Below are 288,358 nucleotides of genomic sequence, written 5' to 3'. Positions count from 1 at the left end.
TTATGAAACAGCCAAAACAAAGTGCAAAAGGAGCCCTAAAATGTAGGAAAATGTGGGTATAAACAGAAAGCATACATCCTGTTTCTTGTTGTAGAGTTTTGTCTCCAACTATCAATCAACTTTTCACCACTTCCTGCAATAGCAGATCTACTATAAATCTCGTAGTAACTGACTAGGTTTCATTTCCTCTGCCAAAACCCACTAACCTGCCAGGCATGACATACTGACACTAGAGCCAGCAACTGATAATGTAAGACAGGGCGCCAGTGAGGCAATTCAACAAACATTTCATACTGGATGATGGAATACACTGACTTGGCCTTTTAATTTCAAAGGACACACACACACACACACACACACACACACACACACCAAGTTCTGTCTGGGACAAACAAGTACAGCATCTTTCTTTATAAAGGGTATTGATGATAATGGCACATGATCATAATTCCTGCCTCTCGAGAAGAAGCAGTTCCAAACTTCAAAATCCCCTGCCCAAAACACATTCACGTAGCCTGATTTAAAAGATAATGTGTGGGGATTCCTGGGTGGCTCAGCAGTTTGGCGCCTGCCTTTGGCCCAGGGTGCGATCCTGGAGTCCCAGGATCGAGTCCCACGTCAGGCTCCTGGCATGGAGCCTGTTTCTCCCTCTGTCTCTCTCTCTCTCTCTCTGTCATAAATGAGTAAGTAAAAAAATAAAAAATAAATAAATAAATAAAGATAATGCGTTATCTCTAAGTAGAAGTTGCTGGTCACAGTCTCTTCTTGAAAGGTGCCATGAAACACAAGGGCTGATTGATGCACAGATGAGAAGAATTGTGTGCTGTTATAGTGTACTAGTGAAAACTGCCTCCAGCTCATTCACAGAAACAATCTATTTCTTTAAACAAGAAGCTACTTCTTTAATATAGAAAATACTGCAAGTTATTCAAGCCATATTGAGTTTGGGCCAGTGAAATCACTTTTCACCCTATTTCTAACTTGACGTAATAACCTCTGTGGGCCTGCAAATTAGCATGTCGTCTACAGAGTAGCAGAATAATTTTCTGACAACTCCCTATACTAGCTTCCTAGGGCATAATAAACTACCCCAAACTGATTGCTTAAAACAATGGAAATTTCTTTCCTGACAGTTCTAGAGGCTAGATGTCCCTTCTGAGGCTCTGAGGGAGAAACCTGTCCCCCATGCCTCTCTCTCTTCCCTCTTGTGTTGCTGGTGACCCTGGGCATTCCTTGGCTTGTAGACCTATCACTCCAAATTCTGCCTCTGTCATCACACAGCACTCTTCCTGTGGGTCTGCTTCTTCACATTTTGTCTTCCCTCTGGAGTGTCTGTCTCTTTGCCTCTCCTTACAAGGATCCCAGTCATAATGGACTAAGGGCCCACCTTACTCCAGCATGACCTTCTCCAATCAATTCCATCTGCAGTAACCCTATTTCCAAATAAGGTCAAAGTTTCAGGTTCTGGGAATTCTGAGGTGATACTCTCCAACATACTACACCTCTCACAGCTAAAGCAAATAGACAGTGGAGATGCTCATTAATGGAAGATAAATTAAGACCAAAAAAGGTCACTTAAAGTAAATCAAACTAAAAGGCCAAATTTTAATAATAAATAGTAACAAAAAAAAGGTTAAGATCTCAACTACCAACTACACAAAAAAGTTCATAAAATATCTAATGACTTAATATGTAGGTTATGACTGTAACTATGTACCATTTCTCTTGAACAAAGAATGAACCAAATATTATGTTTGTAACTGTTCTAACGAAATTACAGTATAGTGCTATATGACATTCATCACTTTAGGTCAGTCTTTTAGAGCAAATCAGAGAACAAATAATCACCATGACATCATCAGTTTTCTCAAGGGTCTTCCAATCACATGACACTCAAATGATTCCTTTGGCATTTAAAGACTTCTCACTAATGTCACTATTATTGTAGAGTTTTCTTCTTCAACTATTAACTAATCCCACACTTCTAAACCTCAACATCAGTGGGTGTGTGTGTGTGGCTCAAGCACAGTTCCTGTATCACTTTCACCACCCACCCTTCTGAAGTCCTTGATCTTTTGCTGACTCTGCAATTTATCTGCACTGTATAGTATCAAAGATCAGTAAGAAGTCAAACAACAAAAACACCGGCTGAATAGGTAGGTAGGATGCTAGGAAGGAAATGATATGCTAGAATGGGGACTAAATTTATTGGGTGGTCTGATCATTAGTGAATATTTCTGTGTTCTACCATCACTTCCCTTTGTAACTGTAAGCACAGAAATTCGAATAATGAATATTCAGAAATAAGGACCCCCCCCCCCAGCATGACATACATATGTAGCTGCACTAGCTATACCTGCACACATGCGCGCACACACACATGCACATTTCTAGAGCAAAGTAAATGACTTTATATTTTAAAAAATTGCTATGATAATCCCACATATGGAAGAGCATGCCTCAGGTAGGTGAGTGGAGGTTTACCCAAATCCAGAGAGGCTACTATTTATTTCACCACTGATACCCATATAAGAAATGGAAGGGTGAAGGTGATAAACAGATTAAGAAAGGTACAATGTTCATAAAGAACTGTTTGACAGAAACAGACTCAATCCCTCCCTGAAATGGTTTTGCATTTATGCCAGACTGAATCAGATTAGCAGAGATGGAAATGTGAACACATCAACTTGTTACCTTTCCCTCTACTCCCCCTGCACCCCAGAAGAACTGCTTTTGCTGAAATGTGCTTCACGATAATCCTCCACACTGGGGTTCAGAGTCGATTTCAAAATCAGCCACATAAAACTCTCGGCACAGTGAAACTTGGAGGCCCCCCTTTCCACACTGGCTGTTAGGAAAGTAAAATCCATGGCCCACCTGGCATGATGGAATGTACCTGAAGCTTTGTTTTGCCTCCCTTTTAATTTTGTTGCTTTTTTCCTTCTTCGACCTCACCTTTAATTAATGTCACATTGTTTTACACACACACACACACACACACACACACAAATGCTTTAAATAATTTCTAGTACAAGGCAAAGAGCAAGTAGTTTGAATGAAACCAAACAGCTGGTTAAGTAAAAAATACATAAAAACAGAAACAAAGGGGATCCCTGGGTGGCGCAGCGGTTTGGCGCCTGCCTTTGGCCCAGGGCGTGATCCTGGAGACCCGGGATTGAATCCCACGTAGGGCTCCCGGTGCATGGAGCCTGCTTCTCCCTCTGCCTATGTATGTCTCTGCCTCTCTCTCTCTCTGTGATGACTATCATAAAAAAAAAAAGAAGAAAGAAAAAAAAAAGAAAAAAAAAAAACAGAAACAAAGCAAACAACAACAAAAAACCCCCACTTCTGTTGAAGATAAAAGGATCTGGAGAAGTAAAGCGTATAGGTCCAAGGGTGAGAGATAGATTCTTCTCTAAAATGATTCCATGAAGCACGACATTTTGGGTATGTCAGACTTGAACAGTTCTGACAATATTTCTACATTTCATCTATGTGAAAAGGGCAGACAATGTTGTTTAGTAAAAGAGGTGCAGTATTTTGACCTCGTAGCTGTTTAGATGAAATGGCTGTTTGGATTCCATTAAACTAAGTGGAGGTCAAACAAGATGGAGAAGGCATTACTATGAAAGTGGTGGAAGTGTGTCCTCCCACAAAGATATGTTCAAGTCCTAACACCAGAACCTGTCAATAGGGCCTTAATTGGAAATAGGATCTTTGCAGATATAATCAAATCAAGATGATGTCACACTGGGTTCGGGCAGGCCCTTTAATCCAATGACTCCAGGGGGACTGGTGTCTTTACAATAGTACCATGTCAAGATATAGAGACAGAGAAGGCTGTGTGATAATGGTGGCAGAGACTAGAGTAATGTATCTACAAGCCAGGGCATGTCAAGGATTGCTCACTACCAGGAAAGAGGCATGGAACAGATATCCTTCTTAGGCCTCCAGAAGGAACCAACCCTGTGGAGGACATCTTGATTTTGGACTTCAGGCCTCCAGAACTTTGAGAGAATAGCTTTCTGTGTTTTAAGCCATCTAGTTTGTGGTCATTTGTTACAGTGGTTCTGGAACAATAATACAGAGGAGTATATAGGGATCAAGGTCTTTAGAGCTGAACAGAAATCAGAAAGCATTGCATACAAGCTCCTGGTTTTACAGATGAAAAAAGGACCCCACCAAAAATATCGACAGCAGCAAAGCACAGAAAAGTTTCCTTCACTAATAAAATGCAGAGAATGGGTCAGTCTGTTTCTAATTCCCCTCTGAATCTAAACACGGTGGTTCTACATTTCTATGTTATGATCATGTTTCCCTGTGTAAAAACCGGCAATGGCTTCCCAAAACAGAATAAAATCTGAACTCCCCAGTGAGGACAAAGTCCCAGAGATCTGGCCCTTGGGTTCTGCTTGCCTCTCAGTGAGGTCACCCACCATTCATGTCCAGGGCACTGTGTTCCACTCACTGTCCTCTCTCTATCCAGAGGACACACTAATGCATTTGTGCCTCAAGGCCCTTGCACTTGTTGTACCCTTCTTCTGGAACACTCCTTCCCTAAGCCTTCCCATGTGGGCTCTTACTGAATACTCGGCTAAAATCCCACCTCAGTCTTATAAAAGCAGTCTATGTAACGCAGTGCTTCCAAAGCTATTTCATGTCATGGAACACAGAGAAAATGCTATTTGCCTGGCATGGCATAGGGTCTGTATCTTACCTGCCATCCTGAACACTAGGGGCCAGTATCTTCATTCCCCTGACATCACATTCGTGATGCCATGGACCAGCAGCTTTGCCCACTCTGCCCTTTGCCCTCCAACTTCTTATACCCAGACCTACTACTAGGAATTGGTGAAACAGGGCAGTTTTGAGGTCTACAGGAGTGGAGGTTCTGGCTGAATTTTTCAAAAATGTCCTTTTCGTCTCCACTTTCCCATCTTGAAAGCAAAATGAAAATGACTGCTTCCAAATTTCTTGGCATGCTCTGAGAGGGAAAGACCGGGTTAAATGATTTAATGTGTTTATTTCTTTGTGTGCTTGTTCTAAAAGCTGAAAACTTCTCCTTGGTTACAAAATATAAAGTTAGTGTGCTCTGTTGCTTTCACAACACTGAGACAGGAAAATACTTAAGTGCTGGTATGTTTACCACATGCACAAGCTGAAGCATGCAGCTCTCCAAATTATGACAGGAGTCAAAAACTCTGAAAATTCAAAATATTTATCTACTCACTGAGATGATACACAGTGGAAAGTCTTCTTAAGCACACATTACAATGCCATGAAGCAGTTAATCCTGAACCACTGTATGGTTTCTTTCTTTTTTTTTTTTTTTTAGGATTTTATTTATTTATTCATGAGAGAGAGAGATTGAGAGGCAGAGACACAAGCAGAGGGAGAAGCAGGCTCCCTGCAGGGGAGCCTGATGTGGGACTTGATCCCCGGACCCAGGATCACGCCCTGAGCCAAAGGCAGGAGCTCAACCGCTGAGCCACTCAGGCATCCCATCTACAGTTTCTTAATGACAACCTTGTTCTATAAATTGATTGACAGTGGTACACTGCCTGCTGCCTGGTTTGGCTTTTCTGGAATTATTAATTGTCTCACATATCACATAAGCGCTGCCTATTCCCACTAACTGTGAAGCATAGTTAATATGCTCTCTGAAGGAAGTTTGGAACCTTTCGCTTTCCTGGGGAGAAAACAGAAATGAGTTGATAGGACACAGCTCTGGGACAGACAGCTTCTTACAAGGGCTGGTAACAGCGCTAAGTGGCCACCTCTGGGGCAGGCCTGCTTGTACCTCCCTCTGCTCTCACACAAAACCTCTGCACGCTGTGCCCATCAGTACAGCTCACTGATATAGTAAAGGCAGCAATTTAACTCATCTCCCCTGCATAGAGAAGTCAGACCTAGAGCTGCGTACAGCTCCTTCCTAAATGCAGACCCACTGGGTCTGTTCCTTGTTGGACCTGGAAAGCTGTGCTCTGTCAGTGAAGGGGTCCTGCTGAGAACTGGTCAGCAAAGGCAAAGAGGAAAGTGCTCAGAAATATGCCACCTGCAACCTACTCAACACCCAACCCTCCCCAATTTCCCTACTTACCACTTCTTATACAACTACAGTTCTACATGACTAGCTGTGCACCTTTTTGGGATTTCATGTCCTCAGACAGATGAATCTGCTAGATTTTTTTCAAGCTGCTCGAATGAGATCTTTAAGATTAATGCTCAGTTAGAATGCTCATAAAAATAATGCTAAAAGAGAGGCACCCAAGTGGCACTGTTGGTTAAACATCTCTTGGTTTCGGCTCAGGTCCTGATCTCAGACTCCTGAGATCAAGTCTCATGGTGGGCTGCAGGCTTGGTGCAGAATCTGCTTAAGACTCTCTCCCTGTCCTTCTAACCCTCCCCACCATTCTCTCTCCCTGTCCCACCCCCCAAATGGATAAATCTTTAAAAAAAAATACAAAAACAAAAACCAGTGCTTCATGAAGGAATGAAGCCACACACAGAAGAGTATAACACTGTATTATTTCACTTCTACAAAGTTCCCAAATAGGCAAAACCAACAGATGCTGGCATAAGTCAGGACAGTGGTTACAGGGCAGGGGTTAGAGAATGACAGTACACTAATGGGCATCTGGGGGCCTCTCAAACACGATTCCTGATTTGGGTGGCTAGTTACACAAGTGTTTTGCCACATCAGAGTTCATTCTTTGTCTACTTATAATCTGTGTGTACTTCGACAAAAATTAGCTTAAAACAACAGCAACAAGAAACATGAATCCTGGAAAAGAAGTCACAGGCTTCTGACATTTGTTCTGGAAAAGCAGACAGAGCCTCTGCAAGAAGTGTGTCCTAAGTGGGGGACAGGATTATGGAGCCAGCCCTCATTACCTCTGGGCAAACCGGCAGGACCTCTCGTACAACACTTCTCATTGCAAATGTCTTTTTAAAAGGCATGGCACGTTCTGCCAAATACAAAGGGAATCTCAAAGTATGCCTAGAGAAAGATCCATTAGTCCTCTCTTTTAATGTGTGAACTACACACTGAGAGTTGTTCCTTGCAGAAGCACATAGCTCACGGCTATGGAGTTTATACTGCCCATACAGGAGAAAGCCTGTTTGTGGGGCATTTCAAATAACATTTCTAAAGGCATTTCCCCCCACTTCACCTCCCCGGATATTTGATCTATAGACCAATCCTAGTACTCTCTGAAATATAAAATAATAATTTCTTTTTAAATTTTTTTATTGGAGTTCAATTTGCCAACATATAGCACAACCCTAGTGCTCATCCTGCCAAGTGCCCCCCTCAGTGCCCATCACCCAGTCACCCCAACCCCCCCCCCCCCGCCCACTTCCCCTTCCACTACCCCTTGTTTATTTCCCAGAGTTAGGTGTCTCTCATGTTTTGTTAAAATAATAATTTCTACTAATTTTCCACTCAGTACCAGCTCCAAGCCCCTAAAACTGCTTCACATCTATCAAAAAGCAGAAGACGAACCACCAAAAGCATTTACATCAGTTGTATGAGTATTTTACTCAAAGTGAACAATTTTATCTAATTTATGTAGTAAGGAACAAGGCTTACTTTCTTAAAAGTTTTTTTAACGAGCTTATAAAACGTTTAGAAGACTCCATTCTGTATCTGCAGTCCCAATTAAAATTTATACAGCAACAAGAGAAAACTTTCCACCTAGAGTGGGAGGTAAATGACGAGAACAAGTTCTCAGATCCTTCATTTATTATTATGATGATTAGGAAACTAACAGGGACAAATTTTTGTGGCTGACCTCAGTTGCTTGCGGGTCTTCTGTCTTGATGCTGACATTTACTGTTCTTGCCAGGAGAGTATGTTTACTGACACATTACTCTGTGGAAGAATAGTAGAACTGGACATCATAGTCAGATTTTTCAAATCAATTCTCCAAGTAAGGGATTTCTTTTTCTAGTAAACTCCACCCATGTGTAGATTACATGCATGTGCAGATTAACATTCAAAGTAAATATTTCTTGTACTGATAATAAAGTCTTAAGAGAAATCAACTCCTCTGCTTTTGCTTTCATTATGTAAGCTTCCTCTTCACAAAAAGAACTACTAAGCACTCTTCACACTAACCCTGGGGCTTTACTTTATATTACACACTGTCCCCTCAGGACTTACGCCATCAGATTATGGCACTTAATTCTCCTCTCATCAGCCAGAGACTAACCATTTATACCTCTCGCTAATTGCTTCTCAATAAATTACCAATTTCCTCAAAACTTCCACAGAAAATTCCTTAATTTTACCACGAGTCAACAATGCCTTATCTGAAATGCTTGGACCCATAAGAGTTTATATAGTATAGTAGATCCTCATTATTCGCTGATGCCCTATTTATGAATTTGTCTACTCGCTACAATTTATTTGTAACCTCAAAGTCAATACTCTTCAGCACTTTTATTCACAGACATGCAGAGAGATAAATATTTCCATTTGTTTGCTTGTTCTGCATTTCAGAAAAGTAATCCTGGATATACTACTACACCATATATGACCTAAACCCCCAGCAACAACCTGCAATCAAATACTCTAATATTTTTCTGCAGTGAAATGTATGGTTAGTCTTTCCAAGTGGACTAACTAAAGACTACAAATAGCCTCATGTCAGGTGAGTTCAGCTTAGTCAGGTTTTGCTCCCAATTGCCTGAAAATACTTGTACTTTCAGAACTTTCTGGGTTTCAGAATTGTGTACAGGGGGTTGAGGACCAGAACCAGAAGCAAGTAAACTAAGCTGAACTTTTTCAGCTCAAGTGTCCAGGTCTAAGGCCAGTCTTTTGACAAATATTTATTGAGCACCTGCTATCTGCCAGATTTGGTGATAAAATGCCATAATCTGATGGCATAAGTCCTGAGGGGACAGTGTGTAATACAAAGTAAAGCCCCAGGGTTAGTGTGAAGAGTGCTTAGTAGTTCTTTTTGTGAAGAGGAAGCTTACATAATGAAAGCAAAAGCAGAGGAGTTGATTTCTCTTAAGACTTTATTATCAGTACAAGAAATATTTACTTTGAATGTTAATCTGCACATGCATGTAATCTACACATGGGTGGAGTTTACTAGAAAAAGAAATCCCTTACTTGGAGAATTGATTTGAAAAATCTGACTATGATGTCCAGTTCTACTATTCTTCCACAGAGTAATGTGTCAGTAAACATACTCTCCTGGCAAGAACAGTAAATGTCAGCATCAAGACAGAAGACCCGCAAGCAACTGAGGTCAGCCACAAAAATTTGTCCCTGTTAGTTTCCTAATCATCATTATAATAATAATGGTGAATACAAAATGCAGTCTCTGATTGGAAGATGAGATCATCTTAATCTGCGGAAGGCAAAGAAACAACCCATGACACCTTGGTAAAGTAAGGTTTATGAGAATGATTAGCACAGGGTACTCTGGGAATGTCCAGCTCAGGGGCTTTCAGAGTCCTGGGCCTGAAGAGACAGTCTCTTCCCACAGAGAATTCTATGCAAAAACCATTCTGTATTTTAAAATGAGGGTAAGAAGTCCACTAAAGTCCTAATTCTGCCCAGATTGACTATATCAATGTTTTTCTTGAAATTTCAAATATTAAATTCTGAGGAAAGAAAGACACTTATTTCTTTTCTGTCCCTACTGTGCTATTCCCTATACCAATGCTTAGTCTATCTATGGTATAGTAGATTCTCATTATTTGCTGATACCCTATTTGTGAATTTGTCTACTCACTAAAATTTATTTGTAACCCTCAAAATCAATACTCTTCAGCACTTTTATTCAGACATGCAGAGAGATGAAATTTTCAGTTGCCAATGAATACATTCCCAGACTACCTGTTTCAGTTCTCAGACAGTGAAAAAGGTATCCTTTTCATGGTCCAGCTAATGCCATATTGTTTGCATTTTGGGGTTTTCTGTTATAATTTCGCTGTTTAAAATGGTCTTGAACTTACCATCAAATTACTTACTGGAATTTTTTAAAGATTTATTTATTTGAGAGAGAGAGAGAAAGAGCACACACACATAAGGAAGCATGGTGGGGACAAGCAGGAAGAGAGGGAGAATCCTAAGCAGACTCCATGCTGAGTGTGGAGTGTGATGCAGGGCTTGATTTCACGACCCCAAGATCAGGACCTGAGCCAAAACTAAGGGTTGCATGCTCAACCGACTGCTCCATCCAAGCACCCCTTTAGTATTCTTAAATGCTCGAAGGCTATAGTGTGTCTTATAAAAGAAAGTATTTGTGTTAGATAAGCTTTGTTTATGCTTGAGTTACAATGCTGTGAATCAATCAACAATACATATTAATAAGGTGCCTTTAAACAGAAACACAGAATAAAGGTGGATACTGTTTGATGAAGATGTTGTGACCAGAGGCCCAAAGGAATCTAACCTTGTATATCCCCTAGGAGCAATGGTTGAGTTTGCCAAGTCAGTGTTTGCAGCAACTTTACAGAACATAACTACTGTAAATAATGAGAATCAACTGTAATTCAGTACTAGCCAAGGACAGCCATTTCAGGGTAGTACAGTAAAGAAAAGGGGCAAGAGCAGAGAACATTTCCTACAAAAAGGGTAATAACCTACACTCAAACATTCTTAAGGCCCGTGAGAGCAGTCCAAGTGAGAGAAGTGGGAAGGTTTTGGTGACACAGGAACCAAAGAATCATAGTACAAGACCAACAGTGTCGTTAAGTCCATGGCTATATCCTTGGACTGCAAGACAGATGGACAAAATTCCACAAGGACTAAATACAAATGACCCTTGAACAACACAGTTTTGAACTCCTCAGACTCACCAACATGCAGATTTTTCTCAGTAAATACAATATAATGCTGTAAGGGTATTTTCTCTTCCTTATCATTTTCTTAGTAACATTTTATTTCCCTCTAGTTTACTTGTTTGTAAGAATACAGTGTATAATATATATATATATAACATACAAAATATGTTTAATTGATTGCTGAAGTTATTAGTAAGGCTTCTGGTCAATAGTAGGCTATTAGTAATTAAGTTTTGGTAGAGTCAAAAGTTATATGTAGATTTTTGACTACATGGAGATAGAGGCAAGGAGTGAGGCAGGGGTGACGGGGGGAGACTTAGCAGCTCTACCCTCCATGCTGTTCAACTGTACTCTATCTTAAAATGTGACAGGAAAGAGAGAGGCACATAAGATCATTTATTTATAAGGGACCTTGACTCTCAAACTCAAATTCTGAAATGTCTGTAGTTTTGCATGGTCCTTTTTTCCCCTCATTAACTCTTCCAGGATGGGAGCACCTGGGTGGCTGGTTAAGCATCCAACTCTTGATTTCAGCTCAGGTTATGTACTCAGGGTCCTGAGACGGAGCCCCACATGGGGCGCTAGGCTCAGCAGGGAGTCTGCTTGAGGATTTTTCTCCCTCCTCCTCTGCCCCTCCCCGACCTCTCTCTCTAAAATAAATAAATAAATCTTAAAATAAAAATCTTCCCGGACAGTAATTCTTTTAAAGGCATAGTGAAGGGCAGCCTGGGTGGCTCAGTTGATTAAGCATCTACCTTCGGCTCAGGTCATGATCCCAGGGTCCTGGGATTGAGCCCTGCATCGGGCTCCTGGCTCCTCAGGAAGCCTGTTTCTCCCTCTGCCTGCCATTCTCCTGGCTTGTATTCTCTCTGTGTCACATAAATAAATAAAATATTTTTAAAAATAAAGGCATAGTGAACCTTCAGAGAATCAAGTGCTGCCAGCTTCTTTGGACTATACAAACAGACTTCTAATTAGAATCCAGACCCCTATGAGACCAACTTGATCCGTAGCTTAGCACATATACACACCCATACTGGGTGCAACCACCTCTCACATGTAAGAAATCAATGCAAAAGTCTGCTAAGACTTGGGGTTTTCAACAACTGCCTTAAGAAGCCTTGGAATTGAAAGCCATTCCTAACAAAAGTGCTGACAAGTGTTCAACTACAGAAAATCAAAATTGGGAAAGGCTGGTTTTCTTGAGGCTTGCTTATGCTATCTCAAAGACTACTTCAACTAAAGCAAAAGCCTCTATTAGAACATCCTGAAATGATGGTTTCTAGCCTATTCAAGGGGCATTTTAAAGTATTTTTAATAAAGGCAACTGATAACAATGACTAATATTAATTTCTCTCCTTAATAAAGCCTTGGTACTTCAAAAGTAATGCCTGGACCAGCAGAGCAGCAGCATTCAGCACTTGTTAGAACTGCAGGATCTGAGGCCCCACCACAGATCTCTGTATCAGAATCTGTATTTTAACAAGCTCCACAGGGGATCTGGATGAAGTTTGATGAGCACTACTCCAGAGAGTTGTGACTATGTCCAAATGATTATTAGCACCGCCTTACGCTTCTATGGCTCCTAATGTTGCTGACTCAATCTAATCAAACATCTAAAAGGGATGGGAGTAGTGTGAGATTCTTTTATTTCTGGGTCAATTCTGGAGGGCTACACATTTGCTATCACTTCACACATTCTGTAAAGGGGAGCCTCACTATGAGCCAGCCCTCCATCACCCAAAGCACAAACATAACCTTCAAACCGCATTCATTCACCAACGTTGACTCCAGGTAAAACGGTGCAAGCAGCCCTACTCTAATGGCCTTTTTGGCTCAGAAGTCATCACCTTGGCCTCTCTTGATCCTGAGGCTCATTCTCAGAAACATTTTCTTTCTCAATCCATTTTTTTCATTCATTCGTTCAGTATTCCTTGAAAGTACTAATGTGCCCAAGCACTGAACAAAACAGACAAGAATCCTTGTGCTCGTGGAACTTATATTTTTCATAGGAAAAGACAGACAATAAACACAAAGTAAGTAAAATACAGAATGTGCCAGATGGTATAAGTACTATGGGAAAGACCAGCTAAAAAGGTGGCCCAGGAGCACTAGGGGCAGGGGATGTTCAATTTTTACGAGCTCTTCAGGAAGGCCTCACTGAAAGGTGACAAAAGGGATCAATATATTTGAATAGCATAAACTGTGGGACTTAGTTTTATTCTTGCTTTTCACCTATTTCATTTCTTCTGGGCTTGAATCTCTAGTCTATTAAGCTCACTACAACAATCACATCTACCCTCTGCTCCTAGATGAAGGCCACCTGGATACCAATTTCCACACAGTTATTCTAATCTTCACATCATGTATGCATGCCTTCACTACTCCTTCTCGTACCTTTTATCCACCTGAGCCTGAGACCCAATCTAACTGTCCCATGTTCAGGAGAATTAATATAGGTCACCTTGTTTCTAAAAAAAAAAAGATCCAGAGATTTAGCAAAAAAGGAGAAAAATTCTGGCTTGGCCAGAATTTGTAATACTTCATTTTACAAATTTAAACTAGATGTAACTATTTGACAGCTCAAAAATCTATTGTTCTACAACTAACTTATCCCAATAAGATGACATAGGAAGGTCTCATCCTCAGCCACCAGGGCAACAAGGAGTACAGATTTCAGCTCCCATTATGGGTAGGCAGAGATGGCGTTAGAGACATAAATTAATTCTTTTAAAGGAACAGGCAAGCCACTTTGCTGAAATCTCCACAATCTCAGATCAGAAAATACCTTAGAGAAAAGAGAGTCTAAGGTTGTCCAGTGTAGCCTTACATAATGACGGGAAAGTTCTATATATGTGCTGTCCAATAGAGTAGCCCCCAGTCACCATGGCTACTGAGCACTTGAAATGTTGCCAATGTGACTGAGGAACTGAATCTTATATTTTATTTAATTTTAAGTAATTAAATTAAAATAGCCTCATGCAGCTATGAACACAAAACTGGACCACACAGATCTAATCTAAAGCCCTAATTTTCTCTGACAAAGATGAGGCCGGACATAGCTAGGGCCACAGAGCTAATGGCAACCTTGAGTACTGACTGATATTCCACACTGGCACTAGATTGGAGGGTTTTCCAATGGCTTCCATATGCATGAACCCATCTGATCCTCTCCCCAGTCACATGAACTAATAAACAACTCTGTGCAACTGTCTGTTATTTTCACTGGTGCTCAGGAGCAAACATGTGTCTAATGACAGAGAGTTAACCCCAGGGAAGGCCAGAGTTTCTGATGTGCGGACCCACTATGTCCTGGCTCACACTGAAGTAGTGATACCATCTGGGTAATCAGAGCTTATTTATGACATGACACAAGAGGCCAGAAGGGGACACCTGCCAGTAGAACCACTAAAGAATCTTTCCTATGGCGTGGGATCCAATCCTTGTCAAAACAGTTAGGCAAATTAAGTCCCCTGGAGTAGTTTTATCAGGACGGGAACTAGAATTTGTTCCACATTTTAAGGTGGTAACCATGATTCTCAAAAATTAGGACTCAACTACTAGTTGGTTGGCCAGCTCTTTAAAATCCTATATTCACTTTATCATCAAGACATATAAGCAAAAAGTCTTCTATAATTAGAACTGAAGAGTTGCCAAAGTGTCCCAATCAGACCCAAATTACTACCTAGCAAAATTACTGATTACTAAAAATAAGAATGAAAAAGTGGCTCAAAGATAGTATTTGACTAAATATAGGGATACACAGTACAACTTAAACCGCCAGTCAGATGGTTGTTAGAACCAAACCTGTTGGCTGAACAGCATTTCATGTTCCTACATGAACTGGTTGCAAAAGCCTAATTATGGTTTGATTCCAATGATGTTATCAAACGCTCCCCGCATGGGGCGAGATAGAAATGCTTCTCTGCTTTCATTCATTCTCAGGGCATCTGTGCTGGTTTTTCTTGGAGCCACCTCACTCCACAGAGACAAATCCAGCCCTACCACGTGCAGTTTACAAAAAAACAGGGTCTGCTGTCGGCAGGAGCCCCGACTCTGGGCTTTGATCCCAGCTGCAGGTCCCACCTGCCGAAAAAGGCAGCTCTCTTCATTCCCTTCCTCAAAAACACCAGAATTCAGCAGAGATAAGCTGACAGGGAAAACATTACACAAATCACTGACCCTGCTGCAGGCAGCGAAGAGCTGCCTCTGCTTGGCTTTGATTTGCCAGAGCTGGAGCCCGAGGGGAGAGACAGTTTGACTTTCTTCTTTCCTAGTGCTCCCGACAGCAAGGTGCTTTCACGCAGAGCCCCGAGGAATACCAAGTGCAGAAGAAAGGCAAGTAAATAAATAAACAAAATAAGAACACAGGCTAAAACCACGGCAAGAGGTACCATCAGCGGCCAGGAAGAAAGATCATATCCCTAGTTAAAAGCAATTCGGTTTTACAGGTTTTTGTGAAACCACACAGACCCTGGAGCTCTGGCTGTGATCTCCGTCATGCCATGATCCTGCTGAGTGAGGCAACTAAGTATGTGGCATGAGCCTTACTTATGCATTCCTATTGTTTCGTGGGTGTCCACGGAAGAAAACAACAGGGTAGCTAGCCATCCCCGTCGGGGAGAGGGGCTGGAAACAGAGCAGTTCATCACCGGCAGTTTTCCCTGACACACCTACAGATTGTTCTTTTATAAGCAGCCTATTTGCTACTTACTGGTCATCCAGTTTGCCTTAAAAACAGGGCTCAAGGGATGGCTGGGTGGCTCAGTATGATAAGGATCTGCCTTCTGCTCACGCTGTGATCTTAAGGTCCTAGGATCGTGCCCCACGTCGGGCTCCCTGCTCAGCAAGGAGTCTGCTTCTTTCTCTCTCTCTCCCTCTGCCTCTCCCCCTGGCTTTTGCTCTCTCTCTTGCTCATCCTCTCCCTCTCTAATAAATAAAATCTTTAAAAAAAAAAAAAGAGTGCTCAAAATGAACCATACAGTCACACACCAGAGTGTGTGACACCACACTACCTCCTTGAACACTGTACATTCTGTTGACAAAGTACAACAGCCAGTGGTATGCTCCTAAGAAAGAATCAGGATCTAGGGATGGGGGACTTTTCTCCTCAGCATTCTAGAGGCCAGCAACAGCTTCCAAAATTGATCCCACTATAACGTGGTCACTGCTGCCATCCAGGTGCCATGGTTATCGAGTGCCTGCTGTTGGCTGGGCATTTTGCTAGCCCTAGCAGTAAAGCAGGGGCACAAGCCATGTAAGCATAGCTCCTGCTTGCATGGAGCTTGCAGTTTGGCAGGAGGCAAGTACAAGAAACTCCTGGTCCAGAATCAGACCCCTTGTCCGTTTAGCTGAGGTCACCAATTCTGCTGCCCTCCCAAGCCACGCAGATGGGAGTCTAGTGGGGAGGAAGGGAGTGGGGGTCTGTGCCACAGCAGAGAGCACTTGTCTCAAATAATGCAGACAGCTGGCCTCGGCTCTAGCCAACTGTTACCATGTGGGGATGGGGGCCCAGCAACTGCCAGAACTTCCGGTATTTCCAGAGCAGCTGTAAATCCAGACTTTTACATAAAATCTTCCAATTTTTAAGTGCTGACAACCAATTCAAAGTTTTTAAAAACTCACTGAGAACCACATGTGACCCAAGGGCCAGTGGAGTGAACTCTTAGCTAACTCAGACTTAGCTGCACCTCCCCTATTCTCTACCATATTCTGGACACCCTGCCCGTACCTGCCGCACCAGTGTGACCAGTTCATCTCTGCTTCCACACCCAGCACACTACTGTAACTTTGGAGATCTGTGTCCAGTTGTGTCCCTGCCTAGCATATCCCCCTCCCTTCTCTGTGCCCAGCCAGACTCCACCTGCCATTAATTCCCAGCACGATACCCTACTTCCCAAGCCTCATAGACTACACCAAGTCCCCCATCCCTAGATCCTGATTCTTTCTTAGGAGCATACCACTGGCTGTTGTACTTTGTCAACAGAATGTACAGTGTTCAAGGAGGTAGTGTGGTGTCACACACTCTGGAAGATGACAGGAACCGATTGACTACAGCAAGGTGGTTAAGAGCTCAGGCTCTGAAGACAAACAGGCCTGGGTTATCTCATCTGTCTGAGCCTCAGTTTCCATATATGTAACCTGGGGCTATCATAAAACGGGAACATAACCCAAATTTACATAGCACCCGTACAATGAAGAGAGATGATGACTGTAAAGCACTCAGCACAATGCCTGACATGCAGTCAGCTACTATTATTACAGAGTGGTTGCCTAATTCAGCCCGTGTTATTGTTAAGCAAGCATTGCATCACTGGTACTTTGTTGTTTACAAACCATTCATTGACTACTTACTCTGTGTTAACATGCTCTAATCACACTGCATGTGTCTCCTCAACTAACTCGCTGTATTCTATGAATAGCTGAAGAAGAGAGAATTTAAAATGAGTTGTCCAAGGCCATACAGGCAGAGCAGAGAGGTGAAGTCAGCCAGCTGGCTCCCATACTCTTAACCATGATACTCTATAGTCTCTCTACATTCCTCATGGCCAGGGACAACTTTCTAACATCAGCCTTCTCCAATTAAAAGCAGGATTTGGCTTTGTGGACCGTGGCTTAAGATGATCAGGGCCTGGCTTGAGTCAGACTGTATCTCAGAAGTTCTAAGGAATTTGCTTCTCTGTCCGTTTGACCAAGGGCTGTCGGTCTGTTTGATAAACTGAGAATGAAGAGAAGAGAAAAATGCCCAGGAAGAACTGTAAAATGACAACTGTTATTATGGAAGGCAAAACCTGGGACATTGATTACAAGAATTGAAAAGACAGTTTGCTGGAGTGCCTGGATGGCTCAGCTGGTTAAGTGTCTGCCTTCGGCTCAGATCATGATCTCAGGTCCTGGAATCAAGCCCTGTGTTGGGCTCCGCACTCAGTGGGGAGTCTGCTTCTTCCTCTCCCTCTTCCCCCTTGCTCATGTGCTATTTCTCTGTCTCTCTCATAAATAAAATCTTTTTTCTTTTTTTTTAAGAAAAGATAGTTTACTAATCACAGAAAAAATAATTAGTGATGGAATCAGAACGCTGTTTCTAGCCTTCAACATCCATGGAGAAGACAGAAAAGAGGCAACTATATCCTGTTTAACTTCCAAAAGGTAAAAAAGGAAAGTGATGAAACCAAAGATAGTGAACCTAAAATCTATGAACAGCAGGCAGTTAAGAGGTGAAAAGGTAGGCTGAGGCGTGGGCATGGGTGCATGAGAACAGATGCCATCCCCCCAAACTGGCCTGAGGCTGAGAGCCCTGTGCAGAGAAGGCGCCTGGGTTTCAGGACGGCATATCACAATCTCCTCTGGCTTCTTTATGGGCAGAACATAGAACACAGGACGGATGATTATAAAGCTGACTGGATTCACATTTGATCTTACAGGGGAGACCAATTTTAAGCTGAAAGAAAATACGTGGTGTTAGAGCACCAAGTTGTGACCAGACTTCCTAGTTGAGTATCTCCTTCACTGTCTTAGGTGAAAGCAGAAAATCTTTGTCCTGATTCCTTAAGGGGAGAAGCCCTATCTAATGCCTCTTCAATTCCCCAGGGCTTTGCCTTGTGCCCAGCACACAGTAAGTGCCCCGAAAAGGATTGCTGAAGGGATCTCAAGAGTCAAGTTTACAGTGTTACAACAGATGGCAGATTCTGGTTCCAAAAAAGACCGAAACAGGTAGATGGAATCAACCAAATCCAAAAAGGTGCACGTGAAAAAGGACAAATGGAAAGTTCTTCAACCACTAACACAGAAGCAGCATTAAACAATGTCTAAGGCTAAAATGTTAAGGGGTTTGGGCTACTGGCAAACTAAGAATAGTGTGCTGAGATTTCGATCAATAAGTAGATGAGCTCCCAGACTACATGAACACAGGAATGTTCACCAGAAACCCCGAAAACAACAGCTCAAAAGTTCCTCTCTACTTTCTGGCCAAACCTGCAGTATTGTGTTCAGCCTGAAGGATACTTAAAAAAGGACACTGGCCAAAGAGTGGGATCGAGGGCAATACCAACAAAGTAGAGTTTGCCTCAAGACAGACCAGGAAGGCCAAAGATTTGAAGAGTTTGGACCTCTAAGAATAACTTCAAGATGAAAAAGGTGCATCTGGAAAGCCTTAAAAGGGAAAGACTAGTGATGCTCTAAATAGCTGAAGACACATATGGAGAGAGAATGGACTTATTCTATATGGGTTTGGAACTAAAACTAACGTGAAGGAAGCAGGTATCTTCAAGGACTTTTAACCAATCTACAGTGCTTCAGAGTAGAATGGGCTCCCTCACTCACTAGAGAATTCCGAGGCACTGGAGCTCTTTGTAACAAGGCTCAGGAATCACCAAGTGGCAACATACGGGGAGAAGTGATTCACCAAATAAGGCCTTGCAAATAAGGAAGACTCTGCCAGGCATTTCAATTCTCTAAGAGATGGAATGAAAGGTGATCATCACCATGAAAAGCCTTTCAATGGATAGATGACTTTGTGGGGGTCAGGAGAAAAAGGTTCAGGCAAAATGCAGTATTTCTGATGACAGAGAAAATGGGATAAATAAAGGCAAGGAAAAGAAGTTTACGGCAAACTTGGGAAATGGTTAGTGTATCTGTTTGGCAGGAGAGAGCCAGGGAGCCCGGTCAGCAGGAGTGAGGGATGAAGTATAAAAGATTAGGAAGAAGATCTAGAGCTTGGGCTCTGAACCCAGCTCAGGCACTCAGGCTTTTATCCTGTTGGCAAGGGGAAATCACCGAGAACTTCTGAGGACAGCCCTGATCAAAACTGCATTTCACAATGATTAGATCGGCATAACTACAGGAGAAAACCAGAAGGGGAATTGATTCTGGTGGCAAAGAGAACAGACGGAACACTCTGGCAACAATGAGAAACTATAGGCCTGAATTAAAGGAAAAGAGTAAGACCAAAAAGAGGAATTTAAATGAAAGACATTGTATAGGAAGCATTAAAAGGACTTCAAGACTGATTCACTGTGGCCTGGGGAGTCCAAGACAGACACTTGTACATCAGGGAACCCAGATATGTCAATGTGCCTAACAATAAGACCAAGAAACCCCAAAACATCTAAAGTCACGACTGGTTCTCAAATTACTGATCCATCACAGCTTTACATCATATGTTCAGAGTACATTTTTCCCATATAAAAGACAAGATTTTGTAATTATCTCTGAATCTGAAACTAGTCACCATAAGTTTATTGAAGTATGTCTAGAAAAATTAATTCCTCTAAGGACAGAAAGAAGATAGGCCAGGCAAATACTAACCAAAAGAAAGCTGGGATCTCCATATTAATATCAGACAAAATAAATGAAGGCAAAAAAATATTATTGATAAAGAAGGCCACTATGTAACAAAGATTTCAATTCACCAGGGAGACGTAACAATTATAAACTAGTAACAATGAATAGTATGCCTCAAAATATAAAGTAAAAATTGACTATCAGTCTACAGGAAGAAAGTGACACGCTCAGTAACATAGTAGGAGATTCTGACAGAACTCTTTCAGTGAAAAAACTGACACATGAAACAGACATATCAACAAGGATATAAAAAGTTTAAGTTGCTCAACTGACAAGTTCCATCCAATGTACACAGAACACAGAAGCTAACAATTAGAAGATACACATTATTTTCAAACTTTACAATTAATGAAAATGACTACATACAAGACATAAAATTAATCTCGACAAATTTCAAAAGAATGGTAAAATTCTCTGACAGAAATACAAGGACGTTAGAAATTGGTAACAAAGATATCACTATTAAAAACCCATAGGTGTGGGAAAAAAAAAAACATACATGTGGAAAGGAGAAACACACTTATCCACATTTCATGAGTAAAATCAGAAAATATCAGGAATGGAGTAATAATGAAAATTCAGTTTATTTCAAAACTTGTGAGACGCACACAAAGCAGACACCTGCAGGAAAACAAATAGGCTTAAATGAAGGCTCAAAGTTAATGAATTTGTAAGCATCCAGATAGGAAGTCGGGGCGGGGAGGGGGGGGAAGCCTAACAAACACCCCAAAATGGAAGGAACAAAATGATACAGATAAAAAGCAAAAAGTAATGGAAAAGAAGACAAACAAAACTAGAAGACCAAAAGAGCAAATATTGGTTCTTTGGTAAACTAAACAAATAAACTCCCATGCAAGATTAATAAAAAAGAGTGAAAACACAAATATTATAATAAGATACAATATACTATTACAGTAAGACAATGTACAGATGCTATAGAGAAAATGGGAGAGAAAATATGAATAACTATGTTAGTTTTCAAAATTTATTTATTTATTTATTTTTTTTTTAAATTTATGATAGTCACACAGAGAGAGAGAGAGAGAGAGAGAGAGGCAGAGACACAGGCAGAGGGAGAAGCAGGCTCCATGCACCGGGAGCCCGACGTGGGATTCGATCTTGGGTCTCCAGGATCGCGCCCTGGGCCAAAGGCAGGCGCCAAACCGCTGCGCCACCCAGGGATCCCAGTTTTCAAAATTTAGATGAAGTGGACAAATTTCTAGAAAATACAACCTATCAAAACCAACTAAAGAGAAACAGAACCAGAAAAGTTCTAAAATTGGAAAATGTGATTGAATAGTTAGAAATCTTCTCAAAAAGAATATAGTCAAGATGGCTTTTTTGGTAAATTTTACTGAAGAATCAAGAAAGATCATTACAAGTTACAGAAATTATCTCAGAGAACAAAGAAGGAAACGAGATTATAAGAATGGAAAAGTATGCGCCAAATCCCTTTCTCCTCCTTCCACTCTCTTCCTTCCTCCTCCATCCCTCCTTCTCTTTCCATCTCTCTTTCTTGGTGTGCACAATACACAAACATAGCAAATCAAATCCAGAATCATATTTAAATAATACATCACAATCAAGATGGGTTTGTCCCAGGAATGCAAGGCCTAACTTAAGTTAGAAATTTCATAAATGCCATTCATTACACTAATACATTAAAGAAGAAAAACCTTAAGAGGCATTTCAAAAGAGGAGGGAAAACATGCAACAAAATTCATGACCTTAGGATCAAAAACTCTTTGCAAACTAAGAATAATGGGAACTTTCCTTAACTTGATAAAGGCTATCTACTAAAGCCTGCAAACAACATCACAAGTATTTTCTTTAAGATAAAGAACAAAACAGGAAGTATATTACCACTATCACCTATTCAGCACTGTGCTGGAGGGTGTGGCCGGGACACGTAAAATGAAGAATGAAGAAAAAGAAAGAATATAAAGACTGAAAAAGAAGAAACCAAAATTTGTGTTGCTACTGCCTGTACAGAAAACAGGAGAGAACCTATGCATAATAGTTAACAGAGTTTAGTAAGATAGCTGGATACAGAAATAGATATAAAAATGTGAAATTAACATTTCTATATGCCTTAGTTTGCAAGTCACTTTAAAAAATTATCATTTAACCAGTGACACAAACTATAAAGCAGTAATTCCAACAAAAGATGCACAAAGGTTTTAAAGAAAATATGATAAAATTTTATTGAAAGCTACCAAAGACAACTTAAATACAGAGTTATACCCTGTTATGGAAGAAGACTAAATGTTTCGGTCTCCCCAAACAGATTAATAGATTCAAAGTAATTCCAATCAAAATGTTTTTCATGGAACTTGACAAGCTGATTCTAAGATAGAAAGCCACAGTAATTAAGAATGTATGGTATCCGTTCATGACAGACAACTAAAGCAGTGGAACTGAACGGACAACCCAGAAACAGATCCGAGTATATATGTAAACTTGATGTATGGCAGAATGAGCGCTGCAGGATGCATGAGGCAAGGATGGACTATTTAATAAATGAAGCTGGGGTAAGGTGATCCATATGAGAAAAAATGAAACTGGATCCTCTGTCTCATAAAATACACCAAATCAGTTCCAGGTGGACCAAAGACTTAGATGCTAAATGCAAAAGAATAAAAATTTTAGAAGACACTCTATGAGAATATCTTTATGACATCCACATCATAAAAAGTTTCTTAAATGAGAAACAAAAAGCATGTCTCTGAAGAACATACTGATAAATTCTACAACATTAAAATTAAAAACTTCTGTTTATGAAGACACTACAAGGAACCTAAAAGATAAACTACAAACTGGGAGAAAATATTTGCAACATATTAAACCAATAAAGGACTAGTATCCAGAATACCAGAAGAATCCTGAAAATCAAAAAGAAAAAGAGAGCACTAATGAGCGATAGGCAATACCACAGACAGACGTCTCACAGAAGAGGGAACACGCATGGCTCATAAACACATGAAGAGATGCTTAGCTTCATTAGTTCTCAAAAAAATTGAAAATGGAAATGACAAAAGGAACTCTTTCAACACCCTTGCAGATTGTCAAACATTAAAATCTGAACAAGTGCTGACGTTGAGGTTGAACTAGGGAAGTTCTCATACTCTGCTCTCATTCACTGGTGTGTGTGTGTGTGTGTGTGTGTGTGTGTGTGTGTGTGTGAGAGAGAGAGAGAAATAAACTGATACCACCATCTTGGAAAATTGTTAGATATCACCTAGTACAGTCTCACCTACATCCATCCCCTAAATCCTAGCAAATCCATTCCCAGGTATAGAGCTTATTTAAAAAATATACACAAGTGTACCATGAAGCATACACTAAGATGTTCAGAGCAATATTTTCCTAAGAACCCACACTGGAAAGAAGCCATTTACCAACAAACTATCTAGAGAACAGTAGATAAACTCACTGCAATATAACCAGACAATGAGAAAGTACACAGTAGGAAAAAAATAATAAACTATACCACTACATATCCTCATGGATAAACCTAAGAAAAAGAAAAAATGTTATGTCAAAGAGGCAAGTAAGAGAAAAACACACACGCAGTAGGATTCCATTTACATAGTTGAGAAACAGCAAAACGCATACTGGGGTAATCATAGATGGTAAAACCATAAAAGAAAGCAAGGTCATGATTAACACAAAATTCAGGGTGTGGTTACCACAAGGAGGGGGAACATGATTGGGATCAATTCCTCAGGAAGCCTCTGGGAAACTGGTCAGGTCATCTATCTCTTTTCTTCTCTTTTTAAAGTTTTTTTCTCTTTTTTTTTTGTAATCTCTACATCCAACATGGGACTTGAACTCCTGGCCTTGAGATCAAGAGTCACATGCTCCTCTGACTGAGGCAGCCAGGCACACCCCTGATAATCTATGTCTTAAGGTTGATGGTGGGTACATGCATGTTCAGTTAATTTTCTTTAAAATGTACATATATATTCTATGCATTCTTGTATTAGCTTATATTTCATATGACAATATTTTAAGAAAATAACTCTATAAACAAAAAGGTACACAAAAGGTAACCTTCCACAGATACGTGAGTCCAAGAATTCCTTTAAGTAATAAAGGAAACAATAACAGAGATAAAGAAAAAAAAAACCCTTACCCTGAATTATGAACTGAAGTATGAATCACCCACAAAGAGGCTAAGTTCTGTACACAGAAGAATCTCTAAGAAAAGCCAACAGCCTGAGAATCACTTTACGCTAATTAGGGCTCTTCATCTGTGCAGCTGTGCAGGCCATAAACCCAGACATCACGCTCCCCTGTGCCCCCTCCTTCTCTCCCCAACCCATTCTAGTTCCTCAGGCTACTTCCCTGGTCAGGGTACACTCCAGCCCCAAGCAATTCACATTACTTCCCCAGGGATCTTCCTCCCCTATCATATGGCCCATATCCTTCACTGGCTTCCCACTGCTCCAAGGATAATAATTAAACTTCCAAACACTACCTAGGAGTGTTATCTATTGCCGTTATCTCTCCTACCCCAAGTCCCACACATGGACTCCTTCTTCTTTATTTCAGCCACCATCTTTTCTTTTCCAGCACTTTCCAAGGTTTTGATTTCACTTTCTGCACAGGTGATTATTGGATGAAAATTCTCATCCCTTAGACTGTAAGCTCCTTGAGGGTGGGGGCCATGTCTAGTTTTTCCTAGGCTCAGAATCTTCATGGAATGCTGCACATAGTAGGACATCATAACTATGTGTTGCACAAATGGATGGATGGAAGAACAGATACTCAAGCCTAAAGCAGTCACAACACAACCCCTCTAGATACCACTGTAAGGTAACAAGATCCCAACAGATATGAAACAAGGTAAGTAAGTGGCATCACTTCTCACTCCCAAGCCTCAAGGGGAGAGCGCATCTTAGACTGGTAGGGGAACCTTGAAAAAATATGATCCGTGGAAAAATGTTATACTGCCCTACACAGATGATGATAAGATCTGTGTAGCTTTTGTTTAAAAACAAAAACAAAATGTTCTTTTACAAACTGGGAGCATGACTGGATCTTTCTGATAAAAAGGTTAATATAAATCCAGTATTTATCTTCTGAACATTTTAGATTTGGAATTTCACCTGAAATCGTGGATTATAGTAAAGCTTCTGAAACATAAGTATGTGTAGTGCTGCTGTGTTCAGAATACAAGCTTTGCAACTTCTTCAGTTTTTAAAGCTTGGTTTTTATAATTAATCCAGCATTTAATAGAGTGGAGAGCCTTTGCCAATAGTTCTATTCAGATAGCTTTAGCTTACACAGCTCATAAGTGAAATCCTTTTAACTGCTGTGTCCATTAAAACAAGAATATAGGACATATGCTGACAACTATAATTTTAAACATTAAGTTGAAAATGAAGGCAATTTCTCCCAATAAGAACTAAAAATAAAACTCTTGTTTTCCTGAAGCATTAGGATACTCTAAGGATAGAAATAAAATCTAAGTTGGCTGGTAAGCTTACTTGGAATGGCACAAGGGTACTTAATACTACACGTGTAAAGGTGTTTTCTTCTTTGCTCCAAAGAATATCTCTGGGTTCCAGGAAGGTAGCAAAAAATGACATCCACAAAAAACAACTCTAGGTATGTATGTGGTCTGGGTTATAGGCAAGAACAAGTCTGAAGAAAACAAGATGTTCAGAACAAACATCACTTTCATACTGCATTCCTGTCATTTAGAGCACATCACAGGGGCACCTGGGTTGCTCAGTTGGTTAAGCATCTGCCTTCAGCTCAGGCTGTGGTTCCAGGGTCCCGGGACTGAGTCCCACATTGGGCTCCCTGTTCTCCTGGGAGCCTGCGTCTCCCTCTCCCTCTGCCCTCTACTCTCTCATGAATAAAGCACACCACAGAACTACAAATCTGTGCTACATATCTGCCGCAAGACTAACAAAAGCTTAAACAAAGGGCAAATATGCTATAACAGAAGTATATTCTATTGCTTGACATATTCTTATGAGACTAAGGACACATGCACAGTAGACTTCTAATGGTGGTCTTTTTCCTGCTGTGTAATTTCATAAATACAATGGCACATGGAAACATTGAGAGAAACTCTTGATTTGAAAATAATGTCAAATTACCACTTGACTTAAATGCAAAGTGGTTCATATCTGAGAGATCTCAAACCAGCACTGATGGATTATCTAATTATTCTGTTTATTTCATTTCACTCATGGCATGAAGGTTTTCTTTTTCATTTATCATTTATTTATTTTATTTAGTTGAGCCTTGTGAGGCCACTGCACTCATTTTAGTTGTTTTTTTTTTTTTTTTTTCAGATTTATTTATTCGAGAGAGAGAATGCACATGCATGCAAGCGGCAGGAGGGATAGAGAGAGGGAGAGAGAGACAGCCTTAAGCAGACTCCCTGCTGAGCAGGGAGCTGGACACAGGGCTTGGGTCCCCAACCTGTGAGATCATAACCTGAGCTGAAACCATGAGTTGGATGCTCAACTCACTGAGCCACCTAGGTGCCTCTACTTAATTTAGATCTATAATATACTATAATATACTGTTATACTTGATGGAAGAAAAAAATAACAAGCATTTGTAACAGTCCCATAATTTCTTAAAATGTGTATCTGGGAGAAAAATAAAATATATGCTAACTAATAAGTATAAAATAGAAAAGACGCCCATGAATCCATCAAAAAGAGATAATTTTTTACTAACATGAATGAGCTTCCTTCTAGGATTTTTGCTCTGTGACCATATGTTTTAATATGATTCCCCCCCACCTAAATAAATAAATAAATAAATAAATAAATAAATAAATAAATAATTATTTCCCCACTTCAGCATATACAGCTTTGTATATGCTGTTTTTTCCATTTAGCTTTCTAGTTATGACTTTCCATGATAGGAGAGCATCATTAACTCTCCTAGACAGTGGGCTCCTTGATGCAGAAATCTTGACCTTGCTTATCTCCAGCACAGAGTACAATGCTGGCCATACCAGGTGCTCAATAAATTTTGGGTTTAATCAGACTCTAAATTCATTTAAAACAAGTGAGTCACAGAAAGCAGAAATATGTATAATTATAAGTCAATATTTTAATAAATAATTGATAAAGTATTGATAATTAATAAAGACATAAATATTTCAGATAGAAGTGGATTGATCTACAAAACTATTTTCACAGGTGTATCTCCCCATGAGAAAAAAGAAATCAAATAGCTATACCTGTTTCCTTCAGTCACATCACAGATCACTCAATATGTCTCCTGGTCATGTGAGTAATTTGAGGATGAGAGTCTGGGCAACATCTTGGAACCGATGCCTGAAATACCTTCTTCCTTCTCAATCAGCTTACACACTCTATGTCTCCAGACTTGGGGACAGCAGATGCATACAGACCCTGGGATGGTCGATTCTAAAGCCTGACTCCTTGGGGAAGGTGCTTGGCATTCCCAGTGCAACACTCTGGGCCCATGTTGCACACCAACAAATAGGTGGCATGCAGGAGAGCTGAACATTCATCCACCTGCACGTTCAAACACCCATACACTATTCTCTGGCCCTTACACACCTCCAACTCACCTAAGTAAACAAGCATGTTAACTTCATCATTTATCCTAATACATAACATCTCTGTAAGTCAGAGCATATATCCTTGTTTTATGCTAGGATATGAAGAATAGGACACACACTACAGGTCCTACAAGAGACAGGCTGAGTACTGTGTAAAAAGAAGGTAATGCTGCTTCTTGTCATTGAAGCTTTTAGCTAAATTAGGAAGGAAATTTTCAGTTCAATAAGCATTTACAGAGTGTTATTACTAAGCGGCATGCCTTTGGCTAAGGTGCTGGGATACCAAGTTGAACATGACCTTTGCCCTTTAGAACACTTACAGCCCAGGTTTCTCTGGGCCTTTTGTCCTTGAGTCAGTAATTAACAACGAAAGCACAAAATCATTCTTCATGGAATCATATATCTTGAGAATAAACCCCTATCACATCCCACTCCTAGACAGATGATCATCTGTTTCAAATTTCATTTTTTTCTTTTTAAAATGATAGGTGGGTTTTTGTTCTTCAGTGTTTTAAATTAACACAAGAGTCCCAAAAGCAAAGACTACATAAGGCTCAGTTGTTTGTGCTTGGAGGAAATATGTGCTGCCATCCTGACAAAGACTCTGCATTCAGAAGTTAGGCTTCCTTTTCTCCCTCAGGCAAACACAACAGACAACTAAAGCAGGGAATGAGCACTTCACATCTGGTATAAGCATCTCAAGCTCCAGCACGTGAGTTTCTGTCTTCAACTTAGTTCAAGCAACTGGCGGAGACCAACTAGAGTCCCTAAACCCTAACTTCCAATGGATTAAACAAGAAAACCCTCCCTAGTCATCATTCAGAAGAAACATAGATGTTTCTCTTTGGAAATAAGGAAGGTTGTTCCTCCCAACTTCTGATCAAGCATCCCATCACTAAAAAAAAAAAAAAAATGTCTGGGACCCACAAAACATGATTTTTGCCAGCAATCTGTAGGTTAAATATTAATGAACTTAATTTCTTTAAGATAAACAGATATGCCTATTATAGTCTTCTTCCATGACAAAAAGATGGTCCTCTGTGCTCCAGGGGGTAAGTGCACCTCACTCTGGAGGTCATTGCTATAAAAATTTTGGAGAATGAATGTATTAATCAAAATCACAATCTTACAACATTCTAAAACCTTACTTCGGGGGATCCCTGGGTGGCTCAGCGGTTTGGCACCTGCCTTTGGCCCAGGGCGCGATCCTGGAGTCCCGGTATCGAGTCCTGCATTGGGCTCCCGGCATAGAGCCTGCTTCTACCTCTGCCTGTGCCTCTGCCTCTCTCTCTCTCTCTATGTCTATCATGAATAAATAAATAAATCTTTAAAAAAAAAAACAACAATAACAAAAACTTACTTCTCCAGAAACAGGTAAGACAAACATAAAATAAAAACAGAAAACATGATGTGCTTTATGAAAAGTACCAATTAATCATTAAGCTTAAGAAAAGCACAGGGCTTCTAGAAGACAATACAAACATTTAACAGCTAACATTTTCTTCAGTTTAAACCTTTCAAAAGGCCACACTAAGTGAAAACATTTAAAAATGAATCAGAAATTTGTTGATACCCACTCATTTAAAATAGTCTGTCAAATTCTTTCAACATTCTGTTAAATTTTTTTTTTTTTGGTTAAAAATTATTTCCTGGAAAGCTGCTTAAATTGAGAATGGTAAGTGAACAATCACTGATTAAATGATCTAAAATAAATATCATATATCACTTAAAATCTGGAACCATACCTTAAGCAGGTCTGCTCCCCACTCCAGTCCTGACAATACACTTGGTAGCTCTATTTATTATTTTCCCAGCTTCTATTTATTCAGAAAAGTAGTTAGAGCAGGAAATGGGACAAGTGAAATGATCACAATCAATCTCATCACCTTCACAACATGCTGTGAGTGTAATTAATCCTCTATTTATTTAGGGGACTTCACACCCCTTACATTAAGGCAGCGATTCCCTGCTGGCTTCGGTGGAGATAATTATGTTATAACAAGGATTGGGTTTCAATCATAATAGGCAGAAGAAAAAGGAAATTGTACTTGAAGTTGACAGTTTTTTAAAAAAGCATTCTTGTGACTCCATTCAAAGGACGCTCTTGACAAAGCTCTCCTTAAACAGAGCACTTTCCAAGTGCGATAAGCACACATATGCCACATTAATCAATGTAAGCCTCTTCTCTGAATGAGACATGAAGACAATCCAAGCACTTTGACAATTCTACGTGAAGCTGAGAATACTAGTTTACAAGACCAGACTAAATCAAGCCTACCCGAACTCACCTGATCCTGCGAGCATCCTCCCAAGACGTCTGATGGGGGAGTATGCCTCAGAACAAGGAGGTGAAGGAAAATACCAATTTGCTCACACAGTAGCTAATTATACACTGTAAAAAGCCCTGGCTCCAGCAAGCCAAAACCAAGGATTTGAGAAGTGTGGCGCCAAGTACCTGGGACCAAAAATGAGTAAGGACAGAGACAAACCTAACACAGCCACTCAGTCACGGCTCCAAAATGTGCTTGATGCCTGCAAGCCTCCTTGTACCAAAAAATGCTGTGTGTTTTCCAGTTCAGAGCCTGCCTATTTCACCTCTGAAACTTCTCATGTTTTTTATAAGAACTCACAAGCATACTTCCTCCTCTAATCTCTACCTTGAGAAAATATATAAAATATATAAAAATATAAAAGCCTTGTTCACTCTATATTTAATATTTACAAACTTCTATTTTTTCATTACAATAGCATAATTACGATGCCTACAGTACATGTAGGAAGTACAAATAAGATATGAATTAAACTTTTTTCCAAATTTCTAAAAATTCTCAAATATGCCAAACCTATCATTTTCAAAGTCTGGGTTCTTGAGGTTCAAATATTTATTGTATTAAGCTCCTGAGGTATCTTAGCATCTCTGCAATATTTCATTACCTTTCAAAAGCATTGAAGCTCTTGGATAATCAAAATGTGCAATAATCACTACTGCTTTGAATTCCAATTCTTTGTAAACAAAATGTGGTATCCCAGAATAGGAAAAGCCATTAGGTAAAAACTAGGAAAACCTAAATAAACTAAGGACTTTAGTTTATAATAATATGTCAATAATGGTTCATCAATGGTGACAAATACACCTACCAAGGTAAGATGTTAATCATAGAAGAACTGCATGTGGGTTATTTGGGAACTCTATATCATGTTCAAAAATTTTTTAGAAATATAAAACTATTCTAAAAAGTTTACCTTTAAAAAAACAGTAGGAGAAAAATTACAAATAAAGAAAATATAATAAGCAAAAAACCCCACAAAAAAACAAAACAAAAAAAAAACCAATAACCTCCCCCCACACACACAACTTTAACATTCAGATAAAGAATTCTTTAGCCAGTTTTCTCAATACATATAGTTACAGGGAGCATTCATATCTTTACAAAGAGTCATTTTAGTCTGAAATCTGTAGGAACATTCATAATCCTAAGATTTATTGGCACATTTCTTGTAAGAGAAGTCTAATGAAGAGCAACAGTCCCCAGTGGGCACTGCTGAACGACTGGTGATAAGGTAAAGAACCATTAAGTAAATCCTTTCTATGTGAAACCCCATGGAAGGGATACAAGTGAATGAATATTGGCATGTACTAATCTTTTCTTATGGAGATAAAACCCACTCCCATCCAGGATGAATTTGTGGATTTAATTAAAAATAAACAGTAAAACCAAAGAACAACTTGACATGCCAGAATAAGCACCTTAACCAAGAATGATTTCAATTCAAGAGAGCTTTAACTTGCTTGAAATTATGCACAATTATTTCTTGAAATTTCTGTATGCTATCATTAGCAGCTAATGTAACGCTTAACATTTTACCATTTATCACAGAAGTAACTTCCAATACAAATGTAAAACCACCTAGAGTGTCTGATTATTATCTGGTGTGCCTGAATTTAGCACAGTCCTGAAATCCAACTTCAATGCTATATCTTTATTATGAATATCGGTGACATAGGTGATGGTAAAGTGTCAGGGTTCTTCCTCAGCGGTGGCACACAATAGCATCACGGAATTATAGCAGTGTCCTCCCGTAAGGCGCCTGCAAGCCCTGCAAGCCCCCTTCTCTGAGAATGCCACTCACTGGTGACAGAGTGGGCCCCAGCACCATGTGTGTACTACCTTAGGGAGCATCCCCACCCTATTCCCACTGTGACCAAAGCAACTGGACCAGGAAAAGACACTGACCCACGGTTGGGCCAATCACATTCTTCCTTCTGGGAATTATAAGCAAGGGACTCGTAGTTTCCCTCTCCTGAAACCAGGTATAGTTGAATTCAGCTGTGGACTAGCCATTCTCCATGTGCATCAAAAGAGAAGAGTGGCAGGGCCTTGTGGGAAGAAGCAACATCAGAGACCATATGTCACTGGAGAGGAAGTTGCCTGATGCACCAGGACTAGAGCTCACGAGGCCTAGCTAAACTCCCCGCATCTGGGTTCCAGAAGATAACCTATAGCCTCCTAATAAAGCTCCCATTTCTTACTATAAAGGTCTGAGTGTGCTCCTCCTGTATAATCAAATAGAGAAAGGGATTTCAAAGGTGGTCCTCTTAGCAAAACATCATGACCCCAAACTAACTGTGAACTCTCTTATTCAATAATAAAGGGATATTACAAGGATAGATAAAACTGATCTAAATGCAAAGAAGCCTCACATCCGTTCTCGCCCTTCCAACACATCATAGCTACAACCAGGAAATCTGTTCATCATGTTGCTTACATGTTTTATTCGTCTGCTCCTCTGCATGATGCTATTTTGCAGCCTGGAATGTATCCATTCCTGATTATTATTATACTCATATGTGGAACAGTACTATGCAACCAGATACCACTGTTTATGTTTTGCTATTAATTTATATCCCTTCTTTGTCCAAATTCTCTTCCACACATTTTTTCCAGCTGTGAACCAAATGTTCCTGACTACTTCTTTATGGATATTCCTTAGAGACCTCAAATCAACATTTCTAAAACTCATCTTCCCTCCTTTCTGTCTTCTCTTCCACCTACACCTTCTCTCCACTCTTGTTTAACTTCAGCAAGTGCACCTCCAATGGCCCCGTTAACTGGCCAAGTCAAAATCTGGATCTTTGATGCTTCCTCTTCTCACTCTTCTCTCACATCCTGTCATTACTAAGTTTTGGCTCATCCGCCTCTCAAATCTGACCAGTCTCCTTCCCTGCTCATTCCTCTGGCTCAGTCTATGCCTTCTGCCCACATCACCCACAATTTGGCGAGGCTTTCAGTGTTGAGTCTGAGCTCTGCCCCACTCAATTCACTGCGTACAACAGGACCTGATGGCTCTTCGCCAAATCTGAATCTCATCACATCATTCACCCAAGTACTGCATGGCTTAACCTCTTCAGTTGCTCCATACTTTCCCAGGATAAAGTCCAAGCATCTTTAAGTGGCCAATGCTCCACATGAACTCCTTGGCCTCATTTCTTTCTTCCATCCCTATACTATGACCCATCCATTGTGAACTTCTGAGCTCTTTGTAAGAATCATATTCTTCTGTCCCTACTGCCTGAAATACTCTTTACCCCTGCTTTCCCATCTGCAACTGACCAACTCTTACTCACCTTTCAACTCTCAGCTTCAACTGTTTCTTCCAGAAGCTGTTTCCTCTACCCCAAGGCTAGACATGTGGCTTTCTAAGTGCTTCCACAGCATCCATGCTTTCCAACTATAGACACCATCAGGCTACAGCACTGTGTCCCCCTCACATCTGTACTCCTCATTACAGGATCAGCTTTAAGATGGTGTGTCTCTCGTCCACCCGAGTAGCCCCATTGCGAATCTCAATACCTAGCATATAGTAAGACTCAGTAACTAGTGGTTGGAGAAATAAATAATTCTCCTTTTACACTCAATGCTGATCCTCTATCTTGGCATTTGAGTTACCCCCAAACTCATGTCTTTTGGCAGATAACCCTAGAAGAAGAGAGAGCCCAAAGAAGAGATCTGTGCTGCTCCCAGAAGCATAACTCTCTCCCCCACCAAAGCACATACACAGAGGAAGCAACAGGAACAGTATAAAGCAATGATGAGGTCCTAAGTTTCCTAGAATTTTAAGATTTCAGTGCTAAAATGACTATGTTCACTCATAACTGAGGTGCAAGATTTATCAAATGAGATAGAATTATTCAGTGATAGAATGGTTTCCCTTCAGACTTTCCACATTAGTGTTCAAAGGGCCACAGAATAAGATTTGGTGGAGCAAAGTATGCTAAAAAGCAGTGAAAATAATAAATGCACCAAATGTATTAATCAAAGTAAACTATCAGTTCAATATTAAATGAGTCAGCACATCAAAGATATTTTGGTTCTTTTCCCCATAACCAACTACCCTAAAAAAACTATACTAGAGAGAAAGGTGTGATTTAACACTTTCATGACTAGCTCAAATTCAGAATAAAGACCGCTAAGATTTTAGATTTTAATTTCATTAAAAAAAATTTTTTTTTTTAAAGAACCAGGGACGCCTGTGGCTCTGAGGTTGAGCATCTGCCTTAGGCTCAGGGCATAATCCCAGGTCTGGGAACGAGTCCTGCCATTGGGCTCCTGTGAGGAGCCTGCTTCTCCCTCTGCCTGTGTCTCTGCCTCTCTCTGTGTCTCTCATGAATAAATAAATATAATCTTTAAAAAAATAATTTTTTTCTATGTAGCAAAAATAAAATATATCCTATTTAATCCCTCATGTTTCAAGATACACCATGCATTAAAACCATAAAGTATTGAATTTTCTTCAGTGGGCATATACTTCTTTTATAATGAGAAACAAATTAGTTATTTTTTAAAAATAGTATGCTATGGATATTATGTTATAAAGGAAAATGATTTATGGGGTACTATACTATAAGGATAAGACAGTTACAAAACGATACGTGCAGGATTACTTTCACTGGTTTAAAAAATGCTCTGGAAAATAACTAAAGGAAATATTAAAATACAAATTTTAATTATTAAATTAAATAAATACTGGCTGCATTAAATAAAGTGATAAAGTGACTTGCTAAAGTCTTACAGCCAATGAGAGGAAGAACTCGAATATATTTTACAGCTCATGCTTTTCTATCCTGACTTATACAAAAAGGTGTAGACTTTCAGAGGCTCAGAACTATCCCTGCTACTGATAAGTGCAGCCCACAAGGAAAAAAATCAGGGAAGGGCAAAATCCACCAAATGTAGCTGAAAATGTCAAAATAAGTAAGAGTGGGGAGAAAAGATACAATGTGTAGTTTTTAAAGTGCTATGTTTTGTTTTGTTTTAAATAATGAAAAGTGCTCTTTTAATTGGCTCTACTAAGGTACCATTCAATTTAACGAAAACTTACTGTGCTCCTAAGGCATTATGATGGGCCGAGAGAAGTGCTTGTTCACAGGGATTTTTTTTTTTTAAGATTTTATTTATTTATTCATGAGAGACACACACAGAGAGAGAGAGAGAGAGAGAGGCAGAGACACAGGCAGAGGGAGAAGCAGGCTCCATGCAGGGAGCCTGATTTGGGACTCGATCCCTTGTCTCTGGGATACAGCCCTGGGCTGAAAGCAGCACTAAACCTCTTGAGCCACCCGGGCTGCCCATTCACAGGGATTTTAAAACTTCAGAGGGAGAAAGAAATAAACACTTAAATTACTACAAAATGAGGCAGGCATACGGTGTGCCCATAAATTCTTAAATCAAGTGCTCTTAGATTATCCAGGAGGAAGACAAGTGAATCATTAATTCCTCTTCCTAATGAAAAACCCTCTAAAGGGAGGGGTTTTCTTCTTTTGGGTGTTTTTGTTTTTTTTTGTTTTTTTGTCCCCCCCCCCGCCCCCCACATGCCATGGGTAAAGAAAACTGGTTGTCTAGGTGGCCTAACTGGGAAAACATAAAATCCAGACCCAGAAACTCTGAGACTATCACACAGTTGTCTCTTATTGGTTACATGACCTCAAGCAAATCACTTCCTCATGCTGCCACCCAGGGAACTTGTGCTGTAGTGACCACTACCCTCGCAATTTCCAATGAAGCTTCTGATGAAGGATGGCAGAGTTTTCCTTTTCAGAAAAATAATTTGTCATCTGTAACTTAGAATAAGCATACAGAACCTTCCATTTTGAAAATCTGTGAATATGTACAAGACACAGACATCACAAGGAAAAATAACTACACAGTATAGAGCAAAACTTAGGTTTTAACTGTTGTCCTAACTTCATTAATTCAATGTAAGAATGACTTTGCCACCCACATTCCAACAACTTTTTGCCAAAGTGAGTGTCTATAAAAATGAAATGCTGTTCTTTGTGCTCATTATAATTTAGCACTTGTCTGATATTTTAGATTATAGTCTTTAGTATTATCACCAAAAACATCAAGTAGAGATTAAGGAAAATACAGAACTATTTTAAAACATAAAAATAAAGAGCCAGATTTCACTGATACACTATAAAAGAAAGAAATCAGAAGGTAAAAGATGAAAATCATGAACATTAACTACAGTATAACTAATTTAAAGCCAAGATAGTTCACAGTAAAGATGATATTGGAAGGCTCAATTTTGTTGTATTTTAAAAATTAAGGATCAAATTAGAAAATTTAATAAAAATCAAGGAAATGAACAAATGTATTATTTCAAGGGAGAGAAAAAATAGCCAGGCTCAACCAGAGTTAAAATATAACACGCGAAGTGAAAAACAATACAGCCTATTTAGGGAAAAAAAAGTTATGGTCAAATTGGTAAAGTAGAAAAAATTTTTCCAAAGTAATCTGAAGAGTTCCTGCTGGTTTTCCTCTTCTGTCTCACTTCCCAATACATCATATCTCCTTGAAAAAATTACTATAACAATTATTAGGGACCTAAGAATTTCATTTCCTGCAACTTAAAACCAAGCGAAAAAGGATTTTTTTTAAGCACAAGGAGGTGTGCTAATCCCCACATGGACATGAGGGCACACACCCTTCTACTTTAATGAAACCTGATCTTCTCTCCAGTTAATAAGGAATGCCACAGAGAAAAGAGGCGCTCATAGAAATGGGATCCTCACACAAACCTCAATGCTCATTATGTGTTTATAAAATTCTCACCCTGAAGGGAACAAGAAAAACCTAAGCCCACACATATAGACTATTTCAATTTAATTTTATTATGAAAACAACAGGAAATGGCAGCAGGGTACTTGATAAGCTCAATTAGCAGGAGGATGAGATGAAGTGATGATGTGCCATGATGACCTCAGGGGTCAAAGATGCAATTTTCCATCTGGCGAAACTGAGATTTCCACCACAAACATCGTCGCCACCTGCTGTATGGTAGTAGGCGTTAAGCTGAGCAGACCCTCAGCTTCTTACAGCACGTACAACCTCAACTTTTTGTCTTATTTCACTCTGCAATATAATTGCTTCCCCAAGAACAAAGGCCAAATATAAATTCTATATAGTACCTCACTCAAAACAGGCACTAAAGGTATAATAAAGCACTCCTTTACTAATCACAGCAATAGGACAACTATCATGATTGTTTTTCTTCTAAGTCAAGAATAATACTGTGCCATCATTTTCTGGAGTACCTACGAAGCACTCCCACAAGACTCTATTTGTGTACTCTTAATTAATCGTCTTCTGCTATTGAAATGGATAATTTGGGTATAGTTGTTGACTCTCTTCACAAAATAAAAGTTCTCTGCCTTTTTATACTTCATATGGTTCCCTGGGGGAGGCAATGGTAAACACTCTCGGTATAATCTCCCGTACCACGTGCAAGGAGCCCATTTGTGAGTGTTTGGTCCCTCAGATGCATGTGTTACCAAGAATCATGTTATTAAGTTTTGAAGGTTGTCTTTCTTATACTTTGAATAATGGATTCTGTAAGCCAGAGATTAGCCAATGGGGGGACAGCTCATTAGGTCTGTGTCCCATGATGTTTGCACAGGTGCCCACATGCACATGGGCACGTGCGTGCGCGCCCACACACACACATACGCACCCCACTCTAAATAATCTGCAGACACAAGTTGGGGTACCCAAGTATGAAACTTGACATTTAATATTGGACAGTCAATAGCACAGCAATGAATATTCACAACTGTCTGTGTGCATGCCTATTTTCTAGGCTAGAACCATGCTTCCCAATAAAATTAACTTTTCACCATCTATAACCTCCTTCCAAAGCAAATTCACCAAGCTCCTCATGTTGATGTTCTTTAATGTGTTTAGTAGCTAGATGGGGTTTCTTTATCATAACAACTTACCTCTCAGGCTTTTTCACTTGCTTCCTCCCAGATCAGGAGGCCTTTCAGAAATGGAAGCATGTAAAAAAATTCATAAGTAACTTGAAACTTACTTGGCTTTTTGAATCCACACACAGTAGTCTGAGATGTAGAGATCGTTCAGAATATAAGCGGGGTCGTTTTCCTGAAAAATTTTGTGAACATCCAGTAGACACTTTAAGACTGCACTTTTACCTAAAGGAAATTTTTTAATAATCAAGTCATTCTTAAGAAAAACATATCTGATTATCTTAAACTGAGAAATTCAGATACTGAGAAGTAATAAATGTACAATAGTTCAGAATCTTAACCATGTCTTTAGAATATTTAACATTCCTTTATCAGTAGTATGAAGCCCAAAGTTCCTTATTTCTTTCATTAAGAATTATGAGTAATCATTATGCTCTATTTCCATAGCTGATTAATTATGGTTACTATAAAAAACACTATGAAACACAACTAAGTACATTAAGCAAAAAAGGGGAATGTTCTCTTCACTAATATTTGAATGCATTGCAGTTTTAATTATAAAATATTCTTCTAATTCAAGCTTTCAAAACACCACGAAAAATTAAATTCTGGTTTTTAAACTTCTTTATTTTTTATGTCAACATTTTTCCTTAAGGAATTATCTGGTACTAACTTAAATTTTTGCACCTTAAAGAACTGGAGAAAACACAGACTGAAAACTAAAATATCATAGCACTCATTCAAAAATAAGCTGACAAAATCACTTGGAAAAAAGCCATCAAGTACTAAAGTCTTGTTCAATCTAACTACTTCCCCCTGATTATTAAATGAACCTAATTTTAATCCCAACGAAAGCCTACAAAAAGAACCTTTGACAACTCAACAACAATTCCTAGGTGTCCTGAACTTCATGACATTCCCTTAAATGTACTGACTATAAGGCAAATTACCAAATCTATAGTAGAACCACTTCCTTTGATCAGTAAAACACAGCATTTTCAGTTTAACAGTTTTCATTCTTATCTTTACAGTCCCAAAACATAAAATACTGTATATTGATTTCCTAAAGATATTGGATGTGCTTTCATCGACATTTCCCATTTGACTAATTTTAGACAAGATAAAAGAATCATGAGCTACATAACGACATCTCAAGGTGCCAAAATTGCTGCCACTAAAATTTTAACACAATTAACACTGAAAAATACATTTCAAAAGAGCAAGGACAAAAAAAAAAAGCACAAGGACTTGTTTGAATGAATGAATGAATCACACAGTGACCGCCTGCCTTACACCCTCTTAATTCCTCTCATCCCATGGCCTCATACACCAGGCCTGATGATTCTTCCTGGAAACACCCCTCACAGCTGTCCTTTTCCCCTACTCCCGGTGCAGCTATCCTCACCTGTACTCTGATTATCTCATGCATGGATAAGATCTTCCTCCTTCCTCACATTCCAGACTCTCTCCTTCTAGCCCTCTGACACACTTCTCTATGCACTACTTTCCTCAAGTCCCCTCCCAGCACATGCTTTCAAGGTCTTCTGCTTAACTGGCTCCCACACCCAGAGTGCCTGTTCTTCTCCACTCCACCTAATGCATCTTAGCCTGCCTTCAGGGCCTAGCCTAAGACTTCACCCTTCAGGAAGCCTGGGTTCACCTCCTAGTCTTCAGAGCTCTTTACTGAACCCTGCCAAGGGAAGAGGACAGAAAACAGCTGATCCTCCCTAGAGCTCCCCTGCTCATTTCACAGAAGCAGAACCTGGAGTTCAAGGTTGTAAAATACTCATAGGATCCCAATTCTGAACCTACTGGCTTGTAGCTAGCCACAGTACCACACTACCCACGTGTTCTCGGTGCATTCTGTCTATAGCACATTTTTATTATTTAGGAGTTAAAGATTAAGTTCAAAGCAGGGGCCATGCTTTTTTTTATAAAATTTAACTATATAGCTTCTTCGCGTGCAGATGGGGAGAATGCCAGTAAAAACCCCCAGTGCTCAACTGGTTAAGGGAAACCAAATCTTAGAAGGCCTAAAACTACATTTCGTTGTTAAGTCAAGGCCAGAACTGTGAATATTAGAGTGGCCCAGGTTAACAAGATCAAATGACTAGTGTGGACCCCCCGCAGCAAGCCTATTTTCATTGCAAAGTATGCAATGCTGAAGGCAGAGTTTGATGATAGGAGGCAAAAAAATAATCAAAACTCACAGAAGTGATAAAACCAAGTTAGCCACGTTATCCCAAGTGAAAAAAATCAAGGGAGAACTGTGTAAGAACTAAGTGTAAGAATTTCTTGAACAGTTTTAATTGGCATAGAGAAGAAAATGTCAGGGCAAGCATATGTGAATCTCTCTCTCTCTCTCTCTGTTTCTCTCTCTTTTTTTTTTCAGGGCAGCGTCCAGGGAGAAGGAGTTTACTTTTATAACTACCAATTTCAACTTTTAAAAGTTAACCATAGATCTTTATTAAAAAAAAGAAAGAAAGAAAAAAAAACCCAACCACCAAAAAATAACCCCCACAAACAAAAAAGAAAACTGTGGACTTGAAAATTTCAAAAGCCTCTCTATAGTGTGACACCCCAGAATACTGCCCTTCAAGATCACACACCTTACTAATATAAGCCAGTTAATAGAAAATGCAGGATTTGGAGCAAGACCTCATAGCAAATAACTGAGTGAAGAGAAAGCGGAGACATGCTGGCTTGAAGGATGGTGCGAAAAGGACCAAAAAGGAGACTTAAAATGGGGTGGGTTGCGGAACCATAGGAAAAGATCATTAGGTTGGAGCAAATGGCTCAAGCAGGGAAGTGGAGGGAGGAACAGATGAGTCAGGAGGAAATCAGAGAGTGACAAGGTTTAGGGAGACAGGTGTAAGAAGGATGAGGTGTGAAGGCCTAAATGCAGTTTCCTAAATAGGAGGGTTTGGAAATAAGGTCGTATGTGTAATGAAAATCCAAGGCAACCATTACCCTAATGAAATTATATAGATTCCTTTAGCAGACATGCCTCAAGTAAGCTTGCCCCTTTGTGAAGCACTGCAAGCAAATCCACATCTTCACTATCATAAAAGAAAATAATATAAGAAATGTCAAAAATAATCAATTTTTTTAAATATAAACAGAAGTTACATTGTATTTGTACCTTTTGACCCCTACTTCCTTAAAAAAAAAAAAAAAAAGACAAATACACATAGGAAAAAAACCCTTAAATATATTTACACCTAAATGGTATTAACGTGTGTGTCTACATTCACTGAGAAAGTATATGAGCACCTGATGTGTGCCCAGCACTGTTTTACATGTGGGATTACAGTTACTTGCCCTTTGAACTTTCCTCTTTTCAAGATATCCCCACAGTAAATATTTATCTGTTTAACACAAAGTTAGACACACTCAGCTACACAGCCAACCCTCGAATATTGGCAAAGAATGCTAAAAAATTTTAATTCATATTTAAATTTTCTTTAAATTGTAGTTCTGAACAACCAAGAGGCAGTATTTAGATCAGGTAATTTTAGAAAAGCACATGCAAGGCAATTTTGAAAGGGAAAGTTGTGCGCTCTTCGAAAGCTGTGTTTTCACTGTATGTCTCATTCAAACTATTTTCACAGTATGCTATGTGACAAAAAAGGTACAAGATAACTTGGCTACTGGCAGCTGACAATCTAGAACAGCAAGTACATTTAAATCATCCTTTCCCCAACAATATGTATTGTTACCCCAAGGTCATACTTGGGTCTCTTTTGTTCCCACTAAATTACCATAGACAATTACAATAGCTACACAGCCAAGAGACTTGTGAGGCGCAGCAAGTTTTTTTAGTCTCTTTTGTACAGACTGCTCTTTCTCCCAGGTTGTCAACCACTTATCTAACAGCTATCAGCAGAGAAAAAAACTGGCCTTGCTCCAAGCTGTCACATGGCCAGTGGCCAGAAGCCTTCAGGGACTCAAAGTACCTGGCTCCTGTGAGGGCTTTATCCAGTCGTGGGCTGTCACATAGCATAGAGGTATAAAAAGCTGCTCAAGCCACATCTGAGAAAACTTTTTCTGCTCAAAGGCACTGGAGGAAAGTGACCATTTTCAACCAGTTTGCTGCCTGATCCAAAGCAGGAAAAAAGAAGGTGCCTTGCACAGTAACCACGGTAACTGTTTACACTATTACAATGTACTAACAGGCCTCCCCAAGAGTTAGGGATTCTCCAGATTGACATGGTCTTTCCTTAAGCCAACCATAACCATGCATGGAAGAAAGGCTTCTGGGACCAAGATCTCTTGTTCACTCATGAAGGCAGTTTAAAATTAGTATCCTGTATTATAAATGACAAGTACCATGAATGTTTTACCTCAGGGAAAATGACTGTACAATAACAACACAGAGAAACATAATGACAATATAAAGAAAAATATGGATGCCAGTAACAAGCAGGTGGGCAATAAACACTATTTAACACTTTCTCTGGCTACTCCTCCAGCTTTCCTTTAAAGAGAAGGCAAACTGGGATGCCTGGGTGGCTCAGTTGGTAAGTGTCTGACTTTTGATCTCAGCTCAGGTCCTGATGTCAGGTTGTGAGTTCAAGCCCCATGTTGGATGCCATGCTAGGCATGGTGCCTACTTAAAAAAAAGAGAGAGGGAGAGATGGTAAACTAGTAGCAGTGTTTTCCTATTCTGGACAGATGTGCCATTTCAGGCTACTAGAGCTCAAAACAGAGACAAGATTGAGCTATTTTATTTTATTTTTAAAGATTTTATTTATTTATCCATGAGAGATACAGAGAGAGAGAGAGGCAGAGACACAGGCATAGGCTCCCTGCAGGGAGCCCCATGCAGGACTCAATCACAGGACCCTGGGATCACAATCTGAGCTGAAGAAAATGCTCAATCACTGAGCTACCCAGGTGCTCTAAGACTGAGCTATTTTAAATCAGAATCCACTGGCTATTTGAATTTTTCCTATTAGCAGATCAGGTTTGGCAATGTCTTACTGACAGACCAGCTCATAGTTGAAGCACACTCAACTTCAAGCACTTAAGAAATGGCTCCTATCACTAAGAGATGATCAGAATAGTGGCTTTTTAAAGTTTATTTATTTATTTACTTGTTTGTTTATTTATTTATTTAGCTGGCCTTTAGCCAGCAATAATAATAATAACAATAATAATAACAACAACAACAACAACAATAATAATATAAACTGCTAAGTCCATATAATAAGAGCTAAGTTTCTATTCAACTACTGATACATAATAGCTGCTATATGGCTGTGGTTTTCTGGGTATCTAGTTCTATCCTTTAAAGTTTTGAGCTATGTAAGACAAGGAGCCAAAAAGAGTAAAGGAAAAAGACGTAGTTATTCAGAATACCTGAAGGAAAGCACTGTTTGGTCTTTATTTATAAAATCAACTCGGAATCCTTGAGTGGCTCAGCGGTTTAGCGCCTGCCTTTGGCCCAGGGCGCAATCCTGGAGTCTCGGGACTGAGTCCCGGGATTGAGTCCCATGTCGGGCTCCCAGCAGGGAGCCTGCTTCTCCCTCCTCCTGTGTCTCTGCCTCTCTCTCTCTCTCTATGTCTCAAATAAATAAATAAATAAATAAATATTTTTTAAAAATCAACTCAACATAAAAGTCAACAATGCTATCATTTTAAGATGAGATATCAGATTTCTGGGATTTTGAGGAGACCACATGATCAGAAAGGATAACTTACTAATTACTTCTAACATTAATTTTCATAGATTAAACCATAGAAAGAGATGATAGGGTAATTGTGTCAAATTAATCAAAATTAAGAGAATCAAAGTGTGGTAATTTGCTTCAATACCAGGCTCTGTCAGGAAGTAGCTTAAAGTCACATCCTTAACAATGAACACAAACATACATTAAATTCAATTTTATGAAAGTTTTTCAAACCATCTCACTGTTTTATCCTCAAATTCCTCATAGGGCTATTTAGGCTCCTACATTTCAGAGCTGTAATAAGAATCACATATGAAGTAATTAAGAGTTACTATTTTGAACACAAATTTATGATCCTATATCGATTTTTAAACATTCTTAGTTATTAGAATTACGTATATTATTATTATAGCCACAAACAAAATTAACACAAAGCAAACATATACTTTGTAGATGTTCCCTTTTCCTAGAATGCAAGTCCAATCCTAAGTCACTATCAAGTCTCAAATTAGGCAGTACTGCTTCTAGGAATGGGGTCCCAATTCTCCCTCCAGCTGATAAGGGCTCTTTCAAAATGCCTGCCATACCCATCTAATATGGGAGTTTGTAGCTACCCACTTGCTCTGCACCAAGTACTTTCCACACATTACATCACTTAAGCCCACCAATTAGTTACTGCCTTCCTCACTTCATAGATGAGAAAAGGGAGGCTCAAGGATATGGAATTGGCCAAGATTACAGCTATGAAGCAACAGTCAGGATCTGAAAATAAGTCCATCTGCCTCCCAGCCACTGTGCAATAAATACTGTGTCAGTATCGATCATCTGGTATGGCAAACTCCTGGAAAGGAAAGAACATAGTGGCTCTTCACCTTTTTTCCCTCATCTAGAACAATGTCTAGCAAATTGTAGGATCCTGTTTGGTAAAGCTGGTTGCTAATAAAGTCTGGAGTATCAAGACTAAGTTCAGAAACACTTGGTCAAACTGCTCAGTTAGTGTCTAGTTATAACACCTGTGTGATCTATGAATTTACATTATTGTGCCATGACAAATGTAGAATATCCAATGTATTTATACCTTCCTTTATCCTATCCATTCCCTGAAAGAATGTAGTATGCCAACCTTTTTAATATTATTACACCATCAAAAGTTCAAATAATGGATTTAACCCAAGGCTGCTATTTGCCTTTTGTGCTCTAACAGTACCTGCAAGGTTTGCTGGTTTAGAAGGACAGCCTCGACATTAACTCCATTTGCCTTAAAGTCAAAGTAGTGATTGCTTCAGTCTAGAAATATGTAGCAGGATGTCATCAAAACTGCATAATGGTAGTATAACTAATTTCAATTTCTTTTGAAGAGCTGGGCATCCAAATTTAAGATAGAACATTTAAAAACAAAAAACCCATCTATATATTAAGTACAAATGTAGAAAGCTTTAAAAGCTGAAGATTTATGGAAAAAGTCTCTGGAAACAGTTGCAATCTAAACCTGGATTTAAAAAAAAAAACAAAAAATAGGGGCACCTGGGTGGCTCAGTCAGTTATGCATCCAATTCTTGATCTCAGTCAGGTCTTGATTTCAGGATTGTAATTCAAACCTCCCACTGGGCTTTATGTTGGGTGTGGAGCCTACTTATAAATAATTAAATAAATGAATGAATGAATTAGTAAATGAATGAATGAATAAATATTTTAAAACAGTGTTTAAGATTAATTCTATAGGTACAATTTTACCTCAACTATTCTACCTTATGAAGACAGGATGTATCTCAATGCCTGGTAGCTCAACTTCAAATAATTCATTTTAATGTTGTTTTAATTAAGACTGTGAGATTGTTTTTCCAATAGGTATTACTTAATATTCACAGTTCTGACTCATTCTTTGGATTTTGAACTGGGAAAACTAAAATTGTGCATGAAGTCAGAAAGAAGAAATATATAGGAAGAAAGACAACTGGATTCCTCAAATGGCTCATAAAAGGAAAAAACCAACCCAGTCCAACCAGCCTTATGAGTTCCTTCTGACGCTTTGATACACTGATGAGTATGTCAAGGGAAAAAGAACCAACCTTTCTAAAATCCTCCCTGTATTACAGTGAGTGTGTCATCACTGCTAAATGATGGGCACACTGATAAAATGGAGTTATGCTTCTTTACATTTTAATCATGTATAGTAAATAAAATTTAGTAAAAATGATTAAGTATCCACATCTACATGGAAGTTCAATGCGCACTAAAAGGTTACATGAGAATTTTGATTATGAAATTAAGTTCTTGGAGTTCTGGTTCCAAATTCTAGAAGGCTAAAGAAAGATCATTAAAAAGTCATATTTACATAATCTTGGTGCAGTTCTAGCTGATTTGACTACAATGTAAAAATGGTAACAATTATAACTGTTCTGTGTGGAACAGTTATGCAGCCTGTGGTCAGTCATGGGGGACATGGGTCGGCTTGCCTGGTGTTTGATATTTAATCCAAATCTGTTTCCATGTGTCAACAGAGAGGGTAGATCTTTAGAACTCCTATGGAAGGTAATGAGACAATGACCAGGTAAACACTACAGATGACAAGGGAAGGAGGATAGCAGGTCAGACGGGATCCCACTTGCTTCCTTGCTACTGGTGAAGCATCTGCCCCCATATTCCTTCCCACTCCACACCACCTCGGGCACTCCAGTTCAGACCATATTACCTGCACCTAAACTACCTGTCTCCAGGTAAGAATAGCAGTTTCCTCTCTTGTCTGTGCCACTCATCTCACTCCTCAATGACTGTCCTGTGTTACTGCTGCATGAATGTGACTTTGTGAGCCCATCACACACATTGCAGCAGTACCTTCGTAAGTAAGGCCCAGTTTCTTCAGCAAGGCCCTGCAGACTCTCCACAATCCTGGCCCAACACACTATTCGTACCTTTTTCCACACAATTCCCCTCTGCATCCCACACTTTCAGACAAACTAGAATACTGGCTATTTTGTGGACCTAACTCTTATTTTCCTCTAGCTGCTTTTCCTTATCTTGTAGCTTTCTCAGGGAATACCTTCCTTCACTTCTTTTCTACATCCTACACATTCTTTAAGTAGTAACTACCACTAAGCCTCCCTCACTAGGCCCATGCTGTGTGCTTCTTCCTTATCAAGCCCTCATCTCTACTCAAAAGCACCCTATTGGGTTCACAGAGAGGTATGACACTGGAATCCTATGACCCATCCCCTACATTCTGACTAGGTTCTGGCTGAAGAGAGTAGCACAAAGTTAAGTGGGGAAAAAAGGTAAGGGATCTGCCTTGTTTTTGTGTTTTTGGTTTTTTTTTAAAGATTTATTTTTTTATTGGTGTTCAATTGGCCAACATACAGAATAACACCCAGTGCTCATCCAGTGAAGTGCCCACCTCAGTGCCCGCCACCCAGTCACCCCCACCCCCCGCCCTCCTCCCCTTCCACCACCCCTAGTTCGTTTCCTAGGGTTCGGAGTCTTCCATGTTCTGTCTCCCTTTCTGATATTTCCCACTTATTTTTTCTCCTTTCCCCTTTATTCCCTTTCACTATTTTTTATATTCCCCAAATGAATGAGACCATATAATGTTTGTCCTCCTCTGATGGACTTATTTCACTCAGCATAATACCCTCCAGTTTGTTTTTAAGGTTTCTAGGCATAGCTACTCAAGTGATGCAAGATATGTCCCACCTCCTTCTGCCATCTACTCCTGGAACCCATAAGGTTGAGGGTCAGTCTCAAGCTGGGACTGAAAGAGCAGAGATCTGGTGCAAACACTCAATGCAGCTGGAAACTGGCAGGTGTAAGAGGGTGTGAGAAAAACAGGCTGGCACTTGGAATGCTTGAGAGTCGAAATGAAAAACTTAGGACCCACACAGGTGGACTCTAACGTGCCATGGCTCTTAGGGTATTATTTACCACCTCTACTTCATTGTTAATACTTTCACTTTTGAAAAATCTTATCTTAAAGATCACTGCTTTCTAATTCTTTTTAAGTTCCCCAAATGTGCAATGCTACAGAACCACATAGCAACAACAGGCTACGAATGGGGCATATGTGTATCCAGTTCACACAGGCCTCATTACTCCTGACTGTCTTAATCCCTGCCATTGTAACTCACTCACCTATTTGGACAAGAAGGCATCTCAATTCACTTCTCCTAATGTTGAGGAACCTACCCTTATGGGAACCAGCTAGATCAGCTACATCTTACCTACAGGGAGTAGAGGAAAAAGCTGAAGTGATCCCCTTCAATACTGGCCAGTATTTGGGACACAAGGCAGCCAAAGACCTCTGCTCACTCATCAAAGTCTCCCAAAAGTAGCCATAAGTGAACTAGCATAGATGTATTCCAATAAAGCTTTACTTGGGCACTAAAATTTGAATTTCATATAAATTACATGTGTCATCAAACATATTTTGATTTTTCGTTCAACATTTAAAGACATAAAAAACATTTTTGGCTCATAGGTCATACAAGATGCCTTTGGATTTGGCCTGTGAGTCCAGTTAACTTCCTAAGGGACTTTCCTCTTTGTATCTCATAAATACTTATATTTTGTATCTTTCCTTCGTTTTACCATTACTGCTACATAACAAACTCCTTAAATGCTAAGGCCAAGTCATATATATTCCTGTAACTCTTTGCTGATACTGTTATGATGCCTTAGAGAGAGAAGGGATTTGATTTATGTATGTTGCATAAGTGTCTCCAGCTTGTTATTTTTCAGTATTAATTCCTATTTAAAGGAACTCTAAATTGCAAGAATATAATTCTTCCATGTTTTCTAGATAACATATGAAGTACTATTCAATGAATTTCATCTAGACCTGACCCTATTACTATGATTAGGGTCAAATAAAATGGTTCCTCTTTGTTCTCCCAGATTTGTCTTAAATATATACAATTTTCTGCCTTTATCCTCCTTAAAAGAAGCAAACTTAAAGTTACTTCCTTGAAAATTCAAATGAATAAAAACAATCTCGAAACTGACTTTAGATTTATTAAACAAGGCACTAACTATAGAAAATAATTTTAAGCCATAATATCAAACCATGTAACTAACCTGGTTTTCCACACTGCTCAGCTCCAAAACTGCAGAAATTACAAAATTTATCTTAAATAGTATTAGAAATATAATACAGATTTCAACTGATTATATCTGAGTAAATATTTATGAGATCAGTTGATTTTTTTGAGCTATACCCACCAGTACATTACTATATAACTCAAATTTCCAAAGAACACTAACATAAATATTTCAAGTGATTTTTTTGGTAGCAGAATAACCATAGGCTCTTAATCATCTGTGACAATTAAAAGGCAATTTATTATCTGTAAACCATACAGGAAATGCTGCCCCCTACAGAGTATTTTAAAACAACGATGGTTTTACATAAATGCAACTCAGACTTACCATGAGAGCAACTTTTTAAAAATTCTAGTGATTAACAGTACTTACTGGTTAACAGGATTATTGGAGGAAAAAGGAATTCTATAAAGATGAGTGGAATTTTATTTACCCTCACCTTTGTGTTTATGCTCATATACAATATCCTTCTATACATAAGAGTGTATGTATAAACCCACAAAGGCTCCAAGGACAAACAATATTGATAAATAGAAAGAATGTGCCAATTTAAGAGACTAGAAAACACAAATTTCGGCTCCGAGGAAGACACTAACCAGGAATTTGCTTCGCCACATGGTAGGACAATCCAGGGAGAGAGAAAGAACAAGGATCAGTTCCGTCGTGACCACACAGCAGAGCCCTATCCTCCTCTTACCCATCTCAGCTGCAGCGCACGTGCTCCGGAGCTCTGAAGCCCTTGGTTTCTGGATCAGCTGGTACTCAAGTGGTTAGCAGAAACAGGCACGAACGGCACTTCAATATTTTATTTGAATTCCATGCTATTTAAATTTCCTGAAAGCACTAGGACTGCTCCATTCTTAGAAACATTTTAACTGGAATGGGGAATTGACTAGGAAATAAAAAGCTCAAGAACAATTCAGGAGAGGAAGAGAACATAAAGTAAGAATTTCCTCCTGTATAGGGGAAGGGAATAAAGTGATAATCATGAAGAAGTAGAGAAACCAATTCTGGTGAACCAGTTAACTCAGACAGGAAAGGGAACTAGATTTAGAGGCTGTAAGGCAAGTCTCAGGATCGGAGAGTCTATCAACTTGAAATAATCGCTGATGAAACCACACTATTCTATGAACTTCTTCACACTGTTCACTCATAATATTTAGAATACTTCCCTCCATTCTACTGTATCTAAATACCACTCATCCTTCAAGTCCCAATTCAAATCTCATGCCTTAAATGAAGCTTTCTCTGATTCCTATTGAAACAGCCCTTCTTTTTTGAACTATTTCATCCACATTTCATGTACCATACTTAACCACCATCTACCATGTATTTTGTTTTTGATGGATATCTTAGCTCCTCTATGAGCACGTATACTCCCCAAATACAGTACCCAAGTCTAATTCATCTTTCTGCAGCTCTCTGTATTTACAAGGTACTCCACACATAATAAATCGCATTTTTGTGGGTATTGACGAAATACCTGTTGAATGAATAAATACATGAACTCATCAACCAATTAATAAGTACTTTAGAATAATAGGAAACAGGAGTAGGAACTGAGAATCAAAAGTCAAATAAGGCAGAGGCTCCATTCCGTAGGAGGTTACATGTTTTAAATGACAACATGAAGGCAAGCCCATTACCCTGACTTTACACTTTCATTCAATGTATTTCTTCTGTGAACTACTTACCACAAAAGCAATTTAAAAAAAATCCTAATATTTGTATAATTCCATACCACCCCTACGAGAATCTTAAGCTCCCTGAGTGCATGAGCCACAGTTCCCCTATTCACGAGTATACCTCCAGACCTAGCTCAGCACCTTGACATAGTAAGTGCTCAACATTGGCAAGTAGCTTGCAAAATAATTTTACATAATGTATTTGAGGAGTAAAAATTAGAAAGTCTAACAGTTCTTTAAAATGTCCATAATAGGAAACTCATAAAAATTAAATACAAAATGGGGTACCTGGGTAGCTCAGTTGATTGAGCATTCAACTCTTGATTTCAGCTCAGGCCAGCATCTCAGGATCATAAGATTGAGCCTGGTACTGAGCTCTGTACTGAGCATGGAGCCTGCCTGAGATTCTCTCTCCCCTTCTCCCTCTGCCTCTTACCAACTCCTCCCCAAACCTTGCTGATGCAGGAGCTTACGGTCTCAATCAATCAATCAATCAATGAATGAATGAATGAATGAATGAATGAATAAATATTAAATACTGTCAGATAAATGTCAACATTGGAAAATCCTAGTGATTTCATCTTTTAGTTTTCAAATTGGGAGTAATTTCTACAACTCAATGAAAAGAAGCACTTGCTAAACTGACTTTGGGCTAAATAGAATTTAAGTGGTAAAAACCAATTCATCTCTAAGGTCGCATCAGAACTCAGAGTTCACACAATACACTTGCCATACCCCAATTTCTTGGACAATCATTTTTCTTAAAGAAAAAGAGCAGCCCCAAGCCCTGTCCTACGATTCTTGTCTTTCACATGGACTGAGATTATAGCTATCTACAGAAGGACCAAATAAGGCAGTCATTTCTGAAAAACTGATTGTTAAGCCCAATAAACACTAATATGTAAGGGCTATTAATTATAGGAAAAACCACTTTTTAGTTGGTAACAAGAACTAATCTCATGAAGGCTGTTCCTAGAGTTATAGCCTACCTTGGAGCTACTAGGCATCAGACCTCAAACATTTATAGAAAGGTAGGTTTCTGTTAGCCTTCAAAACAAAACAGAACTGGAAGGCCTGGCTGGCTTGGTTGGTATAGGATGCAACTCTTGATCTCAGGCGTTTGAGTCCAAACCCCATGCTGGGGAGAGATTACTTAAAAATAAAATCTTTAAAAAAACAAAACAATGGGCAGCCTGGGTGGCTCAGCGGTTTAGCACTGCCTTCAGGCCAGGGCGTGATCCTGGAGACCTGGGATTGAGTCCCACCCACGTCGGGCTCCATGCTTCTCCCTCTGCTGTGTCTCTACCTCTCTCTCTGTCTCTCATGAATAAATAAATTTAGAAATCGTTTAAAAAAATAGGACAAAAAAAAAAAAAACCTGATTTCAAACATATGTTTTCATCAGCCAAAAAATCTATATAACTGTCTGAACAGGAATTATAAGGTTTCCACAAAATGGTGAATATACTTAAATTTAAAACATTGAATTATAGTGGTTAAGAGCCCACACTTAAAAAAACCAAAAAGCTTTTTATGAAGGCAAATCATGTGCAAAAGGAGACCACAGGATGGTGAGCTGCCACATATGCATCACCAGCTTCACACAGGTACCAACTTGTGGCCAACCTGGCCACACCTGGCCCACTTCCCCCCAAGACCTCTGGGATATTCTAAAATAAACCCCAGGCTTCCTATAATTTCATTTACAACTATTTCCACACTTCAAAAGGCACAAACTTTTGAGTCCAACTTTTGATTTGGTGTCAAATCCAGGCTCTACCAACAAATAGCTTTGTGACCCTGGACAAGTGACTGAACTTCTCTGAGCCTGTCTTTTACCTGCCAAATGGGAAAAGTAATCCTCCAGGATTACAGTATGGACGAAATGAGATAAGGCATCTAAAGTATGGAACCTAGCACTGGCCCACAGGAAAGAGTTACTGTGGCAACTGTGGTTATTATTACTGTACTAGCACAGTAAACCAAGATTCTTTCTGACTCATTTCCAATAGCCCCACAAAGGACAAAGCAAATAGCAAGTATATGTATATATTAAAAAAAGATGCTAACCTCTCTATGCTAAATTTAGACTAACAAAACACTGATGATTTACGACCCCCTGGCCCAACACTGATCCCCAGGAGTTTAAGGCAAAGAAGTCGAGAATAATCTCTTTGGCTAAGACTGTAGTACTATGGATTTCAACCAGCCTCCATGGGAGAGGGGAAGAATTACTTTCCTGTCAACCTAAACCAAGAGAAAGGGAGGTTTGTTTTTTTTTTTTTTAAAGATTTATTTATTTATTTATCATAGACAGAGAGAGAGAGAGAGAGAAAGGGGGGGGGGGGCAGAGACACAGGAGGAGGGAGAAGCAGGCTCCAAGCCAGGAGCCCGACCTGGGACCCGATCCCGGGACTCCAGGATCGCGCCCCGGGCCAAAGGCAGGCGCCAAACCGCTGAGCCACCCAGGGATCCCCCTGAGAAAGGGAGTTTTAAGAGGGGCCTTAGACAGTGTAACCTACCACCTCTGGCAGTTGTAGGGTACAAAGATTGGTATCTGCCCCACACCTGATAAAAGCCCCCTATCGAGAAGCAGGAATAGGTAGCCTGTGGTGGCTATGTAGAAAGAAGCCTGCTCTGGAAGCAAATGGTACTTCCTGCAATAGCAAAGAGGAGCCTCCTCTCCCCGGTGCTGGCTTCCCAACCTGAGGCAGCCCTGAGATGGGAAAGGGAAGATTTACTTTTTTAATCAAGTTCAAAGAGGACATTTTAAGTACTTAAAAGAGACCCCTATAATTTAAAGTGATATAAAAATTTACAGAATATCCATTATATAAGATAGGTATGTATGTGATATGATATTTATAGGATATATATTCCATCCAGAAACAATAAAAGAACAGAAAGAATGAGTTCAAAGGGAGAACTGAGAGAAAAAAATTAAGTTGTTTCCCATGATGTTCAGCACCTTCAATGTAATAGTTACATTATATGTTCAAAAGCTGAGCAAGAGCAGAGTGAGGAATGTCATCATAAAGATTAATGAAATGCAGATATTAGTACGAATAATAAACCGTATGAAGTGTATAATCAAATATTAAACTATGCCACTTCTAAACAGAATAAAATTTCAAGGCATATTAGAAAAGCTGTTCTCTTTTCATCTCTTTTTTCACTTATTTTCAGTGAGTAACCACAGCTAAGTGATGCTCTCATCAAGGATTCTACCCACGTCTTCCCAAAAGAATGGAACAGGGGGAGGAAGTGAAAGTTGCTCAAGACACAGGACAGAAACAAAAAACAGGGATGATCATGTGGCCTAAGGTTACTGATCAGGGACAGAAACTCCATGCACAAGTACTGTGTTAAGCACTAAAATAGTCCTTAAAGGGGCAAAGCGGGTTTTCTGCCATTAAAGGAATTTGGAATAGACATGTAGCGACAGTGAGAGATCAATGTACACAGTCCCCACAGAGGTAGAGAAGCGGTGGGAGAAGTAACACAAGATTGAGACTAACTCAAAGCGCGGGAAAGAATTCTTGTGAAGGCTCCTGTGAAGTCAAGGCAAAGCAAATTCATGGTTCTTTTAAAAACTCAAATCTTAAAATAAAATGAAAACTCAGATCTTAGTCAATCTATGATAATGAAATATTCTATAAATTCTGAAGTCTTGATACATTGGTTTTGAAAGCTCCTTCCAATTATGATCAATATTTCTTAAGGGGGAGAGTTGTTACTTTCAAACTATGGAAGCACTGAACTGACCTTTCTCACGAAAAGTGTGATCACATGATTACATTTTGAATTATAAGTAGGCACAAATACATTCTTGGAAAATACTGAATGCTACAGAACTACCCCTGCTTCAATTACAGGGTATCTAAACAAAACGAGATTCTTCAATAGCAAAAATGGCATCCCTGTGCCATCCACCTATACCAACACAGCTTACGACCCACATCCAGAGCTTGTCCTCCCCATAGCTTATGGTATGAATTCTAGACAACCCAACTCTCTGTTTCAGCACTAACTAACCATGACCCAAATTAGCCTCAGAACATGCTTTGTACAGTTTACAGAGACTTCAGATTCTTTTGCAACAGACAGACCTCTGGTGTGTTACCTAAGGTTTGACGTTGCTACCAAGACACAGCTGATAAAAAGTCAAAAGTGATAATGATGAAAAGTCAAGTCTCAATTTCAATTCTCACCTACTAAACTGTTTGAGTAATTGATTACCACGTAATAAGTCAATGCAATCAAATTTATTTCTGGTCATGCAATCACAGAACTGATTACTTTTCAAATGAAAATCCAGAGAACTAGATTAGTTCCCAGAATAAAAAGCAGCAACCATGCGCACGTGTGTGTGCACACTTGCACACGCACGTACACACACACACACACACGGGGGTTTTGCCAGTTTTCCATCTGGAAACCATGATGTAACAGGATAATCGCAAACTCATTCTCACTATATAAATCTGTGAATAATGAGATCATCTAACACGACTTAAACAAAAAATTAATTATGATGACATGTAACTCAAGTTCAACAGTCATTTATAATAGGTTGATTTTCCAAGGCAATGTTTTGCAACTCAAGAAATATCTTAGAAGCCAAGAAGAAATAACAGGAAAAAAACCAAAGCAGTTTCTTTCCCACCAACAAGATCGATTTTTCAAAGGTAGTAGCTCTGCAATCTTATGAACAACAATTCTTCAAAACAAAATACAGCCAGCCTAATCCAAGTGGATTACTAAAAAAAGTATCTTTCATTTAACTATAATTCATTTTTAGAATTATTATCTGCCTTAAAAGAATCTACTTCAAATATGATTTTTCCCCCTAGGACAAGGTGATAGGTTACACAAAAGTCAAAGAAAAACATAGGTATACTTCTAGAAGGGGACAAAACATTAGAGATGGGATTCTTCCTCTTAAGCCAATGATGTTACCTGGGTGGTAAAGGGAAGGGCGTCCTTACTTTCCCTTCTTATCCTGAAGTCTGAAAACTAAGCCCCAGAAGTATCTTAATCTAAGGACAAAGGAGCAATCAGACTCCCCAGGGAAGAATATAAGAAATGACCATAAAGGATGGAAAGTGATTTTTAAATAAATGTGCCAGAACTAATCCATACAAACGGATGCCACTACCTTCAAAGTCATTACCTTGGAAATTATATACTTCATCCAATGATGCTGTTAGTCACTTTGGAATTTGTTTCAGAGCTCAACATTTTCCACATCCTTAAAACTAGCAAATATTTGTCTTTTCCAGGTTAGATTTGGCAATAGTCAAAAGTCCTCAGAGTAAATGTGTTTTCTTTGGAAAGCCTTTCCTGACATCCCAAGTCCGGGTTCTGTGTCCCCTCCCAGTGATCACTATGTCCCTGGACAGAGTGCTTTTCACTCTATGATGGAATTGCTTACTTATTTGTCATCTGTCCCCCTGGGAAAACTGTAAACTGCATAAAAACAGGGAATATATCTTATTATTACTATTATACCCATAATCCTAGTGTAATGCCTAGAAAACTGCAGACATCCAAGAAGTAATGAATGATGCAATCCACTATACTACAAACTGGTTTGGAATACTATGTGAACCTTCTCCACCAACCCTTCCAGCATCTCTCAGGAAAGAGTACCACACCTCACTTGTGATTATATATCTACAGAGAGGAATTATTACTTTATATACCTGAGGGGGGAGAAGTGATTGAATTTGATGATTTTCATTACTCATTTATGCAGAGAAAAGCAAAACTCACAACATCCTCACTGGCTAAAAACATAACTTTTCCACTCTCAAATTTGCAAGCACAAGAATATCTTTATCTTACCCAGTTGCAATATCTTTATAGTGTCTCTGTAGGCTTTCATCACCAGCTTGAAGTGGCGATAAAGTGGGTAGCACAAAACTCTTCTTCCAAAAGACACAAGGATTTCATGAACATTGGTCCAAGTCTGTGAAGCAGAGTTTAAATAAGTAATCATTTCCATATTATATAAACAAAAGGACACCGAGTAATATGAAGCTACTCTCAATTAAAAACTCTAAGTTTGGATCACCATGAAGCCACCCAAGAGGGAAATACAAAACCATGAAATGAGATTCTTTTTGTATACCTTACATTAAAACACTTAATTGCAGTCTTTGTAATTTCTCATACTTTATCAAGATATCACAAATGCTCCCCAAAAATCACATATGCAGCAGGAAAGTTTTAGAAAGTCTTTTAAGAATTACAAATATGAATCTAAAACACATGGCACTAACAAAATGCAGATGCACATAAAAGACACTGTTAAATAATATACGTTTCATATTTTTGTCCTTTAGGACTATTCAAGATAGTGTAGATGAAAGATGTGGAACTCCAGTGAAGTGCATTCGCAGTCTCCTACCTCTCCCTCTTCTACTCTTTTTTTTAGTGCTTCGGGCATAAGTAATACTTGGTAAATACGTGGTATTTACTTCAGTAATTTGTTTTCACTTATTAAAGTGAAAAGTGACTTCTTGAAAAAAAGTATTTTATATTGAATAGTACCAAACTGAAACCATCAGCAATTCAAAACTTACTGATATCACTTTGTGCAAATCGTTTATTGGATTTTGAGTAAAACTGTAACTGGTATATAAAACTTAAAATATAAAAAGTAAAACTAAGAGAGAATAATTTCCATATATGTTAATCCTTAACAAATGAGAGATCTGGTTGAGAATATAGAGTACCTGACAAAGAACAGTTTATAGCTAAAAAGAATTATAAACATTTTTAAAATTCTACCGAAAACTAAATACTTTAATAAGTTTCACATAGCTTTTTATATCTCTGGCAATTCTAAGTTATCTCAAAAACAATAAAAATTTCAAAGTAAAATCATGAATAGGTGAATTTATTCACGTAGATTTTAATAACTGAGCTATGAAATTATTTAGTCACCAACTACTTTGTTTTCAACCTAAGTAACCAAAGCAATCATTAAAAAACCAGTTTTTCCATTATATGCTGATCACAGAAATAAGAAGAACCCAAGTGAAATCTAGAGAGCAGTGCTCCTCCATCTGTAATATGCATATGAATCCCTGGAGACCTTGCTACAGTTTCTGCTTCAGTGGGTCTGGACTGAGATTCTGTCTTTCTAACAAGCTCCCAGCCAAGGATGCTGGTCGATCCACTGGTTCATGGAACATTCTTTGGAGTAGCAAAATTTTCTGACAGAGCTGAATGTCTCAATTCTTGTTCAAGTCTTATCTATTATTTGAATAAACAGCCCTGGATTTTACAATTTAACCATCTCTGTACCTAGGATTTAAAGTGGAAAAAAAAATAGCACTTAATTGATGAAGCAATTATCAGTTATTTAAATTGACACTTCTTTTAAATGCTAGCTTTTCTTCCTTCCTTTCTTTTTTTACATAATCTCTACACCCAACATGGGGCTGGAACTGACGATCCCAAGGTCATGGTCATATGCTCCACGGAATAAGCCAGCCTGGTACTTCCCTAAAATGATACTTTCTCAAAGTTCCTATTTATTTATTTCATTTTATTTCTTTTTTAAGATTGTATTTATTTATTCATGAGAGACACAGAGAGAGAGGCAGAGACACAGGCAGAGGGAGAAGTAGGCTCCATGCAGGAAACCTGATATGGAACTTGATCCCGGGTCTCCAGGATCATATCCTGGGCTGAAGGCAGTGCTAAACCGCTGAGCCACCCAGGCTGCCCTAAAGTTCCTATTTAAATTACTGTTTTGGTGTTCAACAATTTGTTCAGAGCTAGTACATTTTAAAATATCTTTTGATAAGACTTACACAACTATTTTCTAGGAAAGAGATATAAAAACAATGATTACTAGGAGAGTTATCAGCTCTGACCATACTAATTGTAGGACCTAAGATAAGATATTTAAACTATATGATCTAAGTTTCCTCATCTGTAAAATAGCAGTAATACTTATCTTACAGACTTATTAGAAGGAACAGGAGACTTAATATATATAAAATGCTTAGCACAGTCCTGATGGTCAGGAAATGGCAGCTAGTAGAACTATCACCTAGGTTTGATACCCAACTTTGAGCTCTGAGCCAAAATATATGCCAACTTACAAACATGCTCTAACTCCACCCTACTTGTTCCCCCAACAGACTACATGTGATTCTTCCTCCAAAGGGTGTTCTCCTGCTCCCAAATTCCACAACACCTTCCCTAGCTTCATTTGTATACTATGATTAGTGGAATAGTTACAAATGCAATCAGAATTTTATTAAAGGTGGGGGAAATTTTGTATAATAAAGTTTCCACTTTTAGAAGTTAAGAAATTGCTTGAATTACACCCAAAATGAACTAATGGCAAAAGAAAAATAACTTTTTAAATAAATCTAAAAAATTACAACTGAAAATCATACCTCAAACCAGCAGAGTGTGGAACTCAGTTTTCTAATATTCCATGCAGATTCAACCTTTATTTGTTTTGGAGAAAAGAGTATTGTCATTTTAAAGGTAAAGTCATTCTAAAATAAAGCAAATATACCCATTTATCCAACTAGTTTCTCAGGAGCACTGACATACGTTAAGAACTGAGAAGTGTCCATGACTGGAAACAAATAATTGCTTTGCAGTAGCTATCAAAGGCACGTTTCTGCCTACTTTCCTTGGGATTTCACAAAGTAAAGCTTTTCCAATGATAAGAGTACCAGAACATAAGAGCAAATAAGCAGGGGCTTTGAAACTAAAAATTAAAGCAAAGCAAGGCTTGCTCAATTTCTGTCCTTCTCAACTAAGTTACTTGCCTCCCAAACATTCTATAAATAATCTGCCAAAGGACTCAAAGATAATGCTCAAGTGCTGACTGAGGCACTTAAAAAGCTGCTCAAGAATGTGGCCTTTCAGAAAATGCTTATGAGAGAGTAAGTACATTCTAGAGAAGGTCTTGAAGTTGCAAGACTTCATGATGTCAAATATGAGAATAAAAGAATCAAAAATGGCAAATTTTATTGAGCATAACTGAACTCTCACTCATCTCCTTAAGCAATAATGTGAAGTACTTTCTTTGTCAAAGAACATTTTTTTTCAATTATAGTATCCTTAAAAGATGAGTGGAAACAAAAAACATTTCCAGCTATATTATGCCCTTGATACATTTATTAATATTCATTTTGGAGTCAAATGCAAATCTCAAGAGTCACCTTTGAAGTTTTCAGAATAATAACAACAGAAAATTTGGCACATATCAAATTCTAATCCTATACACTAATGCTATGATGTTGAGAAAAGCAGATTAAATAATATACATCATGACCCAATTTAAATACACATACACACAAGTACACAATAAAAAACTGGAAGGGAGGTATCTCCTTGTAACACTAGTTATTTCTGATTGGCTGAGATTACAGGAAATTTTAATTATTTTCTTCATATGTATATTTTTCCTTTTATGCTGATATGAATTATCTGTGTAATTTGTAAAAAAGGAAAGCATATGCTCAGCTGGAAAATAACCCTTGAGCAAGTACAATTATAAACAGCTGCAGGGGCACATTAACTGGAAAGACTTTTTTTGGCTTTCCAACCTTTTTTAATCATACAATCACTGATACAGGTAAGGGGACGTTTAGCTCTTCATTTACAAATCAAATGTGGATTAAGAAGAGAGAGAACAAATTTTATATTATTTTTAAAAAGACCATTTAAGAAATAATGTACTTCATAAAAGGTTTTACTTTTTACAAGATTTCTTTTGATAGCAAAAAAGACGTGATTCAAGTTTTTAAAAATGTGATTTACATAGAATTTTCTCAGAAGCAAATCTACCATATAAATTAAAGGACATCTGTGGATAAATGCTCAGATTCCCTTTTTTTGTAAAATGCTATACCTTGTGTCTGCTAATGGGACAGCTTGGACAGAGGCTATAAACAGGTATGGTAAAGTTTACCTCTTGTCAATGTCAAGTGTCATGTGGAAACAGCTCTTTTCTTTGGACAAGCCATCTCCTAAGAGATAATCTTTCTCTACCCTCAGCTTTCTTGCCTCGCTCTACTTGGTAGACACTGATACCCAGAGAGAAGAAAAAAGATCAAGCAAGCATTATGCGTTCACATTGGTACTCACCACCGACACACACATGCAGCTCTGCCAGGAGCATCCCCTGAATTACTAATCACAATGGCTCCTACTCTCGACAGGAGGAGTGATGTCTCACAGTTTATTTAGTCTGGTCACTTAAGCCAACATGCATAGACATACGTGCACTTACATTCCTCTCTCCTTCAGTGACACAAGTTTCATAGCAATATGCCAGCAAGATATCAATCAAACCGTAGTATACTTGGCGATGAGCTCTCTTGTCCAGTAGGTAAGATTTATTGACAAATTTTCGCAGCTGGTATTTCTCTTCTTCAGAAAAAGATACTAGGGGGAAAAATGCATTTCAAAATTAAATGTTCCATTCAGTTTTGTAAAACCCCCAGTGTGAAGGATTTGTCAAAATTAGAACTTCGATTATAGAAACTGAGGAGTTAACTCTGAATATAGAGAGAACTTTTAAATTAGACTTCACAGTTTTATTAAGGGCTGTGTATCTGCTCAAATATCTATTCCTTATTTCTAGGATCCCGCTTTTGGCTATACTCTCCTGTATTCAAGTCATCTAAATCCTGGAGCTGTTTACTTTAAAATAAAAAGACAGTATAAGAACAGAAAAAATAATAGCTAAATAAAGCACGCCATAAATACCCATTATCCATTTTGAAAGTTCTAAACAAAGAAATAGGAATATTCCCACACTATAGTCAACATTAAGGGCAAAGTACTTATTGATATTCTTTATACACAGGAACAAAGTGTTACATCACACATATTTGAAGAGGGAAGATGGTTCTTTTCGACAGTGTCTTTTCTTCTTTGGCTTGTCACCCTGTTTCCATCTTCACTGTCAGCCTTGCCCACACTAATAACCTAGCATATATCATTTCACATTTTCTCTATTATATAATGCTATACAGACACAAAAACATATCAAGGGAATTTATATCTTCCCCCCCACGCACCCCGCCAAAGAATTTGATTATTTTTCTCCATCTAGCCTACCTCACTCAGTATTTCTGGCAAATCTCTCCAAGTCAATTGGCACTTAGCTAATTTTTGTAAAGGAGTAGAATATTCCATGGTGTAGTATGCTCTATCCAACCACTCCCCCTACTGATGGGCATCCACTATGCTTCCAGTTCTCTGCCCCTGTTAATGACACTGCATAAATGTCCGTAGCACATGTCCCTGGATACTGGAAGCTTTATTTCTGATAGTAAATTCCCAAGAGTAGATTCACTGAGCTAAAAAGTGCATCTGTTTTTTAAAAATACTTCATTTAAAGGCTACAACTCTCCTTCTTTTTAATGGTCATGGACACAAGTTCTCTTTCCTACACACATCCCTCACACTCAGCAATAAATGTAAGAGCTTCTCCTACTCATTTCCAGTTTAACAGATAGGAAGTATCCGTGGTAGGAAAAATTCTAAGATGAGACCCACTGAGTCCCATCGCTTGAATGTGGGCAGAACCTGTGACTTGCTTCTATCAAAAAGAATATGGCAATGGTGATGGGATAGTCACTGTCATGATTATGTCTCATTAAGAGCAGACTGGAGCCAGAGGCTTGCCGATGGTTTTGAAGAATTACGATGCCATGATGTAAGAGGGCTGTGTGGCAGGAAACTGAACGGGGGGGGGGTGCTCTGAGATCGAAGAGTGGCACAGCAATTGAAGTCTGCCAACTATTATGTGAGCCTGGAAAAGGACCCTTACTCCAGAAAAGAACATAGCTACCAAAACATATTTAAAAAAAGAGAGAGAGAGAGAGAGAAGATACCCAAATTTACCTATAGCCTTATAAGATACTGAGCTAAGTAAGCAAGTCCAAGTCCTAAGCCATAGAAACTGAGTAAAATTAGAAGAGTTTCTAATTTGTGGTAATTTGTTACACAGCAAGAAAAACTTCATACAGTGATTTATCACTGTTACTGCAGTTAGTATTTTTCTAACTGCTGAACTTTGAGCATTACTTTATAGATGTGTTGGCAACCTGTGAATGAACCATTTAAATGTGTTTTGCCCATTTTTTTCTATTGGATGGCTTGTCAAATTTTTAAGAACTCATAATCATAGATATGACCCTCATCATACCTCCAAATCTATTGCATTCTCCCAATGACTTTGTGAGATCTTTTGCCAATGAATTATTTATTTTTTGTGTAGCTAAATATGTGCATCTTTAAAAAAAAAAAAAAACAGACTCTGGATTTACAGCCTTCAATAAGGCTTCCTCAACCCCTGAATTGTACATGAAAGCCTCTCAGCTTTTCTTAAAATTTATGATTTCCTTTTAAAAATATAAGTCTTTAATCCATCTGGAAGTTACTTTTTTCATATTTTAAGATTTCGGTTAATTCCAGATGAATAGTTAATTGTGCCAACACAGTCTGGTCAGTAATCCATCTTTTCCCACTGTACTGAACCACCAACTTTGTAAAACAGATATGTTGCTTTTCTTGCTAAAAATTACCTCCAAGCATTTTCAACTTTTGTGATTGTAAATACAACATTTTCCCCCATTTCCAGTAAGCTATTGAGAGGAGAGAGAAAATATTTCTTTTCACATACCCTCTTAACCAATGTTTGGCTACCCAGACCAAAAAAACTAAAGTCCTTAATAAATGCTAATAAGAAAAAAAGAAAAAGTTTAGGTCAACATTAGTAAGGTAAGCAAGTGTGAGACTAAAGTTCCTTCTAAGTTTCCTTTGATGTCTATAATACAGGTAAGCTATCAAGTTATCTATTTTTTCACATTAAAATATAAGCATTATCAGTTATTACCATACCTGCAAAGTAAAATACATCTGGTCTTAAAGCAAGATTTATGGAAAGAGTAACAGCTAACCACACACAAGTACTCAGTTCCTGGCCAGTGTGAGTAAAACATGGCCTACTATTTATCTTAGAGCGATTTCCAAAGAAACTCAACCATCTAGGTATTTTAAGTTACCTCTAAATAAAGTGTTATCTCTCTCTTACTTTGCAAAGTAATCCTTAATTTTCCTTCCATGCCATATCAATCACCTTCAAATTCACTTAAGAAAGTTTTTAAGCCCAATAAAAGAGGAGCATCTGGATTTCAGTTTCAGTGCTTCCTATCAACCTCCCTTCAAAATAACTTTAAAAGGTTCTTTCTCGGGGCAGCCCCGGTGGCGCAGCGGTTTAGCACCGCCTGCAGCCCAGGGCGTGATCCTGGAGACCCTGGATCGAGTCCCATATCAGGCTCTCTGCGTGGTGCCTGCTTCTCTCTCTACCTGTGTCTCTGCCTTTCTCTCTCTCTGTGTCTCTATGAATAAATAAATAAAGTCTTTAAAAAAAAAAAACACTGAATATGTATTAAAAAAAAAAAAAAGGTTCTTTCTCCAGGGTTTAGAATTGCCCATTATATTTAGGTAAGGACAGGTTAAACTGCTAACCAAAAGATCCCAAAATACAGTGGCTTATATAAGAAGTTTTTCTCCCACGCTACTATTCTGAGTGAATGATCCAGGACTGGTGAAGCATCAGCATCTCCATTACATGACTTCCATCTATGCATTGAAGAAAGCTGCTGCAGGTTTTTACCATTTTCTAACCAATGGGAAAGCAGAATGGGACAGCAAGCATCTGCTTTCTAAATGCTCCAGTGCACATAGAACTGCCACTCATTTCCCATCATCCGGGGCTCAGTCACATAACTACACCCAGTGGCAAAGGAGGAGAGAAAAGGTAGTCACCCAGGGCAATCACTCCTATACCCAGCTCCAATTCAGGAACCCTCTTAGGGGAGGAGGACTAATAAAAGACACCTGGCTGTCTGTGAAGCTAACATTTAGATAAAAAATTATTAAATCACCTTTTCTTTTTTAATTTTAAGTAGGCTTCATGCCCAACATAGGGCTTGAACTCATCATCCTGGGATCAACAATCACACACTCTACCAACAGAGCCAGCTAGGCACCCCTACATTGCCTTTTCAGTATTCCCAGATCACCCTCTTGATACCTAGCTACCATCCCTTTCTATCTCTACTCAACAAAAACTGCCCTTCTGCTCCTCACAACTGAGTAAAAAAAGTTAAGAGAGACTATGATTACTGACACATGCTGGCCCCTTCTCACAGAGTTCCCCTAACCCACTTCAGTCTTCTCTTAGGAGACTTCACTTTACCACAGCTTCTTTTTGTTTAAAGGCTTCCTTCCAGCAGTTTTTACCATCTATCCTCTGGGGAAAAGAATCTTAAATACAGTCATTGGAAATTACTAGAAGCAATATTCCTTTACTCATTAAAATTTACTTAGTGCAAAAAAACAGGTCTTGAAATATATTCATTTAATAATTTTTTCAATGATGTTAGAAATTTTATGATTAAAAAGTACGAGCAGAACAAAGAAATATATTTGCACAAGCATTGCTTACATAAATGACAAATAACTATGAAAATGCATTTACTTCATTTGCTGGCCATAAAAAATGTGCGTGTGTGTGTGTGTGTGTGTGTGTGTATTTTTTTTTTTTTTTTTTTTAAAGAGGGAGAGAGAGGGGCCGGGTGGAGGGAGAGGGAGACTCTCAAGCAGGCTCACCTAGTGTGGAGTCAGATGCTGGGCTCAATCTCATGACCTGAGCTGAAATAAAGAACTGGACACTTAACCAACTGAGCCACCCAGGTGCCCCAGAAATGTGTATACTTTTTTTTTTTTTAATGATTTTTTTTTAATTTTTTTTCATTTATGATAGTCACAGAGAGAGAGAGAGAGAGAGAGAGAGAGAGGCAGAGACATAAGCAGGCTCCATGCACTGAGAGCCCGACGTGGGATTCGATCCCGGGTCTCCAAGATCGCGCCCTGGGCCAAAGGCAGGCGCCAAACCGCTGCACCACCCGGGGATCCCGAAATGTGTATACTTTTAAACTTAATGCAGGTAGGTTCAGGTAAAGCATTTTTTAAAGACTAACATTTGGAAACAAAATTAATAAGACAAAATTAAAGGGCTCATATGAAGATCCCTTAAACAAAAGCTCTCAGTTCAATTAAAGCAATCTGATATAAGGAAAATATAAGAAGGAACATACTCACTCCATGAAGAAAGCATACCTAACAAAGTATTTTAGTCCTTTAATATTTCATAAGGTTTAAGGCAGTATTTACCTAGGCATAGTTTTTGAGATGTTTATTACTTTAGCTAATAAGAAAATGCCAGGTGTTCATGATGATATTCTCACTTGAGAAAAGCCTTTAACCTAGTTGATTAATAAGGCCTTCTGCTTCCAGATAATTCTAAATCATAAGGTAAGCATGCCCAGAACCATTTAGTAACACATTAACTCATCTAAATGTTTACTCCTTCATTCTTAAATAGTCATCCCTGCATATATGCTTCATAATTTGTAAAGGCTGACTTGGGAACTATAGGTTCTGATGCTCCATTACACACAAGTAAGGGCTTTGGCATAATACAGGTCATTGTCCTGACTGTAAATATAAGAAAAGCCTACTTAAATGTGCTCTTCTGAATTCTTGGATGCCAGGTACCCCCTAGCCTTTCCTTACAACAAACCACCTTTCTCCAAGTGTTTCCAGTCCCATTTTGCCCTAAATAGTTCATTAATAATATACAGATATATCTAAATTCTGAAATTCGAGCACAGAAACCAGAGATAATAATAATATCAACAAAATAGGAAATCACTAGAGAAACCAAAAGTCTGGGCTCCCCAAGGCCTTTTTTTATTGGAGTTGTAAATCCTATCAGCCAAAGAGGAACTTGGGAAGGTTTGCACACAATCAGGTCTAACCAGCAGCAGCAATGGGAAGAACTACAGAGGCAGTGCCAACAATACTTGGATGATTGCCACCATGAGTAACATTTGTCAAGCATTTGTATGACTTAGCTACACTACAAAGCAGCTCTGCTATATAGTTCACAACATTTCAGTTAATTATACTTCTATAAATAATCTACAGTCAAACAAAGGCAGCTGAAAGCTCAAATCATTTGGGGAAGAAACTGGTGCCCTATCAGGATGCAAAAGGCCCAGGGCCACCTCCCAACATTAAAGACCCCAATCAAAAAAAAAAAAAAAAAAAAAAGACCCCAATCAATATGTCTGACGACTGACTGTAAAGGGGCTTCCTTCAAAAGGGAAAGTGACCTTCTTACTTCACTTATAATATTTTCTAGTTCTGTTACTTTTATATCATCCCTTCTCTCTTAATCCCCCTCCCAAATATCTGTCTTCCATGGGTCAACAGTGAAATAATCCCCGAACTGGCTCCTCTCAGAGGAATGCTAATCTGTTGATTGTATTGTATACTTTCTGGAAACAGATCAAGGGAACCCAAAGAAAATGTGCTGCATTCAAACCTCTAGCCTAAATGGGTAGCCCTGCAGTGCTACAACTTTCAAAGCTGACACTGACAGTTAGCTCTACAAACACTGAAGAACTCACTGGTGCCAAACAGGATGTCCCTGTTAGGAAGTTCATTGACTAAAAATGTTATGTGGTGTCACACCAAGAAACCACGTGCCAAGACTCTCGGGCTGAGATTAACCACTGAAAGACAACATGGGAAATGTGGTGAGTCCATCCTCATGAAACCAGAGCTCAGGGGGAGCACAGCATTTTAACACTTCCATTTAAAAGCCTTTAGGGAGGAAGACTGGGATCATTGCTGAAGATGTTAATAAAAGTCTCCATGTTGTAACTCAGGGCTACAACGAAAGTGACAGGAATCACCATCCAGGCAAAGGCAGGGAACAAAGTTCACCATCCAAGCCTTATCTGGAATTCAAAACAATCTAGCTTACTATTTTATGACCAGGAGGAATCAAAGGTAAGCCCTCACCTGCGCTGTTGTATCTGCCTGGCAACGGCTGATGAGGGAGCATAAAACAGAAAACACCCCACTGCAATGCCAAAAAAAAAGGAAGGAGACTCAGGAGGCAAAGAACAAAGAGGAAATGAAAGGGAAAATACAGCAGTAGCACACTCCCTGAGTAGGCTCAGGACTTCAAGGTTTATTTCTTGGCTGATTCCTTTCTCCCATATTGTAATCTGGTTTCAACACACTTCAACTTATTTTCCCAATTCCAGGTGTCTCAAATACTTGAACAAGGGAAAAGAAAAGAAAAGAAAAGAAAAGAAAAGAAAAGAAAAGAAAAGAAAAGAAAAGAAAAGAAAAGAAAAGAAAAGAAAAGAAAAGAAAAGAAAAGAAAAGAAAAGAAAAGAAAAGAAAAGAAAAGAAAAAAAAGGCAGGCAGGCAGGAAGAACAATCTCATTAACAAAAGCTTTATAAATGTACAAAAATTTTAATTTCACAGAGAAGCCATTCAATTCCTGGCTCTCCTGTCATTGATTTTACTCTACAATAATAATCTCTAACATTTACGACATGCTAGGGATTTTAAGTACGTCATTTCATTCAATCATCAAGACAATTCTAGGAGGTAGGCAGGTATAGAATTTTGGCAGCCACCCAGCAAAGATGCCAGATCACACCACTAGCCTGTGGTGCAGCAAGGCATTGATGCCTGAGCCCCAGCTTTAGTTCTATCCCATCCTTAACCCTATACTTGGCACACATGGAAAATGTACTTTCTGTACAACACAGCGCTCAACTTCTACCTTTAATCACATGTCCTTGGTATTTTTAAAGGTGATATTTAAAATGAATCTCCACACTAGGTTAGTGGATAGATACATGCCCCGGGTTGGATGAAGATGAAGGGACGGGAGGGCAGATGAATTGGCTTACTCTTCTTTTACAATTACACACAGAAAACCAACCTAACACAAAGGCTCACTCTCATAGAAAATAGGACCTAGAACAAGCCACAACTGAGCAAAGTAGAGCAAGTTAGAATTTGAACCAACTGGAATGCCTTTTCTTGATTTTTAGGGCAACTAGCTCACCCTTGTGGACAGAAAACTTAACTGCACACCACCTCATCAAAATACTGCGCTAAAATTGGGAAAACTGATTCAGACCACTAGATAACCTCAATGACTCCAGAGTGAGCAAGCTTTCCAAACAGATCTACATGACATAGATAATTAACTATACTGTTTTAGCAATCTTATACCCGAAAATTTGTCAATATAACGTGGGAAGTCTCTGAAAGATTCTTAAACTGAAATCAAACATAAAACCAAGGATTTGTTGAAAACAATATAATGAGTCATTATTTATAAATGACTTTCTCTTCTGCAGTAGAGTCAATTATCAAAGATTAAAGTAGCAATTTTTCAATCTGGAAGAAATCATATAAGCTCTTAATAAAACTTAACTACGAAAATATCGACAGCAATATTTATTTATTCTCTAAATATTCACTGCATACTTAGTATATAGCAGGCACTACATCAGACAACAAAAACAGGGCAAACGACAGGCTACTGCATTACTACACAGAGAATCAAAAACCATTCTGCAACAGACCTATAGCTACTTCAGGCTGAGTGGCCAAAGAACACCACTACAGAAAACTGTAAATGACCTAAATGTCCACCAGTAGTCATGAGCCCAAATGTTCATTTGTATATACAACAGTACACGAGGTAGACACTAAACCCTAGGTAAAAACCCTAAGTGCGGATATGGAAGATGAACAACAAGGAATACAAACTGGAGAAAGCAAGGGAAGAACAGACTGCACAGGAGACTGTATAAACTTCTCACAGCAAATATCGAGATGTGGGTATATGCAGTAAAAACACCCCAACATTGTTAACAGTGAGTACTTTCAGAAAGGGGAGTTTGGAGTGAGGAGATTTTATATTCCAATTCATGTATATGTTTGTGTATTCCTTTCATTTAAACACTGAAATTTCATTTTTTTTATTTAAAGATTTTATTTATTCATGAGAAGCAGAGACATAGGCAGAGGGAGAGGCAGGCTCCCTGCAGGAAGCCTGATGCGAGACTAAATCCCAGGACCTGAGCCAAAGGCAGATGCTCAACTACTGAGCCACCCAGGTGCTCCTGAAATTCCATTTTTAATACAGAAATAAAAGCCAAATCAGTATGACTGAGCACGAGCCTTCTATTTTTGATCTATCCAAAACTGTTAAAATTCTAATGTACAGAATTAACATTCTGAAAAAACTGGGGAGGACATATCAAATTCATTCAACAGCCTGAAGGGAATGAAAACTAGATCTTTTCCACCATTAGTAATACTCAAATGCCCTTACCAGAGAGGAATGCTCAAATCTTTTTAAGGTTTCTTTATTTGAGAGTGAGAGAGTACGCATGTACACGCGTACGCACACACACACATGCAAGTTGGGGAAGGGGCAAAGGAAGAGAATCCCCAAGCAGACTCCCTGCTGAGCACAGAGCCAGCCATGGGGGCTCCATCCCACAACCCATGGGATCATGACCTGGGCCTAAACCAAGAGTCATATGCTCAACTGACTGAGCCACCCAGGTACCCCTAAATGTTCGGATCTTTCAAGCAGATTACTCAACTGCTACAAATGTCCTGTGTGCTCATGTCCCTAAATTTACTTAAAAAATAAAAATTTTAAAAAGGACCTCAATGATTCAAAACTAAAACATACTTCAAAAGACTGTTCCAAGACAATTCTAATCACTGAGTAGCATTTTCCAGTCCGGGGTAAAGATTCCATTTCCAAAATTAGCAAACCAAAATAGTATCTTCCCTCTGAGGCAATTAGAATTGTGTACTTAAGAACAAGGAAGACGGTAAACAAATGAGCCTAATTTTGAGTTTCTTACCTAATGCAGCATGATTTTCTTGCTCCTGACTCTTTCCCAAAGAGGCCATCATTTCTGTATATGTATCAGTCCACCAAGGATTATACTTCAAAACCTGTTCAACAGCCTCATCTTCAAAAAAGTCAGCTCTAGAAAGAAAACAGTGAATAAACTTGTTACATAGAACCGAGCTGGTGGGATCCCTGGGTGGTGCAGTGGTTTAGCGCCTGTCTTTGGCCCAGGGCACGATCCTGGAGACTCGGGATCGAATCCCACGTCGGCCTCCTGGTGCATGGAGCCTGCTTCTCCCTCTGCCTATGTCTCTGCCTCTCTCTCTCTCTCTGTGACAGTCATAAATAAATAAAAATTAAAAAAAAAAAAGAACTGAGCTGGTTTTCACCTTTTTAAATTTTATCTTAACTCATCACATTTGTACTAGAAATATAGGTTATTAATTCAAAGTACAGATCAATGAAACAAGCACCATATTTACTTTCTCTGTGGTTATTAGTCATCATAAAATGAAAACCATGCATCTGACTAAAGGGATATCTGATACTTCTGCTCTGTTCTGAAGCAAGGTGCCAGTCCTCCCCTGAAAGCCCATCCTCTGTACTGCAGTGGCATGGGATGAAGCAAATCTGAACATACAATGGACTGGAGAACCTATGCTAGATTTGTAAGTACCACTTATTTAGGTAAAGTTACAACGAAGAAAACAAAAAATTTTAACTCCACCAAGCAAAGAAAAATAACCATATCAATAGGAAATACAGGATACTGCTACCCACAAAAAGGCTACACATAAACACACATACACATTTTTTAACACGTGCTTTCATATTTTTCACCAAGATACAATTTCTCTGACATAGCTCTGCTAATCTTAGTAATTTTAGTCTTTGCTTAAAATTATTTTTTTAAGATTTTATTTATTTATTCATGAGAAACACAGAGAGAGAGAGAGAGAGGCAGAGACACAGGCAGAGGGAGAAGCAGGCTCCATCCAGGGAGCCCAATGTGGGACTCGATCCTGGATCTCCAGGATCACGCCCTGGGCTGAAGGTGGCACTAAACTGCTGAGCCACTGGGACTGCCCTGCTTAAAATTATTGAAAAAGAAAAAAGCAAGAAAAAGAACAGAAAATTTTCCTGTACTTTACTTTCTCATTTAAAAAAAAAAAATTAATTGAGAGAGAGAGAGAACAAGAGAGAGAGCACGAGCAGAGGGGAGGGGCAGAGGGAGAAACAGACTCCCAGCTTGAGCGAGGAGCCTAATGCAGGACTCGATCCCAAGACGCTGGGAGGGCAACCGAAGCCGAAGGCAGACACGTAACCAACTGAGCCACCCAGGGGCCTCTACTTTCTCAGTTTTATCTTGAAAAATAACTGTTATATTCAAAATATACTCCTGGAGGTCATTCATTCACAATTATACGACCCTGCATTCAAAGTTGAAAACTGGTATTCAATGGAAGAGAGTGACAAAAAGTATTAACTCTTGGAGAAAAAAATTATTTATAGTTCAGTTAATTAGAAACTCAAGAAATTGGATGATTTCATAAACTGATCTTCTGGCTGAAAGTTTTGTCAACTGAAATATTTTTTCTTTCAACTGAGATAGTGAAACCTTTCTAAAAAGAAGTATCACACGTAACCCACAGAATTCTTCATATGTGCCAAGCACTGCACTGAATGGTTTTCACCCATTATTTCCTTGAATCCTTACACCACCCCCAGGGGCACAAGAACTATTAACACTCCCATTTTATGTGAGTGGAAACTCAGCGTCAGAAAATGTGTATATCATGGCCAAAGTCAAAGAACCAGTAAGAAGTATAGCCAGGATCTGGACCCAATTAAGTCTTATTCCAGAATCCAAGCTATTAACCAGTATAAACATTTCATTTTTATGCTTAAGGAAGTAAAAGTACATAATGGACAAAACTGAATAGCAATGATCTTGAAATGGTAATTCTCAATATCAATTTTGTCATTCGCACGAGAGAGATTTCAAGAATATAATACCAAAAAATGGCTAAAATGCTAAATAAGTCAACAAAAAGTACTGACTCTCTGCCCTGTTCCAACTTCATTTTGGGCAGTGGGATTATGCCACTGACAAGACATAGGCAGTCATCATCCTTACGAAACTTACAGCATCATGGGAGAGTCCAAAAATCACAAGTGCTAGGTAATTGCTATGATTTAATAGTACAAGCAACTACAGCAAAGTGAAACTGGGACAACAGGAAGGTTGTCTCTGGAGAAAAAACTATCTAAGCCAATAGCTGAATTATAATTAACAGTTAACTAGACTAAGAAGGGTGGGAGAAAATACTCTGACCTGAAGGAATAGTTAGCAAAGGCTAGGAAACAAGAAAGCATATTTAAGGGGGAAAAAATTTGAGAACAGCTGAAAATATTATGCTACAGTTAACAACAACATTGTTAACAACCACATCAAAAAATCCTAGAGGATTTTTATCCCCCCAAATAACTGAACTCTTAAAAGCTTTTGCATCGTCTGACATTGCTATGTCTTGGAGTATCACTCTCACTGCAGTCTGGAAAAAGGTCTAAAGGAACAAGCCCCTAGGCACAGAAATCATGCAGGCCTAGAAGAGGGTAGCAGCAATGGACAAGGAGCTAAGTAGATGGAGCCAACCTACAGCCAGAAGTTAGAATCCTTAGGATGCAGGAGTAAAGGGAGACAGAAATCAGGGTTCATGACCAGCATTCTGGCCTGGACAATTCAGTAAACAACAGTGCCCTCTGATGAGACAGGAACATAGAACAGGAACAGAGATGACTGGAGATATAATGACTTTCACTTGGAACAGGCTGAGTTTGAGAGGTCCTTGTAGGACATACAGAGACTAGAGCAATAGGCAGTTAGCCATACAAATCTGATGCCCAAGAGACACACATGCGAATCATGAGCATTTGGACAGTGACAGAGGCCAAGATAGAACACAGAATTGCCCAGCAAGAACTTGCAGAGTGAGTAAAAAAGGACTCCAGACACTGGAGCACTGACAACATTTAAGGCAAGAGTGGAAGAGCCCATCTGAAATGAAAAGAGGCTAGGTTTCTCTTAGAGAAAAGTGATGGGGAAGAAAACAACAAACACGACTTTGTAAAATATCTCTACTGTCTCCATGCCCTCCTTCCAAAAAATTCAAAATGTGTAAATGACTCCTTTGAGTGAAATCTCACAATATAGTCCCAATAGTTTAAAATGTGATGGTTTATTCTTTATACTGTTCCTGGTTTAAGAGTTTCGCGAACAAGATCTGAGGTTCATCGAACGTTCCACTTTACAAAATAAATTTATTTTCAAGCTTTTTAAGTGTCATTCGTTCAACGAGCATTTACTGAGTGCCCTGTACACAAGCAGCATCAGGGAGATGAAGAGAAGTAAGGCACTCCTGGCCCACAACTTAATGGGAATGGATACAAACACAGAACACTATACAATCAAGATGAGCTGTAACTTGGGAGCACCGAGGAGGGCTTCCTCTGCCTGTCTGGGAAAGAGGGTGCCAGGAGATGACAACAGGAGCTCAATCTTAAAAGAGAAGTCAGAGTTATTCAAGCAAGGTAGGGCAAGGGGGAAAACAGCTATCAAGGGAGTATCACGAATAAAAAGTGTGCAAGAAGCACTATAGTACATACAAGTGGAGAAATACTAAAATTCTTTACTGCTGCAGTGTAAAATGTGGACAGAGAGGCAAAAGAGAAGCTCCAGAGGCAGGTACAGTCCAGATCGCAGAGTACTTTCTATGCCATTCCAAGGAGGTAGAAGCTTATACCTCAGACAATGGAGACAAAGTAAGGTTTTAAGCAGATGTTCATTTTCAGTACTTAAGACATTATACTGGTGGTTTTATATGGCTGACAGAGTTGCAGAGGTCCAGGCTGGAGAAAAAAATACCAAATACAAAGTCAATAGATGGCTGCACTAAGGCAGACACATACAAGGACCAGACAGAGACTGAGTGAAGGAAATAAGAAAGAGATAAATGGTACCACTTTAGGATAGATTAGAAGTGTGGGGTAAGAAAGCAGTCAAAGATAAATCCTAGGCTTCTACCTTGGGTGACTGGCATGAAAAATGGTACACTTCGCAAAGAGAAAATTCAGGAAGACTCTCCAGGTAGAAACGATGAATTCAATTTTGGACATGTTACAATAGTAGAATCAGCAAAATCTCAGTCGCTCTCCAAACCCTTAACAGCTCTCCAAACTCTTAACAATGTGGCTTTTCTTCAGAGCACTTGTCACCATCAAAGTATTGTCCCCATGAGGGCAGTGACCTTGTTGTAGTCATGCTAATCCTCAGTGTATGGGACACTACCTGGCATGCAGCTCATCCAAACAAGTATCTGTTGAATAAGTAAGTGCATTCGTGAAAAAATGAACAGATGAAATTTTACTCTAATGCTTTCTCCTAAGCTTGCCATTTTGAATAGAGACATGTCAGAAGCAGGTGACCCTCTTCCTAGCCTCATCATTACTACTTACAGTCTTGAGATTCCTCAATCAATTCAAAAGCCTAATCAGTATACCAAGGTCTTCAGTGAATCTACAGTACTGAAAAGTTACAATTTAAAATGGCACCCCAAATGTACTGATCATTTTTGTACCTTTTCTTATCTCACCGATACTTAGAATGCTGACTAAATTCTATTTTCTCCAAAAGAAGGAAATAGGCAAATTTTATGAACTGGTTAAGGCGAAAGATATGCCAACAATTAAAATACAATATGTCTGGGGAAGGAAAAAAAAAACATTCTAGCAAAAGAAATATGAAAACTTGGCTATAATAGACAGAACAGGAATGTCTATTAAAGAATGTTTCAAGATGCCTTCGACAAACTGTAGTGTAAAAATAATATCCAAAAGGAGTTACAAATGGTGAAAAATAGATATCAAAAACAGTATGTGTTTATGGATCATCTATTATATGTCCAGTATTATGCTGGGCTGCAAAACACACAGCAAGGGGGTAAACATCACACGATGGCACCTAGAATTTACAACCAAAGATTTTTAAAATAATGATCATCCTAAATCATTTATATGTGCCTTTGAAATGTATGAATTTTTCTATATGATGAATTTACCTTACTGTGTTCTGCCTTGGGATGGATTTAAAATTGGTTTTCCCTAAGCTCCCAAAAAACATGACACCATGAGGAGACACCATGACCCAGTAAAGACAAGTGAAACAACTTGAAAAGTATATTACACACTAACATAATATATGTTATGCATTACACATGTACATTGCATTTACATACATAAACGCGTATATGGGATCCCTGGGTGGTGCAGCGGTTTGGCGCCTGCCTTTGGCCCAGGGCGTGATCCCGGAGATCCGGGATCGAATCCCACATTGGGCTCCCGGTGCATGGAGCCTGCTTCTCCCTCTGCCTATGTCTCTGCCCCTCTCTCTCTCTCTCTGTGACTATCATAAATAAATAAAAAAAAAAAATTAAAAAAAATAAAATAAAATAAAATAAAATAGAACTTGCTAAGCGTAATATAAAATACTCAACGTATTGCCTAGAAGGTAGGTAAAAACTGAGGTAAACCTTTTCTTCCACTGTATTAACCAATGAGAACAATTTAAAAAGCACTGGGCTAAAAAAAAAAATTAATTGAAAATTTAAAGGAATTTTACTTGCACTTCATTTATTATTAACCTATTTGGGTGAGGCACACAGCTAATATAAATAATGAGTAAGAAGTAACACAAAAATTACAATTAGCCAAAGTCCTACTCTACCAGAAAAGTCACAAAGAACCTTTACCTCATGGCTCCCACTCTCCGACCTGCCCATGACTAAATTTAAACCACTCGTGTAAAAACTGTTCCTTGAGAAATGGAAAGAACAGTTCATGCATACTGTGAAAGAAAATGAGCTTCTGGATAAAGAAACACAGAAGTGGAGAAAAATAAGGACTGCATATAATATCACACTGTTAAGTATAAATTCCAATTTCCTAATTCTCTCAGGCCATACAGTTCTTCTTCCAGTTTTAGAAGAGAAAAGATAGGCAGTTCTTCTAATTAAGCTCCCTCCCACTTGAAATTTTAGTCTTGTGAAGCTCATTCTGTTTTCATGCCGGCCGGAGAAATTTGCTGACAATGAAATTTCCCACTTTAAATATTCAGCATGATTTTAAATAGGTTTCTTCAAATTACTCTTCAGTGGACCTTTAAAACTACAATTGGAGAGATAAAGGTAATTAGAAATGGCAATGTAAATGGAGCTGAATATCTCAGATGTCCTCCAAAATATAATATACCCTGTTCTTACCCAGCTCCCCCCAGGACATTGAATAGTTTGACCATTTATCACTACACATCACTCAGTGCATTTGCACATCACAAGATATATTTCTGCCATTCCAATTAGTCTCCCACTGTGTCATAGGAGATAGAATGTTAATCACAAGTGCAACAGCAGTTAAACTGAAATAATGTACATAAAAAGGAAATACAAAATGACAAACGGAAAGACGCTTTTCAAGTTCTGACAGAGCCACTCAGTAGTGGTATGACCTTGGGCAAGTCCTTTAACCTTCTTTCCCTAACTGTTGTGAAAAGTGATTTAAATAATCACTTGAGAGTGCTTGATAAGCTAAAAGCACCATACAAATATAAGGGGAAATGATGATTATAGCAGCACATATAACAAGTTTAGAAATTGCTGGCCCAGAGCTTGGGAAGAATAATAATTGAGGCGACATCGACATATGACTCACATCCTAAGAGATACGAGCTAGCATCCACAGAGGCCAGGTGACAATCCCTTACTCGGAAAAAATGCTACTATTGTGGCCAATGAGAGACATCACAATGTCTCGAGTGATATTTACCTATTCATTAACTAGATAAGTTTGTTAGGCAAATACAAGCCTGATAGAGACACATTATGATGAAAGACACAATTAAAGCAGATGGGAAATACAGCAAAACTCAAAATTAGATTTTATTTATACCCTACCACAACGAATAAGTATTTGTAATTAGACTCCGATCCTCAAGTACAAGTGCTCGCAGATCAAGTGTTGGGAAAACTCTGCATCAGCCAAGAAGTGCAGTACATGTAGATTCAAACTCTTAAAGAAATTGAAACATCTTTTCATTTACATATACTGTTAATTACAACAAAAAGTCTACTGAAAAGAACTAAAATTAATCTCATGAATGTGGTGTTCTACTTTTAAGCCTGGCGAGACAAAATTTAAAGAAGTACATTAAGAGTTCTCCTCTGTTGGAGTGACCTATTGAGAAACATCTTACAAAAATCAAAGAGGCCTAAGTTTATAGGTTAATTCAAATGTCATTTAAGGTTCTGAACCATCACTAATTTCTAGAATCCCAAACCACATGCTTAGCATGGTTAAAAAGACACTCAAAAAACTTTCAAATCAATGTCAAGTCAATTATTTAATCCTTAAAAAACTCAATACTCACAGATAATGATCAGGATCAAATTTGGCCAGCTCAGCAGCCAAGCGCTTCTGCCTTCGTTCAGCTGCAGGAGTGAAATCTGGGTCCTTAATATCAATAACATCACTCAATTCATCCTAAGAACACCCAGAAAAGAAAGAATAATTGCTACTTCCCATTTCATCATTGAAAAATCTAACTTCCCACAAAAGCCCAAAACAAAGGAACCATATGACCAGTGGGCCATAATATTACCTGTGACATTTCAATTCAAATCTAGCAAATGTTTGTTAAACACCTATTGCTTGCCAGGCCCTGTTGGAAGCTTTCGCATAAATTATCTCATTTAATTCCTTACAGCAAAGTGATCAATATATATTAGAGCTATAAAAGTTCATCATAAAAAAAGGAAAAACCAACAGAATAAACTCGTGCAAGTGGGGACATTTATCTCTTCCCCATTTACTCATAGAAATTTTTAAGTTATTAACAGTATGTTTAAATAAATTTCTAGACTGTAAGATGGAAGTACTCCTGCCATGTTAGCAAACAGAAACTTAGATAACTTTTGTATCCCTATATATTTCTGCTTGACCAGAAATGCACTACATCCAGTTAGCCAATCTCCAGAGGCCAAGCCAACCATGGGCCCCATAAGTCTTTCCTTGTTCCCTCACCCAAAACAGGGTGGACTGCATAGCCAATCAGGTATTTCCTATCTTTCTCCTCCTTGTTCTTTATTCTTTATCCTATAAAAGCTTTCTACCTTTGGCCCCATTTTGCAAACCTCCAGCGGAGACTGTTTGCTTCCTGAAGTATTAAATAAAAGTCTGTTTGTATTACTGAAAATTGTCTTTTTTTTTTTTTTTAAGATTTTATTTATTCTTTAGACAGAGAGAGAACCAGCAGGCAGGGAGAGGTGGAGGGAGCAGACTCCCCACTGAGCTGGGAGCAGGGCTCGACCCCAGAACCTAGAGATCATGACCTGAGCTGAAGGCAGATGTTTAACCATCTGAGCCACCCACGCACGCTGATAATTTGTCTTCTTTAATCATTTTTTAACAAGCAAAATGGTTTGAATGTCAATGGTTTGAACATCTACACATATGCTTTCCTTTTGTTTCTGTCTGAAACAAAAGGAAAGTCAGCTGGTCTGACTGGTCTCCATAAGGATTACCAACTAAAACTTATACAATGTATATATATGTACAAAACTGTATACATTCTACTGTGTAAGCAGAATTTAAGAATTTTTAATGGCAATTTTAATGTATATGACTTTCCATCTGCAAATTTAAAAATCTAATCCTAAGTAATGTTCAACTTTACTGTAAAAATCTTCACCTGGATGTATACACACTGATACGCAGCATGTTTCCTAGGCCAAATCCTATAGGAAACAGGTAGAGTAGGAAAACTGTCTGGGATACCACAGAGTATTTTCTCTTTTAATTGGAATTATAAAGCCAAGAAACTTCACATGATGCAAAATATTCCTAAAGCTACACCTTTTTCTTCTTTGTTTAACCTCCCCACTCCAATTGCTGACTGCAAGCGAGAAAAATGGGATTTGGAAGAACCTTCAGTATTAGCTGAAAAGAAATCAAGGGAAATAACTTGACAGAGTGGAGGCAAACTGAAAACAAGATTTGTAAATGGAACAACAGATAGGTTAGCACCTAATAATCGGGCTTAGAGTAGAGAACTATAAGATAAACTCAGTACAAAGAAATGACCTAAGCTGGAGAAGCCAAGGAGACACACTAGGATACACACTCCCACACACACAATCAAAACTTGTACATGTAAAAAAAAAAAAAAAAAACTCTCTCATCCCTACCGCAATCCACTTAGCTCAAATAGTATCAACATTTAATCTAAGCACATTCTGATACTACAAAAAGGTCCACAGAACTTTGTAGAAGTCACATCCAGAACATGTTAATACTTCTAACTACAAATATTCTAGGCAAAAACCAGATCACTGGTGGTCCCCAAACAAAATTTTGCATTTCAAAAGTTCCTTTACAATTCACTTTTGGGAAATTAAGAATGTATTTTCCTATAGAAATACTACTATAAATAGTAGTTACAGGCTCATGGTAACCCACAAATTTATTCAATTCACAATAAACTTTAAACAAGGTACTCCTGACACAGAGTTTAACAATCCTATGGCAATGTTTCCATGGGAAAATGCTTTCAGAGTTCCATTTTAATCCACCAGAAACATCTCTTCTCCAAGTTGGACAACCTGGATTCTTCCTCTCTTCCCTACTTGCTTGGCTGCATGAAATCTGTTCCCCCAGGCAAGAGTTGACAAAGGTGCTGAAGTAGGCCTTGGGGGTGGGGGAGGTGGAGAAGTCGAGTTGTACTGTGCACACAGGACTCACCTCAGCTAGATGACTCCTAGGAAAGTCCTTTCCTGCCCACAGACTCTAAGTCCTTCTCCCCAATACCTGAGTCACCCACTTCCTCTCCCCCTTGCTCCAAGGAGTTCTTTGCACATACATACATACATATGTGTACACATGCACACACACACTTCTGAAAGCAGCCTGATGCAACAGAAAAACTGTGACCTTATGGTCAGACAAAAAAAAAAAAAAAGAAAACCCAGCTCCAGCTGAACTCTGTGGCCTCCCTGAGCTTCAGCTTCCTTTCTGTGAATGAGCGTAGTCACACTTCCGTCATCCAGGTGAATATTACTCTTCTCTTGCTGCTCTAATAAACAACTACAAACGTGGTGGCTTAAAACAACACAAACATATCCTCTTCCAGTTCTGGAGCTCCAAGGTCCAGAATCAGTGTCACTGAGCTAAAATGAAGGGAAGGGAGGGCTGGTTCTTTCTCAAGGTCAAGGGGAAGAATCAGCTGCTTTCCCTCTTCCATCTTGGAGGGGTGGCTTCCTCATTTGTTGGCTTGTGGTCCCCCGTGACAATACTCTTCCTCGCTCAGCTTCCAGCATCACATGGCCTTCACTTTTTTCACTCTGACTTTCTTATCTCCTTCTTATAAGGACCCTGTTATTAGACAGGACCCGTTATGCTGGCTAATATCCCCATCGCAAGATCCTTAAGTTAACCATGCATGCAAAGTCCCTTCTGCCACGTAATGTAATGTGTTCCATGCTCCGGGGACTGGCACACAGACATGTCGGAGAATGGGATGGAAAGGAGTATCATTCTGCCTACCACAGGCTGTTATGAGGATTAAATGAAATAATAGGAGTCAGGCATCAAGTACAGGGCTTGAAATATTCAATAAAATTAGCTTCCTTTCTCTACATCTCCCTGTTCCATTGCTCTTCCCTGTTACTCACTGGCCGCCACCCTACTGAGATTACCTATCCTCCCTCTCCTGCCATTTCCTTACTTGCCCACAGCAATAAAAAAAAGGGGGGGAGGGGAATTAAAATGTGCCACTTCATTATTTCACCTGGACCAGAGATAAGGTCACAAGTGGGATATAATCTGGGAGTTTCGGTAGGTAATTCTACATTTAAGGATAAATGGACTAAGGGACCTGCAGGCATTTCAACATACTAATTGCACTGAGAATAAACCCCAACTTTCCCCACTCACAGCTCTGTACCATGCAGCCCCTATCCCTCACTTCACCCTCACCTCCTACCTTCCCCTTCTCGCTCGAATCCCCCAAGCCACACACCAGACTGCCTTCCATTTCTAGAACTCTGAGTCTTTGCACTTCCAGTATACTTCTCAGCATTCAGGACTCTGTGCAAATGTCACCTCCTACAAGAGGCCTTCTCCAAGCATCCTCACCAAAGGAGTACTCCCTGACCCCACCCCCAGCTCTTGCATCACCCCATCCATTCCTTCACTTGTCGCTATCTGAAATTCTCATGTTTGTTTTTTACATGGTTACTGTCTATCTACCCACCAGAAGACTCTGCGAGGAAAAGTCTGGTCAATCTCCTTCCTCACTGTATCCCCAGCAATGTTTCTGGCCTTCAGTACTAAATCATTCATTCAGTAAATACTGTGTGAGGGCCTGGCTGAGGTGCTAGAGATCCCCAAATAGACACAAAGACAAGATCCCTGCTCTCAGGAAACGGGAATTAGAAAGGAGGGATGCAGCTATCCTTCCTCTCTCCCTCTTCTTCCCCCTTGCTTCCAGACTCAGGGCCTCTACATGTAGCTATGCAGCCTATACCCCCAAGAACATTAATATCCACAGTACTACAAGCCCCACCAGGCTTGTCCTCTGCATAGTCATACACAGTGGCCCTGTTCCAACTGGACCCCCAAGAGGAACCAGAACAAACTACAAAGCAAAGTTAGCTCGGGGTAGAGAAACTGGTCTACAGCACCAACTAAAGGCAGAAAGATAAGAGGATGGGAAAGGTTCAGCTACAGCACAGGGGAAGGGATTCTCTCTCTTTTTTAGAACACTGCTATGGCCACTGTGAGTAGAGCCATTTAAAGAGGGGCATTGCCAAGAAAAGGTCGTGTAGGATTTAGATCCGGCTTATGTGAGGTTTTGGCAGAGCTCTGGCAGAGACTCTCCAGAGAGAAAATGAAGAACTGTGTGCACATCTGGCCAGTAGGTCTCCTGGAAACGACAGCCTCGGGTCCTTAGTGCAGCTGAGGGAAGGAAAGGGCCAGCAAGCCAGCGTCCTGTGGCTGCTGGCAGCAGTGGTCCTAGGAGCTGGCTGGGTTGGCGCCCAGAGACTCCAGGATTGTTGCTCCTGGCAGCCACCACCGCCTAAACCTTGTTGTGAAGGCCTGACTTTGAGCAGCCAGGGCAGTTTTCCAAAGGCGCCCTGGTGGCTGGCAGCAATTTCAGAAGGGAAAGGAAAAAGGGGACAGGGAGGGGGGAGATATGTTAAAAAGAATTTGTTTCAGCAAAAAAAAAAAAAAAAAAAATGCCTTTATTTTCTTCTCATTATTAGTATGAAACACAGAAGTTTCCAAGCAAATGTAAATGGTTGGAGGGAAAAAAATAATGAAAGAATATGCCTTCTCATAAAGGGTTAAGTTATTCAATTAAGAGAAGATACCTGGGTCTTGGAATTATGGATGCTTCTCTTTGTTATATTTTCATAACAAATTTATATTGCTTTTATCATTAGAGAAAATAAAGCTATTTTTCACTTAAGGGGGAAAAAAGAGTACAAAAAAAATGAGTAAAATATGAGCCATCAACAAAACTTCATGGATATTTTCTCACCAAAGGCAGAACGAGAGAAACTCTAAACTTGTGAGAAAACAGTATTTGAGAAAATGGTGACATTTCTTAAATACATCATTTGAAAACAGAAGAGATGTTCTCAAATTTCTTAATGCAGCAATCCTTTCAGTTTCTTCTAGCTGCTTCACGAGCAAAAAGAGTTACACCACTAACCTTACATGATCACTGTTTATAACCACATGGTATAACTCACAAATCGAGCAATCATAAATGCAAAACTCTGCGAGGAATACCAAGTATGTAAGTTTTTTGCCACTATCTCATAAAATACATCTACCTTAATACCCCAGAGAGGGTGGCCTCTGGTTCACATATGATTTTTGAAAGTTCTCGTATTTCCTAATGTCATGGGGGAGGGGGGAGAACGTGGGTGGCTCAGTCTGTTAAGCAGCCAACTCTTGATTTCACTTGGTGGTCTCAGGGTCACAGGATCCAGCCCCGACTAGGACTCTGTGCTCAACAGGAAGTCTGCTTGAGATTCTCTCTCTCCCTCTGTCTCTACCCCACCTCCACCCCCTGCCACACATGCGTGCTCTTTCTCCATTCCTCTCTAAAATAAAAATAAATTGTTCCTAAAACCATGAAGGACATCACAGTCTTCTAATTTCATTCATGTAAGAAAATATACTATTCTTTAAAGCCTACATGTGTCTGCTGGTTTGTCCACTGGTAAAAGGTACACACATTACAGCAACAATACAAGGATGGAATAGTAACGTGGAGCCTGGTACAGTGCCTAGCACAGGAACACACCAGCTGTTAGCTGTCAATGCACAGACACTAGAGGTCCACATCTCTTACTCAGATCCTCTGGAGAGGGGTGAACTTCAGGATTCAAACTCTTCAAAGAGTTTCAAAAAGTAACATGGTATACATATATCCCGTATTTTATTTAACCTCCTCTATATCTGGGGCATCACCTCATATTCAAATACATAACATTTTCTATGGAAAAATTTGTGAATATGCACACTAACTGGGATTTAAAAACTAGTAAAAGACATCGGCTCAGATCAGGTTTTGCCACCAGACTAAATACAAAAAAAAAAAAAAAGAAAAAAAAGCTTAAAGAACTTTCTCTGATCTCAATACTACAGACATGGGTTATGAACCTATACTACTAGTAGTATAACTACTTACATCATCCCTCAGAATGTTCGTGCATGTGTATATCTTTTTTTTTCCTATGCTGAGAAAAATATGCATTCCAAGTATTTAGAATAGCAATGTTCAATTAAAATGTGAACAGTTTAGGGACACCTGGGTGGCTCAGCAGCTGAACACCTGCCTTCAGCCCAGGGCATGATCCCACGGTCCTGGGATCAAGTCCCACATCGGGCTCCCTGCATGGAACCTGCTTCTCCTTCTACCACTGTCTCTGCCTCTCTCTGTGTGTCTCTCATTAATAAATAAAATCTTTTTTAAAAAAACTGAACAGTTTAATGATTTTAGATAATTAAACTAGGGACACCTGGGTGGCTCAGCTGGTTAAGGTCTGCCTTTGGTTCAGGTCAGGATTTCAGGGCTGGGATCGAGCCCTGCATCAGGCTCCCTGCTCAGTAGGGAGCTTGCTTCTCCCTCTCCTTCTCACTTGTGCTCTCTTTTGCTATCTCTGTCTCTCTCTCGAATAAATAAATAAAATCTTTAAAAAATAAAAAATTCAGTGGGGGGAACAGAATGATGTAATCAGGGGCTCCAATTATGCTATGTTTTATTTTTTAAGTTGGGTGATAGGCATCTAGGGATTTGGGGCCTTAGTTAAGATATTCAGAAAAACATAAAGAATATCCCACAATAATTTTTTTTTTAAATAAACCTAAGTTACTAATTGAACATTTCAACAGATGCAAGAAGTTGTGACTTAAAGGACTTGGCCTAGGATTGATCACATTACAGTGTCTGGCAGCTTCGCATCAAATTGGCAGAAATACCTTGAAAGGACCTTTCCTCAACGGCAGTGGCAAGAAATCAAGTTCCCTGGCCTCAGAAATTATATTCCATCTGAATGTACAATCTGTACTTAGCCTGTGTGACTTGAATTAGCATTCATTTAGAGCTCCAAACAGGTAAGCCCAGAACTGACTGACCACAGAGTCGCTCTTGGCTAACCAACTTTAGGTCCACTCGCTGTAGTTTCTGCTGTAGACAAAACTGACTCTATTCTTACTACCTCAGAGATGACCAACCAATGCGATTAGGGAGAGAGAACCCAGAGAGACTGTAATTCAGCAAAAAAGCATTTTGAAGGTAATTAATCAGCATTATTTGCTCAAGTAAATTCCAATTTTTCTCCCTTTAAGGAGTCTCAAGAGCATTTAATATTTTTCAAGGGCAGAAGTCTTTCTAGCATCCTATTTTTTTTTCAAAGAGTTTTCACAATGTACCGTCTCCTTAAGTTTTCTAAATGGCCTTTCAAAGTCAGTGAGCAAATTTATCTCTATTTGACAAAGAGGAGACAAAACTTGTTTGTAGTCAAAGAAGTGGCCTATCATCCTAAATTTAAACAACGTAGAAGTGGGATTAAAACATAGGTAAACCACTCCTGAGTAGATTCAAATATGTCTTACTACAATAAACCACACTCTGAACAGATTCAACATCCTCTCCCCAGGCAGGGAAATTTAAAAAAAAAGAAAAGGCTGTTGTTGTGGTTTCTTTCACTTAAAAAAAGAAATGAAAAACCCAAGTTAATGGCTCACAAACACTTTCATTATATAACGTTCTAGGATGCATTTTCTGTAAAACAACATAGTGACAAAATAGTTCAAAATCTCTCCTCTCCATTTCATTCTCCCCACATAGCCTAAAATAAAGTAGCATTTCCTATGTGTTTTGCGGAAGAGAGTGATGTCATTCCTTTTTAGTCTGACAAATGATCGGGTTTTAACAAGAGATTACATTCAATCCCCACTACCAAGAGTAAATAGACAAAAGTGCCTACTGTACACCAAGAACTAAACAATTTGATCAAAAGACACAAACTCACTTCCACCGGGAACATTTGGTCTCATTTATATTTATAAAACAGAAGAGACATCATGTAATAATTTTCATTTTTCAGAAGTATAAAACAAAGATTGCCAAGAAGTATGAGAGAGGAGTTCCGTTTTGTATTTTGGAAACTTCATGTCTAGAATACTGAATGAAGTGGAGAAAAAAGAAAGTAACAGGACATCTGACATCTGTAAGCACAGTATAACTGGGCAGAACAGCCAAAGCAATGGAAAGGAACAAACATCTGGGTCATCGCTACATACAAGAAGCTGGGATTTGTGCTTTAAATACGTCATCTCCTACAATCTTCATAAAAACCTCCCAGTAGGAGCAGAAATAAACTTAAAATATCCAGATGATAAAACCAAGGTGTTTTATAAAGACCACACCTGCAACCGCTGAAACACTCCAGATCTTAAGTTTCCAAAGCCATAGTGGTACTGCGGATTCAGAGCACTTTCCGATGCCTCTTCATAGGGGGACTGTTCAATTTCCCAGTCAAACTCTTCATCCTCCTCTTCTACTCTTTCCTCAGAAACCTCAGATGCACCTGAATGTGTTAAATATTAATTGTTCAAGTATTAGATTTCCTGGGTACAACTTGGGGAAGAAAAAGTATAGGGGAAAAAAAAATGTCTTCCCATGTGCACCAAAAGGGACACAGAAGAATATGTGTAGCCCCACTATTTTTAAGTCAAAAAGTTAAAAATAAAAAAAAAAGGACGACCCAAAAGGCCCATCAGTAGTAGGATGTATAAACGATAAATGCAATGAAAGCAAACAAACCTGAGCTATAGATGGATAAATCCCACAAAAATATTAAGTGAAAGAACCCAGACAAAAAAGCATACATACCGTCTGAATTATATACACAATTCAAACAGGCAAAATAGAGGCTAATGGTAACCTGGAGAGAAGGGAGGGAGAAGTGACCAGGAGGCGGCTCAGGGTAAGATTCCAGGGTATTGGAAATGTTTCATTTCCTGACTAGGTGGTGTTTCTTTTTTGCAATTCATTGGATTATAAACTTTTGATCTAAGCTCATGAGGCCATTATTTTGCAAAAGACAGAGATGCTGTTTTGAATGGTCCAAAAACGTGACTGACATGTGGGTTTGATAAAGTTCTTTTTGTCTTTAAATTATATGTTACCAAATGAACTATTTTTTGCATTTTCATGTGATATCCTTACCTTGTCACCTTAAGGATTTTTCTCTGATTTCCTATTTGCTTTATCCCTCTTCCCCTAGAAACATACAGCATTCCAAATATTGTATTAACCTGTATTTCTTTTTCTTTTTTTTAAACCTGTATTTCTTCTTAACTACAATAAACATACCTATTTCTTCCACAAGTGGTTTTGCAGTCCTGGATTTTCTTGGTGCCAGAAGAGCAGTTAACATGTTCAGCCCCTCAAAATGCTGGCCAGGAGTCTCTTTGGGCAATCGAATGGTAAAAATTCCTTAAAGATAAATTCATTTTAAGCTTAGCTCTATTAAAAAATTCAAAGACTTCACAAATACATCTAAGAAATATGTATCTTAGTAAATTATAACTCTATTTCATGGGGCTCCAAAATTATGCCATTATATACTTAGTGAACAAAAACCAGGACAGAAAAAGGCTCAAGTAAGGTTTTTCAGAATCACTGATTCAGCTATCATCTCTATAAGAAATTAATCTGCTAAAGCTGCAGAATGCTTTAGTCTTATACAGTATCCTCTTAACCTATTGATAATATTAAAAGTCCAAGTCAAAAATCTCTAAAACTCAATGGCCTGAGAAGGTAGCAGCTTAGAGTTAGCCCGTAGCTACTTAATAGATTTATTTCTGGACTAGAAGAGAAAAAAAAATCAGGATATCTAATCCAATGAATAGCAGTAGTTTCAAAAACACACAAAATCTTAAAGCAATTATAGCTTAATAAAGTTCTCTGCTATCTCAAGAGACATAACTCTAAGGAATAAGTCTAAGGAATAAGTCATAAGTCTAAGGAATACTCAAATTGTATGTACTTCTTTTCTTTCTCTGATTGGGCTTATCAACTTCATCTAGGCTCCCCCCATGAACTTACATTATCTGCTACTCTGAATTTTAAAATATTTAACTCTTTTCATTGTACTTAACCATACTCCAATACAGTTGACCCTTGAACAACATGGGGCTTAAGGCCTGACTCCCTGTATAGTCAGAAATTTGTGTATAACTTTGACTCCCCAAAAAGTTAACATCTGATAGCCTACTGTTGACTGGAAGCCTTATCAATAACACAGACAATTGATTAACACATACTTTGAAGAAAAAAAAAAAAAACACATACTTTGTATGTTATATGTATTACATACTGCATTCTTATTACAATAAAGAGAAAAGGTGAGATATTACCTCACACCAATCAGAATGGCAAAATTAACAACTCAGGAAACAACAGATGTAGACAAGGATATGGAGAAAGAGGAACCCTCTTACACTGTTGGTGGGAATGCAAGCTGGTGCAGCCACTCTGGAAAACAGTATGGAGGTTCCTCAAGAAGTTAAAAATAGAACTACCCTATGACCCAGGAACTGCACTACTAGGTATTTATCTAAAGGATACAAAAATAGTGATCCAAAAGGGCACCTGCACCCCTGTGTTTACAGCAGCAATCCCCACAACAGCCTAACTATGGAAAGAGCCCACATGTCTATCAACAGATGAATGGATAAAGATGTGGTATATATACAATGGAGTATTACTCACCTATCAAAAAATTGAAACCTTACCATTTGCAATGAACTGGATGGAAGTAGAGGGTTATTATGCTAAGCAAAATATGTCAATCAGAGAAAGACAATTATCATATGGTCTCACTCATTTGTGGAATTTAAGAAACAAAACAGAGGAGCATAGGGGAAGAGAGGAAATAATAAAATAAGATGAAAACAGAGAGGGAGACAAACCATAAGAGACTCTTAATCATAGGAAACAAACTGGGGGTCACTGGAGGGGAGTCGGGGGGGAATGGGGGTAACTGGGTGATGGACATTAAGGAGGGCATGTGATGTAATGAGCACTGGGTATTATATGCAACTGATGAATCACTGAACTCTACATATGAAACTAATGATATACTATATGTTGATTAATTGAATTTAAATAAAATAATAAAAGAAAAAGAAAGAAAATGCTATTAAGAAAATCATAGGGATGTGAAAATACATTTTCGGTATGGTACGGTATTTATTGAAAAAATATGCATATAAGTGGACCTGCACAGTTCAAACCCATGTTATTTAAGGGTCAAGTGTATATCAGTTAACTTAAATACTTCCACATATACAACCTTCCTAAGCTCCTGGGTACTTTTAAATTTTAATAAATTTGTTTCAATATATAACTTATCTGCAATTAAAACCAGATTTACTACCTAGAAAGGCAGTTTCATTATATTTCATTATCATAGTAATTACATTGTGTTATAGGTTATAACTTTGTCATTTAACTACTTCATGCCATCCTTCCTCCCTTACCCTAGTTTACTAAGGTCAATAAACATTCACTTAATAAATTACACTAGTTTATAAAGGTGTTCTTTTTCCACATCCACAGATAAAGGAAAATCCAGTGGCTTCTACAAAAGGAAAATAAATGGTTTCAAGGCTAGATGAAATGAAGGGCTTATCAATCATGAAAAGAAAATTCAGTCAGCCTTTAATGCCACTTCTGGACAGTTTCTCTCCCACCTACGCATTATTAGGTTTTAAGTTTGAAAGCACATAAGAAAAATTCCATTCAGGGCTTATAAAAATCACCCACATCTTTTGTAATCACTTCACATAATCTGACTTTTAAATGCTTACTAAAAGTAGGGGAAGTAGAAAATAAACTTCTAGAAAAAAGAAACAGTAAACTTTAAAAACTACTGTAAAGCACTTGAAAGGACTGAGAAAATTATACCTATTAAGAAATCCACGAATAGGGATCCCTGGGTGGCGCAGCGGTTTGGCGCCTGCCTTTGGCCCAGGGCACGATCCTGGAGACCCGGGATCGAATCCCACATCGGGCTCCCAGTGCATGGAGCCTGCTTCTCCCTCTGCCTATGTCTCTGCCTCTCTCTCTCTCTGTGACTATCATAAATAAATAAAAATAAATAGAAATTAAAAAAAAAAAAAAGAAATCCAGAATAATAGGCACTGGGCTTGTTAAGAAACAATAATATGTGACCAGGACAGACTGCACTTGCAAAACATCTAAAGGTCCCCATCGAATCTTGAAGGATTACGACGTAGTTATGCTAACATGAAGAATCTAAAGAATAAACAAAATTCAAAAAGCAATACCTTTATCTGCATCATAGGATCCTTGTTCACTTCCATTTTCCACAACTCTTCCAGGAAGGGTCAATCTGCAAATTTAATATAAGGTTTCATAAAGTACTAAAAGCACAAAGTATAATAAATGACCATCAATGATAATATACATTTACCACTGAAATCTATCAACCATTTTATTTATTTTTAAATATTTTATTAATTTATTCATGAGAGACACAGAAAGAGACAGAAAGGCAGAGACAGGCAGAGGGAGAAGCAGGCTCCATACAGAAGCCTGATGCAGGACTCAATCCCAGGACTCCAGGATCACGCCCTGGGCCAAAGGCAGGTGCTAAACCACTGAACGAGGGAACGAGATCCCCTCTATCAACCATTTTAAAAGGCAATTCCCCAGCATTTCTTTAACATTTTACAAACTAAATAACTTACATTTTTTTCCTGAGAAATGAGAAATCACAGGTGACTCATCTTTGTTTGAATACTCCATAGTCACCAATAAAAGCAATACTGAAAAAAAAAGTGATACTTAAAAAAGAAAAGCCACAATAAATATTGGTTACCACTATTGTTACAACACTTTTGTCTTCCTAAGAGACTTATTAATATACCTGGTGCCTGACACAGCAGGGGCTCAAACAAGGTGTATTCATTGACTCCTACCCCACTAAAAAGAATTTTTAAAATGGAAAACAATTAAGAAACAACAAATCAATTATTTATTTTGGGCAAATTACTACTTAAAAAAAAAAAAGCAAAAGTTTTTCTCAAGTCTCATTATTACTATACAGAGATTTTCCCCCTCTTTCATATTAAAGGAAATGAACTGATTTCCCTGTGCCCAGTTTTACTCTGATTCAGTCAGCCTTCCACTAAGGCTCCAAAAGAACTTTTCTAAAACAGAAACCAGACCATCACTTTCCTATTGAAAAAACTTCTACAGCTCCCTAACACCAACTAAATAATTCAAACTCATTGGTACCATGTATCAGACCAGCTCCCATTCTATTCCAAAATAAAATATTAGGCTCCTTTCCTCCTATATCCCCCTTTTCCGTTTGCTTCCTATTCTCTCCTCCTCCTCCTCCTCCTCCTCCTCCTCCTCCTCATCATCATCATCATCAAAACTTGGCAGGTCCCAAAGGTCAAGGGCTTCACAACCTAATTACCTTTGATCTTAATAGTTTCTGGAGCTATAATACATCTTCCAAACCAAAATACCTTCTAAGCCCAACATAAGGAGTCAGTTTGTGCTTGTTATAATGGTAACAAACACTAAATTTACAATCAGAATCTGAGTTGAATCTCAGCTCTGCCATTTACCACCTCTCTTTCTTTGTACAAGCTAATTAGCTTCAAAGCTCATATTCCTCATCTGTTTTTTTTTTTTTTTTTATTTTTATTTATTTATGATAGTCACACACAGAGAGAGAGAGAGAGAGAGGCAGAGACACAGGCAGAGGGAGAAGCAGGCTCCATGCACTGGGAGCCCGACGTGGGATTCGATCCCGGGTCTCCAGGATCGCGCCCTGGGCCAAAGGCAGGCGCCAAACCGCTGCGCCACCCAGGGATCCCTCATATTCCTCATCTGTTAAAAGGAAAACCAACAGAATGTACCCCAGGGTCACTGTGAGAAGGAAAGGAAAATGCAAGGGGCTTAGTGGCTAGTGAAACAGGTAAGCATTAAAAAAATGTAAGCTATTATTACCAACTTCCTTTTCCTGAACTCTTTGTAAGTATAAATTCTTACTGCATAATAGTGAAACTATATTTGTTCACAGACCTACCACCCCTACTAGACTCTCAATTCCTCAGGGAGAGAAGCGAGGTTTTATTCACCTCTGGTATACTGCAATGAACTGTATTTTCAAAGATGGCCTGTCTCATATCACTCCTCCCAACTGTGGCATATATCTCCTCTCTCCTTAAAACTGAGTGAGCTTGCAAGTGTCCATCGATAAACGAATGGATTAAGAAGATGTTGTACACACACACACACACACACACACACACACACAGAGGAATATTACTCAGCCATAGAAAAGAATAATATCTTACCACATGAAACAACATGAACAGATCCAGAGTATAATGCTAAGCGAAATAAGTCAGATAAAGGCAAAATACCGCATTTCACTCACATGTGAAATTTAAGAAACAAAACAAAGGAGGGAAAAGAGACAAACCAAAGAACAGACCTTTTTTAAAGATTTATTTTATTTTAAGATTTATTTGAGAGAGCAAAAGGACAAGCAAGAGAGCAAGCACAAGGTGGGGGAGGGGGAGAGGGAGACAAGCTGAATCCCCACAGAGCAGGGAGCCCAACTTAGGGCTCCATCCCAGGACCCCAGGATCATGACATAAGCCCAAATCAAGAGATGCCCAACCAACTGTCTGAGCCACTCGGGGCCCCTAAAGAACAAACTCTTAACTGTAGAGAACAAACTGATGGTTACCAGAGGGGAGGTGAGTGGGAGGGATGGATGAAATAGGTAATGAGCACTGAGTAATGTATAGAATTGTTGAATTACTATATTGTAAACCTAAAGCTAATATAACACAGTATATTAAATATACTAGAATTAAAATAAAAATTAGTTTTTTTTTTTTAACTTTGGAACTGTTTTAACCAATATAATACAGAATTGACAATGCGATTTCTGAGATTAGGTCACAAATGGTGACATGAACCTGCCTTGCCCCCCCCCCCCAATACTTGGCTATGAAACCTTCAGCTTCCACCTCCCCAAAGGAGGCACAAAGTAGACCATGCAAAGACCTCACACAGTAAGGTCCTGAGACTACACAAAAGGAGATGCCCTCCCCCAGCCACCAGCTCTGGCCCTTGCAGTTCCAGGACCAGCCACAATATGACTACAAGTGAATTAAAGATCTCAAGTCAAAACAGCCCAGTCAAGCCCTTACCTGTTCCTGACACACAACCAGAACAAGCGAGTTAAATAATTGTTGTTTTGCAACATTAAGTTTGATTGGTTATGCGGCAAGAGAAGACTGGAACAGTAGGCCCTCATAATAAATATCTACTGTCTATTGAACAACTGATTGCCTGGTAATAAAAACTATGCATGCATTATCTCAATCTTCAAATCCACTCTTTAGGATCCCTAGTATTAGTCCCATTTTACAGATTAGGAAACTGAGACTGAATAACTTGCCCTAAGTCCCAGAACTGTTACGATACTAGGACCCAGGTGTGCCTAATTCCCAAGCTCCTGCTGCTACCCAAGCATATAAGTTCATGTGAAGAATACTCTTTAAACTGTTTCACACACAACCTCTTTATTTGGTCTTCATCAAAACTCCCAAACATAAGCAAAGTGGTTTTTACTTTGAAATTTCTGTGAATGTATTTTTTATTTTACATTCCTAATCTCATTTAAGATCTCTTCTCAGGGCCTCTGATCCCTCATCTACAACATATGTAAATAACAGAAGCTACCTTGTAGTACGGTCTGTCCTAAAATCAAATGAGATCGCCCACCTTAAGTATTAACCTGAAGTAAAACATTCAGTAAATGTTTGCTACCACCAACACCATCTTCTTCCCATTCTTCATGTCTTACCTTAAATACCACCTCTTCAGAAAGTCTTTCTTTGGCCACTTTGTATTTAAACAGACTCCCTTTTCTTTTCTTTTCTTTTTTTTTTTTTAAAGATTTTATTTATTTATTCATGAGAGACAGAGAGAGAGAGAGAGAGAGAGAGAGAGAGGCAGAGACACAGGCAGAGGGAGAAGCAGGGTCCATGCAGGGAGCCCGACCCGGGACTCCATCCGGGCACCCCAGGATCACCCCCTGGGCCGAAGGCAGACACTAAACCGCGGAGCCACCCAAGTGTCCTCTACTTTTTATTTTCTAAAATAAAATGCTAAAAAAAAAAAAAAAAAATTAAACAAAATAAAAATTAAAATGCTCAGTGCTCTCCACCCCCCTTTGGAGCACTTGACACACTTTGTAGTTATATGTTTACTTGTCTGTTTGTTGTTCTCTCCCTACTACAATGTAAACTACATGAGACACCACCACATCCCCAAAACTGAAAACCCATTTATAAATAAATAAATAAATAAATAAATAACGAGAAAAGTGCAATATATGCAAGTAGGTGGACTAAGTCGGGGCCTAAGGGAAATTTGGGCAAAACTGGATCCTCTTGACTCAAGAGGAAGTTTTGATTAGGAAAGCACATGGGCAGGAAGGAGAGGTCGCAGGGAGAAACTAAGAGGATGGATTTTTACCAAGCAGGAAAAGGGAAGGATAAGGATGGGCCATTTTTTTTTTAGAAGAAAATACTCCAGCGGTGTCCTCTATAAAAAAAGAGGCTGATAGGAACGCCTATTTCCAAGGAGTGCGGTCAAGATTGGAGGAGACGATGCAGACCCATCACTACACTTAGCCCGCGTGGCTTCAGGCGTTTGAGGGAGCAGTTAGCTGTTAACCACCGTTGCTATGGTTCTGCAAAGGAGAAAAATGCAAAAAAATGCAAAAAATGCAAAAAAAAAAAAAAAAAAAAAAAAAGCAGGCGAGGGCTAACAGTACGACCTTCCTGGGGGTGGTGCGAGAACCAGGCTGACCCCACCGAAACTGCAAGGGCTCCAAGGTCCCCAACGCCGCGCCTTAGAGTCCCCGCTGGGGATTTTTTTTTTTTTTTTTTTTTTTTTTTATTCATGAGAGACAGAGAGAGAAGCAGAGACACAGGCAGAGGGAGAAGCAGGCTCCATGCGGGGAGCCCGACGTGGGACTCGATCCCGGGTCCCCAGGATCATGCCCTGGGCTGCAGGCGGCGCTCAACCGTTGCGCCACCCGGGCTGCCCCCCGCCCGGGATTTTTAACAAAGTCTAAGGAGGGAACGAGCCGCTGCGGGCGCGCGTCCCAGATGCTGCGGAAACCTCGGGAAAAGGCAAGGGACGCCATCCCGCCCTGTCCTCCTCGCTCGGTAGGCAGGCACCGGACGAGAAGATGAAAAAAAAAAAAAAAAGAGTGAATCCGTCAACTCCTCGACCCCAGGGCCGGACAGCGAGAACTCGCCTGAGGAAGTACGGCTTGGCGTAGAACCTGAAGTCCACCCCCTCGAAGTACACGTCGAACTCCGAGACCCGGGCGTAGGGCACGCGGATGGCGACCGTGAGGAAGGCCGGGTCCTGGCTGAGGTCGAACGCAGGGGTCAGCATGCCGACTCAGGCGCCCAGGCCGCTCCAGTCAGTCCCCACGCCGCCGGCACCCAGCCTGCCGGCCGGCCAGCCACCGCGCTTCCGGCACCAGAAGGAAGTGCTCCTGCGTGAGGCAGGAAGTCCCGCCCCACGCCGGTCTCCATGGAGACCCGACGCTGCTAGCGGCGAAAGGGCGTGGAGCTTGAGGACGGGACCGCAGGAATGCAGCCAAGGGGCATGCATAACTTTGGAAAAGCGCGGACAAGCGTCCTCCTGCGATTCACCAAGCCTGGTTCGACATCCTAAGAGATTAGCTGGGGCAGGCATTATTGGCTTTGCAGGGAGGCAGACCTGCGTTTGAATCCCTTCTCGGCCCTGTAAGGTCTTGGGAAAGTTGCAAGACCTCTCTATGCTTCAGATAACTCTTGTATTAAATGATGATAATACTGGCCCGGTGAAGAGGTCAGAATAACATGAAGTTATGCAAGTAAAGCCCTAACGACGTACCTGGCAAGCTGTCAACGCTCCCTGTGTGCAAGCAGTCACCGCAGGAGCCACAGCCCTGTCGTTACTGTGGTTTTCCTCAGCTCTCACCTGCCTTGTCACCAATTCCCTTTTCTCCCTCCCCCTTCCGTCTTTGTCGGTTTCTCTCTCCCTCCCTTTTCCTCTCCCTCTCTTTTTCTGCTAATTCTCTCCCCTTCTGAATTCCTTGTTTATTTTTGTTTACAGAGTGTCCACCCCACTAACCTCCCTGACTCTGTACTGTGAACGCCAAAGAACACGACTTAGAGAGGTTAAGCACCATATCTTATAATCATGCATCTTAAAATTACCAGAACATCTGATTCTTCAACCCTGTTAGTGTCTGCATTGACAAGCTGCCGTTCCTCTGTACCCCTTCTTGCTTTTTCTCACTTTTCTCCATACTCTTTAGTCCATGCTCCTCATACTCACCCAATGCTAGTCCCACTGATCTCCCTTTTCCCCCTACCTATTCCCTTGGCCTGCCTTCCTCTCATTATGTTTCCTGTTATCCCACCAGAAACTTAGAGTAATCGGGAAACAGTATTTACCTCCCAGCTTTCAATGTCAATGGAAAAGGGATGAGAGTCATCTCTGTGGTAGTGAGTGGACCAGATAAAGCCAAAAGCCTTTTCGACCTCCAATTTTTACGAATCTTGAAAATTAATTAGGACTCCGAAAAACATCAGCAGGAGCAAGTAAAACAAAAATTTCAAAATAAAACGACTCTGCTTAACTCTGGGAGTCTTAATAAACATAAAAAAAAGAGGCTCTGTGTCAAACAATGGAAAGAATACTCTTTAAATATTCATCTATTTCCTGGGTAGCGGGGCAGCCCGGGTGGCTCAGCGGTTTAGGCCGCCTTCAGCACAGGGTGTGGTCTTGGAGACCCGGGATTGAGTCCCACGTTGGGCTCCCTGTATGAAGCCTGCTTCTCAACCTCTGCCTCTCTCTCTCTCCGTCTCTCATTAATAAATAAAATCTTTAAACATATATATATTTCCTGGGTAGCAGGAGGATCAATTGAATTAGTTGGATACTTACCATGTGCCAGCACTGTGTCAAATCCTTTATAATGATCCCCTTTTTCCCTTCTGACTGCTCTTTGAAGTAGGCACTCTATATCCCCAGCGCTCACACAGGAACACACTGCTGTAAGTGGTGCCATGGGAATTGAAACCCAACTGGGCCCCCGACTCTAAAATACTATAGTTTCCTCCTTCAATATTACCACCTACCCAACTGTTCCACATTCTGAGTCTAAGCCTTCCTTAGACCATAATGAGCTTTACAAATAATAGGTGCCCAATATTGGAAATGAATTGGGGCAAACTTGGAATTAGCAAAGCTCTCAAAAGGTCCCTTCAGATACGCCTTTGGCTAGATAATTTCAAATTAGCTTATCTAGAAAGAATCTTTACTTCTACCAGGGGACCTCATTCCTGTAGGTCACAAGCATTAATATTTTTAAATTATTAATGCCAAAGAAATATCTGAGGCTGAAGCTATTCTCTCCATGGGGACACTGTAAGTGAAAGCACTTTACAAAGTAGACCTGTACACTTCCTAGATATTTTATTCTGTGTTTGACCATACACTTGTACACGCACACACATATACACACATACGCACAGGACTGCAATACAGATAAAGAGACTATATGATTCACTGCTGCTGTTATTTGTAAGAAACATGTTGCATCTTCTATAATCACAAAATACTGACAGTTGCAACTAATTTCTAATTAGTGGTAAATTACACAAGTTAAATACATTTTTAAAAAATAGAATGTTTTAGATAAGTTTCCCTCTACTGCCATCTAACTTTGGTCCCCTTTTCCACTTCCCCAAAGTTAATTCCTCTAAATAAACTTGCAAACTTTGTATATTTCTATATGCATTTCTAGGTACCTGTTACTTTATGTTTGCATATGCATGGGCATGCTATCACACAATAGATGTAAATCTATCGTACATGTTGTAACGATAGATGCAATCTATTGTAAAATGTTGTAAATGTACAACATTTTATTTTTTACTTTGATCATTTTTTAGACCTATGCATTTTAGACTCATGGATCATGTTGAGTCAGTCGAGTTTCATGTCTAGATATAGAAATTGCTTGAAAATCAAGACATTATTTCAACATTTCATGTTAACTCTTGGTGTAAAGGAAAATCAAACAGGAATGAATTTTTTCATCATTTTTTGAGTCATTCAAAGGGTACAGTATTTGTTTTCTTTTTTTTTTTTTTCTTCACACTTACTTTTGGATGCCCTTTCAGTGTTTTAAAAGTAGTTTTTTCATTGGTCACCTTATTGAGGACATGTATATAATTTACCAGCTCTGGTTATATTAAATTAGCCTATCTTCTAACAAACTTGATTGTAATCTGCAAGGTTCAAAATTAAGTGTTAAATTTAAAAATACACTTTCTATAAATAGTTCCAATTTCAGCCATATGACAAAATTCTATTGTTACAGCAGTCTTTTAATGGTGAAATGCTCCTTGTTTCCAGAAGGTGGCATTCATATAGACGATTAAGACAGTGTTATCACAAAGAACAGAGTTTTAACTTAGGTTGGAAATAGCTTCCTTAAAAAGCTATTTATAGCTCTAGTTCATTCTCTGAGCCATTTTTGGGAAGTGGTGGGATCTTACACAGAACTTGCAAACTACACCTTAACCACTGTTATTATTTTGGTGTACCTCCTTTCAGATTCCTATTCATAAAAGTATAGAAAGGTTCTTGAGCAAAAATGGTATCATCTCTATATTTTTACTTTTTCACCTAATGTAGCATTACAATATTTCTGTTTGACTACTTTTTTGGTCAATAATATTGTACCATAATTTTACCCTTCTTATTTATCTGTGTTAGTATCATAACACTTAAAAGATGAACAAACAGATGATTGGTTTTGAGAGAAGAAAAAAACGAAACCAATAGTAGAATCATAAACATAGATCACAACCCAGGAATAAAAATACAAAAGTTAGAAAACAAACTAGATAAGACATTTTGAAGTTTGAAAAAAAGTTATCCTTTTATAGAACAGTAGTATGTACTATAAAACTAGACATCCTAAGTTTTGCCATTCCCAGTTATAAACTGCTTCCAAGAGGGCTTGGATGAATTCTTGGATAACGTACAGATGAATACTGGATTGTAAAAGAGGCTTAAGGGATGGTCCCAACAGGATATAGACAGAGCAGACCATGAGTCTCCAGTGTTTTTTAAACCCTTTTATAGTTAAGCACAACTTTTTTTGATCATCGCATAAATCCTTCAGCCTATTCAAGTTATGTAGTTAAAAGAGCCCAGCACTGGACAATAACCTAGCGCAGTGATGAGTATTTCAGGTAGGAGTTAGTCCAATTCCGATTTTCTACAAGCTCCCTAAAACTCTGAAGAAAATCCAAAGTGGCTGCCATTGACACCAGTAAGCTTTTTGCAACATGTTTGTGTAGTGTGTAGCTAAGGGCTTAGCAACATATATTTCAAGATGCTAGTCCCATCCCATTAGATGAAATGCAGACCACTTAGAAAGGCTAACCAAACAGCATTCCAAGCTTCCTTCATTGTTAAACATCATATATCTAAAGGATATCTACAGGAGATGTTTTGATGTCCTGCCCAGATGACCTTAATGGAAATAGGGAATCCATCTGTCACTAGCAGCAAATGTGGTTAATGGCTTGCCCTTGACCCCTTCTCCAAAAAACTGCCCTAATCCAGTGTTTGTCCACCCCAAGTATTTCAGGAGATAATGCTTTGTTGTGGGCAGCTGTCCTGTGCATTGTAAGATGTATAACAGCATCCTGGCCTCTTAACTTCCCAATGCCAGTACCATCCCTGCTATTGTGATAACCACAAATATCTCCCCAGACTTGGCCAAATGTCTCTCAGGGGACAAATTTGCCTACGGTTGAAAATGACCTAGATTGATTGGAGGATCCAGGAAGTACTTCTCACCATCACCACCACCACCACTACTCTGCCATCCAGGCCCACAAAAATGAAGACTGATCTGGGGTACAGATACTGCCTTAAATGACATATTTGACGACTCAAATATGGCTTATGCTCCAGGGTTCCTTTTGGGATCAGGCCAAGAGTAGTTTTCCCCAAGTCCATATCCTTGTTCAGTTCTTTCCTTTTCCCTGTCCTTCTTCACATCCTTCCTTACAGGTTTCTCCTATAAATGCCACCTGGATAAATCACATGCATCCAAATTCTTGTCTCAGGCTCTGCTTCAGGGAAATAAATCTAGGGCACCTGACCCACGAGTTCATCTTGAGAAACTCCTTCCTTCATGTTCTTTACACTTCAGCAGAACTACTAGAGAAAAGGATCTACAATATCTACCAAAAATACATGACAAGTTTTTATGTAACTTTTTAAAGTTCTCATAATCTAATTATCAATCATTAATTATTATTAATCTAATTATTAACCATAATTAGTTATGATTAATCTAATCTTTTCTTTGATTCAAAGTGAATGTGTTTTTAGTCCTTTGTGCAGATCTAAATGCACCTCCTTTGGCATCAAAGATTGTAGTAGGATTGTATACTGGCACAACTACCTTTAAAAATTATTTGGGGCTAAAAAAAATAAATAAAAATTTAAAAAATTAAAAAAAAATTTTTGGGGCGCCTGGGTGGTTCAGTGGTTGGTTGAGCATCTGTCTTTGGCTCAGGTCGTGATCCCGGGGTCTGGAGATGGAGTCCCGCATCAGGCTCCCTGCCGGGAGCCTGCTTCTCTCTCTGCCTATGTCTCTGCCTCTCTGTGTCTCTCATGAAATAAAATATTTTTTAAAAACTAAAAATAAAATAAAAATTGTTTGGCAGTATATGCTAATAAACATATGTATGTCTGTATACATATATGCCTGCAATTCCTCTCTTTGATATATAACAGAAATGAGAGTTAATCATCCATCAAGAGACATGTACAGGAATGTTCATAAATGCATTATTTATAATAGCCCAAACTGTATATAATTCAAGTACCCATAGAGAGTACAATATACAGGGGTACCTGGGTGCTCAGTTGGTTAAGTGTCTGCCTTCTGCTCAGGTCATGATCCCAGAGTGACAGGATCAAGCCCCACATTAGGCTCCCTGCTCAGCGGAAAGTCTCCCTCTGCCTCTTCCCCAGCTCATGCACCTGTGTGCGTGCTCTCTCTCTCTCTCTCTCAAATAAATAAATAAATAAATAAATAAATAAATAAATAAATAGATGTTTAGAGAGTACAATAGACAGATTGTGGTATATTCCCTCAGTACTGCCACACAGCAATAAGGATGAACTCCTACTATACACAACATGCATGAACCACATAGGCACGTTAAGTCAAAAAGGCAGATCCAAAAGAGTTCATACAATATGTTGACATTTTTACACATGTGCATATTCATGTAATCCCCTCCCAAATTAAAAAGAGATTCTGTGCATGGCTAGAAAACAGAAGATTTGGACCTCTCGTGGATGCTGGGAATCTAGGCTGCTGATGGCTCACAGCTGTGTCCCTCACGGAGGCTTGCCCTTGACTGCAGAGAAGTGCCTTGCACCAAATTACCCCTCTCCAGAAGGCTAATACCTGATACAAAGGCCTGGCCTCCTGCCTCATATGGGAGAACTTTGAAAGCCATCCCCACTCCATAACTTCCTATAGAATTAACAGAGGCCTTGGTTGTAATTCCATCTGTCCAGTCCCACCTTCCCCTTCTTACAGGTATACTCCCAAGAGCATCCCCCCAAAACTGTATGCACTCAACTGTCCTAAAAACTGTTTCCTAGAGCCCTAATCTAAGATGCCATCTGTGCTACAGATCTATCCTTCCAAAAAGATTGGAATCACCACTTTCCTCTAATACTGAAATCCCCAAATTAACTCAATGACCTCTTTCTTGATTTTCCTGAAGGGTCATTTCCTGGCATTTCTTCACTGAGGGGTCGTACTGCCATGATTTTGCCTATATTTTTTAAAAACTGTTACTGGGGCTCTCTGTCTTCCTGAATGCCTTTTGAGTATTGCAACCACTCAGAAGAAAACCAGTCTTGTGAAGAAAATGGTCAATAAAACTATGAGCTCTAAGCAAGAGAAAAATAGTTTCCCCTGCAATTTGAAACAATTTCTTTTGATTATATGTATTGTAAACTCATTATAGACATTTCTCTATAAAGTTACAATGGCATAACTGGATTGTTTTATATTGTTTTCCCAGAAGAGTTCACATTAGTCACTTTTTTCCTGAAAAAAGGATAAATCCTGTCAACAAGATTCCCTAGTGTTTAAAATGTGGGTAGTAATTATGTTATTGTCAATGGTACATAATCAAGACATAGCCTTGGATACTTCTATCAATCTTCTCTTTTTGCTTTGCTCCATTCCGCTCTCTGGTTGTATATATTCAGGATTCCTTCACCTCTCAATTGATTTACACTTCTTTTCCTACATTGACATTTTTTGTTTCATATAAATTTTTTCTCTTTATGGGTTTTGTTTGTTTATACTTATTTTTTTGATCATTTCAATACTTAACAACCATTTTACTGTGATTTTTAAAATCATAATTTGTAGCCAATTAGATCTACTCTCTCTTTAGATTAGACATAAAGAAACAAAAGGAAACAGGAAAACTTCAACTTAGGTCTTTATGGCATCAGAAGTCTGCAGCCAATAGAATCTGAATAGGCATTTTAGAGCCAGTTGCCTCCGTTATCATAGTTAATGTAAATTTTTTCATTCTGAAAAATAATTTTTAAAGATTTTTTTCATTTATTCATGAGAGACACAGAGCGAGAGGCAGAGACATAGGCAGAGGGAGAAGTAGGCTCCCCATGGGGAGCATGGTGCAGGACTCGATCCCAGGACCCCCAGATCACAAGCTGAGCCAAAGGCAGAAGCTCAACCACTGAGCCACCCAGGTGCCTCTCATTCTAAAAAACAATGCTCAAGCACTTCACTTTTCCCTTGGGCAACACTGCTCCCAATTATCATAAGTTTGTGGTCTATATTTAGTCAACGATAATAGCTGGCATTTATTGGTTGCTTATTGTATACTCACTATTTTTTCAAGTGATTTCATCCCCTTATCAATCAATTCTATGAGGAAAAAGCTATTCTGTCACCAATAATATTTTCTAAATGAGGAAACAGACTTGGAGAGGTTAAGTGGTTGCCCAAGTCCCAGGGCTTGTAAGTGACACAGCCAGCATTAGACCCCCTGAGCTTGTCCTGCCTTCAGCCCACTGCCTATAAAACACGTGCTTCTACTCTTAATGTTCTGGGAAGAGGGAAGGAGAAGTGAGTGGAGATAATAAAAGGTGAAAGACGTGATTCCTAACGTCGAATAATGCAGACTTTTGTTAAGAAAATAAAACACAGAACGATTAGCAGTTGTGGTAGCCAGTTTCCAAAGATGCCTCCTCCCCCAATGAGCCACTACTGCCAAGGACCTCTTGTTTGGTCCTTTCCCACAGTGAATTGGGGTTGGCTCTGAGTAGTTTAGAGAATGCAGAAGAGGTGACACTGCATGACTTCTTAAGGTCAGGTCATAAGAGGCCTTGCCACTTCCACCTTGCACTCTTGCAACATGTGCTCTGTGGAAGGCTAGCCACAGTGTAAGAAATCCAACTACCCTGAGACCACCATGCTGTGGGGAATCCCAGCCTAGCTACCTGGAGAGACTGTGTGGCCAGCTCCAGCTGCTCAGCCATCCCAGCCCAGGCACAATTCATGGGAGTAAAGGTGCCATCTTGGACATTGGAGCCCCAACAGACTCCACATGGAGACTAGGGGAAATCTAGTATCTGCCAGAAACAAGGAGCCAGACTTATGGCCCCATCCCAGCCACCTCCAATCCTTCGAGCAACCCCATCTGACGCCCCAGCCATGTGAGAGGAGAGATAAGCCATCCCCACTGTGCCTACCCTAATTCCTAATTCACACAATGGTTAGCATAATAAAATGGTTGTTATTTTAAGTCATTGGGTTTTGGGGAGGTTTGCAATGCAGCTACTGATAAATGACACAGCAGTGAGAGACAACAAAGGGTGTACAGATTAAGTTAGGGAGATCCAGCGATAGAGAAATGCTTGGGGTTGGAACAATTAGAAACATCTCATTTCTGATAACAAAGTCTGGGGCCTGAGCAAAGGCTCCAGGGAGAAAAAAAGGCAGATAAATAGTGGAAAACCAGGTCACCTTATCTGATATGAAGACTGCAAGAATTGAAGCAATAAGCAATAGGGTTGGAAAAGCGTCTAGGGCAAATTGGTGAGGCTAGTGAGTGCCAAGGAAAATAACTTTCCAGCTGAGTGGGGCTATGAAAACCATCTAGTACAACTCGATTTTTTTTTCTTTTCTTTCTTACAAATCAGGAAACTTAAACCTAGAGAAAGAAGCGATTTTGGGAGGGTCACGTAGCGGGTTGGCACAGAAGTTAATACCAAGGCTAGGGTGTGGTCTCTTTCCTCCAGGAGCCTACAGTTAGGGAAATGGGAGCACTGTTTTGCATCTAAATCTAGATAAGCTTTCTCCCCTGGCATCAGAAGTACCACGGTAAATCCATCCTAGCAGATGGAGACAGCCACTGCAGCATTTAAAGCCAGCTGCCTTAATTTGTAGCTCTAAAGTGTCTAACATTCTTACTTCATTTCCTTCCTCCACAGTAGAGGCCAAACCAGACAGACACTCTACACCTTTCTGTCTTTGAGCTTTCACCACATTCTCCATTAGGTTTTTCCTTTTTTAAACAACTGGATCGAGGTATAATTTACATTTCATAAAATCCACTCCGTTTTAGGTATGCTCTTCAGTGATTTTTAGCACTGAGTTGTGCAATCCTCACCATTGTCCAGTGCATGATATTTCTGTGGCCCCAGTAAAATCTCTGCCCATTCACGGGTTTGATCCCTGTTTCCATTAGGAGCTGCAGACAACAAATAATTTACTTTGTCTCACAAGATTTGCCTTTTGTGCCCATTTCAGATAAATGGGACTAGACAATAAGTGGTCTTTCATGTCTGGCTTCTTTTGTGTAGCCTTTTTTTGAGGCTCCTCCATATTACAACACGCAGCAGCATTTCATCTCTGTTACTGACGAATGTATCCACTGTATGGATGTACCGCATTGTTTATCCATTTAGTTAAGCGACCTTTGAGCTGTTTACACTTTTTGGCTATCGTGAATCAAGTGGCTTCTATTAAATTTTACCAGAATTTTACTGCTTGGTATAGAAAAATTACCAAAAGAAGTTTTGAGGATTTTGAGGGGATTGCTTATTAAAATGAGAAAACACAGAAAAACATGAAGATGAAAATAAACTCATCATTCAGATACACTCACACTATTAATATTCTACACTTTTTTGCTAAGTGTATATATATTTTTTTCTTTATAATACCAAATCATAATACTTTTTAAAAAAACTATTTTATTTTTAAAGTAGACTCCATGTTCAATGGAGGGGCTTAAATTCATGACCCTGAGATCAAGAGTCGCATGTTCTACTGACTGAGCCAGCCAGGTACCCAGGTAAATACATTTTGATAGCTTATTTTAAAATAAATGTTGTTGTGAATAATTTTTTTTTATCTCAGTCACATTCTGTTGAACTGATATACCACAATTTAATCCCAATTATGAGATAATAGTTTATCCTAATGATTAGATAATTCAGATCTATCCAATTTGTTTGCCATTATAAACAGTATTAACTGTTGCTATACTCAGAAAAGCTATCCCCGACATAAAACTATTTACTTCTGTTTTCTTTCAGATATTTTATGTTAATGGTTCACATTCAACTTTTTCTTTTATCCTGAAGGTATTTTGGTGCTTACTCCAAAGCCATCCTTCCACATTGACTTAAAAAGCATTCTTTATTGCACAACACAGATAAATATTGGCCTGAATTGGGGCACTTGGGTGGCTCAGTCAGTTGAGCATCTAACTCTTGGTTTAGGCTCAGGTCATGATCTTGGAGTTGTGAGATTAAGCCCTATATCTGGCTCTGCTTGGGATTCTGCTCAGCAGAGAGTCTGCTTGGGATTCTCTCTCTTCTTCTGCCCCTTCCCCAAGTAGCATTCCCTCTCTCTCTCTCTTTCTCTCTCTCTCTCAAATAAATATTTTTTAAAACTGGACTGAATCTTTTCTACATAGGTCTGTATTCTATTTCATGAAGCAACTTTCATGTGCCCAGACCATCCTGTTTCAATTATAACTGACTAGCATCATGATACACAGTGATGTTAGTCTTTTGTGAACATTGTCTTGTTTCATATCACCCTGGGAAGTCCAATTTTTGTTAATACCTATGGCCAGAAGATTTTGAAACAATTTATACATTTTAGTAGCAAAATCATCTTCTGAGTTCACTAAGAGAACTCCTGGGTTGAAGGCACCCTTTGAGTCCCTTTCCAGAGTTATTTGTAATACAGTCACGGTCTGCTCTTTCCCTTCCTTTCTCTCCATCTTCCTCCAATCCCCCACCTGCCTACCTTCTATTTAGACTGGAGCTCTGAACTTCCTTCCCTGTCCCAGTGATGAGATGAGCATGAACTGTGAGTCAGTATGTTCTAAAAAATAGATGGATCTTGAAACCATAGTGTCCCTAAGCAGCACTGTTATGATCTGTATTAGGTATGAATTTTCAGTGCACAAAATTCAGGTGTGCAAAAAAAAAAAAAAAAAAAGTAACTTCGACTCTCCATACCTGAACTTAATTTCTCTCTCCAGCTGTAGTTTGCCAATCAATTATTGGTAAACTCAGTCACTTCAGAGTTTTTCCTCTATCTTTTTAGGGTAAATTCAAGAGGTCAACATTCTTTTCTTTCCCTAATTCTTGCTAAGGTGTCATTTCATTTCTAGAAAGTTTTCAAAGAATCATGGCATTGAGTAGTATGGGGTGAGCTGAGGGGATAGCTGATCCTTGGATTCATTTCTCTTGCATAGAAACATACATCTACAGAGACGTCCAAAGTCCTATCTCATAGCCATACAGTCCATTCCAACTTCTGCTGAGGCATTCCCTCATTGGCACAGGACTATACTGTCTTTATACCTAGCATGTTTTAGATGTCTCGCTCTGAGCCCCCCTTAGGCAGTACCCATCCAGAGCTCTAGCACCTCCCTCTTCAAGCATACCCTCTCAGGAGCCAAGACCCCATAAATCCTGCCAAAATGCTCCTGAGTCCATTTCCAGGGTTGGCTCAGACTTCTTTTCCAAGTGACCCTCCTAAAGAAAGGCCAACTGCCTCTGGTGCACATAACCTAATGCCCAAGGGTGGCCAAATGGTAGTGGTTTTCAGGGCCATGGACAAAACTTGGATGAGTGGGAGGGATGTCCATGTATTTCATGTCACTCCTCAAGGATGAAGAAAGGGATGGGCCAGAGGCCCAGACTTGGGACTCGCTCTCTGCCACCTCCATGTGTAAGTGTAGTGCTTTTAAAGTTCATCCTGGCCTCTAGGTTGTTATAAAAATATATTTGTCAAGGACGAGCATAGAGTGTATGCAGATCTCAGCCATGTACTCCATATCACTGTTCTCACTTTGCAGAGCACAGGGAACACCTATGATTTGGCCACTTTCCAAGGCTTTCACCCTACATCCTCTCAACTCAGTTTCCTCCAAATAGCTGATAGATCTTTCATCCTAGCTTGAGTATTGATCTTACTGTCTTTTTGAAATTACTAGCCATTACCTTGTGCTTTTTAAAACTATAATATTTTTTTAGTTTAGAAACCATATCAAGTGTACAGCTTGATGAGTTATCAGAAAGCAAGCATGTCCATGCCTACTGCCCAGATCAATAACATGAACATAACCACCTACCTCAAAGGTCTCCCTCAGTCCACTTTCTAGTCACTACCTCTCTCCCCTAGCCAGAGGAAACCAATATCATGACTTTTAATACCAAAGATTAGTTTGGCTTGTTTTTGAATTTCATAAATAAAATAAGTTTGTATTTTTTTTGTGTCTGGCTTCTTTCTTTCAATATTAAGTTAATGAGATTCACTCTATAGCTGCATTTTAGTAGTAACTTATTTAATTTCATTGCCATGTAGTATTCTAGTACATAAATATGTACACTACATATCTGTGCTCCTTTTTTGAGCATTTGGCTAATTTCTAGCTTTTAGTAATTATAAATGAAACTGCCATGAACTTTCTTTTACATAGCTTTTGGTGCACATAAATATGATTAATATTAAATATATATTATACCTAGGAGTTGGATTTATGGAGCATAGAGTATGCATATGTTTAGCTTTAGTAGATTTTGCAATTTTTCCAAAATATTTAGTTCAATCTACACTTCTACTACTAGGGTATGAGCTTTGCTTGCTTCACAGTCTCAGCTGTGCTAGATATTGTCAGACTTTTTAATTTTAGTTATACTGGTAGAAATCTCATTGTGGCTTTTTTCCGCTCCCAAAATGTTTCTATGAAAAATTTCAAGCATACAAAAAGTCAAAAGAAATGTTATTCACCACTACCCTGAATTTTTATATGCACATTTTTAATGTTAGCTTTGATTTCATAAAGAACTCTAACTTTAGGTTTTGTTAGGAAAAATATAAGCGATGCTTTCATCCTCTTTCTGAACAGAGCAAGGATCTTAACCTTTTAACTTTCCTATGAACTGTCTCCATTAATCTTTCATGTCTTTATTTATGTATGTTAGTCATACCCTGATTACAAAACTCCTCAAAATATTATTTTTTTAGATTTGTCCTGTGTTTTATCTATTTCTTAACTCACCACTGCTTCTTATATCCCATTCTTTCTTCTTGAGTTCAATTTCCTTCTTCTAAAAGTATATGTTTATTACTCATGCACTGAGAGTCTCCAGGCAGTACACTTTTAGATTTCATGTACTATATTTTACCCTCTGTATGAAATTCCAATTGCTGCTATAACAAATTACAACAAAGGTATTGGCTTAAAACAACAGAAATGTACTCACAGTTTTGGAATCCAGAAATCCATAATTTGTTACAGTGGGCTAAAGCCAAAGTGTCAGAAGCACTGGTTCCTTCTGGAGGTTCTAGAGGTGAATCAATTTCTTTGACTTTTCTAGTGTCTTGAGATTGCCCAAATTCCTTGGCTTATGACCCATATCCTGAATCACTCCAATCCCTTGCTTCATCATTAAACCTCCAACTTCCTTTTTTGATCCTTCTTGTCTTTCTCTTATAAGGACCTTTATGATTTCATTTGAGATCCCCCCAGATAATCCAGAATATCTCCCCATTTGAATATTCTAAACTTGATTATTTCTGCAAGTTCTTCTTACTATGTAATGAAACAGTGACAGACTCCAAGGACTAGGGCATGGGTATCTTTCAAGGCAATTATTCAGTCTATCATAGTCTGCTCTTTGGCCCCCAGGATTCACTATCACCCCACATGCAAAATATATCCACTCCATCTCAACACCTCAAACTGTCAACTCATTACAATATCAGCTCAAGTCCAAAATCTCATCTAAATATTATCAACTCAAAAGTCCCAAATCTTACCATCTAAATAAGGTATGGGTGAGAATCTGGGTATGATTCATTCTCAGGCAAAATTTCCTCAATTTATGAATGCATAAAACTAGAAAACAAATGATCTGTTCCCAAAATGCAATGATGGGACAAGCATGGGACAACAATTATAGACATTCACATTCCAGAAAGGAGAAAAGAGAAAAAAAGAATCACTGGTCCCAAGCAGTTTTGAAATCCAATGCCTGAGAACAATCCTCTGGGGCTCTCAGCTCTGCTTTCTGGGCCAATAGTTGTGCATCTTGTTATCCTTTACTTTTTCTTAAATGAGAGCATATGTTTGTCACTGATTTATTTTATCAACCTGTTTACTGCCTGTAGAATTTTGGGGGTTCAACAGCCTTTTTTCATTTAGTCCTATCTGTTCCTTCCTGCCCAAGCTAACAGTGTTTCTACTGATAATATATTCTAAAAAACCTTGTGGGTCTCTCATGTGTGTCATGAGGATTCATTCCATTAAACAAAAAGCTCTCCCATGAATATTACTGGATAACATCATTTCCATTCCTGGCCTCTGCTGAGATAACTGAGGAGATCCATGAGTCATATGCCCAATCTCTCCAAAGAGTCCTCCATGAGATTGAATACTCTGAATTTATGAATTTATGAATACTCTGAATTCCAGCAACAGCCATACCCATGACTTTTTCTCCGGAACATAGTTTCCTTACAGTGAATCCTCTAAATTTTTGCATGTATTGCAATGTAAGATAGACTAAGAATTTCTCAATCATCAAGTCCTGGTTCCCCTCCACCTTTGGTTTTTAACAGTTCTTCCCCAAATTTATTTCTTGCCTCTCATATTTTACTAAATGCCACAAGAAGCAGCCAGTCTGTACCTTCAATACTCTCTACTAAGTATCTGAGTTCATCATATATACAAATTCTGCTTTGCACATAACTGTAGGACACAATTCACCTAGGCTTCTAATACTGTGTACCAAGGATCTCCTTTCCTCCATTTTTCCATAACATGTTTCTCATCTCCTTGTGAGCTCTTACCAGCAGCTACTATAGCATTTTATTTCTTTCAATATTCTGTTAATGATGATTTTAGTCTTCTTTAAGATGATACACACCTTCTCTACCATGCTCCTCACTTCCTTGTAAACCCTTATCAACAGCAGATTTAACATCCATTATTTTACCAACAATCTCTTTGAGGAAATCTAAGATTTTTCTATCACATGCCTCAAAATTCTTCCAACCTAAATCCATTACGAAATTCCTCAACGAATTGAACATTTTTAGAATTTTATACCCTGTAAGTTGGATGACAATTCTCCAGGGTATAGAAGTCTAATTTCATGCATTGTTCTTCAGGACATCAAAGATGTTCCTCCCCTGTATTCTGTCTATGTTGTGGCTGATGAGAAATCCAGTTTTTTATTCCTTGCATTTACACAGATTTTTCTTTGTGAATTAAAGTTTTCCTCTTTCTCCTTTATGTTCTGTATATTTGTTAGCATATATTGAGATGTGGATTTCTTTTCATTTATCTATTTGCAACTCATTCTTTTTCAATGTAAAGATTTATACTTTTTTATAGTTCTGTGAAATTCCCAGCCATTTTCATCTTTAATATTGCATCCTTGATCCCCATTCTTTCCTTATGGATGTCTAATTAGAAGTATATTAAGCCATGGAGCACCTGAGTGGCTCAGTTGGTTGAGTGTCTGATTTGATTTCTGCTCAAGTCATGATCTCAGGTTGTGAGATTGAGCCCTGCCTCCAAGGTCTTCACTGAGCATGGAGCCTGCTTAAGATTCTCTCTTCCTTGAGGGAGACAAACCATGAGAGACTCCTAACTCTGGGAAACGAACAAAGGGTTGCCGAAGGGGAAGTGGGCGCGGGGTTGGGGTGACAGGTACTGAGGAGGACACCTGATGGGATGATCACTGGGTGTTATACTATATGTTGGCAAATCGAACTTCAATAAAAACAAGTGGATAAATAAATAAGTAAATAAATAAATAAGCAGGAAAAAGAACGATTCTCTCTTCCTCTTCCTCTGCCCCCCAAAGAAGTATATTAAATTCCAGTGGAAACAATCAACAAAACTAAAAGGCAACCAATGGAATGGGAGAAGATATTTGCAAATGACATTTCAAATAAAGAACCAGTATCCAAAATTTGTAATTACCCTATCAAACTCAATACTCCCCCCAAAAAATCCAGTTAAGAAATGGACAGAAGACATGAACAGACATTTCTCAAAAGAAAGCATACAAATATTTAACAGACACATGAAAATATACTCGACAACACTCACTATCAGGGAAATACAAACCAAAACCACAGTACACACTGGTCAGAATGGCTAAAATTACCATCTAAAAAATGGAACTATCCTACCACCCAGCAACTGCAATACTAGGTATTTATCTAAAGGTTACAAAAATAGTTATTTGAAGGGGTACATGCACCCCAATGATTATAGCAGCAATGTCCACAATAGCCAAACTATGTAAAGAGCCCAGATGGCCATCAACAGATGAATGGATAAAGAAGATGTGGTATATATATATAGAGAGAAAGGTGGGGGGGAGATTTCTCAACCATCAAAAAGAATGATATCTTGCCATTTGCAACGATGTGAATGGAACTAGAGCGTATAATGCTAAGTGAAATAAGTTAATCAGAGAAAGACAAATACCATATGATTTCACTCATGTGTAGAGGTTTTATTTTTATTTTATTTTTTAAATATTTTATTTATTTATTTATTTGAGATAAAGAGCATGAATGGGTCTACAGGAGGAGCAGAGAGAGAGAGGAAGAAAGAGGGAGAGGGAGAAGCAGATTCCCCACTGAGCAGGGAGCCCAATGAGGGGCTTAATCTCAGGATCCTGAGATCATGACCGGAGACAAAGGCAGACAGTCACCCAACCAACTGAGACACCCAGGTGCCCCTAGAATTTTTTTTAATTAATTAATTTATTTAGAGAAAGAGCACGTGCAGGTAAGAGGAGGGGCAGAGGGTGAAAGAAACCAAAGCAGACTCCCCACTAAGTGCAGAGTCTGGTGGAGGGCTTGATCCCACAACCCTGAGATCATGACCTGAGCTGAAACCAAGAGTCAGATGCTCCATCAACTGTGCCACCCAGGTGCCCCCAGTGGAATTTAAGAAACAAAACAGATGACCATAGGGGGAGGGAAGGAAAAATAAAATAGGGTAAAAACAGAGAGAGGGAAGCCATAAGAAATTCTTAACTATAGGGAACAAACTGAGGGGAGGGGAGGGAGGTGGAGGAATGGGGCAATTGGAGGATGGACATTAAAGAAGACACTTGTAATGAGCCCTGGGAGCCATATGCAAGTGATGAATCACTAAGTTCTACCCCAGAAACTATTACTACACTATATGTTAAGTAACTTGAATTTAAATAAAATCTAGAAAGAAAAATAAATATAGTAAAATAAAATTGAAATCCTATAATAAAAAATATATTAAATCCTCTCGTTCTATCCTTTATTTCTTTTAACTTAACTTTTTACATTTCTTTATATCTTTGTGCTACATTTTCAGTAACTTCCTTAGCTCTCTCTTCCCTTTTTTTTTTTTTTAATTTTTATTTATTTATGATAGTCACAGAGAGAGAGAGAGAGAGGCAGAGACACAGGCAGAGGGAGAAGAAGGCTCCATGCACCAGGAGCCCGATGTGGGATTCGATCCCGGGTCTCCAGGATCACGCCCTGGGCCAAAGGCAGGCGCCAAACCACTGCGCCATGCAGGGATCCCTCTCTTCCCTTTTTTTAAGTTTTCTCTTCAGCTAGATTTTATATGCTATTTAACTTTCAAGTTGAATTTCTAATTTGAATAATTACGTATTTTGTATTATTATTAGAAGTTAGCTTTTTTAAAGATTTTTAAAATTTATTTATTCATGAGAGACACAGAGAGAGAGAAAGAGGCAGAGACATAGGCAGAGGGAGAAGCAGTCTCCATGCAGGGAGTCCAATGTGGGACTCGATCCTGGAACTCCAGAATCACACCTTGAGCCGAAGGCAGACACCCAACTGATGAGCCAACCAAGTCATCCCAAGTTACGCTTTTTTATTTTCAAATCTACCCTATTCCTTTTGGTAATTCCTTGTACCTACACCTACTTTCATAACCTCTTTTATTTTTAAAAAACTATTGCATGTCCTTATATTCCACAGTGACCGTTTCAATGCCTGTCCTTTTTGCAGATTGTTCTCTGCATTTTGTTCTTTATGTTGATTCTTTTTTTTCCCTACCATGGCTTATTTTTGTGTGTATTTTACAGTTTGGGATGATGAAATCAAGTTCCTTGGAATTTTATTTGTATGAATTTCCTGAAACCTAGTGTCTTCGTTTCTTAGGGCCTCTATAGCCATTTACCACAAACCAGGTGGCTTATACAATAGAAATTTATTCTCTCAGAGTTTAGGATGTCAGGAGTCTGAAATCAAGATGTTAGCAGGGCTATGCTCTCTCTGAAGCTCAGAGGGGAATTCTTCCTAGTCTCTTTCAGTTTCTTGGGCTCATGGCATCTTTTTTTTTTTTTTTTTTTTTTTTTTTTAAGATTTTATTCATTCATTCATGAGAGATACGGGGAGAGAGAAGCAGAGACACAGGCAGAAGGAAAAGCAGGCTCCTTACAGGGAGCCGGATGTGGAACTTGATCCCCAGACTGGGATCACAACCTGAGCTGAAGGCAGACACTCAACCACTGAGCCATCCAGGTGTCCTGATTCACAGCATCTCTTAGCTGTGGCAATATGACATGAATCTCTGCCTCCATATTCACATAGCTTCTTTTTTCATTTATGTGTGTTTCCCTGTGTCATCTCCTCTTCTCCCAGGGATAAGGACGCCAATCATTGGATTGAGGGCCTACTCTGCATTCAGGGTGTTTCATCTCAAGATCTTTAATCACATCTACAAAGATCCTATTCCCAAATAAGTCACATTCTGAGGTCATAAGTAGAAATAAATTTTGAGGAATCACTTTTCAACCCACCACACCTAAGATTTAAGTGTGTTCTGCCAATGAAAATTTGCTTTTGCTTTTGGAACCTGGAAGATCTACCAATTTAGGATAGTTTTAACCTAAAATTTCTCCTTGGATTTTTTCTTTTTTCCTTTTCTTTTTTTCAAAATATTTGTTTGTTTGTTTCCCTACAGAGGCCTATGTGAAAGTGGGTTGTTAGGAGTTCTCAATCAAATCTTTTCCCTCCTCTGAAGAACACTGTCAACACAGGTGATATCTCTTCTATCTTTTGTGAGATGGGTTGTTTTCAAGGTTTCTATTCAGGGTGCCACTCTTTGAGGGAATCTGGTTTATTTTTATGGTATTCCACTTTTTATTTTACTTTTAATTGTAGTATAGTTGACACACAATATTATTTTAGTTTCAGATGTAGAACAGTGATTTGACAATTCTGTACATTACATAATGCTTATTACGATATGCGTAGTTACCATCTGTCACTATGCAAAGTTATTACAATATTACTGATTATATTCCTTTTTCTGTACTTTTCGTCTCCATTACTTATTTATTTTATAACAGGAAATTTGTTCTCTTAATCACCTTCACCTATTTCACCCAACCCTCTCAGTATCTCCCCTCTGGCAACCACTGGTTTATTCTCTGTTTTTATGAGTCTATTTTGGTTTTTTGTTTGTCTGTTTGCTCATTTGTTTTATGTTTTAGATTCCATGTGTAAGTGAAACCATATGGTATTTGTCTTTTTCTTTCTGACTTATTTTGCTTAACAGAATACCCTCTAGATCCATTGAGGGGACTGGGTTTTATTCCAGTAACTCCATGCTAACCTCACACCTTGCTTAGGTTCTAAGCTTTATTTGCTATCCAAAGAAAAGTTTAACTGTGATCCTGAATAACCACTCTAGTCTCTTACTTTCTTATAGTTTCATGGCCTCCGAGATTGTCTTCACTTTCCCACCAGCTCAGCTCTGCATATCAAAAGTTTGTGCATCATTGAAGGATACCAAGTAAGATGTGAGCGAATAAAAGATGTGTAATCATGTTAAACTAGAAAAACATCAGGAAGATGTTAATTCTTCAGAAGTTAACTCATAAATTTATTTCAAGACCAGTAAAGTGGTTTTTCTTTTTTTAATTTCGGAATGAGACAAACCAGTTCTGAGTTCATATGGAAAAATAAATAAAAATAGTTTGCAAAGCTCTAAAACAATAGGACCCCCTAATAGATATTTAAACACATTATAATGCTAAGTAAATGAAAGTGCACTTTCACATGGAAGACAGACGGAATAGAAAGCCCAGAAATATTCCAAAATACACACAGAAATGTAGTACATGACAAAAGTGACATTTCCAATTGATATGGGAAAGATGGGCTGTGTAGTATTGATGTTAAGACAATTGAGTAACCATCTGAAAAAAATAAAGTTGGGCCTGTACTTTAATCAGAATAAACTCCAAGGGAATCAAAGATTTCAATTTTAAAATGAACCTATATATATTTGTAAGAGTTCTTTAAGCATATATTGGATAATCCTACAAATTGATAAAAGATAGGCAATTTGATTTTTAAAAAATGGGCAAAAGACCTGAGCAGATGCTTCATAAAATAAAATGCCTAACTGGCGGGATGCCTGTAGTTCAGCGGTTGAGTGCCTTCAGCTCAGGCCATAATCCTGGAGTTGAGGATTGAGTCCCATATGGGGCTCCCTGCGGAGAGCCTGCTTCTACCTCTGCTTGTGCCTCTGCCTCTCTCTGTGTGTCTTCCAAGAATAAATAAATACAATCTTTAAGAAAACCAAAACCAAAAAAAGATGCCTACCTGGCCAGTAAATACATGGAAAAATGCTGAACTTCATTAGTCCTCAGGGGAAGGAAAATTATATCCACAATGAAACACCACTATACATCCTCTAGAAAGGTTAAAATGAAAAAGGTTACTAATATGAAAAGCTGGAGGTGATGTGGGGGCACCTAGGTGGCTCAATGGCTGAGCATCTGCCTTTGGCTAAGATTATGATCCCGGAGTCCTAGGATCGAGTCCCATATCAGGCTCCCAGCAAGGAGCCTGCTTCCCCCTCTGCCTATGTCTCTGCCTCTCTCTCTGTGTGTCTCTCATGAATAAATAAATAAAATCTTAAAAAAAAAAAAATGGGCCAAAGACCTTCAGACACCTCACCAAAGATGGCAAATAAGCATATGAGAAGGTACTTGTGAGAAGATACTTCCCAGGAATCATGCCCTGAGCCAAAGGCAGATGCTCAACCACTGAGTCACCCAGGTATCCCTGGCCTATTTTTAAATAGAGTTTTTTAAATTGTTGAGTGTTAGTGTTCTTTATATATTTCGGATAACAGTCCATGATCTAATTTATATATTGTGAGTATTTTCTTCCAGTCTATAGCTTGTCTTCTAATTCTCTTGAGGTTGTCTTTCACAGAGTGTAAGTTTTTCATTATAATGAAGTCCAGTTTATCAATCATTTCTTTCATGAATTATGCCTTTGGTACTGTATCCAAAAAGTCATTTTCATATACAAGGTAATATCGGTTTTCTCCTATATTATCTTCTAGGAGTTTCATACTTTTTGCATTTTACATTTAAGTCTATGAACCATTTTGGGTTAACTTTTGTGAAGGTTGTAAGGTTTAGGTATGGATGAATTTTTTATTTAAATTTTTTTTTTTTTTTTTTTTTTGCCTGCAGATGTCCTATGCCTGCAGATGCCCTATGCCTGCAGATGCCTGCAGGTTCCAGCATTGTTTGTTAAAGAGACTATGTTTGCTCCATTGTATTGCCTTTGCTCCCTTTCCAAATATCAGTTGACTATACTTAACTGGGTCTATTTCTGGGCTCTCTATTCTGTTCCATTGATTTATTGTTTATTCTTTTACCAATTCCACAATGCATTGATTATTGTAACTTTAGAGTAAGTCTTAAAGCCAAGTAGCATCAGTCTTCCAATTCTATTCTTTTTCCTTCAATGTTATACTAGCTGTTCTGAATCTTTTGCCACTCCATATAAACTAGATAATCAGTTTGCCAATATCTACAAAATAACTTGCTGATATTCTGATTGGAATTGCTTTTAATCTATAGATCAAATTGGGAAGAACTGACATCTTGAGAATATTGAGTCTTCCTATATATGAACATGGAATCTCTCCTTTTTTTAGTTCTCTTTTTCATCAAATTCTGTAGTTTTCCTTATATAGATCTTGCACATGTTTTGTTAGATTTATACTTAAGTATTTTAGTTTGGGGGTCTTATTATAAATAGTATTGTGTTTATAGATTTAAAATTCCAGTTGTTCAATGCTGGCATATAGGAAAATGATTGCCTTTTGTATATTAACCTGGTATCTTGCAACCTTGCTATAATCACTTTTAGATCCAGGAATTTTTCATCTGTTCTTTTGAATTTTCTACATAGACAGTTTTGTTATCTTTAAACAAAGTACTTTCATTTCTTCCTTCCAAATCTGTATACCAGTATTTTCTCTTCTTATTTTATTGAAATAGTTAGGACTTCCAGTAAGATATTGAAAGAATGTTAAGAGGGAATATCTTACCTTGTTCCTGATCTTAGTAGGAAAATTTCTCATCATTAAATATGATGTTACCTGTAATTACTATTGATGTTCTCTATCAAGTTGAGGAAGTTAACTTTATTTCTAGTTTTCTGAGTTTTTCTCATGAATGGGTGTTGAATTTTGTCAAGTACTTTTTCCACATCTCTTGACACACTCGTGTGATTTTTCTTCTATATCCTGTTGATGTGATGGATTACATTAGCTGATTTTTGAATGTTGAACCAGCCATGGAATAAATCTCATTTGTTCATAATATATAAATCTTTCTATACATTGTTGGATTTGATTTGCTAATTTTTGGAGGATTTTTTAAATCTATGTTCATGAGAGATATTGGACTATAGTTTTCTTGTATGTGTTTGTCTGATTCTGGTATTAGGGTAATGCTAGCCTCATAGAATAAGGAAGCTTTTCCTTTGCTTCTGTTTTCTGAAAGAATTTATTGGCAAATGGTATAATTTCTTCCTTCAGTGTTGGTTAGAAATCATCCATGTACCCATTTGGGCCTGGTGGTTTCTATTTTAGAAGTTTATTAATTATTGATTCAATTTCTTTAATAGCTGTAGGCCTATTCAGACCATTTATTTCTTCTTGTGTGAGTTGTGACAGATTTGTGTATTCCAAGGAATTGGTTCATCAAATTGTGGACATAGAATTGTTCATAGTATTCTTTTATTATCCTTTAAATTATCTGTGGAAACTGTAGTGTTGCCCTCTCTTTTATTTTTGATATGAGTCATTTGTGTCTTCTCTTTGTCCTAGTGTTGCTAGCAGTCTGTTTTATTGGTCTTTCCAAAGTTCCAGCTTTTGGTTTTGTTGATTTTCTCTGTTGATTTTCTGTTTTCAATTTCATTGATTTCTGCTCTAATTTTTATTATTTCTTTTCTTTAGCTTACTTTGGATATAACTTGGTCTTCTTTTTCTAGTTTCCTAAGGTTGAAGCTTAGGTTTTTGGTTTTAAGACTTTCTCTTTTCTAATATATATACAAGCAGCATAAATTTGCCTCTAAGCAAGATTTCCCTGAATCCCACAAATTTTGATAAGTTGTATTTCCATTTTCATTTAGTTCAAAAAATTTAAAATTTTCTCTTGTTATTTCTTCTTTCACCTCACTGCTTTGTAAAAGTGTGTTGTTTAATTTCCAAGAATCTTGGAATTTTTCATCTATCTTTCGTTATTGATATTTAGTTTAATTCCATTGCGTCTGGAGACTATGTGTTAAACAATTTATATTCTTTTAATGTTGTTAAGACGCATTTTACAGTTCAGACTGTGGTCTATCTTGGTGAATGTCCCATGTGAGCTTGAAAAGAACATGTATTCTGTATTTGTTGGATGAAGTGGTCTATGGATGTCAGTTATATTCAGTGGGTCAAAAGTGCTATGTTTTTAATGATTTTTTGCCTGATGAATCTCTCCATTGCTGATAGACTGCTGATAAAGTCTCCAACTATAATAATGAATTCACTTATTTCTTGTGGCAGTGCTATCAGTTTTTGCCTCACATATTTTGATGCTCTTTGTGAGATGCATATACATTGAGGATTGTTACATCTTCTTGGAAAATTGTCCCCTTTATCAATATGTAATTCCCTCTTTCCTCCCTGAAAATTTTCTTCCCTTGAAGTCTGCTTTTTTTTTTTTAAATTAAAGTAGCTACTCCAGCTTTCTTTTGATTAGCCTTAGCATGGTATAACTTTCTCCACCCCTTTGCTTTCTGATTATTTACTTTTAATCTATAGATGTCTTTATACTTGAAGTGGATTTCTTACATAGGACATATAGTTAGGTCTTGTTTTTTGATTCACACTGAAAGTATCTCTTATTTGGTATATTTAGGCAATTGATATTTAAAGCACTTATTGATAGATTAAAGTTTATTCTGTTACTGATTTTGATTCACTGCCTTTCTTCTTTGTTCCTATTTTTTCTCTTCCACTCTTTCTGTTTCTTGTGGTTTTAATTAAGCATATTACATATGCTTTCTTGTATAGCAATTATACTTCTTTAAAAAATATTATTAGTGGTTGCCCTATAATTTGCAATATATATTTACCACTAATCCAAGTTCACTCTTAAATAACAGTACATGGCTTCACAGGTAAGTGCAAGTACCTTATAATAATAAAATATTCCTAATGTCCTCCTCTCATCCCTTCTATTATTGCTGTCATTCATTTCACTTATACATACCTCTAAGCATTTGATATATTATTGCTACTGTTATTTTAACCAAACTTTTTTAGATCAATTAAGAATAAGAAAAGTATTTCTTTTACATAATTCCTTCTCCAGTGGTTCTCTTTTCTTTATGTAGATATAATTTTTTTTCTTACCTATATCATTTTCCTTCTCCTTGAAGAAACTCTTTTAACATTTCTTGCAGGGCAGATCTACTGGCAACAAATTCTCCCAATTTTTGTTTTTCTGAGCAAGTCTATTTCTTCTTCACCTTTGAAAGATAATTTATGAGGTCATAGAATGCTAGGTTGATGTATTTGTTCTCTCAAACCTTTATGTATTACACTTACTCTTTTCTTGCCTGCATGGTTTTGGAGAGGTTGGATATAATTCTTATCTTTGTTCTTCTATAGTTAAAGTACTGGCCTCCCTCAAGATTTTTGCTTTATCTTTGATTTTATGCACCTTGAATATGGTATTCCTAGGTGTAGTCTTTTGGAACCTTATCTTACTTGATGTTCTCTGAGCTTCCTCTTTCTGTGGTTTGCTTTCTGACATTAAGGAGAAAATTCTCAGTCAGTATTGCTTCAAAAATTTCTTCTGCTTCTTTCTTTCTTTTTTCTCCTTCTGGTATTCCCCCTATAGGCATGTTACACCTTTTGTAGATGTCCCACATGTTTTGGTTTTTCCGTTCCTTTTCTTCAGTCTTTTTTTCTCTTTTTCAGTTTTAGAATGCTCCATTGACATGTTTGTAAACTCAGAGATTCTTTCCATAGCTGTGTCTAGTCTATAATGGACTTATCAAAGGTAGTCTTCATTTCTGTTACAGAATGGTCACCTGATTTATAACAACATCATTGGGAACTAACTGGGGAAAATATGGGTTTTTAAACAAATGGGTCAACTAAATATCCATATAGAAAAATATAATCCTGATCTTTACTTTATATTTTATATACGCACAAACACATAACATAATCCACAATAGGTTGTAAACCTGCATGTGGAAACTAAAACAATAAAGTGTCTAGAACTGTACTATTCAATATAGCAGCCACTAGCCTTATATGGCCATCTAAATAAAATTTTTAAAAATTCAGTTCCTCAATCATATTATCCACATTTTAAGTGCTTAATGGCCACATGGGCCTAATGGCTACTATATTGGGCAATGTAGACCTAAAACATTTCCATCATCACATAAAGTTGTATCACACAGCTATATTCTAGAAGAAAATAAAAAAACTTTGTGAGCAAAGATTTGTTAGACGAAACACCAAGTATACTAGCCATAAAAGATTGAAAAGTTGGACTTCATTAAACTGAGAACTTCTACATATCAAAAGATACCATTAAAAGAGTGAAAAGCCACACACTGAGTGAAGTTATTTGAAAATGCGTATCTGATAATAGACTCATATTAATGATACATAAAGGACTCCCACAAATCAATAAGAAAAAGACAGATGCCCTACCCCTTAAATAGGCAGAAGAGGCACTTCACAAAAGAAGTTATCCAAATGGTCAATAAATATATCAAAGGTGCTCAAGGGAAATGAAAATTCTAACTGTAACATAATACTCTACACACTCACCAGCACAGCTAAAATTAAATTAACACACAAGATCAAGTATAGGTGGGGATATGGAGTAAGTTGGAGTGCTGTTGGGAGTACAAATTGGTACAACCATTTTCAGAAACCATTTGGCAGCATCTAAAATAAATATATGCCAATTGTATCACCCAGAAATTCCACTTTTGGATGTATACCCAAGAGATGTGTATTTATGTCCAGCAAAAGATTTGTGTAAGCATGTTAATAATAGCTGCAAATAATTTCATTACCTCAATAGTAAAATAGATAAATAATAATAAGCTATTATATGTTCATACAATGGAATATTATCAAGCAAACAGATATACAAACAAATGTACTGATACCTGGAATGATAGGAATTGACTTCACAGACAATATGTTGAATGGGAGTACATATCACGTGGTTCTATTTACATAAACTTTCAAAAAGCAGACAAAAATTAATCTATGATTTAGAAATTAGAGGAGTTATTATCCTTGAGTATATCCACTGAAAGTATATATACTCTTTCAGTATATCACTGAAAGAGGGCATAAGGAGTCTTCTGAGATGTTAGAAATGTTGTACATGTTGGTTTTTGTGGTATATCTAGCTATACAATTAAGATTTATATAGCTACTCTTCATAAGTAATTCTAAACATATAGACATATATATGAATGTGTATATATATGTTTGTGTGTATGTGTGTATATACATATATGTGTATGTGTGTGTATACAATTTGTAGAGAGGGTTGTGCAGGAAACAAAATGGGCAAATAATAATGGGAAGGACAATATCTCCTTAAAGAGGCTGGCCAGAAAAGGTTTTTCTAAGGAGGTGGCTTTAAGCAAGATGTAAATCTTGAAGTAGATTCCAGAGCCTAGAATCAGCAAAAGGAACCACAAGTGCAAGGACACTGAAGCAAGTAAGATCCAGAAATGGTAGAGGCCCTGATGGAAAGCCAGTGGGGCTAGAGCAAGCCCCAGGATGGATGTAGTCAGAGCTGCAATCAGAGGCCACATCATCCTAGGGTCAGATGCTAAGGTAAGGAGTTAAGATTTAATGAACCATGAAGAAAGGACACCTGAGTGGCTCAGTCAGTTAAGCCTCTGACTCTTGACCTCAGCTTGAGCTCAAGCCTTGTGTTGGGCTCCTTGCTGGATATGGAGCCCACTTAAAATAAAAAAAAAAAAGAAAGAAAAAGAACCATGAAAAATCACTGAAGAGTTTTAAGTAGGGGAGATATAAGATTCAATTTTTGTTTGTTTGTTTGTTTGTTTGTTTAAATCATCCTGGCTTAAAAATTGCAAGAAGGCCTGGGAAGATGTAAGGAGATTAATTAGAAGGTAATTTCTATTGCCTGTAGGCCATAGAACAGCCACATCATATAACAGGGGCTGGGGGTGGGTGGTGAGGTTGGCACAATTTACATGGAATATGATAGGAATGAGGCTATTAAGAATTTGGCAAGGTTTGGACTTGTCAAGAAATCATGATTAGCAATTCAGAAGGAGAGAACTGGACAGATCCCAATCATGTTTTGGAAGTACTGTGACATAATTTGCTAATTTACTGGATATGGGAGGTGAGAAAGGTAGCCTTCCAAAGTGGATATCAATAATCCTGGCCTCCTGGTATTCCAGCCCTTGCATAATCCTCTCCTCTTGAGTATGAATGAGATGTAATAACTTGCTTCTAACAAGAAGAACAAGATAAAGTGATACAATGTCACTTCTGAAATTAGGTTATAAAAGACTGTGACTTTTGTATTGCTGCATCCTCTCTCTGACTCTTCTTACAGGCTCATTCTGATAGAAAGGGCCACCTGGCAAGGAACTGGAGGCATCCTCTGGCCAACGGGCAGCGAGGAACAGAGACTCTCAGTCCAATGATCTGAAAGAAACTGCATTCTTCCAGCAGCCATGTAAGTGAGCTTGGAAGTGGATCCTTCCCCAGTTGAGCCTTCAGATGAGATCCCAGTTCTGAGCTGACAGTTTATTGCAGCCCTGTGAGAGCCTGAGAAGCAGAGGACCCAGCTAAGCTGTTCTGAATTCTTGCCCCACAGAAATGATGAGATTGTATGTGCATTTTCTTAGACCAAATTTTGGAGTAGTTTGTTATGCATAACAGATAATAATAACTAAGAATATATAATAGATCACTAATGCAGGAGGTGAGGGAAATAGAGAAATCCAGGATAATTCCCACCTAAATTCTGCCTTAAGCAACTGAGTGTCTAGAGATACCAAGACTCCAGGAGTCAGTTCAGGGGTGATGGGGACAAACAAACAAGCATTTTGTGTATTACACATCCGAGTGAGCAATTGGGTGAGCCATCATGGAACCCTTCAACAAGATGTCAGAAGTTCTGCTTTTCCACCAAGCCGAACAGTGAAATCCAAAAAGTGGGTTTGGACTCAGGGGAAGGAGCTAAGTCAGTGGAGTTTAAGAAAATGCAGTCCTCTCTTTGGTCAAGCCTAATTGTCCCAAGTTCCATTTGGGTGTTTGAGGCTAAAACCCCAGGCACTAAATCAGTGTGACATTGCCTTATTTTACCCTTGTTGCACTGTCCTCCTTGAGGAAGAGGAGAGGCAGCAAGACAGAGTTTGGCATTTCTGTTTCACAGGGCCACAGAGCAACATGATGGTGGCCATTTCTGAACCTGAAAGGCCTAAGCACCAAGCCTTAGCTCAGTGTTTCTCAACAGGACCCCTCTGTTGGCACTCGGCCCAGGACAATTCTTGTCATGCTAGAATGTCCTGAGCATTCTAAGAGGGTCAGTGTATATCTATAGAATCTGCTGGTAATGGTGACTATCCAAAACATCCTTCTCACAATTCCAGATGCCTCCTACTGGGATGGCACCTTATCCTCCTTGAGAACCAATGGACTATTTGTGCTCACTCCACTGCAACATCTCAGCCCACGCTTTGACCTTGCAAGGGGTTCCAGGTTATTAAACATTCTCATTCCTAGAATTTTAAATACAATGGGTTCCCAAATAATCAAAATATAATGTTAATATAAGAATGATTTCTTATAATAATTGAATTTTAGGTGATTTATAAGTCAACATGGAATCTGGTAGAAACTCTGAGACGTTGTTATAACTGGTCTTGTGTGTGCTGTGGCCATGCTGAAAAGAGAGTTGATAGAACGCTAGCTGTCAGTTCCTAGTGAATAAAAACTGCATGTGTCCCAATGCTTTAGATTTGTGACTAGAGATGCCCTGAAAGAATAGTTTGAAAATTCAGAACCTTGATCTGGTGATTATAGCTGTTAGGGTCCCAGCGGACTCTATTCCTACACTGGGCCATAAAGTTGTTACTCTAGCTCAAATCTACATTAGAGAGAAAAAAAATTGCGTTTATGTATTTGTGATAAGCTACATTTTATTGTACTGATTACCACACAGCTTTTATTTGGACACCTATTGTGAGCCAGGCACCGCGCTAGTTTCTTTGAATGCATTTTTAAATTTAATGCCCACAAAATGCCTCTGTGGAGAGCAGTATTACCATTCCCATTTTGCACAAAAGGACACTCAGGCTCAAATTGTGCAACGTGCTCAGGATCACTAAGCCTGTAGGGGGGACAAAGTCAGATTTTAAGCCCAGACTGTGAAATTCATTCTATAACTTCTTTAGGCGACACGGATCTGGAGCGATTCTGTCTAACAGATAATCCACCAAGTGCCCAGGCCCGGCCCCGGAAAAACACAACAGAGATGCCCTCGCCTGGCTGGCTGGTTGCACCGGTGCGTGGAAAGATGGATACAAACAGGTGAGGGGGGACATGCATAGAACAAGGGGATGAAGAGTGGACGGAACGGGAAGGTAAGCGAATGAGCGCTCCGAATGAACAAGCAGCCGAGGAAACGGGGAACGGGATGGGAGGGAGTGAATGGATGAACAGGTGGACGGAAGGCTGAATGCCTGGATGAGCAAGAGGTGTTGAGGCTGCACTCCGCGAAGCCTAAGCGCCGGGCTCGGGGCGGCTGGCGGGTGGGCGGAAGGGCGGCTACTCCACACAGTACGGTAGGCGCGAGCCGCTCCTCCCGGAGCCCCGCTCGCGCCTCCTCCCCTCCTCCCTCCTCCCCTCCTCCCCCTCCTCCTCCTCCACCGTCGCCCGCCCGCTGGCCGCCCGGACCCCAGTCCCCGGCGGGCGGGCGGGCGGAGCAGGCGGCCGCCCGCGCAGTTGCGCTCGCCCCGCCGCCCGGCGCGCCGCGATGCGCAGAGGGGCCGCCGCCGCCGCCGCCGCCGCGCCGCACCATGAAGCTCCGCAGCAAGGCGGCGGCGCTGCTCCTGCTGGCGCTGGCCGCCCTGCTCCTGGCGCTGCTGTCCCTGCGCGCCCGCCGCGCCCAGCCCCCCGCGCCGCCCGCGCGCCCCGCGCGCCCCGCGCCCGCCCCGCAGCGCCGCCCCGCGCCGGCCCCCGCGCGCCCCCCCGGCCCGGGCGCCCTCCCCGGGGCCGCCCCGCGCGCTCGGCGGCGCCGGCCCCCGCGCCCGCGCCCCCGCCCCCGCCCCCGAGCCGGCCGCCGGGGCGCCGCGAGCCTGGAGAAGTTGGCGAGGTGAGTCGTGGCGGCCCCGACACCCTTCTGGGGCTCCCGCGCCCCGCCGCCTCCGCCCGCGCCAAGTCCAGGGGAGGCTCGGGGCTGCCCAGCCGCGGGCCCCCCCCCGCTGTCGCTGCGCCCCGCCGGGGCCCCGGAGCCACCCTCGCGGAGTCCCGCTGACAGCGCAGCGCTGGGATCACGCACATTTTCGAAAGAGAAGTGCCTGGGAGGGTGGCTTATCTCTTACTTTTTTCTTTTTCTTTTCTTTTAACAGTCAGGGCAAGACGTGTTTGCGTCCTTGCAGACACGCGCCCTTTGTTTGATCTTTCCGAAGCCATCACGATGCAAGAATGCTGTATCTAATTCTCATGTTTCGCAGATTTTTTTTTCTTTCCTTTTTTTTCTTTCCTTTTTTTTTTTTTAACCAAAACCTTAGATGTGATTGAGTTGGAAAAGTTAGCTGTTTACCAAAGACTAGCCCTCCTCTCATCGACTCTTGAAACGCCCTGCAGAGAACAGAAGGGGCACTCGACCTAGGTTTATCAAAAAGAAAGTTTTCCTTCCTGGAAGGAGCGATGCGTGGCACGCGGAAGAGTGACAGTGCCCCTGCGGTCTCGTCCCGTTGCAGGCTCGAGCGCGGTCCAAGTGTCTTACAAGGAAAGCATCTTAACCTTTGACATGGTGTCTGGTATCCTCCTGCTCCGCGCAGACCTTAGCCCGCCCTCCAGGCTTTTTTCCCTCGGAGCGTTTTATCTTTGTCCTTAGGGTTGCTGGACCGCCCCCAGGTTAGGGATTTGCGTTCATTTCCTTTGTCGTGGAGAGCTTTTTTAACAATCCCCTTGTCCCGTAGCGAGTGTGCTTCCTCTGCCCTTTGGAGGCTGGTGGTGTTTGTAAGTGCTCTTGCTCCGTCTGCGTGTGCTGGCTTCCTTCATTACTCGAAACGCGTTGAAGAATTCTTCTTTGGCCCTGCTGACTAAATCTGTTTTGGCGCTTTTACTGTAACTAAGAGAAAAGACACGAAACCTCAAGAAGTAGCTGTGTCAGCCTTTGTTTCTCTTCTGCCTCACAATAAATGTACAGATGGGTACTGACAAGTTTTAGAGGGGGGGGAAAAAACCCCAATGATTTATAGAGTCACTTTTAAGTGTTTAGAAACGTTTACAAGCTCTTATGAATGTATACATACTTTAAGGATGTTTCTGTTAGGGGCTGGGGTTTCTCATAATGTGTTATACTGAGGCACAATTACAAGTTTACTGTGACTGGCAAGTGGAAGGGACAACTCGTAAGACAGTGACAACTGACACCATTTAACATCGTTCACCTTTTGCAAGGCACCACGCTAACAGCAGTACACAAATGTAGTCATTGTTAACACTTACTGGATATGTATTGACCATGTCATCTGCACCGCAGCCCTATGATAGTGGCTTTCAAAGTGTACTCTTTTTATTTTTTTTTAAGATTTTATTTATTTATTTATTTATTCATGAGAGACACAGAGAGGCAGAGAGGCAGGCTCCCTGCAGGGAGCCTGACGTGGGACTCGATCCCAGGACCCCAGGATCACACCCTGAGCCAAAGGCAGAGGCTCAACTGCTGAGCCACTCAGGCATCCCTGAGGTGTAGCCTGAATGAGCAGCAACAGTGTCACCTGAGGCCTTGTCAGCAATGCAGATTCTCGGGCCTCACCCCAGCCCCATGAAATCAGAATCTGTGGGGCTGAGGTCAGTCATGTGTTCTAGCAAGCCCTCCCATCGTTTCTAACACACATCAGTGTTTGAGAGCCTGCTCCATGAAATAAGTGCTAATTACTATTATCCCCATTTTACAGTTAAGCAAAGTAATGCTCACGGTTTAGCCATTTGTCCAAGGTCCACAGATCGCTTGTGGTGGGTGAGCTTTAGGAGGACTGGGCCTGGTTAACTCTTACGTGCTATGTGATGTCCTACACTAATTAGCCTTGCCTACATTTCATAGTTTTTTGGAGATTTTTCTAAAGAAACGTCATAGATTTTTTACAACAGTCTCATTCTTCAAGGTGTTGGGAACATGGGGCGGCATCTTCTTGTCTCTATCTGAACAAATTGGCTCTGACTAGGAAGAGATCATGAGCGGAATCCAAATGGACGTTTTAGGGAAAGACTATTTCCATGAGCAACAGTACCTCCTGAAGCCATTTTTCTTTTGAACATATCTCTTATATTATCATGGAAGTCATGGCCAACACCATAGGAATATAGAACAAAATTTTAAAACTCGGGAAAGAGCGAACAACAAAAAAGCCACAGGAAGTCCTCAAGCTCAGCTGCATAAAGATGAAAGTCTAGTGGCCCCTGGAGAAGTTGACATTTTTCTGGGACTTAATAATTTTTTTTTTAAACTACCTGGACAGAAATGGTGGCAGAAGATTCTGAGACAATAAGGGAGTGGAAGGAGAGATCTTTGCATGGACTCCTTTATTGCTCTTCTAATCCTGCTTGGGTTAAATTTTTGTGGTTTAGGAGGAATTTCATTTTAGGGAGGGAAAAGAAAGCCTCGTGTATTCAGAAATCGGGTGCTTTAATCTCGTTACGTGGCTAGAATCCAGAAGAAATGAAGGTTACGTGATCTCATTTCTCGGGCCTGGGGAGTAGTCAGCAGCAAGCGTGGAGTTGATGGGCTCCAGGCCACCACCTGCTGACCATCCGTGGCCCAGGCTGCCTTGCCTCCCCCAGGGTACTGCTGTAAGTGAAGTCCTGCCACGTCAGCGCAGGAAACATAGCCCTCTCCTTCCACATCTTGTTTTCATTTCAGAGAAGTTTCCAGGGACTTGCCTAGTTAGCAGACAGACCCTACAATTTTATAACTAGTCATTTGTATGCAATCTGTCCTGTGGTGGCCTCTCCTCCCTATAAATATAAAGCCCAGAGGTAAGGTCTGAGCTTTTAGGTCAGGGGTGGGATCTGAAAACGGACACCACAATCTAAGTAGCAGTTCCAAGTGCACACGAGAAATGAAATCTTCCTTTTATTTTGGTTTATTGGTGATTTTTACCTGGCTGACTTCCAAAGAGAATTTGAGATGACTCTCAGTAAAAAACGTATATAATAAGGCCATTGAAATCGGCATAAAAAATGAAAAGTCATAAAGAGGAGTAGGAAATAAGCACTGTTTGTCAAAAACTGAGCCACTATTGTTATAAGGATTAAGTATTAAATTTAGCTCTAAGCTTCCTGGCAGCCATGTCAAAAAGGGAATCATGATAGGCTGCCTCATTTTCCCTGAATGATAAGAGGAAAAGTTGATCAAGAGGGATGATTCGGTTTTCATGGAAATGAATTCTAAAAAGAATTTTACTGGAGAGTAAACTCTCGAAGCCTGTCTCTCCAGCTTGCTTCTGGAAACTCCTCTTTGAGCCCATGTATGGAAAAGGCTGTTGAATATACCTGCGAATCAGTGCGACATAGAAAAGAACTTGGCATGTGGAGGCCAAAAAATTGGGTTCTAATCCCAAGCCATTTCACCTTAATTTCCTCATCTGTAAACTGAGCAAATCAATCCCAAAATTTTCCAAGATCTCTTCCAGCTCTGACATTTGATGATCCTGTGATGAGATCATCCAGTTTAGCTGTAAAATCCCAACAATGACTATTGCTTAGGCCTTTGTGCTGTCTCTTGCAAAATCAGTTTCTCATTTATTGGCTCTAGCCTAGAGTCTTACTGATTACTCAATCTCAACCCTCCCCTGAACTTTATTCTTTTTCTTCTTGCATTAGCCTGGATATTTCTGTTTTCTCTTAAAATATGGTTTCTGAGAGAGACTTAGGTTACCTCTGAGCTCTGTGGAAGTCCTCTGCCATTTTATTCCAGAGTCATCGAGCAGATGTTTATTGCACATATATTCTGGACCAGGCACTCATTGTACAGTGGTGAAAGGAATTGCTGGCCTACCAGAATTTGGGAGAGGTGGGGGCGGGGAGACAATAGAGAAACACGTTACACTTGGCAGCCTCCCCAGCTGTCCCAATGAGAGGAAGCGTGTTTACTTGCTCATCAAGAGACACCATTTCCTGCAGTTCCCTTTGGTATCTGAGATAAGTCTTCTCAGAGGGTTCAAGTCTGAATAAAGGTCTCACTTAAAAGGCACAATGTTATATAGCAAAATGCCAACTCTGTGGCAATCTTATAATTAGCTAGTGGCCCAGGACATATTAAAGGTCACCAGATCTTAGGTGCCATCTGTGATGTTATGCACTGGGAGTCTTGATTCTCTTCACATTCATTTTTCTTGGTTGGTCTGTAATTCCATCTTTTATTGATCAGCAAGCCATATTGTTTATTGCAAAATATATCCCTAGGGCATCTGGGTGGCACAGGTGGATAAGCATCTGACTCTTGGTTTCAGCTCAGGTCATGATCTCAGGGTCCTGGGATAGAGAGCCCTGTGTTGGGTTCTGCTCAGAATGGAGTCAGCTTGAGGTTTTCTCTCCCTCTCCCCCTTCTGCTCATGCTGTCTCTCTCTGTGTCTCTTTTTTTTTCTCTCTCTCTCAAATAAATAAATAAATCTTTAAAAAATATATCTCCCCACTCCCATGCTTACCACTGACTCCTAAACACCATCTTGTACCTGTGGACCCCTACAGTAGCAAGAGATCTGGTTTGCATGCTTCCACTCTAGCACCCTCTACAGTCCATTTCCCATACAGCTGCTGGAATCCAGTGAAATATGTGGACCACATTGGGTCTTTGCTGGTTAAAGCCTCCAGTGACAGACTTCCCACAATGAGAAGAAAATTCAGTTTCTTAGTCTGGCCTTCAAGCCTTGTTTGATCTCAGCCCCGTTTAGGTCTCTGACCTCATCTCCTACTACTGTGCTTCAGCTACACTATCCTTCAAGTGTGCTGAACTCCTTCCTACCTCAGCACTTTTTACTTGTTCCCTGTGTTAGTATGTTCTTTGCTCACATCCTTGCATAGCTAGTTCCCTTACTTCTTTCAGGACTCTGCTTTCAGATTTATTTACTTATTCATTCATTCATTCATTCATCTATTCATTCATCCATTCATTCACTCATTTATTTATTTATTTATAGCACCCAGTATTATATATGAACATTGTATTTTGTTTGCTCCTCTCCTCCAATGTATACTTCATGTCTTGTTCATCACTGTACAACTGGCACCTAGAACAGATATGATCTCATAGTAGGTTCTCAATACACATTTGTCAAATCACCTAATGAATGAACACAGCACCCACGTTGTACCAGCACTATGCTAAGATTTTACTTACATGATTAAATTACATATTACATATTATTACATATTATTAAATAATATGTAAATAATCTCATAGTGAAGAACAATGAGAAGAATAGAGAGGATCTTTAATTGTTAACATCCTCAAAAGAGAGGGTATATATTTTTTCTTTTTAATAGATGTTACTTTTAGAATAGTTTGGGATTTTTAGAAAAACTGAGAAAGTAGTACAGAGTTTCCCTATACCCTGCACCCGGTTTCCTCCATTATTAAAATCTTACATTATTTTGATACATTTGTTATAATTAATGAACTAATAGTATAATCACTAATGTGCAGTTTATTTACATTTCCTTAGTTTTTACAGAAAATCCCTTTTCTGTTCTAGGATCCTGGCCATGTGAGCACATACATTTAGATGTCACATCTTCTTAGGCTTCTTTTGATCGTGGCAGTTTCTAAACAAACTTTCCTTGCTTTTGATGACCTTGAGAGTTTTGAAGAGCACTGGTCAGATGTGTTGTAGGATGCCCTACCATTGGAATGTGTTTGATGCTTTACTCTTGATAGTACTAAGTTATGGGTTATTGAGAGGAAAGCTGGTGAGATAAAGTGCCATTTTCATCATATCATATCAAATATATATGCTATTGACATGATTTACGACTACTTTGGTCACCTGGATAAGGTAGTGTGTGTTTGGATTTTTCTATTGGCAACTTGCTCTTTCTCTCCCCTTCCTTTCCATGTTTTATGCTTTTTTAAAAAAGACTTATTTTTATTTATTTTAGAGGGGAGGGAGGGGCAAAGGGAGAAGAAGAGAGAGTCTCAAGCAGACTCCATGCTAAGCACAGAGCCTGATACAGGGCTCAGTCTCACGACCCTGAGATCACGACCTGAGCAGAAACCAAGGGTCAGATGCTTAATCAACTGTGCCACCCAGATGCCTCCATACTGTAAACTTTAAAAGGAAGTCATTGCACAGCCCACACCTGAGGAGTGAGCAGTGATAATCTCCCTCCTTGACAGTGGAGTATCTATATAAATTATTTGAAATATTTGAAATATTTGAAAATATTTGAAAATATCCCTGCATGGGAGATTTGATTCTTCCCCTCCATTTATTAATGCATTTAGTCATTATATCAGTATAGACCTATGGGCATATGTTTAGTTTATACTTTGAGTTACAATTTAATATGACTACTGTGTTGCTGGAATTGGTTCTTTATTGGTCATTAGGAGCTCTTACAGTTGGCTTTTATTCTTCTTTGACATACTCCAATCAATGCATTTTTATTTTTTGTTTTCTCATTTTTTGAGCACTTCCTTACCCTCTGGCCCTACAGGATGCTCCAGGCTCAACTTGTATATTTTCTGCTTCAAGGAGCCCTGATTCCCCTTACTGGAGAATGGTATTAGAAACCAAGATTTGGGCATGAGGCATGCTTGTAGGGATGTCATTTTTCTTAGATCCTCACAGCTGACAGAGCAAAACATGTATGTATTTGTACTACTTGCATATTTACGCATATAAATATTTCCATATGTAACTGTCTCTATGTTAAGCTAAATATTACTACATCGACCATTACCTTCCCTTACTTATTGGGGAGAGAGAATGTTTTTGCTTTCCCAAACCCCAGTTTTCTCCCATTTCATTGGCTTTCATTGGTTGAAATGCCTGTGGTATGGGGGAGGAGCTGGGAAAAGAGTGGGGAGGTAGGAGAGAATGGACTAATTGTGTTAAACCAAGCAAGGTTTAGTTAGAGATGAGGCCTGGACCACTCAAACCACGGGGGGGGGGGGGGGGGGGAATGGGTGAGAGATGTTGTGATTGGCTCCCTTGGCTCCTCACCTTTGTTCCTCCCACCCCCCTGCCATTTGTGGGTGGACCGCACCTCCAGGAGGTGGTGTCAGCCAGGCATGGTAATCCCACCCCTCCACGGGGTGAGCTGTTTGCATACAGTACTAAAACATTCAATACATTGATTTCTCTGTAAATGGTCAGGTAACACCTGACCCAACTTACTGAATCAGCCAGAAAGGGAGACATATTTTATGTTTGGAGCAAAAGACTCCCTATGCTATATATGGACAAGAAAATAAATAGTCCCAGTTACTACCATGATTCTTAGAGGACCGGTCTTAGGATGAAGCCATCCCTGTGAGCAGTAGAACAGAGAAAAAGGAGAATATGGATCCTTGAGGACATTCCTGAGCCCAAGAATCAACAAATCCTGACACCTGTCCTATATTGGGCCCTCTAGTTACATGCATTGGAGTTGAGGTTTCTGGTATTTTTCTCCAAAATTGTCTTACCCAAACTAGATGGTTCTTTAAGTCAGAATATCACTGGGGTGCCTGGGTGGCTCAGTGGTTGAGTGTCTGCCTTTTGGCTCAGGTCGTGATCCCAGGGTTCTGGGATCAAGTCCCGCATCAGGCTTCCTGCAGGGAGCCTCCTTCTCCCTCTGCCTCTGTGTCTGCCTCTCTCTAGGTCTCTCATGAATAAATAAATAAAATCTTTACCAGAAAAAAAAAAATATCACTGCTGTCATTGGAGAGAAAGGGGCATGATTACAGGGGCACATAGGAAATGCACATCCCACACCCTGGAGCACTCATCTTGTGCCCTTAACCTTGTCCCAGGTGGCGGGTGGTTCAGGGATATGTTCTTGGGCCAAATAAGACCCTTTCTTAGGGATGTAAAAATTGGATGAGAGACAGTTTAAGGGGAAGCTGTTTCTAGTGGCTAAAATTAAGGTATGAAATTCAGGATTGACTGCCATGTTTCTGCCCCGTGGAGGAAGCTGGTTTGAAATGAGAGTATATGAACCCAGTGTGAAAAGCAACCCAGAGCAACTAGGTGGTGAGGGGCGGTGGGGCGGGGATGGGAGTTGGGGTGGGGAAGGCAGGTCCTAACATTGTTCCCAAGGCCAGCTTCTGCCTTTTGCTGACCGTGCTGTTTCATCCCTATCCTAAAATCCATGAGTTTCTGTCATCACCAAGGATTTCTGACTAAATTGGGTATATGGCCCCTGGTTTTAACACCTTCACTGAGTTCGGTAAATAGTAGCCATACTGACACTAATCCCCATACTAACAGGGAGGTTCTTTGGAAAAAAATTTGAAAATAAATTTGTTTTCCTTGGAAATACTTCTCTTCATGTTATCTCACTGTGAGAAAATAAGACAACATTGTATGTTATATATATTTTACCACCATTTAAAATATTTTTTTAAAAAGGAAAATAAGAGACTTTTGGGAAGGTGGAATTCATTTTGTGTTCTTTTCCAAATCTTCCTCAGTATTTGATTTATTTCAGATTCTGAAAGTTGCCCCTAGAAAGAGGAATTTCTTAACTTGATGCCTTTAGTGGGACTCCGTGATCTTGTGCCAGCAGGGAGTGACTTTGATATATTTGAAGGTGATATTTTGATATTTGCACATGTCCCCTCCCCTTGACCTCTTTTAGCAACACAACAGACTGAAATAGTCTGGCAGAAATTCATTATGGTACAATTTAGAATCCGAGCTTTTATGTAAGAGACATGAACACATAATCCAAAATGTGACCCCTTTTCATGGGGGAGGAAACTGAGGTTCAAAGAGATAAAATGATAGTGCTGCTTATAAAGCACTTAGCATAGGACTAGCTCATGGTGGTTACTCAACAAAATGGCTCACTGTTCTGAGTACTGTTATTGTCCACTGTTGTTTATTAGTTAGGAACTGAGTCATAACTAGACCCAGCTAACTAGCTGTGTGGTTTTGAATTAGTCCTCCTCAGCAAATCACGGCTTTCTCATAAGCTCAGTGATAAAATGAAATAACAGGTAAAATGTAAAATGGTGGCACAGTATGTAGCATTTGAGAAACTTGGCAATGTGAGCTGGGACTCGGAGGTAGATTAGGGCAGACTTTTCTTGGATTATGGCATGAGGAAACCAAAACTCAGCTTCCATATATGATAAATAATACACCAACCCCAGTTTTCTGATCCTTAGTAAAAGCTGAAGGAGTAGATGAGGGAGAACCATTATGACTGCCTCTTGGGGAGTTGGACTGTTGTTCTGGAGAGTATCAAACCTGGAATTGTGGCTCTCTGTAGCTCTGATGTCTTTTCAAGGGTAGAGAGCTACTGTTTCCCAGCTCAGAAAAGTAGAGGGTGGGCAAAGAGTTCACAGGAATTAGGAAGTGTTCTCAGGAACCCAAATGCAGAATTTTGTCCACAGACACTGCCATTTCGGGGTCTGCCTCTCTAGTTGAGCTTGAAGATGCTCTGGATTTGCCTCCTCCAAGTTTTGGGAGAATTACAAGGACCTCAGTTGTCTGGCCGCCAGTCTTAAAGTAAAAAGCTGTTGTGTTTGGGTATCAGATTTTACCCCATGGGGAGAATGCATTGTTAGAAATTTCATTTTAGAAGAAACACGAAAGAAGTCAGAAACACGTTGGAAATTGGCATTTTAGAAGAAACATTTAGTTTAAAAGATGTACAAAACTTCAAATCTGGTTTGCAATAAGATAGAATACTGATACCTAAAGTATGCTTTTTGCTGCTCTACCTGCCTGTTTTTGTCATGGAATTAAAATATTTAGAGAAAAATGAAGGTTTCTGATGCATTTCAAGTTAGTATTTAATAATAATGATGATGGTAACGACTAATATTTAATGATGACTTAAAATATGCCACGATATGAGGCACCTGTGTGGCTCAGTTGGTTAAGTGTCTGCCTTTGGCTCAGGTCGCGATCCTGGGGTCCAGGGATCCAGCCAGCATTCGCTGCTCCGTGGGGAATCTGCTTTTCCCTCTCCCTCTGCCCCCCTCCACTTGTACTCTTTCTCTCAAATAAATAAATAAAATCTTTAAAAAAATATATGTCATGATACTATATGAAGCACTTCCCTATATTATTTCATTTCATTTCATTTCATTTCCCTAACAACCTAAGAGGTAGGTACTATCATTGGATAGTTGAGAACTCTTTCAGTTACAAGAGATAAGCTTATACCACTTAGTCATAAAAGGAGATTTGGTGGCTCATAAAGCTGTAAAGTGCAAAGGAGATAAGGATTCCATCACAGGTGTATCCTGGATTTCTAGGTATCTTGCCTCCACCTTACAACTCTGCTGTCTTCTGTGTGGGCCACACCCTTGTGTGGGTGTTCTCCACGTGAGAGTTCCAACAGATCTGAGCTTGTCTTCTCCTCCTTCAGTCACTGTTAAGGCAGAAACTTCATCCAGCAAGAGTCCCAGGGCTGCCTCTGTTGACCTGACGTAGATCACGTACATATCCGATTGCTGATGTCTGTGCTTGGAGAGAGGATGATTCAGCCCTTCCAAACCTCATGGTCTGAGAACAGAAGAGGAATGGTTTCCCCAAAGGGAAATTGAGGTGCTCTTACCAAAAACTCTTAGAAATGGATGCTGGTAAGAAACACCAAAACCAAAAGCAGATGTCCACTGTAATCAGTATACCCATTTTACAGATGGGGAAACTGAGGATTAGAAGTGGTTAAAGTATTTGCCCAAGGTGGGGCAGTGTGCTCTATGTGCTTCAAGAATCAAATTGCTTACCATCATGCTGTACTTGGAAACAAATATTGAAATTTGAACTATTTGATTGCTCTCTAGAATCCCTCTGAAGATCCTTTAATAAAATCTCTTTTTTATCTTCAAAGATTTCTCTTTGTAAGAGAAAAATAGGTTATAAAAGTTCCCTTCTAAGAAAGTTTTTATATATTTTTATATATTTATATTTTTGTATATATGGAGATATATCACATATATTGGGTGTAACTCTGGAAGATTATACCTTATACCAAAATGTTAACAGTGGTTATGGAATTGGAATTATGGTGTCCGCCTTTAGCTTGTCTGTATTTTAAATTTTTTCTATGATGAACGTGTATATTGTATAATTTATAAAATAAGTTAAAGTATATAAATTATAAGAATTAAAAGTCTCTTATTGCCTGAGGCCTTAGAGGATGGAAATTAGTTCGAGAGGCCATTTTTCCTCCTGTGAAGTTGGTCTTTCATGCTCTTTTTTGGTAAATGAGCTAGAAGTGTCCATTTGCAGAATATGAAATCCTCATTCTTTTCCCTTGTATGTCACCAGCCATTTATTTCAAACTAGCATTGCTTTTTCATATTTTACAATCTCAATAACATCTTAATTTGAAAAGAAGAGGGAGATGGAGAAATAGAATCTCCTGTGTGTCAGGAACAATCATGAGGGGAACAAATGAAATGAGAATTAGTCCAGGCAGCATCACAGAGTTAGAGGGAGAGGAATATATATAAATACACTTGTTCACGGTGTCAGCTAATGGTGAATGCATGGATTATGTAGGTGGAGTTGGTAAAAGTGTGCACTGAGAGTCCTTCCCAGGAAGGCTGGGCCAGGGAGGCTAAAATCCAGTCCAGGCTCAGATCACTGAACTGTGAGCCCTCAGTACAGATAAACGGTTTATCTGCCCAGAGCAGGCTCCTTTTCTGCATCACTTGTGTGTGGCCCCAAATAGAGCATAATGATTAAAAACATGGGCTCTTAAGTCCAGCTCCCTGCATTTGAATCCTTGCACTGCCACTTACTAATCATAAAGCAGGTGTGTATGTCCAGTAATTTCTAAAAGCAGACACGCATCCAGATAGGTACATAAACAAGATTGACAACTTCAGACATTGAGCACCTACTACGTAGTAAACCTAGACTTTATTTAGGAACACAGCCATGTTTTAAATGTGATCCAGACTAAAAATATGTTATTCACAATTGAATGCGCTTATCAAATAATTGTATTATGCACTCCCCCCCCCCCTGCAAATTTTTGGCACTACGTTGACACTGTTCATATAATACCATGGCTTCAAGGCAAATGTCAGCTTCTCTGCCTATCTCAGAAGATTAATGATACTTGATTTAACTCCAAACCATGGGTCATTAAAAATGATTTAACTGTTAGCACAGCCCTTAGCGTCATGTCTAGGTTTCTAAGTGAAGCCTCTACTCAGCTCCAGCAGGGAAATTTTTTGTCAGGGGACAAATGTGTTCCCAGACCTGTGGTTTGCAGGGAACTTTATGAGTGCCTTTCACTGCCAACGTGTAGTGTGGATATAATTACCCATTACCAGACTCTCCCTTCTAGAGGCTGAATCGAGGTGTTTCTGCTTCTCAACTGCCACTCTGGCCTCATCTGCAGCCTTCTGCAGGTTCCAACAGCTATGGTTTCATCTGGTAGGATTCCACTCGGGAGGTAATCTATTCTTCCCCTAGATGAGCGGATTTGATTTCTTAAAATTCATCTTCAACCATCCCCCCCGCCCCCGCCAAATATTGCTATGTTGCTTTCCCTATTACCAGTTGTTACCAGCAACACTATATTTGGATGATATTTTCAAGAACTGGGATTTCCTGTTAAGCTTCCACTGCCTGCCTGTATCCCAACATCAGGTTTACCTGAGTTCATTTAGCTTGTCGGTTCAGGAGAAACCCTAGGAAGAGGTAGCAGGAGATAGAAAAAAGGGTCTGAGAAGAACCAATTACTCGCTTTAATAATTCAATGTGTTTTGCAGTAATGGGCTACAGAGTAAATAGTGCTACACATAAGTGCCGTATTTCATTATTTATACACTCCAGAAATTGAAGTTTAATTAAGTAACCCTCTTGAGACTTTTAAGCGATTAAGGAGATGCCTCGTCTCGGACAGTGTGGAGCTGGTAAAGCTGCTTCTCCCTCTGAGCCTCCTCTGAATATCATTTTTTGTTTGCACATGGAGGGCTTGCGCAAGACAATTGAGACAACGTTTTCCAAATTACAGTCAATCCCACATTGGAGCCATCATTCTTAGAATATGGCCACACTACCACTGCTAACATGAAACATTAAAACAAAAATCGTTGTTAAAGATACATGCACTTATTTATTTAATTGTAGCTCAATTGCAATACAATCCAAATACCCTTTCAAAGTGTACAATACAGTGGTTTTTAAATTTATTTGCAGAGTTGTATGACCATTACCACACCGAATTTCAGTATATTTTCATTGTAAAGAAAAAGCAACCTTGTGCCCATTAAGCCATCACCCCACATTTGTTTCTCCCCCTAGTCTCTGGTAGCCACTAATCTGCTTTTTGTCTCTCTGGATTTTCCTATTGTGGACTTTTCCTGTATGTGGAATCATAAAATATGTGGTCTTCTGTATTTTCACCAGGTTTGCAGTTCACTGAATTTAAGGTTCATACATGCAAAATACATCAGTGTTTCATTCCTTTAATGGACAGATGATATTTCATTTTATGGATGTGCCACCTTTTATTTAACCATCTATCAGTTGATGGACATTTGGGTTAGACTCTTTGGCTATTGTGAATAATGCTGCTATGAATATTTGCTTACAAGTTTATGTGTGGACATATGTTTTCATTTCTCTTGGGTAGATACTTAGGAGCAGAATTGCCGGGTCACGTGGTAGTTCTGTGTTTAACCAGAACTGTGGAGCTTTTTTTCCAAAGTTGCTGTACCATTTTACAGTCCCACCAGCAGTGTGTGAGGGTTCTAATTTCTCCACATCCTGAGTATATTTATTTTAAGGGAAACTTTCTGTCACTGCCACGAATTCTTGGCAGTAACATAAACAGAAGGTAATCATCAAATGAGACCCTGAGAAGATGAAACAATGTTGGTCATTTCTAACTTGGCTGTTGAAAGTTCTGTATCTGAGATCTGCTGTCTTGAAACAGAGTTGAAAGGGAGGATTAGGCAGCATTAGAAGGTGTTCAAGACATGTTAGCACCAAGCTGAGAGTTTCTCACTGACATTGTTGAAAAAGAACTGGGAAGGGAATAACTTTCTCACTCAGAGACTCAAAGTGATTTGATGCGGTGTCTTAATGATAATTGCAACTGACACATCACCCTCTGGAACACACAGAATTTGGAGGCACGAATGCCATATGCAAGCCCGTTTCATCCTGTTTCAGCAGTCAGTTCCATGGTTACGTCATGCAAGTAACTCGGAGGTGGGAGAGGTCATGTTTGTTATGTTTTTTGGGTTTTTTTCTCATGGTATGTGTTTTCTAATAACTCTTGGGTAAATTTGAGAAACTGTGAAGGTTACTACATTCTTAGGAGGATAATAGCTATTCACTCAGTACTGTCATCTCTGGGAATATACTGAAGGCCATAATGAAAAGAAGAAAAGATATCTGTTGGCTCACAATGTTTAGTACCAGACCTTTTTTTTTTTAATATGACAGAGTAGTTGAAAACAAGCAACAATAGGGCAATGCTGATAAGGTCTGGTATTTTCATTGGATGGACTAGTAGATAGCCGTTACAATGATATAGCTGTGAAGACTTAAAAAGTAACAAGAAAAATAAAAGAATTGGATGAAAAATGTGGCATATAAAGTTATAGGTACACTATTAGTACAGCTGTAAAAATATATATTCAATGGAATAAAGACCAGGATATAACACGCAAAGTAAGTTTTATAGGGCAAGATTTTTTTCCATTTACCAACATTAATATTCTAATACGTATGTTTCATATATATATGTTGGAGTGCATGCATGCACGTGTGTGTGCACGCCTGAGTGGCTCGGTAAGAAGGAGAGGGAGAGAGAGAATCCCCAGCAGAGAGCCCAAGGCGGCTCCATCTTACAACTCTGAGATCATGACCTCAGCTGAAAATAAAGTCAGATAGTTAAACAACTGAGTCCTCCAGGTGTCCCTGTTTTTAATTGGAAGTGTACATTGAATATTTTATTCTGACCTTTTTCTAAAGATTGTTTGTTTATATTGCCTTAGATTGATGGTATTTAATTTTGTCTTTGATATAAATTACAATGAAAGAATTACAATCACCAGCTGAGGTAAGTTTGGGGAAGGAAATAAGCAAAGACCATGATAGAGAATAAAAGGAAGGTGCTCCTTCATTGAGGTGGCCAGGAAATCTCATTCTGCTGTTTAAAAGAGGAGGTATCAATGCAAAGGGGAGAATATTCCAGGTGGAAGACACAGTTTTTGTATAAAGGTCCAGGAGGACACAGTTTTTGTATAAAGGTCCAGGATGTGAGCATAGCACTGAGTGTCTCAGGTAGAAAGAAGGAAAGGTGGTGGGTGCAGAGGTCCCCATAGTGAAGGGTCAAGAGGCAGGGAGCATCTTCTAAACTGGCTGAAGTCCTGGAGAATGCTGGGAGGGATTAGGCTGGGAGGAATTCCGTGAGCAAGGAGCTAAGCTCTTCATTGAGTTAAGAGCAGTGTCAGGAAAAAGCTGTGAGATGACACCAACAAAGATAGAAGGTAGAATATTTTTCATCTACAGACTTCACTATGATGACATGTTCCATGTCTAGGTGTGGCAGTGAGGTGGGCAAGGAGGACTCCAGCCCATCGACTGCCCTGAGGCTCCTGGGGCAGGGGAGGAGGAGCAGCCTCCATATGGGGGTCTGTCTGCTGGGGAGGTGGCGTCCTCACAAGGCATCCCCCTGTTTTCATTAAAGCAATATGTGAAGAGAATACCCTGAGGAAAAGGCTGAGCATAGAGTGGGCTTCCCTGAGGGCATGGGGGAAGAACTGGGGAGGAAAGAGAGGTGAGAGGTCAGCTCAGATCAATAGTTCTTGGCTGTAGCTGAACTATGGGTGGTTGTGGTACAAGCTTGTTAATAAGCAAACTCCAGGACCTCCCCCAAGACCCACTGATTCAGGATCTCCTGTGTGGTTTTCATATTAACAAGCACCTCTAATGATTGATATGCAGCTGAGTAGGGAAGCCCTTGCACTAGATGGTATCTGGCATCTCTTCCAGCTGTGAAACTACAAGAATGATGGGGATTTGGATCAGGGCCCCCAGCAGTTAGCAACAAGGAAGAGATGGATTCGGTGAGCAAATCAAAGGCTGACTCAAGAAGAGAATATGAGAGAGGCAGACCTAGACAAAGGTGATTGGAAACATTTTTAAGCCCTACAGTAGGACTCTTTATTGACTGCTAAGCTATAAGTTTGTTTCTTTGTGCCTTACAAAAAGGAAACGCATTGGCTTAAAAAATGGAACTGTCTGGGGGCACCTGGTGGCTCAGTTGGTTAAGGATCTGACTCTTAATTTCAGCTCAGGTCATGATCTCCGGGTTGTGAGATTGAACCCCACATTGGGTTCCATGTTGAGCTTAGTGCTGGGCATGGCGCATCCTTAAAATTTTCTCTCTCTCTCTCTCTGCCCCTCCCCTGCTCCTGTACTTGCACTCGCTCTCTCTCCCTCTCTCTCTCTCTCTCTCAAAAAAAAAAAAAAATTGAACTGTCTTCAGTTATGGTCAGGTGCACCTGGATCCAGGTGCTCAGGTAGTGCCAACGAAGATGTGACCTGCCACCTTTAGGCTCTGCTTTCTACTGTGCTGACTCCCATTCAGGCTCTACCAGTGTGGTGGCCAAGATGGTTATCATCAGTTCCAGCTTTAGTTGGAAGTTTCTCAAAATTCACTCCAGTCCTCGTTTATAAAGTATAAACAAAAACTTAGCCGTCTGTCAGAGCAGGGCTACAACTCCCCACTGCCCATTCCCTTCCCAAACAAGGGGTTAAGGAGTTTAAGGTTCATAGTCTGTACTTTCCTTGATCCTCGAAGGCTCTCAGGTGACATCTGAGAGGTGCTGAGTGTGCCTTTGGTAGGAGTGAGTGAAAGGTACACCCTTTCAGTGGCCTTAAACTTGATTATACATTGTGATCAACACAAATGCTTACTACCCGAAACCCGAGATTTTTAATGTAATATGAGAGGCAATAAGGTGGGGAAAGCAAAGGTCTCATTAAATCCCAACCACTGATACTTGAACTGCCACCAGAAGAGGCCTTTAGTTTTCTTTTTTAATACCTGTCATCAGACACCAAGAAAGATTGCACTCCCTAGCCCCTGCTTTTTAAACTGTGCAGTCCCAAATCACGGAAGCCTCTGCTAGGCTGCAGAGGAGTGCAAGTTTTCTTTAATTTAAAAAAAAAAAAAAAAGTTGGGGGCAGCCCGGGTGGCTCAGTGGTTTAGCACTGCCTTTGGTCCAGGGCGTGATCCTGGAGGCCAGGGATTGAGTCCCACATCGGGCTCCCTGCATGGAGCCTGCTTCTCCCTCTGCCTGTGTCTCTGCCTCTCTCTCTCTCTGTGTGACTATCATGAATAAATAAATTAAAAAAAAAACATACTGCAAATGTTCATGGTTCACCTATGTATAGACAGCAAAGTTATTTCCTTCACTATTATAAAAGGGCTGCTGTGAGCATTCTTGAATGGGTCTTGTACAAATGTGCAAGAATTTCTTCAGGTTATATATATAGGCATAGAACTAGAGGGCTAGAGGGTGTATGAGCCTCTTTATTCCTGCTAGCTGTTACCAAATGGTTGTGCAAAATGTTTGGGTCAACTTACACTGTCAGTGGCTATTTCTTTTTTTTTGTAAGGGGTGGGGGCAGAAGGAGACAGGAAGAGAGAGGATCTTAAGCAGACTCCATGCCCAGTGCAGAGATCTCACCACCTCAAGATCATGACCTGAGTCAAAATCAAGAGTCAGACACTTAACCAACTGAGCCCCCCAGGTGCCCCTCCCCAGCTATTTCTGAGCTGTTGCTCACCTCCATATCTACTCTGGAGTGTGGATTGTTTAACTTTTATATTACTCCTTAAGTTGTGCCAATCTGAAAATAAAATGGAATCCCTTTACTATTTAAATTAGTATTTTCCTGATTACTAAGGTTAAAGCTTTTTGCTCATGCACAAGCCCAATAGGTGAAGCTAAACTGGGCAGGGTTATTTGGAAGGAGCAGTGGTTCATATTTAAGATCCCTGTGCTATTGCATTGATTGTTTTAGAACTTTTGGATGATACCTGTGCTCCTAAATATTGAGCATAATTTCAGGCAAACAAGTTTGTATTAGATCTCTTTTGTAGCATGTTTTGAATAATCTTTTGCCTTTAAAAAAAAAAAAAAAAGCCCTGCTGCCTCCAGAGCTCTGGATCCACTTGGCTCTGGTGGCCTGTGGCCTGTGGCAATCGGACTGTGATTTTAGCATCATCTATGGCACACCCTTCCCATCCTTTTACATAAGTTAATTGAGCGCTGACTTTCGTAGTTGGTATGAAAACTGGCCCACAGAGCAGAGGAAGAGATGACATCGGAGTCCACACGGCAGGGGTCCTTCCGTTCACTAGGCATGATCCTGATCAAGCACCTTTAGTCTGTCTCCTCTGCCTGGAATGCTCCTCACCCAGAAATGCACATGACTCATCTCCCCACTTCCAAGTTGTTGTCAGATTTCACCATCTCCGTGAGGACTTTCCCAGCTTTGCACAGTATAAAAGTACCTACCAGCCTATCAGCCACTCTTGTATTGCCTCCTGCTTAGGATGTATTTCCTACATAGCCCTGATCACTGGATAACTTTCTGTGTCAGTTACTTGGTTGCAGCTACTTCCTTCTTTGTCTTTCCTCTACCACAGTTTCTGCAAGGACAAGCATCTTGGTCTGTTTTGCTCTCTTCCTGGTACGTACGGAGCAGTTCTTTGCACATAGTCCTTAGTATAGATTTGTTGATTAATAAATGGTCTGAAGTTAGCAGGAAATAGCAGAGGAGAGCATTTCTGAGAAAGAAAGACACACACACAAACACACACACACACACACACACACACACAAGACAGCAAGACAGAATGCATGTGCCAAGACCTGGAGACAACCCAGCAGTCTACTGACCAGAAACGAAAATGGATGGAAAGTATGAGTATGTGTGACTATGGCTACGAATATGAATGGTTCTCCGCCGAGGCTGGGGGTGTTGGAGGCAGTTGCAAGAGATGTAACTAGAAGCCATGATGATCAGTTTGGACTCAATCTGGAGGGCAGTCAGGAGCCCTTACATTATTTTAATCAAAAGAATAACATTCCTATTCGCATTGTAGAAGAACATCACTCTGGTGCCAACAAGAAGAAATGATAGGGTGAGAATTAAAGGATAAGACTGGAGGCAGGTGGGCCATCTAGGGAAATGGCACAGTGGCCGAGATGAGAAAAGCTGGTGGTCTCACCAGGTCACAGCAGGTGGATGAAGAGAAACAGACAACTTCGGGTGGTACTTAGGATATGTCTAGTGTCTTTCTGCGATCTGTGCAATCAGTGGAATCTGTATCTCAGCATCTGAGCTTAGTTGAGCCTCCAATAAGCTCCTCTTAAGTGAGCAAATTGGAAAGCCTTCTGATGTGCTCCACCCACATCTTCACTTCCCCTCCCAGTGAAAGAAATCTGGAGCAAGACTGCCATGATTCAACAAAGCAGTGGCTAATGGAGCAGTGCACGGATTGGACTAGGAGGTTTTGGAAGGAAGGTAGCATTCCATGTCCAAGTTTCCCCGGCCTCCAACTCTTTTGTGCAAGTAAATTAGTTTCATTTGTCTCAGGGCACCTTTTCCAGGCCAACTCCTTCCAACTTGCCTGCAAATGTCTCTCAGTGGTGTGTTTGAGGCTTGGCTGCATCTCCTTGTCTGGAACAAATCTTTTATTACGAGGAAATAGCTGGATGATGATTCTGGACTCTTGGACCTTATTCCCCTCTCAGCTGTTGACTCAGGATTTGATACCTTGGTAATTTGCAGCTTAACCTGCCTCCTTGCCTGCCTGTTTCTCATTAATATGACTTACATACTGGAAGCTGAATTTCAAACCTGCCACCTCAGCAATTTTGAGCGAGACAGTTAGGATTAACACCTGTTTCTCAAGACTCTCCAAAGATGTGATGGAGGGACATATGTTATTTTCTTTGCTCACCTCCCAGACTTGCATGATTTTCCTTTGGTGCGGTGGTCATGCATTCCACTGCAACCTAAAACCATCCAGATGATGGGGATATCATGTTGCTGGTTTCACATGGGAAAGCCACAACCCACCCTCATTTTGTTCATGTTGCATTCAAATCTAATTTGCGTGGCCCGTGTGAGTGTGAGCACCACAGCCCCAGTGTCAGCTGTTGGAAGTTTAGCAACTTACTATTTCCAAACATGGGCCATTCGGCAGCCAACAGGCACTCTCGACAGCTGAGTGGGGCAGAAAAAGTCTCAGACACCTATGACAGTCCAAACAGTGACTCATCCTGCTATTGCCAGGATAAATACAGGAATAAATGGTATTTTTCTCTAAGCAGGAAGAATTGTCAAAATGCTTATCACTTTATAAAATATAGCAGATTGTAGCTGTTCATGTCTTGAAATGTTCCAACCATTCACTAGCTGGGCTTTTTTTTAAAATTTTGTTAGTTTATTAATACCCTTAAATTGTTTTTCTTCTTCCTAGGAGGCCTGGAGAACTCAGGAGTTTTCAGGCTGTGCTGCCTCCAGAGCTCTGGATCCACTTGGCTGTGGTGGCCTGTGGCAATCGGCTGGAGGAGACACTGGTCATGCTCAAGTCAGCTGTACTCTTTAGCCACCGGAAGATCCAATTCCACATCTTCACAGAAGACTCTCTGAAGCCCGAGTTTGATAAGCAGGTGAATTTGTAGACATGGTGGCGCAGTAGTTACTGAGTGCAGCCAGACTGCATTTTGGGACATGCGTATCCCGTTCACTAATGTGATTCTCTAATTTTTGCTATGTACTCAGCGTGGGACCACGAACTCTTGACTCTGAGCCTTACTGTTCTCATATATAATTTGGGGATAGTCATACCTACCTTACAGAGCTATTGTAAGGGTTCTGTGAGATGATGAACTTGAAGCATTTGACCCCAGGGCCTAAGCCCTCTGGTGTAGTTAACATTGTTCTCATTTAGGGGGCAGGTACCTTTCTACAAATTATATGTGTTTTTTGAATGACAAGTAATAAATGTTCATTAAAATAAATTCAAATGATACAGATGTTATAGATTAAAAGGCAGGAGTCCTTGGTACCCCCAGTCCCACACAAAAAACTATCAGTTATCAATTTTGAGTTATTCCATATTTTTTTCATGTACAAGTGTGTGTGTGTGTTTATCTGTGATGTATGTATGTATGTGTGTATACATGTATATTTATAGATATAATCATATACCCGAATAACACATATAATTGTATGTGCCCAGATTAAAATATATTTCTTTTATAAAAGCAAGGTTATTCTCTATGTGTTGTACCGGAACTTGCTTTTCCTCCTTGAAAACCATATCATCAGCATCATTCCAGATCAGGACTCAAACATTCTTACCTCATCTTTTCTGGTGACTGTGTAATGTTTTATCATGTGCCCAGATCCTTGTTTACTTGGCTATTCTGATACTGAAGAACAGGTGATGATTTTTTACCACTGCACAAGGAGAGCTTTGGAAATACCTCTTCTCCCCAGTCTAGGTACGTGTGTGACTTTACAGACCACACTTGGCTTTGTCCTAGATGTTTTCTCTTGCGGTAAGGCCTTGAGTGCTGGTAGAGAAAGAAGCGGTTTTGTTTTGCATCTACTCACTTGGGGTCAGCAGGGCCTCCTCCTGTCACCAGCCTGGCTGCACTAATGAGAAATGCCAAAGAAGCATGTTAGGCAGAGTAAGGCTAATGACAGAAGGCTAGAAAATGTGTTATGTTTTCTAAAGAAAAATATCACCTTGACATCATCACCAAGAGAAGCCAAAGAGTCTCAAAGCTTTGAAATTGATTAGAAAATGCCTTGAAGGGCAGCCCGGTGGCTCAGGGGTTTAGCGCCGCCTTCAGCCCAGGGCCTGATCCTGGAGACTGGGGATCTAGTCCCGTGTCAGGCTTCCGGCATGGAGCCTGCTTCTCCCTCTGCCTGTGTCTCTGCCTCTCTCTTTCCCTCTCTGTGTCTCTCATGAATAAATAAATAAAATCTTAAAAAAAAAAAAAAAGAAAATGCCTTGAAAAAGATCGGAGTCAAAGGAAGGGGAAGGGGTTGGAACACACATGGTTTGCTGCTCTGCAGCTGTGGTGAAAAGAGATGGTGATGATAATTACCATTTATCAAGGGCTTCTGATTTATGATTTACTCCTACTTAACCCTCACCGGAAGGTAGCAATCATGTCCCTCTTTTGCAAAGAGTTTTAGTGATTTACTCATCAGGTGTTGGTTCAAGGTCACAGCTTCAGACCTCCATGAGCTTAACTCTTGTACCCAACTACCTCTCCAACTAGTAGACGGAAGACTCATCTGCAAAACTCAGCTCCCTGTGTGCTTGCTGCCAGATCTCAGGCAAGCCTTGTGGCCTTTTAGAGCTTCAGCTTCCCTGTCTGTAACCTGAAGCTATCAGCATTGATAAAAGAGCTAAGGTGTCTAGAATCAGGATAGGTTAGGTCAGGCTGCCATAACACCTCCCGAAAAGCTCGGAGATTTTCCATGTTCCTGCTGTTTTTCTCACACGGGCACTTAGGTCTGGGACAAAGATGACAGAGATTGTGCCTTTTTTGTTTTGTTTAGTTTATTTATTTATTTATTTAGGTAATTTCTACACCCACAGTAGGGTTCAAACTCGCGACCCTGAGGTCAAGAGTCACATGCTCTTTTGACTAAGCCATCCAGGCGCCCCACGACTATTCACGCTTTGAGTTGCACCTGCTGGAACACTTGGTCTCTAAGTTCTTGGGATGCCATGCAGGAAAGAGAGTGACAAGTGGATCACAACTGAGCCTTTTGCTCCCCCAGCTTGGCAGTGACATGAGTCTTTTCCACTCACATTGAACTGTCCAGAAGCAGTCACAAGGCTCAACAGCAAGGGGCTGAGAAGTGCTTAGTGTGCAAGAAGTGAGGAAAGTGGGCTGTGGGAAAACTCTAGCAATGTCTTGCACAGTATCCATCTAACAAGTATTTGTTGAGTACCTACTGTGTGCTAGAGGCTGGAACATGAGGATAGAGTAGAACAACATAGATTTGAACTTGAAGAAGGCAAGGGCAAGGAAGATGTGTGTAACTATGTATATGGGGCAGATTATATTTCCCAAAGAAGCTCCCAGTGGCCCCACCTTCTGTTATTTGCACCCTAGGGTGCTCTCCTCTTTCACCGTCCCAAGGTTTGGTCTGTGTGACTGGCAGCATAGGGAAGATGCCATGCTCTGTCACTTCTGAGATTACATTTCAAAAGGCACCATGCGGGATCCCTGGGTGGCGCAGCGGTTTGGCGCCTGCCTTTGGCCCAGGGCGCGATCCTGGAGACCTGGGATCGAATCCCACATCGGGTTCCCGGTGCATGGAGCCTGGTTCTCCCTCTGCCTGTGTCTCTGCCTCTCTCTCTCTCTGTAACTATCATAAATAAATAAAAATTAAAAAACAAAACAAAACAAAAAAAAAACAAAAGGCACCATGCTTTCTATCTTGGTTGCAATCACTTTCTCTCCTGAGTCACTTGCTATGGGGTAAGCCACTTTCATGTCAAAGCAGCCCTTGTCCAGGCCTACGTGGTGAGGAATCAGGGCTTCTTGTGACACTCATGTGAGTGAGCTTGGAGACAGAACGTCCCACTGCATCAAGCCTTCGGATGACTGTAGCCCCAGCCAGGAGTTGGACTATACCCTCATGAGGGGCCCTGAGCCAGAAAAACCCAGCTTACAGATTTTTGACTCTGAGAAACTGCATGAGAGAATACATTTTCGTGGTTTTTGAGCCACTAAATTTTGTTATAAGGTAATAGCTAATACATATGCCTCCATATGCATCATATGTATATATATGAAAAATAGAGTATGCTACATGTAATGTCTGTGTGACATTTAAGGCTTGGACATAGAAAGAATCTAGCGTCTGCCTGGCTTTCTTGGGATGCCTGCCCCAGGAACCTGGCCGACATGTGGTGAGAGAGCCCAAACTAGCCCATATGGAGAGATCATGTGGAGAGGCCCACTCAGAGAGGAGCTGAGATCCCCAGCCCATAGCTGGCCTCAGTTGCCAGACACATGAATGGACTAGCATTCAGATGATTCCAGCCTCCAGTCTTCAGAGCTTTTAGCCGAGGCCCCAGATATGTAGCAGTGTAAGACGCCCCTTCTCTACCTCATCGAATTCCTAATCCATGGAATCTGTGAACATAACAGATAGTCATTTTATACTACTAAGTGTGGAGATAATTCACTATGAGCCAGGGTAATGGGCACATTATAAATTAGGAACTAAATTGTATGGGAAAATCATTGAATTTGAAAAATAATTTGAATTGCTCTGACGACTTTATCCTTGTGATGGCTCCTTTCCTCGGGTCTTTGTTAGACCAGTGAAGCTCAACTAACAAAGGAAATTGAAATAGGGTATTAAAAGACAAGCAGGGATCATGGTGCCAGTTTAGATATACAATCTTGACTCTTATGGAAGTCACAGAACTTTTCTCAGTCTCAGTTGTTTCATCTGCATGGAAGGGCAAATGATCCTTGCTCTGTTATTGCAGAGCATACTTGTGAGGCTGAATCAGATGATCTGTTTATTCTTTCGTTCCCACAAAGATTCTTTGGAACATCTCCTGAACCTTGCTAGCCCTAAGTAGTAGGGCTTTGTGGGCAGTTGGTTTGTGTGTAGCCACAGGAGATGCTGGTATGGAGGGGCAGCATCTGCCACCCTTCACAAGGGTCTCATTTCCAACCCTGAGGCATTGTGGGAGTATCCAGTTTCTTGTGATAACTTCCTGTAAAGCTCAGGGCAGTGTGTCTGAGGGTAAAAACAAAACAAAGTGCCGGTTGACATTATGATTCCTCTGGAAGCTGCTTTAGGGGTGAATTCTATTATATATAAGCAGAATGTTCTTTAAAATTTCTAAGCTGTATAAGTACAATAAGTTTAGTGGTACTTACCAGGTATAATGTAGATACTTAATACTTTGGCGTTTCATTTATTTTTGTCATCTCTCAATATAGAAACTGAAAATGCCAGCTGGTTGATTTCCTAGCCTTTCCAGGCAGCTCAGGAATCAGACATGTGTTTTAGGTTTGGCTCATCTGTCAGGAAAAAGTGGGACACAGAAGGGGGGATAACCACCAATCCATTCTGGTGATAGGTGGTGCCAGTGGGATGGAAACATGCTGTGTGTGCGTGTGTGTGTGTGTCTCTAACACAGGAAGAGGTGTCAACAGGAACTTCCAGTGGCTGGAGTTGGTATACTATTCAAATACATGTACTGAAACAAATGTAAATAGGCTGAACATTCCAGTTGAAAGACATAGATTGGCAAAGGTAAATAAACCCTTCTAGAAGATAGGATACTAAAGATCGAAGAGTCAAGGAAACCCACAGACCATGGGACCTTCCCATTCTCCTTCTGGGGCCGATTTTGGACTATTGTGCTCAGTTTTACTGACTATTTTTCCCTAGTGTCCATGGACTTGGTCAATATTGTCACACTGAGTGTTTATGACCAGTGTTAGTTCTAACGTGTCAGGACAGTTGTGCCGGGTTTTGTGCCTGGTGTGGGTTCTAATTGGTCAGTGCCCTTCATAAATCAGTGATCAAATACTTTATCACTCCTTTCTCACTCTGAGATTTCTCTCTCATATATCCATCTCTAAACTTCAAGTCTAAAGCATTATCAATGGTATGTTTCTTCAAACATTTTTATGTGACCATATAAGCAACATGTGTACATTGTAAAAAAAAAAATCATAAAATTATAAATAAAAAAAATCAACCATCCTAATGGTCAGGAAAAGCAATTTTAACCTATTTACTTATATTTCTTTTTTTATGTATCAACATCCAAAATGGGATCATACTCTATATTTCCTCTCACATCACTGAGTCTTATATTACTGAGTTTCTTCTAAATCTGGGGTTGTCTAACTTTTCTCTGTAAAAGACCAGACAAAAGCTTTTTTAAGCTTTGCAGGCTGTGTGGTCTTGTAGCTACTCAAGTCTGATAATCAGTGAAAAAGCAGCCATAGAAATATGTAAACATACTTAGGTGTGACAGTGTTCCAATAAAGCTTTTATTTATGGACTCTAAAATTCAAATCTCATGTGATTTTCACATGTCACAGAATATTACTCTTGTTTTTACTTTTTAAAGCTATTTATAAGTGTCTAATCATTCTTGGCTTGTGTGCTTTTTGTAGCAGGCTGGATTTGGTGTTTGCACTGCCAGTGGCTTGCTAACCCTTATTGTACTGTGTTGTCACTAGTAGGTGCATGATATTCTGTTATGTAGACATACCCCAGAGCTTTTTAGCCAAATTGTTATTTAGGTTGTTTCCAGCTTTGCACTGTTACAGATAGCGTTATGATATTATTGTTATAAATATGAATGCACTTTTAAATTTTTCCTTAGAAAATTCTTGGAAGTAGGGCATCCCTGGTGGCTCAGCGGTTTAGTGCCGCCTTCACCCCGGGCATGATCCTGGAGACCTGGGATCGAGTCCCACATCGGGCTCCTGCATGGAGCCTGCTTCTCCCTCTGCCTGTGTCTCTGCCTCTCTCTCTCTCTCTCTCTCTCTCTCTCTGTGTGTCTCATGAATAAATAAATAGATCTTTAAAAAAAAAAGAAAATTCTTAGAACTATTGAGTCAATGGGGAAGCATTAACTCAAAAAATTAAGAAGATACACAGATGGCAGATAATCATACAAAAGAATGCTCAACATCATATCATTGGGGAACTGCAAAGGAAAACAATGAGATACCATTGCACACTTATTAGAATGGCTAAATCTGCAACATTGACAACACAAAATGCTGCTAAGGATGTGCAGCAACAGGGATCCCTGGGTGGCGCAGCGGTTAAGCGCCTGCCTTTGGCCCAGGGCACGATCCTGGAGACCCAGGATCGAATCCCACATCGGGCTCCCAGTGCATGGAGCCTGCTTCTCCCTCTGCCTGTGTCTCTGCGCCTCTCTCTCTCTCTGTGACTATCATAAATAAATAAAAATTAAAAAAACAATCTTTAAAAAAAAAAAAGAAAGGAGGTACTTGAACTGTCCTTTAAAAAAAAAAAAAAAAAGGATGTGCAGCAACAGAAACTCTCCTTCATTGCTGGTGGGGATGCAAGATGGTACAGCTACTTTGGAAAACAATTTGACACTTTCTTAGAAAGCTAAATGTAGACTATACAGTCCAGCAATCACACTCTGCGATTTACCTTGATGAACTGAAAAATTGTCTAAAAACCTGCACGTACGTGAATGTTTACAGCAGCTTTATTTATAATCGCCCAATCTGGAAGCAACCAAGATACCCTTCTGCAGGTAAATGCATAAACAAATCATTGTATATCCACACAAGGGAGGAACCTTAAGTGAATTTTGTATAAGAAGGCCAATCTGAACAGGTTATATACTGTATGATTCCTATTATATCACATTCTGGAAAAGGCAAAATTAAGAGACAGAACAATAATTAGTGGTTGTAGGAATTCAGTGGGAGGGAAGGTGGAAGGGGTAAATAGGTGGAAAAGAGGAGATTTTTAGGGTGCTGAAACTATTCTGTAATGGTGGATACTCAATATTATGCATTTGTCAAAGCCTATAGAATGTACAACACAAAGAGGGAACCCTAAGGTAAGCTATGGACTCTACTTACTAACATAATGGATATTGGTTCATCAGTTGTAAGAAATACACGACACTACTGGAAGATGTAGGTAATGGGGAAAGTGTGGGGATGGGGGAAGAGGGGGATGGTAGATGGAATTCTGTGCTTCCTTTTCAGTTTTCCCGTAAACGTAAAAGTCCTCTAAAAAATAAAGCCCGGGATCCCTGGGTGGCGCAGCGGTTTAGCGCCTGCCTTTGGCCCAGGGCGCGATCCTGGAGACCCGGGATCGAATCCCACATCGGGCTCCCGGTGCATGGAGCCTGTTTCTCCCTCTGCCTGTGTCTCTGCCTCTCTCGCTCTCTCTGTGTGACTATCATAAATAAATAAAAATTTAAAAAAAATAAAAAATAAAAAATAAAGCCCATTAAATAGTTTTGTTATGATATTAACATATGCAAAGAAAATAATAATATATACTCACTGTGAAAGTTCTAAAGAACACAGAAATATAAACTTAAAAAATGAAACCACCACCTCCACAGGTGTCCACTTTTAACAGTTTTGTGTCTATCTGTCTAGATTTTTCTCTTCGTATAAAATACACATGCATATATTTTCCCTTTAAGACAGAAACATAAATTTTTTTTGCAGTTTGCTTTTTCTAAAGTCTATATATAATAAACATTTTTCCTTAGCACATATAGATCTACTTTAATTGTTACAATAGTCTATTGTATAGTTCTATCATAATTTTCCCAATTCCCAATTATAGGGCATTTAGTTTGTTTTCATGGTTTTTTTGTTGTTGTTGTTTTGTTTGTTTGTTTGTTTTTATTACAAACTAGCCTGTGTTGAAAGTCCTGTGCCTTTATCTTTTAGGATTGGTTGTTCCCAATTTCCAAATTGTCCTCTTGGAAGTTTATTCAAATTTATATTCCCCTTGTGGTGTTTATGTACCAGTCTCCTAACATCCTTGACAACTCTGGATGTTATATTTTTTTTAATGCTAGCTATGGTCTTTCATTCATTGAGCATTAATCATTGTGGTGAAGTTGGGTAAATTATCTGAATAATTTCCACTTGAACATCCAGAAGCTTCAGGTGTTTTCCATATTTCTGGGGCCTATTCACCCTCCCCTTGTCTTCCTTATTTTTCAGTTACGACAGTGGCCTGACTCATATACAAAGAAATTTGAGCACAGAATCTACCCCATCACGTTTTCAGTTGGAAACCCTCAGGAATGGAAGAAATTATTCAAACCATGTGCTGCTCAGAGACTCTTTCTTCCGGTAGGAACAAGAGCTTTTAATCAAATGATGCTTGTGAGATAATTACTCTTGGAAACATGGTGGAATTAACTGGTGTGTGTTTAGAGACATTTTACTTAGAGCTGAAATGTATTTCTCTTGGATTCTGTAATTGATTCTCTTAATTTTGGGGTATAGAGGGTTCCTGTGTTCAAGCAGTTGTTTCTCAAAGATTAAGGAACTGAGAGCATCCAATGCATGATGCATGTGTTGGAGTATGGGTCTTTGTGACTTTGGCTCCACCTTAATAGCTTCGTGAACCTCTGTTAAGTCCCCCATCTTCACTAGGCCTCATGTTCCTCCACAGGTTTTGCACATAGTTGACCCTCAATAAATGTTAGCTTTGATAACTTTTACTTCTCTTAAAACAACGATTGCCAGATGTAGCCATGCTAGGGAACAATTCAAAAAAGGTCCAGAGTTTTTGATTCAGCCTGTTGGTTTTTAATTTTTGGATTAAATATTTTTTGTTCCTTTTTAAAAGTCCTAAATAGAAAAATCACTGAGAAAAAAAAAAAAAAAGAAAAATCACTGAGGATGTATCAAACTCCCTTGGAGTTTGAGCCTGACAGTGCACTGAACAGGCAATTGGAAGTATGATCTGTGCTGAAGTCTCATGAATATATGTAACCTGGGGTTTCACACTGGTCAGTGAGAGGTCATAGAACATTCTTTGGGGCATGGCATTTATGGTGAGGCATGACCAGCATAAAAAGCAGGAATCACTGAGTGACAAGGGCCTGGCTGGTAATGAGAGAGAAGAGGGTACCAAGCAGATGGAATAATATATTCAAAGGCCCCAAGTTGGGAAAGGAGCATGGTAAGGAAAATAAAAGAAGGTAGAGTCACCAGAAAATAGGGTGACATGCGATTGAAGAGGTCAGCAGGGTTGTTTAGTCTTTGTGTTAAGGGCATTGAGAAGCCATTGACTGATTTCTAGCATGTAAATGGGATGATCTGGCTTGTGTCTTAAAGAGGACACACTAGTTCATTGCAGTGGAATCGCTAGGCCAGTTACTGCTGATTTGGGCATGTTGGGTACCTTCAAGATGGATTCAGAACCTGCCTGACAAGTAGAATTTACCATTGGCTTGTTGTAAGAGTTGCAGGGGAGGGAGGTGAAAAGGATTTCACCCAGGTCTCTGAGCTGAACAACTATTAAGGCTGATCTGTTTGAATTGCCAATATTCAGTTTTTTATGAGCTACAAAAAAAGGCAGTTTGTTCCGGTTCATCCTACTGGTGGATGGTGATCTTTGGAGAGATGGAAAAGACAGGAGGATAACCAGTTTTCATGGGTGTGATGAGTTTAATTTGGGTCATATTGGTTTTGAGGTGCTCAGGAGATGGCCATGTAGAAAAGTCTTACCATTTGTTGGTTTGAAACTCTATACAGCAAGTGGCCTTTTTAGCATTTCCTACCCAGAACCTGTGAGAAGAACGAGGCCTGGCTGTACTCTGGGTGCCTATTTGCACATGCTTACTCACTCATTAAATGACCTGTTTGTCACACGCCACAGACCTTCATGTGAGATGGGATTAATTGCATAAAAGTGTGGGTAAGGAAAGACTACCTCAAACTGGAACTAAAATCTGTAGGTTGCTGATATAAAAACGAATTACTATTTCAGAAGATGAGAAAAAAATGTCAGGTTTCTTCTTATCTCTGTTTTAGGGGAGAAAATGTACTCAAAAACCAAGGTTACTATTGGAAGATTGTCTTTCCAAACTATCCAAAAAATACAAGCAACCCAGTGAAACCACATTTGAATTTCCCCTGACCTTGTGTGGTGACTTTATTGCCACTATTAAAAAAACAAACCTACCACATGATGATTTTCATTCATTCCCAGCTAAGTAAGTATTGCATTTTGAATGACAAATGAGTGCTGGCATTCCTTATCTGCTTTTGATAATGGAAACTAGCCCTCCTTAAAAATAATAAAGAGAGATTGTGGTTGACAGGACATTTACCTTCTCCAGGTTGTACATCATAACAGCAGATTATGAACGTAGCTTTTTTGGGCATCAGTAGAATGTATTGATCCTCAGGGTAATTTGAAATAAAGTCTAGGTGATGTTTTCCTTGAAATTCATCTCTGTAAAACCAAATCAAATGTACTGCTGAGGCAACAGAGAGAAGATGGAGATCCCAAAATGCAAACATTCTAGCAAGCAGTAGGCCAATCAACTGAGAACCACAATCACCCATATTCCAAGGGGGTATAATCTACCCTAAGCCTGTAGAAAAAAAAAAAACCAACAACCTTCTCACATAAGATTTTACTATCAGAATAAGATCAGAGAACAGGTCTGCAGCTCAAGCTTATTAGATTCACAAGTACAATTAGTAGAACTCAGATCCCCCCAATTCATGATTTATGAAGTCCTGGAAACAGTGGACATTTAATTTTCTATTTCTTTGAATAATAGTCCTAAGAGCAAGACCATTATTAGTGCAAAGTAAACTGCAGATGGCTTCTACTAGTAAGCTCTTAAAGATGCATACTGTTCTCGGGTAACTCAGAAGCTTAAAGTATTTAAAACAATCTGCCAATTATAAATAAATTATATCTGTTCATTAAAATTTATTCTGGAGTACTTTTCCCTTTTTCTTTAGTAATAGCTGTAAAACTTTCACTATTGTAAAAATAATTGAGTGTCATGAATTCAGATCACCTCTCTCCCATTTAATTGGAATCGGTGAGATTTTCTGATGGATCTATACATTTTGTTACACACTCTGCCTCCTTGCTTCCAAGATTTCATTTATTTATTTGAGAAAGAGAGACAGAGAGAGACAAAGAGAGAGAGAGCATGAGCAGGTGGGAGGGGCAGGAGAGAGAGACAAGACACTCTGCTGAGCAGAGAGGCAGATGCAGATGCAGATGCAGTGGCGTGGATGCAGGGCCAATGTGGGGCCAATCCCAGGACCCTGATCATGACCTGAGCCAAAGGCAGATGCTTAACTGACTGAGCCACCCAGGTGCCCCTGCCTTTTCTATTCCAAAAACCACTAATTATGGTCTTCTGGGGATCCTAGATATACTCCAAACATTACAGAGACACTGAATTGCAGAATCTTCAGAGACTTTATTGACAAGTGGCACCCAGTATGGAAATATACATTAGACTAAGGTGCTATGTAGGCCTAACCCAGGGAAAAAGGCCTTTTTAATCCAGGTTTTAATAAATTCCAAGATTATAGTAATGTTTGATGTCTTTCCTGCTTCCACACTTGCCATAGGCATTCATCTCAGAGGAAGGAGTTAGAGAAGAATATTGGCATGAGACATAAGATAAAATTGCTTACAGCCTTGACCTATAAATTCTTCCTGAATTCTCTGGATATTTCTATATTTCTAATAAACTCAACCCATCCTTTAATATTTCAAAGGAATATCATGCCAAATAAATAAAAATCTTAGATTACCTAGATTTGCTACATCATATCAAGAATAACAATATATAGGGGCACCTGCTTGGCACAGTTGGTTAAGCATCCAGCTTTTGGTTTTGGTCCAGGTCATGATCTCAGGGTCGTGGGATTGAGCCCTGGCATCAGGCTCTGTGCTCAGCACAGAGTCTGCTTGGGACTATCTCTCCCTCTTCAAATAAATAAAAGAAATCTTTAAAAAATAGAGTAACAATATATCATCTTCCCTTTCCACTTATAGTTTGTTAAGGAGGTTTGTAACTAGTTCCAATATTTGGAAAATTATATACTTACAAGTGATATTCTAATGAGTCAGCTGTAGGCTATTCATTAAGGCTACTCGAAAGGTTACCTGACTTATAAGAACTTCCTATAATTAAAGTCAGACTTCTGTAATATTATTAATATTATAAGTAAGCATTAGCAGTCAACATTGAGTTTTCCTTGGAACCAACCCTTTGGATGTCAACAAATATTGACAAATATGTGGGAACATGTTAAAAATCTATTAGAATCACCATAAATGATGTCTCTATAGTTCATTAAGCATCAAGAGACCATAAATTATTGGGATGAGATAAGCTATCAAAAGGTCACATAAAAATGATGCTAGATGCCTATTTCATTGAACAAACAAGCTTTCCACAACCCTTATCATTAGCTCATACACTACTAAAGGTTTGACATTCAGGATATTAGTTACAACTCTTAGTTACATGTAAAAAACTCAACTTCAACTAGCTAAGGAAAGAAGGAAATTTTTTGGCTTATCTTACCATGAAGTCCAGATGATCCCAAGTGTAGGGCTGATCCAGGGGCTCCCATGATGTCACCCAGGCTCTGTGTGTCTCTTCCTCAGTTCCTTGCAAAGCTCACTCCAGGAGTATAATGACTGCTTGAAGCCCCCTGACATCAAATTCTAAAGGCTTAGCTTAGAAAAAAGAGCAAGAAGGGTGGCTACTTCCAAAATGGTGGCAGAAGAGCTCTGTGGAAATGTTCCCCAGTGAGACGGGCATAACTGGTGAAAATTGTTTTTTTTTTATTTTATTTATTTGTTTGATTTAGAGAGAGAGAGAGAGAGAGAACAAGAGTGGGGGAGGAGCAGAGGGGGAGGGAAAAGGAGAGGGAAAGAATCTCAAGCAGACTCCACACTGAGCTTGAGCCTGACCTAGGACTCAATCTCACAACCCTGAGACCATGACCTGAGCTGAAACCAAGAGTTGAATGCTTAACCAGCTGAGCCACCCAGGTGCCTCTGGCAAAAATTATTTTTAAAGCAACTATCTAGTATTTTTGGGTATTGTGCTAAGGGTCTAAGCAAATGAGGAAACAGAGTATTCAAGAAAATCTACTGATGTAACAAGTCCAGGCTTGTTCTGCTCACTGCATGACAGGCCCACGGGTCTAGATGTTAGGGTAAGGAAAGTAACTTTACCAGCAAGCCAAGGAGATACAGACTGTTCTAAACAACCATCTCCCCTAGGCATGAAATTCAAGCTTCTTTTATGTTAGCAAAGGTAGGGAGGGGTGGTGAGGAGGTTGCAGTCAGGAGGTAACTGATGTCTGTAGATATCTAAGGAAGGTCATAAAACTTCTTTGTCCTTGGTCAGTTGATCTTTGTGTGCAGGAATTTGATCATGTCATTCCTGTAAATGTTAAGCATAGCATAGTCATTTCTGTATGTGCTTCCTTATGTTCTTGGGTGAGGTGGGTTTTGGGAAGAAAGAAGTTTCTGCAAATCTTACCTGTAAGCAAAATTTCTTTAATGATTAACATATCTACGTACGTGCAGGACTAAGGCAGAAGTTTCCAAGCAATAGGTCACAGCAGCAAAGGGAATAGAAGTGATATGGAGTCAAGCATGCTGGTTTTTTCCCCTGTTACACTAAAACTTGTTAAGAAAGAGGGAGAATCCGTGACATTTGAACTATGACCTACTCCCTCCATCTCCCCTTCCAACTCAGTATGATGGAAAGTCAACTATAGACAATTCAATCAGGAATACAAGGATCCTTTTCTCCCCAGCCCCCAGTAGACAGATATGGTATTGCCTTAGGAGGCGCAAGTCATCAGCAGTTCTCATCTCTACCAGGTATGAATCATGGAGTTTAAGTTCCAGGCAAATGTGGCCAATGTTCTGGGGCTTCCTTAATTAAGAGTAAGCTAACAGCTTCATGAGAGCAACAAACTAAAATATAGGCCAGTTAGTTTATAAGAGAAGCAGGGAAAGAGACAGAAAGTGCCCTCTTGTTGGCAGAACAATGTTCAAAGACTGGCCTCAGAAACTATCCCTGCAAATGAGCCTAAATTTAATTGTATCAAAAGGAGGAGCAATTTGAGCCTCAAAGACAATAGAACAATCAGCTGGCAATTAGTGGAGGCTAATAGCTGGGTATAATACCAACAGTCAGTTTAATAGAAAGATTAGAGAAAGGGTCAGTCAAAGATAGGTGATAAACCACTGTCATTTCAGGGTTACTGTGTGCATGCCTAAGGCTGCACCCACTGAGGAACATCATAGGCTGCATGCAGTGGGTGAAATGGACTTCACTAAAATAGTCCAGGCAAGATGCTAAACAAATAAATAAGTAAACAACATCTATAAGCCCTGTAGGTTGGAGGTGCTAAAATATATTACCTAACATATCTTAAATTATATTAGCATGCTATAACATATTAGCATGCTAAATGTATTATCCAAAATTTTTTCATCAAAAAATATGATGCATTCAAAGAAATAGGAAAGTATGACTCATTCACAGGAAAAAATGCAAGCAATAGAAAATGCCTATGATAGGACACAGATGTCAGATTTAATAGAAAAAGACTTAACCCTTTTGGGGGCCAGGCCTCACCCTGCTCACTTGCTGGGGTCTCATCCCTGAGGGACACAGTACAGCCCTCAGGCTTTGCTGGTATGGGCTCAGGACCTGTGGGCACCCATAGGGCCTGACTTGGAGCGTATGGGCACCATCACCACCATATAGGCCCCCAGCCATCCCCAGCTGTCAGTAATTAAAAGCAATCTAATACACACACACCAAAAAAAAAAAAACAAACAAACAAAAAAACAACAAAAAACAGAAAAAGACTTTAAAGCAGCCATTATAAACATGTTCAAGCAATAAAAGGGAACCATGCTTAAAGGAGTAAAGTAAGTTATGATGACAGTGTTTCATGAAATTAAGAATATAAATAAAGACATGAAAATTATTTTTTTAAAGAGCTGAATGGAAATTCTGGAGTTAAAAGGTACAATGATTGAAATGAAAAGGCATTAAAGGAGCTCACAGCAGATTTGAAATTTAAGTAGAAAGAATTGGTAAATTTGAAGGTAAATCAATAAAATTCATGCAGTCCAAGGGATAGAGAAAAATAATAAAATTGAACAGAAACTAAGAGAAATGAGCAACACATCAAGTACACCTGCATATGCAATACAGGAGCCCCAGAAGGAGAGGAGAGAGAGAGAAAGGAATAGGAAAAAAACTATTTGAAGAAATAATGGTTGAAAAGTTGCAAACTTGGATTACATGGGTGGCAGAGAGGTTGAGTGTCAGACTCTTGGTTTCAGCTCAGGTCATGATCTCAGAGTGAGTCATGAGATCAAGCCCCACGTACAGCTCTGCACTCAGTGCAGAGTCTGCTTAGGGTTTTCTTTGCCTTTGCCCTTCCCTCAGTCTCTAAAATAAATAAATCTTTATTTAAAAAAAAGAGAAAATTTGCAAATTTGATGAAAAACAATATATACATAAAAGTTAAAAGAACTCTAAGTAAGATAAATTCAAAGAGATCCACACGCAGATAAATCATAATTTAAAAACCTGAAGACAGAGTGCCTGGGTGGCTCAGTCAGTTAAGCATCTGCCTTCAGCTCAGGTTATAATCCCAGGGTCCTGGGATTGAGTCCCTCATCAGGCTCCCTTCTCCATGGAGATCCTGCTTCTCCCTCTCTCTATCACTCCTCCTGCTTGCACCCTCTCTTTCTCTCTGTGTGTCAGACAAATAGATAAAATCTTTTTTTAAAAATCCTGAAAGACAAAGTCTTAAAAGCAGCAAGAGAAAAACAACTTGTTACATACATCCTTGTTACTTACATCCATTAAGATTAACAGCATATTTTTCATTAGAAATTGTGAAGCCAGAAGGCCATGGCATGATATATTTAAAGCACCAAAAAGTGGGGGTGGGGGAAGTTATCAACTAAAAATCTTGTATCTAGCAAAACTATTTTAAAAATGAAGGTGGAGGGGATCCCTGGGTGGCTCAGTGGTTTGGTGCCTGCCTTCAGCCCAGGGTGTGATCCTGGAGTCCCGGGATCGAGTCTCACATCGGGCTCCCTGCATGGAGCCTGCTTCTCCCTCTGCCTGTGTCTCTGCCTCTCTCTCTGTGTCTCTCATGAATAAATAAATAAAATCTTAAAAAAAAGAAGGTGGAATACACATTGCACCTAGCAGTCCTGCAGATCTGTCTCTTGCTTTAACGGTGTTTGGACGGAACAGACACAGGGTTGCCCCTTCTACCAACTTCCAACCACCCTCCATCCTTTTTTCTAGTCACAACCTTCAGAGCCACCTTCTCTGCCACCCCCTGCCTCTGGAACCAGCCAACACCCTATTTTGAGCTTAGCTCCTTATTACCAATCAACCATGAGCTCCCAGATTTGCCAGAATTATTCCACAGAGGTAGTGGCTGCCATCAGCTGCCTGGTCTGCATGCATCTGCTGGCCTCCTACACCTACCTCTCTCTGGGCTTCTTTTTCCACTGTGAAGATGTGGCTCTGGAGGGTATGGGCCACATCTTCCAAAGTTGGCTAAGGAGAAACAAGGGTACTGGCCATCTCTTAATGATGCAAAACCAGTGTGGCAGCTGTGCCCTCCTCCAGGACATGCAGAAGCCATCCCAAGATGGATGGCATAAAACCCTGGATGCCATGGGATTGCCCCTGGATCTCTGTGACTTCCTGGAGAACCACTTCCTAGTTGAGGTGAAGTTCATCAAGAGGATGAGAAACCACCTGTCTAACTTCCCCAGGCTGGCCCCCCATGCTGGCGTGGGCAAGTATCTATTCAAAAGCCTCACCCTCAAGCATGACTAAGAGCCTCTGAAGCCCAGCTGCCTTTGAGGAGGCCCTGCTGCTATCCCCCTGGTGCCAGGGCTTATGCCTAAGCCTCTTACTACAGCGAGTAGGCAGCTTTTTAACTACCTTGGAGCCCTCTCCCATGGACCAAGTGGAAACAATAAAGCTTTCTGTAGGAGAAAAAAGGGGGAATGAGAGAAATCAAGTTATTCCCGGGAAAAGAAAACTGAAATAATTCGTTGCTAGCAGAACTGCCTTACCGACAATACTAAAGGAAGTTTTTTAGGCCAAAAGCAAATGACTCCAGATAATAATTCAAAATCACATTTTAAAAAAAGAGCATGAATAAAGGCAATTACATAGAAAGAATTTTATGAATATTTCATTTTTAAGAGATTTTATTAATTAATTTATAGAGCACAAGCTCGGGGAGGGAGAAGAATCTCAGGCAGATTCCACACTAAGCATGGAGTCTGATGAGGGGCTCAGTTCCACAACCCTGAGATCACAGCCTGAGCTGAAATCAAGAATTGGACACTCAACTGACTGAGCTACCCTGGTGCACCTTAAGATTTTATTTTTAAGTAATCCCTACATTCAGCATGGGGCTTGAACTCACAACCCTAAGTCCCATGCTCTACTGACTGAACCAGCTAGGCACTCCTGTAATGAATTTTTCTTATCCTTTACTTTCTTAATTGATTTTAAAAACAATTATATAAGACAATATGTATATAAGTATGTTGTTGGCACTATAACAGAAATGTAATATATTTAACATTAATAGCACAAAGGAGGGTGGAGTGGAGGAAAGTTGTGTGGGATAAGAGAATGATACTGGGGGCACTTGGGTGGCTCAGTGATTGAGTGTCTGCTTTTGGCTCAGGTTGTGATCCTGGAGTCCTGGGATTGGGTTCTGCATAAGGCTTCCCGCAGGAGCCTGCTTCTCCCTCTGCCTTTGTCTCTGCCTCTCTCTGTGTGTATCTCTCATGAACAAATAAATAAAATCCTTTAAAAAATAAGTTTTAAAAATTAAAAAGAAAAGAAAATGATACTGGATAGTAACTTAAATCCACAGGAACAAATGAAGAAAATCAGAAATGGTAGAAGGTTAATATGACAAACTCCATAAATATATCCTTGCTCTCCTTCATTTCTCAGCTTCTTTAAAAGACAATTGCATGAAGTAGCAATTATAACAATACATTACTGGGTTTGTAACATGTATAGATGTAATATATACAACAGTGACATCACAAAATGAGACAAGAGAGTAGAGCTATATAGGACTAACATTTGTGTGTCTCACTGGAATTAAGTTAGTATAATTCTGAAGTATATATTGATAAGGTATATATGATAAGCTTAGGAACAACTGCCCAGGAGAAATATGGTGAAAACAAATCACTGAATTAAAATGCTATGTTAGAAAATATACACTTGATGCAATAGAAAGCAGTAAAAGAAGAGTAGAAGAACAAAAAAGACATGAGACATACTGAAGACAGAAAGGAAAGGGACAGACATAAATTCAACTACATCAATAAAATTAAATGAGAATTGGTAAGACAGTCCAGTCAAAAGGCAGGAATTGCCAGAAATGGTTGTTAAAAATGATATGATTCAACTATATACTATCTACAGGAGACGTACCTTAGGTTCAAAGGTATTCCAAAAAGACGAAAAAAGACGTCAATCCAACAGCAACCCCAAGAAAGCTGGAGTGGCTGTAGTAATATCAGACAAAATAGAACTGAAAAAAAATTATTAGAGAAAAATAAGCACATTAAATGCTAAAAATGTTAATCTACAAAAAGACATAAGAATTATAAATATATATGCACCTTACAACAGAGCCTCCAAGTACATGAAGCCCAAACTGACAGAATTGGAGGGAGAAATAGGCAGTCCACCAATAATAATGGGAGGATTTAATGCCCCACATTCAATACTGGATTAAATAATGTATATCATCAACAAAGAAATAGACTTGAACAACACTTTAAACCAACTCGACCAACAGGCATATGTAGAAAACTCCACTCAATACCAGTAGAACACATTCTTCTGAATGCATATGGAACATTCCTGGGATAGACCATATGTTAGGCCATAAAACAAGCTCAATGAATTTAAAAGGTGGAAGTCATGCAAAGTATGTTCTCTGATCATAGTGGAATGAAATTAGAAGTCAACAACAGAAAGAAAATTGTGCAGCTCACAAATATGTGGAAGTTAAACAACACACTTCTAGATAACCAATGGAGCAAAGAAGAAATTAGAAAATATTTTGAGATATGGGGCGCCTGGATGGCTCAGTTGGGTTGAGTGTCCAACTCTAGATATCATCTCAGGTCTTGATCCCAGGGTCGTGAGTTCAAGCCCCATGTTGGGCTCCATGCTGGGCATGGATCTAATTTAAAAACAAATAAACCAATAAACAAAAACAAGAAAATACTTTGAGATAAATTAAAATGAAAATATACATACCAAAACTTATGAGAGCAGCTAAGGCAGTACATAGATTGAAATTTATAGTTATAAACTGCTACCTTACAAATGAGGAAAGATTTTAAATCAGTAACTTAAACTTCTACCTGAGACACCTTAGAAAGAACAAACAATCCAACCAAGAACAAGGAAGGAAATAGTAACAATAAGAGTAAAAAATAACGAAGTAGAGAATAGAAAAAGAATAGAGAATATCCACAGACCTGAAAGTTGATTCTTTGAAAAGATCAACAAAATGGACAAACCTCTAGTTAGACTGAGCAAGGAGAAAAAGAAGACTCAAATTACGAAAGTCAGGAATGAAAGAGGAGAGATGAATGCCAACATTACTGATATAAAAAGAATTATAAAGCAATACTGTAAATATCTGTGTGATAATTAGATTATTTGAATTAGTAATTTTATTTTTTTTTAAAGATTTCATTTATTTATGCATGAGAGACAGAGAGAGGCAGAGACACAGGCAGAGGGAGAAGCAGGCTCCATGCAGGGAGCCTGACATGGGACTTGATCCCAGGTCTCCAGGATCACACCTTGAGCAGCAGGCGGCGCTAAACTGCTGCACCACCAGGCCACCCCAGTAATTTTGTTTTAAATCCATGAAGAAAAGCTCAGGACGAGATGGCTTTATTGGTGAATTCCACCAAATGTTTGAAGAATTAATACTGATTCTTTCTAATCTTTAAAAAAAAAAAAAAAAAACCAGAGGGGTGCCTGGGTGGCTTAGTCATTAAGCATTTGACTCTTAATTTCAGCTCAGGTTATGATCTCAGGGTCATAAGATGAGGCCCTGTGTCAGGCTCTGTGCTAGGTGTGGGGCCTACCTAAGATTCTTTCTCTCCCAATCTCTCTCTGACCCTCCACCCACCTCTCTCCCCTCTCTAAAAAATAAAAAATAAAATAATTATTTAAAAAAACAAAAGAAGTGAATATTTCCCAATTATTATATTAGGCCATATGTTAACCTGTTACCAAAACCATACAGTGGCATTACAAGAAAAGAAAACTATTTCTGAAAAGAAAACTATCAGACCAATTATTCATAAATGTAGATGGAAAAATCCTCAACAAATATTACCGTATAGAATCCAGTAACTCAAAAAAGGTTTTTGCACCGTTACCAGTTGGGATTTTTTTCCCCAGGAGTACAAAGTTGGTTTAACATGTTAAAATCAACTAATGTAATATAATAAATAAACAGATTCAAGATGTCATGAGCATTTCAATAGATGCAGAAAAAAATTTGACAAAATCTAATACGGTTTCAAGATAAAAACATTCAACCCTGGGAATAGAAGAGAACGTTCTCGACCTGATGAAGGGCATCTACAAAAGCCTTAAAATTAGCATCATTCTTAGTGGTAAAAGACTGCATAATTTACCTCTAAAATCAAGGGGAAAAAAGTTATAAAATTTCTATTCATTGTAGTGGAAGTTCTACAGGGCATTCAGGCAAGAAAATGAAATAGAATGAACTCTGATTTGAAAGAAAGAAGTAAAACTATCTCTATTTTCGAATGACATCATATCATATATAGAAAATCTGAGGAGGGCAGCCCTGGTGGCCCAGTGGTTTAGTGCTGCCTTCAGCCCAGGGTGTGATCCTGGAGACCTGGGATCAAGTCCCGCGTTGAGCTTCCTGCATGGAGCCTGCTTCTCCCTCTGCCTATGTCTCTGCTTCTCTCTCTCTGTGTGTCTGTTATGAATAAATAAATAAAATCTTTTTTTAAAAAAAAAGGAAAATCTGAGGAAATCCATTCTAAAAATGATTAGAACTAATAAAATTTAATAAGGTTGCAAGATACAAGACCCAGACACAAAACAATTGTATTTCTAAACACTTGCAATGAGCAATCCATAAATAAAATTGAAAAAACAATTGCGTTTATAATAACAAAAGCAATAAAATACTTAAAAATAAATTTAGCAAAATGAATATAAAACTTGTACTCTGAAAATTTTGAGTTGAAAGAAATTAAAGAAGAGTTAAGTAAATGGAAAGAAGACTCATGTTCATAGATCAAAAGACTTAAGAATGTTAAGATGGCATTAGTCCTGAATACTGTCTACATATTCAATACAGTCTTTAGCAAAATCTCATTTGGCTTCCCTCTAGAAAGTGCCAAGCTGATCCTAAAATTCATATAAAAATTTGAGGGACTATAATCAGTAAGCTCCTAGTCAGACAAACTAAATAAAAGCCCAGAGAGGACACAAATTACTAATATTAGAAATTATAAAGGGGACATCATTACTACAGTTTCCTTTTCATGGGCATTAGAAGTATAATAAAGGACTAACATGTTTATGATCACAAATTTGATAAGTTAAATGAAATGGGTCAGTTCCTTGAAAACACAAACAAGAAAAAATACATACTCTGAACAGGTTTATGTCTATTAAAGAAATTGAATCAGGGGTGCCTGGGTGGCTCAGTCAGTTGAGTATCTCGACTCTTGGTTTCAAGTCAGGTCATGATCTCATGTGTCTCGGAAATGAGCCTGCACTGGACTATGCACTCAGTGGGGAATCTGCTTGAAGATTCTCTCCCTCTACCACTCCCTCAATGTACATTCTCTCTTTCTCTCTCTCTCTCCCTCCTTCCCTCTTTGAAATAAATAAATCTTAAAAAAAAAAAGAAATTTAAAAAATCGACCTTACAAACAAAAGGCACAGGGCCAGGTGAGTTGGTGAATTCTGTCAAACATTTAAGGATGAAGTTATACCTATTTCTCTAGTCTCTTTCAGAAGATAGAAGAGGAAATACTTCCTACTCATCTGTGAGGCCACCATTTCTCTAATGCAGAACCAGACAAAGACATATTAAGAAAAGAAAACTACAGACTAATATCTCTTATTGATATAGACGTAAAAATCCTCAATAAAACATTGGCAAATCAAATCCAAAAAAGCATACAAAAAATTATACACCATCCCCAAATGGAATTTATCCCAGTATGCAAGGCTGGTTCACCATTAAAAAGTCAGTTGATGTAGCCCATCACATCAACACGTTACAAAAAGAAAATCATGTGATCTTATCAATAGATGTAGAAAAAAACATTTGACAAAATCCAACATTTATTTGTGATAAAAACTGTCAGTAAACTAGAAATTAAAGATAACTTTATCAACTTGATAAAAACTATCTACAAGAAACCCTACAGCTAATATCATACTTAAAGGACCTTTGAAGGTAAGCTTTAGGACCTATTAGGAATACTCAATATTGTCAAGATATCACTCCTTCTCAGGTTGATTTGTAGATTCAACTCAGTCCCAATCAAAATCCCACCAAGTTATCTTACAGATGTCAACAAACTGATTTTAAAGTTCATATGGACAGGCCAAAGACTCAGAGTAGCTAATGCAATATTGAAGGAGAAGAACAACGTTGCGTGATTGATGCTACCCAACCTCAAGACTTCCTGTAAAGCTATAGTGATCAAAATAGAATGATATAGACAAAAGAATAGACAAATAGTCAATGGAACATAACAGAGAGCCTATAAATAGACCCCCATAAATTTAGTCAAATGATCTTTGACAAAGGAGCAATATAGTGGAACAAAGATAGTTTCTTCAACAAATGGTGCTGAGAACAACTGGATATCCATATACAAAATAATAAATATATATTCAAGGGCACCAGGGTGGCTCAGTTAGTTGGATGTCTGCCTTCAGTTCGGGTTATGATCCCCAGGGTCCTAGGATCAAGCCCCACATTGGGCTGTCTGCTCCACTGGGACCCTGCTTCTCCCTCTCCCTCTGCCTGCTGCTCTCCTTGTTTGTACTCTCTCTTTCTGTCAAATGAATACATCTTTAAAATATATGTATATAGATAGATAGGTAGGTAGATACAGATCTTACACACATCACAAAAATGAACTAAAAATGGATCAGATACTGAAATATAAAATGCGAAACTATAAAACTCCTGGAAGATAACATAGGAGAAGACCTAGATTACCTTGGGTATGGTGAGGACTTTTTAGATATAATACCAAAGACACAGCCCATGAAAAAAATAGTTGATAAGCTGGACTTCATTAAATTTTAAAACTTCTCTCTGAAAGACAATATCAAGAGAATGGGATGACAAACTGTAGACTGGAAGAAAATATTTGCAAAAGACATTTCTGATAAAGGACTATTATCCAAAATATACAAAGAACTCTTAGAACTCAACAATAAGACCAACAACCTAATTTTAAAATGGACCAAAGAGGGCAACCTGGGTGGCTCAGTGGTTTAGTGCCGCCTTCACCCCAGGGTGTGATCCTGGAGACCTGGGATCAAGTCCCACGTCAGGCTCCTTGCATGAAGCCTGCTTCTCCCTCTGCCTGTGTCTCTGCCTCTCTCTCTCTCTCATGAATAAATAAATAAAATCTTTAAAAAATTTTTAAAAAATGAAATGTGCCCTTACCATTGGACTCAGCAGTTGCACTTCTTGGTTTTACCCAAAGTAGATAAAAACTTATGTCCACACAGTAATCTGCATTTGGATGTTTATGGCAGTTTTATTCATAATTGTGAAAACTTGGAAGCAACCAAGATGTCCCACAGCAGGTAAATGGATAAAAAAACTGTGGCACATCAGGTAATGGGATGTTATTTAGTGCTGAAAAAGAATTGAGCTATCAAGTCATGAAAAGTCATGGAGGAACCTTAAATGCATATTACTAAGTGAAAGAAGCCAATCTGAGAAAGCTACACACTGTTTGATTTCAATGATACAACATTCTGGAAAAGGCAAAGCTATGGAGCAGTAAAAATGTTTGCCTGGTTGGAGGGCAGCCAGGGGCAATGGATGAACAGGCAGTCTACCAGGACTTTTAGGGCAGTGATAATTCTCTATATAATATCATAATGATAAATATATGTAACTATACATTTGTCCAAATCAACACCAAAAGTGAACCATAATGTAAAGTATGGACTTTGGGTGATTATGATTAATGCAGATTCATCCTTGGTAACAAATATATTATTCTGGTGAGTGATGTTGATAATAGGGGAAACAGGACATGTTTAGGGTGGCTCAGCGGTTTAGCGCTGCCTTCAGCCCAGGGCATGATCCTGGAGACCAGGGATCGAGTACCACATCGGGCTCCCTGCATGGAGCCTGCTTCTCCCTCTGCCTGTGTCTCTGCCTCTCTCTCTCTCTCTCTCTCTCTCTCTCTCTCTCTCATGAATAAATAAAATATTTTTAAAAATAGGGGAAACTATGCTTGTGTGTAGAGACAGGAGGTATAGGAGAAATCTCTGTGCCTTCTCTTAATTTTGTTGTATACCTGAAACTTCTCTTAAAAAAGAAAATCTTTATTGAGCTGCCTGGGTGGCTCAGTGGTTGAGCATCTGCCTTTGGCTCAAATTGTGATCCCAGGGTTCTGGGATTGAGCCCCGCATCAGGCTCCCCTCAGGGAGCCTGCTTCTCCCTTTGCTTGTGTCTCTACCTCTCTGTGTCTCTCATGAATAAATAAATAAAATCTTTTTAAAAAAATCTTTATTAAAAAGAAGGAAGGAAGGAAGGAAGGAAGGAAGGAAGGAAGGAAGGAAGAAAGAAAGAAAGAAAGAAAGAAAGAAAGAAAGAAAGAAAGAAAGAAAGAAAGATTGATTCAAGGAACCCTGAATATCCAAAACAATCTTGGGAAAGGTGAACAAGTTTGGAAGACTCTAGCTTCCTGATTTCAAAATTTATTACAAAGGTAACCAAGCCACTGCAGTACTGGCATAAGGTTAGACATATAGACCAATGGAAGAGAATTGAATCCACAAATAAACACTCATAGTGACAGAGTAATTCAATGGGGAGAGAGTAATCTTTTCAACAAAGGGTACCGGGGAAACTGGATATCCACATGCAAGAGAATGAAGTTGTATTCCCTACCTCATACCATATGCAAAAATTAATTCAAATGGATCAAAGAACTAAATATAAGTGTTAAAAAATATAAAGGTTTTAGAAGAAAACGTAGGAGAAAATCTTCATGATCTTCGATAAGACAGTGTTTTTTTTTTATATGATACTGAAAACACAAACAACAAAAGAAAAACTGGATAATTTGGACCACATCAAAATTGAAAGCTTTTGTGCTTTAAATAATACCATCAAGAAAGTATACAGACATCCACAGAATAGGAGAAAATATTTTCATATCACATATAACAGACTTGTATCTAGGATATATAAATAACTCTTACAACTCAATAACAAAAAGATAAATAGTCCAATTTAAAAATGGGCAAAGGGGATCCCTGGGTGGCGCAGCGGTTTGGCGCCTGCCTTTGGCCCAGGGCGCGATCCTGGAGACCCGGGATCGAATCCCACATCGGGCTCCCGGTGCATGGAGCCTGCTTCTCCCTCTGCCTGTGTCTCTGCCTCTCTCTCTCTCTCTGTAACTATCATAAATAAAAAAAATAAAATAAAATAAAAATGGGCAAAGGATCTGAATAGATGTGTCTGCAAAAAATATATGAAAGGGGAAATATACAGATGAAAAGATGCTCAACATTATTAGTCATCCATCAGGGGAATGAAATCAAAACCACGTTGAGATACCACTTCACACCACGAAGATGGCTGTAATCAAAAAGACATTATAACAAATGTTGGCAAGGATGTGGACAAACTGGAAGCCTTGTGCACTGCTGGTGAGACTGTAAACTGGTGCAGCTGCTTTGGAGAACAGTCTTACATTTCTCAAAAAAATTAAACGTAGTGTTACCATATGACTCAACAACTCCACTTCTAGATAATGGAGAGAAATAAAAACATATGTACACAAATATTCATAGCAGCATTATACTTAAGATCTAAAAGATGGATACAACCCAAACATCCATCAAGTGTTGACTGGGTAAATAAAATGTAGTATGTTCATGAAATGGAATGGTACTTGGCAGTAAATGGAAACGAGGTACTGAAACATACTACAGTATGGGTGTGCTTTGAAAATGTGCTAAGTGAAAGGAGCCATTCAACAACATCACATATTATATGATTCCATTTATATGAAATGTCCTGAATAGGCAAATCTATTTATAGAGATAGAAAGTAGATTAGTGCTTGCCTAGGGCTAATCAGGTTGGGGAGAATAGGGAGTGACTGCTAATGTGTACAGAATTTCTTTTTGAGATGCTGAAAATGTTCTAAAATTAGATTGTGATGATGTTGCACAACTCTGTGATGTACTAAAAACCATTGAATCATTTACTTTAAATGGGTGAATTGATATGTAAATTATATCTCAGTAAAGCTGTTATAGGAGAAAACAAAAGCATGGTACTTAAGGACTATCATAAAAATCTGGGGTATATTATGATTGCCCCTGTATGGCTCCTGTTCTCATTCCTAAACAATTGTTATGGCTAGAAAAATAAGATACTCTAATTAGCCTCAGTTAAATCACATTCCCATCCATGGGCAACATCCATCCACCTGCATCTGAACCACAGGGATTTGGTTTCTTCATAGGGGAGAGGGTTGCTCTTGTCAGAAGATGGAGGAAGATATGCTGGAAAAGACAAACAATAGATAACTACCTGAGTTAAGAATGACTGGTTCTGAGGCGCCTGGGTGGCTCAGTTGGTTGAGTGTCCAGCTCTTGATTTCGGCTCAGGTCATGATCTCAGGGTCATGGGATTGAGTCTGGCTCTGCACTCAGGGTGGAGTCTGCTTGGGGTTCTCTCCCTCTACTCCTCCTGGAGCTTGTGCTCTCTCTAAAATAAAACAAAATATTTTAAAAAAATGACTCGTTCTGTAACACTTCTTCTCAAGCCTTCAAAGAAGTCCTTTTGCTTTGTTAAGATGAGAAATACACACACACACACACACACACACACACACACACACCATGGAGTCTTAGAGAAACTTAATAGCCACAGTAGTAGGAAGCATTTAATGGAGATAGAAATTAATTTGAAATGTATAGAGACAGTATAGTGTGGTTGTTAAGACCACAGACTCTGGGGTACCTGGGTGGCTCAGTTGGTTAAGTATCTGACTCTTGATTTCAGCTCTGAGACATAAGATCTCACAATCTGAATCATGAGATCAAGCCCCATGTTTGGCTCCACCCAAGTGTGGAACTTCTCTCTCCCTCTGCCCCTCGCTCACCACCTCATGCTCATTCTCTCTCTCTCTCTCTCTCTCTCTCTCTCTCTCTCTCTCAAAAAACAAAACAAACAAAAAATGACTACAGACTCTGGAACAGTCCAAATATGTTCAGATCTTGCTTTTTGCTTTTACCATTTGCCATTTTGTAACTTGGGGAAATGACTTTTCTTTGCCTTAATTTGTTCATTTGTAAAATGGGAATAAGAACACTATCAACTCACAACAATAGTGTTGGGAAAACTTAAATTAGTTAATATATTTACCACTCTTAAGAACTGTGCTTGGCACAAAGTAAGGGTGTTCTGCTATTTTTGTTATAATTGTTATTATTATGAGAACTGATATGTGTCATGAAACTACTAAGATTATTAACTTTTTTCCCAAAGGGGCCTTGTCTTGGTTAATAGCAACAAAAATGTTTTTGGTCTAGTTGGCTAAGCCATAACCAACACAGAACCATTATAACATGCCCCAGCAGAGAACACAACATTACAATATCATCAGACATATTGTAGCAAATTATCTTTTTGTCCCCAACATGATTACCATCCTAGCAGTTCTGAAATCACCATGTTTGTTATGAAACATAGTGTAAGAATTATCACTAATATTTGTTGATTACCACTATAACATGATTCTTTGGTTGCAAGCAATCATAAGTTACTCACGCTAAGTTAATCAGAAGAGGACTGTAGGATAAATATAACTTCTAAAGGAATTGTTGTTAGTATCCTCAGAAAAATAAAAGAAACTATTACATGAAGAAGTATTGGATTCTACGAAAAATGAAACATTTAGAAACTAAAACCAGAATGTTTATAAATTCAAAATGTGGTAGCAGAAATTAGCACTCAATGGAAAAACTGCAGAAAAAGCCAAGGAAATTGTTCCCAGCAATAATCAATAAAAACCAATGAGATGGAGAATAGCAGTGAAATGAATAGACAGTGGACAGATCCAACAGCTGAACAATTGTAGTTCTAGAAAGAGAGAACAGAGAACACAAAGGTTCAGAATCAACCTTGAAATTAATTCAAGAAAATTTCTCAGAATGAGAAAACATACATGTCCAGATTAAGGGAACCCATCAAAAGACTATTGCATTAAGTGAAAAAAAAAAAAAGACACATAACATTAGATAGATTGGCTTCAACTTTCAGGGTCCCAGTCTGAGACGGTACATAGGAGCCTCCAGAACTCATGTCTTCTCATGGACACAATGAGTCTACAACTACCATGGAACAATGACCTCTGAAAGAAATTTAAAAACTATCTGAGTGATTTCTACGTATTTGGCAAGCAAGAAAATACCCATACCACCCACACTGGAATGGGTCTTAGCACACTGTCAACTACTGGGAGCCACTAGGAACAAAGAATGTGACCAGAATCATCACAAAGGTCTGAGAGACAGCCTAGAGCTTGGGTGAGGTTGATTGAAAAGGTTCATCTCCTATGCAACTACAGGATACAGTTATATTTATCCTAGGTTCATCTCCTATCAAGACTAGGAGAGGTGGCTGTTTCATCTAACGCATAAGAAACCAACACAGAGAGGCAAGGAAAATGAAGGAACAGAGGAATATGTTCCAAATAAAAGAACAGGATAAAACCCCAGAAACAGATCCTAATGAAACAGAGATAAGCAATTTAGCTGATTAAAAAGATACTTGTAATAAAGATGCTCACCAAAGTCAGAGAACAATGCATTGAGAAATTAAGAATTTCAGCAAAGAGAAAATATGAGAAAGTACCAAACAGACATCACAGAGCTGAAGAGTACAATAACTGCACTGAAGAATTCAAGAGATTCAGCAGCAGACTAGATTGGATGGAAGAAAGGACTTGAACTTTGAGAACAATGGGGAGAAAAGATCATATTTGGTGCCATTAAGGGGGGGGGGTGTTATATCCAAAGGATCAGAAATCAGAAGGGCTCCAGATTTCTCAACAGCAGTAGCGGAATTGCTAAATTATTGGAGCAATGCCTTCAAAATTCAGAGCAATATCATTTCCAACCCAGAATTCCACACCCAGCCAAACTATAAATCAAGCATATGGGTAGAATCAAGACATTTTCAGATGTCCCCATTTTTAAAATATTTACCTCCTCTAAATCTTCTCTCAGGAAGCTACTGATATACTGCCCACCAGAATGAAGGAGTATATGAAGAAAGAGAAGACATGGGACCCTGGAAGCAAGGAATCCCACAAGAGACATAAATTAAGTCTTAGGGTGGGATTCCTGGGTTGGCTCAGTGATTGAGCATCTGCCTTTGGCTCCAATTGTGATCTCAGGGTCCTGGGATGGAGTCTGACATCAGACTCCCTGTATGGAGCCTGCTTCTTCCTCTGCCTATGTCTCTGCCTCTCTCTGTGTGTCTCTCATGAATAAATAAATAAATATATTTAATAAAAAAAAGAAGTAGTCTCAGGGCAAAGAATGTGACAGCTGCGCAGTATCCTGATTGAAGCAGATCAGGAGGTTGTGGAATAAACTTTGCTAAATACGTATAAAACTAAGCAAAATGCTAACGGCAAAAAAGACAAGTGTTAATTCTAGGGAAAACAGAATTGTGCAGAAAAGTATTGTGGTTTGCTCGATGGCTTGATTGGAAATAGTGTTTTTTATGGTCTTCATAACATAATACTGTATATTGATCTAAACAGTATTTTGATATGGTCTGTTGAAGGATGAGAAGTATGTATGTGAGAAGCATGGTGGGGTTGGGAGTTTGTGTGAAATGGAGCTAAATTATATTCCAGGGTAGAATGTTAACAGAGAAGGCATGTGTGACATAGTAAGAAATACTTATTTGGACTCTGCCCCTAGTTTTTGACATATAGCTCCTAAAACTCTTGTGATTTTCTGAGTCATAGGGGTGCTAAGAATATATTTTATTCTAGTATTTGGTGTTTGACTTTCTTCCTGACACAGCTCCTAAAAATCTTGGAATTTCCTGATAGGAGCATCTTATACAGAATTTCTAAATCCCATGGAATTCCCTGGGTGATAGGAGTGATTTTTATTCCAATGAGGTAACTCCTGATAGGCTCCTGGATGGGGACTGGTCATCCAGAAGACATAGGCATGATTAGAAGCTTGGAACTTGGGCAGCTCTGGTGGCTTGGCGGTGTAGCGCCACCTTCAGCCTAGGGAGTGATCCTGGAGACCCAGGATCAAGTCCCACATCAGGCTCCCTGTGTGGAGCCTGCTTCTCCCTCTGCCTGTGTCTCTGCCTCTTCTCTCTGTGTGTCTCTCATGGATAAATAAATAAAATCTTTAAAAGAAAAAAAAAGAAGCTTGGAAATTTCAACCTTCTTCCCTGTCCTCCAGGGCATGAGTTAATGAACTATCATGCTCATGTGATGAAGCCTTCATAAAAATCTGTAAAGTATGGGGTTTGAAGAGATTCCAGGCTGGTGAACACATCCATGTGCCAAGATGGCAGCACACCCCATGCTTTGTGAGGATGGAAGCTCCTGTGCTTGGGACCCCTCTGAACCTCATCCTTCTACCTCTTCATCTATATCCTTTATTATACCCTTTATAATAAACCCATAAAGATAAGTGTTTCTCTGAGTGCTCTGAGCTGTTATAGCAAATCATCTAACTTGAGAAGTAGATCATGGGAGCTCTTATGTACTTGTAGCCAAATTAGTTAGAAGTGTGGGTACCTAGGAACCAAGTACTATGATTGGCATCTAAAGTGAAGAACAGTCTTGGCAGGCTGGGCCCTTAACCTATGGGGTCTGCACTAATTCAGGCAGTTGTTGTCATAATTGAATTGTGGGACACCCAGTTGATGTACAGTGTTGGAGAATGAACACGTTTGATGTCAGAAGTCCTATAAATTCAGAGAAAAAGTCATTATTTTAGCATATTATTTAGCAAATTGAAGGTACATATCCACAAAAGCAATTTAAAGAATCAGAATGGGTTATTAACTATGAAAATAGGAAATGCAGTGGGAGATGTGGAAATTTGTCCACCTATCTCTGTTTATTTGTCTACGTTTAATTATTTTCCAACTCTTTGTTAACCTCAACCCCTATATTTCTCAAATTGTGGAAAAGTATCTACTGGCAACCCTTCAAATCAATTCAGTGGATTCTGATCAGATTTTGAAAAAAATTAAATAAAGTAGAATAGAATAATGAGCATGCATTGCATATAGTAAGGGCAAATATTATTTTCAAATTTTTTGTTTTATGTATTTATGTATGCATGTACTAGAATCACAATGTAAATGCATTTCTTATTGTGACATATAGTGGAAAACAGTTTGAGAAATGGGCTTTAAGATATATCTTCAGGACATACCGCTGAAAGAAGAATATATGGTAGGTGGCCAAAGACCACGCAACGTCTGCTGCATTGAACACATGCTCTTGAGGTTTATGATCTCACTAACTTCACAACTCTGAGGACTGTATTGATTTGTATCCTTTTTACAAATGAGGAACCTGAAATTAGCCCAAGTTTCTTCTATAGTATAATTACTCTGCTCTACTTCTTGCAGTTTCAGAGTGCCTGAGTTTTCCCTTGTAGCTTACCAAAACATTACCAAAGTGTTCCAGAATGCCTCCTTTGGAAGATTCCCCTATACCTTCCATTCTTTCACTGTTCAATGGCTATAACAAAGGTACCTACCTATGTCTTTACTTTGCTGTTTAGTAAGGCTGTTGTATTTGAAATTGTTACGCCCTCACTTTGCTTTTCCCCTTACTGTCTTCAGACTTAGAATACTACATGATGTACTTATTTGTTTCATTTTTTGACTTCTCTCACTAGCATGTGCGCCCTATCCGGAGAAGGATCTTTGATCTCCAACACCTAGTGTAGTGCGTGGCACACGTTAACAGAAGATACTCTGTAAAGCTATTTAGATGAGTGCATGGGTGGAAGGAAGGAGGAAAGTAGTGAAGGAAAGAAGGAGGAAGGGAAAACACATATACTTATAACCAGGGCTTTAACACGTGCTTCAAAGGGCAGCAGAGAGGATTTGAAGATCCAACGTTTATGAAAATGTCCAGCTTTGCACTCAGTAAATACTCAGTAAATGCTGCTTGGATTTGATTCTCAAATATAAGGAAAGGGAAAACGTTCTTAGAAAACTTCCAATTCCTGTGAGGAGCCACGGTTCCTGGTGACCTAATGATCCTGTTTCCAGCGACTCCCTAATAGAGAACGCATCCTCTGGGAAGTCACCTTCTGACTTAGACTGTTGTTTCTTTCTTTCTTTCTTTTTTATTTTTTTAAGATTTTCTTTCTTTCTTTCTCTCTTTCTTTCTTTCTTTCTCTCTTTCTTTCTTTCTTTCTTTTTTCTTCCTTCCTTCCTTCCTTCCTTCCTTCCTTCCTTCCTTCCTTCCTTCCTTCTTTCTTTCTTTCTTTCCTTCTTTTCTTTCTTTCTTTCTTTCTTTCTTTCTTTCTTTCTTTCTTTCTTTCTTTCTTATGAGAGACAGAGAGGCAAAGACGTAGGCAGAGGGAGAAGTAGGCTCTCCATGGGGAGCCTGATGTGGGACACAATCCCAGGACCCTGGGATCACAACCTGGAGCCAAAGGCAGATGCTCAACCATGGAGCCACCCAGGCGTCCCAAGACTATTTTAAATGACAGTTGCCATGGCTAACAGGATGTCTACAGCCAACAGGGAAAGATAGTGTGTACTTGCTGGCTGGGATTGCAACACCTGATAACAGGAGGAAAAAAGCCAAAGGGATGGAAGCAGATGGAAGATCTGAGAGAGCCATTATCTCAGAATGCAGCAGAGAAAGCAGATACCTTTGGTAATGCAAGGCCTGTGGAAAATGTCCTGCATGCAGATACAACAGTTGGCCACACAGCTGAGATGATGAAATCAAAGATCAAATACGAGTTTGATGAGCCAGAATTTTAGGAGAACTGTCCTAAACAAAGCTATCATTTATTTGCTCAGCTCAGAGGCAGTCTGAAACTTGTTTGCATAGAGATCAAAGATTAAACTGATCAGGAGAGTCTAGGTTGGTGGGGACATGTGTGAATGCAGTCATGACATTGATGCATTCTGCTCTTTTTTAAAACTTCACAAAAATGAGTATGTAAGTTACATGTAATTCCACAAGAGGGCACAATAGAAGCAAAAATAAAAATTGATACACTAATTGTTTCCAATGCCACCCTATTTTAAGCTGGTAATTTAATTAACGACCTTAAAATCTCAAAACTGTTAAAACAGTAGATCACTATTTAATAAGAAATGGGTATTTATTTTTGTACAAATTCCCAATATATTTTTTAAAATACAGGGGAAAAGTAAAATAGAGGAACAGTACTTTCCAATGGTTCATGATTCTTTCTCCTATCTTAAACTATTTTACCATTATCAAATAGGATGTTTGAGAATTAAGCATTGAACAGAAAGCCCTTTGTTCTCTGCACATCCAAAATGAGAGGGTAATATCTCAAAGTAGACAATTAGCAAGTATTTGTAGCATGATTCCACTGCTATTTTAAAAAATCCAAAAGCACATATGTTTATGTGTGTATATATGTGCACATGTTTATACATGCATTCATTCAACGGTGTTTATTTAGCCCCAACTATGTATAGGCTGTCCCTGGAAATATGATTGTGAGCAAGATACACAGATTTCCTGCTCTTACAGAGTTTATATCGAAATCAAGGAAAAATGAACAAGAAAAACTGATTATACATGAATTTCAGGTAGTAATAAGAATTACATGAAAAAAATTGTGAGTTTTTTTTTAAGATTTTATTTATTAATTCATGAGAGACATACAGATAGAGGCAGAGACATAGGCAGAGGGAGAATTAGGCTCCCTCTGGGGAGCCCGATGCAGGACACAATCCCAGGATCCTGGGATCACGACCTGAGCCGAAGGCAGACGCTCCACCACTGAGCCACCCAGGTGCCCCAAATTATGAATTTAAAGAGTGTTGGGGAGGGAGATGTCTGAAGAGGTAACAACCGACTTGAGATCTGAATGCCAAGCTATACTACAGTCACACTTGCATATAGTTAAATGTATAGAAACAGTCCAGGTGATATTCACTGAAGTGTTAATATTAGTTCATTCTAATGAAAAGAGAGAAGGTGTGGGGGCTTGGAGTAGTGAGTGCAGGAGGAGAGAAAGGAAAAGAGCAACTTGAATTTCTGACACCACAGATTGCTGCCTTGTCTGTGTTTTTATAACACTCAAGCATGCATTCGTGTATTGTGTAATTTGGAGAGATTTTTTAAGTGGCAAACCAGAAAGAAAGAAGAAAACAAGAACATCAAAGCTTTTTGTAATGTACAGGAGCTGTCTGCTCACATTTGCAAGGACATAGAGATACACCATGAAAGTACAGGCTTCTTTCTGACCAGGTGTTCTGGCTCTGGCTGTATTTACATTAATACAAAAAATAAACACAGCAGTGATAATAGAGAACAGGATGATTGTATCACCCTGTTTACTCATCTTCCTGCCATCTGTGTCCCTTCCCTTCTGCATGCTACTCCTGGAGTTTCGGTTTTTGAATGCTACCCTCAGCGTGTGAATTCAGAGCTCAGAATCTTCCCAGGGTCTCTGTTCCCATGTAGGATCAAGTCAAGACTCTCAAACTTTTGTTCAGGGCCCTACACATTCACACTGAGTTCACCTGTTCATTCTTCAGCATTATTCCAAATCATGATTTACCTCTCCAGCCAGGCTGTTCGGCCCCTGTCCTGAGATGCTCAACATATTTTCCTCCTCCATACTGCTGCCACTTCACTCCCCCACCTCTAGCCTCACTAATTTTTTTTTTTTTAAGATTTTATGTATTCGTGAGAGACACACAGAGAGAGGCAGAATCATAGGCAGAGGGAGAAGCAGGCTCCCTGCAGGAATACGGGACTCAATCTCAGGACCCCAGGATCATTACCTGAGCCGAAGAGAGACACTCAACCACTGAGCCACCCAGGTGCCTCTCTAGCCTCACTTACTAAAATCATACCCAATTCTTTAAATCTCAGCCCAACACCCTAATAATCTAAGCTCAGAATTCCCTTTACCTTTAATAAATTATTTCTCAAAGTCACACACTCATATGCACAGGCTCCTGAGATCAGGTATTCATAGGAACTAGTTTTTAAAATAGATAGGTAGATAGGTAGGTAGAATAGATAGATAGATAGATAGATAGATAGATAGATAGATAGATAGATAGATCGATCGTTATAGATATGTGTGTATGCATTGATTAGTATACATACATGTATTTCGAAGCTCTATCCACTGAAAGAGACTAGAAGCAGAATGAATACATTCTGATACACAATAGTGGTGCTGGAAATTAACAATGTGCAAAAATTTTTAAATGAGTGAATGAATGGATGGATGGATGAATGGAATGATGGAGAGGGATCAAATTGAAAGGGTATGGGAACCAATCTTACAGAGACCCATATGATCAGAGTTGGAAGAGCTTGGGCAACAAAATAAACTATGATAGTATTGAATTATAATTTCTCAAATAAAATAATTTCCCTAAGCCCATACTAATAGAAATAAGTAACTGAATGGATAAATGCATAGGTAGAAAAGACAACTCTTCCCTACAAAAGATTTCCAATGAATACTTGTAGAAAGTATGAGGAAAATAGAGAAAATAACCATTAGAACACCACTGTACTAATGACTGCTGATAAGATCTACCAGATGCCAAATTGAGGGACTCTTACCAAGTAACTGACCAATACTTTTCAAAGGTGTCAAGATCATGAAAAGACAAGAAAAGACTGAGGAGTTGTCACCTGTTGGAGAACACTAGGAAGACATAACAACTCAGTGCAATGTGGGATCCTCGATTGGATCTTTGACCAGAAAAGTGACATTCATGAAAAAGCTGCTAAAATCAGAGACACTTGTATGGTTTAGTTAATAGAATTGTATGAGGCTAATTTTTTAGTTTTGACAAATGCTCGGTGGTTATGTCAGATGTTAACACAAGGGGAAGCTCAGTGCAGAGTACCTGGGAACTCTCTGGACTCCTTTTGCAACTCTTCTAAAAGTCTAAAATGGTCTTAAAACATTTATTTTTTTTATTTTTTTATTTATTTATGATAGGCACACAGTGAGAGAGAGAGAGGCAGAGACACAGGCAGAGGGAGAAGCAGGCTCCATGCACCGGGAGCCCGACGTGGGATTAGATCCCGGATCTCTAGGATCGCGCCCTGGGCCAAAGGCAGGCGCCAAACCGCTGCGCCACCTAGGGATCCCCGGTCTTAAGACATTTAAAAACACACACATACATACATATATGCAGGTTCTGGAGGCCTGTGTCAGACCTAATAATTCAGAATCTGGGGAGGTAGGGCCTGCGATTCTTTTTAAACAAACTTCTGAGATGATTGTCAGGTACACAGAGGTTTAAGTACAACTACTCTGTGACGGACCACATCCATCATTCACATTGTGAACATGTCTGGTTAGCATTAAGTGAAAATCAGCATGAGCCTTGGTGCCACAGAGCCCTGGTTTCACCCTGCTGCTGCTATTTTTTCGTGGTGACATTAGGTACTCCATTTAAGCTCATCTGTTTAATTGGGGTTAATGTTACCACCTTAGCAAGGTTGTTGAGGCACTAGCATGAGTGTATATGAAATGCCCAGAATGATGATTAACATAGAACAGGTACTGAGTAAACAAGGGGATTATTATTATTCCTTTACATTTGTAAATTATTTTATTGACAAAAATATCTGCTGATTGAATATTTTGTATATTTCTGTGACCTTGGGCATGTAACTTAACCTCTGTATCTCAGTTTCCTCATCTGTAAAATGGGGATACTAATACTAGCTCATTAGGATGTTGTAAGGATTAAATTATTTCATGTGAGAGAGCTAACGGAACAGTACCTCGCATATAGTAAGTGCTATATGAGTGACTATAATTATCATAATTATTTAGTCAGAATAGTGTCTTATCTACCTAGCTATTTTATGGGGTTAAAATAATCCCATAAAATAATCACAGTTTTGCATTTTTTCAGATTTCTACCTCTGTTTACTAGAGGATGTCTCAGATTGCCTAGACATTGGTATTGGTATAAATGTTCATTATTATTCAGCTTTCTCTCCTTCCTCAATAATCATTGTCTCTGTAATAGCCTGTTTCAAAATAGGTCCAGTGTGCATTTTTTCAAAAGGAGTGTAATAGAATGGTGGAGGAAAAGGTATTTATTTTCACCAGATGGCAGATTTATGTTGACATGTAGGATTTCCTTTCCTTTCTGCTTTTGCTTTGGAGACTTTGGAATTTTGGTCCCAGCACAGAAAGTCCAGATAGCCATAGACGCTCTATTCCATCCAACTGATATTTCTGTAGAATGAGAAGGGGCAGGGGTCATCAAGTATTTTCCCAGAGTCTGTGCCCCAGGAGGAGGCTCTCTGTCAGAGAAGGAGGCAGCTAGCCAAGGGGAGTCTCTCCTGCTCTTTTCTAGGGCTGTGTTGTTCTTGTGGTCAGCTTTGATGGACATCTTGCCTGGAGAAGAGTGTGCTGTAGGACTGATATTTCAAACAAGAAAAGAAAACAAGAAAGGACAGAATGAAAGATGATCTTGGGAAAACTCCAATTATTTGGCTTAGGAAAGTGAAAATTGACAAAGGTAGAAATAGGTTAAGTGATACCTCAGAGCGTATTGGGTAAAGCAAACTTTAACTGGAAAGATATAATAATGCTGCCTGTGTTTCCTTTTTCTCTATTTTTATTATAAAATGTATATAGTGTAAAATATCTTAAACCATTTGAACCATGTTTAAGTGTATGGTGCTTTGGCACTGAGTATGTTCACACTGTTGTACAACCAAAAGCACCATCCATCTCCAGAGCTCTTCATCTCCCCATACTAAAATAGTGTCTGCATTTTTGGTGCCATTCCATGAGAACACCATTTCTTTACTCATAATTCAATTTAGTGGAACACCTGGGTGGCTCAGTGGTTGAGCGTCTGCCTTCGGCTCAGGGCATGATCTTAAGTTCTGGGATCAAGTCCCGCATTGGGCTCCCTGTAGGGAGCCTACTTCTCCCTCTGCCTATGTCTCTGCCTCTCTCTCTGTGTCTCTCATGAATAAATAAATAAACCTTTTTAAAAAAATAATTCGATTTAGTATATATGGGGACGGTGCCTCACTGATTCTGTGTAGATGGATTGTGGCTATTTTAGTTATAAGCAAGTCTCTTTGTTTTTCCCATATACATAGATGGCTTTACTTGGCAAGAAAGAAAGTGTTTCTTCTTTTCTTCTTCTTGAAACCTTGTCTTTTCCTCATCTCTGTTCCTACCTCCTGCTTTTTACCCTCTTTAAATATTCCTGCCTTCTTCTGATTATCCTCAATGGCATTTTCCAAAGGTTCCCTCTCTGGAGTTCAATTCTACTGGCATCTGAATGGCTTCTTTATCTTTGCTTCTGTTCTGTCATTCCTCCTCTGGTTCCCTTTCTTTTCTTTCAGTTTCCAGGGCCTTTTAGAGATGCTTGAGAGGTAAGGAAATGGAATTATATATTTAGCACCTAGGGGAATAGAGGCTCAACACCTGTCAATAGAGGCTCAACATATATTGGATATGCAAACGAAAAGACATTCACTGGTGCTGAAGGTGTTTTGTTGGTTTCCTCTTCAGGAACTTGAGTCTTCTAGTCTTCATTTGTTCACAGACCATCTCATTTCCCAGGGCCTGTCTTCATCTATCATCAGTCTTGAAGAATATTTAAAGCTTTATAGTGGTTCAGAGACAGATCAGCAGTTGAATTCCTTAGTTTACATATTTATCGGATGCCTAGTCTCTGTGCCAGTCATTGGCTAGGCGCATGGACTTCAGAAGTGAACTATACACAGAGGGTCTCTGCCCCACAGAGCTTCTATTCTAATCAAAGAAGCAAGCAGCAAATGAGAAGATAATTCAACAAAGGCCATTGGTATAAGAAGTGGTGGAAAGAAGAAAGTAAGGTTTGATGAGGAGACTGGGAAGGGGGAGGGGACGGCTCTCTCCAGGAAGCCTTACTGAGGAGGTAACATCTGAGCTCAGATCTAAGGGATAAATCAGAGCTGGGTGTTCCAGAACAGTGGGTGGAAAGCTCTGCTTACATGGGTGAAGCCTTTGGGAGCAATTCACTAATAGGACAGGGAAGGTGCTTATCATAAATTACAGGAGCTCCATGGAGCTTAATGAACAGACTCATAAAGAGGGGAGAAGCATCAAATTACTGCTAAGTCATTTACATCAGCAGGTATGATTTGGGAACATCATCCATTTTCACACTAATCATAGTTTTGATTCTTTAGGCAATTATCTAAAACAATACCTGGCAGGGGTGCCTGCAAGTGGCTCAGTTAGTTAAGTGTCCAACTCTTAATTTTGGCTCAGGTTGTGATCTCAGGGTACTGAAATAGTGCTAAGCACATGGCCGGCTCTGTGCTTAGCAGGGAGTCTACCGGAGACTCTTTCTCCCTCTCCCTCTACCCCTTTCTCTCTCCTTCTCTCTCTTTCCCTCTCTCTGTCTAATAAATAAATGAATCTTTAAAGAAATAAAAATAAAGCAATAGCTTACAAACCTTGAAACTGACTAAAGCATCAGAGGTTGTGCATATATTTCATAGTCAATAAAGATGCTCCTTTTTTTGAAGATTTTATTTATTCGTGAGAAACAGAGAGAGAGAGGCAGAGACACAGGCAGAGGGAGAAGCAGGTTCCATACAGGGACCCCAACACAGGACTCCATCCCGGGTCTCCAGGATCACGCCCTGGACGGAAGGCGGCGCTAAACCACTGAGCCACCCAGGTAGCCCAATAAAGATGCTCTTTTTAAGCACATTTGCAGACCTTTTCTTCACTTCAGATGTCATGAACTTAGGAAGTAAAGTGAGAAAACATTCCAAAAACTGATTCCTTGGTAAATAAGAAATTCATAGTTTCAATTTATTTTCCTTTCTTATCCCACAAATGAGTGACACCATATGGCATGGCACTCTAATATATTTCTCTTAGCATAGTACTCTCTAGCTCCATCCACCTCATTACGAATGGCAAGATTCTATTCTTTTTATGGCTGAGTAATATTCCATTATATAAATATACCATGTCTTTATCCATTCATTGATGTTGATGGACATTTGAACTGTTTCCATAATTTGCCTCTTGTAAATAATGCTGCTACAAACATATATCCCTTTGAATTAGTATTTTTGCATTTTTCAGTAGATACATAGTAGTGCAATTTCTGGACTGTAGTGTGGAACTAGATCACCTTCTTACACCATACATAAAAATAAATTCAAAATGGGCTAAAGACCTATATGTGAGGCCTGAAACCATAAAAATCCTAGAGAAGAAACAGGCAGTAACTTCTTTGATATCAGCCAGAGCAACTTCTTACTAGATGTGTCTCCCAAGACAAGGGAAACAGAAGCAAAATAAACCATTGGAACTTACCATATCTGTTGATATAAGTGAATTTGCAGTAATTTCATCCCCCTGCTTTATTTAGCGTTTAGGGATAAAACTCTGCAGAGCTCTTGTGTTTATAATAAACAGAAAATCAGTAGAGATGGAAGTCCTTGACAACATTATCAGCCACGTGACCTAATTGACAGCTATACAATTTATAGAATACTGCGCACAACAACTGCAGAACATTCTTTTCATATGCATGGGAGACATTCATCAAGATAGACCATGTGCTGGACCATAAATTTGAGAGGATTGAAATCATGTAGAGTATGCTCCCTGACTACAAGGGGATTAAATTAGAAATGAACAACAAAAAGAAATCTGGAAAATCCCAAATATTTGGAAATCAAACCACATACTTGTAAATAATCCATGGTCAAAGATTAAACATCCCTTTGGCTGCTCTGTGAGGAATAGATTGGAGAGGAGTAAATATGGACACAGTGAGACCAGTAAACAGGCTTGTCCAGACTTCTGGGGAGCTGTAATCATGCCTTGGACTCTGGGAAGGTGGTGGACAGGGAGAGAAAAGGGAAGATCCACATGTATTTGGAGGAAAAGCTGATAGGACTCTCTATGGTTGGATGTAGGCAATGTGAGTAAGAGAGGAAGAGTCTGACCTTGGGCTTTCTGGGTCACACTGTTTGACATCTCCCCTTTGCTCTCAGGACCCAGTCCAAATGCATCAGCATCCCTTCTGTTTGGGCCCTGTCTGTTCTGCCCCCTAATCCCCAGCAGCCTGGCTCTCCTCCTCTCAGCTCCAGCCCCACCAGGCACCTTGCCATTTGGTTCTATGCCACGTTCTCTCAGTTGTGGACCTTCCCACATGCTGTTCCAGTTGCCTTCAGTACGCTTTGCCCTGTTGTTCGCTCTTCACTCAGTAGATGGTGCTTCTTCTGGGAGGCCTTCTCTGCTTTCACTGCAGACTGGTTGAGGGGCCCTGATATGTGCTTCCCTCCCACCCCTGTCACCCCCTACACCTCACTTCGCCTAGCTACCTCCCCCAGTAGACCTCTCGAGACCAGAGAATATGCCTCATTCTTTCACTACTACTACTACAATGGCCACTGCTGCTATGGCCAGGACCTTACTCCCCAGGCTGTGAATCAAGGACCCCGGCCCTTGTGGAGACAGGATGATACTATCTTACTAAGACTGTGGCACATCAACTGAGTGCTTCTCTGTGTTTGTCAGAGGCTTCACACGCACTGTGCCATTTCATCATCCCAGCAGCACTGTGAATGGGTTGCCTGCGCCACTTAAAGGATGATAAACTGAGGCATAGAAGGCATCAGTAACTCGCCCAACACCATATAGTTAGTAGCAGAAATGGAATTTGAGTTCAGACACAGTCATCCCCCCACCCCCCCTTATCCACGTTTCACTTTGCACAGTTTCAGTTACTCGTAGTCAACCTCAGCTGGAAGCAGATGATCCTCCTTCTGACACATGGTCAGAAGATTATTGGTAGCCTGACGTCACGTCACCATGCCTACATCACTCACCTCACTGCACGCCATCACCTAGGCATTTTACCATCTCAAATCATCACAAGAAAGGCGAGGCCAACACAACATTTTGAGAGAGACATCAGTCACATAACTTTCATTACAGTGTATTGTAGGGCTTGTTCCATTTTATTATTGTTGTTAATCTCTTACTGTGCCTAATTTATAAATTAGACTTTATCATAGGCACACATGTGTAGGACAAAATAGTATGTGTAAGGGGTTCGGTACTTTCCACCATTCCAGGCATCTGCTGCTCTGGGAACATACCCCTCGTGGATTTAGGAGGGCTACTGAAATTAGACTTCAAACCGAAAGCTTTTAACCACTAAGTTGTACCGTCAAAGAACAGTTGAAGCAAAAACAGTGAGTCCCTGATAATCTTGTTGCCTGTGACCAGCCTCTGGTCCTCACTAAGCACAAAGAGCCAGCAGGCTTCACGGAGGACAGCCACTCAGGTTGGGGCAGTGAATGGGGCAGGGACAGGAACACCCGTTAGCCAGCATGATCACGTACAACTGGCTATTGTATGCTGCCTTTCTGCCCCCTCCTTCCCTAAGAAAACAAAGGCCTCATTTCTAGTGCTGACTGATTTCCATAAGGGAATTAGAATGGCTAATTTTATATCCTTTTGGTAAATATTCCTCTTCCCATTATAACATGGCCAAATGATCCTCTTCAAATTAATACCAGCAATAATTGCTGCAGAATTAGCCTCCAGAGACACAATGTTATAGAGAGAGTGAGTTCCCTCCCTCCCTGGTCCTTTGTTTTTTCAGATAAAGAGTAAAAAAGCCTTATGTACTTGTTTTCAGTTAAGGTAATAAGTAGATTGTGTTGTCAGAAGGTTCAAAAACTGCTTGACTATGACTCTATAAAAGGCTTTTTGTGGTTGACATGTTTTGAAGTGCTGTGAGCATTGATGGGAATGGTAACTAATTACACTTGATACTTTACAAGGGAAAACATAGAGACTTCTTACAGTAACAACACTGTTACTTGTTGAGTACTGACTATGGACCCGCCACTGTACCAAGTACCTTGTGGGTGTTATTTCACTACATCGTTATGACAACCTGGGGAGAAGGGTGGTGGTGGTGATATGGCTTTCCACTTTTTACAAATGGGTAGCTGAGGCCTGGAAAGAGAGAGGAACTTGTCCAATGTCACAGAGCGAGGGGTCATCCTGCCTGGAATTGAACTCACGAATACTGGACTCAAGATGTTAAGAACTATCATGTCTCTGAGATGTACCATTAGGTATCGTGTGTCTGCTTGAGAAACATGAGCTACCTACGAAACTGGATACACTTAGTTTAACAAGCTCACACCTGCAAAAGCACCATTGTGGTCTAGAGCTAGATGATTTGATCAGTGCCCCCAGAAACCTTTGATGTACCCCCTCCCAGGAGCACCCAATGGGCTTCTTTACATCTGAGGGAGAACAGGTGCCGAGGTAGGTAGGAGGGAGCTAGGCTTCAGCAGTTACAAATACCGGTAGGTACCCACGAGGGCCAGACAGGTAACTCAGGATTGACACATCAGGTGCCATCTCAGATAAGGATGACTCTGTCGTAACTTGCACTTGACTTTTTTCTTTGTCTCACATGATGCCCACAGCCCATCAGAAAATCCTTTTGGCCATATCTTGAAACTCTATTTAGGATTTGACTTCTCACTCTCTGAGCTGTAACCCCCTGATCCAGGCCACCGTCACAACTCACCCTAATTACTAAAATGCTGTTCTAACGGGGCTCCCTACTTCCCCTGCCCACTTTAATCGTCTGTTCTCAGTGTGGCCCACAGTAACCATTTCTCTAAGTCATATCATGTTGCCCCTCTGTTAAAGCTCCCCAGTGGTGCCATCTCACTCAGTAAAATCCTAAGTTCTTCCAAGGGCAAGCAAAGCCCCAAATGGCCCCCATCCCTCTCTATCCTCCTCCCCAGTTCTTCTTCCTTGTGTTGGCCCTGGTCGAGCCACACTGGTCCCCTGCTCTTCTGGAAATGTGCCAGCCTGCTTTATTCTCATTTCCTCACCTCCTTCTGAGTGATGCTTTCTCTACAGCCCTATTTACAATTACAAACTCCTCTGTACCCGAGACCCCTGGTTCCTTTCCCTACTTTATTCTTCTTCTGCTTATATACTATATAATCAATATATTTGTCTTATTTATTATGTGACTCCCTCATGAGGCCAGAAATTTTTGTCTGTCTCAGTCACTGCTGGTCACAACCTGGCACCTAGTGGACTCTCCATAAATGTTTATTGTATGAATCAACTGAGAATGTCGAGAGTACCTGTAAATAAGTGCCACCTGATTTTTCCCTTGTAGAATGCAAGCCATTCATTCTTGCTGGAGCTGTCAATTTTTTTAAAAGACAGAAATGCAGAAATTTGGGGCACCTGGGTGGCTCAGTTAGTTAAGTGTCTGCCTTTGGCTCAGATCATGATCTCAGGGTCCTAGGATTGAGCCCTGCATCAGGCTCCCTGCTCAATGGGAAGTCTGCTTCTCCCTCTCCCTCTTCCCTGCACCCCCACACTCATGTGCATTCTTTCTCTCTTTCTTAGTCTTGCTCTCTCATGTAAATAAAACTTTTTTAAAAACCTATAGGAAGAAATGAAAAGCACTATAAATATTACACATATGAGCAAAAAAATAATAAAAGACTAGATTTGTTCTCATTTCCATAAATAAAATAAAATAAATTGATAGGCTAAGACCATTTAAGGTGTGCTCCTTGTAGGCCAAAGTCTTAAAACATGACCAAACATTATGCTGGTGAAAGTAATAAGGGGCAAGAGGCATCCTCTTACATTTCTGGCCAAAATCTAAATTGGTCCATTTCTAGAGAAGTAGTTTGGCAATATGTATCAAGCTTACAAATGCATGTATTCTTTGACTAAGGAATTACATTTTAATGAATTTATCCTTACTAATACACTCCTGTGTGTTCGAAATGAATTAAGATAAGGAGGTTTCTCATTGTGACACTGTTTGTAATAACAAAAGCTTGAAAATAACCTAAATGTCCTACAATATGTAGCTAGATAAATTATGGTAGAGCCACACAATGAAATGCTACACGGGCATCAAAAATAAGTAAAATCTGGATCCCTGGGTGGCGCAGCGGTTTAGTGCCTGCCTTTAGCCCAGGGCGCGATCCTGGAGACCCGGGATCGAATCCCACATCGGGCTCCCGGTGCATGGAGCCTGCTTCTCCCTCTGCTTCTCTGTGTGTGTGTGTGTGACTATCATAAATAAATAAAAATTAAAAATAAAAAATAAAAAAATAAAAACCTAAAAAAAAATTAAAAAAAATAAGTAAAATCTTTATGCACTGATATGTAAAGTCCTCCTACATGATTTTTTTAAAAGCAGGCTGATAACATTGTGTACACTACACTACCATTTGTAGCATAGTAAAAGAGAGGAAGGTACGTATTTATTTAGCTATTTATTCTTACATTATAATAAACTTCTGGCACAACATGGAGCAGTCCAGAATCATCAGTTCCCTCAACGAATGGGACTCGGTGACAAAATCACAAGGAAGAATAAATTGTCAACACATTACCTTAATATATTTTTATTTTTAACCACGTAAATATTTACTACATTAAAAAGAAAAGAAATCCATATTACATGCTTAGAAATCTCCCCCAAAAAGATACCCATTATAGTATTATTTCTAATAATTAAAAGGGGAGCAATCTTGTGTGTCAAATAATAGAATATTGGTTAAATAAAAATTTTACCCTATTTAAGTTTATTCTGGTTTTATAGATTTCCAGTACCACTTTTTTGCTTTTTTTCTCTCTTAATTAAAAATATGGCCTCTAACATCATGTTGGAATATCTCCATTCTTCAGATCTTTATAGTTTTTTTTTTCTAGACCTTCTCCAGTAGAGTCTTTTTGTTTTGATGAGGAGTAGTAACATTTTGTCAAAGAAAGTGATGATAGCTTTAATAAAATGATGACTTAGGGCCAAGAAAAAAACTAGGGTAATCAAGTCAGCAAGGTTCTTTTGAGTGAATGTCTACATAACCTTTAATTGATTAAAGCATTAATGTTGTAGGCTTTTATTCAAGCCTTATTAGATAATCAGCCATAAAGAGAAATTTGTACTATTTCACATGGGTTCAAATAGCTTTCTCTTCCTCTCTGATTCTGTAATTCTGAATTAGCTTTTTATTGGAACACCACACAGTCTCTTTTCCCTGAAAACACATTCTAGAAAGTGACTTAATCTTGCTATAACCTTATTAGCTAAAATCCAGCAATCATTAGCATTATATCTGAAATCTCTTTGAATTTTTGATACCTATATCAAACAGTGTGCATGTTCATCAATTTTAAATATTGGGGATCCCAATGGAATATTGTCTTAGCTTGCCAAAACAAAATACAAAACAAAATACAAAATACCATAGATTGTTTGGCTTAAACCATAGAGATTTATTTTCTCACACTTCTGCAGGCTGGAAGTCAGAGATCAGGGTCCCAGCATGGTTGGGTTCTGGTGAAGTACCTCTTCCAGGCTTGAGATAGCTGCTTCTCATCGTTTTCTCACATGATAGAGACAGACAGCAAGTTCTCTGGCATCTCTTCTTATAAGGGCACAAATCTGTTCAGGAAAGCCCCACTCTCATGATCTAATTGAACCTTAATTGCCTTCCACAGGCCTCGTCTACAAATACTATCACACTGGGAATTAGGGTTTCAACATATGAATTTTGAAAGGACAAAGACATTCAGCCCATTGCAAGTGTTGTTATGGTATTAGGATGATGTTAGGCCAGGGATCCAGGAAAATTCAAATCCTTCCTTAATTAAGCTACCACTAAATTTGGGGAATAACAGCAAAACAAGGCAGATAACACTATCACTAAGACTTTGAGGTCTCAAACCCCAAGGCAAAACTCTGGTAAACTAAGCAGTTAAAGAAGGAGAACTCAATTGCTTTAGGCAGCTGGCTTGAATGAACTGCAGCAGGGTTAAAAATCATAGCCCATGAACTGGAATGGTTTTTACACTTCATATGGTGAAAAGAAATCAGAAGATTTTGTAGCATCTGAAAAATTACATGAAATGCAAATTTTAGTGTCCATGAATACAGTTTTATTGAAACACAGCCATGCCCATTCTTTTCACATTGTTGTCACTTTTGTACTACAGTGGCAGACTTGTACTGTGGCAACAGAGTGTTGCATTTACTCTCTGACCCTTTAGAGAAAAAGTTTGCCAATTCCGATCTACAAACAAAGCTGACCAGTGGCTTGTTTCGCCTATTCCCAAGACTAAATCTTAGCTGAAAATGTTATTTCAAAAAGATGTAGTCATACCCATCAACATAGAAGAAACAGTCCAGAGTCAGAATATTTACTCCAAGCCTGGCATGAACTGGTCTAGAGACTGTCCAATTCATGTTACCTAATGCCAGACCCACCTGTTCCAAGAAAAAACTAAGGGAGGACAGATGGCTTCATTGAAGGATGAAAGTAGAAGAGAGGGCCTCCGTCCATGTGCTGATGTTGGCATTCCTTTGAGAGTTCAAACCTTAACAAATATAGTCTAGGATCCTAGAATTAAACCAGTCTGAATTAAGATTTATTTTCCTTTGAGTCTCTACCCCTTGATTAAGATTTATCCCTGAAGTCAAAGGTGACAGGAGGAATGGAAACTAAGAAGGGTACCCTTTCTAGAATTCAACATTGACCAATGAAATTGGTGGCGCTGTTGATATATCAGACCACTTCCTTTGTTTCTGATTTTTGTTTTGTTTTCACCCTCTTCCCCGCAAACTCCCAAAGGTGATTTTAAAGGATGTGGATTCTCTTCTTTACGTGGACACTGATGTTCTCTTTCTGAGACCTGTCGATGACATCTGGAAGCTTCTGAGGCAATTTAACGCCACACAGCTTGCAGCCATGGCTCCTGAACATGAAATCCCCAAGATTGGCTGGTACAGCCGCTTCGCTCGGCACCCTTTCTATGGCTCTGCTGGAGTTAATTCAGGAGTCATGCTGATGAATTTAACTCGCATACGAAGTGCTCAGTTTAAGGTAAGGAAATACTGTATATTTCATGTTTAAAAATTGGGATTTCTTTAGGTATTTCACCAGTGATTTTCCTAGATTGTCAGTGTATTGATTCTGGAAGTAGGTGGCTTGTAGTGGGATGGAAGGAGCCAGGGAAGAGGAAAATATTTGGGAAGCTATGAAATACTTGTTCAGGAAAAGTCCAGGTGGTTATGGAATTTAAAGCTTCAGCAGAATTGTTATTCAGGAATGTTATGTTGCATTTCTAAATTCTATAATGTTTGAACTATGTTTATACCCAAAGCTTCAAAAACCATGAAAAAGTCTGTGGAATTATCCTAGGGATATATATAAGTATACAGAGATATTTGTACAAGGCTGCTCATGGCCTCATCTTTTATCCTAGTAAAGAACTGAAAAGAATCTAAATGAACATCATTGGAGAACTAGTCTAAAAATTTTTTTTTAAATGCATCATCCTATTAAGAATTAGATCAACCTAAAAAAAGAGAGAGAGAGAGAATTAGATCTATAAGTAAGGTAAATAAGATCTCTAAAAAGTATCAAGGAGAGGAAGTTAAAATGCAACAGAAATCATAGTACCATAAAGTATGATCTCTTTTATGGCTTAGAAATTTCCAGAAGAATACCTAAGAGAATACCTAATTCTCAACTGTGGATATTTCTGGGAAAAGTGGGGGTGGAAATGGTAGGAGGATGGAGGAAGAGTTTTTTACTTTTTAATTTTATCTTTGTATGCTGTTTGAATATTTATTCTATGAATGTGTTGCTTCTATTTCAAAAGCAAATTATGTTAAGACAAGGAAAAGGTGTTTTCCCTTACTTTAATTCTGCTATTTGTATTTTGTTCCTTCATTTCTGAGGCAAGAATTAAGCATAAGAAAAAAAGGTTCAATTTGGGCATGATTTTCTGAGTAGAAACTACAGCCCCAACTACTGGTTCCTAGTCCATCAAGTATCCATGTGTTATCATCCATCTGGCAAAACTCTAAAGTCCAGCTCTAGTTTTGCATTGTCCTGTGTGTTGAGGCCAGCAGGACTCCTTGTTTGTTTGCTTCATTCCTGGGGGTTTAGGGGAACCAATTCCTCAACACCATTTCTTGGTCGACAAGATGTATTTGCTTTGCCTCAGCCGCTCTGATGGTTTTCTCTTTTCCAGAACAGCATGATTCCAACAGGCTTGGCTTGGGAGGACATGTTGTACCCTCTGTACCAGAAGTACAAGAATGCCATCACGTGGGGAGACCAGGATTTATTAAATATTATTTTTTATTTCAATCCAGGTAGGCTCCCTTGCAAGAATGCCATTTGTGTAGGAGTCCACCCACCTCTTCTCACAGAGCACATTCCAGTCTGGTCTACCATTGACTGAGCCTGAATTGTGTCTGGTGTTCCCCTATGAAGTGCGCTCTTTCATTCACCCCCTGCCCCCCAGGCTTCTGCCCGGGGGCGGCCCTCATGCTGCTGACACAAAAGGCCAAATGTTGAAACCTCCAACACTGGACTCCATTTTTGGAGAATATCTTTTAGATTTTGCCACACCATTCTTCTAAGAAGTGTGGTCAAAATTAGTGGCAGGGCACAGAACTGAATGACAACATTATAAACTAGACATGAGGCCCTCCATGGCTAAACAATTGCTAGATTGAAAGGAATGGATTCTTGGGATCCCTACAGCTAAGTATGTTGTTCATGGTTAAATGAGCCTAGAATAAGGGCCTAGATTCCCCAATTCATTTTTCTTTTCATGTGAGGCAAAAGAAATCTTTCTTACGTGGTTGTATCACTGATTTGGTGGAGTTGGGGGAGGGAAGGAGATAAAAATTTCTGATCTGTGTTTTTTGTTGTTGACACCTAAAACAAATAAAATTTTTTTCTTTCCTCTTTCTTTTTCTTTCTTCTTATATAGTATTGTTAAAATCAAAACCATATTTTCTCCTCAAGAAAGATTTTTTTGGGGGGAGAAAAAGCACTCGTTACCCAGACTATTCAGCTCATTTCTTTGCTTTACAAAATCCTAAAATAGAGACTATTTTATAGTCAGTCTATAAAGACTTCGGCCTGTGATAACCTGTCACCCTGGAAGCACCTACTAAGTAATTAGATTTTTTTTTTAAACAAAACTCTGAGATAGAACCTAATCTCATATGTCTTCAGATCTAGAAGGAGCAAGTCCTAGAAAAGAAAAAAAAAAAGCAGATTGAAACAGTTTCTGGGGGAAATCCCCAACTGCAAATTCATTAGATGAAGGGAATATCTTGGCTGTTCACTGGGGGCATGTTTTATTCCATTTCCCTCTGATAATAATAGGGACGTTATGGTCTCTACCTCCTCTTTTCTCCTCCTAAGCAGATTTTGTCTTTTTTTCTAGGTGGAGATGGATTGGTTAGGACTCTTGGCTGCATGTGAAAGACCCCCAGAGTTAGCCCAAGCACAAAGGATACTTTTTTTTTTTTTTTTAAGATTTTACTTATCTATTCATGAGACACAGAGAGAGAGAGAGAGAGAGAGAGAGAGGCTGAGACACAGGCAGAGGGAGATACAGGCTCCCCGTGGGGAGCCCGATGCAGGACTGGATCCCAGGACCCCAGGATCATGACCTGAGCCAAAAGCAGATGCTTAACCACTGAACCACCAGGTGTCCTCACAAGGGATACTTTTTTATTAGCAAACTGGTGTCTGCTAGAAACTGAGGCAGGAAGGCCAGCAGGCTCAGCCCATGACCTGAAGCAGGAAAGGGTAAATGATAAGGAGGCCAGGGTAGACTTGTTGTCTTCCACTGACATTGTTTCTTCTTCTCTTTGTGCCCCTCATTCTCTGCTCCTCAGGCCTCAAAGCCAAGTACCAAGGTTTCATAGTCCAGGTGCAGCCACATGGAGAGATTAACTCTATCCTCTTTCCAAATTCCCAGGGGGTGAAACCAGATGGTTCCAGCACGGGTCAGCTAGGCCAAGAGCATAAGGTGAAGAAAGAATGGCTGACATTTATTATTTACTAAGTGCCAGGTGCTGTTCTAAGCATTATCTTCTTTAATCCTTGCAACCACCCTGAGAATATAATCCCCTATAATTTTTATAGACAAAGGTACCAAGGAAAAGAGAGTTTGGTAATTTGCAGCACTGCTAATGAGTGACAGGGCAGGGGTACAAATGCAGGCCTCTCTGACTTCCACCCTCTGGGTTTTGGGGAGAGGGGAAATTTTAAGAGAGAGAATCCTAGAGAGCTGGTGCACATCCCAAGATGTAAATCTGTACTGAATTATTTGTCCTTTAAATATTGCCTTTTCCTCTCTGTTATGTGGCTAAAGCTATCTTGTATAAGCCCATCTGGACATATTCCCAAATAGGAATTCTAAAGATTCGCAGTTTCCTCCCCAGAAATCCTCTTAGCCTGTTGCAGATTATTTGAGGACGTGATCAGTGAGTAAAGAATACTTGAAGGCAGTTGTAAGCAGCTTTGCAATTAGACAGGAGCCCTTGTATTTAATTGGAGCTGAATACCAGCTGAGTTTGATGGCTTCTGTACTCCCCATCTTAAATCCATTGAGTCTTCAAATATTATCCAAGAGTTTTGAAGTTGTTGTAAACCCTGGTTCTGAGCAGTCCCAATAACCCAAGTTTTCTAGCTTTCGATTGGCAAGTTCTTAGGTTACTCCTTGATTGTTCTTTGTGTGACCTACATCTGATTGCCCTTTTTCATACTTTCTCCAGATACTTTATTAAACACAAAATCCTTGAACTGAAACCTATTCAATATCCTCCACATGATAAGCTTTTTATTTGTTTATATTGTGATCATTTTCTATAAGCCAGAAAACTATTTTGAAAAAAGATTGTTCACCTTTATCCCTAGAAAGGAGAGAGGGAGTGGAGGAGGAGGAGATTGGCTCTGACATGGGACTAATATGCTTGTTGTTATGGTCCTTTCGGTTACCATGGACGAAGAAGCAATAAACAAAAAACCTGAGCACATGTCTGGAATGGTATTATTATAGCCTCATGTAGTTAATAACACCACTTTTGAAAATGTGTTTAAAAGTCATTAGTTTAAGGGCACCTGAGTGGCTCAGTTGGTTAAGCATCTGCTTTCTGCTCAGGTCATGGTCTCAAGGTACTGAGATTGAGCCCCTTATCATGCTTTCTGCTCAGTGGGGAGTTGGCCTCTCCCTCTCCATATGCTTCTCCCCCAATTCCTCTCTCTCTCTCTTTTTCTCACTCTCTCTCAAATAAATAAAATATTTTTCAAAGAAGTCATTAGTTTAAAAATATTTTACAACTCTTGCCATAATTAGATAGTCCATTTCTGTGGGTGTGTAATTGCAGGACTGGGTACTAGACAAGAGGAGAGAGCTGGAGCTCAGGAGGGACATGCAGGTTGCTCAGCCCACAGGACATTTCCTGGCAGGTGAGCCAAGGTAGCTTCTTCAAGGGGTGGAGGACTGAGCTCACAATTCTACATATGAGTTCGAGTAGAGAGCAGAGTTCTGTAGGAAGGGTTGATTTGACCAGAGCCAGAAAAGCACCCTACACAGATTGCTTGGATTAATATGTTTATGTTCCAGGGAACAAAACTCAGGCCAGCTAAGGGACCAGGGGGTGGCCCTGGGAACACATGGGTCACATCGTGCTAGACCTCTTGGGAACTTGCTCTGGGAAACTGCTAAGGACCAGAGCTGATTTCTCCATCCCTCAGAGGCTCCATGGCCCCTGCCATCCTTGCTTCTCTCCACGCCTACCTGATTCCATTCTGTCTCTCAGCATTCTGTTTTACATGAGGCCCAGCCCTGAGCCAACACAACCTTACAAGCCCACAGCCAATGACGATGCATGTTCAGCAACAGCCCCCTTTGCTTCCTAATTCACATTCTTGAAGAGATAGAGAGATTTGCCTGGCCCTGTTTATGAAGTGATTCCAAACCCAGCTATAAATTAGTTCTCTTTGGATGGGAAGACTACCCATGATCTGGTCGTCAGGAGCCAGAAGAGCAAGGCCATGCAGCATCTTCCTCCCTCAGACAGGAACACCTATGTCTCTTCCTTCTTCAGGAACAATTTCCAAAAAGGTGGGCTTTGGGCAGGGAAGGAAATGAAACCAGCCAAGTATGGGTAACCAGGCAGGGCGTCCAGCCAGATAGCAACAGTAGGATTCTGCTTACAGAGAGAGAGAAGAGCTGAAACGCTCATGGAATACACATAGATTGTCATGGGTTATACAAAGAGTGTGATGGCAGGGAGTTGTGAGGGGTTTGGTGGGGCCACAGGGAGCAGGACACACAGTCACATGGGACAGCCTCTTTGGTGGCCCCCTTAGGGCCTCGTTCTCATCCTGCCAGGGTCACTAGAGCCCTATATTCTGAGTGTGTAACCACACTGGATCTTCACCCTACCCAAAGCTCCCAGCATCTGGCAGTGGTGAGTGTGTTGTGGGCTTCACAGGCCCAGCTACCTAGTGTTAGGATTGTTCCCAGAAACTGGTAACATCTTCTTGTTCAGGGAGCCTGGGAGTTTCATGAGCTCTGATAGCAAAGTCAAGAGTGAAGACTGTGGGATATTTGTGGGAAGGGGTTGTATCTACTTTTTGTCTCTAGTGTGCAAGGCTTAGTACCTAGAACAGAGTTGGTCTTCGGAAGTGTTGGTTGGTTGAATGAATGGATTTGAGAGGATAGAGTGACAGAGGGAAGTGAATGGAAGAGAAAGTCCACACCAGGGAAAGCGAGGAGAGGAAGGAGAGGGAGAAAGCAAGAGCAAGGAGGACACATGTGGTAGAGGAACGTGTAAGTTCCATTTACTCATTCATTCAGCAGATACTGTTTGACTATCTACTGTGTGCCAGCCACAGTGGTGGGCACTGGGGATAATGCAGCGGACAGAACGGACAAGTGCCTATTTTCATGAAACCCACCTTCCAAATAACAGCAACTAGTTGTTACAAATCATGGGTTATAATAAATGCTATAAAGGGAATAAATGGGGGCACCTGGGTGGCTCAGTCAGTTAAGTGTCTGCCTTTGGCTCAGGTCATGATCTCAGGTTCTGGGGATGGAGCCCCACCTTGGGCTTCCCACTCAGCAGGAAGCCTGCTTCTCCCACTCCCTCTGCCCTTCCCCCCACTGCTTGTGCTCACTCGTTCTCACACGCTGTCTCTTTATTTCTCAGATAAATAAAATCTCTTTTTTTAAAAAAAGGAATAAGGCATCGAGAGAGATTATCAAGGCTGGAGGGAGAGAATTGCTTCCTTAGATTGTGTTATCAGGGTAGTCTTCCTGGAAAAAGTAATTGTCCTTTTGTGGGACAAGGTGCATTCCGGAAGAAGGAAGAAGAGGTTGCTGGGAAACCTCAGGTCCAGAATGACACATTAGAGAAACAGAACTAACAAACAAAAATTAATGATGCGTCCAACAGCCTCCATTCTGTTGGTAGTGTATCAAGCGAGTAGCAAGCCTGTCTCACCAGGAAGTGAAAACAATCAGGCATGAGCTGCTCCATGATCTTAGAGAACCCGAGAGTATGAAATAATCAAAACGTAAGGAGCAATCAATTCACATGGTACTTTGGAAATAGGAGACTCTGGAAATAAATGTAGACTCCTGAAGCAATCGCTAAGGGATTTCAGAGCCTGAGATAATCAGTTAATGAGCTTCTTTATCTATGTAAAATGGAGAGGAAAATAGCAAAGACTCAGGATTTGAAGAGGGGTTAGCCTGAAAAAATATTTTAAAATAAATTGCAGTAGTTGGAGGCCTGGGGATTTGGAATTTTAAAACCACTCACCGTATTATTTCCTGAGCAGTGGAAAGTACCCTGAACATTTCCCCATGCTGTCCTTTTTCACCATCAGATTTTGACAGCCCTGATAATCTTGCTTAAAATAGATCCATTTCAGAATGGTTATTGATCAGGTGCCAAAATAGCCATCATTAGTCCACTCTGCATGTTCATCAGCGGACCTCCATAGATGTCCCCTCTTTAGTCCGCCCCATGATGCTAGTGTGACCCCTCTTCTCCTTCCCCTGATTAACTAAATGGAAATTTCAAAATGTAACCCATGTAGAATTTATCTGTGAATAAAAAGACACAACTGTTATTTTTAACTGCCCACTCTTGATTTCCCTTTCTTTGGGTAACAGGGTTCCAGTTTTCTCAGGGGAATTTTTCTCTTCCTCCCCACTTTTAGTCCTCCCCCCCCCACCTGCTTTTGCATGCAGTCCTAGAGCCCCGTGGGCTCCTAACTCCCACTCACCCAGTCAGACCATATCCTCAGAACCTGAGTGTGGGGGGATCCAGGAGCAGAAAGTAGCCAAGGGTGCAGCATCAGCAGCAGCGCTGAAAAGCTGACATTAATTAGTGCCCACCCCTCAGAATCCAGGAGCTGTCCCACTTCCTGACCCAGTTCAACTCTACCCCCAATTTTTTGAGCTACTCTCTCTCTTTCCAAAGGAAATTTTTTTCCTTCTTTTTTTTCTCCTTCCAAGCTAGAATCCAAGTTAATAACCTGCAATCCAACATAGATTTATCTTTCTTGAATATTTTAGATCAAAGCAATCTATTTATACGACAACTTTGCTACCATCATCTTACCCCTTTGAAGAGACTGAATTTATCCCAGCAAAATTGAATAGCTTATCTTTTGTAAAGCACACTCTGATTTCCAAACTCTTCACCATGATCCGGCCATTCTCTCCTCCTTGAATCCTCTTCCAGGCCTCCATTTTTGACTGTCAAAATCCCATCCGTAGTCTGTAAGTCTGAGTTTAAATGAAACTTTACTGAAATATCCTCCTTTCTATGAACCCTGATTTAAAAAAAAAAAAAAAAAAAAAAACATGTTCATCTTGACTATACTGTATACTGTCTCCCTTACAAGAGTATGAATTCCCCAAGGGCAGCAGCCAAACCTTATCATCCAGTGACACCAATGTCTTGCATTGTGTGAATGAATACTTCTTGCAATTACATGCTCAATGTATTTTGCGTTTCTTCCTCTGAAAAATTCTGAAGGGGATTGTAAAGATGTGAATTGAATTCCATCTGGAATCCAGTTTCATATTTGAGATTCAACAGCTGGGTTTTAGCTGGTCTTCAGGAAATCGATAAACCCTGAAACTTATGAGCAAATGTTCTTAGATATACCCAGTTGTACCTTTTCAATGATAAGGTCTAAAGCTTTCATTAGATTCTGAGAAAGATCTGTGATCCATAAAAGGTTAAGAATACTGGCCACCTGCATATCTAGAAACAACTGTGGTAAAACATTTATTACCAATGTACTAGGTGTCAAGAACTATGCTAGGCTCATATTTACCTTTACTTTGTTTTATTCTTCCAGTGACTTAATGCGATAGTTCTTATAACAGTAACTGGTAATTATTACAACTTACAGTTATCATATGCTTTCTATATGTCATGTACTGTTCCAAATAGTTGTATTTATAAAAAAAAAAAAAAAAACAAACAAATAGTTGTATTTATAAGCTCACTTAATACTCCCCAGAATCCTACCGGACAAGATATTTACAGCCCTCTGCCCCTTACAGATGGTGAAACTCAGGCTCAGAAAAATTATGCAATTTGGCTGAGTTCATGCAAGTAGTGACAGTCCTGTATACAAACCTGGTGAGTTGACTCCAGAGCTTGCTCCCTTAGCCATTTCACTATTAGCATAATAAACCTGGAGTTCAACCCCAGATGATGTAGCTTCCTTTTACTGCTTCTAAATTAAGGTCCAGATAACCCACCAAGCGTATACTGCAATGAGGCAGTAGAAACAAACTTTGAAAATACATTCGTCTGATTTCAAAGCCTTTCTATCTCACCTTCTGTCTTAGAGTACCCTCACTGGGCATGGAGGCTGCAAAGAAAAGAAAAGGTTTCCTTTGTAATGGGGTGCTAGACAACCTGGGAAGAGGCAAAACCACTCCCCCTCCATCACTGATCTCAAATGCCACAAAGGCAGGAAGCAGACTTTCCTCTGTCCACTGTGTACATAGCAGGCACTCAATAAATATTTGTTGATTCAATCAGTGTAGTTACGAAAACAGAGATGGATTCTAGGGCAATTCACTCAGCAGGGAACATTAGCAGGTGCTTAAGCAGGGATTACAATTGCAAATACCCAGACAGATATCATAAATGAGCAATGTGATTCACCGAGTTTCAAAAGGCCACAATTTGTCTGAGGTCAGACACAGTTTAAAAGCACACAAGCACTTTTAGATATTTTCACTCACAGAGTCCTCATGCCTATACAGTGCAGAAAAGTCACACAACTAGAAGAGGAGTTTAAATCTAGATAATGTGACTTCAGGATGAGCACTACTCTCCCCCAGCTGTGGATTATATGTGGGCAAGTGTGGAAGTGAATGCAAGTGAGGGCAGCATCATGGTTGAGAGGGGTTCTCCCAAGAAAAGGAAAATCTCACAAGGTGTTTGTGATTAGGAATTGGGGGGTGACTCGGTGTCACCATGGCCCATAAAGACTGAGTGATAGAATTATTATATATATTATTTATTATTATGTATATTATATATATTACATATATATTATATATGTGTGATGAACCCTTCATTGTTTGCTTTCCATCTCGAAGCTCTCTGGAAGTAGTCTCTAAGCAGTGGTCCTTTCCATGAGAAGGGATGGCCATCAGCCCAACCAATGAGCACATCGTTATATTTTTCTGATCGTTATATATTTTCTGACAGCAGTAATTGATTTGGCCTTTCCCATGAACAATGACACACACTCGCCAAGAGCTTTGATCCATACTGCTCTTGCCCTGGCTTTTAAACACACCAAGCTGAGGAGCCAGGAAGCTCATAAGGGTCATGAATTTATTGCTAATTTTATAATCCTAGCCACCAAGAGGAAATTTTCTGAGTCCAACAGGATTAAAGCCAAGTTTCTCAACCTTGGCACTACTACTCTTGTGGGGGTTGTCCTGTTCACTGTGGAATGTTTAGGGTATCTCTGGTCTCACCCACTATGACCAGTGGTGGTCTCCTCCATGTATAACAACCGTGACCTCCCTCTAAACATTGCCAAATGGCTCCAGGGGAGGGCCCTGGCAAAAAACCACCAGATTAACACTACACATACAAGTACACCAATGTGCACGTGCTCACCCACAATGTATACAGTCACCTTGGCACAGGAACTTTTTTTTTCTTTGATCTTTTGGGGGAAGTTCTCCCCTTTACTGTTGTCATTTTTTGTTTTTTCCTTCATTTTGATTTTGTTGGTTGGTTGGTTTTTTAATACAAAGAGGAAGCTCTGCTTCTACCTTGATTCCAATTTTCCAGGTCTGTCTGTTTCATATAAACCTTTCCAAAGAGTGAATTGTATGTGCCTACACTGTTGACCACCACTGTGCGCTTGACATTTGGCTGAGCGTGTCACGTGTGCTTTATAAACATAATCATCACGCTAGGAGGGAGTTCCTGTCCTACCCATTTTACAGATGAGGAAAGCGAAGTACAGGGAGGCTGAATTACTGGACCTAAGCTGCACTGTCTTTGAATGAGGGAGCTGGATTTGGACCCAGGCTGTCTGCTGACCTTTGTTGCCTTCTTGTCCCTGATCCGTTGTCTTCCTTCTTTGGGTGAAACCTACAACATCCCTCGTATGTGCCCCTTCAATTCCTGATCTCAAAATATGGACAAAATGTGGTAAAGCTTGGGCTGTGAGTTCCCATCACACTCGCGTGTGGTATGCGGGTTATAGAAACATTGGTTTAACCACCAGGCACACAGAGGAGAGCAGGCACTGACTGTGGACATGTCTCTCTCTTGTCACCGCCAGAATATCTCTATGTGTTCCCCTGCCAGTGGAACTACCGTCCCGATCACTGCATGTACGGAAGCAACTGCAAAGAGGCTGAGCGGGAAGGTGTGTCTGTCCTGCACGGAAACCGAGGCGTCTACCATGACGATAAGCAGCCAACTTTCAAAGCGCTCTATGAAGCAATACGGGATGTAAGTGTGTTCCTGCCCCCGGTCAGCAGACACATGCTTATTCGACATGAAGCAGGACAGGCGCTTTGGTCACCAGTACCTTGGAAGGCCAAAGAATTCCCCAGAAGCATTGAGTTCTGCCCCTTTGCCCAATCTCAGTCACTGCTTCACTCTACCCACTGGCTCCCTCATCCCATATCCATTCTGAATCTTTACCAGCAAGCCACTCATTTTCTCTTGGTTCTTAAATAAGTTCACTTAAGAGGGAATTAAATACCAGAAAGAAACCCTGTGCCACTTGCCGTAACAGAGGGGAACGTGTTAGGGTAAAGGATGTAAGAACAAAATGATTTTGATTCTGAGTCCAGCCGAGTGTGTTGCCCAGTTGCCAGCATCCTGTTGAACAGTCAGCTGTGGAGGTGGTTGATGAGGATCACGGGACAAACTGAAAGTACAAATCGAGTCTTTATTTACAAACTGCAGAGGTGCAAGCCAGAGGAAAAAGAGGTCCCAACCCCCCTGTCCCCCCCCCCCCCATATTGTGTTTGTACCCAGCAGAGAGTACTATACTAACTGGTCCAGAAGATGCAGCCTAGAAGCAGAGATCATCTCAAGGTTCCTGCATCCTTATGGACCAGTAGGCAGGGGGAGGAGGAAGAAGAAGGGAAGGAGGGAGGAGTGGAAAGAGACCTCCTCCTTCCCTGGAGGCCTCCAAATGGAGGTGTCTGGGATAGGAATGCAGATATGCATCTGCGTGTGGCCTGCCCAGGGCAGGGGCCTGAGTTCTTGACCACAACCCCTTCAAGTAAACTACAGGCATTGTCTGCACCGAGTCTGGTGTCAGGAGGGCAGCTCCTCCCACCTTCCACAGGCCTGCCAGTAGCCCTGTCCTTCCCCAGGGTTGAGTCTGAAAGGCCACATGGAGGAGCTGGACTTCTCACAGCCTCAGGTCCTCTCTTACAACCTTGGAGAGATTGGTTAGCAAGTGTTGAGACATTAAAGATGCCCAGGAACTATCTTCTTGCAGTAAATGGGAAGGTTGAAAGAATCTTACTTTGGGGCTCACTACCTAAAATGCCAAATGTTGCCTGCTTTAACCTTTTTTTTTTTCTAAAGATTTTATTTATTCATGAGAGACACAGAGAGAGGAAGAGACCTAGACAGAGAGAAAAGCAGGCTCCCTGTGGGGGAGCCCGATGCGGGACTCTATCCCAGGACCCGGGATCACGCCCTGAGCCAAAGGCAGATGCTTAACCACTGAGCCACCCAGGTGCCCCTGCTTTTGCCTTTCACCCACACTTGGGGAAACACTGCTTTCCACATTGCTTTTTACCTTGAGATGGCTAGGGAAAACCAGCAATAGAGATTCGGCGATGTCCCTTTTGAAACGGTCATTGCAAGACATAGATAGAGTAGGGGTCAGCAAACTTGGGCCAGACCTTCCTTGCTGCCTGTGTTTGTAAGATGTGTGGGCTCTGAACAGTTTTGTAAATCACTGGGGGAAAAGGAAGACTATTTCACGACATGAGAAAATTATATACAATACAAATTTCAGCGTTCATAAATAAAGTGGTATCGGGACGCAGTGACAACCCATTCATTTCTGTGTTTGTCTGTGGCTGCTATCAAGCCACAATGCCAGAGATGTGCATTTATAACAAACTGTGTGACCCACAAAGTCTAAAATATTTACTGTCTAGCCCTTTATCGAAAAAATTTGCTGACCCCAGACATAAAGTATGTAGACTTAGAGGAGTTTTTCTTAAGAATCAAGGAGCCCTCGTGGTCTTACAAATGGGCTTTGGTGGGAGCAGATCCCGAGACACAAGAACACATTTTTGCATGTGTGAGAATTGTGCATCTTGCTAAAGAAAGTCTTTGGAATTCCCAGAATTTTCTCTGCAGGGAATGAGTTTAGCCGCATGTAAGCTAACACCAGCTTTCTTCTCCTGCATCTCCTGTTGTTGGTTTTCAAAGACCAGGTGATTTAATTACACAGAAAATTTGTCCTGCACTTAGTGATATCATCACTTTAGATATTCAAACACTGACCCCAGGGGCTGAGCCACTGAGGAGTACAAACACAAGTTAAATGAGTTTGCAGCAGTACATCAGAGCCGCTCTTGGGTTTCCTTTGTGATCTGTCAGCCCTAGTTTGGAATTGAGCAACTGTGATTCTTGAGTTACCATGTGTCTTGTTTGCTTTCTGGAGGAGCAGAAAGAAAGCCAAATAACTGGGCCGTAAATGATCCTGCCAAACATACTCAGCGATCACCCTCACGTGAGCTTAAAAGGACATTTGTACCAAGCATTTCAATCAAGAATATTACTAACCCCGTCCTGAAACAGGAACAAACACAGGCTCGCTCTTGGAAGACATGTGTCCCTTCTCCTTACAGGACTGCGCACTGCGTGTGGGGTCAGGGCTTGGCTCCGGGATTGACAGACCCCTCAATGCCAACATCCAATTTTTGTCCCTTTCCAGGGATTCATCATTCCTGGGCTTCAGTTTCCTCATCTGTGAAATGGAGATAATAATATTATCTACCTCATAAAATTGTTGTGAGGATTCCACAAAATGATGGGTTTAGGTTTTATTTACTTACTTACTTACTTACTTATTTAATTATTTATTTATTTATGTGTGAAAAAGAGCATGCCAGCTGGGGAGGAACAGAGGAGGAGGGAGGTGGAGGGGAAAGAATCTTCGGGAGACTCCACACTAAGCCAGCCCCAAGGTCTCATGACCTTGAGAGCATTGAGATCACGACCCTGAGATCATGACCTGAATGGAAATCAAGAGTCAGACACTCAACCAACTTCATGACCCAGCACCCCAAAATGATGTTTTTCTTAAACTTGGAGCACAGTGCCTACATAGGGTTGTGCTTAATAGTTAGAAGTTGTTTTGATGCTGGTAGTTTCACACTTACGTCCTTCCCTACCTTGCTCACATGGTCTCACTCCGTCTTGCTCTTCCTCTCTGACTATAAATACAACTTCTCTCACACACACTGTATTTCTTTCTCCCTTCATCTCTCTCTAAAAGTATTCTTCCCATCTGTCCCCATTGTCCCTCCATCTATCCCTCCATCTCTTCCCTCCTCTGTCTTTCACTTGTACGCACAAACCCTAAGCCTGTGTGTTTGTGTTTGTGCGAAGGAGAAGTGAGTCTTCTCCCTTTGGGACCGAAGGAAGTCATCTATCAAGTAGACATTCTGTCAGTAATTCTTGCAACCATCATCTATGACGAGCCTATTTTATGCAGGTACAAGTCTAGGTTCTAGGAATTGAGAAGTTAACAAGGCCAACAAAGCCTGGTCTTCATGAAGCATATACTGTGGGTGGAGGAAGCCAGGCAATACTCGTATAGACAAAGAAAGAAAGAAAAATTGTACCAGGCAGTGAAAGGTGTTAAAAGGGAACCAGAGCAGGGTGATAGGCTTCCCCTGTCACAGACAGGGAAGAGTGTTCGTGAGCTGGGGGCCTCCTCAAGCCTGATATGTGATTGGTAGAGGCAGCCATGGTGCAGTCTGGGGGGAGGTCCTGCTAAGAAGAAGAAGGAATAACCCAGGGAAAGTCCCAGAGGCAGGGAAGAGTTTGGTGTGCCCAAAGAGCAGGGAAGAGGCCAGGGTGACCAAGACACCAAGGAGAGTTCCAGATCACATGGAACCTTGAGGACAAAAGGGGAGTTAGGAATCTTATTTTAATTGCAGTGGGAAACACCTGCAGGAAAATAATACATTCTGATTTATGCTTTAAAAATATCACCCTGGTCACTCAGTGCAAGGAGGCAAGAGTGAGCACACAAGGGCTATTTATGAAGAGTCACTACAGCCTTCCAGGTGAGAGCTGGGGCTGGCATGCACTGCGGGCAGAGGGAAGGTAGGCAGTGGTGGCCACATGCAGACATTGTTGTAAAGACAAATTTTACAGTGCTTATTGATAGACTGGATGAAGGATATGGGGGAAAGAATGAACCAAGGATGACTCCCAGGTTTTGACCTATTCATTTCCTGTCACTAGGGAGAGTGTGACGATAAAGAAGGTGATCAGTGGTCTAAACTTGTGCTGAGAAAGAAAACAGTTGTCCCAAACATGGCCCTTCTTGTGTTACATAATGCATAATCTCCTTCTGGGAAGAAATTCACATTTCTGATAAACACGCTTAAGCAATATTTCTGATGAACTTTAAAGGGATTAAAACTTGTTCTAGGAAACCAGACACCCACCCACTCTGTTGCCAGGCAAGCATATACTGACCTTTCACCCTTCTTTTCTTCCTTTTTTTCCTAGTCTTTTTGTATAAAATTTCCTCGCCAACAATGAATCTTTGACTTGACCTACTAGAGGCCTTTTCCATTTCAACCGGATTGTAATAAAAATTTGAACATGCTCATAACCAAGTGGTCTGAAAGATTTATTTTGGAAAAATTCTGCTTATAAAGACTTTCCTTGGGAAAACAAGAGAAAAATCACATCATGTCAAATCAAAAGCCCAGTATTAAGTGGGCAGAAACCACCAACCAATATTTGGTACCTGAATTATTAAAAATGAAGTTCAGTAATGATAAATTTTACTAGTATCACCTAAACTCTTAACTTCATGAGATTACTATAGACGTAACCTAAAGTTTCTTCACTAAGATTCCAACAAATGGGCCCCTGGGTGGTTCAGTCGGTTAAGTGTCGGACTCTTGGTTTTGGCTCAGGTCGTGATCTCAGGGTCATGAATGGAGTCACACATCTGGCTCCCTGCTCAGAGGAGAGTCCCCTCTCCCCTTGAGATTCTCTCTCTCTTCCTTTGTCCCTCCTCACCTTGTGCTCTCTGTCTCTAAATTAAATCTTAAATAAGTTGTGACAAATGCAAAAAATATGAAGAATTCAATGTTATCTCGCAGTAGATTTCAAGTCTCTACTTGCCCCTTGCTTCTCCTCAGCAAGAGCATAAAATAGAGAATATCCTGTCCTTGAAGATATATTTTGGTCATAGATTTTAAGAGCTTTAAGGACCCAAGTAAATCTTTTTTTTTTTTTTGAAGTAAAGAAACTGAGGAAAATAAGTAATTGCCCAGGGTTGCACAGGGTTGAATCAGGTTTTGAATCTCCATCAAATGCCCAAGAACATCCAAACCTATGCTTGCATGTTTAATTCCCTGTCTCATTTTTTACTAAATGTAGTTTGTATTTAAAATGGCATTTCAGTCACTAAACATTTTGTTTCATTTTTTTAATCCTTTTTCAGTTTCCCTTTCAAGACAATCTCTTTCAATCCATGTATTACCCTCTCCAGCTGAAGTTTTTGGAGACTGTGCACACTTTATGTGGACGAATCCCACAAGTGTTTTTGAAGCAAATCGAGAAAACAATGAAAAGGGCTTATGAGAAACACGTCATCATCCATGTGGGCCCCAACCAGATGCACTGAATATTTTTCATATTGTCGCAAGTGGATTAGGCCTCTCGAGAATAAGGAAATGTTCATCTTTAAGCTGCCTGGATCTCTTTTGTGTGAATATTTAATGGTGCTCTCTGACAGTTGAGTTTAAAAGGCCTCGTTACATGTTGCTAAATTAGTTGCCCTTAAAAGGAAATATGCTTTAATTTTTTAAAAAATGCTATTTATCTCTGTTTTTTTGTTTTAAATTGTATTATTATTCACTTAACATTGTTCAAGCAGGTGGAGCTAGCTGTGAAAAGGAACTTTTGTGAGCCTTCCAATTCCTGTTAAATATCTGAGACAACGTCAGTGACATCTCATGTGGTGTATTAATCTAATATTCTTGAGACTCTCTCTATGCAATTGACTCCCCCATACCCCTCTTATAAAAGTAATACATGCTTGTTGTAGAACAGAAAAATGTTAAAAACCTGTAGGGAATACAGGTGGACCAAAATCAAAATTAGGTTAAGCATGACCCTCCCAACCAGTGAAAAGATCGTTATGTTAATGGGTAGTTTCTTCTAGCCTTTTCTCCTTACTGCTTTATTTATTTGCTGTCTGTCTTTCCCATTGTGACACATATCTGAAACAGGTCATTGAACCATTTGAGTAAAAGCTGGCCCCTCAGTAAAAGCTGAGATTTTTCTGTAGAGACAAAAATTTAGAGAAAATGATTATGGTTACAGGGCTTTATTTAAAACACGTGTGGCAGAGGTATTCAGATTTCAGCTGATTGGGCAGTGTTAAAGGATGAAGCAGATCTGGGAGTGTTTTTAAAGAAAAACTGTTTAGATTTGTGGATGATTAAATTATAAGAAATATTTATGCAACCATACCTTCTGGAAGGAAATTCAATAGTTGTGTTAGACCCAAGGGGTCAATTTAGCAAAGATGTGATTTTGTGTTTACACACAGACAAGACTATTTTCTCTCTTAACTTACTTAGTAGGTGTGACCTTCTCTCTTCTTTAAACTCTTGGTCAATAGGTGGAAATTAAAGGCCAACTCCAAACTTATGTGTACAGAATAGATGGTTCAGCTGATTCTATTGACAAGAAAATTCACTTCCTACCAGCCTTAGGAAGGTCTCTTTAAATTTTTTTCCTTCTCTAGGGTTACCTAGCTGTTAGCCAAGGAACCAGGCAGGTTTTATCACCTAGCTACAGTAGAGGAAATTCTATATTCCCCCAAGGGATCTGACTTAATCCCTAGTTGCTCCTGTAGCTGATATCAGGGTAAAGCATTTTGCATAATGCTGTATCGCAAAAACTTGTGCAGAAATAATCTTTGATGTTAGCAAGAGCCTAATGAACTTAGTAGGGGCCTGTATCATCTCTGTTGAGCAAATAAGGAAATTGTAACACAAAGAAACAAGCACACCCAATGCAATTGCTGTTCTGTAAGACATAGAGATATGTATAAGATGCATCCTGTTTTACAGAGAATTTTTTGAAAATAAAAATATTAAATCTTCTCATCATATATAGACAATTATGTAAAAAGTATAAAATGAAAAATAATATTTTGTTAATGCAGATGTGGTGTTCTAAATAGTGGAACCCAGTAGGATATCATAGGTACTATATTCACAGAAAAAGTCTTACCCGCCAAAAATATATGAAGATCTCTGTGCTCCAAAGAAATATATAGATATCAATTAATATGAGTATACAGCACCATTATGGTAGTAACAAATTCTAAAATGTTAGAGGAATAGCCTGTACTTTCCTTTTGGTCAGTTGGGCGGTCTGTGATTTGTTATTTCTGTTAAGGAAATTACCATTATGATGTGGAACTCTTCACTGTTATATTTTATGTTTCCTCAATTCACCATTAAAGGTGATGTCATTCGTTATTTTATATCTAAAGGCCATGGGGCAATTTTTGGATTGTCTTTTGGATGGGAGGAAAACACATCCTACATACCCACAAATGGAATTTTAGTGAAAGAGCCAGAATGTAAACATGATTCCCTGACTTCCATTTCAGTCTTTCAACTTGTTCAGCATGGCCAGTAAACCCTTACAAATGTCACTCAGATTTGTTAGTGACTTACGGACCTAAAGAAGTTCCTTTCATCCTTTGGTGAGTCCCACAAAAAAATCTGCTGTAAAGACTACAAATACAGGAACGCCTTTTCTTTTATGAGAGTCTGGTTTACCCACAACTCTTTAACTATTGGTTCTGGTCTAAATACACAGAACTGGATTCCAGCAAAGGGCTATGATAGAATTCTAGAACATTCTAGAATGATGCAGTATGAAAACGTGAAACCTTAGAATTTGGTGTGGTTTTTTTCCCTTGGAATTTCTTCATGATATCCTGAAATTCTAGTTGAGTTTGTGGAGAATTTGGAGAAAATTTGCTCTTCCAATCCCTGCTGCCTAAAAGTGCTAATTATTTTCTATTTAGAATGTTACCATGAGGCAATATTTTCTTTGCCTTTGGTAATTTCCAGACAAATATTACATTAGCGCCTTTGAAATCTGGGAACTGTAGATTTTAATTCAGTGGACTCCTAAATCATGCAGTCTGTGGTCTGAAGTTTGCCAAAGGTTGTGCTGCTCCATATGGCACATTGAATCTCTATGAGAAGAGCATGAGACTGGTTCATCTCCTCTTCTTGTTTCCTTCAGAATTCCGGTCAATGAATACAACTACAGAGTTCACTGGAGAATGAAAGAACACTTTCCAGTAGTAAAATATAACTATTTTTGTATGTATTGAGATTGAAACTTTCTGTAGTAGGATGACTAGAAATAAAATATTTTTCCTCTGAATTTTTTTCCAATACAAATCTCAGAAATTGTGACTTAGATTGAAAATTTCAACATTAAAAAAAAAATTAACTGCCTAGAAAATCTGTTTTAATTTTCCTTCAACTTCCTGAATGTCAGTTTAGCATTTAAGGGCGTAACACTCCAGCTATGCTATTTATTTGAAATCTCTATGACAGACTGAGTGCTTCCATTGCAAATTGTTGTGACTCTGATGGATTTACTATTTGAATGGATATTTATATGGACTCGCCAAAGTTTGAGAGTATTTATCTTATTACACTTATGGTATTCATAAAACAAGCAAGCCATATAAGACCTTACTTATTGACAGTCACAAAATAGTGCTCCAGTAATAATAATCATTCCAACCCACCAAGAAGAAAGGACAACATTCATACCAATTTAAGTTTGAGTATAAATATTGCCTGATATTTATACAAAAAAAAAAAAGATGGATGCCTGTGTTGGATGAGCCAACGTGAACGTGACTTCATGATGGAAAAATGTTGGGTGCCATGGAGGTACAAATTGTTATATCCTCATTGAATAGTATGGTAAGCAAGCTTCCTTAGGTTTTTCTGTTTCTTGGATCTACCCTTTCATCTTCCTTTTTTTTTTTCATTTTTACCTTTCCCTTCCTGTCTTTGATGTAAGCTACTGAGTAGTACCAAGAGACTTGGTGTTATTGATGGAGTGACAGAACTTGGAGACCCTTGTGTAGACAGAAGGAAGTTCTAATCCTTAGATGGAATCTATAAGAACTTTTCAAAAATTTTTAAAAATCACACAACACGTACAAAGGCATAGACACTCACCCACATGCCTTTTAAAGAAAGAGCCTCGTGAATCTGTCATGCTCTGTGAATTGAAGAATTATAGATAGCGACAGCTTAGTTCAACTCATTTCACAGTGGCTGTGCTGGTGTTTGAAGCTGATGAGATTTCTCTGCCAAACAGAGAAAGTTATCCTAGTTTCTGTTCTTCACAGGTCAAAACTGGAAATACTCTCTTGAGTCCTCAAAATAAAACACTTATGTGTGTGTGTGTCACCATCTGCATCAACATGTAAGAATCAGGTGTAGTTTCTGCATCATTAATTTTACACATTTGTATTGTCACTGAAAAGTGCACTCTTGATTATAGCTCCCAAGGAGACCCTGCATGGATTTTTTGTTTTATGTTGGAAGACTTATTTTTTAGTAATTTTTTTGGGGGGAAGAAATGAGCTTTTTTTTTAAAAGAAAAAAAAAGCAATACTCAAAGGAAAATGAATTGTTATAGCAAACTAAAAGAAACGGAAATATTATGATTTAATTACTTGTCTTTTTGAATGCCATCTCCTGTTTTACCTTTTTTTTTTTTAATTAAAAGCTTTAAAAAAAGATATGTCTTTCGGTGTTATTTTGGAAGTGTGTTTCTTTTCTTTCACAAGATTTCAAGTTTAAAGTTTTATAATACTGAATAGTAATATTTAAGTCCTTGCTTTTAAGAACTGGTAAAGAAATATTTGGTTTAGTGATGTTTTGTGTTTGAGATACAATGAGGAGAATTTGGAGGACGTGAAATCGGTTATCCCCATTCCTACATTTTATTTGGCAAAATTGAACTTGACTTGCTAAGCTAATAACACAAATCAAAAATGACTGAATTGCACAAAGAGTTTTTGAGTCTATATAAAGGTTTTTCCCCCAATCCATAGTCTCTTTTTCAGATCAGCACAAGGTACTCCATGCATCTACTGAGTTCCCATCTTATATTTTCAAACATTTTAAAATGCTAAGATACCTGGATATGGTTTTCTGGAATAACTGGGAACCCACATCCAATTATTATGTGACATATAAGCTTTAGGAACTACATGTAGACAACACTGAATCTAAGTCCTAGCCCCACCATTCTCAACCCTTACTGGCCTTTCTGCTTCAGACTTCCCATCTACTACAACAGGGCCAGGGATGACTCTCCTCCCAGACTGTGGTAAAGAATAAATATAGAAACAGGGAATTTCAGGTATGCCTGGGTGGCTCAGTGATTGAGTGTCTGCCTTTGGCTCAGGGCGTGATCCCGGGGTCCTGGGGTCGAGTCCTGCATCAGGCTCCCCACAGGGAGTGTGCTTCTCCTTCTGCCTATGTCTCTGCCTCTCTCCCTGTGTCTCTCATGAATAAATAAATAAAATCTCTCTAAAAAAAAAAAGAAGAAGAAACATGGAATTTCAAAATTTTAAAAATTCCTGTCTGTGGTCCTCTAAACTCCTCTAAGTAAATGGCTAACTGATTTTAAGGAGTATCGATTGCAGGAGTATCAGATTGAAGGAGTGGCAACCAATTTGTCTGCCCTGGTGTCAGAGGCGTACTTACCAGAGCATCCACATGCTGAAGTTCTGCTCGCCTCGTCTCTTTCCAGGAGCATAGGGGAACATGTTTGAAACTCACTGGCTTCTATAGTTTTACCTTTCCCAAAGCCATCCTATTTCGGTTGGGTACCTTATCGACTCCTTATGCTGAAGCACAGTTCAAAAGTAGCCTTCCGGTCATTCATCACAATCCCATGATATTCCCCTTCCTTCTCTTCCTCTGTTTTATAAGCTGGTAAATGTCACCAACGTCCACCTGATGCCTCATCACAGAAACTGGCCACTACTCTTGTCTGCACCTTCTCCCTCCTTGCACACCACCCTTCTCAATGACTCATCACTTCCCTACTAAAATAGCCCACTCCACATACCCGTGGTGGCAGCAGCAAAAGGTCTTCACATTGTAAGTGACCATACAAAACTTGAACTAGTACAGGAAGTGCAGGGGGTGTCTTGCTTATACTTCCAGAATATTAACTGAGTCAGTTTCCTGTATTTCTCTGCACTGTTGCCTCCATTCAAACCATTACTCTCTGGGGTCTTGTGATCTCTAGCCTGGACTGTTGTTCTAATGCCTGTCTCCTCTCTGCATTCACTTTGGCCCCCACCAAACTATAACCTACCCCACTTGTGTGAAGCTCTTCAGTGGTTCCCCTTTGCTCCTATGATAATATCCAAACTTCTTTCCAAACTGCTCAGAAAGGCCCTGTGTGGTCTACCTCCTGCCTATTTCTTGGCCTTGTTTGAGTTATTCTTCCCCATTCTCCTAATTGTCACTTTTGCTGGTTTGTTTTCTTTTAAGAAGCCAAGCCCGGGATCCCTGGGTGGCGCAGCGGTTTGGCGCCTGCCTTTGGCCCAGGGCGCGATCTTGGAGACCCGGGATCGAATCCCACATCGGGCTCCTGGTGCATGGAGCCTGCTTCTCCCTCTGCCTGTGTCTCTGCCTCTCTCTCTCTCTCTGTGACTATCATAAATAAATTAAAAAAAAAAAAAAAAAAAAAAAAAAAAGAAGCCAAGCCCTTACTCATCAAGGGGCTCTGCATGCGCTTGGAATCCTCCAACCTGCAAATTCACCTGACAAATTTCTAGTATCCTTCGGGTCTTGATTTAAATACCACTTTCTCGTGGAAGCCTCCTTAGATCCCCCCATAAGGGCAGGTCCTCCTCTTACACTCACATCAACCTGTACTTTCTCTTTTCAGTATGTATTGTAATAGTAACAATACTTACTGGGGTGAAACTTTTGGTTTATTGACTGCCTTTCCCACTAGACACAACGTTCCTAGAGAACATGTAATCTTTTCTGATCTTGTTCCCTGTTCTATGCATATCACCTAAACTCAATGACTAACACATTTCTGGTGCTCAAAATATATTTATTGAGAATGAAGTGATTCTGCTGTATCATGAACTGAGACCAGTTTATCCACAAAGCTTCATGACATACTGTATTGACTTGGAGTATTGTTCTCAAAACCTATTTTTCTTATAAATGTTCATTGTTCTGGGTTATAATATTTACCCTCTAAAGTCTCATTCATTGAAAGTATATAGATTCATTGAATTTCTTGGAGATTTACTTACTTGTCCAAAAAATGACATGGTGGGTTACATAATGTTTAAGTTCCTTCCTACTTAAATGTTCTGTGTTTCCATAATCTGTTTTTGATGGCTCTGTTGTGGACATTTGTGGGATTTTGGCTGCCTAGAAACCACACCACACCTGGTACCAATTTCTGCCTTAGTTAAAACTCTTTAAATTGCAAGTGACAGCAAATACAACTCAAATTAACACAGAGAAAGAGACACAGGGAGAGGGAGACAGAGAGAAAATATTGGCTCATGTAAGTGAAAAGTCCAGAAATAGCTCTGAATTCAAGGCTTCAATGATGCCAAGGGAAATGTATCATCTTAACAATGCTTTTTTTCATTAATATTTTATTGAAAACCACACATCTTTCTAGGATTCCAGCCATAAAATTTTCATGTCATTCCAATAGAATCATTCCATCTTTGGAAAAACACGTTGTCTTTATGTCCAGATGAAAAATGGTATTGTCAACCTGGGTCAAGACATCATGAAAATTGTTCTCCTGGTGTATGTTTTAAAACAACAATATATCTTTTTCCCCTCATTGAGAACTACTATTATCCAAATAAAGCTCTCCTACTAGAAACAATTCACCAACTAATAGGAATGGATGATGGGGTGGGGGAGGTGCATTCTCATAAACTGTTGGATAAGAGTGTTTTATCACCATCCCTCTGCTCCATAGTCCACATAGACTCTCAGAGGTGACAGTCAGAATCATGAGTGTAGAGTATCTTCTTAGGCTATGACTATAAAGAGACTCCTGGGAATGCCTGTGCCTGTCTCTTTACTGAGTACTTGATCTTATCAAAGTAATAGCACTTTTTTTTTATTTTTTTATTTATTTATTTTTTTTTAGAATTGCTACTTTGGGTCTAGTGACAAAGTGAGTCTAAATGTCATATTAGGAAATTGTTCTCCTGCATCTAAGTTATTATTATTAGAAATGATTGCAAGCATACAAAGTTAAAGGAAAAATAAAAGGGCTGATACTGGCTTTGGTATATTAAATGTTTAAAACTTGATAATTGTTTATAAGGGTTCCCCTGATACTTTGCTAGTGTTTGCATGTGCGTGGTGGTGCAGCAGAGAGTTAACATACAACTAAGAGGCTGTGTTCAAGTGAGAGGAAATTAAACTTCTCAAGGTTGCCATCTGTCTGTTTAGATCCCACAGTATCTGGCATGTAATGGATGACCAGTACAGCATGCCCCCCGCCCCCATTCCCTTAACACACATTATTTCCACACATGCCAGCTCAAAATCTAATTTCCAGCCCCTGTGACTCTGCACGAAGGCTCTTTTTCCACTGCAGTCTGCCCTGCTTACCCATGGGCAGGCAGGAAGTGTTGGAAAATTAACACATCTGAGAGTAGCCCTCAACCATTGATTGGTGGGAATTGGTGGATACATATCCCAGTTCCCTCTCCTCTCATGTTGGGTAACTCTTGATTATCTGTCCCAGAATTCTCCACTGAAAGCTCAAACCACTTACAGAGTAGTAACTTCTTGATAATATATTATTTATTGGCTTCCCTCCCTTGTCTCACTTTCCACTCTTCTACCATTGTTTCCTTAGATTTGGCCCCAAATAAACCACTTGTACTCAAATCTTTGTTTCATCATCTGCAGCTGAAAAATTTTTCATGTCAGTAAAAAATAAAATATCTATGATCTTATTATTAAAATAATTCTTCTCCTTCCTCCATTCTCCCCCCTTCCCTCTATCTTCCCCTTTTCCCTGTTCCTCCTCCTCTTCTTTTTCTTCTTCTTCCTCTTTGTCTTCTTCATCTCTGCTTCCATTTGGGGAAATTTGAATTCACCCCCCAGCCCCTGCACAAAATATTTGGAAATTAGCATTCTTAAATATCCTCCTATTGACTTTTCTCCCCTCACTGGATTTTATTAGTTATTATTATTTTATATGTTCAAGCTTTATAACATTTATGCTCTGGTCTATAGCATGGCTATTATCTCAATTATATTAAAAATGAACATAGTTGGGTGACTGATTTTATTCATCTCTAAAGATTCCCAAATACTTTGAGTTCTAGCCCTTATTTCCTTTTTATAAGGTATTCATTTTAAATACACTGTATTTTGGACTTGAGTTTTTATTTTGTTTGTTGTGTTTATGACATATTTAGCTACTCATTAATATTTTTGTACAACCTTGTTACAGTAATAATGGAAATACCATAAACTACTCATATTAAAAGGTACAATTTGATTGGTTGTAACTTATGTATGTTGAAATCAATGTAACAAATATTTTCATCACCTCTAACATTTTGTAATAGTCTAATTGTCTCTTTTTAAAAGATTTTATATATTTATTCATGAGAGACACAGAGAGAGAGTCAGAGACATACATAGGCAGAGGGAGAAGTAGGCTTTCCGCAGGGGGCCTGACACAGGACTCAATCCCAGGACCCTGGGATAGTGACCTGAACTGAGGCAGATGCTCAACCACTGAGCCACCCAGGTATCTCATCTCTTCCCCTTTTGATCTATCTCTTCCTCCATCCCTGTCCCTGGCTAACCACTGATCTCTTTCCTATTACTGTACATGAGTTTGCAGGTTCCAGGATTTTATATAAATGAAGTCATACAGTATGTGTTCTTTTTGTTTGACTTCTTTTACTCAGCATAATTGAGATTAACCCACATTGTTGCAGGTATCAATAGTTCATTCCTTTCCATTGTGGAGTAATATTTCTTTCTATGGATTAACCATCGTATGTTTGTTCATTCTCCTGTTGATGGATTTGATTATCTTCAGTTTTGGACTTTACAAATAAAGCTGTTATGGACGTTGATGAACAAGTTTTTGGACTTTTAAAATTATTTCTCTTGGGCAAAAATTAGGAGTGATGGAAGGTGAGTAGTACAGTAGGTATACGTTTAACTTTTCAAGGAACTGCTCAACTGTTTCCCAAATTGGTTGTACCATTTACATTCCCACTAGCAGTTCCAGTTGCTCCACATCCTTGCCAAGATTGTGTGGACACTCTGTTAATTTTACCCAATCTAGTGAGTATAAAGTGATGCCTTATTATGATTTTAAGTTGCCTTTTCCTAGTGACTAATGATAGTATCAGCTCCTTTATTCATTTGACATTCATATGTCTTCATGGGTAAAATGTTCAAACCTCTTGCCCATTTTTTTTTAATTGGGTTGTTAATGTCTTACTACTAAATTTGGGTGGCCTTTACATGGTCTCATTATAAGTCCTTTAGTATATGTGTTGGAAGCACTTTTTCTTAGTCTATGGTTGCCCTTTTGTTTTCTTAATGGTGCTCCATTAATGCATTTCCCAAGAGCAAAAATTTTTATGTTGGTAAAGCCCAATTTGTCAATTTTTTTCTTTTTCTGTTTTATGCTTTGTGTTTTAAGAAGTGATGGCCTATCCCAACTTGCAAAGATTTTCTCCTGTGTTTTCATCAGGACATTTTATAGTTTTAGGTTGTATACTGTAGGGTCTGAATGTTCATGTCCCTCCAAAATCCATATGTTGCAATCCTAACCCCCATGTGAGGGTATTAGAAGGTGTGTCCTTTGATAGGTCATTAAGTCATGAGAGTAGATTAATGCCCTTATAAAGAAGAAACATGAGAGACATTATTTCTCTCACAGCCATGTAAAGAATATATAATCCATTTTTAGTTAATTTTTATGTATATGGCAAGAGATAAGGGTTGACATTCATTGATTCTTGTATGGTATTCTGGTGTTTCAACAATTGATCCTACTAACTTGTGTTTAGCTAGACATTAATATAAGATCAATATTGGATAAAGACACAATCAAAGGCAATAGGCTTTTGCATTCATTCATTCATTTAATTAACATTTATTGTGATCTATTAAGTACTAAAGTCACCAGAAGGCTTTGGAGACACATGATAAATAAAATACAACCCCAAACTTCAAATAGATTACTTTTTTTTTTTTTTTTTTAAGTTGGCTCCATGCCCAGTGTGGAGCCCAATGCAGGGCCTGAACTTATGACTCTGCAATCAAGACCTGACCATGGGGTGCCTGGGTGGCTCAGTCAGTAAAGGGTATGCTTTGGCTCGGGTCATGATCCCAGAGTTCTGGAATGGAGCAGGGAACCTGCTTCTCCCTCTCCCCCTTGCTTGTGCTCTCTCTCTCTCTTTCTCTCTTGCTATCTCTCCCTCTCAAACAAATAAATAATCAAAAAAAAAACAAGAACAAAAACCTGAGCTTAAGACCTGAGCTGAGACCAAGAGTCAGATGCTCAACCGAGCTACCCACACGGTCCCCCAAATAGACTACATTTTAATTGAAGAAATAAATATAAAATTACAATGTGATAGGAGAAAAATATACTGGAGCTGTGTATTCATATCAATTTAAAAAGTCACAGCTAGCTAACATTTTAAAAAAATGAAATAGAATATCAGAGTGCATATTAATGGCACATGTGAAGGCCTGAATAGTTACAGCAAATTCCGGGAATGGTTAGAAGTTTTCTGTGCCAAAAGAAAAGAGCCAGATGGATGTCCCAGGGTAGAGAGTGGGTGGAACAAGATAAGACCGAAAAGATAGGCTGGGGAGATACTACAAAGGACTTTTACAACATAGTAATAAGATTAGCTTGAGTCCCTGGCCTTTGTTTCTCAAAGTGTGGTCCCAAGAGATTACTTTATTAGAATCTACTTGGGCAGTGGCTCTGAGGGTGTTGTTCCTGAACAAGTAGCATCAGCATTACCTGGGAAGTTGTTAGAAATATCAAACTTGGGCCCCATTCCAGATCTGCATCAGAAGTTTTGGGAGGGAGGCCCAGACATCTGTGTTTTAATAAGCCCTCCAGGAAGTTCTGCAGACTGACGTTTGAGAACCACTGACTTAGGAGTTTGCTAAAATGGGGATTCCTGGCTCTCACTCCAGGCCTGCTAAATCAGAATCTCTGGGATAAGGACCCAGAATACCTATTTTTATCAAGCTTTCCTAGTAATTCTAACTCATTCTAAGTTTTGAGAATAATGGGTCTATGTGGCATGTCATCAGTCATAGATTTTAAGTTGGTAGAGGAAACGACAGGAACTAGGACACTGGTAAAAGAAGAGTATGCCACTTGAGGCTCCTAGGAAAGACGACTAGACAAGAAAACATGGTGACTTTGACAAAGATAAGTTGAATCATGCCATCACCTTACTCAAAACATTGCACGATAGATGAGAACCAAACTGTGTAGGATGTCTCCACAGGACCCACAGTGCCTGGCCTTCCCTTTGCTGCCCCGGCTCTCTTCTCCATTCACCCATGGTGCTCCAGCCCTCTACCAATTTCCTACAACATACTATGTCCTTTCCTTTCTCAAAGCCTTTGTCTCTCATTTCCCCAACTCTTCCCCAACATGGCTTAGATCTCAACGTAAATGTCACGTCTCCAGAGACACTTACTCTGATCACCCAAACAGATTGGCCTGCCCACATGGCCCTCATACCATACTATCTGTTTATTTCCTTCACACTGCTTACTATGATCTGCAACACCTGGGTTTTTATGCAATTGTCTACTTCCTTTATATTTGTCCTACTAGACTGTAAGATTCATGAGGACAAGGATCCTGTCTGCCTTGTTCACTGCTATCTCCACAGAGGAGTTCCTGGTGTAAAAGTACACACTAAGGAAATATTCAGGCCTGAGAATTTCCTTGGGTCAGCTTTGGGTTCCAAGTTTGTGACTTTGCTGGTAGAGGCTGATCCCTTCCCTACCCAATATACTCCACACCCTCCCACCTCCACGATACAATCCACATGTGATCAGGCAATTGCAAATGTGGCATACCTGTGACAAGCCAGAAAATAGCCAAATCCGAGAAAAGCAAGGGCTTCATCCTAAGTGGGGAGTGTCCCCATAGGTTGAGGGTATATCCTGGATGCCAGTGAGGTTGGAACAGCTTGAAGAAGTACTTTGAAAGCAGGGATGGGAGATGAAGTTGGAGGGATGTGGAATGGCCAAGTAGCCCACTGCAAGGACTGTGGCTTTTACTCTGAATGAAATGAGGAGTGACTGCAGGGTTACTTTGAGCAGAGGCATGACATGATCTGATCTTGTTAAAAGGACCCTTGCTGCCATGTTGAAATCAAGGATGGAAGGAGGAGAGCTGTTGGAGGCTGTTGTAATAATATAGGTGAGACATGTAAACACCTAATAAACATCTGGAAAGACTTACAGAGAGCTCACTACACTTCCAACAGCTGTGATGGGTATTGGGTCGGGGGGAGGGTCATAAGAGACTTTTGCTTGTCCTGTATTCTTTGAATTGCTTTATGAAATGTTATTTATGAACTATTGGAGAAGTTAGAAGTTACCAGTATTATTTTTATTATAAATACTAATAATTTTTACTCTTTCCTCCTGAATAATTCAGTCTCAGGGCAGTCAAGTGTGGCCAAGAAAAGTAGGAATCTGCAAAAGAGTGGGAGAAGGTAGTCTGGTGCAGGGTGTCAGAGCCCAAGAGAGGTAAGAAAGGCCACTGTTAAAGGGATTGGCAATGGTAACAGGTTGGTCGTGTACCAGGAAGATTGATCCAATAAATAAATATATTGTGGATAATGGCAGCAGGATTTTTACTGTTGGAGTCTGATACATATGGAGAGGGAGAAAACTAGAATGAATCCCCCAGTGTTGGATTAGAATTGGAAGCTGTGAATTTTTGGTTCCAAATATATGTTCATATAGATAGATATAGAAATAAATGTATTTGTGGATGTGTGTGTATGTGCATGAATACATGTGTATACTCTGTAGCTCTGTCTGCCAATAGGGTCTGAGAGCAATAACATATTAATGGCAATGAACACCCTACCAGTCTTGTCTAGACTCCTAAATAGCATTCTCCACTAAAAGGAATCAGGACTTGAAGAAATGTCTAATTCCAGGGCTGCAGAAGGGAAGATGCAAGATGAGCCTGAAATAGTGATTTATACCAGAAAATGAAGATGTACTCTAAGAATGATGGGGCCATGTCAAAAAGATGCAGAAGCCAGCTGGATGAAGGTCCTACTGGCCAAGTCTAGAACAATTTGGGTATCAAAATAAATAATGATAGTAATGAATTATGACCCACTGAATAGGAATCCATGAGTCCAAATTAATATAAATTTTAAAAATGAATAAATGTGAGATAATGCTTTCCTTATGTTATATTGCCAACTTACAACTGTAAAAGGAATGATGGAATTAGAAAACCACCATTTGGCAATCATCATAGTAAAACTTAATTCAACGAAGAAACATCAAGGGATATGAAAACTGAAGAGTGAAAGTTTAATGATATGTGGAGTATTTACAAAGTTGCAAGGTCCATCACCACAAAGCACTTTTAATTACTATTGCGGGCTGAATGGTAGCCCCCCAAATAATATGTCCATGTCCTAGAACCTGGAAGCTGTGATTGTTACCTTATTGGGAAAAAGGGTCTTTGCAGATGTCATTTAAGAATCTTGAGCTGAAAAAAAAAAAAAAAAAAAATCTTGAGCTGAGGGCAGCCCCGGGGGCTCAGCGGTTTAGCGCCACCTTCATCCCAGGGCGTGATCCTGGAGATCCGGATCGAGTTCCACGTCAGGCTCCTTGCATGGAGCTTGCTTCTCCCTCTGCCTGTGTCTCTGCCTCTCTTTCTCTGTCTCTCTGTCTCTCTCTCTCTCTGTCTCTCATAAATAAATAAATAAATAAATAAATAAAATATCTTTAAAAAAAGAATCTTGAGCTGAGGAGATCATTCTGGATTATCCAGGTGGCCTCTAAATCCAATAACTAGTGTCCATTTAAGAGTAGGGTCAAGGGAGATTTGACAGATGAAGAGGCAAGTGACCATGGAGGCAAAGTTTGTACTGATGCAGGCAGCCACATGTCAGGGAGTGCCAGCAGTCAGCAGAGGCCAGAAGCAGTAAAGAATGGATTCTCCTGGACGCCTGGTTGGCTCAGAAGTTGAGCATCTGCCTTTGGCTCAGATTGTGATCCCAAGTTCTGCATCAGGCTCCCTGCACGGAGCCTACTTCTCCCTCTGCCTGTGTCTCTGCCTCTCTCTGTGTCTCTCATGAATAGATAAATAAAATCTTAAAAAAAAAAAAAAAAAAAAGAATGGATTCTCCACTAGAGCCTCCAGAGGGGGTGCAATCCCACAGATACTGTGACTTTGGATTCCTGGCCTCCAGAAATGTGAGGAAATACATTTCTGCTGTTATAAGCTACCCAGTTTGGGGTAACTTGTTGCAGCAACTTCAGTAAACTAACACAATGACAAAGAGGAAAAAAGCAATATCACAGAAGAGAAATCTGCAGGTACTACCTTAATCGCATGATCCAAGTGAACGTCTCGATAATGAGACAAATTGAAATTGTGGGCCACCTGCTAGGATGGAAGCAGAAGAATACGGCATCCCTTCTGTGACATGCCTGCCAGAGATGTGTCACCTGAATCTAATGAGGAAATATCGCACAAACCCCAAATGAGAGGCAGTCTACAATTCTGGTCTTCAACATGGTCAAGGTAATGGAAATCCAGGAAAGACTGTGGCTTCCTCAGGCTGAAGGAGACCAAAAAGACCGAACAACTGAATGTAACATGTACTTCAGGACTGGATCCTTCTCTTAGAAAGGATGTAGTAAGTCAATTAGTACAACTTAAATAAAGTCTGGGGATCAAATGGAGATAATCTATCAATGGTAACTCCTTGATCTTTTTAAAAAATATTTTATTTATTTATTCATGAGAGACAAAGAGAGAGAGGCAGAGACATAGGCAGAGGGAGAAGCAGGCTCCCTGTGGGGAGCCTGATGGAGGACTTGATCCCAGGACCCCAGGATCATGACCTGAGCCAAAGGCAGATGCCCAACCACTGAGCCACCCAGATGCTCCTCAAGTGTTTTTTTTTAATTATTTGTGTTGTATTTGCAACTTATTTGTGAGTTTGAAATTATTTTTTTAAAAAGGAAACAGAATCACAAAGATTATTTTTGTAATTCGTAACCTAAGTAACAACGATAGCTACTGTTGACTGAATCAGATCACCTGCTTAATTCTCACAGCAAAGCTATGAGTTAGGTACTAATACCGTCTCCAATTTGCAGTTGAGGAAGTTGGGGCATTTTGATATTAATCATTTACCAATGTTCACACAGCTAGGAGGTGATAAGCCAGAAATTAAACCCAGATCTGTTTGATGTTAGACTCTTTTCTTTTAAGCAGTACACCATTCCATTTTATCATATTCAATTATTGGATATTGTATGTGTATACGCATTAGTCAAGGTTCTGTGGAGAAACAGAAACAATATGGTTGTGTGTGTGTGTGTGTGTGTGTGTGTGTTCATTTAATATAATGAATTGGTTTGCAATAATTGGTGATTATGGAGGCGAAAGGCCCCAAAATCTGCAGGGTCAATCTGCAAGCTGGAGACCCAGGAAAGCCAATAGTTTAATTCCAGTCTGAGTCTGAAGGCCCAGGAGAGCCAGTGTTGTAATTCTAGTTCAAAGGCCAGTAGACCTGAGACCCGGAAAGAGTCAGTGTTTCAGCTTGAATCCAAAGGCAGGAAAAAAAGCCAATGACCCAGTTAAAAAACCATAGGGGCAGGAAGAATTTTCTTTTACTTGGTGGGGTAGGAGGGAGGGAGGGAGGTGTTAGCTTTTTGTTCTATTCAGGCTCTCAACTGATTGGATGAGGCCCACTTACATTAGGGAGGGCAGTCTGCTTTACAGTCTACTGGTTTAAATCCAAAAACACTCAGAAGGGCAGCCCGGGTAGTTCAGCAGTTTAGCGCCGCCTTCAGCCCAGGGCCTGATCCTGGAGACCCAGGATTGAGTCCTGTGTCAGGCTTCCTGCATGGAGCCTGCTTCTCCCTCTGTCTGTGTCTCTGCCTCTCTCTGTGTATCTCATGAATGAATAAATAAATTTTTAAAAAATCTTAAAAAAGACTCTTCTAAAACAAAACAAAACACAAAACGGAATAACATTGACTGAATATCTGGGCACTCTGTGGCCCAGACAAGGTTGACATGCAAAATGAATGATCACAGCGTATATACATATATGAGAGAAAGAGAAAGAGAGGAAGAGCCTAGGCAAAAAAAAAAAAAAAAGTGGACTTTGATAGCAAGAATTGATTGGAACCTATCTAGCCCTGCCTGAGGGAGAGAGGGACATGCAATTTCTTGCCTGTACTGGAAGACTGTACTCTCACATAGGATGATGGGATTGTGTTTCTAAACAACACCCACAGTCAGGATGAACTTTCTCTCAGATTACTCATTGGCTTGGGCTCCACGGGGCACCATCCTGCCTCCTGTGTGAGTTTGGTAAGGGCCAATCAGGCCCCTTCTTGTAGTCATCTTTGGGGGTCTCTGGTCACCACATCCCCTACTTTTCTGGGAATTCTCCATTGCCTGGCCCTGCTGCCCCACATTCATGGTCAAAGCATTCAGGTTTACACCAGGAGAACCTACATTCCAGGCCACAGCTGAGTGGGTACTTGGCCCAAGTCGGATTATGACTGGGAGATACTGGTCAGTCATCTTAGCGAGTCCTTGGAAATAAGAGCATCTTTTTGAGAGCAGTAAACACTGATTCAGAGAGATAAGGAGAGAAAAAGATGTGCAGAGCTGAAGAAGAGCACGTCTCATGGGTGTGGTGGGGAGTCTTGGATCCCATTAAATACCCTTCTCTCCTAATAAATTCCCCTTTTCTTTCACACAATTAGAAGCAAACTCCTGTCATCACAGTCCACCTTAATTAAGTCATCCACCCAGGCAGCCCTTACTACGCTTTGCCAGCCTCCTCTCCTGTCGGGACTCTTCAGCCCAACACGGCTGCCATCAACAATCACATCCCTCATGGTGCCAGAGAAAACAACCCAGGGTCTTTCCTTTTTTTTTTTTTTTTTTTAACCCAGGGTCTTTCCAAGCAGACCTTTTGTTACCCTTATTTTCAATAAGACAAAATAAAAACCTGTTAGCTCTTGAAAGTGTCTAGAAAAAAGTTAACCCTGGTGATATGTGAAGCTACCCACGTATTTAGAAAAATGTATTCACCTTCATTTGTCCGTATTCCTACCTCAGCTTCATCTTAATATCTGCCGTGGGGTACAAATGAGGACTAAAAGGCATGAATAAAAGGTCATGAAAATCAAAGCACCTCCATGGCTTTTTATACTGGTATTTTAACCTGCCCTATTCCCTGTTCTCCAACCCTTGCAGATGCCGTATGGCTTTTCCAGACTTTTCCAGAACCCTCTGTACTCATCCCTTTCCACAGACTCATCTCAGAGGGATGGCCAAACTCCAGTAATTCTCTGTGGGGTTATAAGAACATCCTTGCACATTTTCTCTGACATAGACGTTTTCTTCCTCCCATTTTGCTGTCTCCTTCTTCCACTTCCTACCGTGAATCTATCTTCTCAAGTTCAGCTTTTTCTCTCCTGCATACACTCAAAGCAATGGGCCAGTCCTCCTGCATGTTCATGTTTGCTTAAAGTCCATCATTTCCCCAGTACCTAGGCGGGCATCAAGGACTGTTTGCTTGGTTAATACCACTCTCTCTGCCTGGAAGCTTCTTCCCTATTGGTGGGAATCTTTCACAACCTTTAGGTGAGGCCCTTTTAAAAGGCATCTTCTATCCCTGCCTGGAGGAAATTTCACAGCCCTTACACCACCTGATTTGCATACTTGCCTTTTACTTTGCCCCAAAGTCTGGGCTCACACCTTATCTCTCTGGGCAGTTTGCTATCTCCTTGAGGGCAAGAAAGATTTCTTTCTTTTTTCTTTTTTAAAAGATCTTATTTATTTATTCATGAGAGACATAAAGAGAGAGGCAGAGACCTAGGCAGAGGGAGAGAGGTAGGCTTCCTGCAGGGAAGGGAGCCTGATGCAAGACTCGATCTCAGGACCCTGGGATCATGACCTGAGCTGAAAGCAGATGCTTAACCACTGAGCCACCCAGGTGTCCCGGGATTGAATTTATGACTCTTTAGAAGCCATCTAGTTCATTCTGGTTTCAAAGCTTGTGTATCTGTGGCTTTTCTGTTTTCAAACTTCTCTCCACTTCAATTGGCTACCTTCCACTCATAATTCAGGTCTCAGCTTAAACACTAGTTCCTCCTGGGATACTTTCCCTTATTCCCTTAGCCTGTCACTGTTTTGTGTACTTTACCTCCTATCACAGACTTTCTCCCACATTTGGAAGTCAAGACATCTCCAAGTGAGGGGAACCACTGATGAAAAGGGGCAAAGCAAAATGAAAGAAATTAGCATGGTATGTTCTCTAACCAAGACAACTTTTTGTGATAATGGGATTTTCTTTAGTTTTTAAAAAAGATTTGAGAGTATGTGTGTGTACAGGGGGAGGGGCAGAGGGAAAGGGAAAGAATCTCAAGCAGACTCCCTGCTGAGCGCCGAGCCCTAGGACCCAGAGCTCCATCTCACCATCATGAGATCGTGACCTGAGCCCAAATCAAGAGTCAGCTGCTTAACCAACTGAGCCACCCAGGCGCCCTGATAATGGGATCTTCTTGATCTGTGCTGCATAATACAGAAACCACTAGCCACATGTGTCTACTAAGCTCTTGAAATGTGGGTAGTGTGACTGAGAAATGAATTTTATTGAGAAACTCAAGAACTGAATTTTAGATTTAAAAAAAAATTAATTAATTAAAATGTAAATACCCACACCTGGCTAGTAGTAACTATATTGTCTCACACAGGTCTTACAAAAGAGAGACCTGCCTGAACAGAGGACAGGGTGGTAGAGAGAAGGGGAGGCTAGGCTTTGCTATCTAGAGAACAGGCCAAAAAAAAAAAAAAAAAAGAGAATAGGCCCCTTCAGACTAGAAGGGACCACGATAAAAACTAAATCTAGCGCGTGGTAACTGTGTATATTTGATGATGCCACCCTCATACATTCCCCTGCAAGGCTATTTAGGTAGATGCTCTGAACAATGAAAGGGTCTAAAGACACAAGGGACTGGTTCTCTGATGGCAAAATGAGAAGTATTTTGGGTTTGGGGAGCTTTTGCCTACATCTGCCACCCAGGGTCAGGGTCAGAGCCATTATCTTTAAGAGGGTCAGCAGTTCTAAGGGCTGTGTCCAAATCTGTACCTTCTAAGACAAGTCAAAAATAGCCTTCTTTCCACCCTCCCTTCTTCCCTCTTCCCCTTCCTTTGGTGGCTTTGTGCTAGGCTTTCAGAAGACAAGGTGGAACACAATTCAGCATCTTTTCCCTGAAAAGCTCAGAGATCAGTGAAGGTAGTAACAATGACCACGCTGGCCGGGAGCCAGATGTTCTGGGTTCTGGTTGCCCTCTGGCCAGGCTAGCTTTCTACATCTCAGCTTTCCCATTTGAGAAATGTCAGGGTTGGAGAGGACTTCTGAGGTCCCGCCCTCCCTAACTTCCTGGGTGCTTATGTAATGCAACCCAAATCACGAAGACAATAAAAACAGCAGCCACGTTAACCAAGGGCTTGCGAGTTCCAGGCACCGTGCTCAGGGCTTCATGTTCACCGTTTCACTCAAGCCTCGGGGGTGTTTCACAATCCCTCCTTTTGTAGGTGAAGAAACTGAGGCTCTGAGAGTTTAAATAACCGGGGGGGGGGGGGGGCAGGGTCCCACGGGAAGCAGTAGAAGTGGGCTTTGAATCCAGGTGGTCCCAGTCCCTAAATGCTTAATCTCTTTGTTGTATGCATTGCCTTTCTTCAAGGTGGGTCAGTGCCGCGCGTTGGGTTCCGGCAGGGAGGTATTCTTGGTACGATTATTAATAACACTGAAGGGTTTTTTTTTTTAAAAAATCTATTCATTCATGATAGACATGGAGGGGGGTGCAGAGACACAGGCAGAGGGAGAAGCAGGCTCCTTGCAGGGAGCCAGATGCGGGTCTTGATCCCAGGTCTCCAGCATCACGCCCCGGGGCCAAAGGCAGGCGCTAAACCTATGAGCCACCCGAGCTGCCCCCTGAAGGTCTTTTTTTTTTTTTTCTTTTAAGATTTGTTTATTTATTTATGATAGACAGAGAGAGAGGCAGAGACACAGGAGGAGGGAGAAGCAGGCTCCACGCAGGGAGTCCGACGCGGGACTCGATCCCGGGACTCCAGGATCGCGCCCTGGGCCAAAGGCAGGCGCTCAACCGCTGCGCCCCCCGGGCTGCCCCCCGGAGGGGGGGTCCTGTTTGAACGCACCTTCTGACGGCTGTGTGCACCCAGTCACTTAAATCTCCGAGCACCTGCACGCGGAGGTCGACACTCATTGCACGGACAGGGAGAGTAGGTAAGGCTCAGAGAGGCTCCGCAAATTGCTCAGCATCACGCCGCCATAGCAACCGGCAGGGACTCGCGTTCAGGGAGCCGGCCCGCGCCCGCCCGCCCGCCCGCGGGGCCGCGAGCTCAGCCCGGGCTCGCCGGGGGTCGCCCCCAGGGGGCGGGCGGGGCGGCGCGGGCCCGCGGGCGCTCCGGGGCTGCCTCGGCCGCGCACGCGCTCTCGGGCTCCGGGCCGGGGCGCGCGGCGGGCGCGAGGACGGCGGCGGGGAGCGTGCGCGCCGTGACGTGCCGGGCGCCATGTTGGAGGGCTGGTGGTAGCGGCTCGGGGAGGTGCTCGCTCGCTCGGTCTCGCTCTCTCGCTCGCTTCCCCCGGCTCCCTTCGGTGCCCCCCCCGGTCGCCTGCGTGCCGGAGTGTGTGCGAGGGAGGGGGAGGGCGTCGGGGGGGTGGGGGGAGGCGTTCCGGTCCCCGGGAGACCCGCGGAGGGAGGCGGAGGCTGCGAGGGACTCCGGGAAGCCATGGACGTCGAGAGGCTGCAGGAGGCGCTGAAAGGTGGGGGTAGCTGCCCCCTCTCCCTTGCTCCGCACCCTCCGCGGCCCCCCGGTCCTCTCTTCCAGGGCCGGGGGGCCCCGAGGCCCCGGCCGGGGGGGGGGGCGCCTCCGCGGTTCCCATCCCCCTCCCACCTCCCCAGGGGCGGGGAGCCCTGTGGGCAGCTCCCTCCCGCCCCGCTCTGGGCTTTGTGTCGGCCGCCGGCGTCTGGGCTGGGGGAGGGGAGCCGGGGAGGCTCCGGCAGGGGCCCCAGCGTCCCGCCCACCCTTCCGGGGAGACGCCGTGTGCCCGCAGCCCCCTTACCGGCAGGCTCCGTGTTCCGTCAGGCCCCCGCACGCCGGGCGTCGGGTTGGGAGGAAAAGTAGAAGGTTTGGGGTGAGGGGGGTGGGGTGCGAGGGAGAGGGCGGCCGAGCAACTTTAAAGTGTCTCAGGAAGTCTTTTTTCAGCGCTTCTGAAGTCCTTCCTGCACGCGCCCTAATTCCGAGGGGGTCGCCTTGGCGGCTCTCGGTCGCCCGCCTTCCACGCAACAGGCTTGGGAACGCCGTGGTTCCCAAACTTAGAGTCGCGTGTGGTTTTTCCAGCGTTTTCACCACAAGGCATGTCGACACGCGAAGTCCTGTGGAAAACGGCTGCACGAGGTAGCTGCAGGCCAAGACGATCAGCAGTTTGCGGGGCTTTTTCCGTGGGGCCTCAGATCTGTATTTTAATCAGCGGCCCAGAGGCTTCTGTTGGTGTTCCCCTGGACCGCACTTTGAGAAACAGCGCCTCAAGGATGATTTATGGAGCAGCTGAGTGCCCCCTTTAGGAGGATTCTTGTTCACAGTGTGGAGAGAGACCATTGTTGGGAGTAGAACTTGGGAGAATCAGAAGTGAATATTTTGGTTGAGAGAGGCTGGACTCTCTTTTTTTTTTTTTTTTTTTTTTTTTAAATAGCTGCTTAATATTTCAGGAAGGACTTGGAGAAAAGTTTGTTTGTATAGTGTATTGGAAGTGGTTGATGGACTTTGAACATACCGACTGACAATTTTTCTTTCTTATTTAGATTTTGAGAAGAGGGGAAAAAAGGAAGTTTGTCCTGTCCTGGATCAGTTTCTTTGTCATGTAGCCAAGACTGGAGAGACAATGTGAGTTGAAAACATGCCTTGGTTGTTACGCTCCTAGGTTATCATTCAGAATTGGTTGGGGGGGGGGGAAGGATATTTCAGAAGAAATATCGGCGGAAGAGCTGAATTTCAGAAGAGGTGAATAATCTATGTACAGCTGTACAAGCTCCACTTAGCGCATATACTGTATTTCCTTTACGCGTACTCCAATGGGTTTTAAAAATTTGTTAACATTTTCTTTGTATCTCTGCTTTTGTAGATTTAGAATTTGTCTTGAAGAGCTAGAGAAAAGAATGCCTATCCTGTTAGGACCCTTTTTGGCCCTAACAAGCTTATTTCCAGAATTTTGTGGCTTTGATTTCTGACTCAAAAATTTTTTTTTTGTTGGTGGTATTTTCTCATATTGTCCTGTATCCAACCTTTTGTTGTCATATTTATGTATGTGGGTGTTTGAAGTGTCACTTCTATTTATTCTCTTGAGGATTTAGGGTGATTATCTGACAAATTCCAGATGCTACAGTTTTGACTGTCCTGTAAACTTTCTAGGATAGCTAACTTGTTACATATGCTCAGCATTTTATTAGGCTTGTTTCCAAATGTTGTGAATCTGAAACTTACACTATGAAGTTAGGATTGTTTTCATAAGGACCATTCCAGTTCATTGTGTGTGTAGTTTGTGTGGCAGGAGTTGTTTTTGCCATCACTAAGTCAATTTGTAGAAAGCAGTGCATATTTGGTGACTTCCTTGTACTCTTTGTAGGGGGGTGGGAGCAAGAAAGGATAAAGGTTTCTCTGGGTGCAGTGTTACTAAATGAGCTTTCTTTTGGCTCCCCTGGGTCTTGTCTATTTTTAATATTCTTTTTGAGTTCTTCAGTGAGTGTAAGCTTCAGCAAGTGATGTATACTTTCTTTGGCTTTATTAGTAGATGTTCATTTCTGACAAGATTTGCTTGTGGTTATAGTATATGTAGCCTTTTAATAACTAGCCCAATTATAGAAAGGAAAAAGACCCTCTGATTTAGTAGTCATGTAGATAAGCTGCTTTATTAAAATTACCAGTCAACTTAAGAATGTGTCTTGATGCGTTCAATCTTATATTTTTATTTATTCCACTTAAAAAGAGGAACTCTTTAGGGAAGAAGTCCTATTGCCTCTGAATTACAGTCTCTTAGAACATCTTGATTTTAAAAATTGATGCAACATAATTAACTGGTATTTATGTAGATAAGCGTAAAATGACTAGTTGCCAGCTTTCAGAAATAATCCCTAAATCATAAATTTTTAGATTGCCATTATTTCTTTCCGGTTGTTAGCTGGTCCAAACTTAACCCCCTACAATACCAAGATACCAAGAGGAGAAGCTTTTTACTTTCAGAGTTTTGATACAAAAGATTATATCAAACTATTTGGAGATAGATACTTAAAACCTCTTCTCCTTATCAGGTTTGTATATAAACTGTCTTTTGATAAACCTATGTTGACTGTAAATAGTTGAAAACTTCTGAAAGAAAACTTCTTACCCTGTCAGACTGGATCACCATGTGGCTAGGAAAGTTTAACCTGGTTTTTGGGGGTAATTATTTTGTCTTGATAGGGGTCTTTTTTTTTTTTTTTTTTAAGTATTTTTTTTCAATTTTTATTTATTTATGATAGTCACAGAGAGAGAGAGAGAGAGAGAGAGAGAGAGAGAGAGGCAGAGACACAGGCCGAGAGAGAAGCAGGCTCCATGCACCGGGAGCCCGATGTGGGATTCGATCCCGGGTCTCCAGGATCGCGCCCTGGGCCAAAGGCAGGCGCCAAACCGCTGCGCCACCCAGGGATCCCTTGATAGGGGTCTTAAGTTCCGCCACCCCCTTTAAACTCCTCCCATTTTTTTACATTTACTAATAGCATTTTGTATTAAAATGGTGATATTAGATTCTTCATATTTGGAAAGTATTTTTAAATTTGTCATAAAGCAGCTGGTGTTCACACATTTAATTTTAATCTTTGTTTTTAATCAACATGAACGTGCTTTTTTTTTTTTTTTTTTTTTTTTTTAATTTATTTATTTGACAGCACAAGCAGGGGGAGCAGCAGACTTCCCTCAGAGCAGAGAGCCCTGTGGGCGGAACTCCATCCCAGAACCCTGTGATCATGACTTAAGTGAAGGCAGACTCTTAACTGACTGAGCCACCCGGGAACCCCTAGCATGCCCTCTGATTCTGAAATCTGAAAAATTGCTGTCATCCATTTATGGTTAAACTGAGCTTTGTCTAACTTCTAGACAAAGATTTTAACAAAATGTAAAGAACAGCAGATCATATCTCTCTGGTGTTTTAGGAGGGATGGGTTGCTTGAGATAATTCCAGTTTTTATTTTCATTGATACATTACAGCAAGTAATCATTAACAGAAGAAATATGTGGACTTTATTTATGGATAAAGATCAGGGACTGCTTAGGCTATTTATTTTTCATTAAAAAAACCCTCAATTTGACACTTTTGTAGAATTACAGTGTAGGTTTTTACTAGCAGGAGGTTGTAGGAGAATTTAAAGAGTACTGGAACACTTTTCTTTTCTGGTCTATTAAAAATTACCTGTCAACATCTAATATAGGAAGTGGGGAAAGATGCCAAGATATGGCATACTAAACTGTAATGAAGACAGAGATTATCTATCTAAACCAATTCCCAAATTTGTTGTGTTTGGCTACTTCAAAAAATTATTTTTATGTTGAAAAGGTTACTTTGTCCTGAAAATGGGACATTGCCTTAAACACTTTACTGAAAGTAACAGTTTGTAACTTAATGCCAAGTATATATTATGTGTTGTATAAACAGAAACATATGTGGTGGGTTTCTTTTTTTTTTTTTTTTTTTAGGATTTTATTTATTTATTCATGAGAGCTGGAGGGGGGTTGGGTGGGGGGCAGGCAGAAGGAGAAGCGACCCTCCGAGGAGCAGGAACCTGATGGGGACTTGATCCCAGAACCCCAAAGGCTGATTGATGCTTAACTACCCAGGCGCCCCATGTGGGGGTTTCAATCATGAATTTTAACATTTGATGGTGTTCAGTTGTGGATTTAAACCAATTCAATGAGTCTTAGTTGCAGTTACTCTTTTTTGGTAATCATATTGTCTCATGTTTGACCTGTGGGAGCCTCTTTCATTTGATTCCAGAGTCCTTTTGACTTGATCCTTGGTATTAGTAGTCTTTGATAGTATCAGTAGTCTCTGGTATTAGAATATGGCCTAAGCTCCTTCTAGCCCAGACCCAGAATCAGCCCTTCTCGAGAAGCTATGCCTTTAGTAGGAAATGGTGTTTATGGACTAGAGATGCTTATTATTACTGAGTTGGTCATTGTTTCCAGCCTTTTCAGTGGACAGAACTAATAAAATACTTTGTGATTCATACTGATGCTTCCGATTCAGAATCAGGACTACGGTGTTTTACTTCTTCCACCCCAGCAGTTCTGGTTCTCAGGGACACAGTGGAAAAGTGTAGTAATAATACCAACATCACCAGGGTAATAATTACTAAGAACATAAAAAATTGTTTATAATTTGTTAGCCCTAATTTGTTAGCCCCCATTTAAGCCAATTTGTTAGAAAAGTAGTTGTATCTGCACTACCTGACTATATAGCTGTTACATAATCTCTTAACCATCATTTAATTTTACTTTTACGGTGGCTCTATATCAGCTACTCACCACTTCATCTTTGCGTGTCTTCAGTATTTATTTTGTCCTGAATTCTTTTGCCTTTTTTTTGTTTTGTAAATAAAGGTTTTTTTTGTATATTTGTTTATTGGAGTTCGATTTGCCAACATATAGCATAACACCCAGTGCTCATCCTGTGCCCCCTCAGTGCCTGTCATCCAGTCACCCTATCCCCCCCGCCTACCTCCCTTTCCACTACCCCTTGTTTGTTTCCCAGACTTAGGAGTCTCTCATGTTGTGTCACCCTCACTGATATTTCCCACTCATTTTCTCTCCTTTCCCCTTTATTCCCTTTCACTATTTATTATAGTCCCCAAAGGAATGAGACCATATAATATTTGTCTTTGAATTCTTTTTCCTTATTTCTGTTTTTTAAATTTTTTTTTTAAGATTTTATTTTATTAGAGACGTGGGGGGGGGGGCACAGGGAGAGGGAGAAGCAGGCTCCATGCAGGGAGCCTGACGTGGGACTCCATCCTGGGTCTCCAGGATCATGCCCTGGGCTGAAGATGGCGCTAAACTGCTAAGCCACTATTCCTGTTTTTTTTTTTTTTTTTTTAAACAGCTTTGTTGAGGTATAATTGACATGTAGTAAACTTCATTTATTAAAAACATCGTTTACTGAATTCTGACATCTACATTCGAATTTTGACCACACTCAAGATTGTGAACATATATATCCATTCATTATTCCCAGAACTTTCCTCATGCACCTTTGTAATTTTCCTTCTCTGGGTGTGGTCCTCTCCCCTCAGGCAGCTAATCATCCACTTTTCGTCACTTCAGTTTAGTTTACTTGTTCTAGAGTTTTATATAAATGAAATTATACAGTTTGTAGTCTTTGGATTCTTTTACTCAGCATAATTGAGGTCTATGTTCAGGTATCAGGAAATCATTCCTTTTTATTTCTGACTAGTATTATATGGATATAATATATATCCATATAATGAATATATATATATAATGGATTTATATATATCCTACAGTTTTTTAATAGATTCACTTGTTGATGGGCACTTGGATTATTTTTGTTTTTTTCTGTTATCAAAACTGCTATGAACATTTGTGTACAAGTCTTTGTATAGACATAGGCATTCTTTTTTTCTTGAGTAAAAACCTGGGAGTGCTGGATCATATGGTAGGTGTTGTGTTTAAGTTCTTGAGAAACTGCCAGACTTTCCAGAGTGATTGTACCAGTTTGCATTCCCACCAGTATTATGGAGTTAAGGTTCTCCACATCCTTTCCAGTGATTAGTATGGTCCTTCTTTTTTTGTTTTAGTCTTTCTGATAGGCACATGTTGCAAAGTGGTTTTAATTTGTATTTCCCTAATGACTAATCTTATTGAGCATCTTTTCATGTGTTTATTTGCTATTTGTGTATCATCTTTGGTAAAATGGTTCTTCAAGTGTTTGCCCATTTGAAATTTGAGTTGTTTTCTTACTGGTTTTTGAGAGTTCTTTGTGTGTTACAAACACAAGGCCTTTATGTGACATATGATTTGCATATACTTTCAACAACTGCTTTTCTTTTTATTCTCTTGATAGTGCCTTTCAAGGTGAAATTTTTAATTCTGTTTTGATTTTTAAAAATTTCTTTGAACTCTGTGATATCTGTTATGTTCACTTGTTTTCATGTACTTTCTAGTTTAGTCTGTCTCCTAATTTATTAAATTTCTAATCATTTGCTATATTTGTTTTCTAAGTTTCTCTAATTCTGACTTGTATCATTTTTCTCAGTGTCTTTAGCTCATTTTGGAATAGTATACAGTTTTGATTTGTTTTTGGACAGATCTTTCTAGCTTCTTTCATTGTCTGTAGGGATGTTTGCTCTGCTTCTTACTCTTTTTTTCTTATAATTAACTTTGTGCTGGGTTTGACCTTGATACTTTTCTGTTGGACATTTTTACATGATACTAGTTTTCCTGACCTTTTTTTTTTTTTCCTGACCTTTCAGGAGGAAATATGGTTCAGATTAGCTTTCCTAACTTCACAGAGCACTCTGATTGTTTTGCAAAGTGTTGAAGAACATGGAGCTTGCTTTCTGAAATTTCCAGGTTCTCTGTTGCACTCTGGCTCTTATTTGGACCCTGTCTTTCCTTTATCTTTATTGTCCTCTTTTCTGCATACTGGGGTCATCTCTGGAGGGTCACGTTCAGGAGCACGTTGGAGCAATATTGCAGCTCTCCTTCAGCTCCCACTATGGGGTCCCTTTGGTTCATTCACTAATGGAGTGGGCAGACCCATTCAGTTTTAGCTGCTGTTCTCAGATTGACCTGTCATGATTTCTAGTGAATGCTTGTTGGTAGTTTTGTGGTTGTTCTATTCCTAAGCCCTTCAGGTGCACCATTACTTCTCTCTGCTTTCTCTTGTTTAGAACCTAATAAGGTACAGGTCATGCGACTGTCATTTTTTCTTATCCTTTTATTCTTTGCGATTGGTGAGGTTCGCTACCTTCTCAGCTAGCTTTTTTTTTTTTTTTCAGGTAGTTTTATTGTAAATGTTTTTGTTTGTTGGTTTTTGCTTTTGCTGTCTAGTTATGTCTAATATATGGGGTTTTGGAGAGGTAGAAAATTATAGTACCACTCACCCTCTCACAATTACACTTATAAAAATTGTTTCTTCATCTATAAAATGGAAATAATAGTAGTATCTTGTAGTATAAGTGGTTAATACATGGAAAACTTAGCTCATCACTTGGTAAACAGTCAGTGCTCAATAAATAATAGTTATTGTGTTGAGAGTGCTTATGTTGAGTTTGCTTCCCCACCCCCCTACCTGCCCTCTGCAGTTTCAAGTTTTTTGTGTTGAGCAATTTTGACTTAAGTAAGAAAATAAAAGTTAGGTTACTTAAAAGTAGTTACCAACAGCTGAGACCTCATGATTGTAAATAAAATCTCCTTAAGTGAATGAGGTTATTAGATCTTTCTTCTGTGGGTTGCTTGAGAGAATTTTGTTTTGTCAACATAGTATTTACTAAACATTGTTTCTAAAATATCAGTCTCCTAGAGTGCCTGGGTGAGCAGCCAATCCTTGGTTTCAGCTCAGGGTATGATCTCAGTACTGAGATCAAGCCTGGAGTTGGGCCTCTGCTTGGGATTCTCTCTCCCTCTGCCCCTCCTACTCATGCCTGTGCACCTGTGCGTGCTCAATCAAGTAAGCATATAAATCTTTTTTAGAAAAAGAAAAGTCAATCTCTTATACTGCCTTCATAATTTTTGCCATATCCTTGTATATATAATTATTCATTTAGTACTCTAGTTTGGCTTACTTTTTTTCAAGAGAAAAATATGGAAGTTAATCCTTCATTTTACTCCTCCACAAAAATATAATCACTATGTTAATTTTTTCCCCTTGAGAGAAACAAAATCTGAAACCACTGGTTTGCTGCATTACTTACATCTTTCTAAGTCACTTTTTTTTTTTTTTAAGATTTTTATTTATTTATTCATGATAGAGAGAGAGAGAGAGGCAGAGACACAGGCAGAGGGAGAAGCAGGCTCCATGCCAGGAGCCCGACGTGGGACTCGATCCTGGGAGTCCAGGATCCTGCCCTGGGCCAAAGGCAGGCGCTAAACCGCTGAGCCACCCAGGGATCCCCTCTAAGTCACTTTAAAATCTATAAATACTCAAATATGTATTTTTTTTTTTTTAGACATAGGCAGAGGGAGAAGCAGGCTCCTCTTAGGGAGCCCGATGCGGGACTCGATCCCAGAACTCTGGGATCCAAAGATAGATGCTTGACCGCTGAGCCACCCAGGCGTCCCTAAAATATGTCCTTAATATGAATTTTCCATGTGCCATGTAAAGTCCTGTCATGTATATAGAGGAAGCACAGTAGATCTTCAGTAAATATTAGTTACGTGGATGTCCTTTTGTTTCAAATATCAACAACTGCAGTGATTAAGGTATAGACATGAAGAAAACTAGTCATTTTCATTTGTTTCATCACATCATGCTATAAACCTGATGTGTTGTGTATACTGCACAAAATCTATTGATTGATGCATTGGAAGCTAGGCATGCCAACTTTGTTTTCTGAGTAGAGTTAACTTTAAATTTTCAATCTCTTTGGTGTGAGAGTAAGCTCATATTTTCCATGTTGAGCCCAGATTTTTACTAGTAGTTGGCTAGTCCCATAATTTCATGAGAGTTAGCATGTGGTAATATCATTCTTGGAAGGAGCATGGCTTGAATTCAGAATTTAGCTTGGCGACTTCCCTGCGTGAATTTGAGCACGTTAATTGTGAGCTTGTTTCCTCACCATATAGTTGCCTTGGCTCTTGTGAGGACTCAAATAAATGATAAAGGATGTAGCTATAAATATTAGAATTTGGTGTAAAAATAGAATGGTCTATATGTTGGGCATAAACAGTGAATTTGGCTTAAGAAACAAGTCTGAGGTCTTCATTTTGTGTAAAGAGCTCTGGGTTGAGTCAGGAGAACACAAGACCTGGGTTTGAATTCCTACTTCTATCACTTTGTGACCAAGCCTGACTTCTTTTGTACTTTAATTTCCTCATCTGTAAAATAGGACTAATGAAATAAATTTATCTCAAGGGATGTTGTGGGAATTCAATGAATTTTTATACATCTAAAGTACTTAATACAGTAACTGGCACACAGTGAACATCCCCCTCTCATTCCCACCCCCTAAATGAAAGGAAGCTGCTGTAACTAATTATTTTATTTTCCATTATTTAAGTCAGTTAAATTACTATGGGATACAAGTTTGCTCAGATACTAAGTGAGGGGCTTTTAATAGATAATTTCCTCAGGTTCCTCAGCTTGGAAAGCTTATAGGACTCTGTGTTGTGGCAGTAGTTACCTGGGGATAGTATTGCAGCAGTAGTGATTAAGGGTGGAGAATGGGGCACAGTGATGGTGGTTGATGTTAAAATTTAAAATGTCTGATGATGGTGAAAGATGAACTTTTGGGAGTATGTTGCAGAGGTGAATGGTTTGGAGACCAAAAAAGAAAAAGAAAAAAGAATTAGTTGTGTATATTTGGATGAGAAAGACCAGTCATTGTTTGTTACCTCTTAATTCATTGGAACCACAAAGAGGTTCACAGAATGCCATTCTTAGTGTCACCTGTATACACACCTGTGGTTTTTATCTACATCCGTAGATCTTTTTGCCTGCTGAATGATGAATACATAGATTCATAATGCTTATGGACTATTATTAGAAGTCTGTCAAAAACTTCATGTTGCTTCAAAACATATTAGTAAGAAGTTAAGGATTTTATCCAGAATTTACTGTTCTTTCCCTATGTTTTGTGAATTGTAGGTCTTTTACTTTAATGAAATGGGAGTTTGTGAGTGAAAGTGTGTGTGTGTCTGTCTGCATCCTTCTGTCTTTCTGTACCAAAATCAAGATTCAGTGTTAAGAGCAAAAAGACCAAAACAAAAGCCTTAAATGTATTCAGTGACTAAAAGAGTATAGACAGTTGAAGAGGAAAATGTTGGCTGTTATTTCATTTAATACATATGTCTCTGAAAGCATTTTACTTTAAAAATACCCGATGAATCTGAGAAATATATTTTAGATCTTCATTTTTGCCTTCACGGGCCTTCAGATGTGTTCAGTTGCTCGTCTTTGCTTTCTCTGGTTTCACCCACAGCAAGCCTGTCTGTATTATCGGGCTGCCTGGGTTTGGCACTGCTTTTGTGGAATCTACCTTGTGTAATAGGCACTTCTGTAAGCACCCTCCAAACTTCATTCCTGCCAAATATGTTGAATATTATTGAGAGATTACACCGTTGACTGCAAAGTGAAAAATAGTTAAGTGTCAAATTAGTAATGATGTAAAATAACAGTATTAGTGCCCCAGTGCTTTTTCAAAATGTGCCAGTAGGTAAGTAAGGCTTTTTTGTTAGTACTTATTAGTGACTTGGGGCACGGGTGGGATAAAAGCTTTGAGAGGTTCTGTGGTACAGTGAAGATACTCTTGGAGGTATATTTGTCAGGGTATCTTTCTTGTCTCTGTGCTTATAATTTGCTTGATTTAGAAGATAATATTGGTAAAAATTCTAGTTTCATTATAATTTGTTGGAATGACTTGATGGAACAAGTTAGTTACCTAAGCCCTATTTTCCTCAGCTCCCTAGCTGAAAATGAACAATGCTGAACTTCACAGTCTTTTGAAATAGCAAGCATTCAGTAAATCTTAGATTCTTCATTTTGTTTGTACACTGATATGAAAATAAAAGTTAGCATCAAAAATAACATTTATTTAATACCAGTTTTGATGCTTAAGAGTTTTGCAGCTTACTGAAATTGAAGTCCTAATAATGAAAACAGATTGACCAGTTACAGTGATCTCTGTTTAGGCCCAAGACTTTCTAAATTTCATCAAGCTTCTTTATACTTGTGACTGAGCTACTCATTCTTTTTTTTTTTTAAGATTTTATTTATTCATGAGAGAGAGAGAGGGACAGAGACACAGGCAGAGGGAGAAGCAGGCTCCACGTAGGGAGTCCCGACATGGGACTCAATTTTGGGACTCCAGGATCATGCTCTGGGCGGAAGGCAGCGCTAAACCGCTGAGTCACCCGGGCTGCCCCCCCCTTTATTTATATATATATATATTTTAAATTTTATTTATTTATTCATGAGAGAGAGAGAGAGAGAGTCATTTTGCTTTCCAGAAGTTTGTTTTAGCTATTTTCCTTCTTCGCTGTAAGTAGATCTGACTTAGACTTTTTTTTTTTTTTTTGACTTAGACTTTTTTAGACCTAGAATACATTTTACTTTCCTGTCTCCCTTTGATTTGTCTAGGCTCCTTGCAGATTCTGGGTATCTCTTAAGTATTATGGACCCTTTAAAAATTTTATTTTCCTAACGTTACTTCTTGATGTATACAAGGCTTCTCAGTACTCCTACATATAGAGTTTTTATTGGTCTTAAATTTGTGGACCTGAAATTGGGATTTATCTTTAAGGGACTAGAATTTCCACATAGGACTTGTGTTTTGGGCTAAATTGTTTTTTCTTCCTAAAATGCAAACTTTCAGTAGACGCTTATTTTGTGCCAGGCACTGTCAAATGTTTCATATGTGTATCTTAATTTGATCTTTACAACTACTCTCTTAAATAAGTATCTGCTTTTTAAAAAGAAGATACTGGGATCCCTGGGTGGCGCAGCGGTTTGGCGCCTGCCTTTGGCCCAGGGCGCGATCCTGGAGACCCGGGATCGAATCCCACATCAGGCTCCCGGTGCATGGAGCCTGCTTCTCCCTCTGCCTATGTCTCTGCCTCTCTATCTCTCTCTCTCTGTGACTATCATAAATAAATAAAAAAAAAAAATTAAAAAAAAAAATAAAAAGAAGATACTGAGACTTACCGAACTTAAAAAGTTTTAAGATAGTACATTTGGTGAGCGAATTGGAGTTTAAACTCAGACATCCTGACTTTAGGTCCTCTTATAACGTGTACTTTTAGATCACTTGGTGTCTTCTCACTTCTTTCCTCTTCACTGAAGCACTCTGAGAATTCTTTTAAAACCTTTAGAATTTGAAAATAGACTTTTGATAGGAATCTGTTAACTAGTTGTTTTGAGATTTTCTTGCTGCTTATCTAATCCTGACTAGATATCTCTGTCCAGCTTTCCTTTCCTGTGGCATACCATCATGTATGACCTGAGAAGGCTTACCTTGTAAGCACTGACACCATAGTTTCCTGGGGATTGTGGCAAGTATTGGGAGGTTGGGTGTGGTAATTCATGATTTAAGAAAAACTGTCAGGAGATATGGAAGAGTCAGTAAGGTAAATTACTGGATATACCCTTAATATTTGTGATTTAGACTATTTTTCAGTAACCTCAAAGGCTGAAAACTTCTAGTAATTGTAATTCAGCAGCATAAATTTGAAGCACATAGTTGTGAGACTGATGCATATTTTGGTTGGAAGTAGGAGTCTAGCTTTCTTTTTAATATATGCCTTTTGAATTTGTTATTCTTAATCAACCAAAAATCTTAACCTCTGAGTATTGGGAGGTAGGTGGTAATATTTCCATTTACAGGTGATGAAACTGGAAAAAAATACTCTACAGAAGGATTTGAAATTTGAGAGGTACAAGCTATTATAAGTACATTTGGGAATTTTGCACTATTGTGTGTGTGTATCTTTAAGAGGGAGGGTGAGGATAGCTTGTTAACTGATGAAATATTTCTATTTAGAATTGTTTGTACTGAAGTGAATTTGATATTTTTGGAGATTGTTTTATTTTGGTCTTATTTTAGGAATATTGTCCTTGGTGACTGCAGGGTGATTTTTGAGATTATAGATGTTTTGCCTCAAAGTAATTATTTGGAGACAGGTCCCACCTTTTCTAGGGACTTGGCATGACAGAGTATTTCTGCAGGGTGTAATCTTGAATGTGGGTAGTATGTGGCCTAGTTTTCTTTTTTCCTCAATAAGTACTGTTTGTGAGTTCAGCGTTTTCCTGTTGATGAGCTGTTGTAAGACAAGTAGTCTTTTTCTTCCTCCTGTATAGATATTGATGGCTCTCTAGTCTTGCCCTGTTTATATTAGAGAGAATTCATGGGGATACCAGTTTTCTTGTAAATTTTGCCTGTGGCATTTGATTTTGCTGTCTTAGTTGCTGTAGGATATGACAGAAATCAATGCCATGGTCAAGATGTAGCCACTTCACATATTAGGTGAGTGAACAGGTGGTAAATTTTAAATACCTGTTTTAAAACTTTGTCTTAATATTGTATGTATCTTGAACATGGAAACTATCATACATACATTTTTTGCTTACGTCCCCATTTCGGTTAAGGAGAAATTTGGTGAGGATAACTGCATATCGAGTTTAATGGACATGAATTAAATAATTATGCCTATACTGTGGAAAAACTCATGTACAAAGATGGAAATTAGTATTGCTTAGATAAGTTTGTCATTAAAAACTTTTTTATTACAGAATACTAAAAAAAAATCAGACCATACTTTTAACCTGTTTTTTTTTTATATTAACAGAATTTTTCTGTGTATATAAGTGTGTATGTGTTAATTCTTTTTAAACAAGAGGTATCAAAGTTCTGCAGTTTGCTTTTTGTTAACTTGCTGTATTTGGATATCTTATCAAAACACAAAAATTTGCCTCATTGTTTTTATGGGTTGCATAGTATTCCCTTGTTTGGGGTATATTGTAACTCACTTGCCCTGTCCTCCTTTGATGGTCCTTTAAGTTGTTTGGAATTACAAAACAATTCAAACAGTGCTTAAGTGAGCACAGATTAAAGAATGGGATCTATAGATGGAAGTTTTATGTGCATTATTATTTTATGAAATCTTGGCAGCTGGCCTCCCAAAAAGTTTTTTCAACATAACACTTATACCAACAGTGTATGAAAGTTATCTACCCCTGTCAGCACCAAGCATTGTTAGGCTTTTAAATCTAAAAAATCTGATAGATGAAAAATTGTATATCATTTTAATTTGCTTTTATTTTGTGCCTACATCTTTCCATTTGTTTATTAACAATTATAGTTTCTGTTTTCCTCATTTATGAAGTTATGATTTGTTTATCAGGGTTTTTGCTAGATTTTTATTGATATAAAGTAGCCTGATGAAATTACTTCTAAATAATTATACTTTTGTGTTAGGAATAATCTGAGTTTAAGACCGCATCAAACAGCAAGTTGTTTAAAAACAATGGCCATAACTATATAGCAAAGAATAGTCTTTGTAATGATTGGATTGAATTTTTGTTTCTGGCATATATGTCTTTTTAGTCACATTCCATAGACAGGTAATCATATTTATCAGTTAAAGAGACTTTAGAGACAAAGTAAGAGCTGTGTCTTTAATTTTATGACTGTATTTGAAGTTCTGTCCTTTTGAATTTTTTCTTTGCAATCTGGTTCTGGCCTGTTTCTTTGTAAATAGGCCAAAACAAACCCGTTATTTTAAGTTAAAAAACTACATTTTGCTCTTCAGTTGACTGAATACTGCGAGCACTCTGAGATTGCAGAAATGTCCTGGAGTCCTGATACTCAAGCAGAAGTAATGAAAATAACCACCTACAAAAATAAGCTTACCTTAAGGATTGTACTGTCTTAAATTTAGTTTTGAATAAATACGTTCTTTTATTTAGATGTAAGTAAAATATTTGACCTTACTTGTGCTTATGTAAGCTCATAGGACTCTGCAGTGATTAAAACTACTTGAAGATGTTTCAGATTTTGAAATGGGAGCTTTTTCTTCAAATTTGCATTTAATTCTCTAACATTTGTCTTCACTTTCCTTTTCAAATATTTACAGCAGTGGTTCTCAAGTAGGGATGACAATGACAAGAGACATTTTTGATTGTTACTAGTAAGGGAATGCTATTGACATCAAATAGGTAGTGGCCAGGGGTGCTGTTGAAGAACCTATGTTGCACAGAATAAATCCCAACAATAGAGTATTATCAGACCCAAGATGTCAATGGTACCAAGATTGAAAGATTTTACTTCATAGGGAAAAGAATACATTAAGCTTTAAAATGTGTCTCATAGTTTATTCTTTGACTTGTGAAATAAAAACAATGATGGGTAGAATCAAGATCTTTAACCAAGTCTTCTAGTTTTACCTTTTGGAATTCTATTTGAGAAACTTAGTAAAGTTTAATTTTGAGAGATAAATATTCTTGTCAAAGATTCATAGCCTAATTATAAGTGTATTTCTTGATTTTCAGTAAAGATGGAAGTCTCAGATGTTTGCCTCTTATCAAATAATGCCTAGAAAATTCAGTTGCTTCTTTACTCACACTCAGAACACTTCTAACACATGTGTTAGCTTTCTTCCTCATACCAAGCAATTCTTTGAAACTAGCTAAGTGTCTGTCCTACAGTTCAGTTCAGTTCTGGCACTGTCTACCTCAGGTTAATTTGAGATCTCATAAATTAAGGGCTTACTCTCACAAAACTCTCCCTCCCCCGTCAGATGCCAGTCACACATCCCAGATGTTACCTGTGCTCTGACCAGGCTAAAAAAAACAGAGATTTCTATGACCTGCTCCTTGGGTTCCATTAATTTGTTAGAGTAGCTCACAGAACTCAGGAAAGCTGTTTACATAACTAGATTACTGATTTATTACACTGGATATTGAAGGGTACAATATGAATAGCCAGATGAAAAGATACATAGGGCGAAGCCCAGCAGAATCCTGAACTTAGAAGTTTCAGTCCATGTGGAGTTTGGGGTGCACTACCCTCCCAGCATGTAGCTGCATTCTTGTTCGTGATTCTGGAAGCTCTTTGAATCCCATAGTTTATGGAGGCTTCATCATGTAGGCATGATTGATTATTCACTCCACTTCTAGCCTCTATCTTTCTCTGGAGAATGGGGAGAAGGTGCTGAAAGTTCTAAGCTTCTAATCTTCTCTTGGTCTTTGTGGTGACCAGCCCCCATTCAGGAGCCCATCCAGAGTTGCATCATTAGAACAGAAGCTGTTTTTATCACTCAGGAAATTCCAAAGGTTTTAGGAGCTGTCAGGAACTGGGGCCAAAGACTAAATAGTAGAACAGGTGTCCTAGAACCCCTGTTTTCAAGGCTTTCAGGAGCTCTGTGTTAGGAACCAGGAAGAGAGACCATTTTGTGTGTGTGTGTATGTACACGTATATGTCTATATATTATTTCACAAATACATCCATTAGCTAGCTTCATGGGACAAATATTATATACATAGAGGTGAGAGAAGCTTTAATTCGTCATTTCATTAAGAGTACTGGCTTTGTGTGTTAATATTAGCTACTCTGCACGTATTTAACCTATAATTTCCTGTAACTTCTGCTCATTGGTAGCTTGGCAACTGTGATTCAGGGATGAAATCACAGGCCATAACTTGGCTGATATATCAGTGGAACATTAGTGGTGGCAGTGTTGACCACTTCTTCCACCTCCAAAGGAGCTGACTGCCCTAGCCTTGAAGTCCCCTGCATACTAACCCTTAAAAGGGAAGGGTTAGATACATTGAGTCTGGAAAGGGTGAGAGAAAGATAAATTAGTTGTTTCTGTCATCTTTAATGTATTCTCTTCATTATCCATGCATTTCATAAACAAGCTGACAAGGTCATAGCAGAAGGTTGCAAGTTCAAAGTGGAGAGGCCTACCAAACCTGCATATTTTAGTGCAATTACTAATAATGCATCATTAAATATGTTACAAAGGGTAACTGGGTGGAACACCAGATGAACAGATGTAGACCAGGACTGTTCTAGTTAGGATGTATGGTCACTCTTTGTTCCTTTTAAAGTCTCCCATGTTAGCATTCTGATTTAATATCATTCCTTCTTACACATTTATTCCAGTGAGGCAAATACTTTAAAATTTTATTTTTCCAATATTGTCTTTTGCTACCATTTGTAACTTGCCCAAATTACTTGGATTTTGTTGAATATGCAGTGCTCTTTTTTGATAGTATTAAATTCTAATTGCATCTTTCTTTTGGCTATCCCTGATGTTCTTACTCATGGTATAACATCCACCTGTCTTTGAAGATTGTTCAGATAGTTCCATTCAAATATATAGTAATCTATTGAAAAGCTTTCTTAGACCCCCTTTTCTTAATAGAAACCACCATATTTCTGATATGCATTGATCATGGTTTCTATTGCAGCTCTTTGCTTACTAATCTGTTTCTAGGTGAGGTTCCCCAAACTTTGAGGAGGCTGAAATCGTGACATAAAGTAGGAGCTGAATTAAATATGTAAATAGAAGAAAAAGCAAAATCTTGTCTTCCTCTGTTAAAGAAGTATTCCAACTTTAGAAAATAATCGAAACTACTGTGTCCAAATCCTGAGATGTGTATGTGAGAGAGAAGCTTGTTTTCTCTTCCCTTTTAGTTTTCCTTTGTCTAGATTCTATTTATCCTTTGTAAACTTTGTGTCTAAGCCTTCCCAGATTTTCAGACAATATAGTAACTTTGCCTTCATAAAATTTCCATTTGCCATTTCCTATTCTATGTTGGGTATTTTAATACATCTATTATTTCTCCTATCAAGCTAAATTCTTTGGCTTTTGATCTTTATATCCTTCTGTAGTATATGTCACTATTTCTTCAATAGTAGGCTTGCTGTCTTAGATTATAATAATAAAATAGTGTAGATTATGGCTTCAACAGCAGAACTTACGTTCTCACAGGAAGTTGGAGGTCTGAGATCAGGTGCCAACATATTTGGGCTTTGGTGAGGGTTCTCTTCCTGGCTTGCAGAAATCCACCTTCTTGCTCTATCTTTACATGGCAAAGGGAAACGAGAGAAGGAAGGGAAGGGTATGAGAGGTGAAATAGAGAAACAGCAAGCAACACCCACCCCCCCGCCCGTCTCCTAATAAGGACATTAATACCATTTTTAGGGACACACACCCATGATCTCATCTATACCTAATTATACCTCCCAAAGACCTCATCTCCAAATACTATAATTTTATGTGTTAAGGCTTCAACATAAAAGTTTTGGAGAAACACTTTCAGTCCATCATATTTGCAACTCATCTGTGTAATTAGTACATCTTTCTTTTTATGCCTACTGATTAAATTCAGGTGTGGTTTCAGATATGCAGATATGTTCTTGAAATTTTGATTTCATGGAGTTTCGTGAAGTAAATATTTTAGATGTACCCAGTTTAAAGGAAAATGGGAAAGAGAGGGTCTGGGATTTTTTGAGCCTCCTACATTATAATTCATATTATATGACATTCTGCGTAAGATATGCTGGTGTGAAATTTTTCTGAATGCAAACTTCCTTTGTTATCTTCCCACCACTTAATTTTTGTGTAATTTCTGATTATGCTTTGCTTCCTTTCCTTCATTCCTTCACATCTCTATTAAGATGCTAGCAAATATTTATTGAGCCTATATTCTCTGCCAGGTTAGTTGCTGGGAATGGAATGCAGTGGTGAGCAAACAAATCACAGTTGCTTATAGTATTTATTATTTTAGCATTACAGTATTATTTCATACAATATTTTGTTTGCTGCTTTTATTGGCATTTGCCTGTATCAAATATGTTATCTTCATTTTTAAAATTAGGGCTAGGGGGAACTGTGTAAGTGTAGTTACTTTAGAGAGTAATTTCTTTCAGTTGATCTTTAAATTAGTATATGCTATGAGCCTAAGGCTAATCAGATATAGAAGGGGTCAACCAATAATAATAATTTTTGTCATATATTTGTTTTTAGATTTTGGGTAGGGAGGGGAAAGCTTTAGTTTCAAGAGATAATAGCCTCATAATGTATGAAGTGCTATAGAGGTTGATTGGATTAGATGGAGATAAAATTGAAATTGCTTTAAATTTTTGCTTTTCAAATTTTTCTGCTATGTATATATAAATTCCAGATATTTCTGAAAATTTTGACATAATCACATATATATATTTATGTATTTAGGTTTTATTTATTCATGAGAGACACAGAGAGAGAGAGAGAAAGAGAGAGGCAGAGACATAGGCAGAAGGAGAAGCAGGTTCCTCATGGGGAGCCCTATGTGGGACTCATCCCAGGACTCCTGGGATCACACTCTGAGCTGGAGGCAGACACTCAAGTGCTGAGCCACCCACGCCTCCCATAATCACAAATCTTATTAAAATTAAGGTTTGGCGCACCTGGATGGTTCAGTTGTTTAAGCGTCTGACTCTTGGTTTCAGCTCAGGTAATGATCATGGGGTTTGTAAAATCAGGCCCTACATCAGGAGCCCCATGTCAGGCTCTGCACTCAGCACTGAGTCGACTTAGGATTCTCTCCCTCATCTTTGTTCCTCCCCCAGTTTGCATGTTCTCTCCCACTCACTCTGAAATAAGTAAAAACTTGAAAAAGTTTAACCTCAGAGTCTCTGTCACCCAAAAAAAGACATTTTTAAATTAAAACTAAGATAAATTTTATTCATTAGTATGTTTTTTTTTTTTTTTCTGTTTTAGTATCTCTGAAATCGAATGTTTTTCAGATACCAGTAGTAGTCTAGGATTCTTAAAATCTTGGAGAATCTTAAAATTGATCCTGATTTAGATTTGATGAATATAGTGCAGTTAGCTCTTTGAAGTTTTAGGAGAAGCACATATTTAAGTATTGGACAGCTTGGAAGTATTAAGTATTGCAGTTTGGAAGTATCATTCATTCTTGAAAGAATGGCTTCTGAGTATTCAGTGTAAGGTTGAATTAATTATTGACTTGTATAAAGTCAAAAGGTTTTAAGAAATATAATTTAGTTTTTTATATTTAGTTGGTAGTCTTCAAAAGTTCAGGTTGTTATAAGGTTTTTTTTAAGAGGGGAAGGAGGAGAGAAAGCAGAGCGCACCTGTGTGCGGTGCATGAGTGGGTAGAGGGAGAATCTGATTCCCCACTTAGCAAGGAGCCGGTTTTGGGGTTTGATCCCACGACCTGGAGATCATGACCTGAGCCCAAGGCAAATGCTTAACCTACTGAGCTTAGGTGCCCCAGGTTGTTTTAAGGGTTTGTGGATAAAATCATATCCTTAGAGGATCCCTGAGCGCCTGCCTTTGGCCCAGGGCGTGATCCAGGAGTCCCAGGATCGAGTCCTGTGTCAGGCTTCTGGCATGGGGCCTGCTTCTCCCTCTGCCTGTGTCTCTGCTTCTCCCTCTGCCTGTGTCTCTGCTTCTCTCTCTCTCTCTCTCTCTCTCTCTCTCTGTCATGAATAAATAAATAAAATCTTGAAAAAAATCATATCCTTATTTATGACTTTTCGATATTTTGCTTTTTAAAAATTTATTGGTGAACAGTATAAAACTTAAAATTCTAGAATCGTCTTAATAGGATGAAGATTTCTAAGTGTGCTGATTTTTGAAATTACTGAATTTCTTATTGATGTTAGGTATAGAGTATTAAGAAATGCGGCTGGATATTTAAAATGTAGTTTTTATTAAAAAGTAGGATACCTGTGTAAAACAATTTGAACAGTGCATTTTTTTCTTTAAAGAAGTGACAGTTCCTCCATTTTTGTGCCCCAGAATTTGCTGAATTTTTATATTCACCAAGTAAAATACAAAATGGAAGTGAGAATTTAGTGGCTTAAAAAAAAAGCTACCAGGATAAACTAAAAAATACCTGAGCAAACCTTGTGTTCTAAGGAATTAAATTCATATGTTTCAGGAATAGTTGGAAATGAAATGCCAATGTCCTTTTAAAAATACTATTTGGATCAACTTTGCTTTCTAGTATTCAGTTTGAATATTTTTATTTCTCTATCAGAAAATTTTACCATCAGTAACTTAATTTTTCCTATTTTATAATTTCTGACTTTTATTTATTTTTTTTATTATTACTATTTTTTAAAGGTATTATTTATTTATTCATGAGGGACACAGAGAGAGAGAGAGAGAGAGAGAGAGAGGCACAAACACAGGCAGAGGGAGAAGCAGGCTCCATGCAGGGAGCCTGACGTGGGACTCGATCCTGGGTCTCCAGGATCACACCCTGGGCTGAAGGCGGCACTAAACCTCTGAGCCACCCGGGCTGCCTTCATTTCTGACTTTTAAATAATTACCTTTTTAAATATTTTCTAGTTTTTATACTCACATCAAAAAGAAAAACTTTATAGATATGATTGAAATGTACAATCTCCAGACTTACAAATTCATAAATATATACATTTCTAATTTCTGACCTAGGAAAATCAAGCTTTAGGTTGCTGTAGGAATATCATAATATTTTGAGGACCTTTATATTGGTAAAAGATAAAATTGAAACTATAATGAAGGGATGAGGTGCTAATGAAGAAAATAACAAAGTTACTTTATAGTAGTGATATGTCATAAAGAGATTGGCAGTGTATATAACAATATAGAGGGTCTTTGACATTCTGGAGAATTACATGCAGAGAACAAAGCTAAAATCCCAAATCTCTGAATACCATGGATAGTCTGCTGGACTGAAGATGGCTCATTTGGGAGTGTCCACTTAGACTTGAATTAATTTATTAGAGTCACACCATTTTAAATATTAAAATATAAGAACTCAACTTTAAAGAATAAGAACTTTGAAGTTGTAATTTGAAAATCCAGAAAAGGCTTTTTTCTCAGCTCAGATTTCTGCTTAAAGATTGAGCATTAAAGATGTAATCCTCAAAGAATCTAGGACTTTTTGAAAGAATCAAATTAATTTAAAACTTTTGCTTACAAGCAGAACAGACTGATTTTGGATCTCTCAAGCCCAGAAGAAGATAAGAGAAGAGACAAAGATTTATTTGAAGGATACTGAGGTAGAACTTAGCATCAGGGGTTGAGTTAAACTAACCAAGCCAAGGATATGAGAATGGGCTACCTCAGGCTGGACTAGAAGTTGCTGGATGTTTCTTTTAGGTTCCTGACAAAGGGGTGATTTAGTCTGGTAATTTCCAGTCTGTGTTCTCCATATTTCACATTTCTGGGGGGGAAATGTCCAGTTGGCTGGCCCTGAGATTAATCCACTTTTTGCAAGGGAGGAGGCAAGTGATGTGGACAGGGAAACAATTGATTCCTGGAGGATCATCACATACCTTTTTTTTTGTTTTTTTTTTTTTTAATTTATGATAGTCACACAGTGAGAGAGAGAGAGAGGCAGAGACATAGGCAGAGGGAGAAGCAGGCTCCATGCACCGGGAGCCCGATGTGGGATTCGATCCTGGGTCTCCAGGATCGCGCCCTGGGCCAAAGGCAGGCGCTAAACCGCTGCGCCACCCAGGGATCCCATCACATACCTTTCTAAGAAAGTGGGAACTGTGAGCTGGGGAGCCAACCTCATTAGTATGTGCTGTAACCAGCATATATACATGCATATACGGTGTCCCTAATTCATACAGATAAAGTATTAAAGTTGTTATCCTAAAATGGTTAAGGAGATTATAACTGATTTGTAAGAAAGAACCCCTATTCTTTTATGTTTAGAAATTCTTCATTTTTCCTAACATCTCTGAATTGTTGAAATGCTTATAAATTGAAGCCTAGCTTTTGCCTACGTTCCTATCAAAGTATTTCTGTAACAAAAGACAAGTTTTTTCCCCAAGGAAAAATTCTGTTGGATGATGCTTAGCTTCATGGAACCTCACAAGTGGAGAAAAAGAGTCTAGAACCTAGTGATTATGGTCTGGGCAGAATATAATAGTTGCTTTAAGATAATAATAAAGTACTTCAGGAGCAGTAGAGTAAGAAGTTGTTTTCTGAGGATTAGGGAGAGCTTCCTACATGAAGTAGTTTAGCTCAATCCAACTAGAGGGAAAAATGAGCAAAGGAATATCAGGAAAAAGTGTGTGGTATGAAGGTATATCTTGCTGATACTACATAAAATTTTAGAAAATTTTAGAAAGACCTTACAAGTTATTGAAGGTTTTTTTTTTTCTTTTAGCAGAGGAGAGATAAAGCAGAACTTTGCCTTGGGGAGCTGGAATCTAATTTAGGTGAGCTAGGGAAAACACTTAAGAGACTATTATGGGAGTTTAGGATAGAGGAAATGAGAACTTGAAATAGGACATCGTTAGTGGGAACCGACATGAAGATTCTCAAACATTGGGTTACTGTTCTGTAGACATTATCAGTCATTCTCATCTTGATTGAGTTTCTTTGTAGGCTTTTCTAAATAGTTTCCTAAACTTCAGTTTTACTTGTCCTGTTTAGTCTCTAAGCTATGTTATTAGCAGTGGTCTTGCTACAGTGTAAATATGTTCTATGATTAAAATTTAATGCACCTTCCTCAAGTTGAAATTTAAAATCTTTATCATGACGTTTTAAGATGTATATTATAGGATTGTGCCTCTGCTTAAAACTTGCGCTTCCCCAGGTTGCTACCTTTTTTTCTGCTTTCCTAAACTACTTAAAGTTCTCTGGTGAAGCCTGCTTTCTCGCCTCAGTGACTTTGCACATACTCTTCCCTGCTGGAAGAGAGGCTTCTCTTTTCCTTTGTGCTCATCTTTTTAAGATATATATTAAAAGTCTGGATGTAGGCAAGTCTTGTTTCCACCATTGGATGTATAGATTTTGTTTGCTCTCCTTTTTGTTTAGATTGTGAATTCCCTGAGGGCACCTAGACTCATTTGTATCTTTTCCTACTACAGAGTAGCTTCCAGTTGCATGTTTGCCTGCCTGCCCTTCTTCCCTCCCTCCCTCCCTCCCTCCCTCCCTCCCTCCTTTTCTTCCTTTTCCTTCTTTGTCTGTAACTAGATGTCATGACTTTCTAGGAGTATGGATTCTGAAGCCAAAATGCCTAGGTTAAAATCCTGGCTCTGCCACTTACTAGTTGTGCAACCATAGGCAGGTTGTTTAACCTCTTTGTTTCTTAGTTGCCCACTGGTGATAAGATTGGTGAAATAATACTGCCTAACTCATAGGGTGGTTGTAAGGATTGAATTAATATGTCCAAAGTGCTGAGACCAGTGATTGACATTAGTGGTTACACGTTTGCTCCAATTTCTGTTATGTGTTGCAGTTCAAATATGAATCTGTATTCCTATTGCAAAAACAGTTGCACATACAGTACTTCCCAAATCTGTTTGGTAACTGGTATTTTCCTGATTTTTTTTTTTCCTATTCTAGGTGGGTTGTATTATTCCCACCAAAGCAGGCTTCAGGATATTCACCAAATAATTATTAAACACTTTTGTCAGACATATTTTCTGATAGTTGTGATATATATGGACACACACATATATATTGGTGAACAAATGTGTAGACAGATATAGTAAATACAATAAATTATTATGTTACTTACTTGTAAAGGCAATAGAAAAATGAGGGTAGGCAAATGAGCGTTAAGGGTGGAGGAACTTGTAATTTTAAATACGGTAATTTAAAATACTCAGCCTTATATAGTAGAAGAGCATTCCAGGCAGAGGAATCTTCCTGCACAAAAGTCCTTAAGAGTGTGTCCTGCCTTTTCACAGGCTAACAAGGAGGTCACAATGGCTGGAATACATTGACTAGGGACAGAAGGTCAGAGAAGTAAAGGGGATTAGATTTAGTTTATGTAAGACATTGGGGACCATTGTAAAGACTTTGGACTTTACTCTGAATGAAGTCAGGAGCCATTGTGGAGTTTTCTGTAGGTAAGTGACATTAGGTTTAAGATGATTGTTTTAAGAATGGCTGTGCTGAGAATATACTTTAGGTAAAATAAGCTCGAAGCAGGGTTTGTTGAAGATGAAGATAATGATATTATTGAAGAATGGCAATGGCTCAGGTAGCTGGGGGTGGTGAGGTTTAGTCATATTCTTTATATATTTTGAAGGTACAACTTCACAGGATTTCCTGTAGATAGGCTGTGGTGTATGAAAGAAAGGAGTCAAAATGACTCAAGGGTTTTGCCTAAGCAGCTAAAAGAATTTCATCATACCTGCAATGGGAAAGGCTGTGGCAGGGGCAATATATAGGAAAGATCAGGAGTTGAGTTTTGGACATGCTGAATTTTATATTAATGTGGAGCAGGTGGATGGATGAAAGTAGAGATCAGGAGACATAATTGGCATATAGATGGTATTTAAAATCTCCAGACTGAAAAAAAAAGCGGGGGGGGATCCCTGGGTGGCGCAGCGGTTTAGTGCCTGCCTTTGGCCCAGGGCGCGATCCTGGAGACCTGGGATCGAATCCCACATTGGGCTCCCAGTGCATGGGGCCTGCTTCTCCCTCTGCCTGTGTCTCTGCCTCTCTCTCTCTCTCTCTATCATAAATAAATAAATAAATAAATAAATAAATAAATAAATAAATAAATACTTTTAAAAAAATAAAAATAAAATCTCCAGACTGGATAAGATCCCCAAGTGTGGACAGAGAAGAAATAGTCTGAGTTTTGGATTGCTTAGAATTAAGTTTGGGAAACCTGTAAAGGAAAATGAGCAACAAAGGCCAGTTATTTGAAAGAAGACCCAAGAAAATAATTAAGGAAGAGTGGTCATCTATGTGAATACATTTTATAGGCCAATTAAGGATGAAATGTGTGAGAATTGACCTTTGAATTTAGCAATATGAGATCATTGATAAGTTTTATTAATAAGAGTAGATTAATTTTAGTGGTGGGGCTGAAAGCTTGATTGGAGTGGATTTGAGAGATAATGGGAGGGAGACACCTCTTAAAGAATTTTCCTGCTGAGGAGAGAAATAAGAGGGATAGGTGGTTAAGTGGAAATTTTTGAAATAGGAGAAATATCAACATATTTGCATGGTAATGGAAATGACTCATTAGAGATTAAAAAGTAGATATAGATGTAGTTGACAACATAAAGAGGAGAATTACACAAGAAATGCTCTGGAGTTAGGTGCATAAATGGAGAGATTCTTAATAGATGAAAGAATTAATAGTTCATATGTGATTACAGGTGAGATTTCAGAATGTGTGCCTGATCCTGCTAATAGGTGGATAAATGTGGTAGAACTCTGGAAATTTTACTGCTTTAGTTTTATAAGTGAAAACAGGAGGCAGAGTCATTGAGTGTGATGGTGAGGAAGAACTCAGTGGGGGTTTGAGGCGATGATATAAAGTGGTTATCTACAGGAGTCTGAGAGTAACTAAACTAGGGAAATATTTTACCTGTCAGCTTTAATAGTGTACTTGAGTCTAACTAGCATGATGGTTAGACCATATTTATTTTCTACAACTTTCATATTCTCTCTCCTCTGTGCATTGCCATATGGGCACAGATTTGGTGGGGATTACATTTAACCAGTGGAGTTGATTTTGTGAGTACTATGAAGCCAAAGAGGGAATAGAGAGTCAACTATATGCAGGGGGGTGATTATAATGATTATTATTTTTTTATGATTATTAATTTTAATTTAAGCTGGATAATGAAGGGAAAGGATATAAAAGGGGATGAGAGACCGTAGAAAGGTGGAAGGATCAATGGATTGGAGATCCTGGTGGAGTCCAAGAATTTTTGGAGCAAGTGCAATATATTTTCTAGTTCATCAAGAACTGTAAAAAAGGTTTGACAAAACTAGATAATCTGTAGGTGTTTCTTCCTAGTCTCTCTTATCTATTAGCTGCAATACTCTGTGTATTTTTTTTTTTTTAAGGAAATATTTTGTTAGTGGTGGAGGGAGGAATATTGGGTAAAACATTTTCTATACTCTAATGAAGGGAATAAAGAAGTATTCTTAGGCTCAAGAGATTGCCTGAAGTTCTTATAATCTGTTGTATGACAGTACATAAGGTAAGCCCAGACATTTTATTATGGCCTAACAGAGGTCTTGGCTTACTATTCTAAGTCTTTTTTTTACTAATGCCACCTGGAAAGCTCTCTGCATAGTTCTACTGTGATATTCACAGATGTTCTCCCTGTCTTGAGTTTGAGTGCTTACTAAGTGTGACTTACTTTGCTGACAAGCACTGCCTGCTTACTCTGTTAATTATCACAGTTCTGTGAAGTAGGTACAGTTATTTCCATTTTTATAGATGGGGAAACAAAGGGATTATTTTAGATGAAAAATGAAAAAGTGACTGAGCTGAAATTTGAATTTAGCCATCTAGCTTATTTTCTTGGTTTTATCACATATAGGTAGACATTCTCAGGGTGGGGTGGGTATCCATTTGTCTTTGTGTTCATATAGTTCTTGGACCAAAGTATAAATTGTCGTTTTAGTAGATGCAGTGCTTTTAATGGTCTGTTTTTCATCCTTTTGAGAGTATATAAATACAGAAAATGCTTTCTAAGTAATTATATCTTTAATTAGCAATTTTAGAGTAGCAAATAACTCTGGGGCATACTTTAAAACATGAATAAAAATAATCTGTATATGACATAGCACAAAAGAGACACATACCAATCTACCCAAAGCCCTTATTGCAAATACCGTCAAAGACTCTTTGAGCCTCATCTTCATACTCAAGATTTTCTGGGATGAATTCTGTATACAAGTATACAGTAATCTCCCACCACTCGTGGATGTCTAAACTCTTTTTTTATATTTCGATAACAGAAATTGTAAAGCCTTAACATTTACATACTTATATTTCAGTCTTTAAGAAAAAAAACAAAACCCAGGATGCCTGGGTGGCTCAGTCGGTTAAGCCTCTCTCTCAATTTTTTTTTAAGATTTTATTTTTTTTTGTTCATGAGAATCACAGAGAGTAAGGCAGAGACATAGACAGAGGGAGAAGCAGGCTCCCTGCAGCCTGATGGCAGGACTCAATCCTGGGACCCCAGGATCACAAGGTGAGCCAAAGGCAGATGCTCAACCACTGAGCAACCCGTGTGCCCCAGCATCTGACTCTTGATCTCAGTTCGGGTCTTGATTTCAGGGTTGTGGGTTCAAGCCCCGCATTGGACTCCAAGCTGGGCCTGGAACCTACTTTAAAAAAAAAAAAAGGAAAAAACCCAACAATTAGAGATTCTTTGATTTGTACCACATGAGTTTGTCTCTGGGTCAGTGTGGAAAGATTTTTGCTGTTTTTTACCTTTACCTTTCTCAGTACATAGATTACACTTGAAAAAAATTAAGGTCACATCTCACAGCACATTTTCCTGTGGAAGTGAGTTGTGAGATAGATTTTAGTGAGTGTTTTATTTTTTAAATGAATCCTCTGCATTTTAGAATTTCTCTCTACCATTAAAAAATATGTATATGCATATTATTTTATTCTTTAAATTTTGTGAGACTTTGACCTTGCAGTTCTCTCTTTCCCAGCCTTGCTAATTTTCAGGAACCAGTGTAATCCTCAACAAAAGGAATTGTGTTTTGCAGTGGTACTTGATGTGTGTGTGTGGCGGGGGGGAAGGGTAGCATTTTCCACCTAGGGTCCTTTTGCCATTGTCTGGAGATATTTTTGGTTGTTACCACTCGAAGTGGGAGTGCTACTGGCATCAAGTTGTAGAGGGCAGGGACGTTGCTCAGCATCCTACAATGTACAGGACAGTCCACCATAACATAGAACCCTCTAGCTGAAAATGTCAATAAACGCTAAGTTTGAGAAATTTGTCCCACTAATTAAGCTTCTTTTACTTTTAGTTCCTATAATTTTTCACTTTGTTTTTCCATATTCTACTCATCCAGCTTATAGTTTACTTAGTCCTGAAGCCTTTCTTAGATAGCTCTAAGCCTTCATTTTGTATTTCCTTTCTCTGGGTTCTCTTGTACCATCACTGAATCTCTACAACTAATAGTTTATGTTGTCCTATTTGTTTATTGTCTTTGTATCTTGTTTTATAAACTCATGTTATTGGGATCCCTGGGTGGCGCAGCGGTTTGGCGCCTGCCTTTGGCCCAGGGCGTGATCCTGGAGACCCAGGATCGAATCCCACATCGGGCTCCCGGTGCATGGAGCCTGCTTCTCCCTCTGCCTGTGTCTCTGCCTCTCTCTCTCTCTCTCTCTCTCTCTGTGACTATCATAAATAAATAAAAATTAAAAAAAAAATCTTTAAACTCATGTTATTAGTGGAGGATCAGGGTTCTGAGCTTCCTAATTGCTGTTGACTCTGATTTATAATGTGAGTTGGTAGAATGCAGAAAGGGCCCAGACTCTACCTATGTTCTGGCAAAAGTGACACTGAAGGAATGGACCAGTGCCTGTGGATGGGAATTTGGAATTGCTATCATATGGATTGTGTGGAAAGTGATAGTAGCAGTGGTGAAAGTGGTGAGAAGAGCTACTCCCTTCGAGTAGGAAGCAGAGTAGATCCATCTCAGCCACTAAGCTTGTGCTGTTAAAAACCCCAGGACCCCCTGAGTTCTGAATTGGTTGTCCTCAGCCTGAGCCTTGCGGTTAGAGAAGATGTATCTTTGGTTCAGCTGTTTATGAGGGACAAGAGGGTTCATGTTGGTATATTAGTAAATTTTAGAAAGATTTTAAGTAATGGACCAAAGGTTAGCTAAGAGTTAAGCATAAGCAGGCTAACCAGAACACACTATTTTTTCAATTTTTTGCTTTGGTAGGGAGAGATGGGTGAGTAGAAGAAAGGTAACTTGACTCTTTAGACATGTTAGAAACCTTATGCATATGTAGGTTGCCAAAGAAGAAACTCAAGTTCATGCTGAGGTATTAACTGAATGTATATTTTACCTCTTGAAGCTCTTTTCCATCGGATTGGATCCTTGATGTGTACAACTATCAGGAAATATTTTAATTTGAAAAATTCACTTTCAGTATTTGTATTAGAATTTTATTGCTTTGGAGCAGGTAAATACCTTGCCATCTTCAGATAAGAGCTTCTGAGCAAGAAAATGTGTAACATTTCAAGGATAGTTTCAAAGTAGGAATAATTAGGGCAGCCCCAGTGGCGCAGCGGTTTGGCGCCACCTGCAGGCCTGGGTGTGATCTTGGAGACCCGAGATTGGGTCCCACATCAGGCTCCCTGCGTGGAACCTGCTTCTCCCTCTGCCTGTGTCTCTGCCTCTCTCTCTCTCTCTCTCTCTGTCTATGAATAAATAAAATCTTTGAAAAAAAAAGTAGGAATAATTAGACAAAAATTTTAGTGTCACTTTTTTATATAAAAACAATAGTTAAATATTTTTTTAAGCAGTACAAAATGGAAATTCAAAAGTTATCTTCATACTTGTGTCACATAGTAATTTGCTTTCTCCATGATATCATAAGAGTAAGAAAAAGACAATTTTAAAGGGATGGGGATGGTGCTGTGCTTCTTAATGGAGGACAGTTTTTGTCTTCTGTGTAACATTTGGCAATATTTGTAGATGTTCATGGTTGTCACAACTTTTGAGACAGTGGGGATTGGTCACTACTGACTTTGGGAGGTAGAGGCCAGCGATGGTGCTCAACATCCTACAGTGCACAGGACATTCTCCTATGACAAAGAATTATCAGGCTCACAATGTCAGTGGTGCCAAAGTTGAGGAACCCCAGAATGAGAGGGTTGCAGAGGACCTATTCAGGTACAAAAGAAATCTCTTGTGACAAGTGAACACAGGTTAAAATACTCAATTTTACTAGCGGTGAATGAAATGCAAATTGAAGTGTTTTTCTACTATTGTGACAGGAATTTTGAGAGAATTTAATACTTGAATGATAGAGGTGTTTCTATACTGATGACACTATAAAGTGGTACAACATTTCTGAGAGATTTTTGAAAGTACACGTTAGAAGTTGATATTTATACTTTAGACTCCGTAATTCCACTTAGGAAATCTATCCTAAAGTAATAAACAGATGCCTCCAAAGTTTATTAGGATGTTAACCGCAATTATTTTTAATTGTAATCAACTGGAAGAAAACCTAACTCGTTGAAATGGTGGTTATTAAATAATGGTGCAACTAAATGTGTTATAAATTAAAAATCCTACTCTCAAAGACTACTGATGATGTGACAATAGCCATAGTGAATAAAGAAGGAAAGAAAGGGGTATCAAACTAGAGCACTGTATTTTAAATAGAATTTAGTGAAAGATACACTAAAATATATTTTAATGATGATTACTGGGCAGTTTATGGGCAGTTTTCATTTTGTTTCTATTTTTTCTAATTTTTAACAACTGTACTAATATCAGAAAAAAATTATTTTTACACTCTAGCAAAATTATGTAGTAGTCCTATCATTTCTTAGCGTATTTCCTGAGTAATTTGTCCTTTCCCATATACCAGGTTTCCTTTTGTGTTATGTCTGTTTCTGGGCTTTTTGTTCTTAGATATATATGTATTTCTTTGCTCATTTAACTGATAAAATATAATATGGTATAATCAGGAAAGGGGAATATCCTTGATTGGGGGCTCTGCTTACAGAATTTTTCTGAACTAGTAATTTGTATTTTAAAGTTCTTAAAAATGCTGTTGATATGTAAACAATTCACAGTGTGTTCTTATTTTTGCCACGTGTTTTTGCTCATGTAATTCAGCATTCAGATTAAATTTACTTGGTTTCGCTCTTCCCTGTCATGTAAAAATCCTGACACTTTAAATCTCCTGATTTTATAAGCCTGTCACCTTGCATGAATGATTAGCCCCCTTAAATTTCTTTTTGTTTTTATTCATTCATTCTTTGCATATTTCCCGTTGATTTTTGCAAATGGTATAGTGTTTGCTATCCCCTAGAGGTACTGTGACTGTGATCTCTTTTGTTAGCTTTCCATATAGATTTTGTATGGAAAACAATGGGCTGAGTAGAAGTAATCTTAATAGAATTTGGAACTGTAAGAGGCAACCACGTTAAGGTGGTGGTTGTCACTGGCCACTAAAAAGTTCTAGAACCAGCTGAAAAAAGAGATTTTCTGCCATTGAGCTTCTAAAAAATTCTTTAACTTGAGAATTGTGAGGTAAGCATGTTTGTTTTAGTATAGACTGGTCAATTCCTATGGAGAAAAAAAGTCAGTGTGTAGTATTTCATAGGAGGATATCTTTATTAGTGATAGAGTTGTGCCTTTCCAAAGGAGAAACTGCATAAAGGAAAACATGGAAAGGAAAGAGAAAAAGCAGAGGGAGGTGAGACTACTTTTTAAAAATTGAGTAATAAATTTCAGTAAGTTAATGAGTTAATTTTAGCCAAGTAGATTAAATTATGAGTATTTTTTGGAAATTTTTATGTGGAGAAATTGATTTTAAAGTTTAAAGTGTATATTTTATGAGCATCTTTTTAGAGTTATTTTCATTTGAAAAATAAGGCGTTTTTGGTTTATTTCAAGTTTTTACTAATGAGTACATTACTAAGAAAATATTTTTTCCAAATTCTTAGTTGATTTGCTCATGGCCTGTTTTTGTGTTGAAATTATATAATATTCAGGGAAGTATTTTCTGTATTTGTTTTTATTACATAGTTGTGACAAAAAGCTGCATCTTTTACATTTTTGTGTAAGTGGTTTTTCATCTATATATGGTGTAGTCACTTCTGAATTGCATCTCTTGGATTTAGTTCAGAATAACTTTTTGTTATCTTTGAAATTTAAATTACAATGTATACAAAATTCATTGTAGTTTAATGGAACTTAATTCCTATCCAAGTTAAGATCCCCATAGTTTGCTTACCTGGGCTATCTTTCCTCATCTAGCTGTTCCCATTAATGTGTGTGGCTGTTTTGTGTCTGTGTCTTTGTGGGGGTTTTGTTTTTGATAGCATGGGTGGATTAAAAAACAGTTACTGGGGGCAGCCCCCGGTGGCACAGTGGTTTAGCGCCGTCTGCAGCCCAGGGCGTGATCCTGGAGACCCTGGATCGAGTCCCACGTCAGGCTCTGTCTGCATGGTGCCTGCTTCTCCCTCTGCCTGTGTCTCTGCCTCTCTCTCTCTCTCTCTCTCTCTGCATCTCTATGAATAAATAAATCTTTAAAAAAAAAAAAACAAACAGTTACTGGAAAGGTGGGGGAAAAACTCCTTGGTGTGTAGAAATCCTAATTTGTAAAACATTATTACTTAGTGGCTTTAATAAAACAAGAAATTTTAATTTAAGAAATGAAAAGTGAAAAAAAAAAAAAAAAGAAAGAAATGAAAAGTGAGGGAGGGATGCATGCACCTGGGTGGCTTAGTCGACTGAACATCAGACTCTTGATTTTGGCTGAGGTCATGAGATAGAGCCCCATATCAGGATCTGCACTGGGCATGGAGCCTGCTTAAGACTCATTCTTCCTCTTCCTTACTCTGTTGCGCTGTGCCCCCCACCCCCACCGCCACTTACGTGCATGTGTGCACATTTGCTAAAAAAAATTAATTAAAATTTAAAAAATGAAAAGCATAAGACTTCTCTTTCACTAGTCTTCCGTGGTGTGTTTTAGTTGAATGCTTGTGGGAAGTCCAGTGAAATTTAGAGATAAATTTTAGTAACCATTGGTAATTGTATGTTAACCGGAAATTATTATTAGGCATGTCAGAAATTAAAATGGGCTGCCTCTTCACACAAAACATTCCCAAAATAGACCAGGGAATGGAAGGAAGAAGTGATCATGCAAATCAGCTTTTAATAATCATCCTCACCAAAATTTTTTAATATTAATAAAATTTATATACCATATAATTTACTCATTTAATGGAATGGAATTGTCAAGTTACGTGTTAACTCTATCTTTAATTTTGAGGTACTGCCAAACTATTTTCCGACAGTGACTACACCATTTTGCATTCCCATCAACAATATAGAGACTTCTAATTTCCCTACATCCTCCCTGGCACTTGTTATTGCCCCATCTTTTTTATTATTCCTACCTTAGTGGATGTAAAATGGTATCTTGTGGTTTTGATTTGTGTTTCCCTAATTGGTAATAATGTTAAGCATCTTTTAATATGTTTATTAGCCATTTATCTTCTTTGGAGAAATGCCTATGTGAATCTTTTATACAATCTTCCACACTTCTTTAAAATTTAAATTCAATTTGCTGGTATTTAGTATTAACACCCAGTGCTCATCACATCACGTGACCTCCTTAATGCCCGTCACCAGATCCCTCCTACCCACCTCCCCTTCTGCTACTATTCCCCCCCCCCCCCCCCCCCAGAGGCAGGAGCCTCTCATGGTTTATTTTCCTCTCTAATTGTTCACCACTCAGTTTCCCCCCTTCCCTTATTGTCCCTTTGACTATTTCTTAATATTCCACACATGAGTGAAACCTTAATGATAATTGTCTTCTCTGATTGACATGTTTCACTCAGCATAATACCCTCCAGTTCCGTCCACATTGATGTAAATGGTAGATATTCTTTCTGATGGCTGAGTCATATTCCATTGTGTATATATATCACATCTTCTTTATCCATTCCTCTGTTGAGGGACGACTCTGCTCCTTCCACTTTTTGGCTGTGGTGGACATTGATATGAACATTGCTGCTGTATAGGTGTTCCATTGTTTTACTACATCTGTATCTTTGGGGTAAATACCCAGTGGTGCAATTGCTGGGTCATAGGGTGGCTCTATTTTTAACTTCTTGAGGAACCTCCAGCTTTTTCAGAGGGGCCGCACCAGCTTGTATTCCCACCAACAGTGTAAGAGGGTTCTCCTCTTTCCACGTTCTTGACAACATTTGTTTCCTGTCTTGTTAATTTTAGCCATTCTCATTAAAAGTATAAAGTGGTATTGTATTGTGGTTTTGATTTGTGTTTCCCTGATGACAAGTGACAGGGAACATTTTTTCAAGTGCCTGTTGACTATGTCATACTTCTCTATTGGGGTACATATACATAACATATGTATATACATAACAGATCTTGCCATTTTAAGTATATAATTTGGTGACATTAAATACATTCACAGTCTTTTTTTTTTTTATTTAAGATTTTATTTATTTATTTATGAGAGACAGAGAGGCAGAGACATAGGCAGAGGAAGAAGCAAGCTCCGTGCAGGGAGCCCAATGTGGGACTCTATCCCTGGACTCCAGAATCACGCTGAGCCAAAGGCAGATGCTCAACGGCTGAGCCACCCAGGCGTCCCTCGTTTTATTAAACTTTTAAGTGAAATGCTTTTTCGTTTTACTGTGAATTTGTGATGAATGAAGAAGGTGTATGACTGCTACTAACAGATAGGAGTTTGGTACTGTTGCCTTGATTTCTGCTAAAGTGTCTTCATTTCCCTGCTGCTGTTCTTGCACCATCAGGACAAATATTAACATAGTAAAAATGTCAACTCTTATGAAAATGGCTTATGAAATGGCTTTGGCCTCTTACACTACACTTTGAGAATTGCTGCACTAGTTTATAGGATTGTGGATGGGAGGGAAGAGTGCGGATTAGTACTTCTTTGTTTTGCTTAAGCAGTCACCTGTGTAAGATTTCTCTGCTGCCACTAATGGTTGTTACTTTCTCTTTGGGTAAATGGTTTGCGTTCTTGATTCTTGAATCTCCTAGAATTCAGGCTATTCAGACAAGTGTCATCACCAAATTTTTTTATATTAGTGGTAAAATGTAAGAGGACAGGGTTAAAAAGATGTTTATATTAATTTAGTAAATGAATAGATACTAAGAGTATATAAAGAAATAATGTATTTTTACTTTGCAGATCATGTTGAATAGGACCCATGAAATAAACCTTTTAAGAGACATAAGATCCAGAAAATACTAGCTGAAAGAAAAAGGAGAATGGAAGATTATTTTGCTATTTAACATAAATACACGACAAGAAACCTTTATTAGTTTATGTAAGCATTAGCTTGAATACTGAGAGCGTAGGGTCGCGAGTCATTCTGACTTGTCTGTTTTAAATGTGAACTTGTGCCAATTTCTAATAACCTATTGAAGATGGGACAGTAACACCTCCCTGGTTAAGTTTTTTAGGAGTAATAGAGTTGAAACAAAATATTTTTAAAATGCTAATAATTGAGATGTAGCACATAATGGGCTTTCAGCCACACGGTTGTCCATTTTAAAGATTTTTATCAGAGATTGGGGTTTCATTTGGTTCAGGGGTGGGGAGAATTGAATGTAAAAGTTTGGAGCTTGTGAATCAGATTCATCAGGCATGGTACATGCTACTGAACAAAGATGTTCTCACTGCTCCTTATTCAGATCTTTTTTTTTTTTAAGATTTTATTTATTCATGAGAGAGAGACAGAGAGGCAGACATACATAGGCAGAGGGAGAAGCAGGCTTCCCACAGGGAACCTGATGTGGGACTCCATCCCAGGACTCTGGGATCACACACTGAGTCAAAGGCAGATGCTCAACTACTGAGCCACCCAGGCGCCCCTAGATCTTAATTTTATTAGCATCGGTGTCCTAGTGTATTCTGTATTTGTGCTTTGTGTTCAAGAATTGTAAAGCTACATGATACTGTGTTTTTTATTTTTTGCTTATAGGATTCAGTGGTCCCAATTTAAAGGCTATTTTATTTTCAAACTGGAGAAAGTGATGGATGATTTCAGAACTTCAGCTCCTGAACCAAGAGGTCCTCCCAACCCTAATGTCGAATATATTCCCTTTGATGAAATGAAGGAAAGAATACTGAAAATTGTCACTGGATTTAATGGGTATGCACTTAATATTATTTTAAGGATTTAATTTTTAGCCAACCATTACATGTTTTTATTTAAGCTTTGATCATGGATTATCCATTAAGTTCTTTGTCTCTGGTGACATTTAGTAGTTAGTGATTTTTAGCTTACAAGTATTTAAAATAATTTAGCTTACAAGTATTAAATAAAGTACCTACTTTGTTTATTTAGTTTTAACCACCTTTATGGGTATCAGTGGCATTTGGACTTTAAATGGATTTGACGGTGGAAACATTCAGGATATATGTTAGTTTTTTTCTTCCCATTTTATATGTGATATTATAAATCTTTATACTTGCCTAGAAGCTGGACATCATTGAGTTTTGAGTAACATTTTTTTTAAAAAAATGAAAAAATAACAATTTATGAACTTATTATACTTAGACTTCCCATTAAAAGAATTTTTTTTTGGAGTTCCCCCTTTACTCCTAAATAACAAATAATCATTTTTAGCCCTTTGTAAAACATTGCATTGAAAAGATACACTGCATTAAAATAAACTGCCATTTTAAAAAATGTTGCTGCGTGTCATATTCTGTGTCATTTTTAACTATTTTTCTTTTTAGGACTTTGTATTTATAGAGTTTTCTTTATTGAAAGGAAGAAGTATTTATAAAGTTGAATTGTTCGATATTTAGATTGACATTAAAATTTGGAGTGTGGGATGACGATACCAAATTGAATGACATTTATGGGTATGTTAACCATGAATTCATATTTGGGGTAGGTTTTATTTGAAAGATTTCATTTGTAAGTATTTTTAGGTAGCATAAACAGTCTTACTCTTTTTTGTTTTTCTTACTTTGGGGTGACTTTTCTTTAAGTTTGTAATGTTTTTGCTTTTAATTAGTAAAAGCTCTCTATTAAATGCTTCATGGTATTTAGTCGTGAAAAAGATCATCCATTTTCTAAAATTATTTTAGAATATTGTCAGCATTTAAATTTTCCCTCTTTGAAGTGAAATGGTCTATTCACTTGTTGTCTTGATTTCTTGAACCTTAAGGATTCTGTAAAGCAGAGTGAATTGCCTTTTCCAAATACGGCCTATAACAGTAAATGCCTGAACACAGGTTTTCAAACAAATGATGACTAGATCAGATCAATTAAAGGAAGAAAAGCATGTTTCTATATTTATATTTTATTTCTAGTAGTTCATTCTTATAATAGTACACAAAGAGGGATTTCAAGGGGTAGAAAGAATATAATATACATTTCTAGTAGTTTTTAAAAAGATAGTTATATGTCCTCTAAATTATGACATGGAAGAATAATGAATATAAATTAACTATGTGTCTTTGCTTGTCTTTTGTCAATGTTAGACCTAAGACCTTTCTAAAATAAGCAGTAAGTTTGTTACTGTGGGTGGTTGACTGAAGTAGTGTGGCTATATATTTATGAGCAGTTCTGGAAAAAGTATATATAACCATTTGATACTTTAAAAAATCTTTTAATTATCACATCATCTCTAAGACGTATAATTGGTTACAACTGAAGAGAGCTCTTCATCTTTTGGCATGATAGTCTTTCTGAATATTGAATTTTTTCTCTAAGGTTACTTTAACATACATGATTGACCAGATTTTTCTTAGTCCTAAAACTTTCACATTATTTTATATGTACGTTGCATGCACACACAGATATTTCTTGTAAATTTCTACACCTGAGAGTGTACCTCTTCATGCCTTTTTAAAGGTCATATATTAGATTTTTATACTCTTAAATCTAGATCATGGATTTATAGCATGATCCTTTTTTATTTGGTATTGTTTGCTTTACAGTTAGTGTAGATGATTCAGGGAAGAGAGAATAGGTTCTAGATTTGGTTACTTTGTTCTCTTCTTTGACCTGTTATATTGGTACTTAGTGAGTTTTCTCTTCAGTTGGGGAAAACAGGAGTTTTTGCATTTTTTGTGTGTCAGTATTGAGCATATTACTTCTTTTAGCTAAATGTATTTGTTTTCTTCGCTTTCATTTAACATAACTAATTGAGAATTGGAATTAAGTAGCCTTCCCTCCTCATTCGACTCCTGCCTTGTCTTGTCCTTTAGTCATGTGATTTGATTTGATGCTCTAATAAAATGTTTTAAATTGAAAGGTAGGACATAGCAGAAGCTTATATTTTTTTCTTGACATTTTTTATTTGATGCCAGGACAATGACAATTCAGATTATTGTAGGCACTATAAAAGGTGGTTAACTTTATTAAAAGTGTTGACAGTTGCTACAGATTTATTTTGGGATGGGGAATGGTGCAGATACTAGTTTACAATTACTTAGCATTATTTAAAGAGTCTAATTTGTTTTGTTTGTACTTGTCATTTTACATTGATGTTTTCAATAAATCTCAGAATTTCTGATATTTGATTTGAGATAGAAAATATGTACATAAGGGATGCCTGGGTGGCTCAGCAGTTGAATGTCTGCCTTCGGCTCAGGGCATGATCCCAGGATCCCAGGACAGAGTTCCACAACGGGCTCCCTGCAGGGAGCCTGCTTCTCCCTCTGTTTGTGTATGTCTGCCTCTCTCTGTGTCTCTTTCATGAATAAATAAATAAATATTTAAATATATATATATATACACACACACATAAGAATATTTATGTGTATGTGTATTTATACAAATGTTAAAGTCTGAGTACAGATTAGAGCATATTGCTTTATGTAAAGATAATGTCACATGATTCCATTGGTATTTCTGACTTCTGTAGGACTTAAGAGTAAACAGAACTGAACCTGTTCAGCCTTTGATAACTGAGATATATAGATGTAGATTTTTTTGTGTATGTGTGTGATAACTGAGATCTATTTTAAGCTAGTTTTTACCTAAATAGTTCAGGTCAGGTTTAAGTAATTGTGTTAATAACTAAGGCACGGTATAAATGTAGCCCTTCATAGGAAACAAGGACATCGTAAAAATGACATCTTTATGCATAAAACTAAAGTAACCTGGCTATTTTAGCATTTTTCCTAACAGGATGTCTGATATTATGGTTATCTCTTAGTTTTTATACTAAATGGTCTTTGTGTTCTATTTTATATTCCTTTATCTTTTTTCATGAGGAAAGTTGCTTGCATTATAAAGGAGTAAGGTAATCAGTTATCTGATTTTTATCTTAATTTCTGAATTAAATGAGCATTTTTTTCTGAATGCCTTCTTTCCAACTGAATACCTTCTATTATACATTCAGAATATTTGTATATCTTAATGATAAAATATTTTTAAATAGACTGAGATCAATTATAGTCAAACTATAATCTCAGGTTAAAATATAAGATAGGAAACTCTTTGCATGTTGGCCTTCTTGTTTAAAATTTCTCCTATTAAAAATAGCATTGAGTTGATCGTTCATGCTTAGATGTTTTTCTCTGATGTACAGTCCCTGTCCTGATATTTGAATTGTCATAGCTTTCAGGTGTCTAAGACTTAATACCTTTTTGAGAGAGCACATGAGTGAACATAGGGTCAGGAGTGCACAGGGAGAGGAGGAGAGAGAATCTCAAGCAGGCTCCACACCCAGCACAGAGCCCTATCCAGGGCCAGATTTCACAACCCTGAGATCATGACCTGAGCTGAAATCAAGAGTCAGATGCTTAACTCACTCACCCAGGTGCCCTGATATTTTTTTATTCAGTGAATGGATATTGCAGTCAAATTCAATTATACTAAAAAAAAAAAAAAAAAACAAATTCAGTTATACTCTATAACTAGTGTAAAATGTGTTCCTTACTGTCCTTGGAATTAAAAGGACTGTTTTAAAAGACAGATAAACTTTTGGTTTTCTTCCTCCATAGTTGGTCTTTGGAATGCTTTCTACAGCTCCATTAATTAATTAGTGGGTTGCATCAGGATGATGATGGGAACTAAGATTTAATGAACACCTTATAAAATCTTCCAGGCACTATGTGGTTTATATACATTATATGTATTTAGTCTTCCTCATAATCAGTGTGAAAAGTACACTTTCAGAATCTGTTTTCTAGATATGGACATGAAGCTGTAAGAGGGATAAATTCAACGTGGACATGGTCTCCCAGTGGGCTAGCAAGTATGCCTTTTTTAACCACACTACCTTATAATTGGTACATCAAAAGTAGACTGGTCATTAGTGTTCTATAGTATTTGAGTAATACCATTTGAAAGGACCTGTCATTTTTGGGTCCTTGATTTAATGTAGGTTTTTTTTTTTCCCTCTAGGTTTTACTGGATTTTGTAGACACACCGTTTTTTAAAGTTGAAAATGCCAGTTACGTTCTTTTTAAAAGTGCCCCTCCGTCTCCCAGTTCCTTATGTAATCTTAGTTTTTATCTTAGATGGTAGGCAAATAAGATAATGTATTGCACATTAAACTGTGAATGTATTTTATTTGAAATAACCCCACATATTTTTCTACTGAGTCATTTATTTTTATAGTATATCATTCCACTGAAATCCTTAACTCATTCCCCCAAATTTAGGGATTCTGATTCAGATTTTTCATTGTGTGCATTATTGCTTTTTTTCTTCTTAGCACATAGGATCTTGATTTAGTGATTTTCATTGGAAAAAGGTTTAATATTTTTAGGAGTTAGAGTAAACTGTTTTGTATGCTATATCTAAAGAGTAACAGAGTAACAGCAAACCTTTGGTACAGTTTTTGTACCAACCATTCATTTTCAGTTTATTGGTTTATTCTTATGCTTCTTTTAAATATTTAACTTAAATGTTTCAGGTTCTTGCTTCCCTGGCATACAGGTTATTCTGTCTTGATAGTATGTACAGAATTTTATTAACATTTGTAATTATTTATCTGCTCTCCTACCAAGTAAATATTTCTAGCTTATTGTAGGCTTTCATATTTACTTAAAAAGTTAAAAAGTGCAACTGTGTAAAGAGATCTTCACTGCAATTGTCAAGATTATAATAATGTTTTCAAAGGATACTTTTATTTACAAGTAATATTTGTATGTTAGCCTCCTCAGGCAGAAGGGTGGGTATTATATGACATTTTAGTGCCATCTATTGGACACTTTGTAAAATACCTTCAAAAATTCCTTAAAGTATCAAGAAGTAAACTCATTATCTTAGGCTCTTATTGCTAAGAATGCTATGCAAACATAATACACTTCTCCCCTAAAAGCAGTATCATTCACCAACACATGCATTGTTAATAATTGGCTACACTTCTGCTTACCTTCCTGAATAGAAAATTAGCCAAAACATTTAGTGTAAATATTGTTAAGTAGAAAGTTTAAAGATAATTAGGTTTTAAAGCCATTTTTAAAAGAAAATACTGATTTTTGGTGTTTGAAAGAAGTTTAGTTGGAGGAAAAGACAAAGCTAGGTAGTATCTGTTTAAGTATTTGTCAGTTAAGTATTGTTTGAATACTCTTAACACTTGGTGCTATTTTGCTTATTTTTGAATAATGTATACACTTTTAATTATAGTAGCATTGTGAGTTCATTAATGAGGGAATAGCATAGGTAGAATTTGTGTATTTAAGGTTTGGAAAGTAATGAACTTGAAGAAGAGGCTGAGGTGCAGGTATACCATTAATACTCAGAAATTCATGGTGGTAGTGCATTTCAGGTGTGTGTGTGTGTGTGTGTGTGTGTACACACATGACTTAATATGCTGAACCTAATATAAAGGAGGAGATCATGTCCTTAAGCTTTCAATCAAATCTGAGGAAAGACAGTTTGTAAACTCGTATTTTTTTATTATGTATTTAGCTTGGGAAATGTTTTTCTAATTTTTTAAATACAGTTAACAAGTTTTCTGTATTAGTTATAGGTTTTCAATTATGTGGTATCTTTATAGGAATGAATAAAACAGACCAGTAAGCTGTTTCATTATTAGTAAGTAACATTGTCGGTGTGACTTTCTAGTTTAAAGATTCTTACTTTTGACTATATACTATAGTCTGACTATATTTTCAAAAGGAAGAAACCCAAAGGAATTTCCTCTAGCAGTCATGGTGAACATGAGAGTTCTGTAATTTCTAGCTGCTTCTGAGTATTTGTGACATCAGGCACCCACTCTGTCTTTTAGTTAGCACTCAGTCTTTTGTTGATAGAATGATAGCTTTCTGATTTTTAAGGTTTTGGTGCTACTTGAGAAAAGATTATTGGCCTGTCATAAGTAAAATGTTTGCTTTCGTGTGAATAACATACTTTATACCCTTTCAAAATCAGTTATAAACTTTATACTGACTTTTTTGTAAGAAAAGAATAGTATTGATGCTGAAAATATGAGAACTAACTAGTTTTGTCCCATTAAAAGATAAAAAATATTTTAAGTATGTTTAGAATAATAGAGGAGTGGACAAGGAATTTGAAGTTAGAGACGCTGGGTTTGAGTCTTGGCACTGTTATGCACTAGCCACTTCCCTTGTGGGGGAGAGTATTGTGTCAAAAGGCCTGTTATACACAGTAAAGAACTTTGTGAATATTAACTCTTACTTTGAGGTTTTGTAATTCACTTTATAAGGAGAATAAATAGATTTGAATGGCAAATACTGAGGTTTGAAGTTTATGTTTGTACTTTTTAGCTGTGTTTGACCTATTTAATGCATTCATGTTTGCTGTTCAGATTGTAATTCTGAGGAATGCTAATAGTATGTGAGATAATTTTTTTAATATTTATGAATGATTTTAGTTCCAACTCTCAGTTTTGTATTTGGTATGATCAAGTGAAAATTTGACTATGGTAAGGCACTTATCAAAATACTGTGTTTGCGTGTATTTTACTTCTGATGAAATAGAGTGTATGTAAAACTAACTATGGAGTAGAATCCTATTTATAATACTTTTTCATTGGAATCATTTGCCTTTTCCATCTGATAACATTTGTAGTTTTATTTGGAGACACTGTAAAGAAATCTTTATGTGCAAAGGAATGCTTGAGGAAAAGCTCCTGTATTTAATAAACTGTAACTTGATTATTATTTGTGTTATCTTGTAAACTTAAAATTATCATACGCAGAATGTTAAAATATATTTATTTCTCCATTAGTTTTGAAACTTGAAAAATTGTGTGTGCCTTTTTTTAATAGCTTTTTAAGGCAAAGGATTTTCTTGTTAAAAAGATAGATAGATGTGCTTATTGTCTTGCCTGTTTTTTAAGTCACTCATCTATTCATCTCCCTATTACAGCATTTTCTTTTTCTCGCTTAATACATGGGTGACTAGATAAATCTTTAAATAGTAAGAGTAATAATGTTCCTAATTCTCTTGATAATTAATGACCTCAAACTTTAAAATTATATTCTTTTGCAGTATCCCTTTTACCATTCAGCGACTATGTGAATTGCTAACAGATCCAAGGAGAAACTATACAGGAACAGACAAATTTCTCAGAGGAGTAGAGAAGGTATTTATTTTATCACTGGGATTATATTAAACTTCAGTTCTATTTCAGAAGGGAGTGCTGACTAAGCTGTTTCAGGCTCCTATTCTTCAAATAGGTTCTCTGAAACCTACCTGAAAGTTTTCCCAAATTGTTTTCCTAATTTGGGAAAAACTAAGTTTTGGAGCGAGATTTAGTAAGAGGGACCCAGAGGGAGGACTTGTGATCAGTTAAGTTTGAGGAAAGCAGCTTATTATTGTCTCCTCAAAATTCCTAGTATACATTAACATTAAAGGCTCTGCGAAGTTCATAATTGATATTTTAACTTCAGTTGTGTTTTGCATGCTTGTTTACCCATTGAATTCATTTCTTTCTGGATTTCGGAGTTGCACAACTTTGGGAAATCTGATGCAAAAATTTACCTTAGATATTGAGAAAGATGTAGATCAGACTTAAGAATAAAGCAAGCATTGTTTTTATGTAGGATAGGGGATATTTGTAGTTGTAAGAGAAGGACATTTTGAAGCAAAGAAACAGTGTGATGAACGAAGATATTAAGGTGTTTGAGGAAATGAAAAGTAGGAAATTTACATGTCTGGAGTAAAGAACCAATGAAGGAGCCCTGTGGGAACCAAGATTAGACCAGTGGGTGGCTAATTCCCTCTTTGATTGATCCTAAAACATAGGCCAGTGTTCATTTTATGGTTCTAATTCAAACTCAGTGTATTTTTGTCTTGAAGCAAGAATCCAAAACCATTACTTAATGTTTACAATAGATACTAGGGCCTTACTAGATTAGTTTGGTTGAGCTACCATGCCCTTGATTTAATAAGATTCCTGAAGGGCCAGAAACTGAGATGATTAGTCATCAGTACTTATTTCCGCTTATTGGACTCTTAATAATTAGAGTGAAGAATAATTAGAATTCAATAATTTGAATGAAGGGGTAAAGTAGTTGTACCAAGAGTGACCCTCTCACCAAATCAGGGTTTCAATGTTTCATAGTTAGGTGACCATGGATCAGCTACATAACCTAAGTCGTGGTTTAAAGTATGGATAATAATCAGGCTGTGGAAGGGATCAAATGTAAAACATTTAACTCTGACTCATACTACATTTTTAATGAATATTGACTGTTAATAAAGTTGGTACTCTTTGGAAGATTATATTATTAAAAAGGTCTGAGCCTCTTTTTTGGGGTGTATGATGCAACTACACATCAAGTTTTTGATTGGGTACTGCTTTTTAAGGAAATTCATTATACTTGGCCTAAATACTTTATTCTCTAAATACCTCAGCGTGATTTTGATTTCAAATAAGAGTGTGGTTCCACAGAATTACATCTGATATATAATGTCAGGGCTTCAAAGTAGCTAGAGTTGAGTTAAAATAATACTAGCAAAAGGAGCAAATGGTTTAGTAGGTTATTAGATATAGTCTGTTACTGTTTTAGTTTCTGTTTGATTTTAAAAGTTCGTTTTTAACCATTTAATTTCTTGTATTAGTGAAAATTGGAGTAGATAGGAGCTTCATCTGCCAGGATTCTGAGCGCTTAAAAACAAATGATTAAACTTTGTCATAGTGCTTCTCATATTAAAGCATCAATTTTTGTTATTGCAGAATGTGATGGTTGTTAGCTGTGTTTATCCTTCTTCAGAGTAAGTATAGAGATTTTTGCATTTCTGTATATACTAATTAATATATCATTTCTAATATGTCTTTAAAATTAGGTTACATTTATTTTATATGGAAGGAAGCAGGATGACATCTATAAATACTTGTAAACCTACTCCCCAGTCCCTCAAGTAGAATATTACCAATGATATGACCTTTATGTCTTTCTAGTGAAGAGATTTGGATTAAAGTGATTTGTTGGTTTACTATAATCTTAACATTTGTGGATTTATATACTGTCTTGGTACTCAGGGCCCTGAGATCCCATCCTAAATACCTTACCATGGCATCTCTAGGTCTTAAGTCCTAGGTCTGGAATGGCTACTTGATGACTTTCCTCTTTGTGATGGAAAAGTATTTCCAGTTGTCAAGATTTATATAGCAAATTAATGTATTGATTTAAGACACAGTCCTTGGCACTGTTGATGTTTTCTTTTGAGTGGTTACCATGGGAATTACCGCAGGTTTAACAATGTCCTTGGCTTCTACCTACTGGATACCAGTAGTGTACCCCTCTTTCCCTAAAAAATGTCTTCTCATATTGCCAAAATCCTGTGGGACTGTGGGCTAGGTGAAGGGGAGGTGAAAGGAGAAAGTTGTCAACTGTTGAGAAACACTGGGTTTATAAAATTTCTGTGATTTCATAGACAATAACTGAGTTTGTTTTTAGAACTCTCACAAGAATATACTTGGGTTAAATGAGATTAAGGTAATCCCATAATTCTGTGTCACAGAATTCTGTTTGGTTCTGTGACCGTGAGATCATACAAAAGATCTTTTAGGCCTATGGTTCTTTTGGTTAAAAAAAAAAAAAAAAAAACTAAACAAACTATAATGGTGTTTTCTTCTTTTCTCATAGGAAAAACAATTCCAATAGTTTAAATCGAATGAATGGTGTTATGTTTCCTGGAAATTCACCAAGTTACACTGAACGGTGAGATTACTGATTTTAATATCCAGAGAGTTTGCATTTTCCTAATTTTGAGAAGCAGGTTCAGTATACTTTCTTAAATAAAGTTGGGCATTTTATGGAAGATATAATGTATACTAAACAATTTTACAGCCCATAAACCTGAAAGTCCAATTTAGAGTAAATACTTCCGTGATGTGTTCACATAAGCAAACCTTGGGAGGGTGACTTCTTAACCAAAATAGGAAAATGATGTTCATTTATCTTAACCCTAGGTCTAATATAAATGGACCTGGAACACCCAGGCCACTTAATCGACCAAAGGTTTCTTTGTCAGTCCCCATGACAACAAATGGCTTGCCTGAGAGCACAGACAGCAAAGAGTCAAACTTACAGCAAAATGAGGACAAAAGTCACAGGTTTGTATGTGATTTATATTTAAAAACAAGAAATGTTTTCAAAATAGGTTGACATTTATCGATTGTTTTCAGTACTCATTATTCAATACATAGTATTGTTTTAAGGAAACTCAGCAAGGTTTTAGTGTGTGGTATTAGGAGCTGTCTGTCTTTTGGACCTTTTCGGCATATTAGCATATGAACATGTTCATGGAAATGTCTTAAAACTGCTAATGTGGGAGGGATCCTATTATAAACAGGATCTTAAGAAAATAAAGTGGTTATAAGTTATGATGATTTTTAGTTTTGAAAGGAACCTGAAAAGAGAAAAGATTTATACATGAGTTGAAAATTTTTTGAGTTTTTTCTCATTGTAAATCATTAAAGGAAACTTTATTTATATCCCATCTCAAATTTTCTGCATCACATTAAGGAGAGCAGTGAGCGGTTTTAATGAGTATGTCCATCTGGAACACTTGGAGTTCTCTTACAGGAAGACATTTAACTGGAGAATTGAACAGAAATGTCCTATAATTTGTTGACTAGCTTTAGTGGGAAATATTCATGAGAAGTTTAGGTCCCCTTGAAATTATTCTCTTAAATTGAACTCTAATTAAAAAAAAATAAATTAAAAAATATATGTAACAATGTAAAAAAAAAAAGAAATTATTCTCTTGTGTTTTTCTCTGCCCAGATGTTATAATTTAACTTTGACACTGAAATAAAAATTTTAAAAATTATTAGACCTTAAAAATGAGAATGTGGAAGATGAAGAAAACAATATTATTAATGACACTTTAAAAAAACATTTACAGTGACTCTGCGACATCTGAATCCGAAGGTTCCTCAGTGAGCCCTATAAAAAATAAACATCCAGATGAAGATGCTGTGGAGGCCGAGGGGCATGAGGTAAAAAGACTCAGGTTTGACAAAGAAAGTGAAGTCAGAGAGACAGCCAGTCAAACATCTTCCAGTGAAATTGCTTCAGTTATGGTAGAAGAAACAGAAGCATCATCATCATCTCAGGATAAAGACAAGGAAAGTAGTTGTACCAGACAGCACTGTACAGAAGAGGATGAAGAAGAGGAAGAAGAGGAAGAAGAAGGTATTTAGAGACCATCTGTAAAAGGGTGGAGTAAGGAGATCCTCAAATTCTTGTACTTCATTTTGCGTGAAAGAATTTAACATAATGGAACTCCTTTTAATGCTGATGTTGGGCTTTTCTCCCACCTGTATGTAGTTGCTGCTGAGTTTCAGGGGATATGATTTGAACTGTAGAATATCAGAATTCATGAAACTTAACTGTGGAGGTATTTTGAAAATAAAATTTAACTACAACAACATTTGCTTATTTTTAGAGTCTTTTATGACATCAAGAGAAATGATCCCAGAAAGAAAAAATCAAGAAAAAGAATCTGATGATGCCTTAACTGTGAATGAAGAGACTTCTGAGGAAAATAATCAAATGGAGGAATCTGATCTGACTCAAGCTGAGAAAGATTTACATTCTGAAGGTAGTGAAAATACAGGCCCTGTAAGTAGTGGTTCTGATTGCCATGAGACAGAAGAATTAGGATCCAACTCCAGTAAAACTGGAGAGATTCTCTCAGAGTCATCCATGGAAAATGACGACGAAGCCACAGAAGTCACAGATGAACCAATGGAACAAGACTAACTATTTAGAAACACGTAGATGCAGTATTTTACATACAGTTCTGGTTTTACACTGTATAAAACTTTTATGTAATAAAGTGGACCTTTAGTTTTACAAGAGAAGCAGGTTGTAAAATAAAGTACTTTATGGGATAAATCCTGAAAGAGTTGTACATGTAAGAACTGTGAATATCAGCTCCTCTGGGTCCTGCGTACCGCTGACTTTTTTTCGGTCTGGTCAAATCAGTGGTTTGTGTATAGATTTTTTTTTTTTTTTTTAAGAATTAAAGTTTTTAAACTGGAAGGTAATAATTATAATTTTGAAAACCTTTTGGAGATTATCACATTTAGTTTATACATATGCAAGAAATCTTTTGTCTGTCTCTTTCTGACAACTCTAGCAGTTTTCATATTTTGGTCATAGTTTCAACATTTTAACATGTGAATTATAGGGTTTCATGCTGGTTTCCAGATTTTATTGTTTGACTATGTACAATGGAACTTTAAGTCATATATACATACATATATATATATTATTCTAAGGGGGGAAATGTTATATTTTTCTGTTTCTATAAGAGATGAATACAGTGGATACTTTTTCTATTGGTAATGATTGAGTTCACCTCTTTCAGAAGACAGTTTCAGTTTCTCTTCTGAGTAATTCAAATAAAATCTGGCCCTTGTGAAACCCTGGAAATAAGTCTGTTGAAATACCAGGTTAAACACATTCCAAGAGATCTGTTCAAACTAAAATTCTTTTGTATACTTCTGAGGTGCCTGAGAAAAAGACTTCATTATTTATGAGAAAATATGCTTTATCTTGGAAACTGTGTTCAAACATTAGCTTACTATTTTGTAGAATGAATGCTGACATGAGACCATCTCAGAAGAACCCGGCAGGTTCCTTGACCTTTTGCTTGCTTTTCTGAACATTGTGAATATTACACATTTCTTTCTAAATTATTCTAGAGTATGCAAATGTCAATGGTATGAAACCCCACTGTACTGGAAGAATTAATATATTACTATAGTAATGTACTGGAGCTAAATGACTGAAGCTTTAGGGGTGCATAGAAACCACCGTAATTTGTATGACATTTTGAAGTGAATTAAATATTTTTGAACATGCTTCTTCGACAGCCAGTGTTATATTTTTCAGATTAACACAAAGCACAATGATTACTCTAAACTCAATATTTTCAAATTCACATATTTAAAGTCATGCAAGCTGCAACTTCCCTGTCAAAATTACTGGCTGCCAAATTTATACCTGTTTCTTCAGCTGTACCTTTTGATATTTAGAATTTTTAAATTTCTGTAAAGTAGATTTTGTAGACTGTAATGTGTTCACTGCCTTTGTGAAGCGGTATATAATTGTATAATTTCTGTGTGTAAACTGAATGCTTGGGCTTTCAATACAGTATTCATATAAAGCAATAAATATTAATGTTATGAAATATTCGAGTACATTTTTATCAAAATACAAAAGAATCCCTTTTTTAGTTTCAGATACCTGAAGTACGCAGATGAACTTATAAAACTGATGCAAACAATTTCTGACACTGTATCATAATCTTTGGGGTGATGTGGGTGGTGACCACAGCTTTTGCATTTTGACTACTTAAATTGCTATGACTAAAATTACCAAAATAATTTGGCTCCGTTTATGTTTATAGGGTAATATACTACTGACTGACTTGACTGTCAGGTTCACAGCAGCTAAATGAAATATTTAAGAATATGTCTAGTAGTTGAAGTAAAAACTGAATATCGATTTATTGTACCCAGGAGGGGAGAAAAATCACACATTGTAAATTCAAAAAATTTTTTTTGCAAAAATGTTAAAATGAAGCAAATTTTAAATGTGACATTCATTTGTAGTGACCTATTGACCTGTTATTTTGTTGAGGGATATTTTGCCAATGAGAACAGATTTTAAACATTTTAAGTTTAGAAATTTTGAAATTTTCTTTAGAATATTTATGAAATTATTGTCAATAAACATATTCTTTAAGATCCTGTGACCTTTTGATATTTTTTTTGTTTTGATTGTGCCATGGACCATTTGTAAACAAATCAATTTACTTCTGTTGGTTATAAGTTGAAGATTTAGCGTCATGACTTTGAGGTCTGTGGTTTTATTTGTAAACTTGCAATTGCTATTTTTGCAAGGGCAAATGTATTTCTTTATTAAATAAAGTACAATAATGGTGAATGTACCAAAATGCCATCACTTAACTCTATGAGAGATCTGCATTTTAATCTATAGTTTAATAGTTTTAATATTTATTAGATATTCATATGTTGATCATAGATCGAACTTGTTGCTGTTTATACAGATAATTGTAGAATGCTCATGGATATCTCCTTTAGGATAGGTGAGATACTTCTGTAGTTAAACTGGGAAACCTTGTTCAGCTGGTTTAAGATACTGATGCCCATTTGGAAGTAGATTTCCGCAAGTATGCATAGGTGCACTTACACAGACTTTGCTTGATGGAAACGTCAGTTCTAATAGTAACTGATACGGATGTGGATTTTTTAAAGGCTAATTTTAGGCACATTTTCTTAACATATCAGCAAAGTCCTATTAAAAGATCTAAATGAAGAAGCAAGACCTCAGTGATTTAATTTTTTTTTTTTTTTTTTTTTTTGGCCTTGAGCAGTTTGTTTACCTGTTAGAATTTAGACTCTGAACCCAACATGTAAAAAGAGGAAATGCTGATGAGGATACAGAATATATGTAATATGTTTTTAGCACTTTTCCCTTTTTAAAAAAAGAAAACCTTATCCTAGTACATTTAAAAATCTATTCAGTTCTGAAAATGTAGCAGAACAGAAATGAGTAGTGGAAAATGTCCTATTTTAAATGTTGATTAGGTAAATTTAACCTAGTTAGGGTTTATTGTAACTTCGCCTTTCAGCAGTGTGGACAGAGGAGTGGAATTCCCCATCAGGAGCCATAACCCTTTGGCTTGGAAAGGCATCCCAGAATTCCTGTGCCAGAAGGTGCAGCCTGAAGCATGGAGGTTCAGAGTACTTTGTTTTGCCGGTGTAGATAGGCATGTATTTATGCATTTTTGCATTTGTAAAATCAGTAATTTTTCAAATAATGTAAATGTAATATACTAGTTTACTTATAAAGGTACTGGGCAGAACCTGTAGCTGCTACAATGTTTGATTATGAGAAATGTAACGTGATAAGGATGAAAATGCAACTTGTAGAACCAAAGGAAATAAAAATTTTGGCTAGTGTTTCAAATTGTCTTCTGAACAGGAGTTTCTTAATGACATGGGTTTTGATCAAATGAAGCTCAGTTCTCTCGAGATTTGTGCTAATCATACAATGGATGAATGCAAAAACACCTTGTGATTTTATGTGGAATTCTTATATTAGGTTTATTGGATTATTGGCCTAATAAGAATGCTAGTATGTATTGGTTAGGATACATCTAATATTTCACATTTACAAAATAATCAGTACACTTTCTTCAGAATTTTATTTCAATTTGGAGCCTAGATTACTTTGCCAAATGTATTATTTTCATAATGCAATAAAATCTAAATTAGAAGAATATCTTTATGTGTGGAATTACTTTATTTACCATAATAGTTCACACCTCTTCTCTCCCAGCTCCTCTTCCCCAGTCACTTCAGATGGTTTAGGATCCATAAGCATTTCCTGGTCTATAAGGGAAAAAGAATGTTTTGTTTTATTGCAGCTGTTTAAATGATGATGGTATTTCCACAGGGAGGGTACAGCTGGTTTGAATGGACAACTCAAACCTGGTATCTGACAAAATCCTGATTTACCTTGTAAAAAATTCTCTTGGCATAATTTGGCACTAATTTGCATGCACAGATCTACAACATTTGTATTAGGCTCATTTTAGAAATGTTTCCTTTAGACGACTACATCATTAGAAGTGCAGAATTGCCCTAAAATGGAGAGAATGGATTGTTTTCTCAGAATACTGGATTCTTGTTTCTTTATGTATTTTGCACAGTAGGTGACACTTGAGGCTTTGATTCAGAAGATAGTACTAATTAGCATGCGTTTGAATTTAAATATTCTTGAGTTGCAGTTTCTTCATATTTGATCTGTAATTTATCCCCAGTCAACTTTATTATTCAGTAAATGGGATTGGTAGTGCAGAGTTCTGGGATAATGATACGAAGTCTGATTATTGCACTAAATAGGAAGAAGATGCACCAACTTTGGCCACTTGCCTGTCTAGAATACTGTTTCCTGTTGTGTTCTGTTTTAGAGCAACAGACTTTTTTTTAAGTTCAGAATTCAGCAGTACAGTTTGTGGTTAGTTGGATTTGTAAACTTAACAGGCTTTTTCTTCCCAAAGGCAATGGATTTTTAAACTAATGTGACACAAATGCTGGCAATTCCCTGTTTCCCAGTCTACCCACTCCACTATTTTACTAATTTTTCTACTTCGACAAGCTAGTCCTATACTTGGTAAGTGGTTAATAGTTGAAATCAGGTGGACTTTGGATACTGTCTACACAATTCATTTTGTGATTCCTAAATTTACTAATCCTACAGTTCCTTTCTTCCCAATTGAAGGGTTGTAAATTGATCCCTGAAGTCTTTCTTTGCTGCTAGGTTTATGGAATTGAGAGCAGTACTCACAGTTGGATGCCCTTGACAGGAAATCCACAGGCAGGTAGACTGAATCACCAGCAAATGAGTGTCCCAATAACAGAAGACTTAGGTCTGTAGGATCAGCCTTCCCTGGCCTATAGAAAAGCACAACACACCTTCTCCTGATAGTGGGCAAGTGTTTCTTTAAGTGGGACGTATAGTCAAACCAGCAAAATCTGCTTTAATGTGGTATGATAGGACTTGATAATTGCATCAAGAAATGCAGTTGAATGGGCTTGCAAGTGTTAATGCTGCATATATTTGCTGAGAATTTGAGGGTTAGTGGTCAGTATTGGGCTATCTTCATTTCGGATATTTTTCTTTGCAATTCTTGTAATGCTACAGCATGAAAGGGTAAGCTTAGTTGATGGTGTAACAATTGCCATGTGCATTTAGGAATACATAGTCTCCCACTTTTCACCTTGACTGGATATACCTAAAATTAAATTGGATAGCAACTTGTAGGAGTTGTGTATTCGAGGGAGCTAAAAGAATAGATGTATTTCCTATCTTAGAGGAATTCAGTCACCTTTGGAGAACAAGAAGCAATGCAAGTTTTTAACTAAAGGTGGTCTGTGACGAAAAGATGCACAGGAGAGACCTCACTTGAGTGCAGCTGTGGCTGTCTGGAAAGGCTTCTCAGATTCGGCCTTGAGAGATGAGCAGGGAGGTAGCAGGTGTCATGGGCAGAACAGAAGGGCATAGGAGTTGCAGTGATGATGGTAAGTGTGGTTTGCCTTCCCCAGCGGGACCACCTTGGGTAAGCTATAGTATTTCTTTGAGCCTTAGTGTTCTCATTTTTGAAGTGGGGAAATAAGAGTATCTACCTGGCAGGACTCTGGGCATTCAGTGTAATTAGGGGAATAGATCAGGATCTGATATTTTAAGAAATTCTTTTTTATTTATTACAGCGCATGAGTTGGAGGGGCAGAGGGAGAGAGAATTCTCAAGCAGACTCCCTGCTGAGCGCAGAGCCTGATCTGGGTCTTGATCAGGACCGGGAGATCATGACCTGAGCCAGAGTCAAGAGTCAGATGCTTAACCAACTGAGCCGCCCAGGATCTGACATTTCTTTTAAGGAGAAACATGGAGAGGAACATATGTATTGTTCTGGGGAAGACAACAGTTTCACCAGAATCAAAGTTGAGGTTTCAATCCTGGTCAATAACAGAATAATAATAGCAAGCACTAATTGAGCACTTGCTTTATGCCCCTCTTATCCTTAGCTTGTGTCACCTCTTTTAACCTTCCCATCAGCCCTATGAGATGTATAATATTAGCCCCATTTTACAGATAGCTAAAGTAAAGGAAGGCAACTTGCCCTGGGATCCTTTGAAAGGGGCAAGGTCAGAATGAGAATCAGGGGTTCATGACTCCAAAATCTCATGTTTTTCACCCTCCTTATGCTCCGATCCTTTCATCTTGCAAGGCCTGTCAAATTAGAGTGAGGCCAGCGGAGAGGAAGCTATTCCACATTTCTGAACTTTCTCAGAGCCATTCAGACTGCCCACGTTTAGGTACATTGAGGGACTTTGCCAGTCCTGAACCCAAGCATTTGGTTTCACACTCCATATTTCACTGTCTGGTTTCACCTTACTTTTTCCAGCACCCATGGTTTCCCAACAAGATATTT

General features: G+C 39.1%; 3 protein-coding genes and 4 long non-coding RNA genes across 12 annotated transcripts in view; 4 read left to right on the top strand and 3 right to left on the bottom strand.

Annotated features, from left to right (window-relative positions):
• SHQ1 (SHQ1, H/ACA ribonucleoprotein assembly factor) overlaps positions 1-95,495 on the bottom strand; it is a 101,640-nt gene extending 6,145 nt beyond the window's left edge. The window contains exons 1-10 of the mRNA XM_077858061.1: positions 95,258-95,495; positions 90,219-90,283; positions 87,238-87,360; positions 86,289-86,449; positions 77,716-77,828; positions 70,246-70,373; positions 60,692-60,846; positions 58,839-58,892; positions 56,266-56,389; positions 38,078-38,198 (exon numbers count right to left, since the gene is read on the bottom strand). Coding sequence (XP_077714187.1) covers positions 38,078-38,198; positions 56,266-56,389; positions 58,839-58,892; positions 60,692-60,846; positions 70,246-70,373; positions 77,716-77,828; positions 86,289-86,449; positions 87,238-87,360; positions 90,219-90,283; positions 95,258-95,400 — 1,187 coding nt within the window. The 5' untranslated portion in view covers positions 95,401-95,495. The remainder of the gene's footprint in view (positions 1-38,077; positions 38,199-56,265; positions 56,390-58,838; positions 58,893-60,691; positions 60,847-70,245; positions 70,374-77,715; positions 77,829-86,288; positions 86,450-87,237; positions 87,361-90,218; positions 90,284-95,257) is intronic.
• On the top strand, positions 52,168-54,047 carry LOC144291199 (uncharacterized). Its single transcript, XR_013358526.1, has 2 exons — positions 52,168-52,457; positions 53,605-54,047. It is a non-coding gene; the product is annotated as an uncharacterized LOC144291199 (long non-coding RNA).
• Positions 65,247-87,227, top strand: LOC144289727 (uncharacterized). The gene is made up of 3 exons (XR_013357638.1): positions 65,247-65,425; positions 84,750-84,971; positions 85,967-87,227. It is a non-coding gene; the product is annotated as an uncharacterized LOC144289727 (long non-coding RNA).
• Positions 95,496-126,062: 30,567 nt separating the features above from the next.
• On the top strand, positions 126,063-215,242 carry GXYLT2 (glucoside xylosyltransferase 2). The gene is made up of 7 exons (XM_077858054.1): positions 126,063-126,378; positions 146,931-147,123; positions 155,209-155,340; positions 195,304-195,555; positions 196,712-196,835; positions 206,347-206,519; positions 211,744-215,242. Exons 1-7 carry the CDS (start codon positions 126,083-126,085, stop codon positions 211,924-211,926), a joined length of 1,353 nt encoding a protein of 450 aa, XP_077714180.1. The 5' UTR covers positions 126,063-126,082; the 3' UTR covers positions 211,927-215,242.
• LOC144289718 (uncharacterized) lies at positions 199,612-204,498 on the bottom strand. Its single transcript, XR_013357629.1, has 4 exons — positions 204,162-204,498; positions 203,447-203,543; positions 202,792-203,343; positions 199,612-202,609 (listed from the first exon to the last, which is right to left on the bottom strand). It is a non-coding gene; the product is annotated as an uncharacterized LOC144289718 (long non-coding RNA).
• Positions 206,741-234,302, bottom strand: LOC144289719 (uncharacterized). The gene is made up of 3 exons (XR_013357630.1): positions 233,791-234,302; positions 208,833-209,016; positions 206,741-206,943 (listed from the first exon to the last, which is right to left on the bottom strand). It is a non-coding gene; the product is annotated as an uncharacterized LOC144289719 (long non-coding RNA).
• Positions 233,235-285,645, top strand: PPP4R2 (protein phosphatase 4 regulatory subunit 2). 6 transcript variants are annotated; one of them, XM_077858055.1, is made up of 9 exons: positions 233,235-233,490; positions 234,530-234,611; positions 269,915-270,085; positions 277,364-277,457; positions 279,054-279,091; positions 279,967-280,041; positions 280,293-280,436; positions 281,231-281,520; positions 281,774-285,645. In XM_077858055.1, the coding sequence occupies exons 1-9, from the start codon at positions 233,457-233,459 to the stop codon at positions 282,088-282,090; spliced, it is 1,245 nt and encodes a 414-aa protein (XP_077714181.1). In that variant the 5' UTR covers positions 233,235-233,456; the 3' UTR covers positions 282,091-285,645. The 6 variants fall into 6 exon arrangements, with proteins under 6 accessions (XP_077714181.1, XP_077714186.1, XP_077714184.1 ...); XM_077858060.1 differs by lacking the exon at positions 233,235-233,490 and adding an exon at positions 233,973-234,125; XM_077858058.1 differs by lacking the exons at positions 233,235-233,490; positions 234,530-234,611 and adding an exon at positions 265,440-265,457.
• Positions 285,646-288,358: the final 2,713 nt, after the last annotated feature.

This window comes from Canis aureus, chromosome 19 (assembly GCF_053574225.1).
Source record: "Canis aureus isolate CA01 chromosome 19, VMU_Caureus_v.1.0, whole genome shotgun sequence".
NCBI lineage: Eukaryota > Metazoa > Chordata > Mammalia > Carnivora > Canidae > Canis > Canis aureus.
The sequence above is the reverse complement of the archived record's forward strand: the minus strand, read 5'-3'. Positions and strand labels throughout refer to the sequence as shown.

Excerpts from the sequence above, each read along its gene's own strand:
- GXYLT2 (XM_077858054.1), top strand. The coding sequence starts at position 126,083 with ATGAAGCTCCGCAGCAAGGCGGCGGCGCTGCTCCTGCTGGCGCTGGCC. Across the intron at positions 147,124-155,208 it reads AGCCCGAGTTTGATAAGCAG|TTACGACAGTGGCCTGACTC; the intron begins GTGAATTTGTAG and ends CTTATTTTTCAG. Across the intron at positions 155,341-195,303 it reads CTCAGAGACTCTTTCTTCCG|GTGATTTTAAAGGATGTGGA; the intron begins GTAGGAACAAGA and ends AAACTCCCAAAG.
- PPP4R2 (XM_077858060.1), top strand. The coding sequence starts at position 234,086 with ATGTCGACACGCGAAGTCCTGTGGAAAACGGCTGCACGAG. Across the intron at positions 270,086-277,363 it reads ATTGTCACTGGATTTAATGG|TATCCCTTTTACCATTCAGC; the intron begins GTATGCACTTAA and ends ATTCTTTTGCAG. Across the intron at positions 281,521-281,773 it reads GGAAGAAGAGGAAGAAGAAG|AGTCTTTTATGACATCAAGA; the intron begins GTATTTAGAGAC and ends GCTTATTTTTAG.